This window comes from Stegodyphus dumicola, chromosome 5 (assembly GCF_044657685.1).
Source record: "Stegodyphus dumicola isolate Sdum_Otavi_A_Nest chromosome 5, ASM4465768v1".
In the NCBI taxonomy this organism is placed as follows: Eukaryota; Metazoa; Arthropoda; class Arachnida; order Araneae; family Eresidae; genus Stegodyphus; species Stegodyphus dumicola.
Genome location: NC_140772.1, coordinates 133,509,995 through 133,798,352, shown reverse-complemented (window position 1 = coordinate 133,798,352; position 288,358 = coordinate 133,509,995). Strand labels below are relative to the sequence as shown.

At 32.5% G+C, this 288,358-nt stretch overlaps 3 protein-coding genes and 2 long non-coding RNA genes across 17 annotated transcripts; 2 read left to right on the top strand and 3 right to left on the bottom strand.

Moving 5' to 3' along the window:
- The first annotated feature begins 26,998 nt into the window (after positions 1-26,998).
- Positions 26,999-45,085, top strand: LOC118205907 (uncharacterized). Of its 7 annotated transcripts, none has more exons than XM_035378178.2 (2): positions 26,999-27,100; positions 40,803-45,085. In XM_035378178.2, exons 1-2 carry the CDS (start codon positions 27,027-27,029, stop codon positions 42,673-42,675), a joined length of 1,947 nt encoding a protein of 648 aa, XP_035234069.1. In that variant the 5' UTR covers positions 26,999-27,026; the 3' UTR covers positions 42,676-45,085. The 7 variants fall into 7 exon arrangements, with proteins under 7 accessions (XP_035234069.1, XP_035234073.1, XP_035234070.1 ...); XM_035378182.2 differs by lacking the exon at positions 26,999-27,100 and adding an exon at positions 27,141-27,241 and having other exon boundaries at positions 40,808-45,085; XM_035378179.2 differs by lacking the exon at positions 26,999-27,100 and adding an exon at positions 27,141-27,241.
- Positions 45,086-47,231: 2,146 nt separating this feature from the next.
- LOC146997238 (uncharacterized) lies at positions 47,232-48,716 on the bottom strand. Its single transcript, XR_015041241.1, has 3 exons — positions 48,570-48,716; positions 48,334-48,471; positions 47,232-48,240 (listed from the first exon to the last, which is right to left on the bottom strand). It is a non-coding gene; the product is annotated as an uncharacterized LOC146997238 (long non-coding RNA).
- A 34,923-nt stretch (positions 48,717-83,639) lies between these two features.
- Positions 83,640-128,716, bottom strand: LOC146997237 (uncharacterized). 2 transcript variants are annotated; one of them, XR_015041240.1, is made up of 2 exons: positions 128,569-128,716; positions 83,640-83,994 (listed from the first exon to the last, which is right to left on the bottom strand). It is a non-coding gene; the product is annotated as an uncharacterized LOC146997237 (long non-coding RNA). The 2 variants fall into 2 exon arrangements; XR_015041239.1 differs by having other exon boundaries at positions 83,640-84,037; positions 128,569-128,689.
- Rab32 (RAS oncogene family member Rab32) lies at positions 90,623-120,828 on the top strand. 2 transcript variants are annotated; one of them, XM_035363594.2, is made up of 6 exons: positions 90,623-90,860; positions 100,686-100,811; positions 111,113-111,191; positions 113,571-113,752; positions 116,661-116,804; positions 120,109-120,828. In XM_035363594.2, exons 1-6 carry the CDS (start codon positions 90,849-90,851, stop codon positions 120,220-120,222), a joined length of 657 nt encoding a protein of 218 aa, XP_035219485.1. In that variant the 5' UTR covers positions 90,623-90,848; the 3' UTR covers positions 120,223-120,828. The 2 variants fall into 2 exon arrangements, with proteins under 2 accessions (XP_035219485.1, XP_085673213.1); XM_085817087.1 differs by lacking the exon at positions 90,623-90,860 and adding an exon at positions 96,663-96,734.
- A 16,292-nt stretch (positions 128,717-145,008) lies between the features above and the next one.
- ema (C-type lectin domain containing ema) lies at positions 145,009-264,241 on the bottom strand. Of its 5 annotated transcripts, XM_085817082.1 has the most exons (23): positions 264,035-264,241; positions 259,924-260,052; positions 249,538-249,671; positions 248,190-248,257; positions 247,935-248,015; positions 238,692-238,797; positions 232,273-232,393; positions 231,557-231,746; positions 229,423-229,473; positions 225,673-225,768; positions 218,558-218,702; positions 217,405-217,498; positions 215,293-215,393; positions 204,046-204,098; positions 201,241-201,310; positions 199,896-200,050; positions 193,489-193,539; positions 192,382-192,510; positions 190,759-190,879; positions 189,898-190,049; positions 171,322-171,619; positions 151,404-151,780; positions 145,009-148,351 (listed from the first exon to the last, which is right to left on the bottom strand). In XM_085817082.1, the coding sequence occupies exons 1-23, from the start codon at positions 264,106-264,108 to the stop codon at positions 147,845-147,847; spliced, it is 3,303 nt and encodes a 1,100-aa protein (XP_085673208.1). In that variant the 5' UTR covers positions 264,109-264,241; the 3' UTR covers positions 145,009-147,844. The 5 variants fall into 5 exon arrangements, with proteins under 5 accessions (XP_085673208.1, XP_085673209.1, XP_085673210.1 ...); XM_085817083.1 differs by lacking the exon at positions 259,924-260,052; XM_085817084.1 differs by lacking the exon at positions 264,035-264,241 and having other exon boundaries at positions 249,538-249,631; positions 259,924-260,056.
- Positions 264,242-288,358: the final 24,117 nt, after the last annotated feature.

The following is a 288,358-nucleotide window of genomic DNA, read 5'->3' as shown; positions in this document are numbered from 1 at the left end:
CCTTAAATTTCAAGTAAAATTCTAGGAAGAAATAATTATATGACAATTTTTCCCTCAATGATGCGTAATAAATATTTATTAATACTATATGAAACCTATTTTTTTAAATTATAGATGATATTATTCAAATTTTTAACTATTTTTTTTTTCAATTTCTCTCTATCTTTAAAAAAAAAAAATAAATAAATAAACAGTAAATTTTTGAAAGAGTTAAATTTTTACCTTCGGCGTTTTATCGTCTGCTACTTTACTTCGTTTAAATCGAATTGTCTAAAACTGAGAATTTTCGTTTGATGTATATTTGAATTTTATGACATTAACTGCATAATTTATTTCTAAACAAACTGTTGCTTTTGAAGTGGCTGAAAGAGCGGCTGATGCTATCATCCACATTTTTAAAGCACAGTATATTTTTATAGAAACATAAGATTTAGAATAATCATTTTTATAAAAGTCAAATTATGATTATAAACATACAACCCTCTAGAGACTGAATTAATGGAAGTTCAATGGCTATGTAGAAATGATCTGCAGCTACTTAATGGCTGGATAAGTCAGCAGATTCTGTGGACAAGTAAGAATAATTATATAAACGACACCCAACATTCTGGATTCAATTAACAACGAGGATACGATGTTTATTAAATGAATTTAAGAAGTTTTAAAACATAAAAAATCAACTCATTTTTTATCCTAAAATGTATTTTTGTGCGTAGCGTATTTTCATTATAACCTTAAAATTCTAATTTAGAATGTAATTGTCAAGAACTGAATCCTAAATCATCAGTAATATAATAAGTAATTATTACGGTTATTAATAAATCCTTCTTATAAAATAATTGCAAATATTTCAAAAAACTCTCTGTCTGAATGCAAATATTTTTAATTTTATATTAATCAAGATTGCACACGAAATTTATTTATTTGCACTTCAATTCTTACCGTCAGCTCTAGTAGAAGTTGCAAATCAATTATATTTAATTAAGGAATAACCAGCTAAGTTTAGAAACTGCTTTCCGTAACAGCAATTCAATTATTGGCGCCGTATCTTTCATGTTACTTCCGACTGGCAAGCTACATGATTTTTAATGAGTATTCGGGTTTTGCTAGTAATTTCACTTGGAAATCGCGTTTAAACTAGGTTAGCTGGTTATTTGAACATAGAAAGAACATGGGAGCTATTTGATTAAGATGCTTTCATAGAGAACCTAGAAAACTACGAAAACCAACCATGCAAGCCTGGGATAGTCTTAGCAACAAACAATTCGTATTTAACAATCTTCAAATGCTAGGCAACTGGTGAGGCTCCAATTAAATCTCCAATTTAATATTTTATTTGTAAATATTTAAAATAATGTTGTATTCTTAGACACAAAAGGCAGAATTTAAGTTTTGTTAACTCGTTAGTAAACTACCAAGCCGTAGTGCAAATGAATATTCAATTTCTTTTGCAATAATTGTATTCACTTAATATTCTTGGAATATGAGCTAAAGAAGGAACGTTCTCGGAAGATTAAAGAAGTGTTTAAATCCAGTGATATTAGGTTTGTCTTACAAGCTCAGGATCAAACCGATTCTGCAATTGCCCGAGTAGATGACTTGTAAATGGCTGTGAATTAAGCAGATGAATTTTAATCTTACGTTTTAAGTCAGAAAACGTATTCCAAATGTTTTGTATTGCATGACAATACATCTTTTCATTATTCAATAACCAATCGGAGAACCGCTTGTGTTCCGAAAATAAGTATTTGTACTCAATCGTCCTGCATGTTCTTCAAATTTGTCTTCTTGTGATTTTTTTTTTCTTTCCCAAAAACTAAAGTTGCCTCTCAAAGAAAAGTTTTTTGACATTGAAGAGACAAAAGAAGTATGACATCTACTTTTAGAGGCATGTCAAAAACAGATCTCTACAAGCCTTCCCTTCCATTACATGTTGTGCAGTCAAACAGAATGTTGCATCAGCGTAAATTCTATAATCTATTTTTATTACACTCTGATTACTTTATTAACATACCAGTGAATATATACTAAATCTTTTACTTTAGCTTAAGTAATTCGGAATTTTTGACGGAATTGTTGTCGGAACTAGGACTTAGTAGATAAGTCAAATTAAATATTTCGATAACCCAATAAATTCAAGGTCGAAGTTTCAATATTTTATTTTCGGGGGCAGGGGAAATTTTTTCAGTTTTGGTCCATTATCCTAAGTATATTTGCTTCAATTCTTTATTTTTCCAAAAAAGCGAAACATTTACGCAAAAAGACTGATAGAGACCTCTAAAGACTGATAAAGGCTCTGACGAAATACTTCGTGAAGAACTTTCTAACGGAAACCACTTGTCATACACGCTACACATGAGAAAATCCACGAAAACGCACATGCAACCAGCCCCTTTACTGGGATTCGAACCTCGGAGTGAACTACCAGTGTTCAGCGACTTTACCGTTCGGCCGTTTGTGGGCCTTTATGAAATGGAAAACGATAACTTTATTTAAAATGATTGTCAGAAATACTAAGATATTTCGAAAAGTTGGATGCTTTTTAATATACTTGCAGAATGCCTAAAGAAAAAGAGCAAGAATAAAGTAGAATGCCTGAAGAAAAAGAGAAGAAAAAATAAAATTTTTGCGTAAAATTTAGTATTTGTATTTTTTTAAAATTTAAAACCTTTCTTTCTTTTTCTTTCTAATCTTATGATATTTGATTCTTGGGATTTCAAAAGTAAAATATTTGACTAAAATATGAATAACATTTTAAGAAACAAAATGTAGGATAGAATTGTGTAAAGCAATGGGCACAGTGATAAAACTGTTTAAAGCAGTGTATGCAAGTCATCCTAAGTTAAAATTTCGGTTATACATCTCTCTTATTTATATATATATTTTCTGAACGGAACATTGAAAGGCGTGTTAACTGTGCTTTACTGTATTTTCTCTTTTAATATACGCAGTTTTCAAACGCATCGTAGTCTGGGTTACAAAGAAACGCAATTCAAATAAATAAAATCAAATTCTGGAAAAATTATATTAGTAAATATATTTAAAATGCTCAGTTCGAAGGAATAAATAGAAAATTTTAAAACAATTATCTGAAGAGACAATGCAACACAAACAATTAAAATAAAAGTATAAAAATTTAAAAATTACCTAAAATAATAACTATGACAAAATATAAAAAAAACTATTTGAAAAAAAAATAAACGCTGCACCTTTATTTACGCAGCTCGAATAGGTAAATAGAAATTTTTAAAACAGTTATTCGAAAAAAAAAAAAAACATGCAACTTAAACAATTAAAATGAAATTCGAAAAAGAAAAAATTACTTAAAATAATAAGTTATAATTAAAAATATAATATAAAGAATATTATTTGGAAAAAACGAACGATGGTGACTTTTTTTCCTCTTACGGGAAAGGAAACTAGGTTGCCACATATTAAGAAGTTCGCCGAGTGAACTATTATTGGCGCGACCTGAAAAAAAAAGTGCCAACATAAATTTGTGAATATCTCCGTAAATTTGGCTCCAAATTTTACAAAATTTCATATTTGGGCGTAATTTGAGTTGTAGAATCGAAATATGTAAAAAAATTGGTATGTTATTTCAGAAAAAGTGCGATTTTATGTCAAAATACCTATTTTAGAGTAGTGCTATATATAAATGTAATATATATCCTAAGTCGCGCTTTCGAGACATGAAGAACGCAATTTGAATTTTGTCAATCGGCCCAGTAGAACGGGAGATATAGCACTGTCCTTTTTTTTTTTTTTTTTTTTTTTTTTTTGAGCAGTGTACATATAGTTTGGTAATTATTGAAGTATGCGTAGAGGGAAAAACATATCAACATATCATCGGTTGCAGATTTAAATATTCCTATTTATCTTTGCTGACCAAACATTTCTCTGAGCTAACATAAAATAAATTTCCCAGAATAAGTGGGCCTTTTACACAACTTATTACATTTTTTTAAGTGCAAGTGTCACCAAGTCTTGTTAGCAGAAGCAAGGTGTGTTATGTTCAAGATGAAATCTTAGCTCAAAGTGAATTGGTTTCAATTTTGATATCGTTTTTATTGGCTAATTAAAAACTCTTTAGAATTATTATTGTCTAGTTTAATTTCGGTTCGTAAAACCATTTTTGTCACCTGCATTGTGTAAAAGTCATATGATGGCAGCAGTTAATTTTGAGATGGCATAGTTTAGGGTTGTTTATTATTAGTGATTACTGTTTTTAGAACAGGAAATACCTAAATTAAACTGAATAATTAAGAAGCTATTGAAAATTCAGTCAGTATTATGATTACATATTTTTATGTTAAAAGTGTGTATTTTTGTTTACTTGCTATGAGATCTCTTTCACATCTATGAATTTAGACCAATTCAGGAACTGAACATCAATTTATATCCATAACAAAATGACTTCGAAAGAATCGAAAACAAAGTTGCAGTGTAAAAGAAAATTAAATTATAATGTTGAATCTGCACTGTAACAAAACAAAAAATGTTTTTAGATAGTGCATGGAGTAACATATTCTGTTGTTTTGAATGATTAAATTCAAAAGAGAAGAAATTTTGGAGTAATTCTACTGAACTTTAATTTCAACTACATTACATAACTCATGTGAAACTGAAAAATAACACATTCCTTTCTACCATACAAACTTTAATGTATTGCAAATGGTGTCAGATTAAAATAAGGTTATGGAAATTATATATTCTCAGCACAGTTGGAAAGTTTCTTCTTTGATAGGAAGGAATTTTTTTTTCCTTATTTCATGTTATTTTTATATATTATTCATATATAATACCACTATACTACTAATCAGTTTAAATGTTTTCATAACATTTATATTTAATCCGTCGACTTGAAATCCGCGTTTCCTCTCAGAATATAAACAATCAGTTTATAGGTTCCGGAAACCGCAACATTGAGTACGAAGTATCGAAGAAAAAAATACTTACCGAATAATGACGTCATAATTAACGAATAATAATGAGGGTGGGTTTTTTTTTTTTTTTTTTTTTTTTTTTTTTTTTTTTTTTTTTCCCTCTTATCTGCATTGAGGTAAAAAAGCAGACGATTCACTCAACTCTTTGTTCAAGTTCATGATCACGTTGTATTTTCTGAGCTTTGTTATTTCATTTCAAGAGATTGTTTAGTGCTGCCTTTTTTTATCCGGATAATTTTGTGGATAAATTAAGAATATTTTTAATTTCAGCCCTTTTTAATACAATGACAGATAAGAAACGCACTCGTGATTTTAATTGCTTGCAACCTTGAAAAACGTAAACACGTTGCATTGACGGAAACGCAGAAAGTGCACATTCTGCAAAAGATGGAAGCAGGTGCTACTCCTCGATTTATAGCAGAATGATATAGAATCGCGACATGATTGTGTATGATATACGGAAAAATAAAAAAAAGCTGTTGAAATTTTACAGCAACAGTGTTACAGCACCGGAAACCGAAACCGGAAATCTTTGCATGAGGCGAAATCGGCAAACCTCGATGCTGTGTACATATAGTAGAATGACTTATAATATCGAAAATGCTATTATGATATTCCGTCCCGTAAATGCCCTGACAGGATCCATTACACCGAAACTGATAAAGCAGAACTCTTAGCTTAGCATTTGGAATCTCAGTTTAGCATAAACAACATGCATGACACAACAACAGAGCAGATTATCTCTAATTTTCATAACATTTACACAGCAAACAAACTCACTAACAACATCGTTCCAGTCCGACCGTCGGAAGTTATTGGCTATATTAAGAATTTAAAGAACAACAAGAGCCCATGTATTGACCAAATCAATAACAAGAGGATGAAAATGCTATCACTCAAGTTAATATTCAAGCTGACCAATATTTTTGGCACAATACTTCGATGGCAATACTTTCCAAGGAGTGGGAAACAGCTAAAATCATCCCTATTCATAAACCAAATAAACCTGCATCTGAACCTGGATCGTACAGATCCATTAGTCTACTTCCTTACATAAGTAAGCTAATGGAAGCAGTTGTTCTCAAAAAAGTATGTGATTATCTCTAAGCAAACAATATACTGATCATACAACAGTTTGGATTTCGGAAGTAGTTGTCTATATCTTATCAGCTTTATCAGTTTGGATAACACACCTCTGAATTGAACTTACTACAAGAAGTATACTGGAGGTTTATTCCTGTACATAGCCAAAGCTTTCGACCGTGTTCGGATGGACGCACTAATATACAAAATCCACAATCTGGGCTTTCCAGATTACATTACACACATAATTAAATTCTACCTAATAGGTAGACACTTTGTCGTTCACCTTTCTAACACTTACTCCACTAAACGTCTTGTTTCAGCTGGCTCCCCCAGAAGTCTCTAATAGGGCCTGCACTTTTCAATATTTATGTGAACAATATACCCACTCCACCCAATACATTGCTAGTGTAGTACACACCACCATCAGCATACATTGCTGGTGTAGTGTACTTACACTAGCAATGTATGCTGATGACACAGCGATCCTTGTTCAAAATGCTTTTCTCGCCCAGTCATACAACATCTTCAAAATCATATACATATACTAGAGGCCTGGCTACTGAAATGTAAAATTCAAGTCAACGTTGAAAAAACATTCGCCATAGTCTTCACTAAGAAGATAATTTAACAAAACCTGAAGTTTTATTGAACCTCACTGCCTTGGGCTAAGCAAGTCACTTATCTTGGGGTGATCCTCACAAATTCTCTCACATGGTTTCCACGTATACACTCTATTATTCAGAAGTTTCGGGTTCGTAAAGCTAAACTCAACCCATTAATTGCCTCAAACAGCGTTCTATCCGTAGATATTAAGTTACTTATTTATAAATCCATTATGCGTCCCATGCTCTGTTACGCTTGCCCAGTCTGGGCGTATTCACGTAAAACTACTGAAAAACTGCAAACTGCCCAGAATATTGTTCTGCGGCAAATGACAAACGCACGATACCAGGGGTTTTCAACCGGTGGTACGCAAAGAAGCAAATTATTTTTCACTGCTAAACTCAAAAATTAAAACCCCAACATCCTGATTGAGGTTTTTCTGTAATACTCGTAAAGTTATGCGATCTGAGCTTTGCTCAAGGTCAATAGCCGCTTAACAAGAGCCGAACGATCTGTCTGCACGGGAGTTTTCGTGTTTTTTCTATGTTGTACGTTTCATAAAATGTTCTTTTAGCCGTAGACATAACAAAATTTGCCATAAATGATGTTTTAAAAGTGATAGAAATTGATGCTATATTCAATAGGAAATAAAAATAAGTTCCTATAAAAAAGATAATATTATCTCATTAATTCTCTTAGAGTGTATCGATTTATTAGCATGCCGCCATTTCCCGGCTCATATTGCTCCATTTTCAATGAGAAACATTTTTTACGTCGGTTTCCTGTCTCTAACAGGTGGTATTTTGTCTTCTTGTTGCTTTGTATTCTTTACTTTTCTACGCGATTTGAGAATACCGTCGTCTGTTTTTGAAGAACTCGTAATATATTGTGCATTTAAATATTTGTGAAAAAATAATAAAACAAACCTAGATTTTCAAAATGGAAAAATGTCTAGGATTGGCTAAGCGAAAAAGTGACGATTCACAGGTGGTGGATTCAGGGCAATCTACTAGCATTAAGAATATTGAAAAGAAAAATTGTTTCTAGAAAATATAATGAAAGTTATTCATCCTTTGGATTTACTTGGAATGGCGATGAAATGGACCCTCAAACTCAATGTGTTGCTTGCGATGAACTATCATCCAATCAAAGTATGAAACCATCGTTTCTTAACCATCATCATGTTAACTTTAGACATCTTGAATCTAAACATGACAATTTAAATGATAAATTTAAAGAATATTTTAAGAAGAAATTATCGTAGTTCAAAAACGGTAGACAAGTAATGAAATGTTTTGTTACTTCAAGTGAAAAAGCCAGTTACCTGGTAAGCCTAGGAATTACTGTGACTGGGCAGGCTCACAGTATTGAAAAAAACCTTACATTGCCAGCAGCTAAAGATAGTGTTTTAACATTAATCAACAAAACAGCTGCTAATGAACTTAATAATCTTCCGTTATCAAATGATACAATAAATCGACGAATTTATGAAATAGCAAATTCCATAAAAGAGACACTTATTCAAAAAATAAAACACAGTATTTCACATTGCAATTGGATGAAAGTGTTGATATAACGAACTATGTTCAATGGTTAATACATATATTTCGAAGAAGATAAACGAATTGCTGAAGAATATTTATTTCGTGAATATCTTCCTGATAGAGCTTTGCAAGTGAAACTTTCAAAGTAACTGACAATTTTATGTCTGAGAATGATATTCCTTGGAATAAGTGCATTGTCGTATGCAGTGACGGAGCTCGGAGCTTTAACAGGAAAACATTCCGGAGTGATTTCTCAAATAACGAAAGACTCATCTGAAACTAAATTTACTCACTGCTCCATACTTCGTGAAGCTTTAGTAGCAAAAACAATCCATGAAAGCCTGAAAATCGTCTTAAATCAAACTGTAAAAATTGTTAAATTTATTAAAAGTCGAAGTTTAAATTTATGAATATTTACGATTTTATGCCAAGAGATGGGCAGTGAGCTGACACGCATTCGTTACATTTTGAAGTAAGGTGGTTGTCCAGAAACAGCGTTTTAAATAGCAAAAAATCGTAATTTTAGACTTCGATTATAACTTCAAATTTTCCTCTGTGATTCAAAATTTGAATTGCAAAAATGTTTATTTAGTTAATTACGGTTGATCCGTTTAGCATATTTAGCTGATCTTTTTGGAAAATTAAATGAATTAAATTTAGGATTACAAGAACAAAATGTTAATTTGTTTACCGTTAGAGATAAAATAAAAGCAATGATAAAAAACCCTTACCAATAATCAAAGAATTGGATAATAATATTTTCAGCTTTTTGCCACATTTAGAAAGTTTTGTAACCGAAAATAATTTGCAAACAGAAGAAGAATTAGCAGCCGACATTAAAAATCATTCTCTTTCATTGATAAATAATTTCAACGTGTATTTTCCCGAGGATTATGAAAAAGAAGATTGGATTAGAAATCCATTTTGTTCAAAATATACTTGAAATTTTATCTCGTGAAGAAAAGGAACAATTGGCAGATACGTATTTCCTGTGATCGAACTCTAACTGAAGATTTTAAAAATAACACACTTGTTAACTTTTGGCTTAACCGAAAAAAATAATTCAGAAGCATTTCAAATAAAGCTATTGAATTTTTATTGCAGTTTGCACAACCTATATGTGTGAACAAGGATTTTCTTCCATGTTAGATTTAAAAAATAAATACTGAACAATATATTGTGGATTCTAATTTACGCTTAAAACTAAGTGAAATAAGACCAATTCATGAAGAAATTGGTTTCTTATAAACAGGTCCAAATTTCACACTAAATTTTAAAATTAAAGTATTATAACTTTTGTTTTGATTATTAAAATGGTAACCAATATTTAATCTAATATTTTTATGTGTGTATATTTAATTCCAATAGCCAATAGGTTGTGCAAATGGCAAAATATTTTTTAGCCCAAAGGGCGTTACCCCAGCAGGGCTATTAATTTCTTTAGCAATCTTGCTTTTAAGCAAGAAGAAAGGAGATGAGGACTTTGGCGAACGCCGTTTCCTCCAATCCGTGAGGAAATTATTTTCAAAACGGCATTTTGCGTCGATTCAATTTTCAAACTATTGTCACCAAATATTATCCCCATGTACGAGTATTATAGTTAAAGAAACTAAATAATGAAGAATCTGCATAAATGTTTTTCTCATAGTACAGAAACAACGGTACGTAGAGCCATCAAATTTTGAATTATTTATTTGCAGTTTTTTAACCTAAGATGGCCACTTGGAAAACCGAATTTTAAATTTCGAATTTGTTTTATTATCTATTTTAAATTTTGCAAAACTTTAATGAATTTTTGATTAGCAAACTCAGCGATCTCAAAGCAAACAATGACAACACTGTACGAAAAAAAAATTTAATCTCCAGCGCGCGAGACTGTGTATCGGAAATTCTAAAGGTATGCTGTTTTTAAATATGTTGTCATATTGTTGTTGACTTGTAAAATTCTCACTAGTGTATTTCTCAGTTACTGTAGAAAGTGACGAATCTTAAGAACTAATTAGCGAATAATCGCTTAAGTTCGTGTAACAAGAAAGAACAAGATGAAAAGGTAACTATCCCTTTATTATTCCAATAAGATTTAACAAAACTCCGTCTTGGAGTGTACAATAAAAGCGACACTTGGGCTTGAACTAAATTTTAGAATTAAAGTATTATAACTTAAGTTTTGATTATTAAAATGGTAACCAATATTTAATCTAATATTTTTATGTGTGTTCAGATAGCCAATAGGCTGTGCAAATGGCAAAATATTTTTAGCCCAAAGGGCGTTACCCCAGCAGGGCATTAATTTCTAAAATAATAATATATAAAAGACTAAGAAATAAACTAAAACTAAGATTAACTAAAGAGATATAGCCGAAGCTATCAATATTCTAATCGAGTTGACGCCTTAACTATATTTGACTACGAAGCTTATCAAGGGCCTGAATACGGCCGAGCGTAATAACAGCTTAACAGCTTTGAGAGAGAGAGAGTAGCCAAAAGGCAGACGCGCGCAAACCAGAAACTCTGATTCTCTCTCACTCAGCGATACTGCGATATACTGTATTGTACTGAGTTTCTATTGCCGGAGCAATAGTTCCCAGTCATGCAAAGAGTTCCATGCGGAGCCTGGTATTAGAAAATTCATGATTGAGTTTCCTCTGAGGGGAGAAATAACAGGGAGAAAAGGGAATACGGCGCAATTTTCGCCTGGGCTCAGGAGCTGACGCGAGCTATTTGCAACACTGGTCCAAACAAGTCCAAGGTAATTTCTCCTAAAAGTCCGTAAGATGCTTGTAGCCTGCTGGCACTTCACTGTGATTGGTCGAAATCTAGATTGGAATCCTTGTCAGAAGAGATGATGTGGAAAGATACACATGGAGTGTCAGCACGGAGTACTCTCAGTCAGCAAGTAGACTTCGCGGTTTAAATACCGCTTCTCCTCATTAAGTATTCAGAATGATTCCAAAACTATATTCTGGCCGGAAGTACTAAGTTGAAGTTAAGAATTTGACAGGAAAGGAACTTTAACTTAAAACTTAACTGTTAATAAAATTAACATAATCCTTACAAACTTTATGTTTTAAGTGCGAAGAACATGATATTTAATAAATAAAGGTAACGCATCAAACTTTAAAAAACGCCCTTTTAGAAGTAATATAAAATCTGAAAGCAATCGGATTTTCTTTCTTTTTAGCCCAAAATGGGTTAGCCCAGAAAAGCTATTAACTTCGTTTTGGCGTTTTGCGTTGAAAATTTAAATGAAATCTAGTGGAATTTCATATACAGAATAAGATAAAGCTAAATCTTTTGCCGACTATATGAAAGATACATTCACTCTTAATCCCACTCCGTACGACAATAAACATATTCAACGTGTTAAACAATTGTTTTATGTGCAGTTTTAGTTGATTAAAGCTTAATTTGAGCTTCTTAAGGAAAGTGGTTTATTACATTTACAACAATTTAATCAACTAAACCTAATTCATACTTTTTACATATTTTATTTATTTATTTATTTATTTATTATTGTTATTATTATTTGCAAAATGGAAAATTTTTTTAAACCAGAAAGATTTGATGTTGACCCTGCCTGTGTTGGAGTGGAATCTAAATGGAAACACTGGAAAAGAACTTTTTCAAATTTTCTCACACAAGTGAAGGAGGCAACTGAGGAAAGAAAACTACAGCTGTTATGCAATTTCGTATCTGCAAGTGTTTATCAATATATTAATGATTCACAATCCTGTGATAATGCAATTAATGTTCCGGATTCATTGTACATTACTAAAAGAAATGAAATATTTGCCCGCCACTGTTTAGCATCCAGCTTTCAACAAACGGGTGAGACCGTAAATGAATATTTACAAATATTAAAACAGGTGAGCAAGGATTGTGAATTTAAGTATGTTACTGCAGAAGAATATAAACATGAGTATATTAGAGATGCATTCATCCGAGGTTTGAAGAATCCACGCATTCGAGAACGTTTATTAGAAAATGCCAGTATTTCGTTAGAAAAAGCTTATGATCAACCTTGAGCCTTAGAACTTGCGAACATCATTCTGCCTCATATTTAATATCTTCCTCAGCACCGGTAGCTGCTGTTGAACAGTGTGAGAACAAAAATGACGATAGTGAACAATTGGCAGTAGTTGCTTCTATTCGATCCAGAAAATGTTTCTTTTGTGGGAGAGACCTTCATTTACGAAATATTTCCCCAGCTAAGAATGCAATATGTCGAGGGTGTGGTAAAAAGGGCCATTACTAAAAAAATCCAAATTTGTACGCAGTACTACTAATTCCACAGCGGCAGTTTATACACTAGCATCAGCTTCAATGCTTCCTCACTATCTTGAAAGGACAATTCACGAGAAATAAATGAAGATCCGCCGTCAGAATGCATATATTCTGGCATCCCCAAAATTGAGAAAATATTTTTCAGGTGAGCAATAACAGTACCAGATGACATATCAGGACAAGCTATTGCAAAAGGGAATCTTCAAAACTCGTCCACTATAGTAAGAAGGATACGGTTTCAGGAAGCCGTAGACAAAGGGCCTTTGAAATCTAGATTTAGTCTTTCAAAAGGTGCAATTGCTTTAATTAAGTGTCCTTCAGATTTATAGAAACGAAGTTTTACGTCACTGCAGCGTACACATGAATTAACAGTTCTAATTTCTTCTAGTGAGAAAGGCAAATTTTTAGATCTTATCCAGTCATACATTCGAGTTATTCCGGGATGACAAAGTTCATCATGCAGTGCCTTTAGATCTATTTGCGCTTTTACATCTACATTTATTCTTGATAAAGTGTCTGCAATATCGTTTTTTTTTTTCAGGGCGATATATAATATCAAATTTGAAACAAGCAAGTTCTAACCGCCAACGCATAATTTTCTCATGTTATCGAATGTTGGGAAGGCGTCCTGCAACCTGTTTTGCATTCGGTTCGGTCACTCTTATGTACAGCAACAAATGCCACACCACATGAACGTATGTTCATCCATGCTAGAAGATCATATAATGAACGTTCTTTACCTACGTGGTTAACATAACCCGGGACAGTATTAATGAAAACCCCTACAACGAGCTAATAAATATGAGCTTATAGTGCAGGAATTGGAGCTCATTGAGGCTAACTCAGATTACACTTGCGTTAAACTTCCAGATGGTCGTGTAACCACCGTTTCAACACGATATTTAGCACCCAGAGGAGATACTCTCATACATGCCCATGATATCGGGTTGGGTGAAAACCAACAACTTTCAGATTCTTTTGCTCAACAGAACGAAGGTCTGGCCACTGAAGCTCCTCAACCCGTATCGAAAACTGGAAGAAAATCGACAGAAGAGGATCCCCAAGGCAGTAATTTACCGTGCCCTAGCAGACAAGAGGATTTTGAAAATACTTCAAATGATAACTTTCATGAGAGTGAATCCTTGCGTCCGAAAAGGCAGAAACGTCAGCCTTCTTATCTGGCAGACTATGTAACTTATTAATATCTTTGGGAGGGTGAATGTGGTATATTTAATATTGTTAGCAGCACTAAAATTATATTATATGAAATGGCAACAGTCATTGTTGATTTAAATATTGTTCTTACAATGTAACAATTGTTTTATGTGCAGTTTTAGTTGATTAAAGCTTCGTTTGAGCTTCTTAATAGGTATCAGAAACCCCTATACCGACAATGTTAAATTAGCCATTTTTGATGTACCTTTTCTCAAAATCTGCTGTAGATACACGCTTGAAATTTTTTGTGTAATTAAGGTATACCTATCAGATTATACTGAAATGAACTTTTGAAACATTTTGAATTTTAGAGTAATTTACAGAATATTTTGTTAGGCATAGTAAAATTAAGCACTTTTCTCACACAAAAAACTTTTTAAAATTTTTTATTCTAAGTTTATCACAAAAAGCTCATTTCAGTAAATATTAGGAAACCTAATAAATAAGCCATAAAACATTTAGATACCTGTAAGCAGTAGCTCCTGAGAAAAGGTACATCGAGTATAAAAAAATCACGTTTGGAGAAAAACGCGTTTTTATGTAAAAATCCTCATTGATCAAAGCAGTCGATGACATATTGAAACTAGATTTCTTTACAGTTCTAATTTTCATAGAGATTAAAGAATGGTATTTTTAGAAAGATAAAAATGTAGAGAATTTGAAAATGCAAAAATCCGAAATCACAATTTTTTGAAGATTTTGGTGTTCCAACACCCCTTAAGGAAAGTGATTATTACATTTTCAACACAGGGTATGGCATCGCGGCCTTGTTTACAAATTAATCACTCTCAATTTTCCAAATCATTTTATTCGCTTAATAGCCTCTTTTCTCAGAAACAGAACATTCCGAATCAAAATTGGTACTGCTTACTCAACAACCAGAGTAATCAAAGCTGTTGTCCCACATGGGTCAGCAATTTCGTCGTATCTTTTCAATATACAGTGGTGGACAAAATTGTGGACACTTTTGGAAATTTTTATGTTTTTGAACTTTGTATGCTTATAGAAAAATGTTACGTTTCGCAAAATGCAAACTTGTATATAACATTTTAAAGAGAATTTATTACTGAATTCAATACAAAATATAAAATTTAATTATTTTCAATACAAAAAATTATATGTACTTTAATATAAATAAAAACACAGTTATGAAGTGGTTTGTAATATCTAGCTTTCCTGGCCAATCCACTGTTCTTGTTCTGAGAACCAATCAAATGTTAGTAACTGCCAGTAGAAGCTGACATCATGTTTACACTTGAAACAATTCATTATTTTGCTTTGCCCTGTAGAAGGAGGACCTGTTTCTTATACACTGCAATTACAAGCAGGAATTTTTCTAAAAATTTTTAATATTTAGTCAAGAAGCAATGACATCAAATAAAAGAGTTGATTGGACACCTAGAAAGAGATGTAATATTATTGTGTTACGAGAAAGTGGTCTTTCCTATGCTGAAATTGCAAGACAGGTGGGTGGTTCAGTGACTACATATGGAATCCGAAAGTTTTGTTTACGATATCAGGAGACAAATTCAATAAAAAACAAAGAAGGAAAAGGCCGAAAAAGGTGCATCACATGTATTGATGACAGAAGAATAAAAAGATTATGTCTCCAAGATAGAAAAATGTCATCAGCGGCCATCAGAAGTGATCTGAATGATGCTGGTGTTTCTGTCAGTTCAAGTACAATCAGGAGAAGATTAACAGATGTTGGACTGAGAGGTAGAATTCCACGAAAAAAGCCTTATCTTAATTTTCAGCAACGAAAAAAAAAAAAAAAAAAGACTACAGTGGGCAAAGGAACACATTAATTGGACAGATGATCAGTGGTCACAAGTTACATGGAGTGATGAAACTAAGATATTGTTATTATGTAGTGATGGGCGAAAATATGTAAGACGTAGAATAGGAGAAGAGCTACATCCTGACTGCATTCAAACAACTGTGAAGAACCCAGTTAGTGTTATGATTTGGTCATGCATGTCAGCTGATGGTATTGGTCGCCTCCATGTCATCGATGGGACACTGAATGCCAGAAAATACATTGACACTATTCTAGAACCAAAACTTCTACCTTCCATCAGAGATCTCTTTCCCAACAATGCTTCGTTTATTTTCAGCAGGATTCTGCTCCTTGCCACACGGCCAAAATATCGAAAAAGTGGTTTCGTACAAAGAGCATTAAATTGTTGTCATGGCCAGGAAACAGTCCTGACCTCAATCCTATCGAAAATTTGTGGCACCGTTTGAAAACTCTTGTCCGAATGAGGTGCCCATCAAATAAAAGGAAACTAATTGAGGGGCTATAATTGTTTCCAGGCATCATGTAATAACAAAAGAAGAGCTTAAAACTCTTGTCAGCTCAATGAAACGTCGATGTGAAGCTGTAATCAAAAATAAAGGGTACCCTACTAAGTACTGATAACTCATTGCAATCATCACTATCTAATGTATATTGACAACTATTATCGTTTAACTTTTTTTGTATTGCAAATAATTGAATTTTGTGTTTTGTATTGAATTCAGTAATAAATTCTCTTTAAAATGATATATACAAGTTTGCATTTTGTGAAACGTAACGTTTTCTATAAGCATACAAAGTTCAAAAACATAAAAATTTCCAAAGGTGTCCACAATTTTGGCCACCACTGTATATACGCAAGACATCCCTCAAGACCCTTCTATTCATCTTTCACTCTTTACCGATGACACCGCCATACTTACTAAAGTCAGCACAACAATCGCCGTAAGAAACCAACTCCAAAACTATCTCATAAAACTGATAAAATGGTGCATCAAACACCGTTCCACAAGAAACATACAATGATATATTCCAGGATTTAAACTATGTAATTTGAAAGTTTTCGGTAATTCGTTTTATAATATTCGTGAAAAGTAAGAAATTAGATGTTACTATTTTTATAATTATAATTATAATATTATAATTAATGCATATAGAAATATGCATTAATTATTATCCATTTTTAAGTTTTGTGAACTGCTATGAATATAATTTTTGCATTAGATCAACATAAACTGTTCTGTTGTTGAAAATTGTTTGCATAAATTTACAAATGTCTGAGCAGTATTGTGATAAAAGTAAGTAAAATATTTACATAACTGAACCTGTGGAGAGACATATCCAACAGTTAGTATAGGTATATTTCTGTAATTCAGCTTAATTCAAGGCTGATAATATTGTGATATTATGATAATATTGTGAATAAATCATAAATATCACTTCTTAAAAGAAAAATTGCAAAGTACACCCAACAGGATGCTATTAAAAACGTATACAAATCTTTGAAATATGAAGAAAAATCATTTTTAAAGGTTTTAATGTTATACATATGCATTTAGATTTCGAACTATTTCTTAATAATTTTCTGTATATTTTAAATTATGGATGTCATCTTTATTATTTTAAAACAAAAATTTAACAGCAGCAAAGCATTACATTATAAATTTTACATATTTTTACTGGAAAATACATGCACGAAACAGCTTAGAAACACATATGTTTCACTCGAGGAGGTTAGAATAGAAGGAGGGAGGGTTTGCAGTTTCCTCCACTATCGGGGAATGAAACTCCACCGAACAGGCGGCGTCCATGTTTGTAACTTCAAAACATTGCATTACACACAGATCGTATTTTACTCTCGAGTGTCAAGATGTAGAAACATCATTTTACTCGACTTCTGATAAGGATCGGGTAGGAGGAGAAAGAGTAGGGTGGAAGGAAGTGTGGGAGGCGGAAAAAAGAGAGTGAGGTCCGCACTAGCGGCGGCGAAAAAAAAAGGGGGGTGGTAAGTCCAGTGTCGTTATAAGATGTAGTCGCGGGGGGTAAACCGCAGAGTCAGTTTAGCGTGAATGAGTCAATTAAGGTTGTAATTCTTATGTGGGTAGAATGTCACTGGGTACCGATGTTTTTCTCTGCGATGCAGGGAGTGTCTGAGAGTGCTAATAAGGCTATTACTGTGGGTTTGTACTGAATAAAAGAAGTTGACCGCTAATCGTTTAATATACTCTTGAATAAGTTCGATTCGAAGGTCTCTGTGGATATAGATGTTTGGAATACACCAAGGAGCATTGATAATTTCTCGTAGAATTTTATTTTGTAGAATTTGTAATTGTTTAATATTGGTTTTAGCTGCATGTCCCCAGATCGGTGCTGCATAAAGGAGGGCTGGGCGAAGTATGGAGCGATATAGAATTAATTTGTTTGTAGTAGATAAGTTGCTTTTTCTACCAAGAAGAGGTCGCATAGTAGCTGTGGTGATTTTAAATTTTTGTACTACGGACTGGAAGTGGGTTCTGAAGGTAAGTTTTTGGTCAAAGGTCACTCCAAGGTATTTGGTTTCATTAATCCAGTCTATTTCTTCGTCAAATATTTCAGGGGTGGAGGATAGTATTTCATGATTCCTTTACGGAAAATTATTACCTTAGTTTTATCAGTGTGAATTTTAATCCTCCAAAGGGTGAGCCATTTTTCTAGTTTTATGAGATAGTTTTGGATTTGGTTTCTTACGGCGATAACTGTGCAGGCTTTAGTAAGTATGGCGGTGTCATCGCAAAAAGTACAAGATGAACAGAAGGGTCTTTAGGGATGTCTTGTGTATAAATATTAAAAAGGTACGGCGAAAGTGCCGACCCCTGTGGGACACCAGCATTGATTACTCTGGTGGTAGAGTAAGCAGTACCGGTTTTGATTCTGAATTATTGCATTACGGCAGTGAAACGTATATTAAGCTGTCCTGTGCATGTCATTTCCAGTAAAAATATGTTAAATTTAAAATGAAATGCTTCTATATTGTTAAACTTTTGTTTTAAAGTAATAAAAATGATATCCATAATTTACTATGAACAAAAAATTATTAAGAAATAGTTCGAAATCTAAATGCATGTGTATAACATTACATCGGATAAGGTTCGGAGAACAGCCTTAACGCCAAAACGGCCTTAACGTCATTACATCCTTTAAAAATGATGTTTCTGCATATTTCAAGGATTTGTTTAGGTTTTATTAGCAACCTATTGTGTGTACTTTTCCAATTTTTCCCTTAAGAAGTGATATTTCTGATTTATTCACAATATTATCATAATTTATTAAAGAATTATTTCATATACATATTTTCAGAGATAGAAAAGAAAGTTGTTTGATTTTAGTATGCTTAAATACTTCAGGTTTAAGCTGCAATACACTAAAACAGAAATTCACATATTTAGCACTAATTATCTAAAAAATAATCACAGCTTGCACTTTTTTAAATGAAAGTTTTAAATATATCCTTGTATAAATATTAATAAAATAAAACAGATTTATGTGAATTTAATGATATCAGTTTATCGGTGTTTCATGTTAATGAATCTCATAGAAATTGCCTTGAATTAACCTGAATTACAGAAAATATACCTATATAAATTCTTGGATACGTCTTTCCACATGTTCAATTGTGTTAATATTTTACTTACTTTCATCGCTATACTGCCTAGAAATTTGTAAGTTGCAAACAATTTTCTAACAACAGAATAATTTATCTTGATCAAATGCACGAATTATATTTGTAGAAGTTCACGAAACTTAAAAATGAATAATAATTAATACATAAAGAAAAGTATTAGTTTATTTAACAGCTTTACAATTCATAAAAATAGTAACAATTGTTTTACTTTCCATGAAAATTATAAAACGAATTACCTAAAACGTTCAAATTATACAATTTAAATCCTAGCATATATCACTGTAAGTTAAGGAACGAAGATACCAGCTATAAACAAGAGCATTAAAATGTATTTAACATATTTTGATCATTATAAGGTCCCTTTTTTTTTTTTTTTTTTTTTCAAATCTGGAAAGAAAACAACATGACGTGATATTTTTTAACATATTTATCAAAATACATAAAAAAGAAAATCAATACTTACGCGTAAAAAGTAACCCCAGGAATCTTTTTCGAAAATCTATTTGTGCATCCATATGCAACACAAGCTGACATACTTTAAAAAGAAAAGAAAAAAATGTTGCAATTACAGACTTCCTTGCACAAGTCACAGCAATAACAGTAACATAAGCTTCACCGTGTGAGTTGAACCAAGGCCAACTAGATATCTAGTTGGCCTTGGTTGAACCTTCCCTCCTTCTATTCTAACCTCCTTGGTTTCACTGCTGTAATGCAATGTTTTGAAATTACAAACATAGACGTCCCTTGTAGGTAGGGTATCATTTCCCGATAGTGTAGGAAACTGCGAACCCTGCCTTCTTCTGTTCTAGCCTCCTTGAGTAATTCATATTAAACGATGCCAAATTTGGGTACTCTTTTGTTATCGGGACCGAATTAAACGTATCTATGTATGTGTATGCGTATTTATGTGTCTGTATACGCACATATACGTACGTATACACACATATAGATTTTGAACACATACAGCCGTACATGCATACATTTCTGAGTCCTGTTCCGATAGCAGAAGAGTACCCAAATTTGGCTGAAAAAAAGGTTGCGATATGCATATCCTTTATGTATTATCCAAAATTGGAGATACTGTTTTTGATCTGGATACTGTTTTAAAATGCATTTATGTACAGTATATATTTCTTCCACTCCATCTGTATGTTAATAGTAAACAATATTGCAATAAGAAGAATAGCATTATTTATTTTTCTATTAACGGATTACTCGTTGTCCCTTTAATTCTTATTTGAAAATTTCGTTAGACTTACTTCCTAGGATCCGGAACGTATTAAACATATTCTGATGTACCACTGTAAATAAAAGGCATGTTTACGTATTATTTTCACTTTAAAAAGTAAATGTTTAAAATGATATGCGCGATAAGCCTATGTTTGTGCGATTAATGCACAATTTTCTTGTGGAAATATGGTCAGCGTATATTAATATTCATCGCCTAATACGCTCTTATTTTCATTTTTGATAATTGTTAGCCATACAAAAGTCAGATTATCAAATTACCTGAAAATTCCTTTCTCTAATGTGTGTGGCGTTCCGACAGATACTTCAACTTCTATTCATGAGATGGTGCCACGTGTAAAATCCAGTTCTTAATCGGAGCAGCAAAGCGACATCATTACTCACTCAGACTTCTCGTCGGACAACTGTACGCGAAGGTAGCATGAACTGTGTTCCGAGCTCTGTGTTGATCTCTGCAATGTAATTTAAATTGTAATTTAGTACTTAATATATTCTTTTGTTATAGGAGATTGTCTACTCTTATTTTCTTTAATTATATCATGCATTAAGCACACACGACCACCAAAAGTGGTGACCTTTTGACTGAGCACGCTACTGACGCTGGATTTTCAACGACCCTAAGCCACGTGCATCCAAGGCATTCTGAAGAACTGACTAAAAATAACAACGAATATGGACATTAAACGTATGCTACAACGTACCCCTTCAATTATTTCTAGAAGTATTGATATATATTGCTTGTGTTTTTTTCAAAGTCGTGCATATCATCGCAAGGAGCTTCAGCAAATCATCAATGTGATCTGTTCCGTTCCGCTGACTTCGCCAGTCGTGCAATAATTCTTCGATCATTCAACGACAAATGTGCTACAACAGTGATTTTCGCTAAATGTGCCACATCAGTAACTTTTGTGCAACGTGCTACGGCAAAATTCTTCCCTCAGTGTTCGAAAGTAGTGAATTTCTTTCCCACGTGCTACAGGAGTGATTTCCTTTTTCCTTCGAAAGTGCCTTAGCAGTGTGAAGTGGTGATTTTGTGTGTGCGCAATACAAAATGAACGCATCATTTTTTTTCTCAAATAAGGGTTTCTTTTCAAATGCATTTCGGTAAAATATTATTTGTGTGTGTAATTGCTGACCCTGTCTTATTTGTGTGTGTATCGTTACGTAAATTTTTTCTGCATGGTTAAAATATTTATTGTTATCATGGTAAAATATCAATAGTGTATATTCATGCTACAATATTTGTGCTGTTAAGTGTTTATTATTTAACGTGAAAATTATCTATCAGTATGCCCGACGATATTCCACCAGAGCCACAAATCACACGAGTTGCGGTGAAGCCACCGCCTTTCTGGAAAAATAATCCTTCATTGTGGTTCGCTCAGATCGAAGCACAATTTTCTATCGCTCGCATTAGTGAGGATTCTACAAAATTCAACCACGTAGTTGCAGCAATTGAATCTGATATTCTGAATTCAGTGCATGACTTAATTCTCAAACCACCTGATTGTGATAAATACTCCAAACTGAAACAGCGGCTCATTGAAATCTATTCAGAAAGTGAATCTTCCAAAATACGTACTTTACTACAAGGACTTGAACTTGGAGATCAGCGACCTTCATACTTGCTGTCACGAATGCGTGATCTGGCAGGAAGCCATTTTAGTGACGACTTGTTGAAGTCACTATGGCTTTCGCGTCTCCCTAATAACATACAAATAATTCTTGCTGCTTCCAATGAAGATCTAACCCGTTTAGCAGCAATGGCTGACAAAATTAATGAACTTGTTACTCCAGCTTATGTCAGTGCTGCTAATGCTGCACCTTCCAGTTCATCCCTCGAACAACAAGTGGCTGAATTGACCAAAAAAGTATCTGAACTCTCTACAAGTCTTCATGCTTCACGGAGATACAATCGATCAAATCAGGGCCCACGTAATAAATTTCGTACCCGAAGCAGGAGTCCATCTCGTCATAATACTCGAACGCAGTACAAAGAACCCACAAGTGGCATATGTTTTTATCATATGAATTTTGGCTCGCAAGTGTGCCCCTCCATGCACTTTTGTACAAGCGGGAAACTAAATGGGCGGTCTTCTGCTGGCCAACAGAAGGTCCGCCACATCGACAGAATAGTACTGGCTGATCGTTCAACTCAGTTATGTTTTCTAGTAGATACTGGAGCTGACATATCAGTGCTCCCGAGAACTAAAACAAATGCTCACCAACTTAATAAACTTGTACTGTATGCAGCCAATGGTACCCAAATTGCAACCTACGGCACCAAACTATTGACACTTGATTTAAACTTGCGCCGGACTTTCAACTGGCCTTTTATTATTGCGGATGTAACTCAAGCAATTAGTGGTGTCGACTTCTTGACACATTTCCACCTTCTAGTGGATGTCAAGAATAATTGCTTAATTGATGCTACAACTCAGCTGACATCACAGGGCCAAGCTTCTCACGTATCAAATGTTCCTACCAACATAAGTGTTTTATCGGGCAGCACACGGTTTCATCGGTTATTAGCAGAATTCCCTGACATTTTAAACACATCCAAATCAGGGCAGCATACTCATCAGCCAGAAGTGTATCATCACATTGAAACACATGGCCCACCTGTATTTTCCAAGCCTCGTCGTCTTTCTCCAGAGATGCTAAAAGCTGCTCGCAAAGAATTTGAATTCATGCTAGCACAGGGAACCATTCGCCCATCTAAAAGTCCATGGGCCAGTCCACTTCACATGGTTAAAAAGTCTAATGGTGACTGGCGGCCTTGTGGAGATTATCGTCGACTTAATGCCGTTACAGTCCCTGACAGATATCCAGTCCCACATATCCAAGACTGTACCCATCTTTTTCATGGAACAAACATATTTTCTACCCTCGATCTTGCCAGAGCATATCATCAGATCCCAGTGCATGCTGAAGATGTGCCTAAGACCGCAGTGACTACACCATTTGGCCTCTTTGAGTACTTATATATGCCATTTGGCCTTCGCAATGCTGGCCAAACATTTCAGCGTTTCATACACCAAGTACTGTCTGGTCTCGATTTCTGCATCCCATATTTTGATGATATCCTGGTTGCATCTACAGATGCGGAAGAACATTTTCAACATCTGCGTCAGATTTTCACTCGCCTTAAAGATCATGGATTAAAACTAAATCCATCCAAATGTGTACTTGGTCAACCCTCAGTTTCCTTTCTTGGATGTCTTATCACCCAGAATGGAGTTAAACCTTTACTGGAAAGAGTCAAAGCAATTAACGACCTACCCCAGCCCAAAACCATCTCTGAACTGAAGCGTTTTCTAGCAATGTTAAATTTCTACCGACGCTTTCTGCCAAATGCCGTAAAAACACAAGCCTGTCTACATGAGTTTCTGAAGAATAGCAAAAAAACGATCAACGAGCTGTCCCTTGGACTGAATCTGCATCTGCAGCATTCGTGCAATGCAAACACGATCTGGCAAATGCAGCCACACTTTCTTATCACTCACCTAGTGATCAGCTCTCTATAATGGTAGATGCATCTGACACGGCCATAGGAGCAGTGCTTCAAGCCCATACCACTAAAGGACTTTCCCCAATGGCATTCTTCTCCAGAAAACTTACTACTGCAGAAAGGAAATACAGCACATATGACAGGGGGCTACTTGCTGTGCACTGTGCTGTTAAATACTTCCGGCACAACTTGGAAGGACACGACTTCATCATTTTCACCAATCATCGACCATTAACCTTCGCTTTTAGAAAAAACTCTGACTCATGTTCTCCTCGTCAGCTTCGACATCTGGATTTCATCGCCCAGTTTAGTACAGATATCAGATATGTCTCTGGTACTGATAATTGTGTCGCTGATGCCTTGTCTCGGGTAAACAATATCAACCGGACTACCCCAGATTTCTCTGAAATTGCAAAAGCTCAATTGCATGATGAGGAACTCAAGAACCTAATCTCAAATCCACAAACCTCCCTTCAGTTACAACCGCTGCACATTGATCCAACGCTTAAAATTTACTGTGACATAGAGAACAATAGAATACGTCCCTATATTCCTGTCAATTTTAGACGTGAAGTGTTTAATGCCTTGCACAATTTGGCACATCCTGGAATCCGTGCCACCGAAAAGCTGATCGCAGACAGATTTGTCTGGCCAGCGATGAATCAAGACATCACAGAATGGACTCGTTCATGTATTAGATGTCAACGGTGTAAAGTATCCCGTCACACTCACGGTCCCATTCAACAATTTAACCTTCCAGCAAGACGCTTTGATCATGTACACTTAGACTTGGTTGGCCCATTGCCTCCTTCAAATGGTTACACTTACCTCCTCACTTGTATTGATCGGTACACAAGATGGCCTGAAGCCATTCCTATTGAAAATATATCCGATGAAACTGTAGCTCGAGCATTCATCTCCCAGTGGCTTTCAAGATTTGGCATGCCTACCACCATCACTACTGACCAAGGCCGACAATTTCAATGTCACTTGTTCGCATCTCTCACCTCTCTTCTTGGCATTCGCCATATTCGCACAACACCATACCATCCATCTGGAAATGGGATGGTGGAACGCTTTCACCGATCTCTCAAACAAGGTCTGAAGTGCCACAGTAGCACACACTGGACAGAAGCCTTACCCCTAGTCTTGCTTGGTCTTCGCACAGCATTCAAAGAAGACATTGGTAGCACTTGTGCTGAAATGTTATATGGTGCAACCCTCCGTCTGCCAGGTGAATTCTTTCACCCAGAATCTACTCCAGTTATCGACCCTCCAACATTCCTTCAACGTTTACGTGAGACCATGAGCAATATCTCGCCAACCCCAGCATCTTCGCATAACCAGCCAAGCTATTTTGTACATCCTGCGCTTGAGACATCTTCGCACGTATTCGTGCGCAACGATGCAATTAAGACAACTTTAACACCTTCATGTGATGGTCCATTCAAAGTTGTCAAACGAACACCGAAACATTTCACCATCATCTGCAATAGTAAACAATCAGTGATTGGAATCGATCGTCTCAAACCAGCATTTCTAATGCAAGATCCAACAACTTCCTCATCAACATCACTCCCGGAAGAAAGCTTACATCCCGTTAAAGAGCAACCTAAAACTACCAGATCTGGAAGAAAGGTTAAATTTAACCCAAAGTACTTATAACGTACCGATGGTACTTGGGGGGGGGGTACTGTGGCGTTCCGACAGATACTTCAACTTCTATTCATGAGATGGTGCCACGTGTAAAATCCAGTTCTTAATCGGAGCAGCAAATCGACATCATTACTCACTCAGACTTCTCGTCGGACAACTGTACGCGAAGGTAGCATGAACTGTGTTCCGAGCTCTGTGTTGATCTCTGCAATGTAATTTAAATTGTAATTTAGTACTTAATATATTCTTTTGTTATAGGAGATTGTCTACTCTTATTTTCTTTAATTATATCATGCATTAAGCACACACGACCACCAAATGTGCTTAGCGAAATTTTTTGCTCCGACAGATGAAAAGTGCTCACCAGTGGCAACACCGACTCTGTCGAGTTGGTAGAGTCGGTGTTGCCCAAGGAGGTTAGAATAGATGGAGTAAGCCTTCCCTGTATGTTCCCATGCAATGAAAATGAAGCCATGATACGTCACGATGCGTGACGTCACGACTGATATGTGTGAGTCGTCAGCCATGTTTTTGCCACATTGATTTCTTACTTTTCATGAAAGTTCTAAAACGAATTAACTAAAACGTTCAAATTATACAATTTAAATCCTACCATATAGCATTGTATCTTAAGGAACGAAGATACCAGCTATAAACAGAAACATTAAAATGTATTTAATATATTTTGATTATAGTTATATTAAATAACCTATTTTAAGTCCTTTTTTTCCGTATCTGGAAAGAAAACCACATGACATAGTGATATTTTTGACATAGTTGTCATATTACATAAAAAAAGAAAATTAATACTTACGTGTGAAAAATAATGCCCGGAATTTTTTTCGAGAATCTATTTGTGCATCCATATGCAATACAAGCTGACATGCTTCAAAAAGAAAAGAAAAAAATGTTGCAATGACAGACTTCCTTGCACAAGTCACGGTGATAACAGGAAGATGGCCGCCAAGCTTCACCGTTTGAGTTGAACCGTCCCTCCTTCTATTCTAACCTCCTTGATTCTAACCTCCTTGGTGTTGCCAGTGGGCGAGCGATTAAAGCCGCTGAACACTCGTAGTTCGATCTGGGGTTCGAGGCCCGGCAAACGGGCTGGCTGCACGGGCGTTTTCGTGTTTTTCCCCATATGTAACGTGGATACGAGACAGTTTCCCTTAAAAAAGTCCTCCACGCACGTAATAAGCAGAAAAAAAAAATAATAATAAATAAATAAATAAATAAATATAACAAAGAAAAAGATGAAAAGTATCATCACTAAACCCAAAGAACGTTTATTATTATTCCCTCTAAATTCTTTGCTAAAACATCTCAGACCGAGAATGAAATATAATTTATAGAAATAATGCCTGACATTATTCATATCTGGGATGTTAAACAAAACAAAATTTAGTATGTTCATGCTTATATTTATCACACATTTAAATACCTCTTACCTCCGGATTACACTGACGAATTGGGGATGGTAAATGATATGAGAATCAAGGGAGGTGTGCCCTATACTTCATTCAAGTCATTGGATTATAAGAAAACAAGGTAAGTGTTAACACCCCACCTTATTTATTCTTTGAGTATTCTTATATGTGTCGTGTACGTAAATATGTAGCATGCTGTTAAATCTTACAAGAAGTGCCCCATGACCCTTATTTTTGTGCTTATAATAGAAACCTGCATTCAGTAATAATTTCATTTTTCGAATTGTTGGTATATTCACTTTGCGAACAGCAATGCTGTTCATTGACCTGAAATTCTGATCAAATACGTTTTGTAGAGTTAATACGAAGCATGTAATTAATGCAGTAAAATTCGTTTAAATTCTTCAAAGGTTATAAAATGTGTATATATGTGCGTAATATATCTGTTCGTATATCCCCAATTAGGATATTATTTCCCATTTTTAATTTTTTTTTTTTTTTTTTTTTTTTTTCCTATGTTGTAAGGGGAACTATTTTATTAAGTAATTTTGAGTTACATGCTCAGGGACACAAAATAAAATTTGAATGGGGTAAACATTTTGCCTAAGTTTCATCATTTGCTGTTTTATTTTATTTGTTGATTTTGTGCATTTTTGTGAAATGTAAGAAAAATCGAAATTTTTAGTAATAACAGTAATATTGTTTGATAGCTTAACATTTGGAAGTGATTACCTCTATTGTTTATAACTAATGCTGAAAATTAGTTGCAATGGCAAAGGAATTTTTTTTTAATATAAATCTTTTCAGAAATCTATATATATTTATATATGTTTGTTCATTATCGGATTATTATTACTGAAACGTAAACAAATAGGTCTTAAAGAAAAAAAAAAAATTGTTCACACATTATATATTTTGTAATAGTAATTACAAAGTTATAATTAACAGTATATTTCTGAAAAATTGATCAACATGTAATTAAATCTTAAGCTAAATACTCTAATTTGTTGTCGGAAGTTAAACATGATTCATTTCTTCTTATTGGCTACAGATAATGTTGTGGCTTTTCTGTATGTATAATTAAATTATACAGTGTCTCACAAAAGTGATGGGACACTTGTGCTTTAGAAAAGGAAACTGTAGTAAAATAAATTTTAAAAAGCATGTACAAATTTTTTGTAAGTGTGTTTCATACTTAAATTTAGTAACAATTATTACATAATATACATTTTCTCAAAATATTAACATATTAATTTAATAAAAATACAATTGTTTAGAACGAAGCAAAAAATAGCTCACATAAGTGATGGGACACCATTAGATACTACTACGTACTACGATAAAAATATTTTTTTTGGTTTTTATTTTTACTCAAAAGCAATTGGCAATAATTTATAAAATCGTCTGCAGTATTTCTCTCCAGTTTGTTTTGGAAATTTTGTGTTTTTTAGCTTTGTGCAGCCATAAATGCTAAACAAAAAGAAACTTTGCCTGAAATTCGAAAATGAGTTATTAATTTGCATATTGAACATGGATCTATTAGAGAATTATTATTAGAACATCTATTAGAGAAACTGCTGAAACAGTTAACTTAAGTCATTCAACAGTTTTCAATATCATTAAATAACATAAAAAGATTCATATGATTCAGGATAAAAGAAGACCTGGCCGACCATCAAAGCTATCCAATGGAATAAAGCAAATTATCGTTCGAAGTATTTAAAAAAATCCAAGAATGAGTGCTCCTAAGGTTGCTGCTGATTTATAAGCATTATATAGAGTAATTGTTAATCCCGAGACTATTAAAAGAGTAATTCGATCTGCTGGATATCAGGGTAGAGCAACCAGGAAAAAATTCTTCGTAAGTGAAAGGAATAGAAAACTCACACTGGCTTTCACAAAATCCAACATAAATAAGAATTTTGATTACTGGAATAAAGTTATATTTACTGATGAGAGTAAATTTAATATGTTTGGTTCTGACGGTAGAATCTTGGTGTGGAGAAAACCCAGGGAAGAATTTCGCAAACAGAACTTGGTGCCAACAGTAAAACATGGTGGAGGAGGAGTTATGGTATGGGGATGTATGTCGTCCGCTGGAGTTGGCAGTCTTGTTTTTATTGACAGTATAATGGATCAGTACTAGTATATTGACATTTTAAATCAAAATTTGAAATCTTCAGCACGAAAATTGAATCTTCATAACGATTTTAAATTCTACCAGGACAATGACCCCAAGCACACTGCTTTGAAAGTTAGACTCTGGCTGCTGTATAACTATCCTGAAATAATAAAAACACCACCACAATCTCCAGACTTAAATCCCATAGAGAATATTTGGCAAGAATTGGAATCAAGAATTCGCTAACACACCATTTCTTCAAAAGAACAATTAGAATCGGTGCTTTAAGAAGAATGGGGTAAAATTGCTCCAGAAATCACAAAAAAAATTAGTCGAATCCATCCCAAGAAGATTAAATCATGTTTTAAAAGTAAAAGGAAATCCAACAAAATGTTAAAACCTTTTAAAAAGTAAAATTTTTGGATAAATATTTGATGGAAAAGTAAGTGTCCCATCACTTATGTGAGCCATTTTTTGCTCCGTTCTAAACAATGGTATTTTTATTAAATTAATATTTTGAGAAAATGTATGTTATGTAATAATTGTTACTAAATTTAAGTATGAAACACACCCACAAAAAATTTTTACATGTTTTTTTAATTTATTTTACTACAGTTTCCTTTTGTAAAGCACAGTGTCCCATCACTTTTGTGAGACACTGTATATGTTTCTATTAAGGTAGTTAATATTCATTTTATTTTAATTTCATGTTTTATTCTTAGTATGTAATGATAAATCTTCCCAGATTTTGTTTTATCATTAAAGGAAATTGTTTCCAGAAATATCATGTACTGCAGTTTAACTTTTCTTGTCATGCAAGCAATCTTTTCTTTAATTTCTAATTTATTGTTATTTTGGCAAAAAATGAACAAAAAGAAGAGAAAACTAGAAAAGTTACATTTTTAATATTTTTGTTAGTTATGCACACTTAAAATTATATTTCCCTTAAATCAAGAAAAAAAATTCATTAAAAGTCTTCTTTTGCATTATTTGCAAACATATTATGGCTGATCTTTGGAATATGTGATCTGTGTACGTACAGTGTCTCAAAAACGTGATGGGACACTTGTGCTTTACAAAAGGAAACTGCAATAAAATAAATTAAAAAAACATGTAAAATTTTTTGTGGGTGTGTTTCATACTTAAATTTAGTAACAATTATTACATAACATACATTTTCTCAAAATATTCAAATACAGTCAAAAGTCGTTAATCCGGACTCGTCGGGACTTCGGCGATTCCAGATTATCGATTTTTCCGGATTATAGATCATCAGTTTAAATCTCGTAAGATGGCATGCAGAAATTCTAAAATTAAAAATATGAAACCGTAATTTATGAAATAAAGACAATTATGATCTAAAGGGTATCAAAATTTACAAAAAAAAAAAAAAAAAAAAAAGCTTAATATTTATTTGTTTACTTTATTAAACATTTCTTTTAATGTAAGTTGTTTAAGTTGCTTCATTTTATGTGATAAAACACTCTCTTTAATTCTATAAACAGACATAATTTCTTGTTCAGTTACAAAGTTCCGCTGTTCAAGTCCCATTAATTGCTGTGCCGAGAATACCGACTAACTTGTCAATCGAAATTTTTTTGTTTTCACTAACCTCTCTGTCACATTCTTCATGTCTTTATCCATTTTTTGCAGCAATTCCACTTTTTGTTTGTTGGACATCGAAACATACTTTCGTTTTGTAGATCCTATGGAAGTTCCAGCATCGGAAATTCTATTTGACATAATCGAAAGTTCAAGTTTACTTTTATAAAATTGCTCTTACAGTCTGCAAAAAATAATAAGCGGGATCCAATTCGAAGATTAAGGAACAATGCAGTCATTAACTGAAATAGATAATTAGATAATTTTAGCTTACACTGTCCGTTATACATTAAATCCGCAGGCGAAAATGTATTCTGCACTTGCGCACACGCATATGCGCAGTAGTCAAGGTCTTACGCGCACGCGTAAAATACCTGTGCGCATGTGCGAACGAAGCACATGCGCAAAAAGTTTTTAGCTTTGAGGTCCGGATTATGGGTGTCCGAATTAACGACTTTTGACTGTATTAATTTAATAAAAATACAATTGTTTAGAACGGAGCAGAAAATGGCTCACTTAAGTGATGGGACACTACGTACTATGCAACAAAAATCCTCTGAAGTAAGCAATAAAAATATCTTTTGGGGTATTTATTTTTACTCAAAAGCAATTGCCAATAATTTATAAAATCTTCTGCAGTATTTCTCTCCAGTTTGTTTTGGAATTTTAGTGTTTTTTAGCTCTGTGCAGCCATGAATGCTAAACGAAAAGAAACTTTGCCTGGAATTCGAAAATTAGTTATTAATTTGCATATTGAACGTGGAAAATCTATTAGAGAAACTACTGAAACAGTTAACTTCAATCATTCAACAGTTTTCAATATCGTTAAACGATATAAAAAGAATCATATGATTCAGGATAAAAGAAGACCTGGCCGACCATCAAAGCTATCCAATGGAATAAAGCGAATTATCGTTCGAAATATTTAAAAAAAATCCAAGAATGAGTGCTCCTAAAGTTGCTGCTGAATTACAAGCATTATATGGAGTAATTGTTAATTCTGAGACTATTAGAAGAGTAATTCGATCTACTGGATATCACGGTAGAGCAGCCAGGAAAAAATTCTTCGTAAGTGAAAGGAATAGAAAACTCACACTGGCTTTCACAAAATCCAACATAAATAAGAATTTTGATTACTGGAATAAAGTTATATTTACTGATGAGAGTAAATTTAATATGTTTGGTTCTGACGGTAGAATCTTGGTGTGGAGAAAACCCAGGGAAGAATTTCGCAAACAGAACTTGGTGCCAACAGTAAAACATGGTGGAGGAGGAGTTATGGTATGGGGATGTATGTCGTCCGCTGGAGTTGGCAGTCTTGTTTTTATTGACAGTATAATGGATCAGTACTAGTATATTGACATTTTAAATCAAAATTTGAAATCTTCAGCACGAAAATTGAATCTTCATAACGATTTTAAATTCTACCAGGACAATGACCCCAAGCACACTGCTTTGAAAGTTAGACTCTGGCTGCTGTATAACTATCCTGAAATAATAAAAACACCACCACAATCTCCAGACTTAAATCCCATAGAGAATATTTGGCAAGAATTGGAATCAAGAATTCGCTAACACACCATTTCTTCAAAAGAACAATTAGAATCGGTGCTTTAAGAAGAATGGGGTAAAATTGCTCCAGAAATCACAAAAAAAATTAGTCGAATCCATCCCAAGAAGATTAAATCATGTTTTAAAAGTAAAAGGAAATCCAACAAAATGTTAAAACCTTTTAAAAAGTAAAATTTTTGGATAAATATTTGATGGAAAAGTAAGTGTCCCATCACTTATGTGAGCCATTTTTTGCTCCGTTCTAAACAATGGTATTTTTATTAAATTAATATTTTGAGAAAATGTATGTTATGTAATAATTGTTACTAAATTTAAGTATGAAACACACCCACAAAAAATTTTTACATGTTTTTTTAATTTATTTTACTACAGTTTCCTTTTGTAAAGCACAGTGTCCCATCACTTTTGTGAGACACTGTATATGTTTCTATTAAGGTAGTTAATATTCATTTTATTTTAATTTCATGTTTTATTCTTAGTATGTAATGATAAATCTTCCCAGATTTTGTTTTATCATTAAAGGAAATTGTTTCCAGAAATATCATGTACTGCAGTTTAACTTTTCTTGTCATGCAAGCAATCTTTTCTTTAATTTCTAATTTATTGTTATTTTGGCAAAAAATGAACAAAAAGAAGAGAAAACTAGAAAAGTTACATTTTTAATATTTTTGTTAGTTATGCACACTTAAAATTATATTTCCCTTAAATCAAGAAAAAAAATTCATTAAAAGTCTTCTTTTGCATTATTTGCAAACATATTATGGCTGATCTTTGGAATATGTGATCTGTGTACGTACAGTGTCTCAAAAACGTGATGGGACACTTGTGCTTTACAAAAGGAAACTGCAATAAAATAAATTAAAAAAACATGTAAAATTTTTTGTGGGTGTGTTTCATACTTAAATTTAGTAACAATTATTACATAACATACATTTTATATTATTATATATTTAAGTTATATTTGCTGATGAGAGTAAATTTAATTTATTATTTGGTTCTGACGGTAGAATCTTGGTGTTTCGCAAACAGAACTTGGTGCCAACAGTAAAACATGGTGGAGGAGGAGTTATGGTATGGAGGTGTATGTCGTCCGCTGGAGTTGGTAATCTTGTTTTTATTGACAGTATAATGGATCAGTACATGTATATTGACATTTTAAATCAAAATTTGAAATCTTCAGCACGAAAGTTGAACCTTCATAATGATTTTAAATTCTACCAGGACAATGACCCCAAGCACAGTGCTTTGAATGTTAGACTCTGGCTGCTGTATAACTGTCCTGAAATAATAAAAACACCCCCACAATCTCCACAATTAAATCCCATAGAGAATATTTGGCAAGAATTGGAATCAAGAATTCGCAAACACACCATTTCTTCAAAACAACAATTAAAATCGGTGCTTCAAGAAGAATGGGGTAAAATCACTCCAGAAATCGCAAAAATATTAGTCGAATCCATCCCAAGAAGATTAAATCTTGTTTTAAAAGTAAAAGGAAATCAAACGAAATATTAAATCCTTTTAAAAGGTAAAATTTTTGGATAAATATTTGATGGAAAAGTGTCTCATCACTTAAGTGAGCCATTTTCTGCTCTGTTCTAAACAATTGTATTTTTATCAAATTAATATTTGAATATTTTGAGAAAATGTATGTTATGTAATAATTGTTACTAAATTTAAGTATGAAACACACCCACAAAAAATTTTACATGTTTTTTAAATTTATTTTATTGCAGTTTCCTTTTGTAAAGCACAAGTGTCCCATCACTTTTTTGAGACACTGTAGCATTATTTTAAATGGAAATAGATATATATATGGTAGACTACATTCAGTATTGCTGTCTTTGCATACATTGGCACTCTTGCTTTACCTAAGCTCAGTAGTGATGCCCACCTATATGCTATTTTAAATTAAAGATATATATGTAAGTTAAAAATATAGAAAGCGGTTCTAATAGAATTTTGAAAAGGTAATATATATTGATTTATTAATGGATCGTCCAAATCCTAAAATATTATGAAATAATAAAATACATATAGTATATTAAAGTAAAAAATTGAAATAAATGAAGTATCTAAAAATTATCGAATCCATTCCAGTACTTTCAGTGCCATTCAAAGTATCTGAGTAATTTTTGCAATTTCATATTTTCACATATCAAACTTGTTTCTTGCAATCATGCATTCATTCTTATTTACAGTCACTTAATACTAAAACATAACAATAACTTTCGTGCTGTTGTTATGTGCAAAAATAAAGTAAAAAATGTCAAATGGAATATGCATTCAAGATACATAGCATAAGACATGCACAAATTGGAATACGGTACTGTTCAAAATTTTTCCCATATGGAATGAGGTACTGTGATTCATTTGTATATATCACATGATAAATGGTTTAGTCAAAGATAATTGCTGATTTGTTTAGGAATGTTCCGTGACAAGCTAAATCATAAATTTAGGTTGCTATTCATAAATTAAAAACAAAGTCAGCTGTAACCTCTAACAATCTTCATCTCTAAACTATCATCAGTGGCATAAATAAGGGTATGCAAAGAATGCCGTCGCATAGGGGCCCGAAGGCTTAGGTGGCACATTAATGTCTTGCTAAACTAGATATATATAGTCCTGATAAACTAGATAATATATATGTTAACTTAAAAGCCAATGGATTCTTTAATATATATATATATATATAATCCGTCTGCTTTTAAATTTCTAGAGGCCCTCTACGTCATATGACACGGTTAGGGGGCCCTTGGAAGCAATAAAAAAGCTGAATTCAGTGTTTCATACACCAAAACTTCAACTGAATAAAAAACAGAAAAGCTGTTTGCTTTTATTTTGATTCCGTTCTAGAGAAGAGCTTTCAAATCATTAGTGTTAACTGGGGACAGACTATTGCTCGAGTTTATTGTGAGAACAATTCTTAATTTTTTTAGGCCAGCATGTGACAGCAGACGGCAAACATGAAGGACTCTTGAAGTCCACTAGAATTCCCAGAACTCCCACTTTTAGGAAATGATTATGTATTATAGCCACAAGTCAAATTTTCTCGCAAATGCAAAAAGAATGAGTATCATCATGTTTGTTCTTTATCCAGCTTCTTACTTCTTTTTTAACAGTTTGGTATGAAACTGGGTAAAATGGTTCTGGGCCAGACATGGGTAGCTGCGAAGCATCTTTACCTACTTTATCGGCTAATTCATTTCCAGCAAAATCACAATGATCTGGGACTCAAACTAAACTAATGGTGTTATGGGCCTGAGCCAGAGAATTGAGATCTTGAGTACAGTTCAAAACACAGTTTTGTAACTTGACATGATTAGCCAGGGCAAGGATGGCTGGTTGGCTGTCAGAGAGAATATATATATTCTTGTCAACCGTATTTTTAGCTAAGAGCTCCCTGGCGACCATATTGATCGCCAGAACCTCGGCTTGAAAAACAGTTGTTAGTTTATACCCAGGTATAGATGAAATCTTCTCCAGATCCCTTGGTTCTTAAAATGGCTCCAGCTCCAGTGAAGTTAGATTTTAATCCATCTGTGTAGCAATCGACTGATCCTGTTGGGATTAGGTCAATTAGAGATTCTATCTCATTCCTTTTTGGTATATAAGTTGAGACTAGTTTATCTGGAACTATTGTTTTAGTAATTGCATCTTTGGGCATATAGATTATACGAATCTCATTGCCCAAGTCAGGCATATGTCAATGTGGCTTTTATGACCGAAACCTGCCCTTTGGCACCATGTGCCATTTTTATTCAACGTATACATGGCTTTAATTACTTCTTCACTCAAGAACAGTTTCAAGAAAGGAATTTGCAATAAAAATTCTAATGCGGCAGTAGGGGTACTGTTTAAAGCCCTACTAAGGCAAGCAAGTCTTTGCACCTTCTATAAAATGTTTACATATGTGCTTTTGTTAATAACGTTGATCCAGACCACGCATTCGTAAAAAAGCATTGGCCGGATTTTGACAGTATAAATCCATAAAGTAGATTTTGGGTTAAGGTACCATTGTTTGCCAACGATTCGCCTGCAAAGTATTAATACATTTGTGGCGGTTTGTGCCTTTTCATTTATATGGGTGAGCCATGCAAGTTTACTGTCCAGGTAACATCCTAGGTATTTAATGCATTTCTTACATCTGATAATCTGGTTACCCAGATACAAATCTGCCAGTTTCCATTTCCTGTTCTACGTGAAAACTATGACCTCTGATTTTTCAGCAGAGAAAGGCCACTTGTTTCACTCCAATGTGATACTTTATTCCAGATTTATTGAGCTTGATTGTGTAGGGTTCCAATATCGAAACTCCGTAGTAACACAATAAGGTCATCTGCATAAGCATGGACTGGCCAGGCTCTTCCCGTAAAAGTACTAAGAGTGAGTTGAATACCAGGTTGCACAGGAACGAAGAAAGAATATCTCCCCATGGACACTCTTTAGTAATATCTCTCTTTACTTCTCAGTCAGTGAGACTAACGCAGATATTCCTGTTTTTAATCATAAAAATGACACATCTAGTTATCGTAGGGTAAATATGACTTCCAATGAGAGCTTTATGTATTTCCTCAAAGCCGATGTTATCAAAGTCTCCTACAATATCCAGTACAATCCCAGTGGCAAAGTGTCTGTCTTTATGATTATTTTTTCTATTCTCTACACCAGTTGGTGTAGGACCGACTCAGTGGAGAAGCCAGGCCTAAAACCGTGTTGGTCTAAGCCAAAAGTATGTTTCAGATTGTTATCTGACTGGAGGTGCCAGAAAATCAATCGCTCCAACATCTTAAGCTGGAAGGATGTTAGCATGATCATTCTCAATGAGTTTGGTTTCTCATATATATCTTTCCCTGGTTTGGGGAGAAACATACCTCGTGAAGTTCTCCATACCTTAGGAACATATCCTAAAACCAAGCTGGATTCGAATATGTCCACAAGAATGTGGCCAAAAATGTCTCAGCCTTTCTGGAGCACAATTGGGTAAGTGCCATCATTCCCTGGAGATTTAAAGGGAAGAAATACATCTACGGCCGCTTTAGCCTTTTTGAAGTTGACTATTGTTTTAGCAAAATCCGAATCTAATGGACTATGAAGGAGTTCCAATAAGTTTTCATGGGGGTCAGAGATGACACTTGCATCCCCCAGGTGAAAATTCAGCATGATCGATAGTGTATCCAGACGGTTTATAGTATAACTGCCATCTGGTCGCATAACCGATGAGAGTTGAGATTTCTTGAATATCTGTGCAGAAGGATCTCCATGAGTTGGATTTTGTTTTCCTGATTTCCTTTTTAAATTTCCTTTGTAGGATTTTAAAGTTAGACCAGTTAACTTCAGATTTATTTCTGGCTGCTTTCCTGTGAGCTCTCCGAACCTCTAAATGGAGGCTTTCAAGCTCATTGGTCCACCAGACTCTCTTGCTAGAAGAGTACTTGATGCATGATAGGATTCAATAATGATATTTGTCAGGTTGTTTGCATGGATATCAAGCTCCTTGATGGAACAATTATTGTCTAAAGCCTGAAGGTTAATGACATTAGAAACCAGGAAGTCCTTATAAAGGTCCCAATTTGTGTGTTTAATGTTTCTGAAAAATTCAGCTGGAATTTCATCCCTAATATGAAATTGTATAAGGCGATGGTCTGAAAGTGATGGATTGTTACTTACATGCCAATTCTCAATAAGATGAGAGATATCAGATGAAGTTAGTATGAGGTCAATGATCTCTTCTCTTCTTCTATTGATAAAGATTTCCCCTGTGTACCCAAGTTAGGTTGGTGTTCATTATGAGTTCCATTAGTTTTCCTACTCTAGAATTGGTATCAGAACTGCACCGTAATAGGTGGTGAGTGTTAACATCACCACCAATAATCATCATAGGAATATTGTTGATTACTGATTGCGGAATGGTGAGGTCATAAGCCATGTAAACCGAGCAAAAACAAATGTTTCCTCTTAGTGAACTGTTTACGTACTTGGTTAAAATAGCAGTCACATCCTCCGATGTGAATTGAGATAATTTCATAGCCTTTATATTTTTAGAAATGTAATGCTAGTTCTAGGTCTTTTATTAGGTCCTTCTGACGAAAAGAGGCCCACCAGCGGCCGAGCAGTAACGTCGCTAAACACTGGTAGTTCGTCCGAAATTCAAATACCGCGAACAGGCTGGCTGCATGGGTATTTTCCCCATGTGTAACGTGTATACAAGCCAGTTTCCCTTAAAAAGTCCTCCATGAAGGCATCGGCCTACCAAGGATTTTACCCTTGGTAGAACCTTGGGATTCAAAGAACTTTGGGACAAAAAAACAAATCTTTTAAGAATTGAAAAAGAAACAAACTTTGAAGTTTCAAAAACCTTTCAAGAACCTTGGGTCTACAACAAAGACCCAAGGTTCTTGAGTTAAGGCAACAAAAGTGCCTTGTTTACCTAATTGAGCTGTTAAATTGTATGAAGCTGCTCTGCTATGTTGCAGGTTTAGTTGACTAACCTTAATCATTAAGACAGGTTAAATGAGAGTTAAGAATTTACCCTGAAGGATTTTAGGAGAGACTTAGTTAAAAGCCGCTTCCTTAACCCACAACTTCCCTTGAAGTCGTGACAGGGAAAACCTATTCAGAGGTCTTCCCCCGAGCCTCCAAAGAAGGCTCTGGTTCTGACTCTTTTTCGGTCTCCCCTTCTTCCATTAGCTGGTTCCTCGGAAGATCCTTGGGTGGAGGAATTGACTTCTCCTGTTGCCTCGGCTCCTTAAGCTGTACAGAGCTGTGGGCACCACAGAACAGCTTGAAGTTCTGGGTCTCCAGGTAATCTATGAGCTCAGAATGCACTCCCAGCAACAGAGTTTTACCTTCGTCTAACAGGGATGACTGTCTTGATAACAATCTTTTTAACATCCAGGTCCTTGTTGCAGTCTTCAAGGAGCTTGACGTTATCTTTTGGTGACCTGTTACCAGTAAACCAAGCGAAAAACTTCTTTAGGGCTCTGTCTTGGGAGCCATGGTGTGAAGCTGGTATGGTTTTCTTCAGGGTCAGGCAGATCATTGATTAGGATCATTGATCTTTAGGACGTCCACTGTCTCTTGGTCCTCACATGCAATGTTGAATCGATTCGGATGCAGGACTGTCTTGTGTACCTTACAGGTGATGATGGAACCGTTGATAATTCGGTCGCCAATAACAGAAGTGATGAAGTCAGCATCTGCCGACGTTATGTCTCTGGAGTCATTCTTGCAGACAACCCACAGAGTGATTGCCTTCCTCACAGCTTGACTATAAAGCCGTCCTTATTTAGGGTCATTCCCGGGGTGTCACCAATGTGTCCTCTGTTACAAGAGTCTTCATTGCTTGGAATACTATCTTTCACCAGTTTGGAGGTGACTCCAGAGGTCCCAGCTTTAGCTGTTTTCTCCCTCGCTCCCTTCTCCCTGGTAAATGAGATCCCTTCCAAGCCCCTCTCCAGCCGTTGCCGCTCTTTCTGGCGCTGTCTCTTCTCTCTTCTTTTCATTGGTGACTGGTCATCCGCTAGTGCATCTGATGCAGCACTTCTGACAGAGGAGTCAGAATCTATCCCCATCGGGTTCAAGGCGTCCACGTCCAGACGCACATTCATCCCTTTACCAGCGGTTCTGGTTTCTGTAGTCCTAAACAGAAGAGCGTCTGCACCCAAAGGCGCATTCACTCTCTCAGAAGGAGCTACAGTGGTTAAAGTGGGGGTTTTAGAGGATGCGTTTTTATCTGATTCTGGTTTTTTTTTTTTTTTTTTTTTTTTTTTTTTTTTTTTTTTTTTACATCCATCTTGGTAGTTGATTGAAGAAAGGGGGAGAAAAATTCCTTCCGATTTTCTAAAAGCCAGTTTGGTGCGGCTAGCCCCAGATTCAGTAGCCAGCAGTGACCTCGGAAGAGCCCCCCACTCTGCCATGCAGCACCCTAGCCAAGCACCACCTAGAACTAAAACGCAGGCGAGATTATACACCAGCTGATAGAGCAGCCAGAACATGCTAGTTAGGCTGCCCCAGGCTCCTGTACCATCTGACAGCCTGAGACGCAAAACTCATTTTTCTCCTGTATCCTCTACATGGCTGCTTCCTCCAAGACCCCTCCTCTTCAGACTAAAGGTCCTCGGAATTTCAGATCCTTCCCCCTGAGTGCCGGCTTTCCCAGGAAGGAGCGGTCAGTTAGGTTGTCATAAGATTATTCATCATCAGACCGAACCTCATCCTGCTAAACCCCGGTATGTCACAGGACTTTGTGGCAGTTACCAATTTAGCACCACCCAGGGGGCACGTGTGACTTAAGGATGATCACGGACGTGGGCAACATTATCCCCCATCAAAATCATTTAAATGATATTGCTATTATTTAAATTTACTTTTCAAATATAATTAGAAAACAAGTATGAATTATTGTTTTCATTATATATTATTCTGTCGTGAAATTCAATAATAGAATAATAATTATTTACTAATAAAATAATAATGATATATGTGCATTGATTTGTAATTTGATGTCTTTTTTTCTCCCCAGTACAGGTATCTTGTTCGGTTTATATTTTGTCATGGAAGACTTGGTTGTATTTACTGCTGAAACGTACATTCGAATTGATGAAGATTCAGAAAATCGGGCTTTTAACAAAAAAAGCAATGATACTTTCTTTTGTGATATTTGTTCCAAATCATTTAAATCAGCATTTAATTTAAAGAAGCATAATTTAATACATTCTGGTGAGCGTCCACACACATGTGATATTTGTCAGAAAAGATTTACTGCATCAAGTGATCTTAAATCCCATCGATTAATTCATACTGGTGGCCATCCTTATGTGTGCACAAATTGTAATAAGGGATTTCCATCTCCAAGTAAGCTTCGCCGCCATCATTTGACTCATACTGGTGAACGTCCGTATTCATGTGATGTTTGTTCAAAAGGTTTCAGAACTAGCAGTGATCTTCAGCGACACAGATTAACTCACAAAAGTGATTATTCCTATGTATGTCAGTTTTGTAATAAGGGCTTTGATTCGTCTATTGATGTAGAGATGCATCGATTAACACATTCTGGGGAAAGCCCATATGAATGCAAAGTTTGTCAAAAAACTTTTTCTTCTTCTAATGGTCTTCAGTGTCATAGTATTATTCATTCTCTTGAAAGGCCACATACTTGTGATACATGTGGTAAGTCTTTTAAATCTCTGTGTAATTTAAAAAAGCATATGCTTATTCATACTGGAGTTCGTCCACATGTGTGTGATATCTGCGGAAAAGGATTCACTTCATCTAGTGATCTTAATACTCACAAATTAAAACACACTGGTGAATATCCTTATATATGTAATATCTGCAGTAAAGGTTTCACGTCACCTAGTAAGTTACAGCGGCATATACTTACACATACTGGGGAGAGACCTCACATTTGCATGCTGTGTAAAAAGGGATTTCGTACTACAAGTGATCTTCAGCGTCATAGTTTGACTCACGAGGGTAAAGATTTTGTCTGTCATTACTGTAACAAAGGTTTTACATCCTCAGCTAATCTAGAACTTCATTGCCTTTCACATTTGGGTGAGCGACCTTATATTTGTAATATTTGCAACAAAGCATTTGCATCGCCAAATAATTTAAAAAGTCATAGTTTAACACATTCAAGTGACAGACCTTACATATGTGAAATATGTGGAAAAGGTTTCAAATCATTTTACAATTTGAAAAAGCACTGCATTATTCATACTGGTTACAAACCTCATATGTGTGAATTCTGCAAAAAACGCTTTACATCAAGTAGTGATCTTAAATCACACAAGCTTCTGCATACAGGAGGTCATCCTCATGTGTGTGTCATGTGTAATAAAGGCTTTTCTTCTCCTAGTAAATTGCAGAGGCATCTGTTGACACATACTGGATATCGCCCTGCTGCCTGTGATTTCTGTGATAAAAGGTTTAGAAATAAAAGTGATCTCCAACGCCACCTTCAAATACATAAAAAAATTAAACCATCCTATAAATGTCAGTATTGCCAAAATGAATTTAGACGTGCCTTAGACTTCAAAACCCATTTTCTCACACATACTTCAGAAAGGCCTCATATTTGTCATGTTTGCAATAAAAGTTACACAACAGAAACAAGATTGAAAAATCATATACGAATGCACAACAATCCACGACCTTATGTTTGTGATATTTGTGGTAAGCGTTTCAGTCTCACTAGGTTACTTAAAGCGCATATGAAGACCCATAAAAATCAGTCAGATACATATGTTAAACAAGATAAAGAAATTTGTGATTTGCCATTAGAAAGCAATGTTGAAGTTGAACTGCATGAAGATGAGGCTTTTGAGCTAACGAATTTGGACAGAAATTCCGATTATACTGAAATTGTTCCTAATAATGCAACTGTGTCGTGAAAATTTCAATTTTGTGAAAAGTATTTATTTATTTATTCATTAATGAATGCTGGAATCTTAATTAAATATCTTTTGTAATAGAAAAGTTTTAAAATTATGTCATTTGTAATTGGTCATTTTTTAATGAAATCTGTTTTTCAGTATTGTTATGTTATTGCTTTTTCTTTCGTACAGCAATTAATGTATAAAAATTTAAGGAAAATGCACTTTTTTGTGATGTGTAGATGACACAGATTCCCCCTTTTTCTTTTGCAAATAATAAAATAAGCATTATTATAAAAAAAATTTTATTTTATTTTGTATTTGTTATGTGCTTTCCAACATAAAATACCCAAGTAGCACACAACATTGCAAACTGGTCCAAAAGGTCGCAAAGTGGTGGTGGTGGTGGTAACTTTTACGATGTTGCGAAGACTCAAAATATTTGCCGTTGCATCTAGGCAATTTGTTGACATTATTGAAATGCCATGTTATGACTGCTTTTATACTTAGTCGTTTTAGCATCTTTTTCATAGTTCATCAACGTTACTTTTAGAATGAAAAGAGACTAAATATGCTCTTTCAAGAATCTGAAGTCCGCATAAGATTTATTTTGCAATGTTTCATTACTTTATTTCATCTAAATGTATTAATCTAAGGTAGATTCATCAAATGAAGTATAAATTTTATATAAATACTTGAATTATTAAATTTAATTAGTACTAAAAGTACGTACTAAATTATTGTTTAAAATTTTGAAAAATAATTAATACTTAAAATATTTTTTTATAAATATTATAGCAAAATATTTAAAAATGAAACTAATCTATGAAGTAAGTTGCATTTTATGTTCTATAAGTAGTTAGGCATTTTATATATTTAAAAAAATAATATTTCCGAAAGCAATACAACTTACATGTTAGCAATTATTTCACTGCTAAAATATGACTTAATTTATTATTTTTGAAGTAAGGACGAATTTATTTGAATTAATATGCTGACATAATATGAAACATTTTACTGCATACAGAGCAAAAAGTACAATTTTTGCGAAGATGTATACACAGATAAAAAATGGGCGATTTTAAGAATTCAAAGAAAATGTCCAATATTAAAAGACTTTGCATATCCATGCATATTTAATGGCTGTCCAAAATATCTGACGGAAAATTACTGGAAAAAAAGAAAGAAATATTAACAGTTTTAATGAAAATGACAAAATTAATGGCTTTGATGAATTACTAATAAATGTTGACATCAAAATTAGAGAAACTGTGAACAAAAATACAAAATTCATTTACCTATAAAAATTCTGATGAACTGCTTGTTATGTTTTTACATTTTTCCCGTGCATTCAAAAATGCTTGGTTTAATCCTAGTATTATGGTACACTTGGGATTTGGCAACATTGGCATTACAAGTGTTTTAGCGAGCCCAATAAATATTTTTTTGTAAATTTCGTATTTTGTGAACATTGTTCGTAATTCTATTTAGTTGAAATAATTCTTCTAGGCCATTTAAAAAAGATTCTATTAAATTATCAGAAGAACCATTGCAAGGTTTAATTCAATTGAATAAATCACTGAAGCGTTGCACTGAATTGCTGTTCGACATTCCATGTATATTGTTTACTGGATGTTTATATATAAATGAACGTCTGAGCTCGAGGCTTGCGTGCTTTGGCTAGCTGCCAAATTCAAACAAGTTCGTAACTGCGCAATAATTTGACTCCATCTAATTTTCAGGAATGTTTTCTTCACGCTTTTGTAATTCACCGTCGGAATTAAATACTGGAGAGATTCAATACAAAAATATAACGATGGCAGTTTATTTTGAATTGAAAAGAAATTTTCTTGGTAATGCCGAATTTCTGCTTATTTTGTTTGTGAATATTTGCTTGGTATGGGCTAAAATCGTCCATATAGTTAAATAGTGTTCTGTTTTGGTGTTTTATGACTTTCCGGTGATTAAAATTATATTGTGATTTTCCAATCTTCAGTGGCTCCAGCGGTGAAATGTTTGGATACATGGATTCTGTTATAACGTCGTGCAATATTTGGATGCACGAATTATTGTTATATTTGGATACACGGATTCGGTTATAACGTCCTAAGTGCTATATCGTATATCATTCATATTAATCGATTATTGTGTTCATGATACTGGTTGGTGTTCAGACTTTGCATGTATGATCGAAAAAATAGTGTTAAGGAAACATTAGCGTTACTATGAAATATTGTAATCTATAATTATGGCATACTTAATTGTGTAATATTGAAAAACACTAAATATTTTTTTTATTCATTGCAAATTGCAGTTTTAGTACTTATCGTTTGGTATCTATTCTTCCAAACACTGTGTAATTCGTGTTTTTTTAAATATTGCCATTATATATGTCTATTAGATTATCTGAATAAATGAATGTTGGAAATTAGGTTTTGTTCTTTATTAAATTTAAGTATATTCATTATACTTAACTATTTTAAGTAAGTCATTTAAGTATAGTATATTCATAATTTAAGCATATTGTTCGCTTACATTTTATGTGTTTGTGATAGCAAAGAAATTCATAATAAATAGAAACAAAAAATTTCATCGTGTGCTATTAAACGAAGAGCTTACTTTACTTAGCTTACTATCATATACTCATACCTGCCAACTTTTACGAATTTTTCGTAATTTTTACGAAAATACGTTTCTTTACGATTTTACGATCGTAATCCATTTTTTACGATTTTTTCCTTTTTCAAGTGTTTTTAGTGATTTTTGTCAAAATTTTAGAATTTTTCATCAATTCAGCGATTTTTGCCAATTGCATCGTGTTTTACCGCCAACTACCGACTACTTTGAATCCAGTAACCTGCGGTTTCTCCCAACTCGCCGCTTAACCAGCCAATCCAAGGCGCTGAACTTGTTTCTCCCACTCTTTTCTTTGTGGGCGCCAGATTATTTTTTTCGCGTTCGCTTCAGCAGCAAGGGAATTACTCAATTAGCGTGGATTGTCGCATTCTGTTTTTTTTTTTTTTTTTTTGTTTGTTTGTTTGCACGTGCTACGAATTTTCTTAATACGTCGTTGTTACAAAATGAGTTAAAAAAAACTGTATTCTCAATATTTTCGGCCTGCCTACAAAGTCGAATTTCCAACAATTAAAGAATCCTTCAAAGGAAATAACTAACGCACACGTTGCAAAATGCGTATGTGACTTGTTATGAAGTCACACACGCATTTTGCAACGTGTGCGTGTGTGACTTCATAACAAGTCACGGTGGAAGAAGCGACATTGTGAAGCATGTTAAGTCTAAAAAGCATGAAGTTAATGCTTCGGCTTCGACAACGTCAAAGAAAGTGGATGATATTTTTTCGAATTCGGATGCCGATGTCATTTTGGCAGAGTGTTTGTTTACTGCATTCCTCATCGAACACAACGTGCCGCTAAGCGCTGCCGATCACGCCTAGTTTTATGTTATCATTAAGTTCTTGTTTTATGTTTCCTAATAAATTTTTTAGTTGCTACTTAATTGAGATTTACTAATGTAAGTACAATTTTCTTTTTTCTATTTGTATAAATTATTTTTTTAATATCAAAGCATGATATTAATTCTTCGTGTTCTTCTGAATTATGGAGAAATCTTCTGAATTTTTATCTTTAGAAGTTGGCAGGTATGATATACTATATTATTTAAATTATTTCTGTACAGTATGAAAAGGAAAGTTATTGATTGTAAAATGTGTCTGAAATGATCATTGTAATCTAGCACTATTCTACAATGTAGAAACTAAAAACAGGTAAATACATTTACATATGATCGAAAGAAATGGTGTTAAAAAACACCAGCATTACTAGTAAATACTGCAATCCATAATTATTGCACTTTTAATTGCTTACTATTTAAAAATACAAATATTTTTTTGTTAATTGGAAATTTTAGTTCTGCTGCCTTCCTACTGCTATTTATACTTTCAAACACTACTAGTTCATGTTTTTTCTTAAATAGTGCTGTCATGTATATTGTTTTTAGGTTATTATTTCATTTTAGGTATGAATATGGAAAGGTATTAGATTTAGGTATATTTTTGTATGAAATATTTTTGATCACATTTATTAGCTACTTTACACTGTCTTTCATTTGCATATCTCATAGATATAGAAGTTAATGGTTATATTTTTTACTGTGAAATGTGAATAAATTTATACTTGACTTCAGGTAAAATACTAATTATGTTACTATAAGAACTGCTTCCAAATTTATCATGACAGGGACAATTTTCAATGTTTCTGAGATTTAAATGAAATAAATGTGATAATGCTGTTATCAGAAACGCTCTTTTTTTACCCACATATATATCTTTACTTTTATTTATGTTTAATTGAGTTTTAGTTACTTAAAACCTGAGTCTTAGCTAGGGTTTTCAGCGCCCAGGGACAACTGAAGATTTCGCGCCCCCTACAGCTTGCCAAGGATGGAAAACATTTAATTCTAAAATATCGTAACATCAGTTTGGCGCAACTTGGATTCTGCGCCTGGGGACAGATGCCCTCCTCTAGCTATGCCCCTACTTAAAATCTACTATTAATGTTATAGATTTATAATAACCACTTTCATAATTACTTTCACTTAAGGGAAAAAAAATGATGAAATCTTAAATAATCGTAACTTAGAATTTTAGTTATTTAAAAACTGTAGTGTAAAGTACTGAAAATAATTAACGCTATTATTAATTATGCATATTTAGTCTAAAGAGAAAAAAAAATTGTATTATCTTCTGGTTTTCAGGAAATGATAAAATATTTAAACTTTAGATAAATACAAGGAATACAAAATTTTAAAAGAGAAGAAAAATATATTAATTATTAAACGTATTTTTCTGTATAAATCAATATGTAACACAAGGACATAATAACGACATTTTCACAACTGTTGCAAAATTTTGCGAACATTTAGGCGTCGTGATACGATACTTTTGCGACCAAAATATCACCTGCGAAAGACGCAATAACGATGTCTATGCGACAAAAACCTCATCTGCAAAGATGTAATAAAGACGTCTTTGCAACGGTTGCAAAACGGTGGAGTTTCGCGGACATCTGGGCGTCTTAAAAATGACATATTGCAACATTTTTGCAATGACATCCGCGACGAGTTTGCAACGTCCTTACGAGGTTGCCATGCTACTTGGGTAACGTATATTTTGAACCATACTCAAAAATGCTTCGAGTCACATAGATGCAATAAAATGCATAATGAATAAGCTGGCTGTCGCTGACTATTTAAATATTAATTTTTATTTTGATTAACATATGCAGCCACAAATAACTTAGCATGCTAATTGTGCCTGTTCCAGAATTGTTACACTTTTCATTCTTCTTGTCGTATGGACAAAGGCCTATGGAACAATGTTTTTGTGGGACCCAGTATTTACAAGGGAAAAGTGACTGTTCACTCTTCATCTTGTCGGATAGTAAGCTTTACCATATTTGGCATACTCTCGGATGTGAACAGTCACTTTTCCCTTGTAAATACTGGGTCCCACATAAACATTGTGAGCTCCTCTGGAATAGCGTCTTCAGTGAAGAGTCCTTTGCACTGAAAAAAAAATAAATAAATCTGTTAATATACCAATAACGTACATAAAAATGAGGTCACATACAATATAAACTACTTTTCGCAAATACGTACTTTTTTCTCGAAATGGATGGTTTCTTCTGCTTTCCTTTTGGTGCAAGGGATATTCCTTGGTATATCTTGGGTGCAGTCTTCATGGCTCAACACTTTATCCTTCAAAGGCATAGGTTCTTTCTCAAATAGGTTTTCCATCTGAAAAAAGTAATGACAGATTAAGCACACATTGCAAATTCCAACTATTTTTAAAGATTTAAATTCGAAAAACAGTATATTTTCAAAACGTTACTTACTTCTTTGTTGTTTTGTGGCTGATCCATTCAAAGCGCTGAAGAAGGATAGATGGTGGTCGAAGCAAGAGCAGGTACGTACACTCAGGACGACAGAAAGGAAAGAAATGTAGAACGTTTCTCGGGCTAGCCTTATATTGGGTAGGAACTCTTTATTTCATCTGAACGATGATTGGTTAAGAGACGGTAAGGTCATATTTTAAAGAATCTGATTGGTGCACAGAAAAGTATCCATATCCTAAGCGGAGGCATACGAAGGTGTGATACGGCTGACGCCATTTTGTAAAACAACATATCCCAACAAGAAATGGATGATGTCATTCCAAACACGTGGTTCAAGAGTTCGTTGCCACAGAATAAAAACGAAACTTTGATGATGTCATTCCATCCATCTATGTCACTTCCGGTTGTCACGTGATCCAAGATCGCGGCGACCACGCCCCTTTTCTGTGACGTCACTTCCTCCTACCGGTTACCCCCCCCTCACTACTCTACTATATAGAATTTTAATTTCTCTACATGCAATACAAATTAGTGTTTCTCAAAGCTGTCTATGAAAATATTCCTTATAGATAACTCTTGAGTATTTTATCTTGGTTAATGATTAATTAATCAGTTTCTATAGCTAATATTTGGGAATATGTAATTGCAGGATTTTTTTCAACATATTTATTATTATATTTAAGCATAAAAAGAGTAATTTCTACATATTGTATAAATGCACTGGTCATGAGATGTTTGGTATCATAAATGTCACCAGTATTTCAGACAACATTTTGTCAGAATTTAAAATTAGCTTTTTAATTAATTTATTAAAAATTAGTTTTTTTTAATCCATGCTTTGCTTTTTATTAAAAAAATGCCCATTATTGCTGGTATTTTCATCATTTTCCTTATCATTAGGAAATAAAAACTGCTTTGTTAAGAAAAATTGTGAAAAAATATGAGATTTTCTCATTCAATGAGCATTGATTATAATTTTAGGCGATTATAATATACAAGTGTAAATCTTTCAAGCAAAATAGTTTTATGTAAGATAAAATAATTACTTCAGAAGTTGTTCATAATTTAAGCATTTTGAAATTAATATGATTGCTATTGCAGTGCTTATTAATTTTGTAGATTTAGTTATTAAAAATCCTCTCTTACCAGAACTTATTCATTTCCATTTCACTCTTTCACAAATTTTCAAGATGATAACTACAAACAAGAATGTTATACTTAGTCTTTCACATTGTGTTACTAGCTTAAATTGAAAGAATTAAACAGTGATTCTTTAAAATACAGCAATATGTATTAGTAGTAAGTATTGATATATTTGGATTTGAATGAAATGAATTCATAGAAAATGAAGTTCATATATTGTTCAGACGTATTCATAGACAATGCAGTTTATCCCCAAAATTCTGTTTATTGCCTTTGATAAAATTTTAATTATGTATGTGATTTTTATTTTGCTGTTTCTGTGGTGTAATCAACTTTAATTTCAGTAAATTTTATTCAGTGCATAGCTAAAAATTTTTTGAATCCATCTCTCTTTAATTCATGTTTTGTAGTTCGAAATAAGTTTATATTCTCAAATGATTTTTATATCCCCAAATAATTTTATGAATAGCCTTATTAAATGATTTCAGTTCCTTCAAATAACTATTTCCATGTAAGCTTTTTGAAAGGATATGGCTATTGGTATTGAATTATGCAATTCATTAAGTTTTGTAATAATAGTAATCAGTGAATTACGGAAGTATAACTCAAGCTGTTTTTCCTCTTTTTGAACCATTATTGTCAGAATATAATTATTAAATAATTGTTTCTTTTATAACACTTAAATATTTTGGAGCAGTGGCTTGCCTGAAATTCAATTTTGGGAGAACCTTCATGACGTCAAAATTACTGTTGCACAATTTTCCTTATTTTTAATTCTGCCATTTAAAAATTGAATTTAATCTAAAAGTCATGTATCTGCAATTATATCAAGTTATTTAAGAATGGTACACGATATTCATTCAGTTGTATTTTTATTACTATGTTTTTAGTGATAAATGTTTTCTAAAATACCCATCAACAATACACAAATACTTATATTATTTTACCAGGTTGCATTTCGTGGCAACAGTTTGAAAAGTGAAACTGACATTCATAGTAAACCAACGCAAAATCGCAAAACTTTTCAAAAATGTTCCTAAAAGCAATTTTTTAATTTGTATGAAATCAAATCTTAATGCTCATTTCACTGTTTAAAAAAAAAAGCATCAGAGATATTTGTATTTCGAAACTCACTTTTTGTCCTAATGCTACATAGACATCAAATTTGAATCACGTTGTCCACCACTCGAACATGGGCACCTTTAAATTTTTTTTTGTTGATTTCATACTGTATACAATTTGAATTAATTTTTGATTAATAGCACGTGAGACTGTTGCCATTCTGAAAAATATAAGATATTTATCTTTCATTTTTTGAACTCTGCTATTGGAAAGCAATGTATTGACACTGCTGAAAACAAAATATGTATTTTTATTTACCGCATGCCAGCATGTGGCAATTTAATAAAACCTAAGATATTTTAACTTTTAGTATTACTCTGGAAGATTACTGAATAACAAACTTATGTGATTTAAAAGCAATAAACATTCTTTTTAAGAATATATTTTCAACTTTTTTGTATGATTAAGTAAAATTGCATTAAACCTAAGTGATGTCTAATTAAAAATATTAATTGTTATTATGAAATTAAACTAACATGGAAATTATTACATACTTTTTCTTTTTTATGATAACTATTTTAGGCTGCTGACAATGCAAGCGGCTAGTTTTTAAAGAAATAATCTAGTGAATATTTAAAAAAAAAAAAAAAAACTTTATCATGAACCCTGAAAATATGCTGTTTTTAAATATATTATGATTTTCCTGTCGAATTTTATGTGAAGTAAGTGCAAAGAACACGATATTTAATAAATAAAGTTAGCATATAAAAAGGTTAATAATAAAGACAAAAAAAAGTTCGGTAATCCATCATATTGAGAAAGCTGAACACGAATCTAATGAACTGAGTTAAAACAGAAAAATGTATGCCAATGTTTAACACTGTTATTAGGAAGTCTTAACATACACTGCTATGCTACTTAAAAAATGTTGTGAATTTGTTACTGTTGTGTGCAGTATACGTACAAAGAAAGCGATGCTCCATAGTAAAACTAAAGTGACAAAAAAAATTGTGTCAGCAAGAGCGAATCCAAAGCAATTTGGTAAATTGCAAGGTCATTGAAAGTATAAAAAATTTAATGGACGCTGTCATGTTTTTCCCCATGTGTAACGTGAATACGAGCTAGTTTCCCTTACAAAGTCCTCCACAGGGCATCTCTCACTTTTCTTGCAGTGCCTAACAGCGGAGTAAGTAATAAAATAAATAAGAATACATAACCTGTAAAAAAGACACCTATCTTACACAATCAGGTAAACTGCGCAAAAAAAGGGGGTCAGTCCTATATCTCCCGTTCTACTATTGACGAAATTCAAATTGCGTTTTTCATGTCTCAAAGGCATTAAAATCAGTTTATTCATGTAAACTTCAGATATGTATTAGATTTATATGTAGCATTGTTCTAACATAGGCATTTTGACACAAAATCAGACTTTTTCTGAAATAATACCAATTTTTTTTTACATATTTCGATTCTGCGACTCAAATTATGCCAGACTACCAAGTTTTGTAAACATATCGCGAGTAGGTTTTTAAAAAATTAGCATTCAAAGTTTTAGCTCCTCAATGTTAATTGAATTTGGTATATATTTATTAATATCTCTTTTTTTATTTAAACTTTTTTTATTCTTCCTTTCACATTTTGAAATTTAAGTTCATTCCAAATAAAATTCATTCGTTTTTCGTGATTTTTTTTTTTTTTTTAATTTGTATATTTAAATAGTTTTTATACATTTTTTGAAAAAAAATGTGTACTATTATAACCTATAAAATTTTTCACATCGTCTTAAAGTAGGCGTATTTCTAAGCATACCTTCAAAAAAATGGAGTTTTTTTTGTTCAAAAGTTACTAAGATATACACGAATTTACATATTGGCGCGTTTTGATATTTGTCATTTTTTTTTTTTTTTTTTTTTTTTTTTTTTGAGCGATAATAACGCCAAACATTTATAGTTTTGTTACAGTGAATTGCCGCAGCTATTTTTAACCATAAATTTTTACGGAGAATTAATTATATGAAATTTCTTCCCTCAATGATGCGTAATAAATATTTATTAATACTACATGAAAAACTATTTTTTTTAATTATAGATTATATAACTTTTTTCGTCCAAAGGGGCTTTGTCCCCTGTTTCGTTTTGCGATTTTGCGTTGGTTTACTATGAATGTCAGTTTCACTTTTCAGACGAAATGTTGTTGTTTTGCTACAAAATGTTAGAAACCTGCATTATATTTGAAGAAATTAAATAATGAAAAATCTACATAAATGTATGTATATTTCTTCGCATTGTGATAAAACAACGGTACATAGAGTCACCGAATGTTGAATGACGTAATCCTACTGCGAATATGGGCATGTGGAAGCCCAAATTTGAAATTTGGAATTCGTTTTATTATCCATTTCATATTTTGTAAAACTTAAACGAATTTTAGATTAACAAACTCAAGGATTTCAAAGCGAGAATGTCAACGTTGTACAGAAAAAAACATTTTTATCTCCAACGCGCTAGACTCTGTATCGGAAATTCTAATGATATGCTCAGTTTAAAACTATTTTGCGATATTGCTCTTGAACTGAATTTTATGGTTTAAGTGCGAACAATGTGATATTTAATAAATAATGGTTTTAATCTATTTGACTGCAGTTATTGGTTTTTTTTTTTTTTTTTTTTTTTTTTTTTTTTTGTATCATTCGCAAAACTTATATGTTCTACAAGAGGTAACAAGGTTCTTCAACTTCACGATAACCCGAGCACCCTAGTGCTACACCGTTCCACTGGAGGCCTTGATGAAATGGATTGAATTGAATTATTTAGTTACGACAAAGCAAGGCTATCTGCCTAAAAGGAGGGATGGATGCCCTTGTGAACACTTTACAGACAAAATGTTAAAAAAAGTAATGAAACGGATTGAATTGAATTATTTAGTTACGACAAAGCAAGGCTATCTGAATAAAAGGAGGGATGGATGCCTTTGTGAACACTTTACAGACAAAATGTTAAAAAAAGTCCCTTTAGACGTAATTTAAAATCTGAAACCTGCAGTACGTCTGTACGTACAGACAAAATAATCTTTTTTCCAAAATGGATTCAAAAGGGATTTTTTTTCTCGACACTTTATGTTCGTGTTGTCTAGCGAATTTAATTTAATTAAGTGATTCATAAAAATCAAAGTTTTAATTTGTAATTATTCAAAATTTGAGCTACACAAGTTTGGTTATTTTCTTTTTGGGCCTATTAATTCTAGTGTAATATATTTTGGCTTTCCGAGTTTACGCGAACTGCGTCTTCAATCTTGTACACGCAAACAATGGATAAGTATTTCTTTCTACGTAATAAACTCAGTTTTTCATGTCAAAAATTAATTTGATTTCTTAGTATTTAATATCATTAGTTGCAGAAAAATTAGCTCTTTAATTTGGCATAACTTTCATTTTTCTAACTTTAATTGCATTTCAGTTATGAGCTTTAATTAATAGAATTTTCTTCGTTTCGCTTGTGATTTAGTTAAAGGGGAATGAAATGCCTTCTTTCCGGTTGAAAAGTCACTTTTTGCGAGTTTTCAGCGTTCTTTCGTTGGGACCCTTGCAGGGATGTTGAAATTCCTAATTTCCCCCAGTCACAGGTGGTGTTTTTTTGGCGAGGGTTTGGCGACATAGATTTTCCGTTGAGGTTTCAAAGTAGTGGTTTTGGCGAGTTTGATAACATGAGGGTATGCTGTTGTTGCAACTATTTCAACTTTCGGCGAAGAATGGGTTGCGCCAACTTGGCAGTCCGGCGCTCTCCCTTTTAACGTGTTGTTTTGTGGGACGGACACACTTTTTACACTTTTTGACACTTCTTTTGCCCTTTGAATTGGCCGGAGGCGACAGCTGACTCCGACGAAGAAAATGGAGCTTCGCCCCGATAGACCTACGGGCCTCTTGGCTAAGCGCTTTGAGCGCGGGCCGTAGGTATGGGCATCTATGTCTTTGCAAAAAAAATTCGAAATTCTTTCATCAGGTTTTTTTTTTTTTTTTTTTTTTTTTTGTGTGTGTGTTTGAGTATCTCAAGAAAATATACAGAATTAAATTTCTAGAAAAAAATGATGCGTGTTCCCAGCGCACCCATATGATTCGTCGCTTCACTCGGAACCAGAGCGTTAATTTACAACCGTTGCTTTTGGAACCTCATTTGTTCATCCTAAAATCTACTAGAACTTCTAGGCTACCGTAATGAATCCATACTGTTCGACGAACATTTTTTTTCCATTCAACAGGCTGCCAGCATTCCTCATGAGCTTCGATGGATTTTTTTTTTTTTTTTGTTTGATGCTCCTTCTGCTCATCGAACAGATAAGTTCTTTTCTTATTTTTTTTTTTTGGTTAATTCTTGGTTAGTTAAATATTATAGATTTCTGCAGTTAAAATGATTGAATTAACTTAATTTGTTAATTTGTTGAACCCTAAATTTTTTGTAGTTGATAACTTTATCCTAACTCTATAGAAATCATTTTTCTTTGGTGTATCAATTAAGTAAAAGCATTAAATTGAATAAAGATTTATAACCTTATTAAAATTATTGTAACTTAACTTAATGGTTAAGAAAATTAAGTTCTTCAGGAAATTATTCAATTGAATTTTTTTTGAATTACTCATTGGTGAGGATGATTTGTAATAGTGCTTGTATTAGAGCATTCTTGCGTCTCTCAGGACGAACTTGTTTGTAGAAGAGTAAATGTGTCATTACTTATCTTTATCCGGTTAAACCATATTTAATTAATCAAAGAAAAAAAAATTAAATAATAAAAATTGTTATGTGCAATAATAGTATTTAAATGATGATATTGAGTGCAATATTAAGCAATATTTTTTGTTGTATTGATGAATTCTGTGTGAAGTGGAAAGTGTAACTTGTTAAATTTATTTTTTTTTCATTTTCTCCCCGGGGAGGGTAGTGTTCTTAAATTTATAGTTTATTTTGGTATGTTTTACCAGATTTGCAATATTAAATTTAATAGTAATTACAAGGATGTTAAAAAAATAATTACTCAGAAATGTTTGAGGTGTAAAACAATAGTTCAAATTTTGTTGAATATATTTTGATATTTTTTTCAACTAATGGATATATATATATATAATTGGCATTAATAGTTAAATAAATAAGTTTTCTAGATCAGTCAATGTTTATTTATTCCTTTTTTTTGTGTGTGTGTGCTCATGATTTTCACCCGTCTCATTCTCAAATTGATTTCAGGGTTAATCCGAAAACACAACGCAAAATGTACAGGGCTTATTGATATTAGTATATTACTGTTGTTAGAAAATTTTAAGTGTTTTGTCAACAGAGTAGGAAACCTTTTAGGTACCAGACCTTTAGGAAACCATAACAATTTTGGTATCTTGACTCTAGTACAGAACATTATTGGTGCCGTGAACCTTTGAACCGAATTTTAGCACTTAACAATTTTTGTTGTGCTGTTTATTTTTGCATCACTTTTGGCTTGCTCTTATAGTTGAACTTAATTTTGACTTGAGACTGGTGATTGTCATGTGTACTATTGCATATTTATGTGAAAGTTTTCTTCCACATGTCTAGGCTTTTTACTGAAATCCTACTCGTTAGTTACAGTGACAGGCCTATACAGTGGTCGTATTACTGTGCTTATTTTATACTTATTGTTTGAGGTTGCATACCAGATATGTACTACTGATACACATTTGGACTTTAAAACTATTGTATCCAACACAAACATTTTCACGCAGTACCTGTTTAGTTAAGTATTTTCTTTTTGTGCAAAATTTTGTATTGCATTTTTACATATTGATTTTGAGGATTACTGTTTCACACTTTTGCAACTGTATGTTTGCAACATAAGGTTAAAAGGCACGCGTGTTAATCACACATTGGGATACATCCCTACTTTATGTGCTGGCAATTGCTGATCGCGGTTTAAAATGCCAAAGAAAGTGTCAAAACGAGCAGCCAGAGCGGCTAGTAATAGTGCAATAGACTGGGAGGAGAGTCAAGAAGTAATGGCTCTATCAGTTTTTAGTTCTGATCCTCTGGATTCTGTTACTCTGTTCTCAGGTGCAGACAAGGGAATTAGTCTGAATGACTTCTTAGATAGGATTGATCTCATTGCCACTCATGTGGGTTGGTCAGATGAAGACAAGTTAACAGTGATCAGAGTCAAGGTGGCAGGTGAGGCTGCAGAATTAATTAGGAATAATCCTAGGTTAAAGAAAGAAGCCAGTCTTGACTATGTTGTGAAAGCGTTGAAAGAGAGGTTCAGTTCAGTGTACAATTTGCACTCTAACATCCGTGCTCTTATTCAGGCTTTTCAGAAACCACACAAGTCAGTGCGACAATTTGCAGCACGTATAGAGGCTCTTTCGTACAAAACTGTACCAGTGGAAAGAAGCAGTGACCCTGCAGCAGAAGCACAGAGGCAGGATTTACTTCTGTCAGTGTTTATCGAAGGATTGCAGTTGCATTTGCGACGCTTGTTGCTGCCACAGAATCACAAAACTTTTGCATCTGCTAAACAGCATGCAATTATTGAGGAAGATATGTGGGCTAAGAGCCATGCTAGTAGTGATTTTGCTACAGCTGAGGTTAGAGCAGTGAATGCTGCGAAGCCAGCAGTCAAGAAATCAGTTACACCACCATCAGTAACCAACTCAGAGCTCACTACAGCTATTAAGATGCAGCAGGAAAATATAGCTCAGCTTACAAAAATGATGGGCTCTCTCCAAACACAGGTGCAGAGTTGAATATCACAAGGTACTCGTTCAAGACCCATACAGCCTCGTTGTTACAGATGCAACAGAATAGGGCATGTTAGCAGGGACTGCTATGCGAATATTGTGCCTAATGAGCACTCTAGACAGGGTCATCAGAGATTTCGAAATAACCAAACAGCCAGGAGACATTCTAATAACACCACACCAGCTGTTTCGGGTACTCCAAATACCAAAGTGTGGCTACAAATGCTTTGAATCCCCAAGCACCAAGTTTTAATTTAAACTAATTCAGGGTGGGGAGAAACCAGTCTCCGTTTCGTCTCCTAAAACCCTTTTGGAGGTGCCATCGGTTTTTACAGTATCCACTAGTGAGGCGTCTTTGCCTATTGTTGAGGGATCTATTTTGGGGAATAAAGTAAAGTTTTTATTGGACTCGGGGGCAACTGTAAACATCATAGAAGCTAAATACATTCAATGTTTTGGAAATAAAATCTCATTGGATTCATGTAACATATATTTAAAGGGTATTGCTGCAGAAAAAGTAAAAATAAATAAGAAAATGAATTTAACAATAGAATTTCAACAACAATATTTTGAAACAGAATTTTTAATTACTGACACACCTCTTTCATCTCAGTATGGTGCCTTATTAGGAACTAAATTTCTTGCAGACCACAATATGCATTTGGATTTCTCCACTTCTCAACTCTTAGGATCAAATGTAATTCTTAAATGGAATCTAAGTCAGCCTAGTGCTATGAATAGTAATGTTTTCTCAACTTCAGTTTCTCAGTCATTTTGTTACTCTGTAACCAAACATAAATTACCACCTTTTTCTGAAAATATCATTAAGCTCACTGCTCGTTCTGTAAATTTCACTACTGATACTGTCTTAATTGAACCTTTAATAGAACATGCTCAAAGTCAATTTTCCTTAGCCAGGTCAGTTAATCAGACTTCTTCATCTAACGAATTTTATGTCAAAATTGCAAATTTTTCACCGAATACACTACATCTCAATAAAGGAATGAAATTGGCCAGTGCCCAACCTGTGAATGTCATCACACATAACTCTGAACTTGTAAACAATACCACCATAGAAACAGGTGAGGATTTCGAGTCTTGGGGTGGTGAATTTGATCTTACACATTTACCTGAGCAGCAACAACAACATTTATCACACCTTCTCAATCAGTATAGTAACATCTTTGCTGCCTCAGTCACTGAGTTAACAGGGTGTGATACCATCTTACACAACATCAACTTGCGTGATAATATTCCTGTTAGGCAAAAGCCTTACAAAGTACCTTACCATCTCAGGGATGAATTAGATAGACAGGTGGCAGAGCTGCTTGAAGCCAACATCATTCAAGAAAGTGACAGCCCTTACAGTGCTCCTGTTTTATTTGTTAAGAAAGCGGATAACACCTACCATTTAGTCACTGACTTCCGCAAGTTGAATGAGAAAACGATAGAAGACAGTTTTCCTCTGCCTTCCATGATTGAATTGATAGAACAGTTAGGAGATTCGAATTATTTTTCCACACTTGATTTAACTTCAGGGTTTTTCCAGATGAAAATTCATCCTGATGACACCTTCAAAAGTGGTTTCTCGACTCCTTCTGGGCACTATGAGTGGTTACGAACACCTTTTGGCATGCGAAATGCTCCTAGTTCCTTTCAAAGGTTGATGTCTATAGTTTTGGCCAATCTTTCACCATTAAAAATAGGGATTTACATTGATGATATTGTCATTGCTTCTAAAACTTTTGATGAACATTTGGAAAAATTGAAGTTAGTTTTTGATAGACTAAAACAGCATAATTTAAAACTTAAACCTTCTAAATATCATTTTCTGAAAGAACAAATTACGTATTTGGGATATAAAGTTACCAAGGGTATTATACAGCCTGATGATAAAAATTTAAAGACCATTCAGAGTTTTATTGCACCTAAAAATAGAAAAGAAGTTAGGCGATTTTTAGGCCTTATTGGCTTTTACAGAAGGTTCATTCCAAATTTTGCCCAAAAGGCACTTCCTTTAACTCAGCTCACTAAAGATAAAGTTCCATTTTATTGGTTTCATGAAGCTCAGCATGCTTTCGATATTCTAAAAGCTGAACTTCTGAATGAACCCATTTTGGCTTTACCTAATTTTCTTAAACCTTTTTCCTTGTGTACAGATGCTTCTAATTATGCATTGGGTGCTGTCTTGGGTCAAGAAGATTCTAACGGTTTCCAACATCCAATTTGTTATGCTAGTAGAAAATTAAAAGGTCCTGAAACACGTTATAGTACTGTAGAGAGGGAAATTTTGGCAGTTGTTTGGGCCACAGCACATTTTAGACAATATCTTCTTGGTAAACCATTTACAGTATATTCTGATCAAGCTTCATTATCTCATGTTTTAAAACTTAAAGATCCCACTTCTAGAATTGCACGTTGGATTATGGGTTTATCCCAGTTTGACTATAAGATTGTTCACAAACCAGGTAGATTAAATTTAACAGCAGACTATTTATCTAGAGCAGTAAATGTTACACAGTTAATTCAAACTTCCATTACTCCTGAATTGTTGGAATTATTCAAAAAAGAACAAGCTTCTGATCCTTCTTGCCAACAGATTGTAAATGATTTTAAGAATAATAAGTCTCCTACACCTAATTCTTAGATATTTTTTGTAAAGGAAGATGTTTTGTATTGCAAATACAAGAAACCCAAGTCACGTTGGCAGAAACAAGATAGACTAGTTGTTCCTAAAACACTAGTATTAAGAATTTTGCAGGAGCATCATGATTCTCCTACTGCTGCACACTCAGGCTATCACAGAACACTTCATAGAGTTCAAAAGTCTTTTTTCTGGAAGGGTATGCATAAACAGGTGCACAATTACATTAAGTCCTGTCACTCCTGTATCCAGAGGAGGGGTCATAAACCTGCTCATAAGGCTCCCCTTATGAGAATGCCTATGGCTACCCGTCCCATTGAGCGAATTGCGATGGATATAGTGGGTCCCCTTCCAGTTACTACGGCAGGCAACAGATATATTTTGGTCGTAACTGACTATTTTTCACTATGGCCTGAAGCTTATCCTTTGCAGGACACTACATCCATATCCATAATTGAGAAATTAGAACAATTTATTTCAACTCATGGTATACCTCAGCACATTGTTACAGATAAAGGTACTAATTTTATTTCTCAAGCTATAATGGAAGTTTATAAGAAATTGTGGATTACTAAACATACTACTACGAGTTATCATCCACAGTCTGATGGTGTAGTAGAAAGATTAAATGCCACCTTAATTAATTCACTTAGCCACTTAGTTTCTCAAACTCAGGAGGATTGGGATAGACATCTGCCTTTTGCCTTATTGGCACACAGAACTGGTCGTCATAGTGCACTTCAGGAATGTCCAGCTTTTATTTTATATGGCAGGGATTTGTGCTTACCAATTGATTTATTATTGAAAACCAATTTTAGAACTTATGATGACACAAACAATTATTCTAAAGATTTGGTTTTGAGACTACAAAAGGCTTTTAAATTAGTCAATCAGAATTTAACAGAGGCTGCTGATAAGCAAGAAAATTTACGTGGAAAGAATTCTCATGATAAGGACATAAAAGTGGGAGATTTGGTGTATTTATACACTCCAGTAGTTCAGCCAGGTATGGCTAGAAAACTCTCTAAATTGAATCAGGGACCTTTCAGGGTTATTGAGAAACTGACTAAAGTTAACTATAAAATCTCTTCAATTACAAATCCTGATCGGATTCAGACGATACACGTGGACAGACTCACGAAGGTACCAGAGAGAATTATTTTTCCCACACTTCAAAAGGATGACTCAATTTTGACAGATAATGTAAAGAACTCGTCACACGATTCACCTTACCATCTAAGGCCTAGAGATACACATGGTTTTGTGTCGAAAAAGTGAAATGAAATATTTTGAGAAATAGTGTGTTATGTATACAATTTTGGTTAAATTATTATTTGTTTCTGGTAATTGTATTCTTATAGCTAAATTTTATAATCAATTAGTATAGTTGTGTAGTCTTCTTGGCTTATCATTGGTCGAGTGTTGCATTTGGATTTTACATGTTTTGGCATGTGAGGTTGTGATCAAGTTGTCTTGGCTTGGAACTTTCTAGTCTCAATAGCCCGGGTTTGTTTTTTTTTGGAGGTTTTGCTGGGCTGGTCCCCGCTTTTCTCCTTTTCTTAAGTTCAAAATTTTTTTTTCTCTCTCTTGAAATCCCTTAGCCATGGTAGTCGGGATTTGTTTCGGTTAGAATTTTTGACTAGATAGTTTTCCAGCTAACACTTCGTGGTGATTGTCTTCTGTTCTTCTTAGTGCAACTCGTTAGTTTTCTTATGCCAAGGATTTATTAGTAATTTAGTCTGCACTGTACAGTCGCGGTGTTTATTCGTTTGCCCTCTCGTATTGGTGGGGTGTCAGTTCTTAGGGAAGTGAAATTCTGTGTGTTAGGGAAACTTAGGATTTATACGGTACACTTTTTCCTTAAGCGTACTTTTGAGTTGATATTGTCACTTCAATGGGTGATTGCAAGAACTAGTTTGTTTACATTTTGTGTCAAGCGCCAGTAGCTCTTGAATTGTTTTGCTTTAAACACTCGTATACTCAGTGGTGTTTGTTTATTTACATATATTTTGTTTTTACACACTTTTCACTTGATTTGCCTTTGGGGGGGTCTCGTGATTTTACATTTTACTTTTCACATTTTATTTTAGGGCGTGTCACGTGTTGTTTGACAACATTTTTTTATTTTGTTTTGATGTAAGCTTGTTGTGTGCCAGGGACACTTCTTGACCCTCTTACTCGGTTCACTAAGGGATCTTTGCTAACCATACAATTATGGTAGGATTTGGATTTGCTAACCATTGTTTTGGTAGGATTTATATTTGCTAACCATGACTTATGGTAGGATTAATTTTAAATAGGTATATGTATCCTTCCTTGTGATTAACATGTGGTACCATTATGTACTCTTTTTTTTCTCTTCGTATTTAGTAACTTATGTAAAACTTTTCCATTGTCTGTGGGTCCTAAAATTTTTTTGGCGAATTTTTTCCCGATCATCGGACGGATGTTGTGTAGCAAATTTAATTTAATTAAGTGATTCATAAAAATCAAAATTTTAATTTGTAATTATTCAAAATTTGAGCTACACAAGTTTGGTTATATTCTTTTTGGGCCTATTAATTCTAGTGTAATATATTTTGGCTTTCCGAGTTTACGCGAACTGCGTCTTCAATCTTGTACACGCAAACAATGGATAAGTATTTTTTTCTACGTAATAAACTCAGTTTTTCATGTCAAAAATTAATTTGATTTCTTAGTATTTAATATCATTAGTTGCAGAAAAATTAGCTCTTTAATTTGGCATAACTTTCATTTTTCTAACTTTAATTGCATTTCAGTTATGAGCTTTAATTAGTAGAATTTTCTTCGTTTCGCTTGTGATTTAGTTAAAGGGGAATGAAATGCCTTCTTTCCGGTTGAAAAGTCACTTTTTGCGAGTTTTCAGCGTTCTTTCGTTGGGACCCTTGCAGGGATGTTGAAATTCCTAATTTCCCCCGGTCACAGGTGGTGTTTTTTTGGCGAGGGTTTGGCGACATAGATTTTCCGTTGAGGTTCCAAAGTAGTGGTTTTGGCGAGTTTGATAACATGAGGGTATGCTGTTGTTGCAACTATTTCAACTTTCGGCGAAGAATGGGTTGCGCCAACTTGGCAGTCCGGCGCTCTCCCTTTTAACGGGTTGTTTTGTGGGACGGACACACTTTTTACACTTTTTGCACTTTTTGACACTTCTTTTGCCCTTTGAATTGGCCGGAGGCGACAGCTGACTCCGACGAAGAAAATGGAGCTTCGCCCCGATAGACCTACGGGCCTCTTGGCTAAGCGCTTTGAGCGCGGGCCGTAGGTATGGGCATCTATGTCTTTGCAAAAAAAATTCGAAATTCTTTCATCAGGTTTTTTTTTTTTTTTTTTTTTTTTTTTTTTTGTGTGTGTGTGTGTGTGTTTGAGTATCTCAAGAAAATATACAGAATTAAATTTCTAGAAAAAAATGATGCGTGTTCCCAGCGCACCCATATGATTCGTCGCTTCACTCGGAACCAGAGCGTTAATTTACAACCGTTGCTTTTGGAACCTCATTTGTTCATCCTAAAATCTACTAGAAATTCTAGGCTACCGTAATGAATCCATACTGTTCGACGAACATTTTTTTTCCATTTAACAGGCTGCCAGCATTCCTCATGAGCTTCGATGGATTTTTTTTTTGTTTGATGCTCCTTCTGCTCATCGAACAGATAAGTTCTTTTCTTATTTTTTTTTTTTTTGGTTAATTCTTGGTTAGTTAAATATTATAGATTTCTGTAGTAAAAATGATTGAATTAACTTAATTTTTTAATTTGTTGAACCCTAAATTTTTTGTAGTTGATAACTTTATCCTAACTCTATAGAAATCATTTTTCTTTGGTGTATCAATTAAGTAAAAGCATTAAATTGAATAAAGATTTATAACCTTATTAAAATTATTGTAACTTAACTTAGTGGTTAAGAAAATTAAGTTCTTCAGGAAATTATTCAATTGAATTTTTTTTGAATTACTCATTGGTGAGGAGGATTTGTAATAGTGCTTGTATTAGAGCATTCTTGCGTCTCTCAGGACGAACTTGTTTGTAGAAGAGTAAATGTGTCATTACTTATTTTTATCCGGTTAAACCATATTTAATTAATCAAAGAAAAAAAATTAAATAATAAAAATTTTTATGTGCAATAATAGTATTTAAATGATGATATTGAGTGCAATATTAAGCAATATTTTTTGTTGTATTGATGAATTCTGTGTGAAGTGGAAAGTTTAACTTGTTAAATTTATTTTTTTTTTTATTTTCTCCCCGGGGAGGGTAGTGTTCTTAAATTTATAGTTTATTTTGGTATGTTTTACCAGATTTGCAATATTAAATTTAATAGTAATTACAAGGATGTTAAAAAAAATAATTACTCAGAAATGTTTGAGGTGTAAAACAATAGTTCAAATTTTGTTGAATATATTTTGATATTTTTTTCAACTAATGGATATATATATATATAATTGGCATTAATAGTTAAATAAATAAGTTTTCTAGATCAGTCAATGTTTATTTATTCCTTTTTTTTGTGTGTGTGCTCATGATTTTCACCCGTCTCATTCTCAAATTGATTTCAGGGTTAATCCGAAAACACAACGCAAAATGTACAGGGCTTATTGATATTAGTATATTACTGTAGTTAGAAAATTTTAAGTGTTTTGTCAACAGAGTAGGAAACCTTTTAGGTACCAGACCTTTAGGAAACCATAACAATTTTGGTATCTTGACTCTAGTACAGAACATTCGCATGTACGTAAGTATGTGTGCACATATATGTATATATATGCATCGCCTAACTCAAAAACGATTAGCCGTAGGGCATTAAAATTTTGCTCATGGCGCTGTTATAATATCCATTTGTGAACTTTTTTTATTGCAATTGGCTGTGTACATCTACATATGTATCACCCCTCTACCCGGGCCTTTATTTTCACAATCGTGGGTCGTAGTCGTATCGTGCCTATTACAGAGGTGTTTTAAATGACGAAAAATGTTTTCGCTATTGCAAATTTAAAAAAAAAAAAAAAAATCATAATTTTTGTCAAATAATGAAATTTAACTTTTCACTCGGTCTGCCAGTTCCTAACTTACACTTGGGAAAATTTTGTACTCGTTATGAAAAAATAAATTAGAAGAAGTTTGACTCCCGTGCGACAAAAACTGACCGGGATACAGTGGCGTAGCTAGGGTGGGGCTGTCCCCGGGCGCAGCCTCCAAGGGGCGCCAAATTGATGCTACGAAATTTTTTAATGAAATGTTTTTCATTCTTGGCACACAGAAAGGGGCGCAAATTCTTCAGTTGTCCCCGGACGCTGGAAACTGTAGTTACGCCACTGCCGGGATATTTGCAATTTGCAAAATTTGCAATTTTTGATGTCATTTTCAACTTGCCTTGACGGATCGAATAATTAAGTTAAATTTATTCGAGGAAATAACTTAAAATGAAATGCAGCAAGAAGTGTGTATAATTTAATAGGAGATACAAGGAAATCATGTGTGTCCATATCAGACTTTTAACTATTAATACTAATCTTATAAAAAATTATTATCAAAATGTTGGCTCCTGGAAACCTCGATTTTTTGGGGGGGGCGGGGAGGTTAGTACTATAAATTTATTAGGGGGCCAAGAACTTTTTTTGCATAGGGGCCCTAGAGTTCTAGTTACGCCACTGCTCACACTTTCCTTATGCCTAGTTTGTTTTTCCAAGTGTATTTTCTTCATCTAATCTATTTGACTGCAGTTATTGTTTTTTTTTTTTTTTTTTTTTTTTTTTTTTTTATCATTCGCAACAGTTTATATGTTCTACAAGAGGTAACAAGGTTCTTCAACTTCACGATAACCAGAGCACCCTAGTGCTACACCGTTCCACTGGAGGCCTTGATGAAATGGATTGAATTGAATTATTTAGTTACGACAAAGCAAGGCTATCTGCCTAAAAGGAGGGATGGATGCCTTTGTGAACACTTTCTAAGAGAAACCAGCTCGTATACACGTTACACATGAGAAAAACCACGAAAACGCCCATGCAACCAGCCCGTTCGCCGAGATTTGAACCCCTGAGCGAACTGCCAGTATTCAGCGACTTTACCGATCGACCGTTTGTGGGCCTTAATGAAATGGAAGGCGATAACTTTATTTAAAATTAATGTCACAATGTTTCGAAAAGTTGAATACTTTTTAATATACTTTCATATTGCCTGAAGAAAAAAGAGCAAACCATTAAAAAGAAAAAATAAATTTTTGCATAAAATTTAGTATTTTTTTAATTTGAAATTTTTTAATTTTATGATATTTGATTCTTGCGATTTCAAAAATAAAATATTTGACTAAAATATGAATAATATTTTAAGAAAGTAAATGTAGAATGATAAAAATTGTGTAAAGCAATAAATGCAAGGCATCCTAAGTTATAATGTCGAATATACAAGGTTGTTCAATAAGTTCGCGGAGCTCCATCTATTCGTCAATATTAGACCTAAAACTTCGACGCCATTTTCATATTTGTTCTTTCTTAGGATCACGTCAAAAGTTTCATTTCGATCTGTTAATTTATTCATTGTTTAACCGCCCTTTATATCTAACGTGTTGTGCCTTTTTTCAGATATGGATAAAATTGAGCAACGTGCAGTTATCAAATTCTTTGTAAAGAAAGGTTTAAAGGCAATGGAAATTCATACCGAAATGGTGAATGTGTTGGGTGAATCTGCTCCTTCAAAAACAATGGTTTGCAAGTGGGCAAGCTTATTCAAAAGTGATCGTACCAGCCTTGAAGACGATCCGTGAGAGGGACGTCCAAAAACTGCATCACCACCGGAAAAATAGAAGATATGGTATTGGAAGACCGTCGATTGACTGAAAGAGATTTAACAGAGGCTTTAGGCATTTCATTGGGCACAGTGAGCAATATTTCGAGTGTTAATTTGGGTTTCAAAAAACTCTGTGCAAAATGGGTGCCGGTGCCGCATTCTTTAACGATGGAGCAAAAACACATTCGGATGCGACTTTGCCAGCAACATTTGGAGCGTTTTAAGAAGAATAAAAGCGACTTTATTCGTCGATTTATCACAATGGATGAGACTTGGGACTATCATCATGATCTTGAATCAAAACAGGAGGCTAAGGAGTGGTGTGAACCCGGCTCTTCGGCGCCGAAGCGAGTTCGTGAGCAAAAATCAGACAAGGTGTTAGCATCAGTTTTTTGGGATGCGAAAGGAATTTTGTTAATAGATTACCTTCAAACGGGCAAAACAATTAATTCGGATTATTATTGTAACCTTTTGAATCCATTAGACGAAACAATTCGTGTTATGTTACGTAAGGCGTTACGTTCGAACAATGGCTAGCTCAGAAGGGATTCGTAAGTCATCTACCCGATGAATTAACAGCTATCTTGTCATAAATGGAGTACTTCATTGAAACTTAAGCAAAATATTTATTTACACATAAAGACAAGTTAAAAGAATATGAAATATTTATCTAGCTACAATATCTATCTAGCCACATCATGCAAACATCGTTCTTAGCTAACTAAACCGGAACTGTTCGTTTTCCTCTGGCGTCCCATGACGTCAGTCTCTATCTGGCTTTTGATTCGTTGGCTTAGTGATGCCATTCCCAACATCCTCCCCCCTTTGAGTTGCTGGATAGCTACTCAAAACATTCAAGTCTACCAAGTTCAGTCTAAGTGGCATCTTAACAGTTCTACCAGCTCGTGTCTTTATAGTCTTAGAACTATCACATACATCAGAAACATCAGTTGAGTCCGGAGATCGGGGTGACCCAGAAATTTCTGAATGATGAGAGGTACTCATGTCGTCTCCACAATGAGAATCTGAAGACTTGCAGATTGATGTTTTTGAGGATCACTTGGATGACATGAACCTGACAAATCATCATCTTGGATTTCTAGGGGAAACACTCGTTGTATCGGACGTACTAAATTGTTAGTTTGCGTTCTTAATCTAACTGTTCTCACTTTACCGTCCTTTCCTGGAATCAGTTCCGTAACCCTGGCTAAAGGCCAATTCAATCTCTTTTTGATATCATCTATCAACACAACGTCATTCACTCGAATATTTGGAAAGTGTGAATTTTGCTATCGTTTCTGAATAAGTAGTCCTAAATATTCCTTTCGAAAACGTACTCGGAGATCTTCCATTAATTTTGCACGAAATCTGATTCTTTTCCTGAGATGATTAGTGTCTACTGTGTCTATATCAGTTACATCTAAATTGGATCTATCGGTCAGAAACATGGCAGGTGTAAGTGAAACTAAGTCTTCTGTATCTTCGAATAAATATGTCAAGGGTCGCGAATTTACTACCCTTTCACATTCGCACATAACTGTTTCCAGTTCTTCATAGGTAAGAACAGCTCTGCCCAATGTTCTCCTAAGAAGTTCTTTGACTACTCGAACAAGTCTTTCCCACCATCCGCCCCACCAGGCAGCAGTGGGGGGAATGAATTTCCATTCGATCTTCTGTATTTCTGTTTGTCGAGTTATTTTACTCCAATCAATTTCTAAAAAATTATTATAAGCTCCCCTAAAGTTTGTACCGTTGTCTGTATAAACCACTCTAGGTCTTCCTCTTCTAGCAACAAAACGTCTAAATGATAACAAAAAAGCATCAGTAGAAAGCGACGTTATTAACTCTAAATGAATTGCTCTATAAAGAGCACACGTGTAGAGAACCATCCATACTTTGTCCCCACGTTTTACAAATAGGGGACCTGCTAAGTCAATACCAACTACTTCGAAAGCTGCAGCATTTTCCACTCTATCAGCAGGTAAGGAAACTGGTTCAGTGATGAGAGATTTAGTTCTGTATCGTCAACATTTAATACAGTCCTTCAGAACACTACGTATCGCTCTTCTTCCTCTTGTAATCCAGTACTTTTCACGCAATATGCTTAGTAATATCTGGGTTCCAGCATGACAGTTTTCTCGGTGAAAATATTCAATCAGTCTTTGAGTAAAGATACATTTATCAGGAAGAAGAATAGGTGAAATGAAGAAAGGCTTATCTATGCGTTCAGTAATTCGAGTTTTAACTCTGATAATTCCGTTCGCATCTTTGAAAACACACAAGTTCCGAAAAGAGGTTTCACTAGGAAAAAATTGAGCTTGCACATTACGAATAAGCAGAATTTCAGCATTTTCAATCTCCTGCGTTAGAAGTTCTCCCCCCCCCGTCTAGTATCATGATGCGATCTTACATTACTGATAAATCTCAATATCCATGCAACCATTCTAACTATTGAATGGAAATTTGAGAATTTAATGGCATACCACGGGACTCTCTCTTCCAACAAATTAATATTACATAACCTAACCTTTCTCCTTTCAAGTGTTATTTCGGGTGTTTCCGTTATCAATATTTCGGTGTCAGGCCAGTTGTCTCTTGCTTGCAACAACCATGCCGGGCCTTTCCACCAGCAGGATTCTAACAATTTCTTAGGGGAACACCCTCGCGAAATCAGATCAGCGGGATTCATTTTCCCTGGCACATGTCGCCATTCATTATTAGGAAACAGATTATTTATTTCTTTTACTCTGTTCGAGACAAAAACTGTCCAATCACCACGTTCTTTTAACCAGTATAAAGCTACCCTAGAGTCGCTCCAAAATATTGTTTTAATCTCATGGGCATTTAAAGCCTGCTTCACTGAATATGCCAACCTAGCACCAATGCAGCAAGCCATTAACTCTAACCTAGGGATCGTTACTTTCTTCAAAGGTGCAACTCTGGTTTTTGCTCTAACAAAGTAAATTTTTACCCCTTGAGAGGTTCTCGTTCTAAAAAAAATATAGGTGGCATATGCCTCTTTGCACGCATCTACGAAAACATGCATTTCAGTGGAATCATTTATTTCAACATAACGTGAGATTTCGATATCTTTTAATGCATCTATTTCTCTAAACCATCTTTTAAAAGACATTTGAATACTATCTGGTAAGGGAGTATCCCATTTTAGATTTAAATTCCACGTTTCCTGCAGTAAAAGCTTAGGTGGTAAGATTGCAGGACTCAACAGACCTATTGGATCAAATATTTTGTGAACTGTAGCTAAAATGATTCTCTTAGTAAAATTCTGATCTTCACTTACAAGATTAAAGTTTAAATTACACTTAAGAGTGTCCTTATCAAGATCCCACAAAATTCCCAATACTTTCGTGACACCAGTACTATTAAAAACATACTTACATTTTACATTACTCTCCCAGTTTCTTAAATTAAAGCAACCCCGTGACAAAATATCTTTTGCATTTACAATAAAATCTTCCTGCTCCTCAATATTTGCAACACCAGAAACACAATTATCTACGTAAAAAGAATGTTTCAGTTTTTGTGCTATAGCATCAAATTCAGATGGTACATTATCTAATAAATGTGTAATTGAGGCTGCTAATAAAAATGGACTCAACTTTAACCCAAATACTACTCTGCGATGTCGGTAAACAATCTGTTCACTCTCGGACGGATAAAAAAACCGCAAGAAATCTCTATGTTGAGGGGCTATACTTAGCATCAGAAATGCTTTCTCAATATCTGAAGATAATCCTATTGGATAAATTCGAAACCTATCAAGTATCTCTGGAATTATTTCTAGTAAGTTCGGACCCTTATACAAAAGGTCATTCAAAGAGCATTTACCACTTTCTCGGGCTGACGCGTCAAAGACAGGTCTGATTTTTGTAGTGGTACTGTCCTTAATTACTGGCCGATGAGGTAAAAAATGTCCCGTCTCAGCATTATCAGTTACCTTTTCAATTATATTCAATTTTTCCCATTCCCGGAAAATCGTAGTATATTCTTCTAAAAATGTTTTATCTTGTGCTCGCTGGCACATCCTTTTATGCCGCTTCCAAGTTAAATCTTTATTTGTCGGCAAATCGGCCACATCAGATTTAAAAGGTAAACAAAGTTCATATCTACCGTCTGAAAGAATTTTCACATTATTTTTAAACTCTTCCAAAACTCTAGAATGTTCTAAATTCTTTCTATTATTTTCAATGGGATCTGAAATACCTATGGATTCTAAAGACCACAAATCTTTTATCGAATAATTACTAACATACAACGAAATTGCATTCAAAACAGTATTATCATTGCTATCTCCAAATGACTCATGCTTCCCAGTTAACACATGTCCCAAACAAGTGTCAATCAAAAATAACCCTGACTCCAACCGAACAGATTTATTAGTAAATAAAGCGCCCACAATATCCGCTCCCAAAAGCAGATCAATCTCACGATCAGAAGAACCCAAATCAGACAAACTGACGCCTCTATCTTTCAGTTCATTAATAATTTTACTATCGTTCACTTTTGGCACTGTGCCACAAATTTTGCTCTCGGAAAGTGCTTCGATTTGAAAGGAGAAAGTTTCATCTAATGCCGAAATCAACAAATTATAAACATCGTGAATCTGCGTTCGCGTTTCTCTTCCACCGAATAACGAATGCTTCAATTTAATTTGCCTTAATGATTTTAAATTTAAATTCTCTACTAATTTTTTACTGACAAACGAATGCTGAGAACCTGTATCCAGTAATGTGCGTACTTTAAGCTCAACATTCTTAAATTTAATTTTAACTATTAGAGTCATTAAATAAACATTTTCTATTTTACAGTTATTAGTTAACGTACTGGTTTCAGTTACGTCCCTTTTAGACTTTTCATTTGCGCTTTTTTCTTGGCGATCGGGACACATTAAAGAATGGTGATGTTTATTACAGTACATGCAAGAATTTTTTACTCGACATGTTTTATAGGTGTGTCCAAATCTGAAACATCCAAAACAGGCCCCTCTTTTAATTAATATATTTTTCTTAGCTTCTAATGTCATATTTCTAGCAGAAAAACATTCTTTAGTTGGGTGCCGTTTTTCACAAAAGAGACAGTTAAAATTGCGCTTACCTGGGCTCTCAGAATTTGATGTACTTACTAACGCAGCTGCGGTGGCGAAATCTAAATTTTTATTTAGTGTATCCTTTTTCTTAGAAATATGATTAGAACCAAACCCAGTGCGGGCTAACACGACCATCTCTTCTCCTTTCACTTCTTGTTTCAGAAAATTCATCAAATTTTCAAGGCATCGGTCATCAGGCTGAGGTGCTTCTTTTAAATTTCTGTTTCTCTCCCAAGCAATTAATACTTCTTCGGGCAGGCAGGATTCAACTAAAGGCGTTAAGAAATCACCATACTTCTCTTGCGTTCTTCCAAGACTTTCTAAAGCTCTAATTTTGGTTTCTAAATCATCGTAGAGAGTGGGAAGATCCGTCTTCACACGTCCACTGCTTGCATTACGCATAACCATGCTTAGAAGATCTCTGACGTATATCTGTACAAGTAAGTCTTCTCTTCCAAACCTCTCTCGAAGCTGGGCGATTGCTTTCGGGTAATTCGACGCCGTTGCCGGAAAGCTCTCCACTACCCGTGCGGCTTTGGACTGAGGAACAACTGCTTGCAGGAGGTACTGGAATTTATCTTCATCTGGAATCGTCGGATCTTCATGGATCTTCGAAAACTGGCTCCAAAACGTCAAAAATTCTTTTGCTTCGCCGTTGAATTTCTTTAGTTCGATCTTCGGCAGTTTAAATTTGCGCTTCTCTGGTAATTCAATAGGTAAAGGATTCTTCGACAGCTTTTCGATTTGAGAACACAGTTCAAAATATTTATCTCTATAAGGCTCAGACGAAATAAAATCTTCTTCATATAGCTTTTCAGCTTCTTTAGATTGTAGAATTAGTGACGTTACTTCCTTTTGGCAAATTTCAAGTCGATTAAACTTGTCTCTAAGCTGTTGTTCCAGAATCGAAAGTAGCTTCAAATCAAGAATATCTGATTTCAGTTCTGCATCAATTTTGTTTGCACATGTGGTAAAGGAAGTTCTTAGACATTTTCTTTCGGTTTTCAGCTGTGTAAGCTCCATTTTCAATTTATTTTAGCTGTTATCGCGCCCCACGTCTTGGCGCCACAATTGTTATGTTACGTAAGGCGTTACGTTCGAACAATGGCTAGCTCAGAAGGGATTCGTAAGTCATCCACCCGATGAATTAACAGCTATCTTGTCATAAATGGAGTACTTCATTGAAACTTAAGCAAAAGATTTATTTACACATAAAGACAAGTTAAAAGAATAGGAAATATTTATCTAGCTACAATATCTATCTAGCCACATCATGCAAACATCGTTCTTAGCTAACTAAACCGGAACTGTTCGTTTTCCTCTGGCGTCCCATGACGTCAGTCTCTATCTGGCTTTTGATTCGTTGGCTTAGTGATGCCATTCCCAACAATTCGTGAAAGAAGACCCGGATTACAGAAGAAGAAAATCATTTTCCACCAAGATAATGCACCTGCGCACACAGCTCAAAAACCATTGCTAAAATAAATGAATTGAAGTACGAATTGTTGCAACATCTAGCCTATTCGCCAGATTTAGCTCCCTTCGACTTCTGGCTCTTCACACACCTCAAACAATATCTCCGTAGAAAACGATTTTCTTCAAACGAAGAGGTAATAGCTGCCGTGGAGGGATATTTTGCAGAGCTGCCGAAAAACCACTACAGTCAAGGGATCCATAAATTAGAAGACCGTTGGAATAAGTGTATTGAAGTTGAGGGAAAGTACGTTGAAAAATAAAGTCATTTTTACAAATAAAAATTGGTTTCTTCATTTCCGTCCCGCGAACTTATTGAACAACCTTGTACATCTCTCATATTTATATATCGTTTCTGAACGGAACACTGAAAAGCCGTTAACGGTGCTTTGCTGTGTTTTCTCTTTTAATATATTACTGTGTTTTCTCTTTTCAAATGCATCGTAGTCTGGATCACAAAGTATTCTTCCCTAGAAACGCATTTCGAATGAATAAACAGAAAATTTTAAAACGATTATCTGAAGAAACAATGCAACACAAACAATTAAAATAAAGTCTAAAAATTTAAAAATTACCTAAAGTAATGACTATGACTAAAAAATATAGTATAAAGGAAACTATTTGAAAAAATAAACAATGCACCTTTTATTTAAACTACGCAGTTCGAATGAGTAAATAGAAGTTTTTAAAACAGTTATTTCAAAGAAACCATGCAACTTAAACAATTAAAATGAAATTCGAAAAAAAAAATGCTTAAAATAATAATTATTATAATTAAATATCTAATACAGTACAAAGTCCGAAATCTGGATATCCATTAGCCGAAATAATCTAAAATCCGGACCTCAAAACCACCAAAAAATTTTTCTCGTGGCCTTTACGCATGCGCAATTTTTATACGCGGATTCCCCCTCCCGCGCATAATAAAACATCTGGAGAGTCTCGATTCTTAATTTCCCTTCGACACTAAATAAAATGCCTTGTTACTGAAGAAACAATCATTTTAGCATTAATCCGTACATCAGTAAATTTGGCTCCGTTGCTGAGTGTCTACTTGGCGCACATCTCAAACCGAAACATTCCACATAGATACATCATTGATCTGACGAAAACCTGGTGAATCATTATTTATTATACTTTCCTTTCATCACCGCATGTTTATCAAAACATGAAAAATTGAGTAATGACTCGTGTAGCGATGCCTAAACAATTTTTTTATGAGGCATAAGTGTCAGTAATTGAATAATAAAGGAGTATAGTAACTTTTTATGTTGACATTACGCTTGGCGATAATGACAGATTTAAGTTAAATGCGCTAAAAATTGTTGACGAGGAAAAATTTACCAAAAATTTCTTTCCATATGCTAAAATACATTTTGTTGATGATACTCATAGACCTAAAGATTATATTTAGGGCTATTCACATAAACCCAAAACTAGCGCCAGGACTCGTATGGCCACATCGAGTCGCAGAATTTAGGATCCATAGTCAGGCGGTAAGATATCTAGCTTCGGCCCTCAATAAGGCTTAAGCATATGTGGGAATTTATTTATTCCGAATTCTAATAAGCCTTAAGCATGTGCAAGACACAAACATAAGTATAATAAATAACTAAACTAATACAATTCAGGCTTAATTGTCTCAGTGCGCGATAGAAGCAAGATAAAATTTAATGGAACAACTTGTCAGTCGCCAAGATCATGATGCGTAGCCAAATATGTATAATATGTATAGTGAATGATAGCTAAATTTGATGATGATATCCGCTAATTTTAAAGGTTTTCGGATATCGCAAAACAAAGGTGAAATTTTCCAATTAACGGATTTTGTAAAGAAATGTGAAGAAGCGGTAATAAATGAAGATGATATAAAAGAAGTTTTTCGTTGTGATGACAATGCTTCTCAATCATCAATCAATTAATGAATGGCGAAATCTGTAGTATGGTTCTAGATCCACTGCTACCGATAGTGAAGAAAGTGACAGAGAAGATACTGAAACTGAGAAAATTTCGATTGAGCAGTTACAGGACTTCAACAATGTAACTAAACAAGAAATTATGTCTATCTATAGAATTCAAGAGAACGTATTAGCACAAAAAACGAAGCAACTTAAACAACTTACATTGAAAGAAATGTTTAATAAGTAAGCAAATAAATAGTAAGCTTTTTTTTTTTTTTTTTGTAAATTTTGATACCCTTTAGATCATAAATACTTCATTATTTCATAAATCACGATTTTAGTTTTAATTTTATAATTTCTACGGGCCATCTTACTAGATTTAAACTGATGATCTAATATCCGAAAAAATCTCAAATCCGGAATCTGAAGTCCCGACGAGTCCGCATTTTGGACTTTGTACTGTATAAAGAAAATTATTTGAAAGAAGGAGCGATTTGACGTTTTTTCCACTCACGCACAATGTAAAAAATCTGATGTGTATACCACATGACTTCCTTGTACGAAATATTAAATTATACGATTTTTTTTTCATTTTATTTAAACTTATTGGATTGAATTAAATCTACTTTGCAGACATCGCATAAACCACAATAGAATAAATGCATTCTTTAAAATTCACTCTAGTATTTGCTTACCATAGCGACACTCTGGCGCTAGATTCACTTAACAGTAATATATTTCGTTCATATTATAACTCATAATGCACAAAATTTATATCATTTAAAGAATAGAATTATCTAATCGTTGCCACGTGTTCTATTCAAATACTATAATAAAGCTAGAACGATGTATAAAAGAAATTAAGCAAACAAAACAAAAGAAGAAACAGTTTTTCACAGACGATTGAGTATTTCTCATTCAATTAATTCAGTTCTCACTTCGCGAGAAGGCAAAAATACATAAAAACTCAAAATATCTATATTAAAAATTACGAAGTAAATCTTAAACATTTATTTCCTCGAAAAAATTCCAGAAAGGATTAAGCATGATTTAATTGGCAATAATAAATGAAGGCGTTATCTTTGTTGTTGCGAAGCTAAGTTTCTCTAGATTGGCAACAAATCCACTAGTCTGCTGTTTCAAATGTAAACAATCAATGGCCGCCATAAAAAAAGGCTTAGCGGCACTTAAACAACTTTAAAATTGTTGATAATTCTAAAAATATTGCATACAGATTTACTAAAGGCATAAAAACCTTAACCGGAAGATAAAAACAACATAATTCAATCATTTTTAAAGGAAAAAATGTACAATTTACAAACATATAAGAGTAAAGAAACCGAGATCACTGAGCCGGGTAACAGAGTGGATATATATATAAATATACGTTTAATATACGTTTGGTGCAGCCGATTGCAACCAAAATACGAGGTGTACATCTACATGTTATAGCAGTCCTATATACAAAATTTCAACATTCTGAGGCTACTCGTTTTTGAGTTATGCGAGATACGTACGTAAGTACGTACATACGTTTGTACAGACGCCACGAAAAATTTTCTTCAGAATTAATTTTAAAGCAGTTTTATAATTTTTTGGAGAAAACGAGTCTTTTATTCTGTTCTTATGTACAGATATCACGCAAAAACATCGTTAAATTGCATTCGACAGCGGTCAAAATGGATATTTTCGTTGAAATATGCTGCCTGAAACTCTTCGCGATTACAATACTTCCTTTTTATTTCGTACAAGGAAGTAAAAAGGAAAGGAAAATAGGTTGCCATAATTATATATTAAGAAGTTCCCCAAGTGAACTATTCTTGCCCCAAATTAAAAAAAAGCGCCAGGATAAATTTTTGAATTTCGCCGTAAATTGTACAAAATCTAATATTTAGGCATAATTTGAGTCGTAGAATCGAAATATGTAAAAATAAGAAAACTTTCCATATATCATTTCTAAGGAACACAAATTCAATTTAAAACCAAGAATGTAAAAATTTTTTATCATAATTTAAATTAGTATTTTAAATAGTAATTTCAATCTTCTTGTTTAAAAAAAATATGCTAAGAAAAATCTCTAATCGCAAAAGTACCAAAACCAAAAGTAAGTTTTAATATTGAAAAAGTAGCTGTTGTCATTAATGAAACATTGTATATTAATTTAGTTGTGGTTAATTGATGGTAGATTGGTTTATCCCTTTGATAAGTCGATTAATCTGGGATCAATGACAGTAGCTACTTTTTGAATATTTAAAACTTATTTTTGGTTTTGGTATTTTTGCGATTAGAGATTTTTCTTAGCAGATTTTTTAAACAAAGAGATTGAAATTACTATTTAAAATATTAATTTAAATTCTGAGAAAAAATTATTTTCATTCATGGTTTTAAATTGAATTTGTGTTCCTTGGAGATGGTATATGGAAAGTTTTCCTATAATGAATCTAATAATATATATCCTAAGTCTCGCTTTCGACACATGAAAAACACAATTGGAATTTCGTCAATCGACCCAGTAGAACGAGAGATATAGAACTTCCCCCCCCTTTTTTTTTGCAGTGTACCTCCTCATGTAAAGTCAGTAGTTCGAAAAATATATGCTTGCATTCATTGATCTTTTCCAAAATAATTTTATTGGAAGCATTTAGGATTCTATTTTTATTTTTGTTGAAGTATACACCGTTATTCTAAACGATTTCCAATTCGACGTCACCTCCTGCATCTGTTCGAAATTTGAAGAGCTGGCGAAAGTTTCCTTCGTTCTGATGAAATTCAACCCTATCAACATTTGTATTCATTTGCCCAGAGTGACTCTGATCTCTTAATAGAAATCCGCTTCTCCCACAGGAAATCACAGTTTTTATTAAATGACTAAGATTTTTTTCGATTTCCTTTAGCTTGAAAGTGCAAGTAATATGTGAATCAGCTATGGATTGTTTTTGACCACGAACGATTTTTTTTTAATGTGTCAGCAGAAAAGGAATGTTTATGATACAGTAAGACCCCGCTTAACGCGGGGGATACGTTCCATCAAAGTAGAGCGTAATGCGAAACAGCGCTAAACGAGACTATCTTTACATGTAAATATTGGGGTTAGGGGAAGATGGCTAGGAAATTGGTTAGGTATTAAATTTAAAAAGTATGTTTTTTTAATAAAAATAAAACCAAACATTTATTTCTTAAAGCCCAAATTAATACCACATTATTATTTCTTGCAAAAATAAAAACAAAATATAAATAACAAAACGAATATTCTTAAAAAAACAAATAAAATTCGAAGTCAGTCATATTTAGTTAGCCTTCCGCGTTTTCAGTGTTCTGCTTTTTTGTGACAAAAGCATCTAATGTTGTTTGCCTTTTTCTTTTGCGTTGTTCTCTTACAAGTTCTTCATAAACGGATAGAGCATCTCTAACACCACGCCTTACTTTTGAGCTCCTGTCAAAATTCGGATCATTTTCAATGAATTGATCCATTATTTCAGTTATGGTAGACAAACTCCTTTTTACAAACGCCATCGAAAGTTCTTTTTGCTCTTCTTCTGAATCACTGCTGTCAACATTTTTGTTTTCTTCTTGTTCAGTTAATTCCTTGAGCTCATCATTAGAAAGACTAGCTGCTGCTTCTTGAATTATTTCTTCGACATCTTCCACATTTACCCCTTCAAAATATGTGTACAATACCGCACCAAACAAGAAATACAAGTACACTCTTTCGGATATGTATTTGAAACCTATCCCTGCATAATATTTCGGGGAATCCCCGTATGCTGCGAGCGATTTCGTGGAATCCCCGGATTGAAATAAAAGAGCGCTAAACCGAAACAGCACTAAACCGAAACAGCGTTAAGCGGGGTCTTACTGTATTTGTCTCTTTTTGGTCTCGAAATTTTTCAGTATATTTTCTTCAGTTCTTCAGTAGCGAAAAGGCTCATTCACTGCTAAAGCTTGATTGTTGAACTGATTTGCATGTCCTTCGGCGAATATTAAGCAATATATATATAATATTCTCCAGCTTTAAGTTTCGAACCCGAATATTTTCAAGAAAATCATGTTTTCCATCGTCAGTTAATTTACGATTTATAAAATTTGATACACCATATTTTTAATCTGGGAGAGTGGATTTAATTTAGCTAAAATTGTTCGTAGAAGATTAGAACTTTGTGGATGAATTTCACTTTCCTGTTGAGTTTTAGCGTTCTCAAGTTGCCACCCTTATTATCGCTTAGTATGCGATACTTCTTTGCTTTCATTTGATTTTTCAGTTCAGTTTCGTGGCAGGTTTTTAAATACTTTCAACAGGACTTGTTTATAGTGATGAGTCGGTACTACCGAACCGGGTATTTTGTAACGGGTACTGAAAATCGGTACATCCAAGTACCCGTTACTTCAGTACCGAAATCGGTACTTTTCGGTATTCGTTACTTCTGTACCGAAACGGGTACTTTTCGGTATTCGTTACTTCTGTACCGAAACGGGTACTTTTCGGTATTCCTTACTTCGGTATTCCTTACTTCTGTACCGAAACGGGTACTTTTCGCTATTCGTTACTTCTGTGCCGAAACGGGTACTTTCGGTATTCGCTACTTTGTAACGAAAATATGCGTCTCTTCTCGGTATTTCGGTATTCGTTACTGAAGGATCGATGAGGGTTCAGCTCACTTCAGTTTTGGTACGAGGACAGTAGTATCTGGTTGTATTTGCGAAATGGTGATATGCGCTCCTTGTGTCCATGAATGGCCTGCTCCTCAGACACTTATGTAGTTGACATGTTTTCTGATATTCAAAATCTTACTCCGTACAGATAAAATCAAACACGTGGTGACGTGGCAGAGTTCCTTCAGTGCGCAAAATCGTTAGCTGCATATTTCGGTACTCCGAATCGTTACTAGGGCACTTCGGTACTCCAAATCGTTACTAGGGTACTCCGGTACAGCAAACCTCTTACTACGGTACAGCAAACCGTTACTCCGGTATTTCGTTACTTCGGTACTCCAAATCGTTACTTGGGTACTCGGTACTTGAAATCGGTTTTCGGTACTTGAAATCGGTTTTCGGTATTTTGTACCGGGTACTTGTCTGTAACCGTTACTCTCGTACCGGGTACAAGAAAGTACCGAAGTTGCCCATCACTACTTGTTTATACATATTTTGAAATTTGTGGATCAAACGAGACTTTGACTATGACACTCTGTCGGTGGCGTAACCAGGGTAGGGCAAAGGAAGACATCTGCTCCAGGACGCAGCATCCAGGGGGCGCCAAATTATGTTACGAAATTTTAGAATGAAATGTTTTCCCTTTTTGGCCCACAGAAAGGGGCGTAAATTCTTCAGTTGTCCCGGGCGCTGAAAACCCTAGCTACGGCATTGCACTCTTTCTGGGTTACTCGATCATAAAATTACTAGCGATTAATATTATTGAATAGTGTTACTTTTACTAAACTTCACTAACATTCAAAGTTAAAAATTGTACTAGTCTGGAGTATGTCTAAAGAAAAGATTAAATTAAGGTGCTCGTTTCAGCAAACTAATATCTGATGTTCAGAAATTCTATAAAATGAATGACAGTAAGAAAGCTAAAGAAAATAACCAATACAAGGATAGAAGAGTGACATTTTCGCTTGAGTGTATGGGGCTAAAGAAGTGGAAGTATTGCCGAAACAACGGGTCTGGAATCCTAAAGGAATCCGAGCAGCGGTTTCTTAAATTTTTGTGTTCAAAGACTAATTTGAAAATAAGGTGTTCCGTGGGACTTAGGATTGGACTCAAAGGTTAGTAAAAGGACCTTAGCTGATTCTTATATTCCTCGACTAAATATACTTTAAATTTGAATCATTTTATTCCAGTTCCTGGAGCACTTTTTAAGAAATATGAATAGCAATTCCTTTACCCACATTCAACCACCTTTCAACATTCACTAGCTCGACTACTACGATATATATTCACCCACTGTTTCGTGAGTAATATGAAAAAACAAAAGTCTTAAACAGATACTGTCATTTCTTTCGATAACAGAAAAACTACAGAATGATAAGACAATTCAAAAAGACCTCCTGCATTCCTTCATTAAGAAAAATAGCAAAATGAGGCGTCATTCATGACCAGCACTTTTGTCATATAGAATTTCTTTGCAGCAACTTCGCAACTGCAAAAGACATAACTTCGGCAAAATGTAGTAACTTGGAGCTAAAAATGAGATAATGAGTCGTCAGCCATGACCATAAAAAGCCGAAGGCCGAGCCTTGACATCAGCAGAATAGCAACAGACATCGACTATTTATGGTGCCATCCATCATAACATCGTCAGCATCCTGTGTAGCAAAGCATCATGCCTTTCAAGTAAAGGCACTTCGAAGAGGCCTTTGCATCGACTTCATCTGTCAAAAAAGATATGGCTTGGCCAATGCTTTAACTGGAAGAGCAATTTTAGCTAATCTAGCATCATGCCACAAACGGAGAGGTCTTAAGATCCAGGCTTGGCATTAAGAGAACAGAAATGGCTTTCAGCCTCTCATGAAGCCATCCATCGGCAAACAGCACCATGAAGAACTTTTAACGACGCTCTGCAAACACAGTTAATCTCAATAATCACTACAGATGACTCCACTAGATCAGACCATATAGCACCACACAGGGCCGTTCCTAGGCCATCGGCTGCCCGCGTACTTTCCTAAGGCCCACCAGTGGCCGAGCGGTAAAGTCGCTGAACACTGGTAGTTCGGTCCGAGCTTCGAATCCCGCGAATGGGCTGGCTGCATGGGTGTTTTCGTGGTTTTCCCCATGTGTAACGTGTATACAAGCCAGTTTAAGTCCTCTACGAAGGCATCCCTCCCCTTAGGCAGATAGCCCTAGTATGCTTTGCCATAATTAAATACACCACCGTACTTTCCTAAGCCCCCAAATTAAAGAAAGTGCTCAATGATTAATAAAATTTTTATTTCATACTCACTAAGTGTGTACATATGAAAAATTGTATAAAAAGTACTTACATATGACGAGTACTTACAATGAATTTAATGAATTCAAAATATTTCGGTGTGGTATCGCGAGAGTCCGGCTGCCTCTGATTTTGGCCGCCCGCGTACTTTTATGCGCTGCTCTCGAGCTTCAGGGACTACAAAAACAGTTGCACCTTACACTGTATATTCTTTCGATAAATGCAACAGATGATAAACATGATAAAAAAATATTTTCTGTCATGAATAGTACGTGGTGGAAGGAGAAATTTGGGTTAATCAATGCGACAATAAAAGCTATGCTAAATTTTAATGCAAAAAGGTGTCATGAAATGTGAGAAATTTATGAAAACGTACAGGCAAACCTAAATTTTATGTAAAGATCACTCCATCTGAGAAATATTCGTAACACATTCGTGGCGAAATAAATTTCACCTCTAAATGCACCAAAGCTTTTGTATATGTCGATGCAGGCAGAAAACTAAATTTTAGAGGCTAGTATTTCAGGGTTATTAGGGTTCTGTGCAGTGCAGGATTTACGTATAAGTTACACAAGGGCCTCCACTTTCTTGGGGGGGCACCCAAAAATTTAAATATAGTATAAATATAGTATTAAAATACAGTATAACAGACATATAAAGGGTCCCATATCTCAAATAGCTCTCAAATACCTTATCAAGTCTAAATCCGGCTTTGGTTCTATGAGCATTAATCGTTTTTTCATTTTGCATAAATGCGAGGGCAGGTCCAGTACCAGAGCATGTGCAACCGGCGAGGCGGCAATGGGCGGTAAAATTTTGTAGTCGCAGAGCTTGCACCAAATTGTAAAATGTTTAGTTTCAGCTTGTTCAGGAGAGGTACCACTTGAGCAAATAGTTACCAACTAAAATGTTGTTCAGGAGAAATGAACGTATAAAATTAGAGTAGGTTACATCAGAGGATACAAATGAGGGATTACAAATCATTACAAAGTTGTTTCTTATGGTTTTGATTAAAATTTTTTTCCTATGTTCACGGAATTTCAAAACTACGAAGTTTTCGCAAAACTTTCGTTTTCGCAAAATACTAGATCTTCATTATGGAGAAATATTAAAATTTGGTTACTTTTCCGTTTTACGGGCGCAAATCTCGCCAAGAAGACTTTATTGGCGACAACGTACAGTATACACATAAAAAAAAGTTAATGTTGCAACTCTCAGGGCTACAATGTGCAGGTTACAAATTAAATAATCACACCAGAGATTATTAATATAAAGATTTAATATGGATATCTCACACAAGCTGAAAAACGTTACATTACTCTAAGAACTGCATACATTACTAATTGAAAAGGGAATTTCCCCGCTTAGTTCGCAGTTAAAGAAAAAATAAGAATAATAAAAAATAGTCCAATCAGATGCGGCGCTCCTTCTGTTGAACTTCGCCGAGCTGTTATGTAATCGTCTGTCTGCAGCGGCCGTCTCCAACATTCTCCCCCTCTTTGAGTCGACTTCAGGTTGGCTCAAAGACATACAGTACCTGGTCGAAGAGATCCAATTTCTGAGGCATCTTGATCACACGTCCAAATCTTGACACTTTAGCACCTTGCAGGATGTTACTAGAGTTATATGAAGAGGTCATTAGAATCTGAATGCTCATCACTAGAAATAGAAGAAATAGGATTAGTAAAAGAGTTATCGTTTATGGGATCAGTGGGTTTGTCCGTTAACTGCACTTCCAATGGAGACTCGTTGAGTGGGACGAAGCAGCGTACCAGCTCGAGTCTTTAGTTCTACAGTTCTCACCTTGCCATCTTTCCCAGGAATTATTCTAATGACGTTAGCTAAAGGCCAATGCATCCGTTTTTGATGTTATCTCCTATTAGGACAATTTCACCCAACCGTAGCTCTGACGATGGATTCTTCTTATTTTGGACCAGAAGGCCTAAATAGTCTTTCCTAAATCCATGCCTTAAATCATTAAGCAGTTTTTGGCGATGTCTAGCCCTTTTTCGAAGACCTTTCGAACCGCAGAAATCAACATCGGGAACACCTAAGCTACGATTCTCGATGAGAAACATCGCTGGGGAAAGTGGGATTAAATCATCCGGATTTTCCGACAGATAGGTAAGAGGTCTAGAGTTAATTATTGACTCGCAGTCGCACAATACTGTGTACAACTCCTCGGTTGTAAGAACCGCGTTACCGAGAGTCCTTCTCAACAGTTCCTTTACTACACGAACTAACCTCTCCCACCAACCGGCTGTGGGAGGATTAAACTTCCACATTATACGTTGTATAGACGTTTGCCTCAAAATTTGTTTCCAATCAATGTTACTAAGTTCTCTTTGCGCTCCTCTGAAATTAGTTCCGTTGTCGGAATAAATTATTTTCGACCTTCCCCTTCTGGCTACGAATCGTCTCAGTGACAACAAGAATGCGTCGGTAGACAATGAGGAAGTCAATTCCAAATGAACGACTCTATATATTGCACATGTGAACAAAACAATCCAAACTTTTTCACTTCCCTTCACATACAAGGGTCCTGCCAAATCAACTCCTACTACCTCGAACACCGCTGCGTCATTGGCACGATCGCCTGGTAGCGACACCGGCTCGCAACCGGGAGACTTGGTCTTGTATCGATTGCATCTTACACAATTTTTTACGACTTTCCTGACCGCTCTTCTGCCCCTCACTATCCAAAATCGCTCCCTTAATATTCCGAGTAATATTTGGGTTCCAGCGTGACAATTTTTTAAATGATAATATTCTATCAGACGCTGGGTGAAAATGCACCGGTCTGGTAAAATAATTGGATAAATAAATTCAGGGTCGTCTTATAGCTCTGTAATGCGCGTTTTCACCCTTTTTATACCTTCTCTGTCTGAGATGACACTCATATTGGGAATAGAGTTGGCTGATAGAAAATACGTATTTTGTACAATTTTTATAAGAGTTTTTTCTGCGTATTCCATCTCATGAACAGTTAAATCTCCAGTCTCTCGAAATGCATGTTTACTTTTTGCGTTTTTCACAAACCGCAATATCCATGCGACTAATCGAATGATGGATTAAAAATTCGAAAACCTAATTGCATACCAAGGTATTTCCTCTTCAACTGAATTAAGGTTACCCAATCTGACCTTCCTTTTTTCTCGTTCTACCTCAGAGATCTCGTAAGCCAAACGGTCTGGTGGCCAGTTGTTATTAGGTTCCAGGAGCCAGGATGGACCCTCTCAACAAAGAGAATCTGAAGATGAACGAGGGGAACTGTCTCTTGAAAGCACATCTGCCGAATTTAAATCACCTGGAACATGGCGCCAACACTGAGAAGGAATCAGACTGTTTATCTCTTTTACCCTATTCTCAACGAAAACTGACCAATCACCACAGTTCTTAATCCACCAGAGTGCTACCATAGAATCACTCCATGCAATAATTTTCAAATCAGGCAAATCTAAGGCCGCGTATACTGAGTGAACCAGTCTCGCGCCAATACAACAAGCCATCAATTGTAACCGGGGTATTGTCAGAGATTTTAACGGCGCTACCCTGGATTTGGCTCTGATCAATCGAATTTTGACTCCCACGGGCGTTACAGTTCTAATGTAAAGACATGCACCATAGGAGCTCTTACAAGCATCAACGAATAGATGCAGCTCTGAGTTCTCATTTATCACTACATATCGTGGAATACTAATTTTCTCAAGATATTTAATTTCATCCTGCCAGTTCTGAAAAGTTTTCTGAATGTTATCTGGCAAGGGATCATCCCATTTTAATTTCATAGTCCAAGCCTCCTGTAATAGTAACTTAGGTAACAAGGTAGTTGGACTCACAAAACCCTGCGGATCAAAAATTTTATGTACCATAGCCAAAATACTACGTTTACTTATCTCATTATCCATTGAATAATTAAGATTACATTTTAATGTATCGTTATCCAAATCCCATAAGATTCCAAGAAGAGAAGTTATACCTGAACTACGGGAAATACCTGGAACATTACTTTCCCAACAACGTAGGTTAAAACATCTGCGAGCCATTACTTCTGTAGCCTTAACTATAAAATTTTCTTACTGTTTGATATCGTGAACCCCAGTGACACAATTGCCAACATAAAATGAATGCTTTAATTTTTGGGTCACATCGTCAAACTCGGCAGGGGAATTATCCAAGAGATGCTCTATCGATGCAGAGAGTTGGAACGGAGACGAACAAATGCCGAACACCACTCTGCAGTGTCTGTAAATCATAGGTTCTTCAAGAGTTGGAAGAAAAAACCTCAAATAATCTCTGTGTTCTGGGATAATACTCAGCTGAAGAAATGCTTTTTCTGTGTCGGATGATAAACCAACAGAATACAATCTAAACCTGTCAATTATATCAGGTATGAGTTCAATTAAGTTCGGCCCTCTATTTAAACAATCATTAAGGGACGGCTGATTTCTCTCTCGGGCTGAAGCGTCGAAAACCGGCCTTACCTTCATTGTCTGGCTAGTATGCTTTATAACAGGTCTATGGGATAAATAATAACTCAAATTATGAATTTCAGTTTCAGGAACCTTTTCTATTATTTTTAGGTCTTCCCATTGCTTAAAAACTACCTTATATTCATCTAACTGATTTTCCTCATGAATTTGTAGACACATTCTTTGACGCCTTTTAAAAGTCATAGACTTATTGCTAGGTAACAGAATTTCAGATTTAAAGGGTAGTGGCAATTCATATGGGCCATCAGGAAGAACATTTAAATTCTCTTTAAATTGCTTAACGGTGTCAGAGTGAGCAAGTTTACGTTTAACATCTTCAGTGGGATCTGTTATGCCAATGGCATCTAAATTCCAGAGTTCAGTTACGCTAAGATTAGCACAGTGCAACGAAACTACATTATTGCACAAATTATTTTGTAGTAATGCTGGAATAGTAGCTGAAGTAGGTTCTTTATGAAGATGTTTACTTTACCAATCACAGTGTATCTAAATTTAGTCCCAACTACAGTTACACCAGACTTCAGTTTCAGATAACTGCCAGTAATAATGTCCCCAATGGCATCTGCTCCTAAAAGCAATTCAATGTCATATTCCTTAGCTTGCAAATCAGACAAGGTAATATTTCAAATATTTTAATTCTTTTAGGGTATTGGGATCAACTACTTTTGGAACACATTCACATATTTTGTTCTGAGAAAGTACTTCAAAGTCATGGTCATAAGTGCCCTCAAAATTTCTTAAATTAACATCAAACACTAAATGAGAATGAGGACTTGTCTCTCTCCCCCCAAACAAACCGTGTATAATGGTTTGTTTCGGTTTAGGACGCAGTTGCAAAAACGCGATAACCCTTTCTGAAAGATAAGATTTCTGAGAACCACTGTCCAAAATCGCACGAATTGTAAATTGTCTACCCTCAAAAACTGTTTGTAAAACAAGTGTTTGCAAATACACATTTTCATTAACAGTTGAGTGATTAGACAACACATTACTGAAAAAATAACAGTACAGTCAGTTTCATTTGGCCTTACAGGTTCGCCATTGGAGCACATAATGGTATAGTGAAATTTATCACATGTTAAACATTTTACTTTATTTGTGCATGCCCGTGAACTATGTCCAACTCGTAAGCAGCGAAAACAGGCGCGCTTTTGCACCAAAAGCTTTCGTTTATCTTCTAAAGACATTTTGCGAGCAGAAAAACATTCGGCCGAATTGTGGGATTTCTCACAAAAAATACAACGTAAATTTCGCCTACCTGTATTGTCTTGAACATTTACCAAGGCAGCAGCTGTAGAGCAACCCGGATCATCACAATGGGGACGCGAATGTGCAGGATGTGAAGCTCCCAACCCGGTACGAGCGAGCTTAATCATTTCCTCACTTTGCACTTCATTTCGAAGAAAGCACAAAAGTTTATCCAACGAACGTGTACTATCTTGCTGTGACGCAGTATCTTCCATCGAGCGGCTTCTTTCCCACGCACGAAGAACAGTCTCTGGTAAACAGGACTCAACAAGTGGCTCTAAAAATTCTGAAAATTTGTCCTTACTTCTACCGAGACTTTCAAGAGTCATAAGCTTGCTCTCAAATAAATCATAACGTTCAGCTAAATCTACTTTAATCCTACCAGCAGCATTTTTCATTACAATGGAAAGTAGATCCCGTACATAAATCTGAACCAAAAGTTCATCTCTTCCGAAGCGTTCTTTAAGTTGTGCGATGACCTTTGAATAGTTTTCTTTAGTTGGCGGAAAACTGGTGACGAGTCTTGACGCTTTAGAATCTGCTACCACACATTGTAAAAGATATTGAAATTTATCTTCATCGACGATAGAGTTATCTATGTCGATTTTCTCAAACTGAGATCAAAAAGCAAGAAAGTCTTTCGGTTCTCCACTGAATTTCCTCAATTCAAGTTTCGGAAGCTTGAATTTCCTTTTTTGATCGGTTGTTGTTCCTTCCGTAACCGAATTTCCCTTCTTTGCATTTTCTAACAGCGAACAGATCAAGAAGAACTTGTGACGGTATTCTTCTGCTTTCAAAAAATCTTCGGAATATTCTTCTTGAAGGGCATCATCACTCAGCAACAAATTCGAAACTTCTTGAGTTGTTTCCAAACGTGAGAATTTGTCTTGAATCTGCCGAAACAACGTACTGACTTCGTCACTTCCTAAACTTTTGTTTTCGATCTTTTGAGCTATATCGTTGCAGCATACCGTCAACTCTGTTCTCAGCAACTTTCGTTTTGCTTTCAAAACTTTTATATCCATATTTCATCCAAAAATATAAAGTAGCGGACGCAAATTTACTATGTTGTAACTCTCAGGGCTACAATGTGCAGGTTACAAATTAAATAATCACACCAGGGATTATTAATATAAAGATTTAATATGGATATCTCACACAAGCTGAAAAACGTTACATTACTCTAAGAACCGCATACATAACTAATTGAAAAGGGAATTTCCCCGCTTAGTTCGCAGTTAAAGAAAAAAAATAAGAATAATAAAAAATAGTCCAATCAGATGCGGCGCTCCTTCTGTTGATCTTCGCCGAGCCGTTATGTAATCGTCTGTCTGCAGCGGCCGTCTCAAACAGTTAACAAATGTTGGTTCTAAGAATTTTTTCTTTAGAAGGCATAAACATTTTAATATAGTTAAAAATTTTTTAAAAAGACAATAAATAAAGACAATAAATTTGTAAAAAGACATTAATTTAAGAATTTACTATGCTTCCATGGTCCAACATCCTGATTCGCCGGTTCATATCACTTGACCCCAAGTGATCTTATCTCACGTAAACTACGCTACAAAAATCAATTCTTTCAGTAATTATCTACATTAATTTTAAGTTAAATCTTAATTTGGAATACATGTTTAAATGCAAGAATTATTTCAATTCGTATGAATAGCTTACTCAGAAATTATGTAAAATCACAGTGCTTTACTTCGCTAGTGCATTCTCATTAGAGTTGATGAGTTTAACCTTTGCCTTCAGGTGAGCAGTGTGATTGCACCCTAATTATCTTAATTACCGCGAATGGCCTTAGGGCATAAAATTGAACTATCTGGTAAAAATTCTATGTAATTGTATGCCAGTATTGAAAGAAACAATCAATCTGATAAGAAATGGCTGCTACTTGGTTTGTAAATGAGGCGGAAAAGGTTACCAGCGATGATATTCCGTTTGGCATGAGTTATACTATTATTGGCAACTTTATCGCCTGCGCCGGCAAAACGGAAAAGTACTAAAATTTTATTTGATTAAACAAATTAAGTATTTTCTTCATTACGTATGTAGTTTATTTAGAACTATGAATATTATACCACTTTTTTTATTCTGTCAGTACTGAAAAAATAATAATAAAAGAAGAGTCTGTTAAATTGTATTCATCCGTTATTGCGACACCTGAAGTTTCTAGTGAGTACAGAGCTGTATTTATAAATTTGGCAAAAAATGTGAAAATAAGCAAAGGTAGAATTATATTTATAGAATCTTCGATGCGGAACGGTTACATGGCTATGTAGAAGTAACATCGCATTTTTGTAATGCATATCTATCAACGAAACAAAGTAAGGAAAATAGAAACTAACCTCATAATGTCTGCTGCATTATGCTGAATACAAGACAGAAGCTTTTTTTTTTTTTTTTTCCCCACGAGCTTTTAGTTTTGTCCTCACATTTTTGTTGTTTTCATCTCTCATGAACTTCGAAATTTATTCCCACATTCCTGTTGTTTTCAAAATTTTTAGATAATTTTTTAGAAGTTTTTGTTTCATATTTTCATCTAAACGAGAAACATACCTTTGATGAAGAGCGCTCCTTGAAACTTTGTTTATTGTGTCACGTGTTGTTTTATCATGTGATAGAGTTGGAGTGGCATGAAATTCAAGCGCGTGTTACACTGGTTAATTTGTATGCAGTTGATAGCAAGGCCTGTATTTATCGAACCAACGTAATAATTTAATATTTTGATGGCAAACTCGGTGAGTTTCATTATGTTAGTTATTTTTAAAATTGTGTGATATGTCTTTTCGTAAATCAAAATGTTAAAATACATGAATAATAATAAGAAATTAAATATTTTAAATTTATTTGTCTTGTATATGTGTTATGTAACTTGTGATTATGCTTATAGACAACTTGCAGTCACTTCTTGTGTGAGGTATTATTTTTTAAAATATAAAACGAAAAAATTGTAAAAATAAATGAAAGTGGCTATTTATTCAGTGTGATGTTTATGTACTGTGTGTATTGTTCAGTATGTGTTTTATGTACTGCATAGTTATGGCTCTGATTTACAAATGCCATTAAAAGCATTTTAAAAATAGTTTTATGCTGACTGCATTGCTTTTTTTTTTTTTTTTTTTTAATCTCCATTTATCAGTATTTCGTTCAGTTTTTGAAGATTTACATTACAAAATCAAAACTGATTTCATCCAATTATTTAGCAAAACCTTCAAAATTCATTGTAGGTTTATTTATTAATACACCTTTCTTTTGATTTTTTTAAAACCATTATGCTTGTTATTTTATAATTTAGTATTAAATTAGCACAAAGTTAGTAACTTGTAAAAAGAAATTATTATTATTTTGAAGCCAATATTACAATTTTTTGCAGTTAGCTTTAGAGATGTGTAAGAGTCTTGAAAAGTAACATTAAAACTGATAGAGATAACATGTATGATATTTGTTAATATCTACCTAAAGGAAGTATTTTGAGCTTCCCTTTGAGCTATATATATATTGTTACTGTTATTCTTTTCTTAAAAATTAATCAGAGTTCTTTTCACAAAATTATAATAGTTGAAGTTTTTGAGACCTTGCAGCTGTTAAAAGAAATGTTAAATTCTGTATACTTTAAAAATTTTTTAATAGATTTATTTTAAAATTTATGTATTTATTTTTTTTAAATTCATTGTATGTTTTTCTGAAAATATGTTTGATTAAAAAGTGAAATCTGTACCATTTTAAGTTATTATTTTGAAGAGTAATTATATTTATCTGTGTATCTACTTTTATGTTTGTCCTCTTTATGTAAGGCAAACATTATTGAAGAATGCATTCATCATGCATTTATAATGATATTACATTAGAAAACCTTAGGTTTTCTGTGTGAAATCTTTAGTGGTTAAAATATTAAACTTGTTTATAATTTTTATGTTTTTATATTATTTTGATACGAGTATATATTTAAAATTTTGATTTGTTTAACAAAATATGAAACTTAATTTGTAATTCACTATGCAAAGTTTTCATCTTGGGCAGGAAATAGCTTTCAAAAGTTAATGTGCTTTTTAAAATTTTTACAAAGAGCTTTAATGAAATCAACTTTTATCTTATATACAGCTGTCTTACTGTATGTCTGCCTTTAATAAGAGTTTGAATTAGTTTATTCTGTTAATAAATAAAACTAATAAGAGTTTTTTGGTACTCTTCTCTTATCAGGACCAGATTCAGAAGTGTATGTGTGTGAATACACATGAATACAGTTGTATATGCATATGTACATGAACACAACACATCCATCCATGCCTACATTTCTGGGTGAAAGGGAAGAATCACCCACTGCTTGGCACAATTTTCAAAATCGCCAACTTGAAAACAAGTCCAAGAATTGCACAAACTCAGTATACGCATCGACCTATTTTCACTTAAAAAAAATCGGAGAATTGCACAAACTCGGCATTGTGCGCTCTCTTAACTTTGCCCATGTACATATTGATAAAGGACTGGGAATAAGTGGGCAATTCTGCATTTCACCCCATTTCCGGACCTGGTCCCAGTAACAGAACAGTACCAATTTGTCTTTTAAAGTTGTTATTGATAGTACGGCATTTCAAAAAGTAAAGATACAATGGCTCGCATTCCTTATAAAAAACATTTATTTAGAAAACGTCAGTTGCATCTTATTAACGGGGTTATTTATTATTTTTCGACATAATCATCCCCGTTATCCAAACATTTGTTAAGTTGGTGCACAAGCTTTTGTATCCCACAGTCGTAGAATGTTGCCGCCTGTTGAAACCCAGCACGCACACAATTTCCTGTACCCTAACTTGACAGTCACAACTTCATAAAGAGTTGTCATTGACACTTCCGGTATGATCTGAAGCAATTCTTTCAATTTGAGACATCTATTCGCACGAATTGCTTCCTCTGTTCTCTGAAGAAGAGCATCAAAGATCACAGATGGCTGACCTGTTCTTTGTTCGTCATGAACATCGGTCCTACCTTCAAAGAAATGATGACACCATTTCGTTACATTTTGTCAATTCATAATGTTCCCATAAACAGAAACAATTTCTTTGTGAATATCTGCTGGTCGCTGACCTTTTGCATGAGGAAAACATATGACGGAGCGCACTTCGCATTTGGCGGGATTTTGAATCGGCGCAGTCATTTTAAACACGACCTACTCCAACCAGAATCAACGTTGAAATGCCGAACAGCCGCAAGGAGAATGCTAACGGTTCAAGGGTTAACACCTGTGTTGCCAACTTGCTCACCAAAACTTTTCTTTTCCTCTGACGTACGGTGTATATTTACTTTTCGAAATGCCCGCGTATTACTTTATTACAAGTAACAATTTTAATCTATTAAATCTTGTAAGAAAAGATATTTTCTGATTATCTGCATTCACATGAAAAGTCTCCTAACTGATAATTTTAAAAATTGGCAAAAAAATGAGTCTAATCTTTGGAATATGGTAACAGGTAGTTTGGCGACATTTTGGTAAGGCAATAAAGGTTACTAGCTAGGACTTTAGCAGTGTACGTGGATAAAGTAAAGAGTGTGCACAATGCCATTTTTGTGCAATTCTGGGATGTTTTTTAAGTGAAAATAGGTCGACGTGTACATGGATACCGTGTATGTGCAATTCTTAAAAACGCAGCAAGCAGTGGGCGATTCTGCACTTTCACCCAATTTCGCACCTAATCTTCGTCATGATTAAGCACTTTTGTTCCATTAAAGTTCTAACATAAGTGTAATTCGGCTGGCAGATTGTTGGAAAAAAAGTGTTGAGTAAAAAAAAAAACAAAAGCCTTTACTTTGTGAAAACAAAAATGGCGTCCAAAAAAAAAAAAAAAAAACTAGCAGGTTGCTGTAGCAGGGTTGGTCGCCAAATTTCCACCAAAATATCGCCAAGTTACCATAATCCGAAGATTAACCAAAAATGCTTTTTGACCATCTTAAGCTTCTACAAATACACTGTTCTGCTCATAAATAGAAAAAGTAAAACATTTTCTAAAAAAAAAAAAGAAATTTTATGAGAATATTTTATTATTTTATAGGAAGATTTTACGCTTAATTACTGAACTGTTAAATTTTTTACTCTTTATTTTTTTGTCCTGAAATTGAAATCTTTTGAAACAGAATGACATATCGTATTATTGAAATTTGATTGACATTCAGAGCCATTTTATTTATGTATTATTATTATACATGATTTATATGTATATATGCAAGATAAGTATGAAACTCAAAATTACTAACTTTAATTTTGCTATGTCTCTCTTCTTTCTTAAAAATACTAATATGTAAATCTAAAATGAGTCATCTGAAAAATAATTTTTCGTTATGTATATGCTGGAGTTCGGTGAACTTTCAGCTAGTCAGATTAAAAAAGTTTTTGTCTATGAATACCGATACTACTATTGAAAAAGCCCCCTTTTTTTTTCTTCCCTTTACTTGCTGCTGGCAACCTATGCTTTATTTATTGCTTCAAGATATGTAAGAGACATGAATCTGTCAGGTGCATCCAAAATGATGTGTGTTATAAAATGTGTAAAGAAGATATTAATTTTCACCATGAGACCTGGTTTTTCTTAATTATGCATTTCAGGTAATTATGCATTAAAGTATCTCCAAGTTATTACAATGCAAAGAACTATCACCAACCCATTGCAGCTACTTTTCAAATCAACTTATTACATGTATGTGATAATATTTAGAAAAGTTATATGTAGAGGCATTATAAAATGGTGAAACTTTCACAGCAAAATTAGAATACTTTTTTTGTTTCTTATTATCTAAACTTTTCATTGGTGCCATTACATTTTTAAAATATAATTTTGATGAAAGCAGAAGGAGCAAGCTTGCTAGCAAGAGCAGCATAAGTGAAAAGCAGAAAACAAAATGTAACATAATCCAAGATTGTGGCCTGTTTGAACAGGAAGAAGGTTTTAGTTGACAAGTTTTGTCCTTCAGTTCTGAATTAATTGTATTATCCATGTTATTGAAAGAAGAAACATCCAAATTAAAATAGAGAATTAAGGTGCTATTACAGAATTAAAGTATCTGTTTTGCTTTATATATTTTTTATGCTACATATATACATATGTGTGTGTATATATGTATGTATTTAGGACCATGATATTTATGTATCATTATTATACAGTACAAAGTCCGTAATCTGGACATTATCCGGAATGATCTATAATCCGGACCTAAAAGCCATAAACTTTTTTTTTGGTATGCTTTACGCATGCGTGCATTGAAAAAAAAAATGTTTAATAAAGTAAACAATAAAATATTAAGCTTTTTTTTTTTTTTTTTTTTTTTTTTTTGGTAAAATGTGATACCCTTTAGATCATAATTGCTCTTTATTTCATAAATTACAGTTTTATATTTTTAATTGCATAATTTCTGCGTGCTATCTTACATGATTTAAATTGATGATCTGTAATCCGGAATCGCCAAAGTCCCAACGAGTCCGGATTATGGACTTTGTACTGTACATGATTTAATATATATATATACACACCATATTTCCCAACCCATAAGGACCTACTTTACTCCAAAATGTGCCCTGAAGTCAGTCTGCATCTTATGGGTCGAGAATATAACTTCATCTTCTAAGATGCTGATTTGCTGAGTTTAAATCTTTTTTCCCACATTAGGGTTCAAAAATAGTTGCCTTTATTACAAATGCTGATAATCACACTGTTTTGAACCAGTAGAAAGAAGAATGGTTTAAATATACTCTTGATAATACTTCCTAAAGCAATTTTCAAAGAAATCATATATGTTTACAATGTAGCATATATGTATGTTACTGTATACTGTAATGCGGTTTAATTTCATCTCGCATGTTAGACCATGGGCCATGACATTGAAAATGAATAAGAAAATAACTTTAATAAGTAAATAACTTCCATAGCACTTACTTAAGGGCAATCAGAACTGCTTTGAAATGCATCATTTTTATAAAAAAGATAAAATTATAAGAAGCTGTTCTGTGCATATTAAAATGTAAAGTAATAAAAATTAGTAGCACCACTTCTCACTAGAAATCGTGCCATGCCGATAACAAACGGTTAGAGTAGACTGAAGGGTACCCCTTGTATTATCGTGAACTTGTTGTTTCATTTATCACCAAGTTGTTGTTTTGTTTATCGCCAAGTTGTTGTTTCATATATGGTAACTTGAGTAGTTGAATGTTATGAAAATCCTATTATGATGTAATCCGTTGCATGATTGTGGTAAATTTTGGATTATGGGATGGTTTGTAAGGGTTTGTGGTGTGTATTGGTTAAGAAGTACATTGCTTGCTTTGTTGTTTAGATGGTAGAATGGCTGAATGTAATAATATTAATTTGAAGTTTCTGTATGATTTGGAATGAAAGGGGAAAAGAACATTAATTGACTGGGTTAGAGTAGACTGAAGAGTACCCAATCTTACTAGCCATTTTTCGGACAGTCCAGAACTACGGAGGATATTTTTTACTCTTATTTTTGTGAATTTATGTGGTGACGCTGATATACGGATTCAAATTCAGATAATTTTAGGAGCTTGTTGGATGCTGTTAAGGAATTTTGTGTGCCACAGACTGAAAACGAAGAAATTTCTAAATAAGGTAAGTGGATATTTGCTTTGTGTAGTGCTTAGATGCATAAGAGTTTTTTTTTTTCTTTTTTATGTTATTTTAGTGTTTGGTTTAAAATGTAGTTTATTGAGATTATGTATTTTTTGTTTGCCTCTACTGTAGAATTAGATGCTCTTTTGAATTTTTAAGTGAAAATATATCAATGTGTACATGGACAAAGTCAAGGGAATGCACAGTGCCAAGTTTGTGCAATTCTCTGATTTTTTTAAGTGAAAATAGGTTGACATGTACGTGGATAAAGTCAAGGAAGTGCACAATGCCTAGTTTGTGCAATTTTGTGATTTTTTTTTTCCAAGTGAAAATAGGTCATTGTATACATGGATACCGAGTTTATACAATTCTCTGACTTGTTATTTTGTCTTTGTGTAGCGGCAATTTTTGGTGCTAAAATCGCTGCTACACAAAGCCAAAATAACAAGTCAAAGAATTGCACAAACTCGGTATCTGTGTACTGTCAATTTTCGTCAAGGGGTACCCATAAATATACTTTTACCTTACAAACCACAGCAACCAGTTGTACGATTGGTACAGAAGCAATTTTGCTTTCAGAGCCGTCTAGCGTTTTTCACCTATGCTGCCACTCATGTTAGCCCAATTTATATTTGAAAATAGTAATATTCAGAATTATTGTTACTGTTTAAAACGCATTATTGCCCTTTTAAAATGCTAGCAACAATTTGCTGAAGCTTTCATGTCTTCACAACTTGTATTTGTTTATTTGCATCATGTTTGACCCTTTAAAATAAAAGGCCTTGCTTTTCTGGTTAGTTGACTTTTTATTAGTACAAAATAATGAAATGTCTCAAAACTGGTTCATTAGAACCAGAATATCTCTTGTGATGAACTGGGAATCTACAGGCAGTCAGACGTAAGAAATGAAATTCATTCAGTTTGTAATACAATCCTTTCTCTTTAGTGTTCAGGTCTGCTTTTCCATTGAGAAACTAAGTATAGCATAAAAAAAGTTAATATTAGAATACCTGCATGGGATCTAAAGAGAGAAGGTTGTTGTATAGTAGTATTGCATTTCAACTTGTAATTGTGAATTATGCTTCAGAGTATGGAAACTGAAAGGTATTTTTGGCTACCTTTGACTGGAAAGATGATAATAGGAAGGGAGAAAGCAGAAGATGGGTTTAGTGAATGTAGATAAAAGAACTTTGCATTCATGAGCTCCTGAATGGCCAACGTTTTAGAAACACATTGAGAAATAGAAAATAAATTGCAGGAAGAGCAGTTTATTGTTTCAACAAAAATTATTTTGATCGAAGCAAGAATATTGGTGATGGATATGTTTATTGCCGATTTTTCTGAGAAAACATCATGGTTCAAGAGATTCATGTAAAGAAATGGTTTGTGCATGCATAACCAGAACTACAATACCACAAAAACTGCCACTTGAATATGAAAGAAAGATTATAGAATTCCACAAATATGTCATAAACTTGAGAAAAAAGATGTACTTTGAGCATGAGAAATAGGAAACATGGATGAGTATCTTTGACATCTGGCATGCCATCAAATAAACAGTAAATGTTAAAGGTGATAAGACATTGACAAAGACTACTGGTTATAGAAGACATGCTTGTGCTGAGTGGTTTAATACCCTCTCCTTTGTTAATCTTTAAATGAAAATGCTGCATCAACGTACAATTCCACATGGAATTTATATTCATGTTTATCCTAAAGAATGGATGGAGAAGGTATGAAACTGAAGAATGCATCTCTACAGAAGATATGGTAAAGGCGTCCATGTGGAATTGTGAAGAAATCAACTTTATTAGTGTGCTAGGTTCATATGAAGCAATCAGCAAAAAATCCTTGCTACCGAACAGAAGACACAGCTTGCTGTGATTCCTGGTGGATTGACTTCTCAGTTGCAGCCTCTGGACATTTCTGTCAATAAACTGGTCAGAGGATTTATGTGTGAAGAGTGGATTGAATAGATTCACATGAATGGGAAGAATGAAATGGCCATCAGTTTTCAGCATTTGCGAATGAGTGAAAAAGTCCTGGGAGAAAATTAAAAGTGAGACTATCATTAAGTCTGTTAAAAAGTGTGGAATTAGCAGTGTGCTAGATGGAAGTGAAGATAACATTGCATATGAGGAAAAGTGACAAATCCAGTGACAGTGATGACCAAAGTGAAAATAACTGTATACATGATTTTAGCTGAAGTAATGACAGAACATTAAAGGGGCAGATTGAGTCAGTTTACAGAAGTCAGCAGTGTTACCCTCGCTTACACATTCTGCAGATTTGTTACCTATTGTAAACATCTAGTCGTGAGTTGCCAAGAGTGACATAGGGTTTAAGCTGTATGGTATGGAAGTACCCATATTTATTATCCAAGCTCAGGTTGACTCAAGGACCCAACCAGATTACAGCCGTAATTGCTGCTAGAGGTGGTTAGTTCTGTGTACTGAATTCTGCACACTATATACCCCAAATTACTTGCAAATTTAATCATATCTTCCTGATTTATTTCTCAAATACGCCCATGACCGACACCAGAGCTGGTGCGGCAGAATTCAGGGAAGGCAAAATTTTTAGAATTTAAATGGTGGAGTAATGAAATCTTTAGAATTTAGAGAAGGCACTGGGATGCAACATTTTTAGAATATAGGGTATGCAGAGACTGCGCAGAACAACAAAATGTTTACTGCTTTCCCTGGATAAACCTTAAATATATGTGGGAATTTATTTATCGGGGATTGAGTAAAGCGGGAAATAGGCTTCCCGCACATGCTTAAGTACTACACACAACTAAATTAATATAATTCAAGCTTAACTTTGTTAGCGTGTAATAAAGGCAAGACATCATTTAACAGAACATGCCTTTGCTCTTTAATCTGACAGTACTTTCTTTGCCAATAGTCTATAGCAGATGCTAGTTAAACTTTATGATGATAGCTGTGAATTTGAAGTTTATCAGATATTGCAAACAAAATGAAATTTTCTAATTAATGAATTAGTGAAGAAGTGGTACTAAATGCAGATGATATAACAAGTTTTCATTGAATTGGTAGTGCCCCAGTCATCAATCAAATAATGAAAAGTGAAATTGTAATACGATTCTAAAGCCAAAAAATACTATATTGGTAGTGATGAATCTTGCTGATAATGATGAAAATGACAGGGGGTTGTTGAAAATGAAAAAAATTCATTGGACAATTTCGTCAGAATTCTAAACCCAGCAATTACAGCTCTTGGAACAATGGAGTTTTGTAATTGAACAAAAATACATTTCTATCTTTAGGTTTCAAGAGAAAGTATCAGCGCAAAAAAAAAAAAAAAAAAAAAAAAAAAAAAAAAAAAAAAAAAAAGGAAGCAACTTAAAAAACTTGCATTGAAAGAAATGTTTAATAAAGCAAACAAATAAATATTGAGGTTTTTTTACTTTGTAAATTTTGATTGATATATTAAGGTCGTAAAAGCTTCATTATTTCATAAACCACTCTTTTGTATTTTTAACATATAATTTCTGCATGTCATCTTACTAGATTGAACTAACATCTTACTAAATTGATTATCTTAATATCCAAAAAAAGTCCCAAGTGTGGTGCTGCCGAAGTCCCTGATGAGTACAGATCTCAAACTTTGTACTGTATTGCATATGTACAATAATTATGATTCTGCTGTTTCCTTACCATCCTGATGTAGCAATGGCCAGTAGTTTGTGTGTCTGTCTGTATGTTTATGTGTGTGTAAAGAAAATATAGTATATGTTTTTGTGTGTATATTTAGCTTTTCATGTATATGTTTGTTATATATGTGTTTGCTATATATATGTATATTTGTGTGTGTGTGTAAGGCAAGCTGCATGATTTTATGTGGCTTGATGGTTTTTGTTCTCCAGTGAATAATTTCTAAAATTATTATTGAAATTTAGGTACCAGTTTCTTACTTTGCCATTTTCAGGTTTCACCATCTATCAAGCATGAACATTTGTATAAGATTTTGGTCATTGGAGAGTTAGGAACAGGAAAAACAAGTATCATAAAGCGTTATGTTCACCAGTTTTTCTCTCAAAATTATAGAGCTACTGTATCCTTTATATTTTCTTTTGTATATAATTTTTTTAGATATATATTATTTCATTTGAACTCTCAATATTAAAGATATTTTGGGATTGCAAAGGGGACCAATGACTTTTGCAAGGGGATAACTTTTAAAACCTTTCCTTTAGGGGGTCACCTTTGTTAATTTTTATATTAGTGACTAGAGAATGCAAAGGAATGTTTTCTCTTTTCTGCTGACTCGTATCCGTAAACTAGGTCAAATAATGTAGCTGAAGTAATTCCTAAACTAGGGAAACTGTTTCGTAGCTGAAGTAATTGTCAAATGATAGAATATTAACTTTTGCAGACACTGCCTTATATTGAAAATAGGCCTTCGTGGCAAATATTTCTTAGGTACGCCAAAAATCAGTGTATAATCTAATCAGTTTTAGTTTGTTTTTTAAACTCAACATAGTTTAGAATTACATATATTGATTAATAATTTGTACACAAAAATAATTTTTTATCATTTTTTTCTTACACCATTAGGCAGTTTGCATTAGTTTATATATATATATATATATATATATATATATATTTATATATATGTAAAAGTAGAGTAGCATTTTGTCTTTATATATTAAACAAATCCCTTTATATTTTTGTGATGTTATCTTCTTTTCTCTTTTTGAGTATTTCTCTTTAATTTGAAAAAAAAAAAAAAAAATATTTATCCCCCTTCCTTTTGAATAGTAGTAAATATTTCATGTATTCAAACTATATTACTGCTTTTTTCGTTCTTTTTTAATATGTGTATTCTTTTTAATATTCTCTTTTAGTTTAAAGAAACTTTTTACTGATTATATTTTCATTATTTTGCATTGCATTTTACGCTTTTCAGATTACACCTTACGTATTAATGTAGACTTCAAGAGAGCAAGTGAATTATGCAAAATGCACTGAAAGTTTTTCGCTCTGAGCTAACATTCTATCGTTGAAAGGAAATTTATGAAACCATATAGTTGTGAGTAGTGTGAATATCATTGGACAAGGGACGGGTCATCAGACAATGACTGAGTCTGAAGGATAAAGGAATTTCAATGACCAATATTTTGGTCAGCGTCATCTTTTTGAGACATTGCAATTCTGACCTATATTTCAGCCAACTTCATCAAGCTTTAAGCTTATTTGTATATTTAAGGTGTTAATCGTATTAATGCGTGTCATATTAAAGAAGCTGTCGTTTGCTGTAGAATGGTTTTATTCCCTGTATTAATTAAAATGAATTAGAGGGAGGTCTGTTCACAAAATCATAGTGGTTTGAAGTTTTTGAGGCTTCACAGCAAAAATATTAAATGAATTATATATACTTTTGAATTTTTTATAAGCAAAGCTAATATGATAAACTCTAAACTATGTAATTTTTTTAATAGAGATCAGTTCATTACACTGGAAAGTAAGATTTTTATTTTGACTTTAATAAATGTTGTAAGAAAAGGTACAGTATTTTCTGATTTTCAGCACTTCATGAAAAATCTCCAGTTGTTGGCAGCTTTATAAATTCAATAGAATTTTATAAATTTTCAGTTTATATAGTGACTCTAAACAGTAATTATGTCATAAAGAATATCTTAAAGCTATCAATTTGTACTGCAGTTATTCGTATGTTTTACATAGGGTTAAAGTGATCATATATGTTTTAAAAAACAAAGATTTTACTTCATAAAAGTTTGAGTTTTGATTGCTGAGGACAAGAAATTTGAAAAATAATTGCGTGATATGATATAATGAGTCCATTGCATTGAAGCTACTATGAATAAGAATTATCACTAATTTTAACATTATCAAATGTAGTGAGAAAATTTTAAGGTACGACAGGTTCATTTCCTATCTGAAGCAAGTGTAAAGGCTTTTTCTTAGTCCCTTCAACATCGTTTCAAAACTATGTTAACCCCTTCTTGGTCAGCATCGCATCTCGCATGTTCGGCATTTTTGTGCCCATAAGGCCACCGTCGCAACCGCTGAATGTGACGAAGTGAAAAATTTCATCTTTGAAACTGAATTTGTCGCTACACATATGCCACTTTAAATTTCAGGATTATTTTTGTATTTCTGAATATTGCTAAGAGGTAGCGTGATTAGTTTCTTCACAATTTTCACAGTGAGATTTCCCGCCTTGAATATCTTGTTATTGAATATCCACGTGATATCTTTTAGATTTAGAATTTCAACTGTAAAAAACCATTCAAGGTATTTTTGATATTCATAGCCAATTTTTTTTTTTATAAAGTAAGCAAAAAAAAAAAAAAAAAAATTATTAAATAAATGAGTTTGGTTTTGTGATAAATGTGGTTTTTATGCTCTGATGCCCAAGGCAGGTTGTGAAGCTGTTTTAACACTAGAACCACGGCACTTTCATACACCTAAATTGGGTTTTCCCATTTAGGGGTTTATTTAATTGGTTAATTGGTATTTAGGGGTTTTTTATTAATTGGGGTCAAATTGACCCCAATTGATAAAAACCCATGTTGTTATGCTAAAAGTATGCTGTAATTATTTGGCAATGACACTTATTCATTTTTAACATTGTTATAATAAGTGATAAAAATAAGCTATTACAATATGGAATATTGTATACAGTTAGTAAAATATACAGACAACTTTAATAGAAATTTTTAGTTTCTTACCAGTCAAGATTTCCGACACAGTTCATGCACATTTTGGGCAACTTCTTTTTATATATTTTGTATACTTTCCACATATCAGTATTTTACAGTCAGAACAAGTATCTATAGTTTTGTTTCTACACTTGAAAGCTTGACAATGAACCCTTTTTCGCATCTGCGCAGATTCTTCAGAAGTATCCACTTTTGTTTGTGTATCTGACTTGTACTTTCTTTTGTGAATATATGCACTATGCAACTCTTCAGTGAATTGTTGAAGATATTCTCTCCTCGTAAGTTTTTTTCCAATAACTTCTTTTTATAAAACACATGAATTAATCCCTGCAAGATCAAGAATATTGTAGAATACATGAACTGGCCACCTCCTTGATCCTGCCTTCTCAGAATATTTTCAAGCCATTTGGTTGGCAATGTTGGCACCAAATTTTGTTGAGTTATAAAATATTGTTTCTGGAAGCTTTTTTGGGTGAGTATTGTCGATATCAACTGTGGAATAAAGAGAGCTCAACAGTAAGACATTTTTGCTGGTTTTTCCCTGATAAACTGTCAAAATTATATCATCATGCTCCAGTAGCAATGTATCATATAACAGCATCTTTACTTTTTTCACAAATTCAGGCATTTCTTTCCAATTTCATTTCAATGTTCCAGTAAAACTAGTGTTCTTCATTTTTAACATTTAGAACAGATTTAGTGCAGTGAAAAAATTATCTGTAGTGATATTTCTTCCTTTATTTTTGAAAGGTTCTATCAAATGCAAAACGACATATTCGGAGAGAGATAGGTTTTTCAGGACGTTCCTCCTCATCTTTACCCAAATATGGAAAACCATTCAGCACGTATTTACTATCAACATCAGTGACAAGCCAGAACTCGATACTAAATTTATCTGGTTTACTTGGCATATATTGCTTGAAACATCTGGCTTTAGACGGAAACAGCTGCTCATCAATAGTTATATACAGGACTGTATGGTTCTGGTTTATAGCGAGTTATCGAATTTTAAATAAATTTCTTCCAATCTTCAGAAATGAAACAGAATTTATCATTTTGAAGGCGTTCAGATTGTGTAGTTTTTTTTTTTTTTTTTTTTTTTTGTGTCGAATTGCAGAAATTTCATAAGTTCTCTGAATCTATCTCTTGCCATAGTATCGTGGAAAAAAGGTGAACCCCAAACAACAGACCACAGACTATCAAGCACTAAATTATTTACACTGTATATACTTCAAGCATGCAAAGTTGATAAAAAAGCATCTAGTTTGTCTAAAGTTGTTGACTATTCATTTTTTCCAAGTTGCCTGTGATTTTCTTCGTCTGTACAATTTTTGATATGACGAAGCATAGGCTCATCTATAAGTAGCCTGCATGAACTAATTGCATAGCCATTTTCAATATTTTGCTTTGCATAACTGCTTAGGCCACTCTTTTCTTTGAAAACGTTATGTTCAGCAATTCTTCCATGCTTACAACTTCCAGAGGTGATGCTTTCCCAACACGTTCCATCATTTGTAACAAAAGTTCCAGAGTTCATTTCATCTGGATTTGAATCTGATAACTTTTTGCGTTTATTTACACATTGTTTTTTCTTTCCAGAAGTGGTTTTCCTGATAGTACATTGTACAGGAAAATTAGATACAGTATCTTCAGAGGAAACATTTTCTTCATCTGGAGGTATATATTCATCATCGCTGAAAACAATTTCTTCATCATTATCGTTTTTGGATTAATTTTCTGATAATTGTAGCATATATTCGAGGGCCTCACTAACTGTTAATTTATGTATATTTCTTCCAGCCATTTTCACCTAAGATCAATCTTATCTCTGCGTGTAATCAAGGTGGCAAAAATCAGATTGGTATACTCAAACTATCTTCAAGGCAATGCGAACAACCAGTTGTGCAGTCATAAAGAACCAGATGTGCGCCCGTTAGACTACCGCATTGGCTATGGTAGTATTGTACTATATTTTATTCAATAGGCCTAAACAAAAAATATCGGAGAGAAAACATTCCTTGAATACGCTAATCAGAGGCATTTTTCCCGTACAGAATGATAACGGGAGGGGAGGGGGGGTCTGCAACACTAGCTACTGCTATAACAACAAAACTTTCAGCTGCTTTTCTGTTATCAGTTACAATTTACTGACCTTGAAATATTGTTCTGCTTATATCTGGGAAATAGAAAGCCTACTGAAAAAGCTTTTTCCACTCCAGGAAATGTTGAATTGCAAATTTAGTACTTGTGATTATAATGGTTTCAAATGACCCATTCCACGGTTTCAGGTATAAGTATAAAAAACAAAGAAAAAAAATATATAAGTATTTAACATATCATATTTTCACAAATTATTATTGGTATAAAAATAGGAAAAGTCAAGAAATTTTTTTCAATTCTTTTAGTAACTTTTTGAGAAAAATCGTAAACAAAATTGCTTTTGGGTCAAAATGACCCCATCCGCAGTTCTAGTGTTAATGGTAAGGTTGGAAAACCATTTTCTAAAGCATTTTTTATGTAATTTTAATAATTATTTTTATGTAGATATTTAAATTAAACAGATCAAAACAATAGAGTTAATAAATATAGTATCACATTGTATTTTTTAATTTAAAACTTGGGTCCATTGCAGGGAATAGTGATCAGTGGACGGGATATCAGATGTTTGACCACCCGTAGGTCCATCAAAATTATCAATACTGTCAAAAATATTTTGCATTTTAGAATTTAGGATAGAACATATATTAATTTTCAGCAAGAAAAAAAGTGCTTTTTTCTTGCTGAAAATTAATATATGTTCTTTATATATTTATATATTAATATATTGGAGCCCCACTAACACTGGGACGTGCATGACGTAAATCTACCTTTAATGAATATATCTCTTAAATGAACACCTTGGAGGAAACTTTGAGATGTGTTTTGTTTTCATTTTATGGATAGGTTAATTTCATATTCTGGGAAAATAGAAAGTACTTGTCACACAAGGAAAATGTTTATTACAAGCCTTGCATGCAAGTTATCAACTAAAAAAATAAAATAAAAATAAATAAATAAATAAATAAATAAAAATAAAAAAATGGACAGCTACATCTTGAATATTAAGTTTTCTTTATTATTTTATTAAATGAGTATACAATGAAATAATATCATAGCAATTTTCACCCTTATCATTTAGCTTGCTTTGAGCATAAGATTTGATGTTCAATATTTTTCTTTCTATCAAAGACTAATTTTTATATTAGTAGGATTACAGTTAGTACAACTTAGCTTAAAATTATTTCAGGTATAAAATTTAAATCTGTAGGAAAAAAAGAGTAGATTTCTAACTTATTAATTGTATTATTTTTATATATTTTTAATTCTTAAATTTGTAACTGTTTGAAACTTTAATAATAAACCTTTTGAGTTGTTAGATTGTAATACAAAGTTTTCAGATAGTTTTTCGCCATTATTTTAATGCTGTATGTTTCTGTTATATTGTATTTATAGCTTTCAGATATTTGTATTTTAAAATATGCATATGTTGTTATTTATTATAATCTAATTTGGCTGCTGCTGTGTGTTACTATTATTTAAATTTCTGATTTATTTAATTTCCATGAGACAGAAAAAGATATTAAATGGATAATTATAGACCAGGAAGTTTTCACAGGGGCAGTTTTCAAAGATTAATTGCAATTTTTTTTTTTTTTTTTTTTTTTTTTTTTTTTTTTTTTTTTTAAATTTCTGAACTGCATTGTTCTTGATATAATGCTAAGTGATGCTGTTTATCTCCCTTCTTTCCCCCCTCTTAAACTTGCTTTGTATGGAATAATTTATGCATCTTAAAAAAGCACTAAACATGTCTAATTTCATATTGTAATTAAATCCAGTGAACAATGTAAAATCTGTTTGGGCAAAGATTACTTAATAATGCTAGTTTAATGTTTAAGGAATTGATAAAAATATATTGTATTTCTCCTGGATTTGTTAACACATTAGCCGCTGGTGTTGCGTTGATGCAACGGTCAAAATAAATGCGTATATAAATGTAACTACCTAAGATATTATATACCAGCAGATGATTTTGTGTAAGGAATATCATGAAGATTATTTCTGTAAAAAAATATTTGCCTTCAACATTCATTTTGTTTATAATAATTAATCTCATACTTTAAGCAAAATTTTCAACCGGGTATTTTGCTGAAAATATTTAATGAAAGAATCGAATCGCCGTCTTTATGAGTGATCTATTTTTAGTCAAGGTCACCGTTTATCAGAACATTACATCAGTCAGATGTTTATATTTGTGTTGGGAAGCAAGGGACAACAGGTGTTGCGCTGACGCGGCGTCAGCAGGAAACGGGTAGTCAATCTCCTTTTTCACTCATTCCTTTCGATGTTCTGGTTCATGTTCTGGTTGTTTAAAAATGCCTAGAACGAGGTATTTTACATTAGAAGAAGTCCTTCAAAGATTTTTTGATGAAGAAACAGATGATGATAATATTAATAATGACCAGAATGAAACTGATGTTGTTGTTTCCCCAGAAATTGCAGAATCTAGTGACGAAGAAGAAAGGAATGGCAATGTTTTAAATAATGATAATGATATTTTACCAAATGATACTGCTGGGGGAGTTGAAATTCACGTAAGAAGTAAGTATCAGACTTCTAAAAGCAGTTATAAGCATACTTAAAAGTTTAAAAAGCAGAAGACTGAAATCTTGAAGTGGATAAAAAAGAAACTGTTAGTTATGTCTTAGAAAGAACATGAAGAAAGAGATAGAAGAGAAACTATAAAAGACAAAAAACAAGGTAAAACTAGTGCACAGATTTTCGTTTTTGTTTAGACATTTACTCTCTTCTCGTTGAACAAACAAATATATACGCTGAGCGAAAAAAAAAGCGCCCAGAATTTATTTGCATCTGAAGCCTATATAAGAAGATTTATTGGAATATTATTGATTACAGGATATCATTCTTTACCTCAAGAAAAAATGTATTGGTCTTTTGATAAGGATATTTCTGTTCCTGTTGTACGAGAATCGATATCACATTTGCAGTACAGGAATATGAAGCAGAATTTGCATTTGACAATAGTCAAATTGACAATACTGATAAATTATATGAGGTGAGACTGTATCTAAATTTACTAAATATCACCACTTTTTTCTACTGATAATATAATGTCCCTTTTAGATTTCAGACGCGAGACTGCATTATTCTTTTTGCAAACTTCTATTGAGAGTGTAGAATCAGCCAGAAATAGATCAGCAACAGGAAGACCTAGTAAATTCAGCATTCAAAAACCACTGCATGCAGATGGTAGACATTTTATTGTAAAGTCAGTTGATAACAAAAGACTTTGTTGTAAATAGTACCATATCCAGACTGTTTATAGATGCAAAGTATGTTATGTAGCTTTACATCATTATTGTAATCAAGCTTTTCATGCTTGAATCTTTCAATTGAAGTAATCTGCATTTGTAAAAGAAATACATTGTATATTGTAATATTAAATTAATTACAAGTAAAGTTATTTGTAGATAAAACGTTATACAGCGAAAAAGTAATTCTGCGCTCCACTCAAAAGAAACATTGCACGAGTACAATCCTATTCACTAAACATCCGTAGTCTTATTCCGCTTACGTTGCGCGAACGCAACACTCGCGTTTTCCACAGGTAAGAGCATTTTTTAAATTTTCAATGTAAATTTATGTTATAAATGCTTAATTTAATATTTGTTATTTTTATGAGAAAAGAAACATTCCTTGTAGTTTTGGCGGTTAATGGGTTAAAAAGAATTAGTAATCAAAAAATCAGTTGGGTGATTTGTAAGTAAAAACAGAAAAGAGGTTATATTTATTCTGTGGGAAGTATTATGGAATCATCCTAAGATCATAACTGTCATATTTAATAATGGGTTAAAGAGGACAGAAGATCCATATTTGTTTGTTAATTCATAAAACCTATAGATAATTACTATTATCATATCAAAACCTGACATTAACTCCAATGACTTTAAAGTAGAAATTTTGTTTTACATTAAATTACAAAGATTAAGTAATTAGAATTTGTTAATTATGAATTTAAAAATGCTGTTAAATATTAAATTCACAGAGTTGGTAGAATTTGAAGCATCTTTTAATAAAAGTTATCATGAAGAAAAACTGTTTGATCCAGTTCGGCTTTAAACTTGTAAAAAATGTGTTCAGAAATTTCAATTGTTATTAACTATTTCATAAAAATGAAAGAATCTGCCAAAAGATTTCACATACTTCTCTGTTATTATTTTAGTATCAGAATCAGTATTTGTCTAATTTGTAGCATCCCCCCAACCTGTTTGCAGAGTGCAGAAATAAAAAAACAGTATTTATTTGTATCATATTCTATACGTTTTGACATATAGCTTTGGGAAGTGCTGTGTTTTATATTCGATTGTGTACATTCAGTCCTGAATACATTATTTAATATTCGAAATGGACATTATTAAAATAATAGTAATACTTATATATTTAAAAATATTGAATACGTTTGTTGAGAAAGTGTTTATTTCTTAAAACTTCCCATGTTACTAATCAAAAAACAAAATCATACAGTTGTGGACCATACTGTAAATCTTCAAAATGGCTTTCAGCACTTTTTCATTTTCAGTTGCAATTTTTTGAAATGATTAACAGTTTAGCAACAAAGTTGAAGTGTTGTTACTGAAGATAAATGCATCTGCTTTTAGAATGTCTTACCAAATAACAAAGAATAAACTGTGCTTTCTAATTATCTGCACCCCCATGAAAAGTCTTCAGTACATTTTTGACTTTGAGGCTATACTGATATTTTTACAGTCCTTAAATACTGTTCAATAAATATAAAAAACATGTAAATCCATATGTATGCAAATATGTGTGTGTGGTACACATGCAGGTTTAGCTGTTGTTATGTATATTCGAAAATACATCAAGAACGTGGCAGTTCTACCAAATGATGAAACTGGAGATGGAGGTGATATAAAGTACCTAATAAACAATTAATTGGGTATTTAAATATTAATGCAACCAGTTTTGTAGAAGCTGTTGAATTTTTTAAAAAGTGCCAAAGTCTGACAACCATTCATGCAGTTCTTTACAATGCAATATTGTTATTTTTATGTGCATTCTTTTTGTTGTGTTCATATGGCTTTTATAGAAAAATTTTGATAATTTTTGCCTTAAAATCAGCTTTAAAATATGCGCTTGTGGACTTTCCTTGTTGTAGAAGAAACTGTTTTAAAATTTCGGTGGGAATAGAGTATTTTTTTGCAAAATCACTTGAAGGGAACAATTACTTCATATCTATTCTTAAAGCAATAATCACAAAATCTCCACTAAAGTAAAAGAAACAAAAACTCACTTATCAGTAAATTTATTAATTAATTTTCAGGATAAATACCCAATTAATACAAACTATAATATGTAATAAATAATTTCTTGCAATTACTTATGTCCTCTTACACCCTTCCCAAAAAGTTGCCAAATTGTAATAAGTTGCTTGTGTTAATACATAAGTACTGTTAATTGTTCTTAAAAGTTTTATTCCATATGATGTATTTGGGATAATTACAAGAGAATTTTTTGCATATTTGAGTATTTTTCCTAGAAACATGTATATCATGTAAAAGACTGTTTGATTGTAATCTTTAATCAAATACAGATTGGTGTTGATTTTGCTCTAAAAGTTTTGAACTGGGATGCTAATACATTAATACGTTTACAGTTATGGGATATAGCAGGTAATTTTTTTAATTTATAAGTTTCATATATTTTGTTTTATCTAAATTAGTGCATTTTTAGTATAAAGCACTTACTATCATCTCTTAAAGTAGATAATAATCTTGATATACTGTACATAATGTATCCTTCAAAATTTTGAATCTAATTTTTATAATTATTAACAGAATATTAAGATTAGAAATGGAAGGACAGTTAAATTTGTCAGCAAAATCTCCTAGGAAAAGTGTTGCTGTATTTTAGAAATGAAAATCCAAGACAGTAAGCATTCATGGGGCACAGAGCCATGCTGGAATTGAATAAAAAATGTGCATTTTATATTAATGCAGGTGAAGTTTGTAATGCAGCATAATGTACTTTTTTAATTGTAGCATAATGTACATTTTTTAATCGATGAAACACGATATTCTATGCTGTACTTGCAAATTCCCATAAATTTAAAAATTAAATAAAATTTATTAATGTAATTATTTGTCACCAATATCCCTGTTTTCATATTATTCTGTGAATGCTGATGTCCAAGAGACACTTATGAAAAATTCATTTTAGTGATTAGGAATCGTACAACATGTACATACACTGTAGAAGCCTATATGATAGATGAAATTTGGCATGATGGAACAAAAGGAATATATACAGCAAGGACAACAAAAATTCAAACTGTTGAAAGTAGACTGCATACCCTTTACAGCATGTCTACACAGGAAAAGATTTGGATGGCTGAGATTCTTGTGTAATTTTAATTGGGTAGTATTTTATTTAGAAACTGTTATATTTAATATGTTTGTAAAAGTCTTTATGTGAATATCTGGAATTTACTTTCAAGTTTCATAAGTTCCTCTGTTGTTGAACTCTTTCTGAAGACCAAATGTTGTTCAGAGCTGGAAAATTTTTTCCTGTTGGAGCTGATGAATTTAACTGCAAAACTGATGATTATTATTTACTTTAGACATACAGTTGTTCTTGCATAAAAATCCTGGACAAAATTACAAATCTTGGGCCTGTCCAGTGTAATCCCAGACATCTGGTAAAATAATACTTAGAAGTAATAATTAATTAGAAGAGAGAAAAAACAAAAGCTTATACTAATAGAAATGTTTTTATTATCTATTAAAATATTTTAACAGCATATTTCTCCATGGAAAACGTTATTATGCACTGGTAAACTGGAGTGCTTTATCCATATTTTGGCTGTCATCAGTTGGAAGGTCAATGTCCATAATTTTTACTTTATAACTTCAGTCTTCCTAAAAATGTATCTTTTACTTATGTTAACCAACTTTATAATAATGTCTGTGTAATCAGAAAATTAAAGTTAACTTTAGTATGCAGTAACAAAGACAAGGATAAAGATTGAAATCTAAAGCAGTCATAATAAGAGTAAATGTTATGTAATTTAACAATCTGTATAAATCAATGTAATACACATATGCTAGCCAGTACATTAACTATGTATATATTATTATAAACATTACCTGGTATCATCTCATAATCTGCATAAAACTCGATATTGCAATATTTTAACTTAAATTAGTTACGATGAGAAATAAGCAAGAATCTTAATTTGGCTTATTGGTATTGAAAACGTTACCACATTGTCAGCTTTGTGTGTGATAAATTCATCATATATATACTTCTTCAGCTTTATTGCTTAAAGTGTTAGTTTTTTCATATTTTAAAATGACGCAGTTGTGGTGAAATTAGAAAAACTGGTATGTCTTTAAAGTAACTTAAAAGTACTTAGTGAAAGAAATGAAAATTAATAATTTTATAACTTTTAAATAGTCTAAACCTACTTCTTACTTCTGCATATATTTGTAATTTTTTTGTGGTATTGTGTGCATGTATGTGGCAATTTTTTTTTTTTTTTTTTTACAAATATTCAGTATGCAGTTTACTGTAATGTATCTTTTTAAAAGCCCTTTTTATTTAAAAATAGAGTTGGCCATATATGTCTTATATATCAACTCAGCTTGTTGCATACTATGGCAGTAATTTTAAAATATAAAATGCTAGCTTCTAAATACTTTACATATTAAAAATGAGGTACACTAAATTACTTAAAGTTTAAAAATTTGTTACAACAGAAAACTAATCTTTAATTTTAACACTTAGGTTATAGCTCAGTAAAATAATCATTGGCCTAATCTACCATGTGATATGTTCTTGATTTTAGACATTAACATGTTAAGATATTTGAATGGTAAATTTAAGTTTTTTTGTACAGCATGTGTTGTTCTTGTTTTGCTACATAAACAAAATTTTATTTGATGGAATTAATAATTTGTCCTTTCTGTGTGCATTTTATTTAAAAAAACAGACAGCTTTTATAATTACTGTTTCCTCTTAAACATTTAAAAAGTTTTGCACTTATATGGCAGGTCAAGAAAGGTTTGGAAACATGACAAGAGTCTACTACAAGGAAGCTGTCGGTGCTTTTATTGTATTTGATACAAATAGGTCAGCGACATTTGATGCTGTCATGAGGTGGAAAAATGATTTAGATTCAAAAGTGAGCCTTCCAGATGGCAGCAAAATTCCTTGTGTTCTCTTAGCAAATAAGGTATGTTATTTAGGATTTTTATTATCATTAGAACATATAATAGTTTAAAAGATTTTCAGCAGTAAAATTCATTTTCTAAGCAGTTAAACTGCTGAAAAATTTGCTTTAAAATACAATATTGGTCGTTGTTCAGCATACATTGTATTTTATATTGATGAGGATAATAAAAATATCTTTTATACTATAATAATTAGTTGCTTGTGGGGCCAGCTGCCTAAAGTAGCTATTTTAGAAAGACAAAAGGTACTTTCTGATTATCTGAACCCTTCCTGAAAAGTCCTCTTGACAGTATATTAAGAATTCCATAACAACTGCCCAAACTTCTTGATGTAGCATATGTTTCTCCATCGTTGTGCCACTCCATGTAGTACCAGCAAGATGGGCCTCCTCCACATTACACGATTGACATCCACTGACACATTGACATAACGTTTGGACAGCGGTGAATAGGTTGTGGTGGCCTGCCAGATCATCAAACCTATCATGCATGGACTTTTTCTAGGGTCACATGAAAGTTTGGTATGTTAGACACCTGTTCCTTCAATTGAAGACCTCGTTGCTCGAATATCTGCAGCTGCCGGTAGGATACATGATATGCCAGGAATCTTCCAGTGACAGTGACACTGCATGTAAGAAATTCCATGCAGTGCCACTGTCGGGCCTGCCAGATGACTTCTGGTTGTAATTTCAAACACCTGTTGTAGTCCAAACTTTCAGTAAAATGTTTTCTGTTCCATTTAATGTGTTGCTGTTTCTGTTCTTTTTCTCTGCTTCTTTGTACCATAGCTCGCAACTACAGCATTTGTGACCCTGCCTTCTTGTGTGATTCCAAGTCGTCTCTGTATCCCATACTTAGCCTGCAAGTTTGTCGGTCTAGTAATGAATCACCGTGTATAGAAAACTAAAGAAAGGGTAATTCTGTGATTTTAAGTGCATACAATTGCCTTTGTTTTCATGCCTCAAAATACAACAAAATTTGTTTATTAATTCAGATCATTAAAAAATCCCTTGCCTTGTAAACCAAACTCATTCAGAAAATAGTAGCACATGTTACAATTCTCATGGTTAAAAATATGAAGGAACAATTGCTATGCCAGAAATTCTTGTTTTTTAAACTATCTACAGAACCAGATATTCTTAGTGCATTCTAAATTAAAGTATAGTTAGTTCTGTTAGTGTTAAATTTTTTATGATAATTTTCATATGAGCTATAAAAAGTTTTGGTACTTTTTTGCTAACAGGACAGACATCGTATAACATAAATATAGTCCAAAATAGTAATTCAAATCTAAAGATATAAGGTGGAATGAAAACTAATCATATTTTCACATATTAACATTTAGTACTAATCAGTTGATTGCATATGCCAAAATTGTGCAATATATTTTTCAAGTGACTTTTGTCAGTTTCATTTTCTTAGCATAACTATTTAAAGTATTAACCAAAAACCGAAACAAAGTTGTCAAATCCTGTTACCTACCCCAAAGACATGCTTACACCCTAGAATATATACTGTTGTCTATTTGATGGAATACTTAGGGGTATAATTTTGGAGCATGGAAAATATCAAAAATAGTGTTTTTTTTTTTTTTTTTTTTTTTTTACAAAAGCCATCTTTGTGCTATAGTTTCAGAACTGAAAATAAGTTCACTAGGTGGCAAAAGAATCATTTATGATGAAGGTGATTACATCATTGATAACAAAAAAAAATATTTTGTAGAATTATTTGTTTTAATTAGATGAGAAATACATTACTTTTTTAATCTGCTTTACACATTCAGCATACACTGTTGCTAAAAAATACGAGTTTTGTTCAAAGAATAATTCTTACAGACTAGTTTTCATTGCTCTTTAGTTTAGGCTGCTGCACCCTGTCATTAAATTGTAGCTTCATCTTGTGGTTCTTTGATGTTTCGCCATGGATAACTTTTTTTTTTGAAACAATGTAACGATAAATTCTTCATCATTTGGCTATCATTTGTCACATCATAAAGTCTATTTCAGTTGAATCATCAAAATCATGATCTGAATATGATATAGCATAATTCACAGTGTATGGTTGCAGTCACTAGTGTTCTTGAGCACATTTTGACTGCTTCCCATAAACGAAATATCAGAATTACTAGTTTTTTGAAAGTATGGGATATTTTGCTGACTTAGTAGGAAGATCTTTTTCTTTTGCAATTGACAATGTGCTAATATTGCTTTGAAAGCATTCCTGATAATTTACATTAAACTGCATAGTGGTTATCAATAAATTCACCAGCTATAAACATAGTTTGTTAATTAATATTTTTTTATTTGAAATCCTTCCGTTAAAAAGTGCATGCAATTTAAAAGGAACCTTCATGGTAAGGAAAGAGAAGTACTTTACTTCATATATGAAATTTGAAGCCTTATCAAAAAATTTGATTTTTTTCCCCCAAAATTGATTAATCAACTTGCTAGAGTGTGATAATTTAAACTTCAGATTAAGCATATTTTTGCCAGTTTATATGCACTTTTATTTTATTTATTTATTTTATTGTTGCTGTCTTGTGCAGTAGTTTTTCTATATATAACATTTTACAGAACTCTAGTTACAGTGGTACTAAATTACATTTGCGCAGTTTGAATACATACTTGCCTACAGGATAAAATGCTATTTAAATCAATAAAATATAAATTGTAAACACCATTTTACTTTAAAAGATTATTTGTGTTAACTTGTCTATTTTTTAGATGTAGTTTAATTTTATATATGTAGTTGATGTAACTTTTTTTTGTAGTAGATTTCTTTCACTATTATACATTTCGTTTTAATGAAACTTTTCAAATTTTGGTTAAATCAAAATTAACAAAGTTCTTTTCATATAATTTTATTTACAAAATTTTATATTTATACAGAGATAATTCTTAATTTTTGTAGTGTGATCTGCCTCCAGAAGGTCCTGTTTCAAATCCAGCTGCAATGGATGAATTTTGTAAAGAAAAAGGTTTTTCTGGTTGGTTTTTGACCTCAGCAAAAGATAATATTAATGTTGATGAAGCAGCTAGGTTTTTAGTTCGGAAGGTGAGCTAATTGTAATGAAAAATATATAAACTTGAATTATTTAAAAGCCACTCAAATAAAATGTTATTGCATGTCTGGAAAAGGAATAACCAGTGGTTGATGTAGCTTTTTATAAGTGTAAATATTAATATTTTTCATCTATTGTCAGCAGAAACTGTTAATTGTAATTATCTAACTTTTTGACCGCTTAATAAAAATAATTTTAAATTTGTATTAATCAGATAATTTAACATGATTTTGATTTGCTGATATTATTTTCTTTGTTGCATTAAGCAAATGTATAATTACTGTCTAGTTAATATTTCATAGCTGATAAATCATATGACTTCAGAATTTTACATATCTTATTAAATTATTTTTATAAATTTGAAAAGCACTGACATAAATTAATACAAATAAAACCAATAAAATTTTCAGATTTTGCTCGGTTCTCAAGCATAAGATATGTTTAAGATTAATAATTCATTAAGTTTCATTGTGAAAGAAGAAAGAATCTGTCTTAATTAGTTTTTTCATAAGAAAGTACTGAAAAAACAAAAAAGCTGACACATGTTAGAGGCAGTTCATTAAAAGCAATTGTAATGTCATATTTATTTAATTAAACTTTCTTTTTATTATATCTACTTTCTCAATATGCTTAGGAAAATCTGTGAAAATCAGATGAATTTAACAACCAGTTTTATTTAGGTTTGAATTTTTTATCCATAAATTTCTTTCATTTTCTTTAAACTCTAGCGTGAATTGTGACTTTCCAATGAGTCTGTTTTGTTCTATTCCCAGCATTAGTTTTCTAATTTTTTAACATTGGTTTAATAGTTAAAATATTGAAATCTTCATCAGTACATCAATTCATCTCAGCTTTTGCTTGGTCAAACCAAATATCTTTATTTCCCTTTCACCAGGGCTGTATTCTATATTGAATAGCAAAAAATACTTTTTTTTTTTTTTTTTATATATCTCTGCTTGTTTTCATTTTAATTTATTTTTATCATTTTTAATTACCTCAGTATAAATTTATTCTGTACAGTGATTGTATTAATTTTGCAGATGATGGTTCGAGATCAAAATATATATAACAGTCTAAATATATATTTCATTAAATCATCATCATTAATTTATACTGACATTTGAACATAGAATTATAAATTAGTCTGTTACCTCGGTATACTTTTTTAGCAGCTCTGGTTTTGGAATCTGTCACGAAGACCTGTATTCAAAGAGCCTCTATTAACTAAATTTGTGTATTTATTTACTTTACTCTCTATTTTTATAAACCTACATTTATTAAGATGATATTTATATTATTAAAGAAAGTAAAAAAGCAAAATATCATAAATTATAAGCTAATATATACCAAGTGACAATTCTCATGACCAGATAAAGTCAGCCATGCTGCTCAGAGGGTTAATCCATTCCAGGTCCTTAGACGAATATCAAACAAACTTTTCCAATAAAAAATAATGGAAAAATAGTCATTCCTTTCATATAAAAAAAATCCCATTGTTGTTATTATAGCCCTATTTAAGACAAAAATACAAATGCACTGGGTGAAATTTATATTGTACGTAAGTGAAGCCTTACACATGATACAATGCATAAATGCTTTTCTGCTGTTAAGATCAAAAGCAATTTTTCAACATGGTATAACATCTTTCATTTTGTTTGGTAATTTTTTGTACTCCTTTGCAATGTTAGCCAATTTAATAGCACCTTTGTTTTTTCACATTCGTAGATTACAGTACTCTGCATTCGGTATACAATAGCCGGGTACGGTACTGCATACACATGCAGTCTTAATTTTTTCTTCATACTTCATACTCCTGCATGATGATCCTAATAATTCTGAATGTTATTTTATTCTTCTCATTTTCTAAAATTCATTGTAACTTGTTCCCATCCCCCCCAAAAATGTGAAAAAACACAAAATTACTTGAAAATTCAGAGTTATAATGCTAATTTTTTACTGAGTAGTAGCAAAAATCGTACCAACAGTTTATAGAAATGAGGGTCGAAGTATTGTCTTTAGAGAGGTAAACAAGTGTAATGTGCACTTAATTCTGCAAACTCGAGTCATATTCCTAACAAAAAGTTTCATGTCAAACAAGGACATATACTAAGTTGGCCATATTTTGAAGCTGTCATATACTGAGGTACCAATGTGTTTATATATTTTTTAATTAAAATAAATTATATTCTCAATTTTTTACTTGTAGAGATCAGATGATGTAAAATACTTGTGTATTAACTTTCTTCTAGGAACATTTTTCAGATCAAGAGAATCTTGACGCTGATTTTTATATAAGAGACACTGGTTGATATGAGTGCTGAGATTTTGGTTCTTCTCTTACTTTGTTTTGTAAATCTCTTGATAATAATTGTTTCAGTTAGTAAAATGGTACTTTCTCATTAAAGCAGCCACTATACTTAGTCACCAAAATTGGCAATCTTAGTTGTTCAATTTGTAATGTGAAAATTTCAAATGTCAACAAAGGCTCTTTTTTTAACAAGGAAGTACCAACAATAAACGTATCTTCCTTAGCAATTTTGATAAGTTCTGGAATATTAGTTTTCTACAGAATTATAGACATATTTGAATTTCGATGAATAATTTGAAATGTAAAAACTTTTATCAATTTTCTATTTAATTATGTATAAAATATATAATTTTGTTACCTCATTAGGTAATATGAACGGAATTTTTCCTCTCTCCCTTTTCACAGTCCTTTTATGTTTTCAATCATGTGAAAAAGTGTTGTATTTAAATGTAGTGTTAAGGAAATTTTATAAAATCTGTTTTATTACTATTATTTTAAAATTAAATTTTGATTATTTAAATAGGTTTTATCTTTCATGACTAAAAATATTTTTTGAGTGAATTTTTTGGTGATTATATTAATAAAGGCTAAATTTGTTATTTGGCTAATTTTGTTATTTGTTTATTATCTAGAAAATAGCAAGAAGGAAATTATTAGTAATTACTTTGCCCCTCAAATGTATAATAATTCTGCTTTTATCTAAAGGTTCCAGTATTTTTATAAAACTTCATTTCTAATATACAACTTTCCAAAATTGAGAACAAATTTCCGAAATGGAGAAAATTTTCTCAATTCTTGAAAGTCACATATGGCAAATTAAAATTTTACAAAGATGCATTATTTTTACCTTCATCTTATAGCTACTATTACTTTATATAACTGAGTAGAACTGAAAGTAACAGTGCTAAAAATGCTTACTAATTTCATAACAGGAAGTATTAGTTTGATAATTTTTTTAAAAAACTTTAATTATTTTCCTTTATTTACAGATACTTGAAAGTCAAGATTCGATTATAGCAGATGAGCAATATAATGACACAACAGTTCTCTCAGAATATCACCTACCAGTGGGCCAGCCAGCACACAAGAAATTATGTTGCTGACATATTTATGTAAATACTTGATGCCCATACCAGATTTACAGCTATATTCCCAGTGCCTGACTTGTTCCAAACAAGGAAACATTTCGCAATCTAATTTAGTTGCATTTTGCCGATTTTAATTATTTAAGTTTTTTAAAATTTTGTGTGTAAACTATTTTGTATAGTTATGTAGTAAGAGTTAACTGTGTTTTATCTGTATAGGTTGTTTCTGTTATAGGTTTAGACTGTATTTTATAATTTAGTTTTTTAAAACTATACTCTTATACTGCCTATGCTCTATAAATAGATTGTTTACTTTTGCTAATTTTTATATCAAAATCAATTTTTTATTGCCATATTTATATACTTAATTTTTATAATTTCGTTTATGTTTATGTTTAATACATTTCTGAATTCTAAAGTACACCATTTGTAAAGCTGAATTTAAAAGTGCCAATGATTTTGATGGAATTATTTATTTTATGAAATAAAATGTAAATAGCATAACATGATTGGGGGGATGCACTGCTGTTAAATATTCCTTTGTGAAATTTAAAATAATGTATTTTATTATTTTATTCCCTGTGAAAAACCATATTGTGTTTCAAATAAAATTAATTGACACTATTGCCTTCTTATTTATGTAGTAATTATAAGCAATCATTTTTTCTGGACTATGGAGGACTTTTATGGAGTGTTTTCATAATTGTAACTTATAGGAACTATTACATGATTTGTGATTAATTGATCATAATTGTTTACTAGTATTATCAAATTGTTGCAAAAATTTTGCTGCTTGGATCCATGCCATGATCATTTGTTTTGAAAAACCCAAAATCTGATCTTTGCAAAAAAAAAATAAAAATGTACTGATGAACTTCTAGAATTCATTAAGATTTCTGATACCCAACTTGTTGAAGAGCTAGCTGGCTTAGAATGCATTTCTTTATTCACCTTGGTTTCTCTGATAAAGTCATTAGGGTACAACACAGCAGCCAAAAAATTTCCCAGTGCAAAATTTGGACTATGCAATAAAATGGGACAAAATTTCTAAATCTAGCTCTGGTAACTTTTATGGATTTTCTTAAGCCATATGAAGTCTTGAGCTGTCTTGAAGAAACTGAATTGCGTGGGTATTAAATAATAAGATTCTCTATAAGATGCTGTTATTAACAGTATAGTGTGGCAATAACGTAGATGCCTTGTGGAAGAAAGTTTTTAGTCAATTGAATTCAATTAAAAACACAGCAATTGTATATGCCTCACTGTTACTAATTTTTAGTCAACATATTAAATCTGACCTTGCTTGCCATATTATTACTTTCACTACTGTCTCACTGTAAGTCAATTACAACCCAGCAGACAAATAAAACTTAGGTTATTCTCCCACTTGCAGAAATGACAAAACTTAACTTTATACAATCTTATCTACTGCTACTTGTGAGGAATTAAATTAAACTTTAAAACTTGAATTAAACGCAAAATAAATTAGCCTTGAATATGAAGTCCAAACTGTTAGCTTTCATGAATTAAATCTTAATTCCTAACAAATTAATTGACATGCAGTAAACTTCTCATTCACTTGAATTACTTTATCTCCAGCTCAAGAATAATCTGAACTCAGATTATTGTTGAGCTGCCTGCTCCGCAACATTCTGAGACTCTCATTGTTTTTAAACCATTATAGGGTTCAGATTATTGGTGAACTGTGGTTAAGTGCTCATAAGCATTGGGATTGTCAATGTAAGGTAAATGAATAATAACTGTTTGTGATTTTAAACCTTATCTAGTTTACATTTTGGTGAAGGTTGAATAGAAAAGAATTAGCATGAAATAACTGGTTATTTCATATAAAATCTTATAACTTTATGTGGGTGGATCCTAATATTTTGATTAATACCTAAGAGATTTGTTATATAGTTTTGAATGGACTTCATTTTGATATAGAGAGTTCCATTTTTCATCCATGTCACTGAATTTTTTCTTTGAATACCATCCCATTGATTTTCTTGTGCAAACAATCTAATTGCCATTGTATACCTTTATGGTCTGTGTAAACTTTGGCATTGTCAAAAATGTTTCCTGTAATCTACTGCTGATCTTTAAACTAACTAGTGACATTATGGAAATATGTGAACCAATAATTTGCGATATATTCTCTTGAGATCCTTTCTGAATATGTGGTATGATACAGTCAAAAGTCGTAAATTCAGATACACATAATCTGGAATGATCTATAATCCGGACTTCAAAGCTACAAACTTTCTGCGCATGCGTCACGTTGATGCATGCGCATAAGACCTTTACAGCTGCGAATATACGTGCGCGCATGCACAAAATACGTTTACGAATGCACGTTTAATGTATAACGGATGGTATTAGCTAAGCTAAAATGATCTAATTCAGTTAATGTTGCAGATTGCGTTGTTCCTTAATCTTCGAATTGGATTCGGCTTATTATTTTTTGCAGACTGTTAGAGCAATTTTATAAAAGTAAGCGTGAACTTTCGATTATGTCAAATAGAATTTCTTATATATATTTACTAATATGTAAAGGATCTACAAAGCGAAAGTATGTTTCGAAGTCCATTAAACAAAAAGTGGAATTGCTACAAAAAAATGGATAAAGGCATATCCTTTGTTTATCTAAACTTTAACATTTGTTTATCTTTAACGCTGCGGCGCGCAATGAATTGGAAGTTGATCTGTCAGCACTATCCTTATCTTCAGGGCAGATGTTTTTATTTTATTTGGCTTATAATTCCTTACTAAGTGTAGTATTTCATCTCGATGTACTCCGTCTTTGATGTGATTTAAATCAAATTCCTTGTCATTATAATTCGCTTCCGATAGCAAAGAAAGTGACAGAGGTTATTGAAAACGAAAAAATTGACAAATTAGTCGATATTCTCGACACAGCAATTATAGGACTTGAACAGCGGAACTTTGTAAATGCACAAGAAATTATGTCTGTTTATAGAATTAAAGAGAATGTATTATCACATAAAAAACGAAGCAACTTAAACAACTTACATTGAAACAAATGTTTAATAAAGTAAACAAATAAATATTAAGCTTTTTTTTTTTTTTTTGTAAATTTTGATACCCTTTAGATCATAATTGTTCTTTATTTCATAAATTACGGTTTCATATTTTTAATTTTATAATTTCTGCATGCCATCTTACCAGATTTAAACTGATGATCTATAATCCGGAATTGCCGAAGTCCCGACGAGTCCGGATTAACGACTTTTGACTGTAGCTTGATTTGGTAGCATTGATCCTGAATTTGAAGTCCAAAAGCTAGGACTTACCAACAGAGGCTGTACCTATAGACATATGAGAGCGCATGATGAAAGAGTGATTTTACCCTAACTGCACATTTGTGTCGCTATATCCCATCTATTTACGTTTCCCTGTAGTAGGAGCTTAGAGAATGTCCTGATGAAAAGTGAAATGATTTTCCACCAAATTCTAAAATTTCTAGAACTTTTAGTGCTTTATATTTATTACAAATGATGTTACTAAGTAACATTCTAAAAATAACATTAAAATTCTGAAATATACATAATGTTGGTCATTTCAAGCAGTGTAACTTACCAGGTTATTCCTTATCAAGAAAGAAAATAATGAAATACAGGGATTAATAACCAAGGAAAGAGGAGTATTCCAGAACATTTCTCTGTGCAAAACTATAAAAGTGAAATCTCTGTGCAAAACTATAAAATATTAAGAGCATGAAAAGCAAGACAATCCTGTTGGAAGGAGGTTCGCAACAGTTAAAATGATGCAAACTACTATCTAGAAGAAATATCATGTAAGGAATGAGTTGTAGAAGTAATGTAATAAATTAAAATAAGCCAAGTTGAAGTAAATATTGAACATCTGAAAATTGCATAAATTTAGGCATTTGCCATGTATTTTAAAATTGATTGCAATAGCAACTGGTTTGCATTTCCACACTGCAGTATAAGAATTTGATCAAACTGCAATCTAGAGAATATTCACCATTTAAGATAAACTTATGAAGTGAGAAATTAAAATTCCTTTTTCTTAAAATAATTTACTTTTTATGTATTGTGTATTTGCTGCCTGTATTGCTTGTCATACTTTGGGGAATCCAAAATGGTACTGATATTTTCTTAAGATGGGCACACTATATTTACTGGATATTTATGCTAAATTGCTTAAAAATGCACAAAATAAAATGGACTCGCAAGATTGTTGTGGATATTGGGGAGAAAAGAAGTCCATAGTAACAAACTGGTATCAAGCAGAGCTGCTTATAATATAGTAAGATATGAACTGTTACGATGACTAATTAATCTGAGGATACTTCTGTTGCATTTAAATTAAGAGATAGAATTTGAAACAAAATTACATTGCAAATTCTCTGTGGAAACTAGGCTTTGAAAGAGATAGTTATCAATATATATATATAATATAAAATTTTGAAAAATTATTTCATTATACGATTACTAAATAAGGTAATGAAATAAAATTTTTTTTGTTGATATACTGAAAGAAAACATCTAAGTAGAAGAAAGAAATAAAAGGAAATCTAAAAGTATTCACGTTTTAATGTTTTTATGTTGCCCCTGAGCACCCAGTTTACTAATCTGCTCTTGGACTCATCCTTGTTAACACAATTCTTTTTTCATCTCTTTATTTTTAAACTTCACTTTCTTTGCACTTACATAAAATGCAAGAGCAAAATTACTCAATTTTCAAGCAGCGTATAAATTCCCTATGTAGTGTTAAGTGTTGCCATTAATTTTTTCTTCAGTTCATCACATCAGTGTTCAGTTTTATTAATAAAATCATTTGCACAACTTTTTTGTTGTTTTAACTTTAAAATTTACACTATATAACCAGTACCAAAATCACAAAGTATAAATGTATACAGATTTGTAATGTGCAGATCCAGTGAAAGGTTGATAAAAATTATTTCATCAAAAGAAATACTTCAGAGTTCTGGAACTTTCCACAAAAATACTCCTATAAACCTTCACAGTATCACAGAGTATAGTAGTGACACTTCAAACACAGCACAATGCAAAGCAAAGCTAAACCGGAGAAATCATCAATGTGCAAAATTCGTAACAATATTTAAAAACGGCATAACTTGAAAATTCCTGTAGAATATTAAATGTTGCTATATATTTTTTCAATGTTCTTTGTATTATTTCTTTAAAACTAAAATGTGATGATGAAATTTGGTAGCAACATCCTTTTATTTGAAACTAATATGGACAAAAAGTGAGGATTGAATGTAATAGAGCCTTTGGTTGTAAAAAATAAAGCTGGAGCTTTGTCAGATAAACCAATGTCTTCAAAGTCAGACCAGAATTCATTGCAAAAACTTCTTAAATTTGCATTTGAATGCAAATTATGATATTTAAAAATTTAAAATAGAATCTTTGAATTTATATATGATGATGACATTTTGTGACGTATCCTTTTATTTGAAAACAAAATCTAAATTTTGTTTAAAATTTCATTTCTAACAGAATTTAGATTTGGAGTAATTAAATTACAAATGAAAGTGATTCTGAAGATCAAATTTTTAATCTGAAATTATCATTTACACTCGAGAGGTGACTCTTTGTCACCATCTGATTTGATGTGGTAACTCGACAGGCGATCTCGATCACCACTCGGTTTGATGCGATAATTCAACCAGTAACAATGTTTATTCAACGATTCATAAACAGCTGCCAATCTTTAATCATAATGCGTTTTTAGGTATATTGTTATACATGCGTCTTCCACGTTAGTTCGAATTCAACAGCCGTGGCAATAGATATATTATTTTCAAAGTTATGAAACCTAGTAAGTATGGAATACGATGGATGAATTTTGTTAAAATGAGGACAAGTTCGATTTTTTATTGATGTAGAACGAAATTACGTCCATGCACAGACTACTTGACGACAGAGAGGAGGAAAGCAGCGATGAAGTTAAGAAATCAGTGTAATAGGTTAGGATTTAGGATTAGGATTTTTTGAAAGCAAGAGAGATTGAAAAATGAGATATGCCTTCACTGGAAATCAAACCAATATATGTAATCAAACCGGACCTCTGGAATATGTTCCCAGCGTGCAGACCACCACACCATGAAGGCATGCTAAGAAGGTGGGAGAAATACCATATAAGGTATTGAATGTGAAAGTGACAGTGATATCGCAAAAGAGATAGAAAATTCGTAATACTAAATAACATGCACAGAATCTGAAGAAATATGCAAAGAATACTCTTTGTATGCGCCTAAAGAGCCACAGGACTGCAAGGTATCTTCATACATAAAAGAACCGTTAGAGATCTTTAAATTCTGTATGGAATCATTTTAAGTGAGCAGTAAGAAATTTAAAAATTATGCAGAAAATCGTCTCGAGTTACTGGTTTGCCTGAAAGAAAAAGGCCTGGAGTGCAGGATCATAATAAGATCATATCACTTGTTCAAGACGAATAAGAAATGGAGAAAATTGAAAATTCTCGCTGCTATGATGATGTAGGCCCATCATTAACTTGAAAATTTTTAATCATCCTGTAGTTCTCATAAATGTGTTTTTCCCCTCATAAAAGTAAAGAAAGTGAACTTTGATCACTTCTGATTGAACATTGTACCTAAGATTTGAGAATACTGTGAGGCTTCCTTCAGACAAAATTTTTGTTGTATAAAAATCAGAAATTCCATTTACACCTGTTTAACTGGGTTTAAGTCGTAGCATATCAGGAAAAAGTGAAAGTTTGTGCATTTGCAAATGTGTAACTGACTCAGAGAAACTATGGAACAATATTTGCTTCATTGTGATTGGTAGGCCCTTTGTACCAAATGGCATAAAGTTGAAAGGTGAAATTCTTAAACCTGTTTTAGTGACGTAGGAAGGTTTTGTTGCCTATCAACGGAGCAGCTCAGCTTATTCCACGTATGACTTGAAAACCAGCTCTCAGAACGAAGCTTCAGGCCCCGCATGCACTAGCAGAACTTTGAACCCAAGAGATATGCTCGATATTGACGGCTTTATTAAAGGAAGGGAGAAGGAACTTACTCTTTTTGAGATGAAATTAAGTAAATATATTAATTTGAATGACATCATCGTCTAGGCTGTTTGTTTATTTTATACAATAAATGCATAAAATAAATAAACAACTATAGCATAATGTCATTAAAATTCAAAAAGAAAATATTTCCTTAGCACACGAAACTAATTCCATTAAAAGCCGTCAAGCTGAATTGTTTCCTGGTTCAAAATTCCGCTAGTATAAACTGGCCTTTATGGGCTTTAGTCCTTATAATCTGCATATTGCTGTAAGGTTAGTAAATTGTGATTGAACTGTCAGTAGATGATTAATAAATTACTGAAAATATTTAAATAACGAATCTGATAATGAATTAAGACACAATAACACGCCGAACAAATACCAATTCAGAAGTCAAACAACAAAAATCAGCGTTAATTTACAAGATTTTCACAGGACTAGTTTCGATGGTTTTACCTGCAAAACCGCAAATGCGGTTTTGCAGCTGAAGATGATGGTTCGGTAAAACCATCGAAACTAGTCCTGTGAAAATCTTGTAAATTAACGCTGATTTTTGTTGTTTGACTTCTGAACTGATAATGAATGCTTTTTATTCTCTTAACAACTTCTGTAATGAAATATATTATTGACTTTTACCAAAATTTTTAGTTCTCCCTACTTTTGTACATCAGAACTATCTGTTACTGCATCTGCAGAGAGCTTTCTAAGGGATATGCCTAAATTACCGATGTTTCTTACGTTATGTTGCTGAGAATCCCAACTAACAAGAAACAATCTGGATCATGCTATTTTGTTCATTTAACCACTGATAGGTTTATTTAGTAAACATTCACCATTACAACAGAATTAGAGTTATTTGATTATGATGCTAACACTGGGATAATCTTATAAGTATGAATGCTTTCATGGAAGACATTATTATTCCATTAACCGATTACAAGAAAACACTTGAGAACTATGTGTCTTAGAAAGGAGGAGTTTAAGAGAAACTGGCTCGAGTTTATATTACACATGGAGAAAATCCTTTCTAGTTAGTCCTTTAATCGGGAACTGAACCGGACACAAACTATAAATGTTCTATCCATTTAGTGAGCGCTACATTTTCAGGTAAACTTGCCCTTATTTACATCACACCTCATGCAATTGCCTTTTCAATTGCGAACACTAGGAAGCGGAGCGAGATTGATGCATCCAGATTTTAGTCACAATGATTAAAAATACAAGAGAGAAATCCTTTTATTTCTTAATTAATAAAGTGCTTTGGTTAATAACTTAATTTCAACTGGCAAATATAAATTTCTGAAATAAAAGGGCAAAAATTACCTGAAAGTTCTGCTGAGTCAAAAAATCTAATTTTATTTTTGTGATTTAAAATGCTTCTACTGTATCTGTACCAGTCTGCACTTTCTAATTTCAAAATGCTAAGCATAGATAGCTTAACAGGTGCTAAATTCGCTAGGGAATAAAATGATTGGCATTCTTATCTGTTTTTCCGATGCTAGGATGTTAGATAAATTTAAAGACATCGAGATTTCAGGTGCTTAAATTCGTACAAAATGTTATCTAAATAATAATTCAAGCAAAGTAGAATACAGCATTTTTTTTTTTTTTTTTTTTTTTTTTTTTTTTTAAATCGTTCATCAGGCATGTCATCCAACGCTGATAAGTACACAATTTCCCTTTAAGTATCTTTATCAGCACAGAAAAAAGATTGATTATCGGTAATAAACTTGTAAAACTTTTAATTATCCCCCCAAAAAATAATAACAGGCTGATTTGATTATTTAATTATGACAAAGGACTCGAAGGCTGTTTTGCGTTAGTTACATCCAAAAGGGGGGTCTAAAAACTCCGAAAATCTTTTCCCACTCATCCATTAGTATCAACATACATAAAGGATCTTCGATTGGAAGGATGTCATGTACGCCCATTTTTTTAAAGATTTTACTGTCAGAAACGCCCAATTTATATTCGAGAAAAAACAGCAATTCTCAAATACGTGATATAAAAGGATCATAATTCGGAGTACGGAAATACTGTTTTCGTACGCCCTGAGCAAGAAGTGCAATGCAAAATAATTTCACTCATCTCTCTTCATTATCTTATATTGAAAACTTAGGTAGTAGTATATTTATTAATGTAGAATAACCTCTGCTATTTCTGGAAATTTGCAATCTCTGAAGTGTTCTTTCTGTTATCTATAAACATTCGGTGTGCTTGTCTTTAAATGAATAGAAATGGAAAGGGTTCAGATTCGGATATGATTTGGTACTATTGTGTTCTTGAATAAGAAGTAATGTTTTGCGTTGAAGGTCTGATGTAAGATGATAAAAGTTTTGCAACATGTCTCAATACGTTATGAAGGTCTAAGCGAGATAAAAAATTATATTTGGGTAAGAACAGCGGCGGAAGGGAAGGATAAAAAGATAGTGTTTATTCTCCAAAAAGATAGCAACAATAATTTTAAAAAAATACTTTGTAACAATATACTTTTTTCCTAACGCATAATTTTTCCGTTCCAAGTTGTTTAAGATGAGAGCTATGTTTAGTGCTATTGTCTGTGGGTTATGACGTATTTTTATTGCTTTTTTATTTCCAGATATTAAAAAACTTCTGGGGAACCATTTTTAAATAAAGTTTAATGGTATGCAATAATTCATAAAGAAAAAAAAAAAAAAAAAAAATTAGGTAAGCTATCCTAGTTTTAGTCGTGTTTTATGAAGCCCTAATATGATCCCATTTTTTAGTCGTATAATAATTTATATGATAATAAATTTGAAATTGAAACAGGTAATTAAAATAATTTGAGCTTTTCAAAATTTCATTCTTCCTTCAATCATCTTTTCTCAACCATAATGCTAAGTCCTGTAGCATGTTCCTAAGTTCATACAATGAATTTTGGGATTGTCAGACTAGGGAAAATTTGTGGAAGATACTCAGTTATAAAGACTGCATAATAAAAAGCTATGTTCTGAGCATTTATTTCTTCTGAATTTGCTATCACTAAACTTAAAGCTTTACATTACAGTAGAATGAGGAATATCCATAATTTTCTTTTCATATTTGTTATATTGTAACTAAAATATATATATATATAGTTTACAAAATAAACTATTTTTAGTTCATAAAACACTTTTTTTTTTCGAAAAAAAAAATAGATAATGAGGTTATTTTTTATTTGCTTAATCACAAATTTCATTTCTTATCCACTAAAGTAAACGACACTAATTATTGTCTAAAACTAAATACATAATCTTATTTTCATTTTTACTACATTATTATTAAATTTGAACATTTTTGACTCGCGTAAAATGAAATACATTTAAACAATTTACATCAAGATACAAATTTTTATTAATATGAAATCATAAATTGCCAATAAAATCCATTAAAAGTTTTATGTTAGAAATTTTTACTAAATTCTACTGTAGTTGAAAATTCAGATAAATTATTACTGAGTCACAACTTTCGTCATTATGACAAATTAAGTTATCAGTATGAAAAACAATAATTTTAGTTTCTTTTTAAGGTTACTGATGTAAGCTTTAGAAATGTTTGTTATCTAAAAATCCTTTCGATGATGTTGCAGTTTTGCATTGTTTTCGTTTGATAATATAAGTAAAATAATGCCACAGGAAATATATAGATAAAAATGCAATAATTATCTGAAAACATTATCAATCTTTTTTCCTCGATAAAGGGAACATAATATCCAGAAATTCCCCCTAATACAATATCTTTTGTAAAGAAGAAAAATTTCGGTTTCAGGAACTCTTCCTGAAACTTCTGTAACGAAAATAAAACTATTTAATTTCAGTTTAATTAATTGAGATGAAACTCCACAAAGATTTCTAAAATGAGTTGCCATGCGCAAAGGCATCCCTTCACACTATTACTGAAAACCTTGTGCTAGCTGAAATAGTTTCTTTACGATTATAGCAAAGCAAATGAGAGTCATCTGCCGAAGTAAGAGATGCTTTCATGGAGGACTCTGAAGCTGTCTGGTATTCATATCACACGTAGAGAAAATGATGGAAACCCTGTTTATGTAGTTAGCTCGTCCGCAAAGAAACCATCTTGGGTCAAATTACCAGACCTTAACTACTCAGCCATTGGTAATTTACAAATTGAAATTAAAAATATGTCTGAAATTTTTAACCATATACTGAAAAAAAAGGCATTCTTATATTTTGAACCATAAACATATATATCCTTCTGCCTTTGTAATGAAGATGAGCGTAGAACAAGAAGTTATACGCATAAAAAGGGGGAAGAGCGAATTACTGTCTGCCCCCTTTTGCCGGTATATTATCTGTTTACCTTCTGTGATGCATCCAGAGAAATGTCTCTAAGAAATAACTAAATAACTGAAAGATTCGGCCATGCTGATGAACGCCTTCGAGGAAGTGCCCGACCGTTGAGAAGGGGGGAGGGATAAAGACTTCTCATTCTCATCTTATGTTTTAAATTAGACGTTTAGAGGGCAATTTAAAGAAAGAACACATTCAAAAAAATTCAAGGCTAAAAATAGATATGAAAGAAACAATCGATAAACATTCTTCATCTTTTCGACAAAGTTTGTAATCAATTTTCGACAGCGAAGCACTTCAGAATAATTGACTTAGGAGTTACCTTGAAAGATTAATTCTTTAAAATTTATTTATTGTTTTCTAATACTGATACAAAATTTCTTTGCATTATAAAGATAACATTAAAAAATATTCAATTCTAATCTTAATCAAAAAGAAATAAAATTCTTCAATCTAGGTACATGATCTATGGTGCCAACTGTGTCTTTAAATAATATGATACTAATTTTAAAATTATTAACAAAACATGTTCCCTGGTGTGGTTTTCTTCCGCAAAGGATCCGTTGGCGCTTCCGCAGCGGATCCGTTGGCGCCGATGCGTATTTATTCGCCAAGCTCACCCACGGCTAATCGGCTATGATTTTAGCGGTGTATAGTCAAAGAATGTGTATTGTTAGACATTCTTTGATATAGTTAAGTTGCAAAATATTTATCATATGGAAGGCATGATTTTAGCAGTGTACAAGTCAATTTATAAGATATTTAGCATATAGAAGTTAAATAAATAGGTTAATAATGATATTTAGCGGTATATATTTAACCCGGGAGGACGCACGATGTATTATTTAACACGAGAACGCGCGTCGGAATTAAATGACATACAAATGAAACATATTATTACAATTCAGTAAAATAATGCATTCTATATTAATTGCAACATTTATTATATAAAATAACTCAAAAATAATGTTAATTTGAAAATTAATAACAAATAAAAGTACTTACATTTTCTTCAGATGACTAGGAATCATTGATTTCTAAGAGAAATTTGTGTTTTTTTATTTTTGAATGCAATTATAATCCAAATTATGCAGAATTATTGCATGGATAATGAGTTATATAATTAATTTTCAAATCAGTTAGGCTCAAGAAGAATTAGATATTTTGTAGTTTATACATGAAGCTTCTATTTCACAGTATTCTTGACATATTTTTTTTTACACTTCACACATACGGTTTTTGATTTCCTGTCTTTTTTTCTTGAGCACATGTAATATCTCCGGTAACATAATTTTCTTTTCTTTGTTTGCAAATCTTCAAGAGAATCTTCCGTTGTATTCCTACTGTTTCTGTTATGATTTCAAATGAGAATCTAAAAGTGCAAAGGCCAAATCAGAAGTGCCTCCTATTACTGAATTTCTCTGGTGGAGTTTTAGTAGATAAAAGCAAGATCCTTGATTTTATGCTGGCAATATTTAATATCAAAAATAATATGCCCATCAGTTTGATATTCTGGTCACAGAATAAGTGCCACCCATTTCATCGACTATATCAACTGCTCCTTTTGTCATAATAACATGTTATACGTACATAATACGTGTCATAATACGTACATGTTATAAAACGTAATTACTTCAGATTTCTTCAAATCTCTTATGCTTTCATCAATATGGTCATCATTGTGCATAGTTGACAAAAGGTTAGCACATTTGTTCCTTTCAGCCATATAAGAAAGTAGCATTATATCCTTTTGAAACCCCAAGAGAGTTGAATGCTGTTCTCTATTCTTATTCGACAGAAATTCAGGTGGGATAATCTTATTCTTGCATATTTTTCCCATATTCAAAGTACAGAAAGTTCTAAAATCAACCACAGTAAATATCTTTATCCACAGTAAATGTCTTGCAGGTTTCTTAGGCCAAAAGGAGCATCGTCCTCGAAAAGGTTCTAGCTTTTCGTCCAAAGTCATTATTTCCCTACATGATATAATTTCTGACAATTCTCGACAAAATTTTCAAACAAATCTCTTATTGGAGCTAATTTATCACTCTTTCTTCTGTCATCCCGTGTTCCGACATTATCAAAAGAATGAAAAGAAAATATATAGTTCATTTGTTTTATGAAAAATACCCAATCTTGTTCCATCAGTCGCCCATAATTCTCTAGCATTTACACGGGAGGATTTGTGCAATCCACCTATGTATGAGTCCTAAAAAAGCAAGAAACTCTTCTGTCTCCATAGGTTTTGCGTCTTTTTAAAAATTTCCCGAAATATTTTTTACATAAATATTAGAGCATCTGACAATCATTTCAATCATTGTGTCATCAATATTAGCTTCCATGTAACGATGGGTGAAGCCACATCTTTAGATATATGTGTATTGCCAGGCAATTTTTTTATGATATTATGGGAATCTTTGAATTCGAAAGTATTCTTTCTTCCATTTTGTTGTATCTTTTCCTACAAAATAGTCAGTTTGATCACAAGGAATTTCTTCCGTAGAGTCGCACTCTTTATTTAATTCAGACTGATGATCACTATTTTGCAGTAATTGACAAAATAACAGGTGATCTTCTCAATAAAACATAAATTTTATTTTTAGTTTAGGGAGATAGATAATTTGAATAAAATTCTTTAGTGGCAAAATTTGATACAACTAATAGCTGGTAAAACTTCAGAATTCTCATTTTAAACAATTTCTTATGTTGCTGAGCAATGGTTACATCATACAAATATCGCATTGCCACTTCAATAATAAATATATATTTATTTGTTATACAGTCAAAAGTCGTTAATCCGGACTCGTCGGGACTTCGACGATTCCGGATTATAGATCATCAGTTTAAATCTGGTAAGATGGCATGCAGAAATTACAAAATTAAAAGTATGAAACCGTAATTTATGAAATAAAGAACAATTATGATCTAAAGGGTATCAAAATTTACAAAAAGAAAAAGCTTAATATTTATTTGTTTACTTTATTAAAAATTTCTTTCAATGTAAGTTGTTTAATTTGCTTCGTTTCATGTGATAAATACTTTCTCTTTAATTCTATTAAACAGACATAATTTCTTGTTTAGTTACAAAGTTCCGCTGTTCAAGTCCTATAATTTCTGTGTCGAGAATACCGACTAATTTGTCAATCGAAATTTTTTCGTTTTCAATAACCTCTGTGTCACTTTCTTCACTATCGGAAGCGAATTATAATGACGAGGAACTTGATTTAAATCATAGACGGAGTACATCGACATGAAATACTACATTTAGTAAGGAATTATAAGCCAAATAAAATAAAAACATCTGCCCAGAAGATAGGATAGTGCTGACAGATCAACTTCCAATTCATTGCCCGCCGCGGCGTCCCCCCCCCCCGCCGCAGAGCAGCGTGAAATTGATAAACAGATTTCAGATTTCGAAACATACTTTCGCTTTGTAGATCCTTTACATATTAGTAAATATATATCGGAAATTTTATTTGACATAATCGAAAGTTCAAGCTTACTTTTATAAAATTAATCTAACAGTCTGCAAAAAATAATAAGCCGGATCCAATTCGAAGATTAAGGAACAACGCAATCTGCAACATTAACTGAATTAGATAATTTTAGCTTAGCTTATACCGACCGTTATACATTAAACGCGCATGCGTGTACGTATTATACGCGTGCGTACACGCATATTTGCAGCCGCAAAGGTCTTACGCGCACGCGTAAACGCCTATGCGCATGCCTTAATGCGACGCATGCGCAGAAAGTTTGTAGCTTTGAGGTCTGGATTATAGATCATTCCGGATTATGGGTGCTCGAATTAACGACTTTTGACTGTATAACAAAATATTACAATATCTTCATTATCTGAATCTTGTAAGAAAGTCCACGTCTGAAAAGATGTTTGGAAACTTATAAGAAATGATGTTCTGCAAATTTACCTTAAAATGGATCTAATTCAATGCTATATACATTAGTGCAATTTAGAATATCCAAAGTTAGAATGGAAAAAGCAATATTCTCATTTCCATTTATGAAATAACCAATGCTGTTGACAAATTAATATGTACCCTAGGATAATTCCAGTTCCAGGATATTATTGAAATTATTTCTGCTTATAACAGATGTGGGAAAAACCCTGATGAAATTAAACATGACAACATCATTTTCTTCTGAATGATGCAGCCATAATGTATGAAAAAGGCAGATGAAACACTTCTCAAAATGCTGTATCAGAAATGAGTCTTAAATGCTTTGCATGAAAAGTTCATGAATTCTTGCCAGACGTTGACAAACCTAATTTTATTCTAAGAAGGATATTTTTAAATCTCTGTTATAGTGAGAGTCTTTGGAGAGACTGCAGCTGATATATTAGTTTTGACGAAGTGGGTAACATGGTCAAGTGAGACTGTTATTAAGCCAAGCAGTAATAACTTTAGGGGGCAAGACAGTGTGAAGGCCCAAGATAGTGAATACTGAAGATTCAAACTTGGGTCAAACTACCAGTATTCAGCAATTGTATTGCTCAACTGCTTGTGAACTTGAACAAAAGTATGAATATCTTGTTAGTGAAACCCAGGACGTAAGAAAATCAGGAAATTTATAAAGTTTTCAAGATTAAAACATGGTCGATTTTGTTATGAATTTCATGATTCTGACATGTTTTAAATACACTCCTGCTACACAGATAGAGGCGGAATGATCATTGTCCTGCTTACAACAGATACATCATGTCAATGTAGAATCTGAAGGAAAGTTTAGGTTATTCGAATACGGCAGAGAATACCGGCTACGGACCTGAAGAAAGATGCCATTTTGAACAACTTTCTAAGGGAAACTCACTTGTATTTGCATCACATATGAATAAAACTAGAAAAATCAACCATGCAGCCAGCCCTTTAACAATGATATGAAACCATATCAAACTACCAGTATTCAATATCAGTTGTAGGCAAAATCTGATGAAAATGCTTGCAATATCATGTAACCAGAAATTAACTATATGTTGCATAGCATGATTACTTTTGCAAGTTTCGAGGTAGAGAATACTACTTTTTTTGGGGGGGGTTTCTTTTTCTTTATATAGGTATTTGGCCATGGTATTCATTACATATATTCTCTGTCATTCATACAGAATACTAATATTTTTAGTAAAAAGGGTCTTTTTCATTAAGTGCTTTGCTTGTCGATATTCTCAAAATTATGTTTAATAATTAGTGCTACTGTACATTTAACAAATTAATGGATTCATTACTAAATAATACATTTAAAACATTCATTTTACACAAGCAATTTTTCAAAGTTGTTTTTTGAATTTACTTGCTGATAGCTTAAAATATTTTATTTTGAAACAACTGTCTTTTTCATTATAAATTTCACAATGCCAAGTATCTTCAATAATATTCAAATCCTTTAAAGTAGCATTGTAAATAAAACTAGAATAAACATTATGCATCTTGTTATCTTTCAAGATTCATTCAAACTTTGATTAATTACTCAAAGCAGTGGTTTACTAACTTTGTTGAACATTACTAACTTTGTTGTTTTTGGGAATACATAAAAGTATTTTGTCATCTCAGAGAACCAATAATATTTTTTTTTTATTCTAATCATCTATTGTATATAAACACCTAGCATCCTCTGAAAAATAATTTTTAACAATGCATTGAAAATATATCAAATTTTTAAGCATGAAAACTGATTTAATTCTTATTATTTTAGGTAAAAATAACAGTAATAAAAATAAAAACGTAATTATTTAAAACTTAAAACGTATATTATTGCGGCCCACGTTAATCCTAATATTTTAGAAGCCCAGTGGTTCTGCATGTTTAAAGACTTTTAAAAATTACGGAAGAACACAGACATACTATTCAAAAAAGTCGTGTTATTTTCACCACCTCACCCGGTAGTGACGCACCGGTAGCCAGCGGCAACACGGAGCCCCCGAACAGACGAGAAATAATCTCTCGAGAACCAGGTTGCTACCTCCGACAAACCAATTCGCCGGGTTACCATCTTTGAACTTTTATCGCCATTTTTGGCGATGTTTACATTTAACGGATCCTTTGCGGAAGTGCTTCCGGAGCAGCTCTTTAAGGATTATTCTACAATGCCGAACACTTGCTAAAGATTAATTTAAAATTGCACTGTAGCATTACATTACGCGGAGGTGGAGACTAAGCAGACTAAAATATTGTTGCCAGACTGTTCGGACATTAAATGATATTTATTAGTCAGGAAAATACAGAAATTTTAAAATATCCAAAAGTAAAAAAATATACTCCTGATGCTATGCTGTGTCCTGAGAAATGAAAATGCATATGAACGACAGCAGGCACCTTTGGGAAAAGTATCTCACTCCTTTGTCAGTGCCCGGATGAGGTTGTTCTTTTTTGTTAAAGGATATTTTCGATCAGCAAGTAGCTTACTCTTTTGAAGGGTTTAGTTTCGGGGATATTGTGCGGAGAACAGCCTTAACGCCAAAAAGGGGAGAAACAGCATATTATGGTAGACCACGTTATCCTTGTCATCTGATGACGTACTTCCTCTAGTAGGACAGCGTCTGTGATAATAAATAACAGTCTGTGATTAAATTGCTTCATGGACAAAGAATTATTCATACTGAAAGCCTTTGTTGAAACAACCACAAGATGAATTTATGCTTTTAGTGTTAACATAATTCGAAACGATCTTGTGGCTAATGATAATGTCAAGTGAAGAACTGCGAACACAAATTTGGTTCGATGGAATAATTAATTTCAAGATACTTTGTAATATTTCACTTAAATATTTAAGCACATTTATATCTTCGAGCAGCAGTGAGTCGTGAACGAATCATTAGGTTTGTCATTACTATGTTAGTCTACATTTTAAACCAACATTTATGCCCAGTGCTAACATAATTCAAAACAATCTTGCAGCTAATGATGTCAAGTGAAGGATTGTGAACACAAAATTGGTTCGATGGAATTATTCACTTCGAGATACTCTGTAATATTTCACTTAAATCAGGGTTTCCAGTCAAACAGGAGAATGAAATTTCCGGACTTGGCCAGGCTTTTTTCAAGAAAATTCCAGGCTATCCGCGTAGTGCACGTTGGCTGTGCTGAAGGCAAATTAATTATGTACCACGTGAAAACACAAAAAACTGCCAGTTACATATGACCTTTATATATAATCCCCAAACAGGAGTTGTTTCCTCCTCTGAACACTGAGATTAGAATCTCTCCATTCGAGATTTAAAATGTCTTTACTGCAGACATTTTGCAGCTAAAGGAAAAAAGAGATCTATTTAATGATGTTTTAAAATAAACTCAAATATTTTTTATTTATTTAGCAAAATACACAAGTAAAAAATATGTGCACTAAATTTCGTGATGGTATGTCATATATAGTGATTCCTATCATATTGTTACTTATATGTTTTACCACCAACCGTCGCATTCCATATCACAGATTATGTTCTTACTGCATTAATATAAATATTAACATGACATAGTGCACAATAAAAATTAAGCTTTATTTCGGAACTTCGTGCATACTCCCCGTCAGCCGGCCTGTTTCGCTCTGCTCGCTACTCCTAAGAAACTTCTCCTCTAGGGTTGCCACACTTATCGGAGGGCGCAAGACGTGCTCCTTATCGCCATCACCACACATATTACTGCTAGAATTAGTTTCACAATTATGGCAGAGAAAATTGCCAGAAATTTGAAAGTATTAAAAAAGTATTACTAACTAAGTCACATTAAATGGTACAAATAAAATTAATATAAAGTTAATTACTTAAGGATTAAAAACTGAATTACAAAAATCGATGGTATTTTGGTGAATATATATATATACATACAAGGGTTGGAACTTTAATAGTGGCAACACAGCTGAAAAAAACGCTACGCAACAAAACCAAAGAATATCGCGTATACCACACATGAACAACATACCTACCTTACCTCTCAGCAAAAAGACTCGTCCTGCCTACGTCACGCGCATGCGGAGTGACGCGAAGAACGAATCCTTGTATTAGCTCGCGGTCTAAAGTAAGTGTTGTCAGGATGTTTTCAAAACAAGAACAACAATGTTGGATAAAAATTGAATGTGTCAGAGATCGTACAGCACGACAGTGTCATCAAGGGCTTCAAGAGACTTGCGGGGAATCTGCATTGCCTTACAGAACCGTAGCAAGATGGGTGAAAGCATTCAATGAAGGATGCCGAAACGTGGCAGACATACTGCGGCCAGGTCATCCGAGTGTCAGCGATGCAGACGTGCAAGCTGTTGCCGCACTAATGGACAGTGATCGCACAATGCTGGGGACTATATTGAAGGACTGTAGGTGACATGAATCACTTCTGTATTCCTTGTAAATAAATAGTTGCCATTGTTAAAGTTCCAACCCTAGTATATATATATATATATATATAATAGTAAATGGTTAGCCTAGATGACTGATTATTAATACTATTTTTTATTTTACTGCAAAATGACAAATAAGGCATTTAAGAAAGAAGAAAAAGTTTTAAAAGATTTTGCTTTATATGAGAATGGGGGAAATTTACTTTCATTCAACATGCACTGCACACACGAATCTCTCAATTTTTGAGGTTACTGGAAACTTGCTCTGTCTTTCTAATGCTGTTATCACATTAGCTGTTTGTTGCTGGGACAAAACGTTTATAGCAACAGTTCTGAGAAACGGCCTTTGGCGAAATAGGGTTACCATCTTCACTTGGCAAACAGGCTAAAAGCCAAACAAGAATCAGTTATCGCTCAGATTGGCGAAAGTGACGTTTCCTTTCAAGTGACATTCGCTTCTTCGTGTTCTTTGTATCGCTCACACGCTTTTCATTTTAAACTTTATTGTTAGTAATGGAAGATAATAGAAAGGTGAAAATTTTTTAAAACTGGCTCGTATACCAGTTACAAATAGGGCAAACCAAGGAAACGTCATGTAGCCAGCCCGTTCGCGGCATTCTAACCTGAGACAGAACTACCAGTGTTCAACGACGCTTCGGCCACTAGTAGGCCTGTGCACTTAATTGGAAAGTGCAATTCATTATGTAAACAGACATGAAGGTGATAATCAGTTGTGCGCTGTTTTAAGTAATCAAATGTTATAAATGCACAGCTGTTACATTTCTTATTATTTATTAGCCATGTTTTTATTACGTAGATCATACGTATGATATAATTATGAATTAACCCAATAACAAAATGTGTACATCTTTAGTACTCAAATACTCATCAATTATTTTTCAACTGATTATTACATACCCATAATAATTTGCAAAGAACTGATAACTATAGTTGTTGCCAATTACATAATCGTTATCTGAATTAAAAGTAATTTCAAATACACTTCTTGGCAATGTTCATTTTTGTATTCATACATACATATATATATACACATCTAATAAGTCATATATTTATATACAGATAGAGAGATGCGATGTTTTAGAAGTTGTTAATATATATTTATTAGTATTAATGTTATGAATAAGATTTATATTAATGAATGTATATACAAATGTTTTTCCTCATGCATAATAATAAATCCATAAATTTTCAATGTTTCAATATGTAGCATTTACAATAAAAGTATAGTTTCTAATGTATTTATAATTCAAAAAGTATTTCATTAATAACATGAAAATAATAGACAAATGAGTATTCTCATTATTACATAAGCTATGCTTTTCTTTTTTATGCATCTTTTATGCTGTTTAAAATGTGTCACTGATTATGCAGTTAACAATTTAAAAGATAAGTAATTAGGAGAAAAGCCGCACATATACAAACGAATTTTAAAAAATTATTCAACTTAAATTTAAGAAATAAAATTCTATTATATAACAGTGTTATAATACACGATGAGCACGAAATACGACAAATTTGGCGAACTTTTGGCTACGAACAATTTGTAAACAAATCCGAAATGCAAGAACGTCGTAAAATACTGTCAACTCTGAAATTTCCACGATTATATATTTAATGAATATATACACATTTAAAAAATGACTCAGGCAGTTGTATTACAACAAAACAGCAATAATTAAATCGGCCTCTATTTCCACCGTCCATCACTTCACAGTGAGAGCCATCACCATATTGAAAGTTACCCGTGATCCTTCAGAAGCTGACCTTTCGTCTGATTGGTTGAATGTTCGAGGAACACGTCTCCAGCCGGAACATTTTGGGAAAAGTTTTAAAATGTTGCTCGTAGCCGGGACACGTTCCTCCTAGCTAGACGAAACATTTCTCGGAAGCCTGCCGCTTAAAGCCGTGCTACTAGAATCTCGTTTCTCGGAATTGTCGCGGGTAAGCGCGCGCATCTATAGATGTGATAACAGCCTAAACGACAATCTGGTTTACTTTGCGAAAACTGACTCCACATGAGCTGTCCAAATGACGCTCACGTGATACATGATTCCCCAAGAAAGAGTTCTCTTCCAACGTTGGCGCGAAAATCGCTTTTTTGGGGACCACAGTATGAAATTTCCCGACTTTTTCCAGATTTTAACTAAAATATTTAAATTCCCTGACTTTTTTGGGTCACTTTTCGGATTCCTTGACTTTTCTCGGTTTTCCGGGTAGCGTGGCAACCCTGTTAAATATTTAAGCACATTTATATCTTTGAGCAGCAGTGAGTCCTGAATGAATCACTAGGTTTGCCATTACTATGTTAGTCTACATTTTACACCAACAGTTATGCCCAGTAGCAGCTGTCACCCAAATGCCAAATGCATTTTACTGATCCCTTTCATTTAAGATATGCTGTATCATTGACTGTTTTACTTGATGCGACATGACTTATCCCATCACCAAGTAAAACAAAAAAGATGGAAGGGTATCTGATAGTAGAAAATACTGCAAAAAATTCTGAAGAAAAGGCTGCAAGATTTGGATGAAATATTTTCAAGAATCTCATTTAAAATGTCGCAAGTTATTACCACGCTTGCAATGAAAACCACATCTGTGCTTACAATACTTTAATAAAATGCATTAAAATACTTTGTGCACTATTTTATTAATAAAACTATTATGTAGAGTGTAATAGCCAATAATTCTTTTAATATTTATATTAAACCATTCATTACATAAAACAATTAAATTCTGTACTGTCAGTTGCTGCTAACTGATACAACTTGAATGTCTACTGTTATTCACTGATAATAGTATACAATGTTTCAAATGAATGCGAAAAATGCATGGCATATAACAGAACTAGTAAGAGGTAATAATTTTTAAAGATGCGGAAAAAACTACAAAACTGTGAACAACCTTCTGTAGATATAAAAAATCCACTTTAAGGGGGTGAAAAAAGTCATAATTAAAAATAAGATGTATTGTGCTACAAAATGTGATTATTTTGTATTTAGATCTAAAACTATTCGAAAAGAATATGCTGTTGCACTATCAAATAACATTACCAAGGGGAGAAAATCCATTAATAACTATGGTACAAATTTGATTACTCACACAATTAAAATACATGCATTCAAGTAATGTTTGTATTTTTATTATACTGTACCTGAAATAACAAAGAATTGTCCTGTTGTGGATTTAATTTTTTTATATATACCTTCTGGCTAATGCAATAGATGAAAGAGACAACACATTTTTCTTTGAACTTAGTTGAAAATTCCTGTAAACTTGTCATGGCTTTGGATTTATTTTAAATATTATATGCCTGCTGCAAATAATAATAAGCAAGAAGCAAGTTATAATTATTAATATTATGTTATAGATCATATTGCAGAGCTATAATATTTTTTTTCAATTCTAATTTTTGTATTTATCTGTATTATAATACAATGTACTATGCCAAAAATGGATTTTTATTATTAAATACGAGCATCTGCCTGTGGCAATGCAAGAATTTCTATTACTCTCCATCAAGATTTTCCAGAGACTGACAGATAGTCAAAGTTCCACTGTATCTTGTTTTTTCAACACGAGAGCTGAATTAAAAACTAAAATTTCAAAATCTAATTTAAAAATTATAAAATAAAACAGAAAACAACAAAAACAAACATAAAATATGGAATCTTTCAGATTTTATGTTATGCCCAAAGACTTTCAAAGTCATTCAAAGTAAAATACTGTTACACACTGTAACATCTTTGTGTTGCTATACTACCAACATAATAGCAATAAGAAATGTAAAGAAACCTCAAGCGTAAAATATCTATGCTTGAAGATGCACATGATGCTAATGGAATGCTTTGTAATCGTTGAGTTTCTTAATCAAAAATTCGTTAAAGTTTTACAAAATATAAAATAAATGATACAACAAATTCCAGATTCCAAATTTGGGCTTCCAGTACCCAAATTCAAGTGGAGGACTATGTTATTCAAAATTTGATGTCTCTAGGTACCGTTGTTTTTTCACAATGCAAGAAACACACACATGCAGATTTTTCATTACTTAATTTCTTTAAATATAATGCAATGCTCTAATATTTGTTGGCAACAATTTGAAAAGTGATTCAGAGTTTTATAGTGAACCAATGCAAAATGCCAAAACACAATTTAATAGTCCAGAATGCCCTTTGGGTTAATAATATTTATTTTTTGCATTTCGTAAATTAACAAAAGCATTAAAACTCTGTAAATATCATGTTTCTGTCCAGAAAATATTAAGATACATTGCCCACCATATCAATTATCCTTTTTTTCTTTTTATCATTCCGGATATAAAATTAACAGAGTGCATGTTAGAAAAAAATAAAAATGTTTACACTGGGAAGGGGGTTATGCTTGAAAATGAACAGCCCATGATAGATGTATATTTAGATGCATAATAATGTTTTTTTCTTTTTTCAAAAGTAAGAACCAAGTAAAGGAACAAATATTACAGAGAAAGGATGTAAAACATAAAATTCTCTATCCGAAAACTAAAAGTGCAATAACCTCAAAGAACTGAAACAATATGAAGACTACAGCAAAGCTGGTAATCCTGATAATGGGTTAATTCCAAAAGAAAAGAATGAAAGGAAACAGGAAAAAGATCTAAGGAGAAGATTAAATGCAAAGAAGAGCATTTTACAAACTCTTTGGGGGGGGGGAGGAAACATGAATGCTAGAATGATGATGAACAAGCAGAATTCACCACCTGAAGTGTAAGAAGTAAAAAAAAAAAAAAAAAAAAGCAGTTATACTAAAGACTAACTACAGACAAAAATTAATAAGAAAAGCAGTAAACACGTAGCAGTAGAATGTTTTTTTTAATACAGTTATTGATTTGCCACCAGTGAAGATAATTATAGATTATTAAATGTATGTTAGCAGATACAGTAACAATACTTCCAGAGAAATTTCAGCGTCTAATGAAACCCATTTCTCTCATAATGATTTGATTAAAGCAGATGCAGTGTCAAAGGAGGGACTACTATTGAATAAAAGTCTTTATATTTTGATTTTTGATTGCAGTGAGTAACAGAAATATGAAAGAATAATTCACAAATAAAAGGGCTTAACAATTTATTTGAAAACAAACAATATACAATGCAATATTTTATACAGTATATGAAAAAGTCTAAAATATTATCTGTATAACTATTTCTAAGCTATGATAACCCACCAATAATAGTCGAAGCTATTCAATACATAAGCTGTATGACTAAAATATGCAACTTTGTAACAGGAATTTTAGAATAGAATATATTATTATTAATGCATTATAATTAATTGCAGTATTATTTAAAAGTACACTGCATAGCACAAAAAGTAAGTCGTTTTCACAAAAATCAAGAATGTTAAAGTTATTAATAAACAAACTAATTTACAGTTATTATAGATTAGACAATAGTATGATCTTTTCAACATAACTGGTGGCATTTAAAAAATTAATAAACATGTTTGGGAAGAATGATTTTAGCTTAAATATGACATTCAAGTATTTACAACAAAAAGGTGCTGATTAAAACTTTTATTGTAAAATGAATACCATGCACCACACAAATTATTAAGAATTAAGATAAATTGAAAATTTGCACTGTTGTTGGTGTTTTTTTCTCTTTCAAACAACTTGATAAATATTAAAACCAGTAACAATTAAAAATATTTTAACTTTTTGTTTCAAAAACTTTTCATAAAATAAATAAATAAAAGGAATAAAAGTTAAATGTCATGTAGTATTTTTGGTATAATTTTTACACAAAATTATGCAGAGTGAGCAATTATTCAGAAATCTATCGAATGTCAAATAGTTTTAAAATGTAATAATACATGAAATGCAATATACTGCAATTTATATACACTGTTAGTTACACAAAGAATGACAAATAACTTCAGTTCCCCTGAAGGGTTAAAGAGTATACATGATAAGTTTCACAACAGAAATATAACATCTGACATCTTAGTTAAGTTTTATTTTTGTGAACTGTTAATTACTTTTACAATTTACTTCTTGAGAGCTGCATAATTCACAAAACTGTAATATGCATTTAGGTATTGGGTTTAGGAATCAGTTGCCTGCTAACTGAGAAAGTTTTTGCAAAAAAATATTTTTACCAGAACAATAAAAAAATTTAGCTTCTATACATTTATAACATTATGTATAAAATCCCTATACTTAATTCATAAGTTTTATAATTTATTACTATTTCAAGATATTAATTTCAATGCATCACATATATGAATAATCTCAGAAAATATTTTCAAATAATATATATTTCCAATATTTGGCAGTTACATTATGTAATTTTTTATTTTCAAATTACATAATATTTTTAGGAACAAATTTACTACTTGGTATTTAAATTATGACAAGATGTATAAATTCTGAGTAAACAAGGACAATCAAGCATCTGTTACTAATCTAAATTTTTAGTAGGTGAACATAAATGACATTATGACAACAACAATAATAATACTTAAAAAAGGATGAATTTAGAAGAGAAGAAAGTTAATATGCACCGAATTACTAAATCTTCTTTAAAAAACTAACATCAAATGAATTTATGATTTTTTTCTTAAAAATATAAAATATATTTTTAATTTCCCAATTTGCCTCCTAAGAATACACAAAAGAACAAACATTATCTTGCTAATTACAATAAAGTTTCAAAGAATGCAGAATTTTATTGTTTTTGTAAATTATGTATTTATTAAAATAAATTTTTCATATTAATTATATAGATTTGAAATCAACAACAAAACACAGTTTTAACATACATATACTTTTCTCATATATACTTATTAAAAAATTTAATCATTATTATTAGAATACTTAACATTAGCAAACAAAATTTAATCAACAAAAAATGGTATGGATAAATAATCAGTTTTTAAAACACTACTGAAAATACAAAAAACAATTACTTTATTTGTATAAACAGGGGAAAATGTTTAAAATTTTTTTAATCCCTCCCACCCCCACAGAAAATTTAGGGGAAAAAATAGAAGAAACACTGTTATTGTCCCCCCAAAACTCTATTGACAGATACTCCACTTTAATAATCCTATAAAACCTATTAACACAGAATTACTGAATCCCAATCTCCAGTCCCTAGAAATAGAAGCCCAATGTATTTTCATTCAGCAGATATTTTCTCTTAACAGACAAAATCCTTGATCCTGTCAATGTCTGTTAACAGGAGGTTAAACAAAATGTGTGTTTAATTTCACCTGTTTGCTAGAAAGTTTTAAATGGGCCCTAAATTGAAAACCACTGAGTAGTTCAAAATATTAGAGTTAACTTTAAAACCATATACAAAAAACAATGTTAAAAGCATGTAATTACTAAACTTCTCTCACCAGTAATACATACAATGTTATACAGATATACAAATAAATGTTTGTGAAAATTAAAGAATTGCTTTCATTGAGTTACTTGACTTTCATGCACTACTGAAAATTACAGAAAAAATAATTTTTATAAATATATATATAAAATAAGTAAATGTAAGCAGAAAAACTTTTGAAAAGTTCCTTCCTAGTTTTAAAACTTTAAAAAGACTTTTTTTTCCCCCTGCTACAACTTAAAAGATTTTAATTCATTTATTTAATTTTGCATATATTTGCCAGTAAGAGAAATAAACCAAATGGTTAACAAAAATCTAGTATAAATAGTGATACTGATTATAGTTTCAGAGAACCAGAGATACAAAATTTTTACAAAGTATTGACTGTATACCAAAAACAACATTTTTTAATACTGAATTTTGAACTTCTGTATAATGTAATTAACATGCAAAATGTCTCCCCCGCTTGTTTACAAGCTTTACTTCATGACTCAAAATACAAACTAAAATATTTTGATTATTATCAGTTTCATTTTCATAAATAATTCAGGTACTTTATACAGTTTGAATAGCTCCTTTCACTTTACTGGTCTCAGAGCTGGAGCTCTGAGATTTAACTTTTGCTTCCTTTTCTGACTGTACAGGTTCAGAATTAAGTTCACTATTTACAGAATTATTTGAAGTTGATGGTTTTGGAGTACTTGAGAAATCTGGATGGAATTTTTCATCTGACTGATCAACAGCACAGCATGGCTTCACACATGCTTCAGTTGGACTTTGTACTGAGTCTGATGGCACGGATGTATCAGGTTGCAAAATTAATGGAACAGGCTTTGGAACTGAATCATTATTTCCTTGAGATTCAGCTGATTTATTTATTATCTCAGAAGCTTCAAGAGATGCTGAAAATCCTGCAAACAACTCATCATTTGATACAGAAGCACGATCTCGAGGCTTGGGAGCAAGAGGCTTTTCGCTCAGGCTTGTTGTTGAATTAGAAGTTTGACTAAAACCACATTGTTGATGAATATGGCAGAGACCAGGTGGTGCACTGATTCTTGCCTAAATAATCAATCAAATATTACCTTCAAGGTATTATTATCCACTACTATACTGAAACAAAGAAAATTTTATGAGATTTTATATGTTCTCCGGAAAAGTCTGTTTGCTATATTAGAATTACTGCACCTATTTTGCTGTCTGATATTAATGTCAATTGATAATGCACATGTAATCTGAATACAATCATTACCTTTACAATTATACAATTGTGATACTTACATTATCTCTGACATGCAAAGATATTCATACAGATTAAAGTGCAAAAAGATGGATGATTTGGTTATTTATCAAAAAGCATATGAGAGCCATCTCCATATCAGAAGATGCCTTCAGGGAGGATCTTCTAGAGAAACTAACTCGTATTCATATTAAATATGAGGCTAACCATGAAACCTTAAGCAGCTAGCCATTTATTAGGAATTGGACCTGAGATTAACTATCAGTGTTCAAAGATCTAATTCGGCCACTTGTGAGTCATATAAAGATGGAACAATACGATAAACTAATGAGTAAAAGTTGTAAATATAAAGTCTTACATAGAAACCCTTAACTGGCAAAATTTAAAACTTTGAAAAATATAAGAATAAAATAGGCAGAACTAATATTTATACATTATAAAAAACTATTAACAAGTAAATTCTGTTCTAGTAATCAATAACTAATGCATTTCTTGAAGAATATAACAAACTTTACTATCAATATGTAACAAAGGAAGATGCTAAAAAATATACTTTTAATTAAAACAACATTAGGTTTCTGGAGAGAAATTATCTACAAGAAGTTTGTAAGTATTCAAATAAATTTAAGAAAACATCATACCTCAATAAAATTCAGATTAGATCTTTCCTCACTCATTACGTAACTGAAAATTTTAAAGGTTTTTATCTGTTAGGGAAGTTAGACAGACAGCAATGGAGGGGAGGGGAAAAACAAATAAAATAAAGCAAAAAAATTATTATTATATTAGGAAAACTGTTGACTGTGAATACTGTTCTAGCAATTGGTAACAAGTGCAATCACCGAGGGAGGGGGAACCCCGAATATTTCAATATATACGGAACAACCTATATTTAGAAAGGGGAGGGGGAAATTAAATGCAACTAAAATTCCCTTCGAGATCTGGAAGTAGAGTAAAGGAGGAATTATTCTTCCAAACCATTACATACAACAAAATATAGACCAGAATTGTTGCTCATTACCTCTATTCGGTATATTCCATTATCTGTAAACTCAGTTCTACAGAAATCAACTTATGAATAGAAGACATACAAGTCTCTTAATATTTTAATATAGCAGTCAAAAGTTTGCTTTTATACCTCTTAACATCATATCCTTAAGCATAATGAATAGCATACAGTCATTTGCATTATATCACAATACAGTTATCATTACATTTATATCATTACAGTTCCTTCTGCACAAAGTTCCACCTTGCACTTGACATCTCAGAACATACTTATAATTGATATTTAAAATTTCAGAATATATTTATAATTGATATTTAAAATGCAACAAGTCTGCAATATAAAAAGCACACCCATACATTACTATTGAATCCATCAACGATGTTTTTTGACCAAAATTTCCACACAGTTTTATGGATCAAGGAGGCAAATCAGCATTTTCTTAAGCCCCCCCCAAAAAGTACTAAATTGCCTGAACAGAACTTTTCATTCATAATGCTGAATGAGAAACACATGATTTTGTAAAATAACTGAACTGCTATTTTACTCCTGCCTGCTTACAAAGAAAATCAAGAGACAAACTTTCCTTGATACCTAGCTTTAAATCTTTAAAATCTGGACAATGTGTATTAAGGCATTGATAAATATATCCCTAGACCTGATATATCATCATAATTTGTATTTAATCATTTTAGAGATATTATGAATCCTATCCAACTTTGATCTTTCTATGCCAACATTTTATTAACAATAACATCTAATTTCTTGAATTCAATAAGCAATGGAGACTTTTCAAGCATCATGGCCATTCAAAAATATTATTAGAAGATTAAGTACATGTTATTTAAAAACAGCAAGTGATGTTTAAAAACTGCAAATAGCAAATTAATATATGTTCTAATTTGTATGCTGTACAAAATAAAAGGAGGAGGATTCTTCCACTGTAACAATTGTACACAGATTCTTTCACACATCACAGAAAACTCAAACATTAGATAGGGCAAGTTAAGCCAAGAACACATGGGAAGCTAAAGCAACCAAATTTCTCTTCTTTTCTTGTATTTAGAAAATGAATGGGTGTATTTTTATTTAATTCAACACCACATTTCCAATCTACTTTACTTACCACTTCATGTTCACTTGTTTTCTATGTGTAGTGTATGTGGGTTTGCTAACATTTATAATATACGATCTAAATTGGATCTTAGTTTTCATTTTTTACTTCAGTTTCAGATGAATTGAAAAATAAAATTAAAACAGATAATTTCAAAGAAATTTTTAAAAGTTCCTAATTCTAAATGCTTTAATTAGTCATAAAATATCATAATAATAGCTTTAATTAATCATAAAATATCATAGTTTAACATTTATAGCTATTTAGATTACTGTTTTGGAAAAAGAAAATACAAAATAATCCGCTTTAAAAATTTAAACCAATGAATTCTCAACTACAACTTAATTTTTGATTGACTCCCAGAATACCATAAAATGCAGTTTTCCAAAAGAACATTAATTTATTCTCCATTGTTTGTGAGTACTGATAAACAGTTTTGAGGTGGACAAGTTTTCAAAATGTGCTATTTTGTAAAATTTCAAAATGTGGAATTTAATGAAAAAAATTACATATAGAATAATACTATATGCAATCATTATATTCACAATTCATTAAAAAGACAAAGACTTATACAGCCTCAGCTATCACAATAAACTTTCATTCAGCACCTTATATCAATAAAATCGAATTAGAAAATATTTTATCAGATTTTTAAGATTAATTTTTTTTTAAATTTAAAAAAAGAATGTTTTAATGTTATTTACTAGTCACTGGTTTGGCAGTGACAGTTCAAAGCATTACTATTTTAAAGTACCTGAGTTAGACCTGATGAACTCCGCCTTCTGATACTAGGACTCCCATGACGTGAACAATGAATTCTTGATAAATCTTCGAGTGGGATTTGTTCAGAACTACCACCTGCATGCTGCCTGGGAGAAGATTCTCTTGAGCGAGAACCATGTCTTCGAGGAGATGATGGACTACTACTTGTACGCTTCCGCTCTGTAGCCCTTAAAGACTTTTCTCCTCCATCAGAGGTAGTAGAGATATGATTTGCCTCAGAATGCTTCAGAATAGTAGCATGTCCAGGCACTCTTGCAGATGTAGGAAGCAAAGGACGATGCCTCGCATGGCTTGATGAAACAGCCCTTCCTCGGAGACCAGTATCCTGAGACTGACTGCGATGCATCACTTAAATTAATAAAGTGAACATGAGATACTTAGTTACTAGCTTTATAATAACAATTAATAAACAGAGCTAAAAAATCAGGAACTAGCATAATAAGAATAATAAAATAAATTGATAATACAATAGCATTTACTACTCTAAAGAATTAAGCAATACACACAGATGGTTAATAAACAAAATTCAGTGTATAAAACCCCAGCTGTAACTATTAATGCATGCAAGTAAAATTATGACTTTACATCTTGTATGAAATAAAATTATTGTAAATAATTATGTATTTAAAATAACTTGCTATTTTTAATTATTAATATTTTAAAATTGCTATTTTAAAATATGTTTGTTATTGTGCATTTACATATGACATTTATTAAAACACTAAAAATTTATCTTTTAGCAGTTACAATCTTTTAAAGTACAGCCACTGTTTAAGTTCCCACATATTACATTTTAATTATTCTCAATATAAAAACCACAACATAATAACAAAACTATTAAATATTATTAAAATATTAACATATGGAAAAAAAAATATTAGCAATTTTCTTAGATGTTTATGGGTAGAGGCCTTTATAAACTCTGTTATAAAATGGCTCATGCATCCTTTGGTTAAGAAATGATACTATAATGCTTTAAGATAAATGGTCTTATGCTATCAAAAAGTAGCATGGTCAGCCTTCTGGTGTAACAATAACAATGAATCATGGTCCACTGACTTCTGGTAAGCTTTGACAAGGCTGACTTGACATTTATTTTGTAAACCACTACCAAATGTGAATACAGGAAATGGTCTTGTGTGTGATTTTATAACTATTGTTCCATTTCATCCTACTGCTGTTTTATGGGATTAAGACCATGATTTAAAAGTTCCATGTCGACACAATGTGATGGAGTTTTAAGCGTTAGATGGGGGGGGGGGAATCCAAGTCTTAATATTATAATACCTCATTTTTTCATGTATTGCCCCCTATTTTACTAATTTTATCATACTAAAAACAAGAGGGAAAAATTATATGAATAATTTAATTTCCAAAAGATACAGTTAAAGTGAGAACATAACAAATGAAAAGAATTCATTGATAAACTAACTGAAATTATCACAATGTTATTTATTTAAAAGAAAACCTATACTATTCCAATAAGAAGAATATATAACAGCATTAACTTTACAATATCTAGTAAGAAATCTTCATTTCTATTTCTCTTTATCTTGAATCCTGTTAATGTAATCAATACTATTTTTGTTGTCCACAGCTATTTCCTAATCCTCAATTATCCAGTGCTGCTGAAACTGCTATTTCTGCCATCTGCCATGGCTTGCAATTGTCACTCTGCAACATGTCATTTGCCTGACAACTCAGTTGCTTAATGGGGTAAGTTTGCTCAACAGGTTACTTTTTTTTAATTCACATTCAAGATATACTCATACTTTATAATGATTTGCCATTGATTATGAAATTATTATATTTCTTATAAATGACACTAAATATATATGCCATGACATATAAAGATTAGTGCAGGAAACTAATTCATCGACAATTAAAACTTGAAATTGCTTATAATTAAAAGATACATTTATAATTAATTAATTTACTTATCTTCATTAAAATAGTAATTCTAAAATAATAAATAATAATAAATTGATTACAATATAAACAACATTAATTAACTTCCAATCACAATGATAAATGCAATCATAAAATATTCTAGTTATATTAGAAAAGGCGAATGTGTGTGTCATGGATGCAATGTTTATATTTGCAGAGTGTTCTGTGTTGTCAGACTTTCCTTAGTATTTGCTATACTATATATATTTGGGATGTAAACTGATGAAAGCACAGCGTGTTTCAAAATTCCGGGAATACTTTAAAAAGAGTCCAAGAAAATCTATACACAGAGCTTAGAATGAATTAGAAATATTAACAACTGTGTGGCATATTTTACGAACTAATATAACAGAGTAAAACAATTTAACAGAGATTGTTGAGCAGCCAAATATTACAATTCTCTCCTTGTATTTGAAGAGGTAACATCAACAATAACCAGTCAAAAAATTTAGTTCTCTCTGTATACTGGATGAGTTGTCATCGATATTAACACATCAAAAAAATTATTTGAGACATGATTGGGGACTAAAAACAAGGACTGAATGTTGGACAGGACACAAATATATTATTAGTCATTTTAATTTAAAGCGATTTGTTCAAGAATTAGAGCATACTAATTTTATTAGAAGCAGTTATAAAAATCCAAACTTACTGCTTTGAATCACATTAGATATCAACTATACAAACGATTTTATTTAAAGATGACACTAGATGTTAGTGTGATTTTCCAGTGATACAAAATATAATGATTAAATTTTTAATTTTAATTCAAAAAATGTTATTTATTAATACAGTCAAAAGTCTTTAATCCGGACTTGTAGGGACTTCAGCGATTCCGGATTATCAGTTTTTCCGGATTATAGATCATCAATTTAAATCTGGTAAGATAGCATGCAGAAATTATAAAATTAAAAATATGAAACCGTAATTTATGAAATAAAGAGCAATTATGATCTAAAGGGTATCAAAATTTACAAAAAAAAAGCTTAATATTTATTTGCTTACTTTATTAAACATTTCTTTCAACGTGCGCATGCGTAAAGCACACATTACGCATAGTCGAAATTAGAAAATTGCAACCAGAAAACTATTCGATGTGTATTCGTGATATTTAAAATAGAAATTTGATTTAAATCATATCAAAGACGGAGTACATCGAGATGAAATACTACATTTAGTAAGGAATTATAAACCGAATAAAATAAAAAAATCTGCTCTGAAGATAAGGATACTGCTGACAGATCAAATTCCAGTTCATTGCGCACCATTAGATATTAGTTCATTGCCATTAGATAATTTTAGCCTAGCTTATACCGTCCATTATACATTAAACGCACATGCGTAAATGTATTATGCGCATGCGTAAACACATATGCGCATGCATAAACACATTAATGCATTTACGCATGCGCAGAAAGTTTGTAGCTTTGAGGATCATTCCGAATTATGGACGTCCGGATTAAAGACTTTTGACTATATACAGTAGAATTCTAGAAATCCGCAAAGCTTGGGAACCAGAGGTTGTGTGGAATTTTGTGGATTTCTGGACAGAAAAGATAAAGCATAATATTCCGACTAAAAGTGCAAAATGAATAAGATATGAATGATTAGATACATTTAAGTAAATTATTATATACATTATTGCAATAATTTATTATATGCATTAAATTGTTATTACACATATAAAATGATTATATTATTCATTGTATTATATGTACACAGCATCGAGGTTTGCCGATTTCGCTTCATGCAAAGATTTCCGGTTTCGGATTTGGGTGTTAGAATCACTGTTGCTGTAAAATTTCAACAGCTTTTCTTTATTTTTCTGTACATCATACACAATCGTGTCGGAATTCCATACCATTCTGCTATAAATCGAGGATTAGCACCTGCTTCCATCTTTTGCAGAATTTGCACTTTTTGCGTTACCATCAATGCAACGTGTTTACGTTTTTCAACGTTGCAAGCAGTCAAATCACGAGTGCGTTTCTTATCTGTCATTGTATTAAAAAGGGCTGAAATTAAAAATATTCTTAATTTATCCACAAAATACACGGATAAAAAATAGGCAGCACTAAACAATCTCGTGAAATGAAATAACAAAGCTCAGAAAATACAACAATGTGAATTGTAAACTTGTCACTTATTTTTTTTTTTTAACTTTTATATATCAATAATTTGGTATTTCCGTTTTGACTCATTATTATTCGGTAAGTATTTTTTTCTTCGATATTTCATACTCAATGTTGCGGTTTCCGGAACCTATAAAACTGAATGTTTATATTCCGAAAGGCAACGTGGATTTCAGGAGTTGGCGGATTTTCGGTATTTCACTGTATTGCCATTTTCTATTTAGTTTTCACATTTCATCAATATATCTGCTTCTAAATTTTCCTGTGCAAGGATACTGTTTAATCTTTCACACATTCTAATTTTGAAAATGACCTTTCACAAATTACTTAAGTTTTGGTACCATGCCAAAGAAAGTGTTGGATATACTTCTTGATACATGTTATATATGACTGTATAGCAACATCGTGGACAATTTTTACAGCTTTTACATATGAGGTGTGACACAAAAAAACACGAGACTGGCCTAATAAATCATTGTAATTAGAGAATCAGTTCTCCATGACATTATCACCTTCAAAGTAATCACCTTCAGCATTCACACACTTCTGCATTCGGTGCTGCCATTGCTGCTAATAGTTCTGGAACGAGGTTTTTGGAAGGCCCTTCAGGAGATTCTCTGTTTTTGCCTGAACCTCTTCATTTGAGGTAAAAATCGCTCCCTTTAAGCAAGGTACAAACTGTTGTATGTTAGGTTGCACAGTTTTCGATGAGTCATATCATTCTTAACTTGGATGCAAATGAAATTTGTTACAACGTTGAACTTAGTCTTTTATATTTGTTGTCAGTAATTAAGACATTTTGAAACGCATATGGAACAATAAAAATTTTTTAAAAATATAATAACACAAAAATGAAAAGGGAACTCGGGTACATTTATCGAGAGCCATAAATAATCCTTCAAAGAGCTGCATGTGGCTCGCAAGCTGCAGGTTGGCCACCCCTGTCATATAGTATAAGAAAATAACCACTAGCACAAAATCATTTAAAATTTTAGAAGAACTTGCTTTCTGAAAGCCTTGACGAAGGGGATAAATATGTGAATATTTACAAAATTTTCAGAATCTTATGCTAATAAACTAAGAGGGGGGAATAAGACCATGCAAAGCAGAAAATATACAAATCAGTACGGCATTTATGTCAGAGGCAAATAGTCTCAAACATTAAGATATATATTTGACTTAATCAATCCTAGTCCGATGAGCTGAGTCTCATCTATGAAAAATACTCTCATGTGATTATGAGCCTAGTGACATAACAATCCTTACGAAGTTGTACATTAACACTTCCATGTGGGCTAAAAAGGCAATTTTTTTATGTATTGAAGCCTTCTGATCAACTACTCAATCAGCAAGGAACAGAAAAACATACTGAGAGGGTCTGCCATTTCCCACTTCAGATTAAGTGGCACATTTTAAATCTTCAAAGTAAACTGAATTTCTTTGAACTTTAATGGCAATGGTGCATTTCTAATTCGCAGAAACTACCACACGTTGTTTCTCAGACAATTACAGCCATTCATGATTAACAGAGCCACTATTAACATCTTCCCAGTAGCAAATTCTATAAGAGCTCTGCCGTCACATTTTGTAAATCTGTGCAACCTTATGAACATATTTTATCTTCCTTGATAATTGCACTCTCACGTGTTCATTTTTTCATGAGACTACATCATGAAACTGAATTTCTGAAGTTTATTTTGATACATTTGATTTAGATGTGATGAATTGACTCAAATGATATCTTACAACCAGTAGATGGTGAGACACATTCAGTATATTGTTACGTTTTTCTTCTGACACCAGTTGTCATGTTAGTTTCTTCCATCATGTTCGTACGGGGTTCATAAGGATTTGGAGTGAATAATGACAATACTACTTGATGAAGTATCGAAACACACTTTATTGGCCAGTATTGTCAGGACAGCTCCAAAACACGTTTTTACAGTCATCGGTGAACTACTATAAACACGCTGACACGATGAGCGACACAGCCTCCAGGTTATCAGGCTATCATGGAGACAGCTTCACGGCAAAGCACCAGAGTACAGCTCCTGACTCTGCTTGGTCGTTCTCGGAACTCCACATACTCCTAAGACTCTCCACACTACAACTCGCGATGCACTTGATGACACAGAGAGCACAGCTCCCAACTCTTGGGTTCAGTCATTCCCGGAGCTCAACACGCTCTCTTGACGATGCACTACGGGACTCTTTTGGTGAATTCAACGACCCACTTGGCACTCACTGCCCAGCTGTCAACTTGATCGACTCTGCAGGGATTGACTCACTAGACGAGACCCCAACTCGACACTAACTAACTTGCACTCTATGCGAGGCACTCTCTCCTACACTGTGGACCATGTGATGCTTCTTTGGCGATATGAAGCAACTCCAATGATGGAACACAGCAATAACTTTTATTTAACACTCAAACAAATGGCGACATACAAACAACAAGAGAAAACATATTCTATAATTTAAAAATAAATTACATTCTTCGTGCGAGAGTCGCATGAGGCACTCGAGTCTGGTTTCAAATATTGCCATTCACAAATACCTTAATGTTCATCTATTTAAATTATTTAATCTACAAGATTTTGATATTATTTAAAGCTGTTACAACCAGCAGGGTTTATATAGCTTTCGGCTTGTGTTCGAGAACATTCTGGACTAAAGCCGTAAGAATTTGTTCCAGAAGGTTCTCCAACCGTCCATGGTATATCACCAATTTTGTCGCCAAATGTGGTAACCCTGCCTTCCCTTGCTATTTTATGGCAACCCTAAACCTGCTTTGCGGGAAAGCTATCCCACCATGCCTGTACATTTCACTGCCCCCTCCCAAGGACTGCACGTCCCGGGCAGTACAACCCTTGGTCAGAAGCCAAATTCAATATAATCGAAACATTTAAAAACATACAGATAACATAATTAAAGAAACAAACATTTACATTACATACAAACTTTACACAGAAACTCGATAAGAAAACTCATGCACAAGAATTATGGGTACCCCTAAGAATGAGAAGCACTATGGCCATAGTATGGGGCTAATCTGTCATAATGAACGACCTTGGGTTTAAAATTGGGGGATTTACAGATCCGTATCACAACATTGTTCAATCTGTTGAAGACTGTATAGGGACCCTCCCAATGCAACTGCAGTTTGGGAGAAACGCCCTTACGAAACCTTAGATTCCACAGCTACACTTTGTCCTTTTCCTGGAATTGATGTTCGGTGGCTCTTGCATCGTATCTCTTCTTTATCCTGTCCGTCGAGATGTTAATCCACTCTCGAGCAAACCTGTGTACTGTTTCCAACTGGGCCTGGAGGTCTTGCACGTACTCCTCAGGTGAGGAATGTACATCCGGAGGGCAGCCGAAGAGCAGGACACTTGAAAGATGGAGATCGAGACCGAGGAGCATCTGTGATGGAGAACAGCCAGTGCTTTCGTGGACGGCACTATGGTAAGCAAGCAGGAACAGGGGCAGCTTGCAATACCAATCTGGTTTTTCAAAACCATGAGCAAGAGGTGGTTCAGGAAAGTATGGTTAAACCTCTCCACCATGCCACCAGACTGCGGACGTAACGGGGTCATTTGCGTTTTCTTGATTTCCAACAAGTCGCAGAGTCCCTTGAACACAGCCGAAGTGAAGTTCCTGCCTTGGTCGGAATGAATATGGAGGGGTGTCCCAAATCTGGATACCCAATTCTGTAACAGAACTTCAGCTGTCGTGACAGCCTTTTGATCTGGAACTGGGTAAGCTTCGGGCCACTTCGTAATATAATCCATGACAACGAGGATGTATTTGTTGCCATCGGTGGTCCGAGGAAAAGGTCCAAGAGCAAATGTTGAGGGGAATTCGCTCGAAAGGCGCTCCTATATTGTATCACTGCGGCCTTCCTTGGCTACGTCCCTTCAGTCCTTTCCTGGCTGCGCAAGCATCACAAGATCGGCACCCCTTCTCAACATCGTTTCTCTCCGAACTCCAGAAGAAGTGCTCTCGGACCTTGTTTAGTGTCTTCTTACAGCTGAAATGCCCTCCTGTTGAGCTGCTGTGTATTTCCTTCAGAACATCAGGTATTTGGTTTCGACGAAGCAGCAGCGGCCATTTCTTAATAGTTCCATTGTCGCTTTCCCATAGCCGATATAAGACTCCATTTCGGACGTGGAGTGAATCCCAGAGACCCCAGTACCTTTCAGTTGTAGGACTGAAAATGGAAATGACCTGCCACTTGGGTTTTGTACTGGATGATTCCTTCAGTTCTATTATTGTCCTAATTGGTCTTCTCTAACTTTTTCATTACTCCACAGATCTAGATCAGTTGATGTTGAAGATATTACTTGCCGGATACTCGGATTCGCCAACCCGTACTTAGCCTCGGCTCTTGAACAATGCCTGCAGTGTGCAGGACAAGGCTTCCTGGATAGAGCATCCGCATTTCCATGGGAGGAGCCTTTATGATGTTTTATCTCAAAGTCATATTCCTGGAGTCTTTGAATCCACCTGCCTATTTGTTCTTTGGGATTTTTTAAATTCAGTAGCCAGGTTAGACAAGCAGGGTTGGTCCGCATAAGAATTTTCTGCCATAGAGATAATGATGGAAATGTTCTATGGCCTTTACGATAGCAAGCAATTCTTTACGGATGACACAATAATTCCTTTACGGATTGGACAAGCATTTACTCCAATAGGTTATTACTCGCTCTTGACCATTAATCATTTGAGAAAGGACACTTTCGTTGCTTGCATCTGTGTCTAATATAAATTGTTTGTCAGTCTGGGGATACACGAGCATGGGCATAGATGTAAATGTCGCCTTCAACTGATTAGAGAACTCCTCGCACTCCTAAGTCCACACGAATTTTTGTTTACTTTCTGTTAATTTATGCAGAGGCTTTGCGATGTTGGAGAACCCCTTCATGAATTTTCTGCAATAAGCCCAGGAAGCTCCGTAGTTCATGAATATCCACAGAACGTTCCCAGTCCTTAACTGCCGATACCTTCGGCAGAGATGACGTACCTGAAATAGGTAACTTCACTGTGGAACAACTCGCATTTTGAAGGGCTCACTTTAAGGTTGCCATCTCTCAATTTCTGGAACACATTCCTGATATTTTCTAGATGTTCCTCGAAAGTACAGCCCACTATAATGATATCGTCTAGGTAGACCAGACAGGATTCGTATGATAGGCCACGAAGCACTGTCTCCATCAGGCGTTCAAATGTTGCAGGGGCATTATTAGCAAAAGGCATAATTTTAAACTGCCAGAGTCCTTGACCGGTAGTGAACGCAGTTCTTTCTCTATCATCGGGATGAATTTCCACTTGCCAGTATCCACTCTTGAGATCCAGAGTGGAAAACCATTTGTTTCCTGATAGAGTGCCTAGAGTATTGTCAATCCTTGGGAAGAGGGTAACTGTCTTTCTTAGTCACATTATTTAGTCTCCGGTAGTCGACACAAATTCTTGTCGAGCCATCTTTCTTCCAGACGAGAACTATAGGAGATGCCCATGTATTTGTAGAAGGTTCAATGATATCATTTTCTTGCATCTCCTTCAGCAGATTTCCAACCTCTTCCTGTTTTACGAATGGTAGACATCTGGGATGCTGCTTTATCGGAGAGTGATCCCCCATATCAATTCGATGTTGCATCAGTTTTGTGCAGCCAACATCTCTGGATGTCCTAGAAAATAGATCTTCAAATTCTTTAATTGTTTTCTCTGCCTTTGTTCATGGGTTAAATTTGCACTTTGCAGAAGTTCTTCCATTAATTTACTAGTTGCCTCAGTCGGAATTTCAAGTGGGGCTTTGTAAACGCAAGTAACTGGAGTGCATGCTGCTAGCACTTCACCTTTTTTGGATGTTTCTCGGTCTGTGGCTAACATTCATCACTCTCACAGGGATGAAATCTTTCGAAAGGTCTACTAATGAGGAGACTTCTAATACCTCTCTTGGGCTATTTTCAGGGTATTCAATTAGTCCAAATCTGAAGCTATTCTTTTCTATGGAGCAGGCTATTAATAATTCTGTCATCGGAGGGATGGTGACATCTGTTTTTGTTGTTACTTGGTGAGCTGAGGGAATGCCCCTCTCCATTTCACACACAGTTATATCTTCTTTTGCAGAGCGCATTTCGTTACGTTTAAAGTTCAACGCAAAGTCATATTTCCTCAAACAGTCCGAGTACTAATTCGTCCGCGATGTTAGCGATGAAAGTTAAGTGCTGGTAGGTCTAATTTCTGAAGGCAATGGTGATGTTAATTTTACCTTCAATGGGAAGCTTATCACCTGTCACTGTTTGTAAAGTCACACACGGTGGAGTCCAGCGCAACGTTTTGCTCAATTCTCAAGCTACATCTGTTCTCATGATGGCTACATTTGCTCCCGTATCTATGATCATCTCACAAGGATGCTTATTCACGTATCCTTCGACAAACAGTCTGTTATCTCTGCCCCACCACTGAAGAGATTTGAAGAACTTTCAGAGGGGCTGCATCTTTGCCTGGCAACCTCCGCCCCGTGAGATTGCCACATTTTAGTTTCTCTGGTTTTGTTTAGCGGGAGCTCTCTTCCCGTCTTGATTCATGTGACAGTTCAACTGCAACTTGATTCACATGAGATTTCAACTGCAGACAGCTACAGTCCTTTGCGCACTTTTCCCCGAATCTCATTTCCAGTGCATTTGAGAGGGCATTGAAGTTTGAAATCTGGTCTTCAGAGAGGACCCCTAAGATGTCTGCAGCATCTCCTTGGAGTGACACAGCCAACTGCGAAGCCTTCATGTGGGAGTCCCACTTGTTATTTTCCACCACAATGGAAAACTGGGTCTTATATACACTTCATGATGATATTCCATCATATGTGCTAGGTTTGATTATAATATGAGAGTACACTGGGGGAACCTTGAAATCTTCAGCTTCATTCTTGGGCTCAGACCGGTTTTCCTTCGAAACATCTACTTCTTTCCGGAATTTTCTCAATTTTTCTTCAAATCGTTCTTCCACAGCTGCTACTTTTGTTCCAGTATCCTCTCTAAGCTCCACGATCTCGCTTTTAATCTTTTCTTGTTCCACTTTCATCTGTTCGAATTTGTCCTGCATCTTTTCTTGTATGGCTTTTATTTCGCTCTTGATCTTAGCCTTTATCTCTTCCTGTCCAGATTTCATCTCTTTCAATTCGGCTTTCATCTCTTCCTGCCCGACTTTTATCTCGGCTAAGAAGTCGATCAAAGTCTTCGTTTCCTCCACCATGGCCTTCCTCTGCAGGCGGGTCACTGGCATTCACTCACAAATCACACTTCTGACACCAGTTGTTACGTTATTTTCTTCCTTCACGTTCATACAGGGTTCGTGAGGATTTGGAGTGAATAATGACAATACCACTTGATGAAGTATCGACTTTATTGGCAAACATCGCCAGGACAGCTCCAAAACACGTTTTTACAGTCGTCGATGAACTACTATAAACACGCTGACACGATCAGCGATAGAGCCTCCAGGTTATCAGGCTATCATGGTGCAGAGAGCTTCACGGCAAAGCACCAGAGTACAGCTTACCGACTCGGTTCGGAACTCCATGTACTCTCGAGACTCTCCATGCTACAACTGGCAATGCACTCGACGACACACAGAGCACAGCTCCCAACTCTTAGGTTAGGTCATTTCCGGAGCTAAACATGTTCTCTCGACAATGCACTAACCGCAATACTCTTTCGGTGCACTCGATGACCCACACGGCACTCACTGCCCAGCTGTCAACTCAATCGACTCCGCAGGGATTGAGTCGCTAGACGAGACACCAACTCGATACTAGACTTCGAGACACTTGCTCAATGACTAACTATCAGCTCACTAGATGAGGCACACTCTAATTGACTGCGGGCTTGCAGGGTTTATATAGCTTTCGGCTTGTGTTCGAGAACATTCTGGGCTAAACCGGTAAGAATTCATTCCAGTAGGCTCTCCAACCGTCTGTGGTATATTGCCAAATCTGGCAACCCTGGCTTTTCTTGCTATTTTATGAAGCAAACTAATTCAAAGATTTTATTCTTTACATAAATAATAAATTCTTGAGAAAATTTTCTGTGTAACATATATTCTCCTGTAAATATTTTGCAAAGTTTGAGATCTGGACTTATTGGCATTTCAGCAATTCTGGATATTAGATCATCAGTTTAAGTCTAGTGATGTGACACATATAAAACTATAAAATTAAAAATATAAAATAGTCATGAAATAATGAAGCCTTTATGATCTTAACAAAATTAAAATTTATAAACAAAAGCTCAATACAGTCAAAAGTCTTTATAATTCGAACATCCATAATCCGGAATGATCTATAATCCGGACCTCAAAGCTACAAACTTTCTGCGCATGCGTAAACGCATAGTACCTTTACGCGTGCGCGTTTAATGTATAACGTACGATATAAGCTAAGCTAAAATTATCTATTTCAGTTAATGTCGCAGATTGTGTTGTTCCTTACTCTTCTAATTAGATGCGGCTTATTATTTTTTGCAGACTGTTAGAGCAATTTTATAAAAGTAAGCTTGAACTTTCGATTATGTCAAAAAGAATTTCCAATTATGGAGCTGCCGAAGGATCTACAAAGTGAAAGCATATTTCGATGTCAATCAAACAAAAAGTGGAATTGCTGCAAAAAATGGATAAAGGCATGAAGAAAGTGACAGAGAGGTGATTTGTTTCTCTAACTAATCCAAAATCTGTTTATCAATTTCACGCTACTCTGCGGGGGTGGGACGTCGCGGCACGCAAATAACTGGAAGTTGATCTGTCAGCACTATCCTTATCTTCAGGGCAGATGTTTTTAGTTTATTTGGCTTATAATTCCTTACTAAATGTAGTATTTCATCTCGTTGTACTCCATCTTTGATATGATTTAAATAAAATTCCTCATCATTATAAATATCACGAATACACATCAAATAGTTTTCTGGTTGCAATTTTCTAATTTCGACAATGCGTAATGTCTGCTTTATGCCTGCTCTTGTTGAAAGAAATGTTTAATAAAGTAAACAAATAAATATTAAGCTTTTTTTTTTTTTTTTTTTTTTTTTAAATTTTGATTCCCTTTAGGTCATAATTGCTCTTTATCTGATAAATTACAGTTTCATATTTTTAATTCTATAATTTCTGCATGGTATATTACCAGATTTAAACTGATGATCTATAATCCGGAAAAACCGATATTCCGGAATTGCCGAAGTCCCGATGAGTCTGGATTAGACTTTTGAATGTATTTATTTGTTTGCTTTATTAAACATTTCATTCAACATAAATTGTTTAAGATGCTTCACTTTTTTAGTTAATACTTTCTCTTTGATTCTATAGATAGACATAATTTCATGTTCAGTTATAAAATTCCGTTGTTCAAGTCCTGTAATTGACATGCTGAGAATTCCCACTAAATTGTTAATTGAAATTGTTTCGTTCTCAACAAACTCTCTGCCATTTTTTTCATTATCAGTAGTAATATTTTCTGGCTTTAGAACCATACTACAGATTTTGCCATCTGTTAGTTGACTGATGATTGGAGCACTGTCATCGCAATGTAAAATCTTCTGTTATAACATCTACGTTTATTAACAATTTCTCCATAAATTGGAAAATGTTGCCTTTTGTTTCAGATATTTGAAAAGTCATAATTTGCAGTTATCATTATAAAGCTTAGCTAGCATCTACTGCACACTATTGTTTATGCATCATGAGACTGGTGACTAAAGACAAGTCGTTCCGCTAAGTTTTCTCTTGCATTTATCATAAGCTGACAAAGTTAAGCCTGAATGATATTAGTTTAGTAATTAACTATACTTACGCCTATTTCTCGCACATGCTTAAGAGACTGGGGGGGGGGCAGTTTTTGTTGAATTTCAAATATGGCTACTGTTAATGTTATATACAGTATTGTTAAACTTGATGCATATAACTACTTTACATGGTCTAAAGATATGAAGTTTGTCTTAAGTGAGAAAAATGCTTGGCTTTGGGTTAAAGGTAGTGAAAAATGTCCTGAGTTAAATGATGTTAAGGGTATTATAAAAGAAATTGTTGCTGACTATCAAAATAGAAGTCGTATGGCATCATCATGTGTGAAATAGATGATCCTGTAATTGCATGGAATATGCTTGCCAAATTATTTCAGCCAGATTATCGAGCTAGACATATGTCCTTGTTTTCAAAGTTCTTAAATTGTAAAATTAAGCCAAATGAAAGTATTAGTTTCTTTTCTTCCAGATTAAAAAGCATTACTGAACAATTGGCTGATATTAATCAAGCTGCAAAAGATATTTATATATGTTTTCAATTTCTTAGGTTTCTTCCAGAAAAATATGATCAGATAGTTCAGAATGTTTTGAGGTGGCCAGATGAAAAATTCATATTTAAAAATGTTGAACTGGAAATACTTGCAGAGGAAACACGTCTTAATTTAAGGGATATAGATAGGGAAAATTCTAATAAGACTATAGAAGTTCAAAGTACTCACTTTGAACCCAAATTTAAGCAGAATAAAGGGTTCAAGTGTTATAAATGTGGCCGTCCAGGTCATATACCAAAGTACTGTAGAATGAAAGGTAATTTTTCCAGATCACCCTCACCTGCTTCTTCTGTTTCCTCAGGTGTATCTAGTGGTAGTAAAACATTCCCTAAACCCAAGTTATGTAAAGTCTAAACCCAAGTTATGTAAAGGTAAAAAGAATTCTCATGCTGAGTCCTTTTTCAAAGCTCAAGCTAATGTTAACAACTTGGGAGGAAAATGATGACAGTTGGATTTTTGATAATGCTGCATCTCATCATTTTTGTAAAAACCGTGAATTATACAATACTTTTTCTCCTGTGAAGAATGAGAACATGCTAGTAGTTGTTGATGGGGCAACTTTTCCAATTCTTGGGAAAGGCACTGTTAAAATTAAATTTGGGGATAAAATTATTTTGTTTAAAGATGTTTTATACTCACCTCAACTGAGACGAAATTTTATATCTGGACCTAAGATGGATACCAATGGAGCAAGATTTTATGGTAAAAATGGGCAAATTAAAATTACTAATGATGAAAATGAAACTATTTTTAAGGCTAAGTTAATAGGAGGTAATTATCAAAAAGGATATTAAAAGTCCTGAATTTACATTTTGATTTGAAAATTTTGGGTAAAACAAGAAAGCTCTTTGGTGTAGAATTTGAATATGAGAACAATAGTGTCCTGATTCATCAACAATTATATATAGAAGACATAGTTAATCGATTCAAGTCTTTTAAAATACAAATTACTTCCCTTCCAATAGTTAAAGGTGTGAAATACTCAAAGTCTCAGTACACAAGAAAAAACGACTGAAATGATAAATTATCCTTATAGAAATGTTTTAGGATGCCTTTCGTTTCTTTGCAATCCTACTCGTCCGGATATAGCCTATGCTGTTAATATATTTTCTCAGTTTCAAAGCAATTATGGTAAGTTTCACTGGGAAGGATTACATAAACTTTTAGGATACGTTTCAAATACCAGACATCACAAACTTAAACTGGTATGCAAGGAACTGAAGCTCAATATATATTCAGATTCATATTTTGCTTCAAGCAGAGACGATTTGGTGTCTATTGGTGGACAAATAGCTTTTTTGGGAGAATCACCTGTGTCTTGGCATACATTTAAAGAAAGGGAGTGAGTTTGTTTACTATGGAAGCTAAATTTATTTCCATGACTGAATCAGCAAAAGAATTGGTTTGGTTTAAATACATTTTGTATGAATGCATTCAGTTTAAAATTGCAAGTAACTATGTTTCAAAACCTATATTGTTTGCGGATAACATGGCTGCTATACGTTTTACAAAATCACCCATTGAAAACTCAAAGACGAAACATATAGATGTAAAACTATTCTTCATTCGTGATTATTGAACAGGGAAATTTTTTATCTAAATTATGTTCCAAGCAAAGATAACCTGGCTGATCCCATGACAAAACCCCTGACTAAACATAACTTGATAAGATTTTGTGGAGCAATTTTCTTGTGAAATTTCTTTTTGTGTGTATTTAACTTTAAATTAAGAGTTTTGTTTAGATGTTTCAATTTTTGACTCTTTTGGACTGTATCATTCAAAAAAAAAAAAAAAAAAAAAAAATGTTGTAAGTCATATTATGATGAGTACTAGATAATGTAAATAAATGTGGTAAATGTATGATCATACATGTGTCTTTGTATTGTTTTGTAACATCTTGGATTTTTGTATTATGGTAAAGCTTTGAAAAATGGGATAAGATGTGCACATCGTGCCTAAGGATTTTTGAATTGAATGGATTTGTGTACGTTGAAACTTTTTGTGTATGTTGAAACTTATTGTTACATTTATATTCATTTATTCTTGTTTTGAATTTTTATAAAAATAATGGCGTTCAGTTTTAATTTCAGGTCAGAGGTGATGATGTGGGGGGGGCATTTGTTGAAAATATGACCTATTGTATTTTCAACAAATGCCCTTTTTCTGCATCATCTCTCCTTCTTGAAATAATTCTAACTTTTACATAAGGTTTAGTTTTTATTTTTAAAGGGATATAGCAATTATTTCTACTTTGTTTTTCACTGCCACTGTTCGTATTAAGAACAGACTGTTCCAGCCTAATTAAGACGCAAAAACGAAACTCGATATTACATCATCTGGAAAGCTGAGTCATGCCGACAGCTGATTGGCTGCCGTGAGATGATGTCATGTCTACTTCAGGTATAAGTATCTCGTGTTGCTCCGGCTTAGTCCTTCTTGTTCCTGTTTTTTTTTTTTTGCTCCTTAGTGTGCTGTTCCAGCGCTCATTGGAAGACGTTATTGTGATGCGTGGCGTCCAGCGATAAGTACAGTGGTTTCGGTCCATGATGGTTTTTTCCTGGATTCCGCAAAGCGGCGATGATGTAAGCAACTGCAGTGGGCGGCAACCTGTTCTATGGTTTCGCGGCGATAAATTCCAAGGTGTGATTTCCGGTGGTCAACTGCCGTGGGTGGCATCCTGTTTCATGAAGGCGGCATCTTTAATACAAGTGTTTTTCCAAGCTGTGATTTTCCGTGAGCGGCTTTTGCCAGTTCAAGTGCATTCATGGTTTAATTTAATTTTTCAGTGTCTTCTTGGGCAAAAGCATGGACTTATTTATAGTGAAGTGAAATTCATATTAATCGCATAGTTTTTGTTCTGTGATATGTTTTTCGCGTATTGAATGCCAGTATTCAAAGATTAGGTAATATATTTGCTGTATCATTAATAGTGTAATATTCTTTAAAGGAAAAACCCTTACACTCTTTAAGTTTCTGATATTGACTAAATTTATTTATTGTATTATTATATATATTGTTAATAAATTGGTTAAGTTAAAAAAAGTTTTGTCTTCTATGTCTGCACAGTATATAACCTTAGGGAGCTTCTATTGTTATTTCTGCTAATTTTTTTTATAACTTTAAACTTTCTTTATTCATTTCTGATGCTTTTGCATCAGAAATGAATGATCCATACCAAAGTCAAAAAAACCAAGCCCCCCAAAAAAACATAACCCTCCCCCACAAATTTCATGTGCCAGATGAGAGGAAACTAAATAACGCTGGACGTATACCAGTGAAATTTTGATACAGGCAGTGTACATTTTGTAGCACAAGGAAGAAACCTCATAGAAACAAGATACATGTGCAAAACGTGCAATGTGGGTCTATGCATGTACCAAAAAGACAAAACAATCTTCGAACAGTATTACAAAAAAAATTTGTTCTTTGGAATTTAAAAAAAAAAAAAAAAAAAAAAAAGTTTTTTTATCTATATTTTACTGAGTTTTTTAATACATTTATCCGAACGTCCTTATTATGCAGGTACTTATATTTTCACTGCTATAGAGAAATTACATAAATGTTTATTTTTTAAATTTTTTCTAACAATTTACTTTGTAAAATAATGTAAAAAATTACATATAATGCAATTCTTACACACATTTTTTAAAAATTCGTAAATTTCATCATTTAATGGAAATGGGCATGGAAAAAGGTAAGTTTTTTCCTCCTACTACCTCAGTGAGTTTCAAAATCCTAGACGCGCGATGCTTTCACAGTGCAACCACCACCCACAGAACAATGGGCAAGAGTAGTTTTTTTCTAATTCATATATTATTTGTCTCTAGGATCATAGCATTCAATTTCTACAATTTTTAGTTAAAAAAATTATTAAAATAATATCACGCATGTCGAAGGGTTAAAAGAATTATTTTTTTAAGATTTTCTAAATTTTATTAAGTTTTACACTAAATAATTTACAAGAGTCTTACAAGAGTAAAAATTTTACTTTAATTTCATTCAATTAGTATGCTTTTTGTTTCTTTGACTAAAAAATAAAATAAAAATTTTCCTTGAAATATTTTAACATTTTCCTTTTAGAATCAAAATTACATATACATACAAGATTTCAGCCTTTAGAGCAATTACTTTCTTGCCAAAGTTTTTTAGTTTCGCCAAAGAAAACAAGATGGCAAAAAAATGCATATCATTCTCTATCTCCTATCAGATTTAAATTAGAGTCGAATGAAAGTGAAAGGAGTTCTCAATTTCGTTTTGTATGTTTGTTCTAAATAGGTTTTGCAACTACATCTTAGATGATAGGATTTTCTGTTTAATGATTCACATTTAAATTTAAAAATTTTTCACTGAAGTTTTCCTTTTACACTTTTGTTTTTCAATTTCATTTTCAATTCTTTTAAAGAAATAGAATTCTCTTTATTTGAGATTATTCTAATGTTTATAATTAGAAATTTTTCCCCTTGGTTTGGGGAAGGGCCAGAATTTTTGGAAGAACTATTATAATTATAATTTAAATACAATGAAATGGTTCATCGGCTGATTCTAGATACAGAAAAGCAAGAATTTTTGTAGAAGAGAGATTTGAATTAATTTCAAGGTTCCTCCCCCCTGATAAAGTGACATTGAGATTGATTAAATTCCTCTCCTGTTTTTGTTCATTTTTCTTTTAATTTCATAATTTTTGAAAAGAGGTTTTGCTTGTTTGAAATGTTTTAGTTTTAAAATTTTTAAATTTATTATTGCATTTCTATGATTATTTGAAATTTACTATTTATGAATTTCAATTTATGGTCTTTGTGAAATATTAGTTCTAAATTTCTTACTTTATATATATATATAAAGTAAGAAATGACTCTAAACAATATATATATATATATATATATATATACATAAATTGTTTAGAGTCATTTCTCTAGCTGCAATGTGCTGATAGTCATAAAACCAAAAAATAATAAATAATGATTCAATAGGTTGGCATCAGGGATATAAATTATTTAGTAGGTGTAAAATCAAAGAGGTTTTGATGCAGAATGTCTTGGTTTGAGATGTCAAAGAAGGTGCCAAACAAAAAGGTGGCTACAGAGCAAAATTATCGATTATATAGACTTATGCTAATAAATCATTGCTTCTTCAGTAGGGTGGCATTTTATTTAATACCAAAGTTAAACTATGAACTGGGATATTTTATGACGAAAAAATATCAAATGTGCATGAGTAAAGCTTAAAATAATAATAATAATAATAATAATAATAATAATAAATAAATAAATAAATCCTAAACTAGGAAGAAAAAGAAGTGTTGCTTGTAGTCTGAATGTCAGATTTTAAATTATTCTGGATACTGGACGTCCAGATTTTAGACTTCATACTGCATTAGGCATTATGTTCCTGTGTTGTTCAAATTCAGTTTCCATACGATTACAAGAACACATTAACAACAGAAATATATATGAAAGATAAAAACTTACAAGATGAATAATCTGCTGATTTAACAGAATGTAAGCTGTGTCTTAATGGTGAGGGACAGGGCTGAATATGTTCTGGGAGTTCTAATAAGCGTGCTATCTGATGAAGCTTGCGCTGTCGGGCTTTCTGTCTGCCTTTGCTAAGTCTTTGCTTTGCTGCCATGCATCGTATGTGATCATCAAAAACAAATTTAGCAGAAAGAAGAGGAGATCTGATATTACCCGATGCTATGCTGGATGGCCTATGAATAGTTATATGAAGACAACGACTATCATCTTTGTCACCAGTTACTTCAATATCCTGTAAGCAAGAATAAAATTCTAAAAGTTTTTACATAAAATATATATCAATTTTAATAACAAAGCTTGATAAAATGAAATATATATTAAATTTAATTAATAACTTATTAACATTGGGATTTATTAGTAGATAAGCTTATATTATACTGGAAATAAAATTATAGCTAATTCCTATTATTCTTAACAAAATCATAACCTATATTCACAAGATAATATAACTTAAACCTCATCCTAATATTTTATCTTGTTTTTCACAAAATTATGACATACTTGCCAACCTATGACACTCAAAAATCAGGAGAATTTTTTAAGAAATCAGGGGATTTTTCACAATATTAAAAAGACTTTTTTAAATGATAAAAATATAGTTTTTAATAATGAATTAACTTTAAATAGTTACTAATTCTTAAATGCAAGCAACACAAAAATACCTTACACATAAAAAACATTTTTATTACTTGCATCGTTTAAGGGGGAAAAAAAAAAGACACTTTAATCAGTTTTCGTACAAATGTTATGAACAGTGGCAGATTTTGCTTTTGTTAAGAAAGAAACTTTAATTTTGTTCATAGCAATTGCCACGTAGGCCTGCTTTCGTTAATAAAAGTTTTTTTAATGCGTCATCACTGATATTAGTTATGAAGCTGTTGGAACTGTTTCAATTTTTCATTCCTTTTAGAACTCCTTTCAAGATAATAATAAATATCAACAATGTTTTTATCCACATTTATTGGTAAAGAAGCTGCCCCTTTTTCAGTTGCTAAATTTAAGAGGTGACAGGTGCACCTCATAAAATCAAATTGCAATCTGAATTTTCCTTTCTTAAGATGCCTGGAACAACAGTCTTCAAACCTATTATCACTGGTGCATTATCGGCACCAAGTGCTAAGCAAATTATCCAGAGGAACTGCATTTTCTTTTTAAGTTTTAATGATTAGCTGTGCTATATTAAAGCCTGTCGAATGTCCTTCTAAAGTGTAGACAGAAAGTAAACTTCACTTAATTTCTGAAGACTCTGGATTAAAAAAAGAACAACAATTGGATACAGTTTTGAATCAGTATTATTGCTTCCATTCGTAAAGAGGCAGGACGGAGCAGTTTTAATGCAATCAATAACTAAAGATTTATTTTTTAAACCCATTTCTTTAACAATTGCCCCTGTTTTAGTCCTTGCACTTGAGTATTTCTTAGCGATTTCACTATCGGGAAACATTTTTCTAAATAAAGCTGCAGTGTGATCTGATGCATTCAGTGGCAGGTCGTACTCCAGTAAAAAGGCAGAGAACAGACATTCTGCAATAATAAGTTTTCGGTCCTTTGTTTCCGAAGAAAAATTTAATTTTTCATTTTTTTCAAAACAACTCATGTTGTCTTTGTGTTTTTATGTATGCACATGTTTGAGAACATCTGCTCTTCCACCATGCGAAATCGAAAAATTGCAACGACAGACGGTACACATCGCAAATTTATTACATTTCCTTGAGGAAATAATGGAAGGAAAGTCAACTGTGTATGATTTTTGAAACGTACACGAGTATTTCACAGGGTTCATAGCCACATTTTAGTTAAAAAAATAAGCACCTATAAGCACTTTTCAAGCACATTTTAAGGAAAAAATAAGCACCTGTCTAATTACATTATACACAACTTCATAACCTTTAAAGAAAAATTAGACTTGTATTTTAAAATATGAGCTATGCAATATTTATTAAGAGAATGTGCATTACCTCAACAATGGAAAACAATTACCTTTTTTTTTTTTTTTTTTTTAATTTTAAATGACAGTTCAATTTACAGAATTAGTTTACAATGAGAGAAAAAAAAACTATGCAATAATAAACTATATTACAAAATTTAATGATGATATTTCAGTTGAAAATATAGAAAATAAATAATAATAAGCCATTTTAATTGTATTCGTTTGGCACCTAATAATAAATACAATTTATTTTTCCACTCATATTAATATTTAAATAATTTAACTTAAATCAAAATTCTGAACATTTTCTAAATTTTCATTGCATAACAGTTTTCCCTTAACATATATCCCAAGCAAAGTAATTTAAGTAATAAAGAGGCACATTTCTGAAATCAGAAGACAGGAAATTGCTTCATTCAGTCATCCTTTAACAGTAAAAGCTTAACTAACCCGCATACTCGAAATTCCCGAAAGTAACTGGAAAAAGAGGAGTGGGGGAGATTGTAGCTGTTCTTTAGATTTAAATTTAAGCTAAATAATTTCTAACTAAACATTTCGATATGTGCATCATATAAAAACCAACGGAACTGAGAAATATTCGGCTTAGAAAGCACAGTAAAACTCTTTTAAGTGTGCATAAACAAATCTCAGACTGAACATCAAAATTAATTATCAATGCAAAATACCGCAAACGTTATTGAGCAATACCTGCGGCGTAATTCTTCCATATGGGATTTTACGCAATCGGAATCAACACCTGCCGGTATTCGAAGAAAAAAGAACTAAATAATGGAAAAGAAAGAGACTTGCTAATCTGGGATGTTTCTGATTCTAATTTTCAACAGACTGTATTAAATTTCCGGAATAGAATCAATCTTCGCTTGGGTTGGGTAGACCGCAAAAACTTTTAGTCCTATTCAATCCAGATTGGACAGTGACCAAAAAAAGTCCGCTGCTTCAATATCAGAAATTTTGCGGAGAAACTCCCAACCTCCGTACTGTATAATGTATTGGCAAAGAAAATGAAATTATTTTGACTATTCGATTACTTTCCTTTTATTTAAGCCATTCCGAATATTATTCCTTAGAAAGCTAATCTGTGTAAAAACACACCCATTTTTGGAAGTTTATCTATACTTCAGCAGTTACTGCAACTATGCTATTATAAATATTCATACATATACTCATAATATAAGCATAAGGATCATAATAAACACGAATATGAACTGACCACGCGGAATGAGAATGCAAATTATTAAAATCTTGATAGAAATTCAAACGTGTGTAGTATTTGGGTGGGAGGAAAAGAATACCGAATGTACCGGAATTTTCTACGTTTTCACAATTCTTTGGCCAATAGAACGACGTGCACCTGTCTGTACTCTCGCGCGGACCATAGGTTACGTTAATGTAGAGGAAGGGGGGAAAGCAATTTTCGGGAGTATGATTCACCATCTGACGTTGCATATAAGAAAGAAAAGTTGTTTATTTAGTTTCGGCTTTGGTACGGGGGAAAAAATGCGCTTTCATTAAAAACAAAGGATTAAAAAAAAAAAAAAAAAAAAAAAAAAAAGCACTAAAAGCAAAAAATAAGCACTAAAAACAAAAAATAAGGGCTTTAAAGAAAAAGTAAGCACCTATAAGGGCCTTTATATTTTATTTTCAAATATAAGGACTTAAAAGCACTTGTAAGGACCGCTACGAACCCTGTTTCACCTTTCTCACAGACATAACAAAAGATGATAATTTCTAAAACTATTTCCCGAAGGCACGTGTACTCACACATAACATACAACTACTGCTTGTCCAACCGAGAGAGACTGGGTTTGGCGCGCTGCCAAAAAAATCGAACAAGCCAGGGGGGAGAAAGGAAGGTCTGGAGGGACGGAAAAATACACTTGCTTGGAATTTCCTTCAGTGATCTCAGCTTCTCCCTTTTGCGTTTGTTTAAATTTAGTTCCTTCCATCTCAGGTTCATTGTATCAGTCACAATTAATTATTGTCGAATACTTTTGTGTTTTTTGTTTGATATTTTTGCTCATGGATTCCAAAGCATCATCGAATAAAGGCAAACACTTTTGAAGCTCGACCAAAGGAATTTTGCACAATGTTGTTACATTTTGTGATAATGAAGCAGATAAGGGTTCTGTATGCATCCCATTATCACATGCTACTAAACGAGCTTCTGCTGTCGTTGGTGTATCAGAGAGCACCATCAGAAGAATTCGTAAAGAAGGCAACCGAAATGATCCCCCCAGTTTTCCTTCACCTAAGAAGCGTACTGTAAAGAAAACGATAGAAAATGTGGCTTTAGACGGATTTGATCTCGATGTAATAAGGAGAACTGTTCACGAGTTTTATGTGACGGAGAAAAAGGTACCAATGGTTCCAAAATTTCTGATAAAGTTAAAGGAAAAAATAAATTTTCCAAGACAGAAAGAAACCCTACAAAAGATACTTCATGAAATCGGATTCCGTTGGAAAAATTGTAAAAATTAAAGAAAAGTCATCATAGAACGAAATGATATAGTACTTTCGCGAACGAGATATTTGAGAAATATTCACAGATTCAGAAAAGAGCTCTTATTTTTGTAGATGAAACTTGGGTCGATAGTAATTTGACGGCTGGAAAATGTTGGCAGTCGGAGGAAGTATTCAGAGCTGTGGAGACGGGAGCAGCATCAAGGCGAATCATCATTTTATGTGCAGGTGGGGAAATGGGATTTATTCCAAACACAAACTTAATTTATAAAGCTAATTGTAGCACAGGAGATTACCACTGGCAAATGAATTTGAATATATTTGAGAAATGGGCAACAGTAAAATTGATTCCGAATTTACCAAAGGATTCCATTGTTGTAATAGGCAATACTCCCTACCATTCAGTGCAACTGAACAAGCCCCCAAATTCATCTCATAATAAGCAGAGTATAATGGATTGGCTTACTTCAAACAATATTGTGTTCTCACCAAATATGCGAAAGATTGAACCGTTGAACATTGTTAAAAAACATTTGCCATTGAAAAAAACATATAAATTTGATGTCATGTCAGAAGAACATGGATTCACAGCATTGAGACTGCCACCATATCACTATGACATAAATGCTATAGAGTATGTTTGGGCAGATATAAAACATTTTATTCGTGCACAAAACATAACGGCAGATATAAACATGGAAAAACTCTTAAAGCTTACTGAATATGCTATAGAAAATGTTACAATTGAAAAATGGAAGAACTATTGTGCACACATAGAAAGCTTGGGAAACGCTTACTGGGAAAAAGATGGTATACTTGAAGAAATGTGCGACTCTTTAGTTATTTCCTTGGACAATGATGACGATTCATAATGTTTTTCGGACGATTCGACAGAGAGCGAAGGTTAAATTTTCAACTGAAATATTGTTATTATTGTTTTTGCATAATTGCTTAATGAAACCCAAAGTAAGAAATTCTTTAATTTTGTACTATTTTAAAGACTTTAATGCAAATAATAAATTTTTAATGTAAATAATTAGTGTAATTAATTTTTCAGACATGTTTACAGCAATTATTTTAGCTTACAATCGTTAAAATAAATTCTAAAAGTTTATAATAGATGTGTTTTTTATTCTGTGTGTGTGTATGTTATTCTCATGATAATTTTAAACTGATTTTTGTTCAGTAATTTTCCATTTTATGCATCTCCCTTTTATACGTTGTTTGTTTTTATTTATTCTTGTCGGCATTTAAGCAAGAGACTCTTTGTATTGCACAACAGAATTTATCCGCAGCTACCCATCTTCCCTATTTTCACTCCGAGAAACAAATCTGATGGCCGATATATGCCAGATGGCATGCAGTGGAGCTCGATGCCCATTGGAGAACTGGAGAACGACGTTTCTGGATACGTATATGCTCTCACTCACAAAGCAGAAATTATCATCTCATTCGCAAGGTTTTGTTTTAGATATAATCTAGATAAAATTCAATTGCTTTCAGACATCCAAAATCACTTTTTTTTTTTTTTTTTTTTTTGTTCATATAACGAAGTATTAAGCCAAGTTCCATAAAAATCGTGAGAAATTTTAAGAATAAGAAAAAGTCTGGAGAAATATATTGTAAATCGGGTTGGCAGGAGAGTGGTTGAAAATCGGGAGAGTTGGCAACTCTGTGTCTGCCAGAAAGGTGAAATACTCGTGTACGTTTCAAAAATCGTACACAGTTGACCTTCATTATTTCCTCAAGGAAATGTAATAAATTTGTGATGTGTACTGCCTGTCGTTGCGATTTTTTGATTTCGCATGGATGGGCGGATGTTCTCAAACATGTGCGTACACAAAAACACAAGGACAACATGAGTTGTGTTGAAAAAAACGAAAAATACAATTTTTCTTCGGAAACAGAGGACCAAAAAGTTGCTAATGCAGAATGTGTGCTGATGGAATTTTAAAATATAGGAAGCTGTCTAGAATTATGTTGGCCATCTTGACAGTTCCCCATAATAATGCAGAGTGTGAGAAAATTTTCAGTATTGTTGCAAAAACGAGGACTAAATTTAGATCTAATATTAGTGATGACACATTAGAAAAGCTTTTATTAGCGAAAGCAAGCCTACGTGGCAATTACTACGAACAAAATTATGAAGTTTTTTTCTTAAAGAAAGCAAAATCTGCCACTGTTTATAACATTTGTACGAAAACTAATTAAAGTGGTTTTCTTTTTTCTTAATCGATGCAAGTAATAAAAATGTTTTTTTTTATGTGTAAAGTATTTTTGTGTTGCTTGCATTTAAGAATTAGTTACTATTTAAAGTTAATATTATTAAAATTCATTATTAAAAACTATATTTTCATCATTTAAAAAGTCTTTTTAACATTGTGAAAAATCTCCCGATTTCTTAAAAAAATCTCCTGATTTTTGAGTGTCATAGGTTGGCAAGTATGCAGACATAACAAAAGATAATAATTTCTAAAACTATTTCCCTAAGGCATGTATACTCAAACAACTCAGGACAAAATGACCGAAATAACTAAAGAACATCCAAATAACAGCTTGTTTTGTCCTCATTGGCTAATTAATATATGCCAGATGACACGTAGTAGAGCACGATGCCCCCATTGGAGAACTGGAGAACGACGTTTCTGGATACGTATATGCTCTGCTCTCACTTACAAAGCAGAAGTTATCTAATTTGCAAGGTTTTGTTTTAGATATAACCTAGAGAAAATTCAATTGCTTTCAGACTGCCAAAATCATTTTTTTTTTTTTTTTGTTTTGTTTATATAACAAAGTATTAAGCCAAGTTCCATAAAAATCGTGAGAAATTTTAAGAATAAGAAAAAGTCGGGAGAAATATATTGTAAATCGGGTTGGCGGGAGAGTGGTCGAAAATCGGGAGTCTCCCGCCTAAATCGGGAGAGTTGGCAACTCTGCTCTTGCAAAAAGTAATAATTCAGAGTTCTTGAGACCAATACAGAGATTGTTTAGATTGGAACTGGATAATATAATAGATAATACTCAAAATTAGCAAGTTCCTTTCACCACCAGTAGTGGTAGAGTTGTAAAATCACGAATAATGTAACTTATGTCTTTGAGTTATTATGATTAATTTTTGTGCTATTATTGTTGTATTATTCATCAGTATTAATTTTGTTTTCAAGTAATATGATTTAAGTATTAAGTAATTTTCTTTGTTATATAACCATCATTTATATTGATGTAAGTTTTATGTTTTGAGTGTACCGCCATCCACTCAAAAGGTGGGAGAATTGTGGCGACACACTGCCTTTTCTGTGGCAACCCTAAAGAATTTGTCTGTCACGAGGATCACGTGCCCAGATGATGCATCATTACGTCTACGTCTGCTTTTCTGTTTGATAGTTAGTTGCACTTAAGATTTTGTAGAATTAGAAATATCGTGAAAATAAATGTTGGTGTTTTTAAAAAGTGTCGGCTCAGATTTTCGAACCTATGATTTACTTGTTAAGCAACACAGGCATTAGAAGCAGAATTTAGAAAGGCACTAGGCTGCAGAATTTAGGATCCAAAGAGATTGCATCATGTGGGAAAATGCTTAGTGCCAGCTATGTGTATGATGCATTAAGACATATTAGATAAATCTTTTAAATTGTATGTTTTCAATTTGTTTATTACTAAAAAAAAAAAAAAATCTCTTTCTATAATGCCTGCCCAAGCAATAAGATTAGAAGCATTTTTGATATTTCCCATGCTTGAGTCTAGTGAAAAGTAGAGAAAATAAAGGGAAGATAAACATATTAAGATTCTGGTATCAGAAGTAAAACAGGGTTCATAGCCACATTTTAGTTAAAAAAATAAGCACCTATAAGCAATTTTCAAGCACATTTTAATAAAAAAATAAGCACCTGTCTAATTACATTATACACAACTGCATAACCTTAAAAATTAGACTTGTAATTTAAAATATGAGAAATGCAGTATTAAGAAAGAATAAGCATTACCTCAACCATGGAAAATAATTACTTTTTTTTAAAATTTTAAATAACAGTTCAATTTACAGAACTAGTTTACAATGACAGAAGGGAAAAAAAAACTATGCAGAACTAAACTATATTACAAGATTTAATGATGAAATTTCAGTTCAAAATAGAGAAAATAAATAATAATAAGGCATATTTATTGTATTCGCTTGGAACCTAATAATAAATACAATTTATTTTTCCACTCATATTGATATTTAAATAACTTAAATCTAAATTCTGAACATTTTCTAAATTTTCATTGTATATCAGTTTTCCCCAGATACTGCAAGCAAAGTAATTTAAGTAAAAAAGAGGAACAGTTCTGAAATCAGAAGGCAGAAATTTGCTTCATGCAGTCATCCTTTAACAGTAAAAGCTTAACTAACCCGCATACTTGTAAATTTTGCGAATATTCGGGCACTCGAGCGTAATTTGAAAAAGAGGAGCTGAAGGGGAGGGTACACTGTAGCCGCTCTTAAGATTTTTCCGCTAAATAAATGCTTTTGACGTTTCGATATGTGAATCATATAAAAATAAACCAATGGAACTGAAAAACATTCTGCTTAGCAAGCACAGTAAAACTCTTATAAACAAATCTCGGACAGAACATCAAAATTAATTATCTCTGCAAGATATCGCAAACGATATTGCGCAATATGTGTGCCATAATTCTTCACTATGTGATATTACGCAATCGGAATCAACAGCTGCCGATATTGCGAGAATAAAGAACTAAATAACTGGGGTGTTTTTCATTCTAATTTTCAACAGACGGCGTTAAATTTACGGAATAGAATCATTCTTCACTTGGGTTGGGAGACCGCAGAACTTTTAGTCCTATTCAATCCAGATTGGAAAGTGATTAAAAAAAAAAAGAAAGAAAGAAAGAAAGAAAAACGTCTGTTGCTTGTTTTGCAGCGAACTGTAACAGTTTCAATATTCGAGATTTTGCGGAGAAAGGGGAGAACCTCCCAATCTTCGTACTGTATAATGTATTGGCCAAAAAAAATAAAATTATTTTGACTATTCGATTACTTTCCCTTTATTTAAGCCATTCCGAATATTATTTCTTAGAAAGCTAATCTGTGTTAAAACACAACCATTTTTGGAAGTTTACTATACTTCAGCAGTTACTGCAACTATGTTATTATAAACATTCATACATACGCTCGTAATATAAGCATAATGATCATAATAAACACGAATATGAACTGACCAAGCGGAACGAGAATGCAAATTATTAAGATCTTGATAAAATTCAAACGTGTGTAGTATTTGGGTGGGAGGAAAAGAATGCCGAATGTACCGGAATTTTCTACTGCTTTTGCAATTCTTTGACCAATAGAACGACAGGCACCTGTCTGTACTCTTCGTGCACACCAAAGGTTATCTTAATGCAGAGAAAGGGGGAAAAGCTATTTCCGGGAGTATGATTCACCATCTGACATTCCATATTAGGAAGAAAAGTTGTTTATTTAGTTTCGGCTTTGGTACCGGGAAAAATAGCATGCTCATTTAAAAAAAAAAAAAAAAAAAGCACTAAAAGCACTAAAAGCAAAAAAATAAGCACTAAAAACAAAAAATAAGGGCTTTATAGAAAAAGTAAGCATCTATAAGGGTCTTTATATTTTATTTTAAAATATAAGGACTTATAAAGCACTTATAAGGACTGCTACGAACCCTGTAAAACATTCAAATATTATGTTTTCATTGTTCTCCAAAAAGTAAGAAATTCACTGCAAACTTTCTGTAAAATACATCCATTACATGTTGATACCATGGAGACATTTTTCATTTTGTTACATATTTCTCGAATCTTCTAGAATCGTGGGTCTATAAATCTTGCCTTCAAATCCTTCTAAACCTTCCAAGCTGCAATGTCTAAAATCCTAATGAAAAATTATCCCTACCAATTCTGTAACAGCAAAAAGCCAGAAATATTTTTTAAAAAAAAAAAAAAAAAAAAAGAGGGAAAAAGTGTAAAATTAATTTTATAGAGAAAACTGGTGCATATTCTGATAATTTTGAATATTGTGAGAATTTTCTATAGAAACTGATCTTAAAATCGCCAAATTTGGAACCGTTTAATAAAAGAATTCACATCTCTAAAAGCGAAAAGTTGTTTAAAAGCTCTTTATTAGAAAAAAATGAATTTCAAAATGCTTATGTTTCACTTCTTGCTTAGAAACTTTATCCCATCATTTATATTAGAAATAGAAACCAATTATAACCCATGAACCCATTCAAAAGATAACCATATATGTCACTGAATCGCAAAAATATTCCTCCAAAATGCTAATTCACACTCAAAATGGCTCAAGGTCAAGATGGTCAAGAGACAGAAATTTCAGATGATTAAAATTAAGGACCTTCTGCTGAGTTTGGCCAAAATTAAGGACCAAAAAATCTAAGGACTTAAGAATCGTGTGAACCCTGTTTTAAACATAATGTTTCATTTAGTCATTTCCTGAGTTGACTGGTGAAAGAAGATAAGCAATTTGTAACAGTATTTTACAATAAACCAAATGTTAGTTTCTTAGCCATTAAATTTTTTTGGAGTAACAAAAACATCAAATTAGTGAAGTGATGCCATTCACAACAGACTGCACATTGAACACCACCAAATATAAGATTACACACATAAGAAATTTAGAAGCTATATTTTTAATGCACTTTTATACCCTAAATTTTCTAGTTCTAAAATATAATATAAAAGAAGGAAAATATGAGCATTAATGCAAAGCAAAAAAAATGACAAAATTAATTTTCATTTATATACTACTGGGTTTCTCTACTTGGACGAATGCCTGTGTATTACACAGCAAAGCATACAGGAACTATTTGTCTGTAGGAAGGAAGGGATATGCATAACTTCATGTAGAGTTTTCTAAGCGAAACCGGCCCATGTTTACATTACAACACCCCACTTACTGAAGACGAATGGGCAGCATCCAAGAGCGTAAATGACAGATGAATACAATACAGATCCAAATAAAAGTATACATGAATACAATGTACGAGGGTTGGAATTTAATAGTGGCAACACAGCTGAAAAAACGCTACGCAACAAAACCAAAGAATATCGCGTATACCACACGTGAACTACATACCTACCTTACCTCTCAGCAAAAAGACTCGTCCTGCCTACATCACGTGCATGCGGAGTGATGCGAAGAACGGATCCTTGTATTAGCTCGCGGTCTAAAGTAAGTGTTGTCAGGATGTTTTCAAAACAAGAACAATGATGTTGGATAAAAATTGAATGTGCCAGAGGTCGTACAGCACGACAGTGTCATCAAGGGCTTCAAGAGGCTTGCGGGGAATCTGCGTTGCCTTACAGAACCGTAGCAAGATGGGTGAAAGCATTCAATGAAGGACGGTAAAACGTGGCAGACATGCTGCGGCCAGGTCGTCCGAGTGTCAGCGATGCAGACATGCAAGCTGTTGCCGCACTAATGGACAGTGATCGCCGCCAAACGATTCGTCAGCTGGCCAGACAAACAGGATTAGCGCATACGACTGTGCTGAACATTCTGAAGGAACGCCTGTCCATGAGAAAAATTGCTTCACGATGGGTTCCACATCAATTGACGAAAATGCAGAAATGGCTACGATATGATGCTGCCCGAACCCACCTGGAGCGCTATGAGCGCGAAGGAGATGCTTTTTTACGCCGTATCATTACGCTGGATGAGACTTGGGCCCGATCGTACCAGCCAGAACTGAAACGCCAATCAAACGAATGGCGCCATCACGGGTCACCACGACGTTCGAAATTTCATCAGAACCCCAGCAATGTGAAAGTTATGGTGATTCTCAAGTACGACTGTGTTGGTGTCATCCTAATGCATACCGTTCCCCCAATAAAGACCGTCACTGCGCAGTATTACTGCTCATTTTTGGAGCACAATCTCCGACCAGCTTTGAGAAAAAAACGGAGACACTTTCTGCAGAATGCTCCTCTCATTTTGCATGACAATGCTCGGCCGCATGTAGCACAAATTGTGACTGATTTGTTCAAGCGATGGGGCTGGGAAATGCTTTACCATCCACCATACTCCCCAGATCTAAGCCCTTGTGACTAAATTCCTAAGATGAAGGAACCACTTCGTGGCACTCGCTTCCAAACTGTTCATGAGATTCTTGCGACAGTAGACCGGTCCATTCAAACTATCAACAAAACAGGCGCTGCTACAGGTATTCTGCGACTTCCAGATCGTTGAAAACGGGTTGTACACAATGCTGGCGACTATATTGAAGGACTGTAAAACATGGTGACATGAATCACTTTTGTATTCCTTGTAAATAAATAGTTGCCACTATTAAAGTTCCAACCCTCATACATTAGATTAGTTGCAGATGCCTCTTTCATGTGCCTCTGTTAACTCGGTATCATCGATATTTATGAGGAGCTCATGATTACTGTGACTGGACCGGGCAATAAAGGAAAAGATCTGCCTGGTCAAATGAATTATAATTTCTTTTTCCTCAAATTGACAATCATGTATTAGGGTACATAGTATGTTATTGCCATCCTATTCTGTTAGACCAGGCAACAACAGACAAAAATTGCCTGTTCAAATTCATCCAAATTTCATTTTGTCACATAGATGGCCAAAATTAACCACTATAGTAAATGCAATATTAAATGCAATTTGACAATATTTGAAATTTAATTCCACTTATCAATAACCACTCTTAATATCCAGAGTTGAAAACCATTTGCTTCCTGCTAGTGAATATATTATTGCCATTCTATAACATCTAATAAAAGACTAGGACATCCTGTAACAGACATGGGCTGTGACATGTCCCAAACAGTTTTTGCCCAAGACTTATTCAGATCCAAAGCCAAACCACATGAACTCCTTGTGAAGGAAGACTAATAGGCCTATTTTGTTCTCTATACATTCCATAACGTGTGAAGTTGTACAAAGAAACATTTAAAGAGACTGCTTTTTCTTGCAGCCAGCAGAGGTGATAGATATCGGAACCTTGTTCATATATTGTATTCTCCAGAGCCAAGACTGTCAGAGTACAGATTTCAGCCAGTGCTATATAAACATTATTTATATAATTTCCCAGGCAAACACAGTTCATCAACAAAAAGACACAACAGGTCAGTGGGAAATTATTAAGCTTTGTAAAATGCAAGATGTTCTCATGGCATAGTTGCTTACCTTGAAATATGAAAAACAAGATATTTCTGGGAGGTATCTTTGCTTTGTCATGATGCCATTTCAAAAGAACACCAAACTGACTTAAACTTACTTTAAAATGCATGATTTAAGTTAGTGAACTCTTTATAATATAATTTTGATGTAAAATATATTAAAATTTAATTATCTATTTTAAATTTTATGTTTTTGGCCAATTTCCTTTTGTAATTTCCTTTCACTTTTATATTGAGAAAATCTTGAGTTGGGAAGGAAAAATTTTAAGCATCAAAATAATTTAAAGGTGGTTAAGATGAAAATAAAACTAATAAATACTGTGTAATTAAAGTATATACTATTCTGTTCATAAACTTGCCACATTATCAATGTAAAACAAAATTATTAAACTTTACACCATGTTCTACAACAATTTAAGGTAAACTGAAATCAAACAAAATTTAATATGAAAAATTATGCTAAACATCACTAGAGGTGGGAAATGGAATTTGCAAAATTTAAGTTTCATTAATTAAATACATTTCATATGTTGCTGGGAAATATTTTAAGTAAGGGTAGAAGTTGAAACCTGCAAACCAAGAGATTCGGAGACACACTGGGAGACTGCGAGATGTGACGATAAACCAAAGTCTCCTGGTAAAACTAGGAGAGCTGGCACTTATATCATAGGTTCTCTGTTATCGGTTGTTATAATAAAACTCTCAAAAAGACAGCTAAGGGCAACGTGAACATTACTTCTACTCAGTTAAACTTTTCATGGCTTCTGTCTAATGTTTCCTGTCACAAGGCTAGACTGTGCTAGGATGGTTTTAGAAATATGCTGATGAATTTCAGTTAATGTCCTGGCAAATTTTCACCCTTGGTTATGAACCCTATTAAGCCCATATAGGACATAACAGAATATCGGATCTAATCTCACCACTTAACTCCTCATAATCTACAGGAATTAAATGACATCTGCTTCCAGATTAGATGCAATCACCTTTTGGCCTTTTACCAAGAATTCATAGAATCCATGCTGTTACTACAAGTTGCTGATGTTTTGTAAGGTGGAACAAAATGGTATTAGAAAGATGGTCATAATATTTTCAGTACAATCTGATCAGGCTGATTAGTGTAAAAGTCTTTTTTATAATCTTGTCTTTTTTAAACATTTAGCTTTTATAGTAAAAACAATATTCATGCACATGTGGTAAAAAATGTACTACTAAATGATATCATGACACCTTTTTCAAGTTTCGAAGAAATTTTGAGATTTATTAATAAAATATGAATTCAGTACTTTATTTTTGTACCTACTACCACTCACAGTCACATAAATAAGTTCTAAGGACTTTTCAAATAAATAACATGATTCCAATTTTGATTAAACATTAAAGTACTTTCAAAAAACCAAACTCTTTTCATGATATAAGAAACTAAATAGCACTTAAAATACGATTTTTCAGGGAAAGAAGGATTACAACCACTCATTAAATCTTAATAATTATTTTCAGATTTAATATTTGGTGAATTGTATTTACTGCATAGTTTTTGCCCTTAGATTAAATTTGACACAAACTGTGATTGCCTGAATATTGTTTGATCAATACTAACACAACATTTTGCCAAAAGATTTCAATTTCTGTATAACTTTCCTGCCATGTCTCAGCTATTCTTCAAAAGTGTATCCCACTATGATAATATTGTCAACATATACAAGACAGTTTTTATATGGCATCCTTTCAAAACTGCTCCATTAGACATTCAAATGTCATGTAAGCAACACAGATACAAAAGGCATTTCTTTAAACTGCCAAAGTACATGATGCTAGTAAATGCAATTTGACAATATTTGAAATTTAATTCCACTTATCAATAACCACTCTTAATATCCAGGGTTGAAAACCATTTGCTTCTTGCTAGTGTGGTTTAAAGTGTAACTGAATCTAGATAAAGACCAACTTTCATTGTAATATCTGTAATCAATGCAAAATAATATGAAACCATCTTTCTTGCAAACTAATATTATTGATGATGCTGAAGGCCTAGAAGAAGGGTTTAGTAACATTGCTGTCTTGCATACCCTTCAGAAGTTTCCTGATTTAAATTTGCTTTGTGAAAGGAAGACAAAATGTTGTTTAACCAGGCAGATGGCTTCCTGCATCAATCCAGTGCTGTGTTACATGAGTGTGGCCAATGTCACTAGATGAAGTGAAAATGGATTTAAAGAAGTGAGAAGACATCTTTAAATCCATTTATTAAATGACATGCAGTTTGAATCTGATAAGCGTTTAACTCTGCACTTAAAATTAGATCTTTAATTCCGCTGGAGTCTGCTTCTGATTGTTGGGATTTTTCAGAAAACTTGTCACAGGGGAACATGAAGCATTTTCCTTCCCTTTCATAAAAATACATGACCAGCCACTTATGTTGGCAATTCTGATGAGCACTTTCGTTTAAGTCCACTAGGGCAGCCCTAGTTAAGAGTTTTTTCAAACGTGTATATTTCTTAGATAAATCGGTACTGTACTTTCTATGAGCAGCTTTTTCGTAAGTTTTCGCTGTACATTAATAATGCATTCCATTCTAGAAGGGACAGCGATATTATCATCAGCAACTATCCTATAGCAACAGACTTCATTTTCCTCCTCTTCAAATATCTGTATCTCTTCATTAGAGGTGATAACTCAATACTTTTGATGTTGTATCAAAATGCATATTTCTTTAAAAAGTCAACATCAAGATGCATAGGTTTACTGTATTGTCCATATACACTGTGAAACATATTGTCCACATACACAGGAAACAAATTTGAGGTATACATTCAATTTTCTGTATGCTGACATCTTCTCTTTATTCGCATTTTGTAGAATTACGGATGAAGATGCATACAGGTTCATGTCGATTTTCTGAGCTACAAAAGCTTTCAATCAAAAAGTTAGATTAGAACTGGTGTCTACTGTCATGCAGCAAGGAGATTTGTTGATTTTTCTTTCAACATATAATCTATGATGTCCACAACGAATTGATGATATCTACAGAATATTGACAGCTGAGCTTGGTGCTTTCATTAATTTATCATCTTCTGCCTGAAATTTACTCTTTGGTTTTTTGTATACAGAACAGTGCCTCTATAAATGACATCCACTGTCCCAGTTTTAGAACTTTAATCCATGGCTCCTATGGGTCTTGAATGCTTCGACAGCCTCCAATCTTTTCATCAGCTCTTTCACCAATCTCAACAATGAGTCTCCTGGGTTGTTGACATTCCTTCCACGATGAAGATCTCTTCTGCTGGCTTTGTGTGCAGCTTCCACTTTCATAGCATACACAAGGACCCTTTCAGATAATCTCTGTCAGCTATTCAAAGTGCTCACTATATATACCAAATTGCATAATCAAAATACTGATGATATTCTTAATGTGTCTTTAATTTCCCATCAGCAATGCAGAAATGCCTGTATGCACAGCATGTAAAATTTCAACCACCTTAATTAATATTTGGTGGTAGCTCATTATGTTCAAAATTTTATTTGTAATTACATGTATCATCATACAATTAAACATCAGTTAGCATAGAAATATTTCTGTTCTAATTAATTTGAAAAATTTCACATATAATCTATTATCTACATTAATTACGGTTATCAAAGGAAACAGAACATCATTTCCACTAGTAATAATATTCATTGTTAATAAGAAAATCAGCTAAATCACTTAAAAGTCCTCTATAAATTTATTCATCTCAGATTAAGTTTTTGCTCTTCAGTAAGAAATGATACCTATGATTGTTATACAATTTGCAATAAACATTGCTCTAGGTCTTAACTACATTCAGCATTATCATTAACAATTTTTGATATATTTAGCTGTCTTGCTAACAATTATCTCTGTTGTACTATGTTTCCACATCAAAATCTACTCAAGCTCTTGAAATATTACAGTAATGAAAGAAATATATAGTAATTTTTGTCCAAAATTTTGAGTTTTTAGATCACAAGAAATCTTAGCTCTCATTTGGATGTGCTGTTTTCACTATTATTTTTTGAAGCTGGTTAGCTACAAATTAGTCAAAAAGCCCTTCTCTTCTCCCAAAGTTGTTTAAAGTAACTGTTATATGATTGATTACATCTTTACAAACTGATTGTTTGACTTCATTCCAGCACTGTTAAAATACTTAAAAATGGCCATATTGAGGCCTGATATTGCACAAGGAGAAGAAGGAGATCATTTTGTTCCAAAACCGTGAGTTACAGTAAACCTTGAGTTAAATATGAGTTATAGTAAACTTTGCTTTCGTAATTTTTGTTCGATTAAGTCAATTTTTGTCGCCTATATTGGTGACAATAATTTCAAAGCACACTGCATTTACTTATTAAATAATCCCTCACTCTTCAAGCAGAGTAATTAAAGCCTGAAATTTTATTCCACCTAATTACAAATCTGAACACTAAGCATCGTATTTATGCCTAGTCCAAATATAATCTTAGTGAACAAAACAGGAAGATTTCTTCAATTAAATCATTGCCAATTCTTCATGTGCTTTTTTAAATATCTTCAGATAGATGGTCTGTTAATATTAAGAGCAGCATTCTTTAAATGTTGACGAATCAGTATGAAACAAAACATTTCTGTAGTAAAACAATATTTGAAGATCAGCAAATAACATTTTTAAACTTACAAAAAAAAAAAAAAAAAAAAAAAAAAGGGGGGGATTATTTTAATATATATACATTAAAAATAAGTGAATGATTAAATCTGATGAGAGAAGTTAACTAAGAGAAAATAATAATTAAATTACAAACAGATAAAAAGAAAAAGATTAAAAGCTATAAATATGATATCATTTTCTTGGAGAGAAGGACAAATAAAACACAAATTTTCAGAACTTTTGACACATAAACAGGTAAATAAGGATAAATAATTTTTGAATACGAACCTGCAAAAAGCCAACAAATTTTGCAATACCCCAACCAACTCGTTTATTGTCTGGATCTACAAGTATTAACTGCAAGGCATCAATAACCATGAAACCTTTGATCTTTTGACCATCTTTGGTTATAACTGTACAGCTGATAAGATCACTATTATCTGAAAATATATGCAAATTTATACTGTAGAAAAATATAAATGACAGTTTTAAATAAAAAGTGAAATTGAATCATGAAAGAATGATTCCAATATTTGAACTAGCAAACAAACAATTCTGTTTATAAAAATTATTCAGTTTTAAAAATCTTGTAAGACCAGAGAAAGATCACTACCTCCAAATTAGTGAAATCTTGCTGGGTAGTTCTGAATAAATGCTGTATAATATTTCAATTGGGTAGAATTTTGAAAACAAGGGAATCATTGCCCTTTATAACAATGCTAATTAAAAAAATTAGTTAAAAGCACAGTCATTAGTTAAAAAAAAGTTTAATTAATATGTATGTGCACTTTACAATTTTAGTAGCACTTTCTTGGTGTGCATGAAAAGTTCACAACATTGAATATAATTTTAACAGAGTGCCAGTTATTAAAATACTTTGTCTTTACATATATGATAACTAACTATAATAAAAACCAAAATGTTATTTCTTTTTTCAATAGTAATTCAGTATCCAATATTAGAGTAAAATAATTCTTGCAAGTGATACAATGTAAAGGAGAAAAATTTAATAAAATTAAAGGAGAAAGTTAACGTTAAACATAATTTCTTTTAGACAAAATTCAATACGATTTAAATACTTAAAGCAGTGAGAAAAAAACTCAGCATGTAAAAAACAAAAATTAGGAAATTTTAAAAAGGATAACTTACTTAAATCAAGGGCCTCATTTACTTTAATGCAAGATGAAACATTTGTCAAAGGAAGTTGTGTTTCTGTTTCATTCTGCAAAGTTAAGGACAAATCTCGAAGAAGGAAAAACACCCTAATAGCCTAAAATATAAAATGATTTTAGTTAACAGAAAAAATACAGGCATTAGAAGATTCATTTCAGATAGCATGAGAGTTACTCTTTTGGAGAAAATTAAGCAACATTATAAACAAAAAACATATTTTCTTTCCAGCCTATCAAAAATTTTCTTTAAAATTGTTTCACAATGATCCCAACAAGGTCTGAAGTTTAAAATTATTTTTGGATATAAAATATTATCCCAAATAAAGAACTTCATTACCTGGTTTTCTATCTAAAAATAATACTTTAGCTTTCCTCCTGTCAGGGAAATTTCATAAAAACTGCAAATTACATAGAAGTATTCTTGGACAATAACACAATGCAAACGAGCTACTTCTTAAATTATATAATTTGAATAAAAGGTTTGCTTCAAATATAGGTTACGGACAATGCCTATTTCAGCTCAAATACCTCAACTCAGTGAAGTCAGAAAATAAATATCAAGGACACAAACTTAATACTTAGAAAATAAATAAATAAATAAAACAGCAATTTTATAAATTTTAATATAAGAATATTTTTTGTAGTCAGTGTTAAGTAGGAAGATTTGAGACCCTTTTAATCCTCACAAATTGATCAGTTTTTGAATAAAGAGGGAATTTTATAATTTCAGGGAAGAATGCAAACAGCTGACTCCCTGTGCTTTCTGTTATTCCATTCTAAAATAATAAAACTAATCTAACTGTATAACTAAATAATCTAACTGTACACGTATTTTTCAGCTATGTTTGAACTTTGAAAAGGGATGGGGGAATGATCTTCTAGCAATGGTAAAAAGAAATGTTAATATTTTAGAAATATTTAACATTTTAGCAATTTTTTATAGTTGTGTAAAATATTATGTCTATTTTGTGACAGTAAATGATATGCAGATTGCTACCTATATATAATTTATGTACTCATAATATGCTTATTCTTTAAATTCACTCTCCCTCCTTCCAATATTTACAGGCCTGTCTGACTGCTAAATTTCTCAAAACTGAAAATCTCCAAAACAATTTTCTAACATGTTAAATCCTCACACAGGTTGATTTGCAATTCAAATCCATGTACTCCAATAATTAGTGGTTTTGTTTTAAATTATTTGTTCCCATTTGTGCTGTCATTTAAATTTGTAATCTACTTGTTGGGTAGGGGAATCCTAAAAAATGTATTAATAAAAAACAATATTAAATAGTTGCTAAATAAACATTTATTCCATAAATATATTATTAAAGTACTGTTAATTACATTTTCCTGCTTTCTAGAGAATCTTTTGTAACTTGACATGATAATCCTCCTTTAAAGTTAACAGGATAAAATACCAGTATGATAAAAATTCACAATGGATGGCTTGATCAAAGAATTAAAGCAACAGCAATGGAGATAAAACAATATGCATCCAATATAATTTTTTACATAATCAAATCATATTTAAACCATTTTATTCAAATTTTTTTTAAATATCTGTTTTCTCAAAATCTTACATAACTTAGTTCCTCACCCTTCGAGCTCTTTCCACTTCTCCACATGGCAGCCTTTTATGAAATTCTATTCCTGACATAGGTGTTCCAGTAGGAGGTAACAGTAGATTTGCATCCATCATTAAATATTCAACATTAAGAGCTTTTTTCTGAAAAAAAGTAGTACAATATATATATATAACTTGAAAAATACAAATAAATAAAGATATATAAACTACATTGACCAAAATATCAGATAATATTTACCATAAATCGGTGTTCTAAAAACCATACGCATTTCATATGTACACTCTAATATTTTAAAAACACACTAGTATCCTTTAATTTTTTGATGGAACACAAAATATATTTGCTTAATTTTACCAATCAGCATAACATTTAGATCTTAATTGTTATTCTTATAGAAAGTCTTCAAAGTAGTTCTACAAGTATGGGTTTTTTCTTTTTCAAATAATACACCTTGAATGATACAAGATTGCCTTATATTTAAAACCATTTTATATTTGTACAAGCTATGTGTGTTTTAATTACACTCATACTTTAAAAATCCACCACTTATTGATCATAAATTAAAAAATTAAATGCTTGAAATTAAATTACTTTAATAAACTTGCATAATAAATACACTAACTTATAACATTACACATAAAAAATTAACAAACATAATCAATAAAATTATATACGAGTTTCAAAAGTAATTTTCTTAAACATTAATTAAAGGAAAAATTACTGGATCCGACTACTGGGACTAATTCAGTTCTTTATTTTTCTATTATAAAGATTTTAACCTTTCACCTCAGGAATTATAATAAAATAATGTAGTAAACTGATAAAAGCACTTAGGAAATTGTTTACTTCAAACTTTCTGAAATATTTTTATAGCCATCATCACATTACACATGATTATATCTTGAAATACAATCTAATCTGAACTATTCCTAATTAATACTTTAATGATGTGCTTAACTCAGGTAATCAGTCTTCAGAGTATTCTTAGCATTTTTTTCCATTTAGTTTAAGATTCAGCAAGAAAATACGGTTCCAGTAAAGTGTGAGGAGGAAGTAATTTGAAAAGGAAGCCTGCTTTATTTCTTTTTTTATAACTTTTATATCATATAAATCTTTACCTTCATTTCTTCATATTCATCTTCAAACATATCTAAAAAGATTTCTTCACTCTAAAAAATAAGCCATATATTAAAAAAATGAGGAATATATTTTTAATAAAATATATATGTTCACACTGTAAAATTATAGAAATTATAATTTGCTCAATGAGATATTAATGAAGATTTAAATAATTTAATCTTGAACTTTATCATAAAAAAGAGACTAATTCTTGTATTAAAAATTGTAATTCTTAAGTTAAACAATTTTAAAACATTTAAACTGCTTTTTCATTTAAAAATGCCACCTGAAGAATTTTGAAACTGTCTATTTCGCTTTACTAAGATTGAATGTGGAACTGTGTACTGCGTTTTATGAAGCTTGCATGACAGCATACTTGAATTTGCAGCTGGATGTAATAGACTACATTATTTAGTCATAGTGATGTATATATGCTTTGTCATGACTGGTGAGAAAGACATATGCATAACAACAAAAATCAGCGTTATATTTACAAAATTTTCACAGGACTAGTTTCGATGGTTTTACCGAACCATCATCTTCAGCTGCAAAACCGCAAATGAACAAGATAGGAAATAATGATTAAGAAAGCCTTGACAAGAATAAGCAAGTGGCGCCATCTGTTGGCGAAACCAGAACTAAAACATAATTTCTCTAAAAGCCGAAGGCAAATTTGGATTCGAATTAGGATCGTTAACTAGAACAGAAAGATTTTTATGAATGTGAAATGCCTCTAGAAAATCCAGTTCTCCAATGCAAGATGTTTTTTAAATAATTTAATAATAATAATAAATTCTTCGAACTCTTTTGCAATTTAGGCTGTCTGTTTCTTTTAGCAATTGTTACCAAATAACGGTCTGAGAGTATTTATGGCACGTTTTCGATCATGACTTGGGGTTTTATATACATCAGAGTTTTTAAACTCTGGGACGAAACGAAACTCTTTATGTATTCCAAGAATGGAAAAAAAATCATTCAGAAATGTGTATCATCAATTTGGCGCCCCATGGATGCTGCGCCCGGGGACGGAATTTGCCCCACCCTAGCTACACCACTAGTTGTAACACGTCTAGAATCACTATCCAAACAAAAACAAGTAAATTTTTGTTATCGATAAAAAGAACTCAGTTTTAATTCACGGTCCTCCAGTCGCAATGATTCTGCACCACTACAGCTGGGCCTATTTCACAGCCTGAGTTAATGGGACACAAACCATGGTTTTGCTTGCACGCAGCCTTCTTTTATGCAGTATATCACAGCATATCTCCCTAATCGAGTTCCTGAAACTCCTTTCGAACTCTTTTGCAATTTAGGCTGTCTGTTTCTTTTAGCAATTGTTACCAAATAACGGTCTGAGAGTATTTATGGCACGTTTTCGATCATGACTTATGGTTTTATATACATCAGAGTTTTTAAACTCTGGGTGAACGAAACGAAAGCGTTATGCCAGGTTCTTGATATAACGCTTTCGTTTACTTTGAGTTCTTAACAGACCTGTGTCAGTAACTGCCCAGTTTCCCTTCTCCCAATCGCATCCATTTCTTACAATTCGGTCAGATGCCCTCTCTATAAAATGTTCCAACTTCCGCACGCAAAAATTTTATCCAACTTTTCTTGCAAATCTTGAAATTAGAATTTGAAACATCCTCTTGCACTCCTTTCTACATGTGCTGAAAGAACAGGAGCAAAATTTAGGATATTTCTGTATAGCGAAGGCAGATTCCACTGAATTGCGTGATAATAGTTCCTTTAATTACCGCCCAACTACATTTCATTGGACTTAAAAGAATGAACATAAAGCACCTTTTTAAAGTTATTCTTGTAATTTGCCCCTCCAGTGTATTCTAGATATGTTATTAAAAAACTTATGCACGTGAACATTTTTCTATAAAATGCCTAGTAATACTATGAGAAGGTTTCGTTGAAATTATCAGTAATATTTAAATGACCACGTGAAGTAACTGTTGCAATTATTAGCAAGTTTTAATGAAATTAACATCGACATTTGTGCTTTCCGGAGAGCTCGGGCTTAAGGGGAGAAGTCTTATCGAATTTTCAGCATTTTAATTTCCAAAACATGGCTTATCTCAGTTGACATTTAATCCAGACATTTCTTTAAAAAGCTTTTGAATAATTTACAAGGTTTTACTTGGTCTGATTCTGGAACTTTAGCCGTACAACCTTACTAGATTGGTAGAACAGAGACTTGAAAAAATCTAATCAACCTTTTTAGTTAACTCGATTTTTAACACAGCAGGGCTCGTGCTACAGATAACTACTACTTGTGGTGATACAAATTAAATAATAACAATCAAAGAAATTTAAACGTTTATCAGTATTCTAAGACAACGCAGTTAAATAACTAAGCTGCAGGCTGTTTCAAATAATTTACCGGCGCGCAAGTTTAAATTATTAGCTGCGAGAAAATGCGAAGCGGAGAAAATTACATTTAGTTAGAACTGGCAGAATTTTAAAACTGCTACGTGAGAGTCAGAAACTCTCTCTCTCACTCTAAGATCCAAAAGCAGGGGCGTAGCTAGAGACGGGCAAGGGGGGCATCTGTCCCCGGGCGCAGAATCCAAGGGGCGCCAAACTGACGTTACGACATTTTAGAATTAAATGTTTTCCTACCTTGGCAAGCAGTAGGGGGCGCGAAATTTTCAGTTGTCCCTGGGCGCTGAAAACCCTAGCTACGACTCTGTCCAAAAGCCCTCAGCTTAAATACTCTACAAGCTAACTTGCATTCTGGTGAGGAATACGGAAAGAAGAAATTAAAGTAAAGATCAAAATCATGATAATAAGCGTTTAATTTAACATAAGAACCTTACAAATCTTTTGTTTGACTCAAGTATATTTTTATAATCTCATCGTATTTCTACTATTTTATCGTAAGCTTGTAGGCTAAATATAGCAAGTATTCGAAAGAATTTGTGTAACACTGATATTCCAAATGTAAGGCTTCCCACTTTGTAAATTATTTAAAAAATAAAATTAAACTCTTTTACTTTTCTCACGGAAATTTCGTTACTTTGTTCAAAAGCTGCTGTCAGGCATCTTTATTGTTTCGCTATTAAAAATCCGTACTACTTGAAAGAAACTAAAGTCTCCATCTAATTAAGATACTTTTCCAAAACTCTGTCAACTAATCTTCCTATATGCAACTGTCTAGATTTGAATTCGAATTCAAAATGGGATAATTTCTGATTTTTGTTCTTCAGACTCTCAAGACGTCCAGTTAACTTTGTGATAAGTTTTCGTGAAAACGTTACGTGCTTTTTAAGGTTATTGTGAATAGATGTTAAAAAGTTATTTTCTTTTTACGCATATGCTGTTAGAATTGTTTCCCAAATTAAATAAGTTTTAAAATACGCATACTATTAATCTCACTATATCAAGAACATCAAAAAGGTTATTTTAACAAAATCGTAAACTAATCAAACTTATCCTATTTCTGTTATAAATAATTATTATCATGAAAACAGAAGTAACTGTTGGATCGGAATCAGAATTAAACTAAAAAAATTTCTGTTATTAAGACACAATGACACGCCGAACAAATATTAATTCAGAAGTCAAACAACAAAAATCAGCGTTATATTTTCAAATTTTCACAGGACTATTTTCGATGGTTTTATCGAACCACCATACTCAGCTGCAAAAACGCAAATGAACGAGATATAACGATCAGATGAGATAAGAAAGCTTCGACAGAAAAAAAGCTAGTGGCGCCATCCGTTCATGAAACCAGAACTAAAACATAATTTCTTTAAAGGACGAAAGCAAAGATGAATTGGAATTAGGATCGTTAACTAGAACAGAAAGATTTTTTTGAATGTGAAATGCCTCTAGAAAATCCAGTTCTCCAATGGAAGATGTTTTTTGAAATTATTAAATTATTCAAAAAACATCTTTCATTGGAGAACTGGATTTTCTAGAGGCATTTCATATTCATAAAAATCTTTCTGTTCTAGTTAATGATCCTAATTCCAATCCAAATTTGCCTTCGGCTTTTAGAGAAATTATGTTTTAGTTCTGGTTTCGCCAACAGATGGCGCCACTTGCTTATTCTTGTCAAGGCTTTCTTATCTTATCTAATCATTATTTCCTATCTTGTTCATTTGCGGTTTTGCAGCTGAAGATGATGGTTCGGTAAAACCATCGAAACTAGTCCTGTGAAAATTTTGTAAATATAACGCTGATTTTTGTTGTTTGACTTCTGAATTAGTATTTATTCGGCGTGTTATTGTGTCTTACATATACATAACTTTATAGCAGAAATGTGACTGAATTTTGTAATTGTGAAAAGCCATAATCAAATATCTTATACATTACAGTATGCACATAATAATAATTCATTCAGCCATGATTCAGCACTTAATAACAGCAGAACTTCAAGGTGATAATATATCACTGACCAACGAAAAATGTTCTGGTGATGGATGTCATCATTGGAGATCGTGAACTATTATGTAAATATCTAGAATTATGTAACATGTATGTGTGACTATTATGCAAATATCTGGAAAATCACTTACATGAAGTCATTGAGGATTTACTCAAAAAACAGTCGTTTTGCCTGGCTGACAATAAAGCCCCGTTTCCATTAGTGCTTGTAAACGGCTAGCGTCATTGGGAGAAATGCACATGCAGACAGACGACAGTTTACACTACTGCGTTCAATTAATGCATACGAAAGTTCGGTGATCAATTGTATTTATTGCCACCAGAATGTCTCTGTATTTAACCTTCTGAGCGGCAAGGCTTTTTCCGGAAACTGCATTAAAAATAATTGCGTATACTCGATTGGTCTTTTGAAAAACAGCAAGTATTTTGACTCAAACTATTTGAAAAGTGGGCACCCCCACATGCGAAAATAAAGGTAATTTTCCCCTCCCTTGAATTTAGCAAGCGAAGTTAGTTTTTCTCTCTATATTATCTTCGGAACACGCGTGGTTGCCAGAATGATATTTTTGTTCGTGTTTGGCTATTTTATAGTTTTGATACTAACATCTACGCTATATATTACTTTGTAGCTTAATCAGGATATGTGCTGAATGTAGAAATATAGTCAATATGCATCATTAATAGAAACTATGTAATATGTTTTAAATTTCAAGTTTCTTTTAAGAAATTGCTTCTATACTGGTGAAAAATTAATCTTGCATTCTTTACAGACATTTTCTGTGAAAACACTTTCAAATATACATAGTCAAAGGAAATATATAAGAACTTTTCCCCCTTGCATTTCAGTTTTTCGAATATAGATTATACACAACTTATTTTAATATGATGTTTTAATTTAATTTTCAAATATTTTAAGTTTAAGAATATTTATAAGGCTATCAAATTTAATTTTTATATAACGTTATTAGTTTTTACCTATTTCAAAAGAAAGAAAACCTTTTAATGCCTTATCTGATTCGCTATAGCAATTTGATATAGTCAGAAGTTCACTTTCATTAAGAGTAAACGTGTAAGCAAAACTAGGAAATAATTGTCAGTACAAATTTTGCTGTTTCATAGACTTGGAATTATATTTTTTGTACCCAATTTTCTTGACAGTAATCACTGCTCTCTGTGAACTAGTACTGTAGTTGCAGTTATCTTACTTTTCTTTTCTACTAAATTCAGTTGATTGGCGTGTTTTTCAGTATGCAGATCTCTTGTCATAATGTTAATTCAGAAATAAGTATTTTTTAGCAAAACATTCTTTTCCTGATCCAGCGTTCATCGCTACTTCTCCGCTATTAATTTTTGGTGTCAACAGCTGATTGCTTCTTTTTTACCACATGAACCCAACGCTTCCATAGATACATGAATAGAAGTTGAACATCGCTGAACTTCATCCATCCGTCACCACACACCGACTGGATTGCAGATGTCAATCAAAGGAATTCCCTCACTGATTGGCGAAACACCTACGCACCGCATTCGCAATGCAAACGGGCCTTAAATGCATGGATATGTATAGTTGCTGTGGCTGTCACATTACCAGAAATTGGTCTCTCAACACCAACTTACTCTCCATATATCCAAAACTTATTGACATGTGATTTCTGGGCATTCTCAAAGTTGAACAACAGAAGAGATTTTTAGATGAAGAAGTAAAAACTGCCCCCCCCAGTACTAAAAAGGATGCCACAAAACAGTCTGTTTCAGGTTTTTAATTTTTTGTGAAACATTGTAAAAAGTATAATTCAAGTGAAAGTTTAGATTCGGGGGTGGGAAAGAGACAACATCAATACAATTTTATTCTGAATAAGAGAATCAGGATTAAAATTTTCTAATCAGGCTACGTATTAATACTTCTAAAAAAAGACAGGTGATACTCCTATAATTTTCAATGAAAATTTAACATTTACAAACTGATACCCTTTTACAATACAAAAAAGGAAAACATGCAAACCTTATAAAAATTTCGTAACATTAAAGTACTTTCTTCTCTGTACTGTTCTATTGCAGCCAAGTGCCTATCAAGCAAATAACTTTCATTTCCTTTAACAGCCAACTGCTTCAGTAATAATATTGTCATCTGAAGAGTTGCAATGCGAACTTTGCTGCCTAAAAAATATAAATTTACAGGAGATCAATACTAATTAAATATGTTTATAGAACGATCGCATGCACTTTTAAATAACATGCAGGAAAATAAGTTTGTCTACTTCTTTCATTCGAATCATGTTTGTAGAGAAAAATTACAAAGAAAAAACATCTTGTTGATTAAAAAATAGAGCATATGTATGATTGACAGCATAAAAATAGTACAGTATTGCACAGTAGCGTAAACAGCAATCATCTCAGCTTAATGTTCATTATAGCTTAAAGATTTAAAAACCTGACTGAGACAACACACCAAGAAATGCCTATGATCTCTACGAATGATGAATGCACATTTTTTATTCAGTACTTTATGAAAATACATATGACAGTAATTTTAAATATTTTGCACTGTTTAAAATCATCTTTTAGGTTGTTAAGTGTTTTAAATAACAAATTGTTTTAACTCTGATTTAAATTCATATTTACGATTGCATTTAAATTTCATTATGTGTTGTTTGGTGTTACGTTGCACATAGGTTAATTATATGTTTGAACTGAAGTACTTTAAATAAATATCAGCTTTTTATTTTAAGACCTGTTTAGCAGTGGATATACAATAAATGGATTCTAGACTGAAACTTATATAATAAAACTATCAAAACTTAAACTATAAATATATATATCCATCAAGCAGATATGCAGCTATGGAGACAAACTGTTGATCACACAAATTTAAACTGACTGTTTCTTCAATAACGAGGTATTTTATTTAGTTCCAAAGTGAAATCAATCATTGCGACTCTCCACATGTTTTATTATGGGGGGGGGAATGAAATGTGCATGCAGAAAGCATACAAAAAAAAAAAAAAAAAAAAAGGAAGTTTGTCAGGGGTGGCAGTGAGGTTCGGATTTTAGATCATTTCGGATACTGGATGTCCAGATCTTGGACTTTGTACTGTATATACTTATTTATTATTATTTTGAAATAAAAATGCAAATTTTACACAACTTATTGAGCTTTGTACTTTATTCATTCAGATTACATTACACGTAACTAAACTCATTATATACAAAAAACAAGAGGAACCAACTGTGTTTTGAATTTGAGGGAGAGAACATACCCAATAATAAAATTTAATTATAAACTAACAACTTAAAACAAATATGCAAACCAAGCTCCTGCAATAAAGTTAAAGAAAATAAAATCTTACTATATTGACAACTCAAACTTATAATCTGCAACATCCTCTCAACCAGATTCACATTGTAGCAAAATTTAATCTGAAAGTATGATTCAATTAGTTATTATGAAACATTTATGCAATATAAGCATAAATTTATAAATGTTGCAAGCTGTCTCAGCAATTATTAGAACTATTAAACACAAAGAGCTGAATTTTAGTATGTAAACAATAAATATAGAATAATTTGCATAGTACTTTAAAGACAACAAAAAATGCACAAACTGTGCAAGAAAGAAATACCATAAAATAAGCAGCTGTTGAAAAGAACAATAATAAACAGAATACTATATATTTCTGTATATACAGCAAAATATTTTAGCAAATTTTTTACTACTGTTTTTTTTTGGGGGGGGGAAGAAGGGGATTGGATAACATAAGTTCAAAATGATTTACAAATAATGCAATCACAAAAACAATATATGCAAAATATTTGAAATAAATATGATTTTTATTTTATCTGAGTCTTATACACATTAATTAAATTTCATAATATTGGTATCTGACTCAACATTTTGTAGCAAATCCCTGAAGCATCTTCCTGTTACAAGCCAGTCTGGGTAAATGCCCTCTTCACAATTAAAATTGATGCTCTTCATTTTGCAAATAATATCAACTTAATTTCAATAATAGCATAGCTCAGTAAAAGCAATAATTTATAGCTTTATAAAACTGCATGTGCCATATTTTCCCCATTAACGTATGGAATTATACTAAAATAAGATGAAAATAAACATTTATACCATTTATGATTATTAAAGGTATCAAAAGTAATTATTAGAGATGAAAAGGACATAGCATTGTATTGCTGCATGCTAATGCAGTACAACTCACTTATAATGAGCTCTGATTTAATGAGGAAATCGAAAATACTTGGTTGTTACAATATTAAGTCTATCGGAGCATAAATTGCTTTTAACAGACAAACCCCAGTTATAGTGAGCAACAGTTTAGTGATTCATAAAATTTCTACTGACTTCCCTATCTCCAGCTCAGCTAATCCTTTCTTGGAAAAATTTCTTTAACATCCCGAAGTCAACCAAAAGTTAGGGATGAGTCATAAATACTATGAACATGTGATGGCATCCTTTTTCATCTTGGGGAGTGATCACAATTGAATTTTTACCATCAAATTCTACAAGTGTTATCCAGCCTATGGACCAAGAGATCATCAGTAGTTTTAAATCAAACTTTTATAAGCACTTGATTTTGATGCGTCTCGATAGAGAAGTAAAAATAGGAACAGCATCAAATGCTAATACAAATTTATTCAAAGTGATGCACTTAATGAAAGATGCATGGGAAAAAGTTACATCAACATGCATTACTAATTGCTTCCATAAGGCTGGATTGAACATTTCTCAATACAAGCAAATCACTGAGGAAGAAGTAGGTATCTTGGAAAATTTGGAAATGAGTAGGGAAGAACTTAAAAATTATGTATCTGTTGATGCGAAATTCAGGCTAAAGCATATGAAAAAAAAATATGAAAGCAACGATGATAATGATGAATATGAAGAATTTCCAGCTGATCTGCCCCCAACTTACTCAATGGCTTTTGAGTGTGCAGAAAAACTTAAGAAATTTTTTCAAAGCCATGGGGGAAAATGACGATTTTTGGACCATTAGTCTTCTCTGAAGAACAATAACACAAGAAAGAAAAAATAAGATAGTTCAAAGCAAAGTAACCAAATACTTTTGTACAATTAAAAAATAAATAAAGTATATATAATATAATAAGTATGTATAAATTTTTATGAATGAACCCATTTCTTACAAGCAGTCATTTATAACGAGCAAATATCGTGGTCCCTTCATGCTCATTATAAGAGCTCGACTGTAAAACCTTTTCCCCTCTAAATATTATTTATTTAAATTAAAACTAAATTTACGTTATTTAAAATACATGAGTGTTATGACAAGATGTTTTTAATTTACATTATCTAAATATAAAAGAACTGCTGAGCTATTTTAGAAATACTTGCTACAGTTACGTAATTTACAGAACTGTTTTTCACTTAATAAATCTATACTTTTAAATATCATGAAATGTAAGGGATGACAAAGATATGTTAGGATAACCAAATCGGAAGTGAAACATGCAAATATAAAATTTTAAATTAGACAAAGAACAATCTTATTTTTAATAAAGATTAGATTATGAATAAAACTCTTGATTCAGACACAGATCCCTCATCTTTAGGGGAAGAACAGGCTATATTTTTGGAAGGCTTCTGAAGAAGAAAACTTTGTCTGACTGCAATCAAAATCTATAATTTTAACCATTATTTACAAAATTTAAATAATAAAGTTTATAAATAAACTACAAATAAATATTTCAGTAGTAAACACTGAAACTACAATATTTAAACGCACACACACACAAAAAGTCTGACGCAAAGATAAAATTAAAATAATTATTAAACTTGACAAACAAGCATAAGAGGTCTCTCTCTCACACACAAAAGGGGGGGAGCAAAAAGTACAAATTATTCATAAGACAAGCCAATATGCAACTAACTTTACAAAGCAATAAGCAAGATGCCTTACAAAAAAACTTTTCCTCTTAACAATACCAACTTAATATTATAAATACTTAGTACATGTTTTATTTTCAGGCAGTAGAAGAATTTTGTTTCATTAAAAAAAAATTAACTGAAGTTCATTTTACAGTAATCATAGCAAAATTTTTAAGTGAATTACACTAAGTTAATGGAGAATATAATAGTTACATTCTTTATAACAAAGAAGGTATGAAAAATTTTAAATACTGACTTCAGATTTATTAGAAGGCATAAGAACTGAATCTAGGAGTTCTTGATTGATACCTATAAAACAGATAGTATTTAATGGAACATCTTAATGCAAATACACTGAAAATAAAGCATAGACAAGTAATTATTTTTACTACAATGCTACACATTATTTTTGTATATTAACTGAAAAATGCATTATCATAATTAAAACAAATCTGGCAAAAAAACACAATCTAAAATATTCAAAACATCCTATAGTAGGCACATACAAACAGCATTTTCTTCAACAAGCAATAATTTTATTTTTGAAAAACAATTTTAAGTTTTGAAATACATGAGTATAATATGCTTTTGAAAACATAAATGATTTAATTTTGAAAATACAATATATGTAACATGATTTCAAAATGTGTGTTGGATGCAAATGATCAATAATGCAAATATCAAGTGAAAATTTTCTAAATTATTTCCATGATGCTGCTGCTGTTAGATAACATGCGTCAAAACAACGGCTATGCTGCCAATCTGCTGTATAATATTGAATCACCAATTCTAATTAATTTACTGAAAAAAATAAATGTAGTTGACACTTTGGAAAAAATGAAAAAATATCTAACTATCCAGTTGGTATTTAAATTAATTTATGTAATTAAAGTGTAATCTCTGAATCTTTGCTTTCACATTAATTGTGGATAAATACATAAACTGTGCAGATGAAAGTAATAAAACGATTATTAAAATTTTCACTGACACAGTTGATAGAATTTCTTTATTAAAATCACATTTTGAGTCAGAACAGACTTTCAATCTGATTAACTCAGCAGCTAATTCATACTATAGCTATAATTTACTATAAGGGAAAGCAAAATTATTGTTCAGTATGATAAATCCTGATCTTCAATTAATTGATATTAGGTGCATTCATTATTATAAAATAAAGGACTTCAGATCTTCAGAGCCTTCAACTGCAATGTGTGTATGATAGTTTAAATTTAATATGAAAAAAAAAAGCAATAATAATACAGACCTTGCATATTCTTCATCATAAATTCCCCAATTTTTGGTTAATTAAGTTAAAATTTTGCTTAATTAAGTACAGTGTTTTCTAAGAATGCAACCTGAACAATAATCAATGTAGGACTAATAAAATGTATCACTTATATATCTCAACATCAAATTATAAACTATAAAAAAAATTATACTTTACCATCTATAGATATTTCCAAGTCAGATGAGCAAAAGAATAAACATCAAATTTTATATTAATAAATGCCAGTTAAAAACACTGCTGTTTATCTATCTGTATATATAAATAAACAGCATTTACATACATAGATAAATAGGATGAATATATTTTACACTATTAAAAATATACTATTAATCATCAATAAATACTTCCTTAATAGTTATATAAAATGATTTTAAAATTATTAATTTTGAAGTAAATTTCATGAGTAATAAAATTTGCACATATCTCATCACTCCTATTTATACTAAAAGAAAGTTCTACAGCCTAAAAACATACAGAAATAAAACAATCTAAATTTACAGTCTAAAAAAATACAGTATAAAATGCAAGACTAATGAGAGAATTATTCTGAATGTTCTCAAGACTGAAGCAAAATAAATAATGCATAGATGCAAAAAATAAATGATGTGAAATACCACAAAGTTATCAACTTTTTGAGCTTGCATCGCTTTAAAAAAGGAATATAACTTTAAATACACAAGGAATGCAACACTAAATATACAATCTCAAAAATGAAAAAATTTCAGGCAAACAGATTTATGAGAAAACAAACAATGAAAATTATTGTGTATAGTTAACTACATTATAAAATAATATTCTAAATATTTCAGTAGCTTAAAAAATATTTAACCATAATATATATTTACTTGATTAAAAAAACTTTCATTCATTAAAATGAAATTTAAGCCAACATATTATAAGTATCATTGTTTATAAATGATCAAATTTTTAACAAAATAAGTACCGTATATTCCGGCGTATAACACGCACCTATAATTTCTACATTTAATTAACTACATTTTTTAATTTGTAGGTATATTCACCATATAATTTGCACTTTTTTCTTTATAAAGAAACCTGAAACATACATATGTCATGCTTTTATCTTATGAAGTCATTCAGCTGAAGACTTTTCCCAGGCTTCTGAACAATGGTATACTGAACTGATAAGCCATAAGAGGAACAATATATATGTCGGGTAAATGCTTGAGGGAGTAAATAATTCTGCAAAGAGGGTAATAAAAGCAACAACGATAGATTATATTTAGTTATATTCAATGCAGATATAAACAAGAATGTTATTCTATGGTTTTGAGTAAAGAGGGACATAGTTTTGGGTAAGAATGCACTTCCAATCAAAATGAATTTGCATAATTAGGAGTCATGTTTTCTCTTTCTGTAGCCATTTAAAGCTGAGATTTTAAAACAAACTTCAAAGGCTCTAGTAAACCATATTTGCTTTAGTTAAAATACAGTGGATCTAGTTGTCATTCTTATCGTTACTAATCTCACTTGTCTGATGTAATCAGAACAAGCCAACGAATTATTACCTCCCCAGATGCTCGATTGAATTGCAAAATTGAAAAACTTTAGTACCACCACTATATTTTACAATGATTATTTTTCCAATTTCTCAATAGAAACAGTAAATAAAATATCTTTTTTATCATTTGCAAAACCTAGAGGCCATTTTTATTAAATATGCACACAAAAAAAATATTAGATAAAAAATTGGTTGCCATTTTAATTATCAGAATTTGAGGTATAATATTTTAATTCTAAAATTTAGTGTAAATTTGGGCCTATTTAAGAGTTTTTTTTTTTTTTTCTTTTAATGTTTGGTCTTTTTTCGGTTAGTTTTAATCTTCTTAAATTAGGATCCACTTTTAATTTTGTTCAGTATTTATATTTCAAATGTAACATGGAAGAAAATCCTTGTTTGTACAAATAGTGTGCAAAAAGACAATTAAAATTTAATAGCATTATATAAAATGGCTTTAAGTTCTTTTTTCTTTTTTTTTTTTTTTTTTTTTTTTTTTTTTTTTTTCAGTTCAGCCAAAAGTTAACCAGTGTGTTATTTTTGAAATCTTCAGTTAGAATTCAAGCAAAGGAAATTTCTATTAATTGTTCTTTTTCTTCATGAGATAAAATTTCAGGTACATTTAAAGAAAATAGATTTCTAATCCAATTTTCTTTTTCAGTCCTTGGAAAAACACACGTTGAAATTGTTTATCAACGGAAATTTTAATGTCGGATGCTAATTCTTTTATTTTCAAATTATTTTCGATTAGAAAACTTCCTAAAAGTGGTAAAAAGCTTAAAATGTTACTATCCAATTCTCTGAATATAAGCTCGAGTATTTTATCATTGCATTTATTTTGTCTCTAATCGTAAACAAATTAACACTTTGCCCTTTTAATCGTAAATTTAATTCATCTAACTTTCGAAAAATATCAGCTAAATAATACTAAACGTGTCATAAATACCATAAATCAATAAATAATCAATAAATAAACCATAAATCAATAAATAAACAATTTTGCAATTCAAATCATGAATCACAGGAGAAAATTTGAGTTACAGACTGAAGTTCAAAAAGACGATTTAAAACTTTTCCCCCAAGTAACTAACTACCTTACTTCGGAATGTAACAAAAGCATTTTATGTTCACTGCCCATCTCTTGGCATAAAATTGTAAATACTCTTGAATCTAAAGCTCGACTTTTAATAGAATTTCACAGCTAGCTTCAAAATAATTTTCAGGTTTTTCAAAGATCGTTTTTGGCTACTAAAGCTTCATGAGCAGTGGGTAAATTTAATTTCAGGTGTGACTTTCTTTATTTCAGAAATAACACCAGAATGTTAAGCTATATGCTCTGTCGTTGCATACAACAGCTGAAGCAAACCGCATGTATTTGTTAGAGTAACAAGAACATTGGTTGACTCAAAGGACCGAATCGCTACTCACAAATTCATTTTGTTATTTGCATTTGTCATACAATGTGGTTTATTCAAATAACAATTAATGCAGTTGCTAACACCAATATTAAATAATTATTATTAAAATTCAATAAAAATATAAAGACAAATAAAAATTTAATTAATTATTAAATTAATGATGACTAGCTAAGTAATAAAATAAAATACAGTACAAAGTCTTTAATCCGGACCTCAAAGCTACAAACTTTCTGCACACGAGTAAATGCATAATGCATTTATGCATTTACTGCATAAACATGCTTAATGCGTTTATGCATGTGCATAATACGTTTACGCATGTGCATTTAATGTATAATGGATGGTATAAGCTATGCTAAAATTATCTAATTATCTATTTCAGTTAGCATTGCAGATTGCGTTGTTCCTTAATCTTTCAATTGGATCCAGCTTATTATTTTTTGCAGACTGTTAGAGTAATTTTATAAAAAGCTTGAACTTTCGAGTATGTCAAAAAGAGTTTCCGATTTTGGAGCTGACAAAGGATCTACAAAGTGAAAGCATGTTTCGATATCCATCAAATAAAAAGTGGAATTACTGCAAAAAATGGGTAAAGGCATATCCTTTGTTTCTCTAAACATTCGCCTCACACAAGTAGAAGAATGCTTTTACCTACTGTCCTCCTAATCTCAGAGGCTTAGTACAGTTTCATCCCCAGCTCAAAAAAAGAAGTGCTGTTTTATCGCTGCCTTCCCCACCAATTTCCTTATTTTTATTTCAGTTTATTCAGTTATGGCAAAGCACATTATGGCTATCTGCCGAAGGGGAGGGACACCTTCATGGAGAACTTTTTAAGGGAAACTGACTTGTATACATGTTACACATGGGAAAAACCACAAAAATGCTCATGCAGCCAGCCCGTTCACTGGGATTCGAACCCTGGACTGAACTACCAGTGTTCAGCGGCTTTACTGCTCGGCCGTTTACTGGCCCACACAAGAGAAAAGTAGATGATTTATGTTGAAAAAAATATTCTGAAAAAGGTTCTGCAATTTTTCAATTAGTTATATCTGTTGCGTCGAAATAAAAAATGTAATCAAGGGTATTCATTGTATTTGGATGAATTTTATTGTGTATACATGAATTATTATTATAACAAAGTATGAAATGATATAAGTTGAGAAAAGGTTTCAAAAAAGAGAATTTTCATTTTAAATTATTTTCAAAAAGAGACATCATATTCATTTTCAAAATAACTTAAATCTGCTGTGCTGAAATAAAAATGTAATAGAGAATATTCTTTGTATTTTTTTTTATTGTATATAGAGGATTTACTATTATTGCATGTGTGTAAGTATTGAAGTAAATATTTCAGTTATGTACAACAAAAAGTATAAGAAAACAATTAAGCTTAGATAACAGCTAATTGTGAAAGAAAAATTAGTCATAAGTATCTCTTAAGAGCCATTTTTTAAATTGACATTAGATTATATTAATTCCATTATTAGAAACTAATTACAGCGAATCATCAATTGATGACATCAATGAGGTCACTTTCTAAAAGAGACTTTTATTTTTGAGAACATAAACATTGGTAGTGAACATCACCTTTTTAAGACCACCATGTGTAAAATCCTCCAAAAGTATGAATGGCTGCATAAAATGGATACTATATAACAAAAATGTTATTACACTCAGATACGCACCTTTTGAAAATGTCAGAAATTCCTTATTCTGTTAAGCATACTTTGTGTATATAAAATATTAAATAGTTAGAAATCAAAAGCTAAGTAGAAACAGTCATCTCCTCTAGACCATTTTAATTGAAGTAAATAGGTATTCGCCTAATTGTAAAGTGAACACAGCCCATTTTCAAATTTTGCTTACATATGCCATCCCAGAAGGAAAGAAAGAAAATTCAAGATAAATTAATATTTAATGTTTATTTTAAGCAATGCATTTCACAAAGATGACTATAAATATATTTCTACAATTTAAAATATATATAAAAAAAATCAATTGAAAACTGTTCGATATAAATTTAGAAAATCAATAAAAATAAATTGTCTTCCACTTTATGCCCAGTCTGTTACCTTGAGATTATTTTACCCCTTATTAGTTTATAAATCTCCTAAAGGAGGCAGTACATATTCAAAGTGGTGAAACTTAGCTTGACTAGTTTATGTATGTCGCTGAATATGTACTGTGCCTTTTAGGCAGATTTAAAAACTAATGGTGGGTAAAATAATCTCAAGGTAACGGACTTGACATGAAGTGAAAGACAAATAATTTTTTTATTGATTTGCTAATGAAGAAAAAAATTTGGTAATTTATTTTTTTCATGAATATAACACATTAATAGTTCATATTTAAAATAATTATACTTCTTTATCTAAAAAATAAATTAAGTTACAAAACAAAGAGGCTGAACAACATAAAACTTGAAAGGGACAGGCATTTTTGTTCATGATCAAATTTTTTAAGATTTATATCTAAAAAATTTCAATTATTTTTATATTTTAGATTGTATAAATATATTTATAGTCATCTTTTATGCATTGCTCAAACTTTAATTTAACTTCAATTTTTTTTCTTTTCTTCTAGGACAGCATATCCAAGCAAAATTTGAAAATGGGCTGCACCTGTTTCTTGAACAGCGGATGAAACGGGAAAGAGGGAATTGATGGGGGAAGTCAGCAGAAGAAACACTTTTTCGAGCTGGGGATGAAACAGCACTAAGCCAATAAGATGAGGTTTAGTATTTTAATTTATTTATTCATAATACATTTAAGAAGTAATTAAATTTTTATTTGTCTTTACATTTTTATTATTTTAATTATTAAGCATTTTAATAGCTATTTTTTATTGTTTTAATTACTAATTATATTATTATTGTAATATTTATTTTCTTTATTTGTTATTTTAATTTTAATTTTTCCTACTTTCCTGATGGAATTCCATAGACCTCTGCACTTCTGATTTTAGAAATTAAGCCCTGACAGCAATAGAAAATTAAATATTTAATCATAACAGTGTATCACAAAATAATAGCCAAAACAAAGTGAATTATTTCTACCCGAAAATGACACTCAAAAGCCCTTATCACAGCACTGCTTTTGTGGTTGAATTTCTTCAGTTCCTGCGAGAATCAGCCACTCACGTGATTCACTGAGATGTGATGCTTCATACTAGTACTCGATTCTACCAAAAGGAATGAGTACTGATATGGTAGTAAGAGTATTGGTTCACTGAGTAAAGTATATGTACAAGTACACAATTTCTCATTACTTTTACAGCACTACTGCATATGGTAATGCACCTATTCCAAGGAACATCACTGTTAGACATAAAATTGTCAATTACTTTGAAAATTTCATTTGCATTTGCTCTACCATGAAGAGATTCACAAAATAAATACTCCTCGGCAATTGGTTTATCTTTTTTGAAACGTATGTAAACTAATAATCGAACAAAGCTCGTTATATCAATGCTTTTCATTTAACTGCAATGCGAAATACTCTCTGCACTTTATTTTTTGAACGCCTTTTTTATGGAATTTGACATTTCATGAATTTGTTGACTTACTGTATCATTTGATAATGGAATATTATTAAGTTCATTAGCCTTTTTTTTTTTGTTGAATAATATTAAAACGATATCTTTATCTGCTGGTAATATAAGTTCTTATCTAATAGAGTGAGCTTGCCCATTGGCAATTCCTAGGCTTACTTGGAACCAGATTCCAAAGCTTTTTCACTTGAAATAACAAAAACCTTTCATTAATTGTTTAATATTTTTGAACTCCAATAAATTTCCTCTTAAAACATTCTTTGATTGGATAATAGTTCACTGCAAACAAGACAGTGAGTTGAGGGTCCATTTCATCTCCTTTCTATGTAAACTCAAATGACAGATAACTTATATTTTCTATAAGCACAGATGATTATATTTTCTATAAACAATTTTTCTTTTATTATCAATATTTCTACTGTTAGCAGATTGTCTTGAATCCAGCACCTGTGAATCATCACTTTTCCATTTAGACAATACTATCCATTTTTTCATTTTGAAAATATAGGTTTTTTTTTATTATTTTTTCCCAAATATTTAAATGCACAGTACGAGTTCTTCAAAAACAAATGAGGATAGTCTCAAATCACATACAATAGTTCGGAATACAAAGCAAAAAGAAGACAAAATACCTGCTGTTAGAGTCAGAAAATCAATGTAAAAAATTATTCTAATTGAAAATAGAACAATATGTGCCTGGAAATAGAGGTGCATAAAGTGTAGATATGCTCATAAATTGATCGATTCTAAAAGAATTAACGAGACACAATTATCTTTTTGTAGGAACTTATTTTTTTTTCCCTTTTAAATATTCTTATTTCTATTACCCTTTTTAAAAACATCATTTATGACAATGGCTAAAAGAATATTTGTGAAAATAAAAACGGATTATTTTGCTAAAGTCCATCAGCAGCTCACCTTGAACAAAGCTCAGGTTGCATAAATTTATGAGTGTCAGAGGAAAAACTTAAACAGGATGTTGGGTTATTTAATATATTATTATTATATAATTTAAATAATATTTAAGTACTTTGTTTCTTTACATACCACCTATTTTTCTCTTACGTACCACCAATGGTATGCTTATCACCGGTTGAGAATTGCTGTTCTAAAGCATATGATATTAACATTACAGCCTAAAACAGAACTCACTTTGTCTGCAAAGAGAAGCATATGGCCAGCACTCCGTGAAGGAAAAAATGTTAAATTGTACAAACAAATATTAATACATCAGTTACAATGCTTCATGGCTCTGCTGACATTTGTAGCAAACTTTAGTAGTCCATGATTGCCATGTAAACGAAATGCCAGTAATGTGGTGGTGTCACATTTTGTGATCTACAATGCATTAGAGAGATGGCTCAGACCCGTGCAGCATCAGCCGCTTATATGCAAGTACTATGACTCTCTAGAAGCAGGCCAAAGGGTCAACCTTCTTCATACACATAGCAATCTTCTGAACACCTAGCAATCACAAAATCTAAGCTCAGACTTAACAATAGCATTATGAGCCCTTGCCATACCTGAATGGACCACTGCAGAATCAATGGTTCTAATACTGTGAAGGCAGCTAAAATTCCATTCCCAATGTATAAACATAATAAAAGATTAATCTGGGAGGTCGGGCCCATTAGCCACTTAGACAGGAGAGCCCTTCATGTGTTGCCATCCCTCTCCCACATCAAGGGAAGAATAGATGGGTTTGTGGTCTACAGCCAGATTTTCATTGCACTTGATTCTCTTCAGTTCATTGCCATCAAATATGACTGTACAATATGGAAACGTCTTAAACCAAAGAAATACATATAAAAATACTGCACTATCACTTACAACATTTACTAAGAACACCATACTTTTAACACTATAAAGTATTTCAGAAGTATAAGATGAGTTTATCAACATTAATGCATTTGAAAATATGAATATCTACTTAAAATCCATGCTAGGACCTTAACAAATCTTAGAAACTTCCAAAATTTGTGTAACCAAGAAAAATGAGGAATTGATAAAAGTTAGGAAAAGGAATTGCAAACTGATATGCACTTACAAACATTATAAAAAAATATGGTATGATGCTGGTTTGTATGCTCTAAGCATCATTATACCACTGTTAATGGTAGCAATTAGTCATAAACTTAAATGGCTAGCCATAACTAGTTGTAAATCACATTATAACATTGTGATTTATACGGATATCTGAGGTTTTATTGTAATTATATTTAGTTAATATATCCATCCATTAAGATCATTACAACTTTTGGTATACCTTATAATTATATAATCAATGTGTAATTGCATATTCAATGTGAAAATGTTGAACACTGCCTTAAAAAGTATCTGTGAAATAACTTGTTGCGCTAGCTTCTACTGCAGGCTGACTGTGCGTCCAGTAGGTACAACAGCACCAGCGGAGTAACCTGTACAATTACTGATGAAGTTCTGGTGATCCATCCACTTTTTTCCTGTCCCTGCCACCACATATGCATTACTATCATGCCATTATGCCTCGTATTATCAGCAATATTTCACTAGAAAAATTTACCCTGACATAAATGAATAATTTGCTCCCATTCCAATGCTGCTATTTATTGATATTTTCCCCTTCAATAAGGCATAGTGAATTCCAGATATTTTTGCAGCTTGCTGTCTCCTAAAAAACCCTATTTACATATCTGCAAAGGGTTGTGTCCGGTCTGGACACACCTAAAAATTTCCTTCTGTATGCACAGAAAAATTGAATGAAAAAGGATTTATAGGTTACTATAGGTTACTCTGAACCTTTTTTATTTATAGTATATGGCAGCTCAACACAAAACAGTCCATATATTTTAGCCATGTTTAGTTTTCCAAGACCCTCACTTTTCAAAGAAATCTTCCAGATTTTTTTCAGGGTATAAAAGGAATTGTTTGAAAAGAAATTTCTATGTTATTTTTTTTTTTTTTGGCTGTATGCTAATCTCCTTATTCTATATTAGTTTTAAGTTTTTACTAAAATCAAATCTTGCCTAAAATCAAACGGCGAACCCTAGGTGTGCCCAGACCGGGCTCACTGATCATCTAGGACAACACAGAGTCTGTATTCTTTGTTTCTCTGCATCTCATTGGTCAGTTCATTGACAACAATGCTGGTTTCAGCACTCTTTTTGAAGCTCTATTCAATTAGTGAGCCCACTTTGGGCACACTCACAGAATTAAATGATAAGTGCTATCTTCACAAAATTTTACTTGTGTACTCTAGGCCTAATTAGACTGCGTACTTTTTTTTTTTTTTTTTTTTTCTTTTCAAAACTCCAATTTTTAAAGGTAGCATGCCAGAAAGGGTTAACATGAAAATCTCATCTCACATTTCCCACAATTCATAGATGCACCTTCAGTTATGTGAAATCACAGATATAAGCATATATACTCACCCCATACAATAAACTTTTGTTTACATATTAACAATTCAGACTCTAAATTTTAGAGGTTTCTTCATACACAGCCTTCATCTGATTAAGTATAAGCAAATACTTTGATAGCACTAATCATTCTTCATGCTGCTACAATTTTCATAAATAATAGTGTATTATAAAATAGAGATTAAAATAATCACTGCTGAACAGCTACACTGAACAATGATAAAATATGTTCATTTACAATTTTATACTAATTAGACAAAACATTTACTCTTCAATACATTAAACTTGAAATGCAAAATTTTTATATGAACTAAAAAAACAGTTTCATTACCAGGGTTATGTCCTAGTGCATATAAGACACATAATGAAAATAAGGCTGCATGGTCATTTTCACTGCAATCTAATGCAGAAAAGACAGCTTCTAAAAAAGGTCTGTGTAAAGAAAAAGAAAATATGTATTTCATTAGTATATATTCCTTATATTAAGAAAAGGAAATAGATAAACACTTAAATTACTTAATAATACTTAAATACGTAGTAATTTCTCATACTGTTGATAAAATGATTACAGTTTACCAAACTGAAAAGATTAGCTAAAGTAATAATTTAAAAAAAAAATCAGTATATTTAAAATTTGCATGAAAATGGATGCAAATTTATCTACACCCATCTCAAAACATAAAACAATAAATGATTACTTAAAATAAATTCCACATTTTTACAGTCAAATTGTTTCACAATAATTCAGGATATGATGATTCAGGCTAATGCCAATTTAGGAAGTGATCCAAAATGAAGAATACATTAAAGAAATTAAAAATATGAAAAGAGGGAGGTTATATTTTAGGAGCAAGAATGGAACATTAAACTGTTACTGTTTGCCTGAGGGCTCTAGCCTACAGGCTTTCTGCATCTCAAACAAACATGGCTACCTTAATCTTTTAACAATTGCATTTATGCTACAGCCACTCATTCCATATTACTTACTACCCATTTTATAGATGTGGTGATTAATATGCACACAAAAAATTATTTTTAATCAAAGAATAAATACAATGAGCAGAACATCTTGATGAATCTAACTACGTGGAAAAAGTGCAGAACAGGATGATCCAGATGGAATCAATATAATGAAGAGAAGTCTGATGATTTAAAAAATTTTCATGCCATGCTAATGCTCCAATTGCACAGTGAAGCTGAAGTGGAAATGATAGAAAAAATGCTGTTTTTATTAAGATAACATAAGGGAGGAATCAAGTTATTATCAAATTCTTAATCCCCTCATCAAAAGCTTTTCTTCATCATTCTTAGAAAGAGTAAAACTTTTTTGCATCATTTCATACTGATTAGATTTCTTTGCGGCTACTACCTTTTCTTCATCTGTAATATTTGAGCCTTCTAGAAAATAAAATTACCGTTAAGTTTTTAAATCTTACTTTTTACTAAAACAACTAAAGTACAACTAAAGGATTCAGTTTCTTGTGCAGTAAAAGCAACCCATTCTCTACGCCCCTCTGTACTTCATGATAATGTAAATGGACCATAGTGTTTCCTTCCATCACTAGATTATCACCTCAACATTAACCACATATTATACTAGGCCAATGTATTAAGCTCATATTAATGTTAAAAAAAGACACATCCAGTCCCACAGCTGAATAATATCTACACAGTGGTGCTATATATTGCAACTCTTCTCTGAATATGCATATAATTGGTAAATTATTATTTTAATTTAAAGTGAAAAGAAATTTTATAATAATTTTAGCCATGAGAAAGTAATATCAACATGACTTGTGATTGGTCATCAATGAGCTCAGCTTGCATTCCAATGGGTGTAAACAAAAATTCACATTACTAATTTATGACAGACAGTTATCCCATATATTTGGGAAGAAAGAACCTCTTAACTTTCAGTTGCGGATGGTTAAATACATTTATGGGTGCATAGAATATATATCCTGGGTTAATTACCAAATGGTCACATTTTATGGCAGTTAGGTTTACACCACCACTAAAAAAACACACACATAAAATGAAAGCTGGCAGAGGTGTAAAATTCAGAGAGATATTTAAAAGAAATTAAGTGGAATTAAGTTGTTTCTTGATATAACGCAATAACTTTGCAAGCAGCTATGAAATAAAAGTTGCTTAAAAGAATGATCACTGATTCTGTCTTGATAAAACAGTATGCATACTTAAATTTATAGTTGGCTCCTTAAAAATATTTATTATACATGAGAAAATTTTGTACATTAAGTATGGAATTCCTTGTTTTTAACCAAGCATGTTAAACATTTTACATGCTTGGTTTAACAAAAATGAAATTTTTATAAGCAAAAATCACTTCCTTCTTTTTTCTTGCTCACAATATTGAAATATTTTCATTGAATTTTGACATAAAAAGTGCGCATTAAGTATTAGGTAAAAATGCCCCACTTGCCTATTAGAAAGAGTAAAACTTTTTTGCATCATTTCATACTGATTAGATTTCTTTGCGGCTACTACCTTTTCTTCATCTGTAATATTTGAGCCTTCTAGAAAATAAAATTACCGTTAAGTTTTTAAATCTTACTTTTTGTATAAATCATAATCAATTTATTCTTCAAAAAATTTAAAACAGAAACTTAAATTTTTCAGACTAGATTTCAGACTAAAAGTCAGATAAGATGGTGAAAACCTCATTCCAAACAGTGACTTTTTCCACAAACTCTGATAAGATACTTATATAAGGTATTTCTCCTGCCTTCATAGCATGCCATTGTGGTGTAATGTTAAGAACATTCGGCGCATATTCGAAAGGTCCGTGCTTCGAGTCCGAGAAAATGAGCAATGATCCGTGCTTCGAGTCCATTGCTCATTTTCAAAGTCTTCTGCTTCAAAAAATAAACTAATGTCTCTACAGTGGTGCTCGAACTAAAAAAAAGTAGTGAATGATGATTCTCCATCACAGGATTTGGCGAGTGGGTCCCCTAATACTCAGTCACCCTATAAAAGGGAGAGTATAAAAGACATTTTTCCAGCCTTCTTAGCATACCTTTGTGGTGTAATGGTCAGCACACTTGGCACATATTCGAGAGGTCCATGGTTCGAATCCTGGCAAGGCACTGCTCATTTTTTCATGATTCCTGCTTCATAAAAACCTAATGACTCTACATTGGCACCTAAACTAAAAAAAAGGTGCTGGATGATGATTCTCCACCACCAGGATTTGGCGATTAGGCCGACTAATCCCCAGTTGCCCTTTAAAGGGTGGGAGCATATAAGGTATTTCTCCCGCCTTCGTAGTGTAATGGTCAGCACATTCAGTGCGTGTTTGAGAGGTCCAAGGTTCGAGTCCTGGTGAAGGCATTGATCATTTTTCATGTCTCCTGCTTCGAAATAACCTAATGTCTCTACACTTAGTGCCATATTATTTTATATGAGCATTACATTGACCATATGCATTAACACATTATATTATTTTTACAACATAAGCACAACAAATGCATTTTAATGACAAAAATTCAGAAAATGTGGTAATATGCAAAAATATAAAACTGCAATAAACATCAATGTGTAAAGATTGTTTAACAATAAATTTACTTCATTTTTACCAGATAGTCCTTCCAAGCTACTTTCATTTGAATAATCATCTATACTTTCTGAACCTTTCTGTTGGTCTCCTGGTAAAGCTTCATTTGAATTTGACTGGGGTCCATTTACTACTTCTCCAGATGGTGCTGAAGCAGTTTCACAAGGCTAAAAAGAAAATGAAGACGATACATATATTAAGCTTACAATCTACAATTTACAAAATGCATAAAGAACAAAAGTAACAAATAAAATGCTTTAAAACTAAAAGCATTGTTTTTAAAAGACAGAGCAATACATTTTTGTCATGACTTTTGAAAATTTCATACACTGAAATTTAATCAGTTTAGAAGAAAGTTTCAGCTTATATAACCTTTACCAAACACAGTCTCCCTCACTTTTACTATGTTGAAAAATAAGCATTTGTTGTATTTTTTTAATTTTTTCAGAATATAAAATATTTTTAAAATTATAGTTAAATACAAAGTTTAATTTCACTAATTTATTAATTTCACATAGCTGTACAACCAAATAAATAAATTAAGAATACCTTACCTCATAATACTAATAATATAAACAAATAGCTATTGAATATTATTTTTCAACCTCTGATATTATCCTACTCATTGGACTTTCATATTGTTAAAATTTCTGCATCATGTAACATGAAAAGTCTCACTAAACACTAAATTTTGCCAGAAAAATAAGATTACAAGGGCAAGTTGATTTAACATTGAGGGAATTTAAATCTTGTTAAATTGATGAGATATCCCCAATTTGGAGATGGTTTTGGTGACTAATTTTTGTCGCCAAATTTGGCAAGAAATAACTAAACTGTGTCCAAAGATAAAACTGACATTGATGGAAAGCTGAACATTAACATCATGCTTGGAAGTACTGCCTACTATTGACATAGCATACATGTCAAATAATGGAGACCTTTGCATACTTAGATTAGATTTTCTAAGGAAATACAATTTTTCCTTGGACTTAAAGAATAACAAACTGCATTCTGCCTCTGAAGACATAATCCTGTTCGAAATTAAAGATGAAGGAGTTAAATCTGTGTACCAAATCACAGCAAGACACTATCACATTACCACCAAGAGCAGAATTTTTACTATTTGGACTCACAAACCGAGAAAAGAAATTTCCAGTTTGGCATAACGGAACATTTTAAGAATTGTTAGACCCTACGAGGAAAACTAGTAGCTTCGACACTCATCAAGAGGACTGTCATCCTGGTGTGAGAGTTGCCATGTCCGTGATAAAGCAAAAGTCATTAGGAAATGTCATATGGCTGCACCATGTACTTCAGCAACTAGTTAAATGAACCAACAATTCATCAATCTCTGTGTTTTTGGAGAGCCTAACATCCGAATTACTGCAGAATGCACAACTAAGCCAGGGAGACAGAAATGCTGCAGAACATGTCATTCAAGAATTTCAAAATGTTTTAGCCCCACATCTTCTGACATAGGTCGAATCAGTTTAGCTCAGCTTAGAATTACTGGAGATCATCCACCAATAAAGCAACATCTAAGACATCTACAGGAGGAGGTAAGAAAACTTCTAAAGGACATGCAAGAAAGTGACATTATTCAGCCTTTATGAAATTCTTCGTCCTCCCCCATTGCCCTGGTCTGAAAGAAAGCTTGTTGTTCCACTAGATTCTGCATTGACTATTGGGAGTTGAACACAGTCACAAAGAAAGACATCACCTTCTTCATAGATTTGATGACATTTTGGACACTTTTTCTGGACGCTAGTGGTTTTTGATGCTTGATTTAAAAAGTGGATATTAGAAAGCAGAGATATACCCTGATAATTGAGAAAAGACAGTATTTACTACCAAACAAGTACTCTGGCAGTTGAAGGTAATGCCGCCTAGATTATGTAATGCGTTGGCAACATTCGAATGCCTTATGAAGATGGTGCAGAGATATCCTTCCTACAAAGTCTATCTGATATACTTGGATGACATCATTAATGTTGGGAAAACTTTTGAAGAACATTTGGAAAATATATGGAAGGTACTTCAAAAACTGAATGAAACTAATCTAATGCTGAGTTCTGCCAAATGAAAATTTTCAGACAAGAAATGACTTACTTAGGACATGTCATCTCTGCTAAAAGTGTGTGTATAGAATCAGAAAAGATGGCAGCAGTTGAAGACTGGAAACGTGAAATTGTCCACCAGTTAAGAAGTCTCCTTGGGGCTTTGTACCTACTACTGGAGATTTGTGAAGGACTTTTTTTCCATTACAAGGCACCTTCACAAACTGACAAAGAAAAGAGCAAGCAAAAGTTTTGCGGACAAAAAAATGTGAGAATGTATTTAACACACAGAAGGAGGCTTTACGATCTGTGACAACCTGAAGTATCCATAGCTCAACAAACCATTTATTCTGGATACAGGTGTGTGAGCAATGAGAGCGTCAGTGTTGTTTTGTTCCAAGAAATAATTGGTCAGAACATGTTGTAGCATACCGGAACAAGTGTCTGTCTAAACCAGAGAGGAATTATAATGTCACCAGAAAAGAGTTGCTTGCCATATTTAAAGAAGTAGAACATTTCCATCATAATCTTTATATCAGACAATTCCTGTTCAGTGCAGATCATGCACTGCTGACCTGGCTTTTAAACTTAAAGAATGCCATAGGCCAAATAACCAGAGGGATACAGAGACTACAGGAGTAAGATATCACTAATCCGTCACCAGAGAGGATCATCACATGGAAATGGCGAAGCCCTGTCTGGAAGACTCTGCCCAAAAAGCTGCTAATATTATTCCATGGTCAAAGCGAAATACGGTTAATTCAGTTGCACAATCAAGTTACAACTTACACATCTGCTGATCAAGACCCATTGAGTAATGAAGAATTCATGAAACATCAGTTGGAAGATGGCGATATTAAACCCATAATTGACTTGATGGAGGTCTTCAAGTACGAAATGTATTTGGCAGGAGATTTCAATCTGTAGCCCTAAAACAAAACAATATTGGACTCTCTGGGACTCGCCCCATTTTGAAAATGCATCTTGTATTGGAAGTTCAAATCAGATGATGGAAATGCAAAGCTGATACTTCCAAGATTCCAGATGTCCTTAAAGAATCTCATACAGTCTAAGAGGCCACTTTGGAATAATGAAGACTTTGCATAGAATTTGAGTGCTTCTACTAGAGTAAAGCAAGGGCTGACATGCAAAAGTGACACTTGAGATGCCTGTGCAGACCTGAAAGGACCGAAGAAACATAGCCAAGAGAAGGTGCAACATTACAATGTAGGGAGTGCCTTTTGCATGCATTGCCTTTGACATCTTGGGGCCTCTGCCACAAACTGCTGATAGCAACAAATACATTGATTACTTCATAAAGTAGCCTAAAACATGTCATATCCCTAATCAAGAGGTTGCCATGATAGCAGAGGTAAATGATACACCACTGGATTTCCAAGTTTGGAATGCCTCTTCAGTTACATTCTAAGCATTGGAGGAATTTTATCTCAGCTGTAATTAAAGAACTCTGCAAACTACTCTGGACAGACAAAACCTACATAATACCTTTACATTCACAGCCAGACAGCATGGTAGAGAGGTTTAATGAAACCATCCTTAATAACAGCTCACTGATGGTTTCCAGAAATTAGCTGGAGTTGGACCAAAAATTACCACATTCCTTATTGGCCTATAGCAGTGCTGTTCATGAGACCACAGGCTATTTCCTATCCTTGATGCTTTTCGGCCGCCAATTTCGTCTGCCTTGTGATCTATTGTTTGGTCATCCTCCAGATGTGCCTTCATTGCTTGAGGAGAACATTCAGAATCTTCAGACACAGTTTGAGTGGCACACAGTTTTGCTTGAGAGCATGTTAACTTGGTGATGGAGAAGATGAAAACAGAATATGATGTGAGAACTACAGAGCATCGATTCAACAATGATGAAGTACGGTTATGGAATTCGATTCAACAGAAAGGACTTTCTCCTAAACTACAATCACCCTCGGACAGTCCTTACACAGTCCTACACAGGCTGAATGGCACTGCTATTTGGATCCAAAATTCTCAAGCCTAAAGTGGTTCATTATGACAGGTTAGCCTCTTACTATGGCTATATTAAGTAGTACCCATAGTGTATATAATATAAATAACATACTAAGACTATGGTCCTATGTATTTGTATGTGCATGCATTTATTTATTGGGTGAGTATTTGATTTGCTGAATATTATTTATTATAATTATTATTTTTGTATAGCACTGACTTTCCTTTGTTGTAAGTATGGCTTTCTGTCCATGGATTGCCCATGATGTGCAGTGCTTGGGATGGGGGCAATGTCACAAAATTTTGTATAATGTAACACAAAAAGTAATACGAAATGTGAAGCTTTGGAGGAAAATAAGATTACAGGATGAATATATTTAAATTGAAGTGAATGGCCATCTCGCCAAATTAGCAAGATGGCGATAGTTTTGGCGACTGACTTTTCACGCCAAACTTGCCAATATTTTGATTTGGTCCCTGTATAACAGTAATTGAATAGCTGTATTTGATCCCTATATGTAACTATAACCATATCTAGCTCATATATGTAACCATATCCTATAATTTCGAGAAATGGAAAGCACCGGAAATTTCTCGGTGGCCAGGTGGGGAGGACTATAAGACCAGAGACAGGATCACTTCTCAGTTTTTAGTTCAGAGCTGATTTGCAGAACCAAGAGATTTCTGAGTGAGCTTCGCTCTTTGGATGTGCCTTGCAATTGCGCTGTGTTTAACATTATTCGTAGTTTGAGGTGGTAACTACTAATTGTACTGTCCTACTGAGAACAGTTGTGCGAGTACTTTGGTAGAAAGTTTCAGAACTGTAGTTTATTTAAGTGTTTATTTAGAGAAAATAAATTTTATCACGCTGTCATCGGTTCTATGTGCATTCTATCTATTATGAGCCATATGCATGCAATAGTATTTATTTATAGAATAACAGAGTATCTAGAAGCTATAATAAGATACTAAATTAAAAATTTTTAATATGTTTCATGTCATGTGTACAGTTTTTGCCATATGCAAAATTTCCATCGAGATTAAATAATGATTTTGTTATTAATAGATCAATTATTGTAATTATTTACATGTTTACAAATTAGTTTTGCTTGCTGCTTTAATTATATGTTAATATAACTATACGAGTGCAATTCGTATAAAATGGAAGACACAGACATGTTCAGCAATATATCTAGTTACTCCTCTTGAATGAAACAGCAATGAAGTCTCTGGCTTCTTCATTTTCCCCAAAATGCATTATGTGATATGCTAAGAGAAAATAGTGTGCAGCTTGCTTTTATACCATAAGCAAATATGAATAACAGTGATGAAAAAGCAGAGCTCATCAATATAAAAAATGAAACTGTGTTTAGTGAGATAAAAAGCAAAAATTTAAAAATACGGATACTGGAATTACAAAAGCTAAAATAAACAAGTAACATTAATAGAATACCATAATAAACAATATTTATGACTTATAATAAAAGGCATTATAATATTTGAATACAATGAAAGCATTTAAAAAGTATATATTTATTCCATAATAAGGTAAAATTTTTAAAATAAAAACTTTAATTTTATTACTTTTTTTGTGGGGGGAAGTATTTTTCTATATTTTAATGAAAGAACAATAACAAAATTAATTGTTATATTATGTTTTTTATGTACAGTCAAAAGTTGTTAATTCGGACACCCATAATCCGGACCTCAAAGCTAAAATCTTTCTGCGCATGCGCATAGGGGTTTACGCATGCGCGCAAGACCTTTACGACTACGCATATGCGTCTGCGCAAGCGCAGAATACGTTTTCGCGTGCGCGTTTAATGTATAACAGACGGTATAAGCTAAAATTATCTAATTATCTATTTCAGTTAATGTTGATGATTGCGTTGTTCCTTAATCTTCGAATTGGATCCGGCTTATTATTTTTTTGCAAACTGTAAGAGCAATTTTATAAAAGTAAGCTTGAGCTTTCGATTATGTCAAATAGAATTTCCAATGCTGGAGCTCCCAAAGGATCTACAAAACGAAAGTATGTTTCGATGTCCATCAAACAAAAAGTGGAATTGCTACAAAAAATGGATAAAGACATATCCTTTGTTTATCTAACCGTTCCGAAATCTGTTTATCAATTTCACGCTGCTCTGCGCAGGGGGGGGGGCGTCGCGGCACGCAATGAACTGGAAGTTGATCTGTCATCACTATCGTTATATTCAGGGCAGATGTTTTTATTTTATTCGGCTTATAATTCCTTACTAAATGTAGTATTTTATCTTGATGTACTCCGTCTTTGATATGATTTAAATCAAATTCCTCGTCATTATAAATATCACGAATACAAATCAAATAGTTTTCTGGTTGCAATTTTCTAATTTCGGCTATGCGTAATGTATGCTATACGCATGCGCACGTTGAAAGAAGTGTTTAATAAAGTAAACAAATAAATATTAAGCTTCTTTTTTTGTAAATTTTGATACCCTTTAGATCATAATTGCTCATTATTTTATAAGTTACGGTTTCATATTTTTAATTTTATAATTTCTGCATGCCATCTTACCAGTTTTAAACTGATGATCCGGAAAAATCAATAATCCGGAATCGCCGAAGTCCCGACGAGTCCGGATTAAAGACTTTTGACTGTATTAAGTAATTATGCTATTACTAAATTTTCATCTTAAAAAAAACTGTTTTTAGAAATTTATCAAACTATAAAAGTATTTTTTTAGGTATACGAGTTGAATTTAACATTCAGTCAAAAATGATCTAACAGAGAATACGAAACACATGGTAAAATTCATATGATAATGTACATATTAGTACATGCTACACATCTGATATCACATTATAGATAAATATAATACAAATCAGTTGAAAACTGATACTCATATTCTTTGAAAGAAGGAGGGAAAAGATCTTCTCTACTTTTAAGTATAATTTTTCAGTAGGACTGAATGCACAATTGGTTCAAAAACATTAAATTTATACTTAAATATATGCCATTATTTTATTGTTTCAGAAAGAACATTAATAAATTATATATTGTATTCTAACAAATTTCAAGTACTGTCCACAAAATCGGTTTTAATAGGCTTACTGATGTATTTGTAGGATCAAATAAAGACATTTCTCCATTTAATATCACACTGGCAAGCTGCTGAACCAAAGGTCGATGGGATACGATCAAAAAGACCTAACAATAAAAATAATCAGTGACAAATTAGTGATGAAAATAATTTTATGTTAATTATTTTGCAGAATAATGGAAGCATTAGACATATGAATCATGCTTATTTTTTAGCCCAAAAAGATTCTCAAAATTTTGTGTTATTTTACTTACGTTATTTTACTTATAGTTTCACTTACTCTTTGAGTCTGCTGCTATTTGGAAAATCATGAGAATATTTTTCTTTCATACATAATCTGTTTGTAATTAATTAACAAAATAAACTATTAAAAAGCAACAGATGCTGTTCTTAGAATATTATTTTTTACTTATCTCTTAATTCATGACTAAAATCATTAAATATTTTTACAGAATTACACTACATATTTTTATATACAAAAGATACCTAACGTTTTCAGGTTAGTTCTAAATGCATATTCATCTAATATCCTATAAAATGTTTTGCTACTTCACCTTGGCCATGTCTATTGATAATCTTTACTTAGAAACCATATTAAACTTTAAAGTCTTCTTGGGCAACTTATAAAAATCTGAACACTTTCAGAATTTTTTTTTATTATTCTTTACACAGTTCCATCAATATTCTAATACTTCAAATTAATGCATATTAAGATTGCATAATGAAATATGAAGAATAATAAATGATATAATGAATGAAATTTTTAATAGAAGTTTGCAAAAAATAACACTTAGAATGCAAATTACTTAATGGGAACTAGGTTCTTTGCATATTTATATTAAATTTATATTAAAATTGTTTCAAAAGAACAAACCGAATTTAAACACAAATCCAATCAATTCCCTGCGCCACTGCTGCAAGGAATGAAATTTAAATTTTAACAAATATGTATATACGTAAAAAGCAAATTTAAAGTTAAAATAATTAAAAAAATGTGCAAACATATAAAATGTGTAAACATATCTCTACAATTAGAAGAAATTTTTACTAGTTTAATGTAACTCCCACAACTTTTTCCTGACATACTTGACATCCTTTGTATTGAAAGATGGAATACTTATCTGAATTGTGCATTATTTAATACCTACATTAAATTCAATAATAAAATCTTTCAGCAAGTGAGAGGAATTCCTATGGGAGCAAACAGTTCTACACAAATATGTAACCTATTTCTTTTTACTTATGAATATAAATTCCAACTAAGTTTAAATAAGAATGAATTAAAGCTATTTGCACATACATTTAGATACATAGATGATATTATAACTTTCAATAATAGTTCTGCTTTTGAGCAATACAAAATTTACCCAAATAGTTTTACCTTAATAAAACGAATACGAATCAAGATACTACTGAATACCTAGACCTGCTAATTATTAAACACAGCAAAATTAAATTATATGATAAAAGAAGGAATTTCCATTTTCATACTATTCAGCTAATTAATTGAAACTCTAATATCTCTATAAAAGTCATAGAAAACACATTTCATAACCATATAATCAGAATAAAAGTATATGTACTGAAATAGAAGATTTAAAGGAAGAAATAATAAAGCTAATTAATGTTCAAGTTGATAACCAAGTACCACCAAAATTTATTAATTCATATATTAAAAAGGCAGGCATTAACTTTACTTTATAATGTTTTGGCTCTTTATGGTATAACATTACCTTAAACCTTAGCTGGAGGGTAATGGAGGATATAGAAGAGTAAAGGAATTATTTTGTAAATTTTTATTGTAAATAAATTTGTAAATATGTATATTTAATCAATACTGGATTCTTTCCTTTTACTAGGGCCAACTCTTTTCAAAAGTCACAATTATAGCCTGAATTGAGTGAAGATTTTAATCTTCTTCTAATTTTCCATACTTTAGCCAGTATTTAGTAAAGTTTTGATATACCAGTTGGAATCGAGTTTATTAAAACTTTCAATATTTTCTTTCTTTAAATTTAGCTTTTAATAAACATTTTTTAAGGAATTCAATTTAATAAATAAAAAATTTTTAGGAATTCATTTCAAAATTTAAATTTTACTTAAAAAAATTTGGGGAATTTTTTTAAGACATTTTAAGACTTTAATTTAAATTTTACTTTAAAACTTTTTAAAATTTTAAACATTTTAGTTTTACTTAATTACTTTTTAATTTGCAATTTTCACTTAACATTTTTATTTGCATTATTTACATAATTCTGCAACACACATTTAACATTACAAACAGTTTACATTTATTAATTCACAATAACCCCTTAACTCTACTTTACTTCAATTAGAGCACCCTTTTTATGATATTTGCAGAGCAAACTTACATCTCTTGATTGACTCAGCTACTAAACTCCTTACCATAAATAGTTGGTCAGTTAAAATTAAAACTTGAATTACATACTTTTAGGATATTCTTTGATTTTTTTTTTTTTAGATTTATATTATTTAAATATTTCAATATTAAAGTTTACAAAATTTTTAATAAAACAAAGATAGCAGCTTGGCACTCAACTTTACTTACATAAGCACCATCTATATAATTTGCAGAACACACTTACATCACTGAGGAAATACTTTTACAGACCCCAACACTATATGGTAAGTTAGAATTAAAACTTACTTTTTACTTGCTTTTAAGTATTTTTTAGGTAGTATTTAAGTATTTTCTAAATATGTAATTATATTTTTAAGTATTTATTTGTTTTTTATAAATTATGAATTAGTTCTTTTTAGTTTCTTATTGGTTTATATAAATTATGTCTAGTTCCTTTTTAGTTTCTTTTTGATTGATATGCATATTTCGTGTCGGGGAGGTTTCTGTAGACAAGGTTTCTAAAATGCATTGGTTTCTAAATTAATTTTTCTGAAAAATTTAATTAAAAAATTTTTTTTTATTTAATTTAATACTAGACTTTACATTGCTTAATTCTCAAAATACTTCATCATTGGTATTTTCTTTTAGACCTTTATTTTAATTGCTAATTTCTCAAGGTATCAATTTATTGGTATTTCTTTTTGGACATTCTTCACTATGTATTTACTTTTGGTTTTGACTTATTTACTTTTGGTTTTGATTACCCTTGCCTGCATGAATGACGAAACACGAATTGAATGATTATGGAGTTAGGTTTGGAAGCAACTTCCTCTTGATAAGTCTGTCTCCTGCCTGCTCAAAAGTCATTCACTTATGCATTTTTTAAAAAAAAATATTTAGATTAATTTTAATTTGCCAAATTGGTGAATTTATTTTCATGGTTTGGTTTTGCACTTAATTTACTTATGCTATCTGAATTTAAATGATATTGTAGATTAGTTCGAAAATTAAATCTTTTGTATGTTTGCACATTTTTAAATTATTTTAACTTTAAATTTGCTTTTTATGTATATACATGTTTGTTAAAATTTATATAAAATTTGTTTTTAATATAATTTTTCAGAGACGCCAAAAAATAACTGCACATTTAAGCACATCCAAAGAAAAAACATTCTAAGAAAAATATTAATACCAGCTTCTGAATCAAATACAGATACAAAATATAGACTTAAAAATTGACAGCTGCATAGCAAACATTCCTTTCCAGGCAAAGCAAATGGCAATAAAAATATTAGGTAAACATAAAACTACTAAAATACTTATATGTTTATAAACTGAACTAAAATATATAGACATAATACTTAAACATTCACTTCAGAAAACGATATAATTCAATTACCTGAGACAGCAAAAAGAGAGAAACAATACAGCTTACTCGTGGTTTTTCTTCCTACAACAGTCATGAAAACATATGTTTATAAGAAAAGAAATAGCTAAAGAAAAGAGCAATAAAACCAGCCGTTAATAACTGGCACTAAAATAAACCAAGAAAGACTGATGAATATTCTAGAAGTAACTTAGTAACAATGAATATTTGAGCAACTGAGGCATAAAAAATTTCATATGCAAATATATATCACCACTGGAAGAACTATACTTGCACATGGAATAAATTTTGCACTGACACTTCAACACTTTGTATGCTTGGATTTTATACCCATTATTACACGAGGATTCATCCACATTACAGAAAAATAACCACAAGTCACAGGAAAATAAAAATTACATTATAATAATAAAAAAAGTTATGACAGATTTCATTTCAAAGTTCATTAAAATGGATAAAATTATTCATAACCATCTAAATATCATTTTAAAATTAACTTAACACTACCTTTTACCCAAAGTATAACAATTAAATGCAAATTCACAAAATTAAGTAATTAAAAGTGAAAAGGAAGCTAATTGCTGTACAGTTAAAAATGTGTAATATTATCTACAGAAAACAGAAAAGAACAAAATAATCTGCATTTTTAATTTCAACTTTAGATGACTATATTACATAATAAGTATTCTGAAAAAATTACTCTCAATATATAGTTTATATACCAATTTTTTAATGCTCATCTAAAATACAATTCCTTATATTTTTAGTATTAAATTATGGTATGAAAAATATAGCACAGTTATATGTGATCTTCCTGACATAAAAATACTTACATTAAATATCATATATGCATAATGGTAACATATCCAATTTTTGCCATTTTCCCAGAGCAAAGTTTATCATTACTTGAAATTATGAAACAAGGGTAATATTTTTAAATTAACTTTTTAATTTATTCTTAAGAGACATGTTTTAAAATCAGATCTAAAATAATGAAATATTTATTGCTCTTTAGTATTTATTGAATATATCACCTTCTAGATGAAAAATATAATGCACTGCTACTATAGAAGTAATAAAAAAATGTTTTAAGTCAACAAAGAATGCTGTTTAAAATAAATAATAAGCTTTCACAACAGAAATTTGGAAATCAATGCCAGAACTATCCGGAAGAGAAACATGCCAATGTAAAATTAGAAAAAAGAAAAACCTTAGATTGTCAGCAATTTTAAATAAAACTTTCCTTATATCTAGTCAACAAAGAATGCTAAAAAAAATGATAAGCTTTCACAACAGAAATTTGGAAATCAATGCTAGAACTATCCAGAAGAGAAATATGCCAATGTAAAATTAGAAAAAAAAAAAAAAAAAAAAAAAAAAAAAAAAAACTTAGATTAAGGCACAATAACACGCCGAATAAATACTAATTCAGAAGTCAAACAACAAAAATCAGCGTTATATTTGCAAAATTTTTTCACAGGACTAGTTTCAATGGTTTTACCGAACCACCATCTTCAGCTGCAAAACCGGTGCTCATTTGCGGTTTTGCAGCTGAAGATGGTGGTTCGGTAAAACCATCGAAACTAGTCCTGTAAAAAAATTTTGCAAATATAACGCTAATTTTTGTTGTTTGACTTCTGAATTAGTAAACCTTAGATTGTCAGCAATTTTAAATAAAATTTTTCTGATATCCGAGGTAATCTGAATAAATCCCTTTTTTCAAATACCCCCTTTCCTGAAAAACATCTTCATAACCCACTCTTGCAAAAAAATTTCACTGCTTAAGAAATGAGACCTAATCAACTGCTTTGAAAGCATTAAGGAGTTTCTTATAAAATCCAAGATCTTTTCACCTAATTTTATATAATGTTAGAAATAACCAACAATTAACTTCTACCTATTTTAAGCAAGGAGGATGCATCATTTTAACAAAGCAGTACCTCTGATTTTATATAAAGTGACTAATTAGAACACCACATAGCAATAAAATAAAATATTAATATAATGCTTTATACAAAAATTGTTTACTTCATAACATGAATCAATGTATCAATCATATGATAAGACCAAAGCATCAGGATAAAAAGTTAACAAACAAAAAAAGGGGGAGGGGGAAGAAGCAACTAAAAATAGCATAATTTAATACCTCTGAACTAGCATTCTGTCCATTCTGAACCAATGAATATACATAAACAGGAATCAATAGTTTATTGAGAAGGTGATCTGTTAGAACATCATTCAAAGCCTCTATCTGCAGGCAAAGTATATCATTTAAATAATGAAGATGATCCAAATGTTCAGCTACCAAATCAGCAAGTTTTGTTTGAACTTGGAACCTTAAATTAAAAACAGAATGTAAAATATATTCATAAACCTTATTAATAAAGATAAACATAGCTCTTCTTTGTCCAAAAGATAATTGCTCATACATTTACTGCAACTATCTTGCAAGCAATCTATCACACATTAAAATCCAAACTAACAGAAAATATTACACATAAATTTTTTCAAAACTAAGAGAAATAATTTTTTAAAATTTATACTATATTTATTCATTATAAATAGTTATACATACCAAAAATGATTCATCAATTACATATTTCAAAGTAAGAATTAACATAAAGTATGAATTAATGCTGAAAAATGCTTAAAAAATTAGAAATTACATCAGAAACAAATAAAAAATGCTAAAATATTAAAAAATACGTGTATTGTTAAGCAAATAATTGTAAACAAACAATTTCTCAAAATGTGGCTTGTTTTGCTAAACATTTTCTATACCTAAAATTATTCAAAGGTACAAAAATCAACAATGAATAGTACTATTTTAAAAACATTCAAAAAGTCAAACAAAGTACTTACTCAGAAGCATTTACACATTTATCCAATTCTGTAACATGTTCTTTAATAAACCACACAAGATTAGAAAAATAAGGAGCTGCAGTTTTGTCACGAATAAATTTTAACATTGCTTTATCATCCACTGAAAGAAGAAAGATAATCTATTATTAAAGAAGATTTAGATAATTATTAGTGTATAAGTTCAGTAAAGTTCATTGTAAAACCAAAAATTTCTATATAAATTATTCACTTCAGAATGTTATAAAATTAATAAAATACACTACCGATGATCTTAACACTTTGCGAGCCGCTGTCACGCTGGCGTGACTTTTGCTCGGCAACAGTTATCGGCCACTGTCGGCAACAGTTATCGGCCACTGTCACGTACGCATGACTTATTTTCGCCAACGACGATGCTTCACATCGATATTTGTATAGATAGACATACTATAGCAAAACATTTGACGATCAGGAAACATTGGTTTCAACTGTTTTCCTCTCCCAATTCCACAGACTGTCAATTATTGAAATCTTTTTTTCGTGGACGCTTGTTTTGTTAGTTTGAGACTGTCTTTCGCTGCCTTCAAATATCGGAAACTTAAGTTAGATTTAAAGATATCCTTCAAAATGCTCTTCGATGAGGAAATATATGCTGATCTGTTATCAGAAGAGGATAACTGCTCTGATAGTGAAAGTGATTCGGACAGTGGGAGCGATATAATTGTGAGACGATTCAAAAATAAGAGAAGACCAATAATTAGTGAATTTGAAAGTGATGAAGAGAATTCTGTGGCAAATGATTGGTCAGAAGTTGATTTTAAACCTAACTTTCATGCTTGCCTGGAACGGTTTGGGTTACAGGTACTATACACACCAGATATATTATCAGCTGTGGAATTGTTCATTGGGGATGATTTATTTAATTTTTTTGCCACACAAACAAACTTATATCATAATCAGCAGAATAGTGATAACAACGATGAATCAAAAAGAATAAAGCTTGGATTGATACAAATGTTGCAGAAATGAAAAAACTTTTGGGGTTTGCTATCCTAATGGGAATAGTAAGAAAACCAGAACAAGACAATTATTGGTCTACTCACAGTGGATTACATACACCTATTTTTGGAAATACTATGCAAAGGAGCAAATTTCGGCAGTTATGGAAGTATTGGCACTTCAGTAATAATGAGCATTACCAAGAAAGGCTTGATAAAATAAAACCAGTTTACTCATACCTGGCAGAAATGTTTCAAAAAATTTATAAACCCGAGAAAGAATTATCGCTGGATGAAGGTATCATTCCATGGAGGGGCAGGCTATCTTTTCGTACATATAATCCTGCGAAAATTATAAAATATAGAATTTTAGTCCGTATGGAGTGTAAGGCGACATCTGGTTATATATCCAATTTAGAAATATTTTGCGTGCAAGGAAAATCGCTAATTGCAACAATATTGTCCGTGCTATCGCCATATTTAAATTTATGGCACAATGTATATGTGGACAACTATTACAATAGTCTAAAGGTTGCAGAGGAATTACTAAAGCATAAAACAAACATTTGTGGCACAATTAGAGTAAACAGAGGAGTGCCAAATTGTTTAAAATCTGCTACATTGAAAAATAAGTCAATGGAATTTCGTAGAAAAGGGAATTCGGCCAAAAAATTGATAATGATGATTTCTACGATAACTTCGGCAGACATGGTCGAATGTGTAAGTAAAAGATCCAAAAAGAAGTGCATTAAACCAATTTGCATACAAGAGTATAATACCTGCGTGAACCGGCGGCAGCGTAACGGTGCTTCGATAAATGCGCGGCCCGCAAAGTGTTAATAAAAGAACTAAAAATAATTGATAGGGGGTAAAAAGTAGTAAAAAAATCGATTTTGTTTATGAATTCCCCATTATGAAACTGTCAATATTAGTTGCAAATAACCATAAAACATTAAAATGCCAGCCAACCAGGATAGTGATAACTGACGCCGACTGCCGTACCAAAGGACCCGGATTTGAATCCCAGAGAAGGCATGGATGTTTGTAAATGATAGTGTCTGTGTGGCATGAGGGCAATCTAAATATGCAGCGAGCCGAAAGTCCTCTCGATAGGTTGGCGGTAGGGGAAAGAGGTGGGAGACACTCTGACCCATCCTTCCCTGGTGCTCTCCATCAAAATTGGGGGCAGAACTGAGCAAAGTCATACTGCTACCTGTATGGCACTCTAAGCTCTTGCCAATGACAAGCACAATCTTGCACTCCCTGCCACGATGAATTCTGTGGGCTTGTTCTGATGTGACTGTCTGATAAGTGAAAGAAGACACGACAATACAACATTAAAAAGAAATCTCAATTAACCTAAAATGATAGAGAAGCTTTGATTATTATCATTATGTGTCTTGAATCTAAGAATAACCTAAAGCAGATGCCAAAACAGTAAATATATAAATAACAGAAATTTCTGCAAATATATAAATAACAGAAATTTCTGCATCATACAGAAAATACAATCCAGTTTAAATTTTTTTTTTTAAATTTTTTTTAAAGATGTGATTATTACACAAGAAGCTGAACAATTAGAGAAAAAAATACAGATATAAAATAAAGGGACAATAGTAGGGATAGGAGCTCAGGATTAGATTGAGCTTTCTCTGGCTCTTAGAAGTTCTTAAAACATTAAGGCTTGGAATTAATAAACTGGCAAAACTAATCATCAAGAATGGTTGACCACAAATCATGTAGTAATTCCATAGTTGCATTACACTGGATGGAATTTAATATATTATTTGTGATCTAGTCTCCAAAGAAGTCCTAAAGAATTTATGTGAAGGACCACAGGGAACATTTCACGGTAGTAAAGCCAGTGGAGTGTTTTTGCAACTACAAATCAGTGGCATGTTGTACTGAATTGTTGAAACATTTCTTTTCTCATCAAAAAGCTAGAAAGTACTACTCTGTTATCAGGAGGGGATTCAGAAATGTATGATTGTTTGCACGTATGTATGTATGTGCATGTATCTCTACATTTGTACGTACATATAAATACATATATACATTTCTGAATCTGGTCCTGATAACAGAACAGTATCACTGGAAAACATAAAGTACTGCTGGTGATCTCAGAGAATGTTTATATACTTCAGATTACTCAGAGTAGTCTATAAACAAATTAGAGTGCCTCATTCCAACCACATGAGTTTGTCTTAAACTTTAGCAGGGTCTCTGCCAGCCTGAATAGTATCTTGTGATTGCAAAGGACCTATTATTAATTTTCAAAGATTCACATTACAGTTTCAGATGATTATCAGCATGAATCTGAAACCTAAACCCATCTGAACCTCACTCAATGCTACAATTCCACTGTCCAATTATAGTGCTTTCATGGCTATTCCAGTAGTTGAATTCTGTTATGATGCACCAAGAGTGGGGCACAGACTGGTTTACAACTACCATTTTCTATGATTTACAATAGTGGTTAATAATCCTTTCTGAAAAACTAAATGATGAAACAGCCCTCAGTGAGCAATGGCCTGCAGTGCCCTTATATCTGCTTCCTAGACCGTGGACTCTGGGGAGCATGAACATCTACCCTAGACAAGTGGTCAGCCTGTCACAGAAACTCCTCCTCAAGCAAACTTGGTAGTCATTTTATTGAGCCGCTCAAGGAATGAAAAGCTGATATAATACTTTTTGAAACATTCTATAAGGAGCATGTACTAAAATCAATAGTAATTTCACGTCTATGATTTGTCATTTAATGGCATGGGAACAGTCTGTTGAAAAATGAAAATATTTCCCTAGAGTACTTGCAAGACGCTCTAGATATCAAAACACTAAATTCTTCAACATTTTCTGAAAAAGTATGATCCATTCTTTTAGTATCAATAATCATATCCTGTTCACACTCAGATAGCTCTTTATGTGCAATGGGACCAACCAGTGTACTAAGAGCCCACAGGAAGACTTCCTGGTAGTCTGCCATGGATACTAACACAGGAGAAAGGGGTGTTTTTCACAGTTTTCCCCATGTGTAGCAAGAATATAAAATGTTTCCCTTAGAAAGTCTACTACAAAGACTTTCCATCCACAAAGCAGATAGCCTTCACATGCTTTGCCATACCCAAATAATCAAACCTAACCTTAATATGCAGCATGTTGAATGAATGCTTGATGTTTCAGGTGCTGCAGTACATCTTGTTTTATTCTGTTATTTTGCAAAATGCATTCTTCTCTTGATGTTTATGACTTTCTGTTCTAACACATAATAAACAAGTATCGTAAGAAGTAACAAAAGCTCTTTAGCCAGATTGTAAATATAACAAGCTTTCAGACTGTTATATTTATAAATCTGATCTCAGTAAATTTATTACATCTTAAATCATATTTTATTGTATATGAGAAAAACAAAACAAAAGAAGTACTTTCTTTATTTCTTTACAAAAACTCTCAGTTTTTTAAAAAAGCATTCATTCTAAATACTACATAAAAATACATAAATAAATTCAATGAATGACAGAATATTTAATATATGTAATATCAGATTTTCCTATTTGCTCCCTGGGTCACTTATTACACTGGCTGAGATCTGTATTTTCGATTCTGGTGGTATAAAATACATGAATCAGTTTCCTGCTCTGTGGAGATATTTTTAAATTAAAAAAAAATGCAAATCTATATATGTGTATATGCAAAATCTATATATTTGCATTAAAACTGTTTAGTGCAAACCTAGTTAAATCAGTAAAACATGTCATCCCTTTAAGACCCACAAAGGGTTCAATTTTAAATGGTACACTTTGCCACTTTAATCATGCCTTTCCATTTGTTTCAAAATATTTTAAGATTGAGAGCACTCAACATCAAATAGCTTTTAAAATGTGCACATTATATACAGATCATTAATTAAAACACAGTGATTCAGTTATCAAACAAATCTATATGCTTTCACAATCAAAATCTTTTAAACAGGAAGCAAAGTGTTCCTAATCAACTAGTGTGCGAAGCATCTATGTCTTCATCTCCTGAGCTGCCGGTGGAGAGTCTATGGATAGCAAAAGGCATGTCGCATTTAACATACAATGCTAGCACCATCTATCAATTAATCAAAATAATTTACACACTATTATACATGCAACAATTTATTTACTCAGATAGTTATAGGCAAAATCATGCAAGAAAATTTTAACACTTGATGAAAACCTATGCACTTTTTTAATCACTTTCACACTAGTTTTTAATTTATTATATTTTATTGGTGCCCTCTGTAATTCTTTATTTGACATTTCACTCACCACATTCTTGGCACAGCTCTGATCAGAAGGTTAATGTTTTTCAAAATAAGAATTCATTAGCCTGGCAGCTTTGCAAATGAGCAGCACAGGAAGTTGAATTTTGAGGATGAGTTCACGAGTTTTTGAGCTGTAAACTGGCTGCCCACTGTTGCATATTTTGCAGAAATTCAGGTTAGGTTAATAAACTTGGACAAAGTAATTTGAGGGCTATCTGCCTATGAGGAAGGATGCCTTTGGTGGAGGACTGTTTCATATATACATCACACATGGGGAATCCAGAATTTTTGCTGGGGTTTGAACACGGGTCAAACTACCACTGTTTAGCAATTTTACTGTTCGGCTGTTAATCAGGCTTTGCAAAAATTCAGATAAAACAGATCAGACGTGCTCATGAACTAAAAACTTTGAAAAACTTTCAGTAAATGCATATAGCTTTTATTTTCATAACATTACAATTAAGAACTTTTTAAGCAAATTAAAATATATTAGCACAAAATGGTTTAATCTGTTCAAAACTTTATATTTACGGTATACTAGGGTATTTACTGTTACATTTTTCTCACAGTGCTTCATACAGCACAGTAAATTAAGATATGGATATTCTAATCCTCCCATGTTATCTACAATGCATTTACAATTTGATCCTTTCAATGATGTATATAATGCCCATGAGAGTGATGAATGCACAAGAAGTGTCTAAGCCCATGTAATAAAAGATCCTTGTAAATTTGGACAGTATTGGCTATAATATTGAGAATAATATTACAAGCCAAGCTGTTAAATAAGAGTTAAATCGCTCATAATGGCAAAAACTATTTGTAGGTTTGAAAGATAATCGTTGTCCCATGAATTGAGCGATTTTCTGCACACTTTTCATTCTTACAAGAACTACATAAAACAAGATTAATTTTTCATGGAAATGTTAGGAACATATGACAGAATATTCAAGATCATTTATTGCACTGTATGAAGAACAGTATGAAAAATCCTACAGCGCTTTCTTTCAGACAGTAGACACTGTAAAGCACATACGTAATATAAAAGAAATTAAAACAGAAATAAATAAATAAATAAAATAAATTGTGAATAGTGTATTACTATCAGAATTAAAAAGAATACACATTTAAAAACTTTTAAAGCAATACAATACCTTTAAAAACATTTAACGTCAAAGTTCTTACAGCTATTCTGACCATACTTTCACTGTGCTTGAAAAACTTTATAGCCTCATTATAAAGTGGGAAATCATTTGTGTGCTAATGAGAAGGAGAGAAAAATAATGGTATAGCTTTCAATACAAGATACAGCAAAGAATTTAGGAAATGCTTGGTTAAAAATATATCTTGCACATCTTAGTTATAAAAATATCTTCTAACTTTTTAAGACTATATAAAATATTACCTTTACAATATGAAAAAAATTAATGTACTTCAGAAGGTTACTAAATAATAGCTGTGATAGAAACATTTGCTATTTGGATATACATATTATTGTGTGCGTACAAGTTCCTAATAGATTGAATGCACAAGTCCGATAATAGGTTAGTAAATGCACAAGTTCGATAATAGGTTAGTAAATGCCGATAATAGGTTAGTAAATGCCAAGTCCGATAATCGGTTAATAGGCTATCAATAGAAATATATCAGAAGGCTGGAATTTTCCTCAGACGTATTCGTACAAGTATTCACAATATCATGCAATATAATCAGTAGTTATATTTTAGACTACTAAAATTGCTAGAATGCAACACAATGCAAAACATATCTAAAGAGAAAGCTAACCCGTATTTCTCAATTCACACAGAAATAACACCTTGCTGAGATTCTCTGTCTTCTGCCTTTTATAGCTTTCAACCGGTCGTGAGAAATTTCTAGTACAGTACAAAGTCCGAAATCCAGAATGATCTAAAATCCGGACTTCAAAACCACCAACGTTTTCACGTAGGCTTTACGCATGCGCATTTGATTGCCCCCTCAGCGCATAATAAAACATCTGGAGAATTTCGATTCTTAATTTCCTTCAAAACTAAATAAAATACCTTGTTATTGAAGAAACAATTATTTTAGCTTAAATTTGTATGATCAGTAATTTGGCTCCGTTGCTGCGTATGTGCTTAGCATACATCACAAACCCAAACATTCCACATAGATACATTGTTGATCTGACGCCAACCCGGCGAATCATTATTTATGATACTTTCCTTTCATCCCTGCATGTTTATCAAAACATGACAAATTGAGTAATGACTCATGTAGCGATTCCTAAAAAAATTTTTATGTTAGTAATTGAATAATAAAGGAGTATGGTAACCTTTCATGTTGACATTACGCCTGGCAATGATTACAAATTTAAGTTAAATGCGCTAAAAAATGTTGACAAGGAAAAATTTAACAAAACTTTCTTTCCATATGCTAAAAATAGATTTTGTTGATGATACTTATACACCCAAGATTACATTTGGGTATTTGAATTAAGAATAACTGATTTGTTATTTACATAAACCCAGAATCAACGCCAGGGTTCGTGTAGCCGCATTGAGTCAGAGAATTTAGGACCCACAGAGACTGCATCAGGCGGTAAGATATCTAGCACCGGCTCTCAATAAGGTTTAAGTATATGGGGGAATTTATTTATTCAGAACTCTGATAAGCCTTGAGCATGTGCAAGAAATGGACACAAATATAATAAATAACTAAACTAATACAATTCAGGCTTAATTGTCTCAGTGCGCGATAGAAGCAAGATAAAATTTAATGGAACAACTTGTGGTTAGTCGCCAAACTCATTATGCAAAGCCAAATATGTATAGTGATGGATAGCTAAATTTGATGATGATAGCCGCTAATTTTAAAGGTTTTCGAATATTGCAAAACAAAGGTGAAATTTTCCAATTAATGGATTTTGTAAAGAAATGAGGAGAAGTGGTAATAAATGAAGATTATATAAAAGAAGCTTTTCATTGTGATGACAATGCTTCTCAATCATCAATTAATTAATGATTGGCGAAATCTGTAGTATGATTCTAGATCCAGAAAAAACCGCTACTGATAGTTAAGAAAGTGACAAAGAAGTTACTGAAAACAAGAAAATTTCGATTGACAAATTAGTCCAAATTCTGGAAATACCAGTTACAAGACTTCAACAATGTAACTAAACAAGAGATTATGTCTGTCTACAGAATTAAAGAGAAAGTATTAGCACAAAAAAACGACGCAACTTGCATTGAAAGAAATGTTTAATAAGGTAAACAAATAAATATTAAGCTTTTTCTGTAAATTTTGATACTCTTTAGATCATAAATACTTCATTATTTCATAAATCCCGATTTCACATTTTTAGTTTTATAATATCTACTTGCCATCTTACTAGATTTAAACTGATGATCTATTATCCGGAAAAATCCCAAATCCGGAATTGCCGAAGTCCTGATAAGTCCGGATTTCGGACTTTCTACTGTACTTTCCGTTTTTCAAAATTACTGGAAAGCAATAAGAGGATGGAATTACAGTTACAGCTAACATAGTGGTCAATAACATTTATTCAATTTCTATACAAATTACCAAGATATCAATTTACTCAATGTTAAATGCACATGCCCCAGTATTCTTACTTTCCTGGCATAGCTTTCTCCTAAAATTTGTCTTGTGCTGCATTGCACGCAGAAACACAACAATTTTAATTATAATTCTACTAAAGTTAGCTATCTAAATACAAAATTCATAACAATACATATATATAAAATACAATCAAAACTTGATTTAGTGATACTTACATACCTAATTATCGATATCCTCAATTTAACACTTTTCTTCTAGCGCAGTATGAAACTTAAACAAAATCAATGACATATTATCCCCAACTGAATAATGACTTTACTTGATTTAATGATAAAGCTTTATAAAAATTATTGGCTATCTATGTTATATTTTACTCCAAATCCACTGTTTTTTTAAACTGTTTTTGAGAAAAGTTTTATATCTCCTTTCCCCTTGAAGATTTCAAGACAAATGAGCTGGAAAGAAAGAAATGAGAAATACAAGGCTTTTAACTAAGTCTAATTATATAAATTGTGATTCATTTTGCAGCATCACATAAATTGTAATTTACAATGTGAAATTTTTGATTCTGAAATAACTGAAGGTATTTATGATGGAAAAGACTGGATGCACGATAATCCAAATCCAAAAGTAAAGGCAAAAACAATGAAACACATATAAATGTCACTCTTAAGCATAAGAAGTTTTACAATGGGCAGAAAATACACTTTATACACATAAAAGAATTTTGAAGAGGAGAAGAACATTCTTAAATTATATTTTACTCTCAAATAGGCAATCAGCATTACTTTTTTGAAATGTAAAATAAAGTAAAACTGTATAAAAGACTTATTTAAAAATAAAAGAGCTTGAAAACTGGTATGCATAAAAAATTTAGCATATTGTGACATATATCATGTTTAAGAGGTATTCTCAATTTATGATCTGTGATCAATGTGCAAGTCCTAGCTGCTGGCACAAAACATAAATTGAGTGCAGAGTTGTTCATCTCTTGCACAGAAAATCCAATAGTGACTATAATAAATGTTGCCTTGCAGCAGACTGAAGTAATGTCTCAAAAGCAGAACTATTTAACAAATTCAAAGTGGCTAAGTTCCAAGTCAGAAATAGTCTGGCACACAATGTTCCTCGATTGGTATGACTATATCAGCCAGAATATACTACACAAATTGGACTCAGTTTTCATTAGAATACAAATTATACTCAACCTCTATAGATTAAAAAGTTCATGAAGTTTCCTTTCTACAAAATCCCATTTCATACACGAGTTATTGCTGGACTACATTTTATTAGAGCACATGAAATGAAATCGTAAGGTTTTACTTTAATTAGCGAGCTAGAATTTTGGCTTTTCAATATCTCTGTTTTCACCAGAAAGCAAAAATACAGTAAGAGTAAGTTGAAAGTTTACCAGATACCATTTGACACCTTAGACTAACTGTTACTCTACTCTACTCTGAATTTCTGCTGTTTGCATTAGCTTGCTGATCATGATTTGCTTGCATGATTCTCTGCAAGTGATTAGTACGATAGCCAAGGTTTACTTTAGGCTTTGCTAATGTTGTGAACTTTATTTGCTTCATTTAAAAATGAAAGTTACTGGAGATCTGTTCCTGTTAATAATTTAAATTTGTCAAGATGGCCTGTTTATAAATATTTTTAATTTACTTTGAATGTGTTACTATGAGTCAAATGGGAGGAAAGTCAGTCATCCGAGAGACTTGTACAGTTACTGAGTAGTTAGTTCGTGCTTTAATTCAATAGGATAACTTTATAAAGTAACATTTAGAATCTAATATTTTCAGAGTAAAGAATTTCCTCTGCAAAATAGTTTATGAGCATTTTAATAGAAATCTAGTAAGGCAAGTTTACATTAGTAGTTTGCATATACTAATACAGTACAAAGTCTTTAATCTGGACTCGTCGGGACTTTGGCGATTCTGGATTAGGGGGTTTTCCAGATTATAGATCAACTTAAATCTGGTAAGATGGCATGCAGAAATTATAAAATTAAAAATATGAAACCGTAATTTATGAAAAAAAGAGCAATTATGATCTAAAGGGTATCAAAATTTACAAAAAAAAAAAAAGCTTAATATTTATTTGTTTACTTTATTAAACATTTCTTTCAATGTAAGTTGTTTAAGTTGCTTTGTTTTATGTGCTAATACTTTCTCTTTAATTCTATAAACAGACATAATTTCTTGTTCAGGTACAAAGTTCCGCTGTTCAAGCCCTGTAATTGCTGTGCCGAGAATACCGACTAACTTGTCAATTGAAATTTTTTCGTTTTCACTAACCTCTCTGTCACTTTCTTCATGCCTTTATCCATTTTTTTGCAGCAATTCCACTTTTTATTTGATGGACATCGAAACATGCTTTCTCTTTGTAGATCCTTTGTCAGCTCAGAATCAGAAACTCTTTTTGACATAATCAAAAATTCAAGCTTACTTTTTACAAAATTGCTCTAACAGTCTGCAAAAAATAATAAGCTGGATCGAATTAGAAGATTAAGAAACAATGTAGCCTGCAACATTAACTGAAATAGATAATTAGATAATTTTAGCCTAGCTTATACCGTCCGTTATACATTAAACGTGCATGCGTAAATGTAATATGTGCATGCGCAAAGGTATTATGCGCATGCCTAAACGCATATGTGCATGCATAGGCACATATGCCCATGTGTAAACGCTACGCATGTGCAGAAAGTTTGTAGCTTTGAGGTCCAGATTATGGACGTCTGGATTAAAGACTTTGTACTCTATATTACATGAAATTAATCATATTTAACAGGAGAATTAAGAAACACAAAGTTATGGCCATCTCTTTAAAGAACTTAATTAATTTTCAACCAATAAATGTGACCTGCTTATTTCAAAAAGTTGCAATGCAATGAAATAGACATCAATATTACTTGTAAGATTAAAATGTTTAGTACGAAGTTAGGGTTTTCAGCCCCGCACTCTTTCATTATTTTTTAAAGCATAACATATTTTGAAGGTATCTCTCACAGAAAAAGGTGGAGGAGTAAAAGCATAACAACAATAAATGAAAAACTAGGAAACTGTTTCCTTTGAGCATTTAAATTAATTTTGACAGATGTGTCTCAATATTATTATAATGAATTCTGTATAAATGAAAATAATTTCAGTCAAATTATATATAAAAATGTAGTACTTTTTCTATAACATAACATGACAATTCCTCAAGAGATGAAGCTCTGCTGTAAAAACAAGGCTTCAAGGGCAAGTCTATATAAATATAGAAGGAAATGCCTATCTCACCAAATTTGTGAGATAGCATCAAACTGGTGATGATTTTGGTGACTAATTTTGACCTGAGGAGATACCTAAAGTTTCATGAATATTAGTAAGAGCCTGTCCATTATTATCAGTTAGTGAATCCATGAATTGCATGCTTACCTACTCAGCATTTGTTAAAGGATGTTTGTTTTCCATACGGCATTGTAAGTTTTAATGAGTAAGTCTCAGATGCTGACCTAGAACGCTGGCATAGCATTACTTATCCATCCTGTTTTCTCATGTGAATATGGTTCATATCAGTTTCTTTACATACTCTCAAAGTTCATATGTGAAGTTTTGAGACCCAATACATATGTACTTCTTCTGTCAGACTTTTATATACCAAACGTTCTCTTAAAGAACAAAAATTACTGGCTTTTAAATTCAGAAAGATAATATTTCATATGACCATTTTCTTATATTTTTTAGCTTTGCTATTCCATACATTTATTTACAAACACCAGAAGAAGTAAAATTTGGTATGCCTCATGCATCTGCACTCTCTAATCTATTTCAGTAAAAAGTTCAAGATATGGAAACATTGGCACTTTGGTGATTGCAGACATTAGACCATCAGATCAAAATCTCGTTAGATGACATGTTGACATGACCACATTGGGTCTTCCCGTATTCTTCAGGTCAGATAGAAAAATGATAATCATTCAAAGACCGAAAGTCTAACTCTATACAGTATCAATACAACAATCAATGTATTGCCACGAGCCACAGTGTCAATTCCATAGCCAACAGGTGTTTGACTGTGACATGCAGGAATATCAATACATCTGGAGAAAAAAATGCATTTATGGCACACCTTTTATTGAGGAAGCAGGCCTTTTAATCAATACAGTTACATCTCAGTAAAAGTCAATGTGAAATATAAAATGAATAGCTCTGAATACAAATTAATAGCTTTATTTTAATGATCAAGTAGTGATGATTTAACAATGTTTATTGCATTCCAGATTACAAATAGTTAACTCTCAAACATTACAACATCATCTATTATCACTGCCATTATTCCACACTTTCTTTTATCCCTTTTTGTATTTTTCATAAATAGTTTTGTTTTACACTGGTAGTTGGTGATAGTAGTTTTTCTTTAATTTCATAATAAATAAACTTAATGTTTTGTAAGATGGGGCCCAGTTAATCAGGAGTTTAATGTATATGTAAAGAAACTATCATATATTTTCAAATATAAACCAAACTATGTACAAGCTGAGGTGATACTTTACTGCAAAAATTCAGCCAAATTTGAAAAATTAATAAGTATCCCAAATTTAAAATCATTCTGTGAATCAAGCTCTCTCAATAGATAAATATTTATGTTAGCAAAAATGTGAAAAACTGTATTTAACTCAGTTTACTCAATTAGGCTTAACAGATAACTTATGCATGTGCCACTTCCCCATCAGCTTTTTACATTTAAAAAAAGAGGAGTAACAGCATTCTACAAAGAATCAACAGTTTATCTTTTTCCGTTCTTCGAGCGTTATTGCACTTCAGCAATAGCATGGGAATTTTATTTTAGTCCTCAGTTGTGATAATATTTAAGTAGACACAATTTTCCTCCTCAGCTGTATTCATGCTTTTATTTTTATGTGGAAAATGCACATTTTATTATTGCTATATAATAGAAGATAGAGAAAAAAAGGGCTGCCTATTTTACCAGTTTTCAGCTAAAATTTGTCACTTTTGCTGAACAGTTCTAAGAACAGAACCGAAGATGATGATATCTATACAGTAAATAAAAATGATACTAACATTGCAATGAATGATGGCATTTAACCAGAATTTGTCTCAAACACAGACTTCAGAAAGTTTGGAGAATTCTGAGTTGGGTACAATATTAAGAAATTTGATTTAGATTTAAACAAAATAAAAATAAATGATTTTTTCTTGAATTCGTCGAGGTAAGGAGTGGTAGAGGTTCCTAATGTCATTCTGCCAGGCATTTATCAGTTGTCGCTCCAGATCCGCGATATTTTGTGGTGCTTGAATCTGGCACCACAAACTATCGCTTTCACCAATTGAGCATGTCTGGGATTTGAGCATGCCTGGGATATATATCCCAGGCATGCTCAATTGGTGAAAGGTCTGGTGACCTTGCTGGCCAAGGAAGAGTATCAACCGCACGGAGACAGTCCAGAGATATGCGAGCAGTATGTGGCCTGGCATTATCTTGTTGGAAAAGGGCCCCAGGATTACGTGCCATGAAGGGTAATGCAATCGGCCTCAGGATAGTATCAACATATCGTTGGGCTGTTTAAAGATGTACGAAGGGGAGGATGACTAAAGATGACCTGCTGTCATAAGAAATAGTGGCCCACACCAGGGGTTTTGGCTGGTATGGACGGCTGGACCCCGTCCTCTCCATACACGAACACGGTGGTCATCTGCTTCAAGAGTGAAGCGGGATTCATCGCTGAACACTATACGATGCCAGTCTGATGGCAGCCATGATGATCGGCTGCGACATCACTCTAGGCGACTCCGCCAATGTTGTGGGATCAAAGGCAAATGTTTTAAAGGCCTCTGTGAGCATAACCCTGCCTTAGACAAGCGCCATGAGATGGTGGAAGGTACCACGAGAGGTATATACGTGGCTGTAGTGCGTTGAATAGTTCACAATGATACCGTTGGGGTGGTTAAGGCCTGGCGAACAATAATCCTATCTTGCCTCACATTTGTGATCCTTGGTCTTCCAGAGCCTTCATTTCGATATCAGTTTTCTTGTAGAAACCACTGCTGCCAACATCTTTGCACAGCAGTGTCTGTATGCTGCAGGTGGCGGCCTGTTACTCGGTATGACCACTCAGCTTCAAGTAACCCTACAATGTGACCACATTCGAAGTCATTTAGTTGTCTGTAAGGTCTTTGATATCGTCATAATGGCATGTTTAGTTGCTTCTTTATGGAATAGCAATGGCAGCAACAAAAAAAAAAAAAAAAAGATGAATTTTCCACCTCTGTTACTAGTGTTATACTTTGCGAATTGCGCACTATGATCGCACATCCTGTTCCTTTCCTTGAAACTTTGATCATTTGCATGTTCTATCACGATGTTTTTGCATACCAAATTTCGTCCCAATCGCAAAAGTCCTTGGTGTTTCGATTTTTTTGCCAAAGAGTGTATAAACCTCTCCCAACCATGAATAATATAAAATTTGCTAAAAACTCTTGGCTTAGGCTTAAAATGGGATGGTAATTACAATTATAAGTAATAAATATTTTTGGAAAATGTATTCATTAATTATTGAATTGATTATTACAATTTTATCTAATTTATAGTGAGACTTTCAATTTCGTCTGCCATTGAAAATTTTACATTAACTATTATGAAAATAATTAAAATTCTTTACTATTAAACACATGAGTCTTGACTTCATAAGAAATGGCATTTTGTTGAAATTACAAAGAAGATAACAGTTTCTGAATTTCTAGCTTTAAGCACATACCTTTTCCAGAAGTGCACAAAGTTGATATAAGACATTAGAATTTACATTTATTAATTACATTTTTACTTACCTCATTATAGAAAAAATGTATAGTATGAGTATTTAGTTTAAATGACAAAGTCTTTAGGAATGATATATAATAGGCCATAACCTGAAATGAAAATTAATGCATTATAAATACAGATTCACTTCCTTAATCATACACAGGATTTTAGAATAAATATGAAATATTTTCATTTAATTATATTTTTAACTGTTTACAAGATCAAATTTAAAAATATGAAATGTAAAATACTAAATACTTATGTAAATAAATTTCACTTACTTCTTCATCAGAAAAGTCAAATTTATGAACAATGATAGAATTCACATGATTATTTGAGAGAAGATAATCTGAAATTAAATATCTCATAAATATCTAGAAAACATATCTATTAAACAAAAGTTATTAAAATGTAGAAAAAGGATAATGATACTATAGCAGTCTAAACTGTATCAGTTTTACTACCTACTAAAAAAATATTACATTATGTCATAATAACTGTCTGAAGGAGGTAGCTATATATTAACATTTTTTAAAAGACTAATTTGTTTATATTTTAATTTAGAATAAAAAACTAAATTTGCTTTTCATATTTAATGAAAAACTGTTTCAAACTGTACAGAAAAAAATGCCAACAACACAATTTGCAACAGTAACTAAGACACCAAATACATTACATACATAGTTTGTCACTGTATATGCAAACTGTGCAAATGCTTTCAGCTAAATTTTGAACATAAAATTGGTAAAAATTCTGTTATACAAGTGAAAACTAAGGTAAATATTTATTGGCTTCTAGGACAGTATAATCAAATGGAATTAAGAAATATATGAGAGATATTAAAAGTTATAAGTGATCAAGTTTCATGTTAAACAGTTTACTACATATAATTAGTCTGTGCATGGCTAAATATCAATGCATAAACCTCTATTAGGAAAGTAGTTTTCAAGAGTCAGTACTTTGAAAATTATATGCTTCTGAGGATGAAAAACTATATGATTTATATTAAGACAGCATTTCTATGACTCCCTTCCCCTCCCAAAGAAAACAAAATCTCTGAGAGGAAACCTGGATCAATGTTTATTCTTTCAACTTATTTGTAATGACATAAATTGATAGCTACTCATGAGATAAACAGTTTACAACATTATGTGCTTTGCACTTCTGACTGGCATACCATTAACTAGAAAGTATACCTTTTCCCTCTCACTATGCTTTTAAAATGCTACTAGCATCAAACAAAGAAAGAATTTTATCTACTAATACCTATTCTAATAATTATCACCTGAAAATTTATACAGTTAAGATTTTTAGAACAGTGAAAGATAAACATGAATAACGGTATACTATAAAACTAATTTAAAACTTCTAATATCCACTAGCTTCTATTACGGAAAAATTCTACATTGAAAACAGATGTAAAGTAAAGATGGTTTTTTTATGTTTGATGGTAAAGATGGCTTTTATGTTTGATGGTAAAGATGGCTTTTATGTTTGATTCAAATAAATGCACCAATAATCTGTAACTTAATTACAAGGTACTTACTACTTTTACTATCTGGCTACCAAAAGAATGAAGTGCCATGAAAACAAATACTAAATAGCATGAAAGAACAAACATCTACATACACAGAGATGTTTCATTTCGAATGTTTTCAAATAAAATATTTAAGGTCTGGAGTAACTGCACACACACATATCGTCCACACTTCTGCTTCATAATCTTCAGAAAAAAAGAAAGCATATTCTTTTCTAAGAAAAAACTAAAAAAGATTTAAAATTAGATAAATATATAAAATATAATACAGAGAAGTTAAATAAGTAATTATAAAGGCATGGTCATAATTACATACATTTTTTCTATTGGATCACTATGTGCAATTACTTTTAAAAATGATAAAACTCCACAGATGGTTTGTTACCTTTGAACTCCTAGATTCTTATTAATAACATCTTATTAAAAGTCATATACAGTCAAAAGTCGTTAATTCAGACACCCATAATCCGGACCTCAAAGCTACAAACTTTCTGCGCATGTGTCGCGTTGACGCATGCGCGTAAGACCTTTATGGCTGCAAATATGCGTGTGTGCATGTGCATAATACGTTTACGCATGCGCGTTTAATGTATTACGGACGGTATAAGCTAAGCTAAAATTATCTAATTCAGTTAATGGTGCAGATTGCGTTGTTCCTTAATCTTTGAATTGGATCCGGCTTATTATTTTTTGCAGACTGTTAGAGCAATTTTATAAAAGTAAGCTTGAACTTTCGATTATGTCAAATAGAATTTCCGATATATATTTACTAATATGTAAAGAATCTACAAAGCGAAAGTATGTTTCGAAGTCCATTAAACAAAAAGTGGAATTGCTGCAAAAAAATGGATAAAGGCATATCCTTTGTTTTTCTAACCATTCCGAAATCTGTTTATCAATTTCACGCTGCTCTGCGGGGGGAGGGAGAGGGGAAAACGCCGCGGCGCGCAATGAATTGGAAGTTGATCTGTCAGCACTATCCTTATCTTCAGGGCAGATGTTTTTTATTTTATTTTGGCTTATAATTCCTCATTAAATGTAGTATTTCATCTCGATGTGCTCCGTCTTTGATATGATTTAAATCAAATTCCTCGTCATTATAAATATCATGAATACACATCAAATAGTTTTCTCGTTGCAATTTTCTAATTTTGACTATGTGTCATGTATGCTTTACGCATGTGCATGTTGAAAGAAATGTTTAATAAAATAAACAAATAAATATTAAGCTTTTTTTTTTTTTTTTGTAAATTTTTATACCCTTTAGATCATAATTGTTCTTTATTTCATAAATTACGGTTTCATATTTTTAATTTTATAATTTCTGCATGCCATCTTACCAGATTTAAACTGATGATCTATAATCCGTAAAAATCGATAATCCGGAATCGCTGAAGTCCCGACGAGTCCAGATTAACGACTTTTGACTGTATATCTCTTGGATTAAACTTAATGTTGTTTGGTAACTAAACTGCCAACGTTCTGACACTGCTGACTGCATGTTACATCTTTGTAATGCTAACAAGTTGATAAATTACTATCTTAGTAATTTAAAAGAAAAAAGGGTTGATCTTTGGATTATGGTAACTTGGCGATTTTTTGGCAAAAATTTGGCGACCAACTCTGATACAGCAACCCTCTATTCTTTTTTTTCGCCGCCATTTTGTCTTCACGAAGTAAAGACATGTTTCTTTCCTTTTTATTTACTGAACACTTTTTCCAACAATCCACTAGCCGAATTACACTTATGCTAGAAATTTTATGTAACAAAACTGCTTAATCATGACAACTATTAACTGCAAAATTCGGAAAAAGTGCACAATCGCAAACTCCTTGCGCGTTTTTCAGAATAGCACATACACATAAACCATTTACACGTCGACTTATTTTTACTTAAAAAAACATCCCAGAATTGCACAAAAATGGCATTGCACACACTCTTAACTTTAACCATCTACACCGCTATTTTCTCATAAATTAAAAAAATTTGCACGAAAATGCAAAAAAATTCTGTGAATCTTTAAACTTGGTAAAAAAACACATATATGAAATTACCTGATCGCGAAAAAGTATATACCCTTTCCAAGGATGAACATTTCCACGTATTAAATAAATAAAATATCCAAAAACTTTTACCTCTAAATTATCTATTATATTATAAACGTCACCAACGAATTCATACCGCAAACATTACAAATGTTTACAAATACTTAGTGTCAAATATTTAAATTATTTCCATGCACGTTTACTTCAACTGAAACGTATACCAAATTCCTACAAACATAAAATTCACAAAACAACTATCATTTAATCAAAATATCACTAAACCATGTACACGTCGACTTATTTTTACTTAAAAAAAATCCCAGAATTGCACAAAAATGGCATTGTGCACACTCTTTGCTATATCCATGTACACTGCTTTTTTCTCATAAATTAGAAAAATTTCACGAAAATGCATGAAAATTTTGTGAATCTTTAAATTCGGTAAAAGGACATACAGTCAAAAGTCGTTAATCCGGACTCGTCGGGACTTCGGCGATTCCGGATTATAGATCATCAGTTTAAATCTGGTAAAATGGCATGCAGAAATTATAAAATTAAAAATATGAAACCGTAATTTACGAAATAAAGAACAATTATGATCTAAGGGGTATCAAAATTTACAAAAAAAAGCTTAATATTTATTTGTTTACTTTATTAAACATTTCTTTCAATGTAAGTTGTTTAAGTTGCTTCGTTTTTTATGTAATAATACATTCACTTTAATTCTATAAACAGACATAATTTCTTGTTCAGTTACAAAGTTCCGCTGTTCAAGTCCTATAATTGCTGTGTCGAGAATACAGACTAACTTGTCAATCGAAATTTTTTCGTTTTCAATAACCTCTGTCACTTTCTTCGCTATCGGAAGCGAATTATAATGACGAGGCATTTGATTTAAATCATATCAAAGACGGAGTACATCGAGATGAAATACTACATTGAGTAAGCAATTATAAGCCAAATAAAATAAAAACATCTGCCCTTAACCCGTTAACTGGCACGGGCGTATATATACGCCTTGCTCAGCCGATGCGTTAACTGCCCCAGGCGTATATATACGTCCTTCCAAACTGCTATCATTTGCTTTGCGCTGCTACACCTAAAATTATTCGCAAAGTTAACGCATCGGCTGCGCATCTGGGGGGCAGTTAACGCATCGGCTGAGCAAGGCGTATATATACGCCCGCGGTAGTTAAGGGGTTAAGATAAGGATAGTGCTGATAGATCAACTTCCAATTCATTGCATGGCGCCGCAGCGTTAAAGATAAACAAAGTTTAGATAAACAAACGTTAAAGTTTAGATAAACAAAGGATATGCCTTTATCCATTTTTTAAAGCAATTCCACTTTTTGTTTAATGGACTCCGAAAGATACTTTCGCTTTGTATATCCTTTACATATTAGTAAATATATATCGGAAATTCTATTTGACATAATCGAAAGTTCAAGCTTACTTTTATAAAATTGCTCTAACAGTCTGCAAAAAATAATAATCCGGATCCAATTCGAAGATTAAGGAACAACGCAATCTGCAACATTAACTGAAACAGATAATTAGATAATTTTAGCTTAGCTTATCCCGCCCGTTATACATTAAACGTGCATTCGTAAATGTATTTTGCACACACGCAAATTCACAGCGGTAAAGGTCTTACGCGCATGTGTCAACACAACGCATGCGCAGAAAGTTTGTAGCTTTGAGGTCGGGATTATAGATCATTCTGTATTATGGGTGTCTGAATTAACGACTTTTGACCGTATATGAAATTACCTGATCGCGAAAACGTATATACCCTTTCCAAGGATGGACATTTGCACGTATAAAATAAATAAAATATCCAAAAACTTTTACCTCTAAATTATCTATTATAAACGTCACCAACGAATTTATAACAAAACATTAAAAATGATTACAAAGATCAGCCAAAAAAAGTCCAAACAATTCTATTACCAATGAAGGTCACTTTTTAATTACATGTTCTCAATATTTTAGTCAGGTTATGGAACTACTCTTATATGCACTCTCAGGTCGCCAAATTTCTCGCCAAACATTTTTTATGAGAAACTCTGCACTGCCACATTACTACCTAAAATTTTGTCTACATTTCGAACTTTTAGCCTAAAATGTCTGCAAAACGCGATTTTCGCACATGCAAAAAACACGTTTTGAATACACAATTTAAGCTAAAAATTCGAAACAAAAACAAAAAAATTAGATAGCAAAAACGTAAAGTTTCTAAAAAATATTTGACACGAATCCGTGCATACAATGATTTGTTTTAACTCAAAAAAAAAAAATAAATAAATAAATAAAAAAATCACAGATTTGTACAATCTATGCAGCGAAAGAATCTACGAACTACGCACACCTAGCTTAAATAAATTAACATAAAAAAATTAATTTCAAAGAATACCATGTACACAGCTTTCTGTTTAAACTTTAGAAAACATTTACGAATTGCACAATCTAGGCAGCGAAGGAATCTACGAACTACGCACACCGTTGGTTGGCCGAGTATTATATATATGTACACGGGTATCGGCGAATGTCTTGGTATAATGAGTTAGCATTATGCTAGTTTTCTTTTTCTCAAATGTTTTTTAAATGTAAAGGCTACAGTGTTAGCTTCTTTTATTTTTATTTACGGAATAAAGCATGAATTTTATTTAGATTTGTCTTAGCTTTATTTAAGGGAAGCAAAATATGCTTTGCCTTTATCTCCACTGCCAACAGAATTTCCAACCACCTGAAAAAATAGTTGTACCTGGCACGCGACTAAAATTTTGCCAACACGTCATAAATCGCTTAATTATCACACGAATCAACTAGCAAATCCAAGTTTCCACATAAGAAGGGTTGTCATAGAAACCAACATCAGTCACAAAACCATTGGAGAACAGAACATGCAATCGTGCCAAAAGCCAGCACACAACACATATCGCCGCATTTGGCAACCTTAAGGCATACATAAGAGTAGAGCAAAGGTTATTTTTAAAATACTGATTACAGGTTTGTACACTTCAGATTCATGCAAAACACATGCAAGAAACTTCAGATTCAATCTCTACTTAAAATTTCCTATTTTAATTTTTTTAACCTCACATAATTAGACTTAACACGTTTAATCAAATTTTTAACATACAGCACGCTAATAATGGTTATTGAATTGCACTATATCAAACAATAATGAATAACAGAAACACAACATATAACTGATGTAACAAAAAAGATTAAATGAGTTTCAATAGGGAAAAAATGTTGTTGTCACACAAATTCTAAACCAGCCCAATGTGTACAAAGAACAGTTTTTTAACATTTGAAACTGAAAATGACTTGTGGAGAAAACAAACAATATAGACAGATAAACATCTGTTTTGTTCATTATGCTTCAGATACTTATTTTCTGAATGCAAATTAGAAGTTATACATATATTATTACATACATAAAAATTATAATATTTCTAAAGAGAATTTGCTTTATAAATGTTCTTCACAACTTTAAGTAACTTGCACTTGCTTTGCTCTAATGAGATATGAACACACTCATTACTCTATAAAACACATCACTTTTAAAAGAGTAAAATTAACGATTTAGCATTTGAATTGTTACCACTGTAAAAATTAATTACAAAGTCTATAAATAATATTGTTACGAAATATACAGGTGAGGTAGGATAGCTTTCCCGCAAAGCAGGTTTAGGGTTGCCATAAAATGGCATGGGAAGGCAGGTTGCTAAATTTGGTGACAAAATTGGCGATATACCATGGACGGTTGGAGAACATTCTGGAACAAATTCTTACCAGTTTAGTCTAGAATGTTCTCAAACACAAGCCGAAAGCTATATAAACCCTGCTGGTCCGCAGTGTGGGAGAGAGTGCCTCGCATAGAGTGTTAGTTACTTAGTATCGAGTTGGTGTCTCGACTAGCGAGTCAATCGAGTTGACAGCTGGGCAGCGAGTGCCGAGTGGGTCGTCGAGTGCATCGAGAGAGTCTCGTAGTGTATCACGGTTAGTGCATCGTCAAGAGAGCATGTTGAGCTCTGAGAACGACTGAACCCAAGAGTCTAGAGCCATGCTCTGTGTGTTGTCGAGTGCATCGCAACTTGTAGCGTGGAGAGTCTCGAGAGTACGTGGAGTTCCGAGAACGACCAAACCGAGTCGGGAAGCTGTACTCTTGTACTCTGCAGTGAAGCTGTCTCCATCGGTATAGCTTGATAACCTGGAGGCTGTGTCGCTGATTGTGTCAGTGTGTTTATAGTCGATCTTCGACGACTGTAAAACGTGATTTTGGAGCTGTCCTGATTAATATTGGCTAAATAAAGTGTATTTTGATACTTCATTAAAAAGTCTTATTATTCCACACAAATCCACACGAATCCCATACGAACATGAAGGAAGAAAAGGCTGATCTTTAGAATATGGTAACTGGTAGTTTGGTGACATTTTGGAGGCGATAAAGGTTACTACCTGGGACTTTGGTAATAATGTGAGCAGTACTCAGTTCCAATTACGCATTATTTTGTGTGAAGGAAATGAGAGATCATGGGATATGTCATGTGATATTAATGGACGAATTACGGTTCTTTAATCGGAAAAAGGGGGAATTTGGAAAAATATCTGTGGCTGTATATTATTTTGTATTAAGCTTCATTGTGTGTTGTGTGAAGTAGGGTTGAATAATTTTGGGATTGTATGACACTGTCTAAAGTGAATTCTAGATGTGATAAAGAGAATTTTGCTTTTTATTTAGCAGAGGAAGTGTGGAGGAAAAATTTGCAGAAAAAATCGTTCAATAATTTTATTGAATCCATAATAAAAGTGTATCCACCATGTAAGCAAGATTCTGAAGAAGATTAGGTAAGTTAGTATTTTTAATTATTTGAGGATATTATTTTTATGCATTGTTCTAAATGTAAGGTGGAAGTAAAGTAATTTGGTATTATTTGGAAAATTGTTATTAGCAATGATTTAGTTTAAAGTAATTAGGATTGTAAGCTAATTTTTATTAATTTAATGTATGTGCTTACTTATATTTTAAGTAGTGTTTTTGAATTTAATGATATTTTAATTAAATGATAGTTATTTTGTGAATTTTATGTTTGTAGGAATTTGGTATACGTTTTAGTTGAAGTAAACATGCATGGAAATAATTTAAATATTTGACACTAAGTATTTGTAATGTTTGCGGTATGAATTCGTTGGTGACGTTTATAATATAATAGATAATTTAGAAGTAAAAGTTTTTGGATATTTTATTTATTTTATACGTGGAAATGTTCATATTTGAAAAGGGTATATACTTTTTCGTTATTAGGTAATTTCATATATGTTCTTTTTAACGGGTTTAAAGATTCAGAAAATTATCATGCATTTTCGTGAAATTTTTCTAATTTATGAGAAAAAAGCAGTGTACATGGATATGGTGAAGAGTGAGCGCAATGCCATTTTTGTGCAATTCTGGGATTTTTTTTTAAGTAAAAATAAGTCGACGTGTACATGGTTTAGTGATATTTTAATTAAATGATAGTTATTTTATGTTTGTAGAATTTTATGTTTGTAGGAATTTGGTATACATTTTAGTTGAAGTAAACGTGCATGGAAATAATTTAAATATTTGACACTAAGTATTTGTAATGCTTGCGGTATGAATTCGTTGGTGACGTTTATAATATAATAGATGATTTAGAGGTAAAAGTTTTTGGATATTTTATTTATTTTATATGTGGAAATGTTCATATTTGGAAAGGGTATATACTTTTTCGCGATCAGGTAATTTCATATATGTTCTTTTTACCGGGTTTAAAGATTTAGAAAATTGTCATGTATTTTCGTGAAATTTTTCTAATTTATGAGAAAAAAGCACTGTACATGGATATAGTGAAGAGTGTGCGCAATGCCATTTTTGTGTAATTCTGGGATGTTTTTTTAAGTAAAAATAAGTCGACGTGTACATGGTTTATATGTATGTGTTATTTTGAAAAACGTGTACGGAGTATGGTATTGTGCACTTTTCCCAATTTTGCAGTGAATATTTGTCATGATTAAGCAGTTTTGTTAGATAAAATTTCTAGCATAAGTGTAATTCGGCTAGTAGATTGTTGGAAGAAGTGTTCAGTAGATAAAAAGAAAAGAAACACGTCTTTACTTTGTGAAGACAAAATGGCGGTGGGAAAAAAAAAAAACAGAGGGTTGCTGTAGGAGAGTTGGTCGCCAAATTTTCACCAAAAAATCGCCAAGTTACCACAATCTAAAGATCAACCGAAGAAAATACCGTAACGACTGCCGTCAGAAAAGAAAAAAAAAAACGCAACAACTGGCATCAGAAGTGGGATTTGCGAGTGAATACCAGTAAACCGCTTGCAGAGGAAAGCCATGGTGGAGGAAACGAAGACTTTGATGGACTTCTTAGCCGAGATGAGGGCTGAGATGAAAGCCAGGCAAGAGGAGATAAATGCTGAAATCAAAGCCGGACTGAAAAAGATGAAAGCCAGACTGGAAGAGAAGAAAGCCAGACGAGAAGAAATAAATGTCGGCCATGAGAAGGTGCGAGATCAACTCCAGCAGGTGAAAGTGGAGCTTACAGAACTGGAGGCATAAAAGACGATGTGAAGATGAGAGAAATGGCTTCTGAAGAGTCAAAGGATGAAGAAATGAAGGAAGTAGTTAACGACCTGCCTGAAAAAGATAAAAAAATGATTGATGAAACATCTAACAGGATTAAAGAAAAAGAACGAAAATGTGAAGAAATAAAAGACGGGAAAGAAGTTTTTTGATTCTCAATTGCCTGAAGTGGAAGAAAATGAAAATGCGACTGTTAAGTACGTCAAAACCGATAGTGAAACTACCAAGCCGCAGTTAGCAAATATTGAAACATCTGAAAGTTCATATGATGCTGAGATGGAAGAACCTGATGTACAACTTATGCAGAGTGCTCCAGTACTGCAAGAAAATTCACTGACCTCGCAAACTATGTGTGTGCCTCATAGTGCAGGTTGTGCAGACAAGGACTTCATTCTAAACCAGGATACTTCTACTTGTAAAGAATTGGATTCTGCTCAAGACTCTAATGCAAACAACGGAAATGATTTTAAGGAAATAGAGGTAAATCAGCATATACCAGTGGCTGAAAATACTGAGGTGAACTGTATACATGATGTGAATAAACTACAAAATTGGTGAACAAACTGTTTCAGATCATTCTGTAGATGAAAAGTCGGAAAGGACTGAATTTTCAGAATAAGATATGCAAAACATAAATATATCTGAGAACTGCAGTGGAAAAGTAGTTGACATGGGTATATTTTAATGAAAAGACCAAGACTGAAATTCATTACAAACTTTAATTTGTATAATTTAAAAATTGTTATGAGTTTAATTTATGTATATAACTTGTACATAGTGTAAATATTTATTTCTTTAGTTGTGTTATTTGTTTGTTTTATTATGTTTTGTGTGTAACGAATTTGGCTTCTAACCAAGGGTTGTACTGCAGTCCTTGGGAGCGGCAGTGTTACGAAATGTACAAACATGGTGGGATAGCTTTCCTTCAAAGCAGATTTATGGCTGCCGTAAAATAGCAAGGGAAGGCAGGGTTACCACATTTGGTGAGAAATCGCCCATTTGGTGACAGCGATATACCATGGACAGTTGGAGAAACTTCTGGAACAAATTCTTACAGGTTTAGTCCAGAATGTTCTTGAACACAAGCCAAAAGCTATATAAACCCTGCTGGTCTGCAGTGTAAGAGAGAGTGCCTCGCATAGAGTGCAAGTTAGTATCGAGTTGGTGTCTCGTCTAGCGAGTTAATCCCTGCAGAGTCGATCCATTTGACAGCCAGGCAGCGAGTGCCGAGTGCACCGAAAGAGTCTCGTAGTGTATCGCGGTTAGTGAATCATCGAGAGAGCGTGTTGAGCTCCGGGAATGACTGAACCCAAGAGTTGGAAGCTGTGCTCTGTGTGTCATCGAGTGCATCGCGAGTTGTAGTGCGGAGAGTCTCGAGAGTACGTGGAGTTCCGAGAATGACCGAACTGAGTTGGGAAGCTGTACTCTGGTGCTTTGCAGTGAAGCTGTCTCCACCGGTACAGTCTGATAGCCTGGAGTCTGTGTCGCTGATTGTGCCAGCGTGTTTATAGTAGATCTTTGACGACTGTAAAACATGATTTTGGAGCTGTATACGCTTTGTATTGGTAAATAAAGCGTGTTTTGATAGTTTATCAAGAAGTCCACACGAACCACACGAACCCGTAAGAATGTGAAGGAAGAAAATAACATAACAACTGGTGTCAGAAAAGAAAAATGCAACAACATGCAAGCCTCTTACCAGAAAAGTGTAAAGTTTATTAAATCAACAGCTATAATTAAAAAACAAATTGCAATGCTAAAATCAGAGATAGAGAGGGGAAACCTTTAATCTGAAAATATAATATACTTACTCGAAAACTGTGCTATCATTCTGGTCACCCCATATAAGAATTTCAGCAATTGATCGCAGGGTTTCGACCAATAAACCTTTGTTTTGATCATGAACAATTTGATTTTTATACAGAATATGATACAGATATCTAAAGACAGACAAGAAAGATTTATGTTAATATGTATCTATAGATGCTTTTTTTTTTCCGCAAACATGATAGCCGCAAAAGTTTTCACACATTAAAAAAAGGTTCTCTTGATATAATACAGATTACAAAGTACATAAGTATATTTAAATTTACAAGCGAATATCAAGTAACATCAGGAAGACACTTATTTTTGGACTGCACTTAGAAGCATTAGCTCATGCAGTTTTGCAATGAAATAATGATTTTTATTAAACCGAAATGCAAATGATGGATAATCTACAATATGTTGAAAGTATTGAATATGAATTAATATCTATTATTTTTTATTTGCAGGAACAGCATAATCTTGCCCTTTATCATATTAGTTTACAGAAACTGTTAATGATAGATCATTAAAAAATTCTGTACTGTTCTGTTATCAGGACTGGATTAAGAAATGTATGCATGTATATACAGATGTATCTGTTCCTGTTTGCATGTATATATGTAAGTACTATTGCATGTGTGTATATGCATATGTGTGCACATACATGCATTTCTGAATCCGAAAAAAAAAAAATTAAAATCTTTTCCAACATATTAATGAGAGATTATTATAGCCATGGAAATCATTTATATGAATTATAAGTAATAACTTCCACTATATTCTTGGCAACTATTATAAAAACACATGACAATGATATAAAATCTAATCAGTACAGAGGGATAAAAATCTTTCTGCAGTTATTAAAATATACTCTTCCTGTTTAAGGATTTTAAATTTAAAATATTTTTTTAGATGGCTGAAAAATATATACCACATTTCATCGTATATTTTTACCCCTAGACTTTTAGTGGCAGGTTTTGAAAATTAAAAAAAATATATATTTGCATAATTTTCTTCTTCCTTAACCCGCGGGAAAGCGTGTGGGGTGTATCATACCCCACCTCTACAAAAAAGTGGAATATTCCTAACTTGTGAAACTGTAATTCTGTGCTGCATTCAGTAGCTGAGTTTTCAGCAGTGGTTGTCTTTCAGAACTGCTTCTCCGTTGCCTTTGTGTTTCAGAAAAAGATTTATCGGTATTTTGGGCTAATCTTTGGAATATGGTAACAGGTAGTTTGGCAACATTTTGGTAAGGCGATAAAGGTTACTAGCTAGGACTCTAGCAGTGTACATGGATAAAGTCAAGAGTGTGCGCAATGTCATTTTTGTGCAATTCTGGGATATTTCTTTAAGTGAAAATTGGGCGACGTGTACATGGATACCGTGTATGTGCAATTCTTAAAAACGCGGCAAGCAGTGGGCGATTCTGCTCTGTCTCCCAATTTCGCACCTAATCTTTGTCATGATTAAGTACTTTTGTTCCATAAAAGTTCTAGCATAAGCGTAATTTGGCTACCAATTGTTGGAAAAAAATGTTGAGTATAAAAAAAAAAAGCCTTTACTTCGTGAAAACAAAATGGCATCCAAAACAAAACTAGCAAGTTGCTGTAGCAGGGTTGGTCGCCAAAAAATCACCAAGTTACCATAATCCACAGATTAACCGCATTTTGTTGGAACTGGGGTATAACACACCCCACGCGCCTGTCCGCGTAAGTTCTTTTGAGACAATATTTATTTGAGAAATTTATTTCTAGAGTGAAACAGTAAATATTTCCACTCGTAAAAGATTTCAAATAAATATTTCCACTCATAAAAGATTTCAAATAAATATTTCCACTCGTAAATGATTTCAAAGTGTTTGAAATTATATTTTTAGAGATTTCTGATCTTATTATGGCAAGTGGAGATGGAATTGCAGCTGGAATTACTGTGAGAATTATTAGAAATAGTTGAAAGTGATGAAGATTGCATTTCGGAAACTGAAAATGAAGATTGGAGTATTTTCTACACTTTTTGGGTTTCGAAAAAAAATAAAACATTAATTTCTTATTTTCCTAAAAAAAGGAAAAACTATTCTAACGCTTTCAACATTACACAACACTTATACTATACTACTTATACTATACTACTGAAGAAAAGAAAATGCAAGAAATTATATGTTTTTATAATATGACTAAGAGAGTGGTGGATACTGTGGATGAAATAGCAGCAAGTTTTTCAACTGCCAGTATAAAAAGGAGGAGGCCGATGCTAATTTTATTATCTGCACTAAAGGTTGATGCAAATGATTTTCGAATTATAATACTTTCAACTGCTATTCCACCAACCAAATACTGAAGCAGATGTCTCTTTTTGAGGGACATAGTATTACAGTTAATAAAAAAAGTACTGAACAACGATCAGAGATTAATACTTTATCGAGAGACTTACGTACAACATGCAAAAAAAGAGCAGAAATTTTGACGAATAATTCACACGAATATATGAAATTTGAAGCAACTAAGTATAAAAGATGTGATGAATTTTTTTTTGCCCTCGAGCCAGGGACAGAAGAACGCAAATGCGATGTTTAAAAATGAGAACTTTCTGTGCCAAGAACACATAAATATATTTTATTCAAAGTGTAAACAGATCAAATAAAGATTGTGTATTAGAGATTCAATAAGACCAAGGAAATGATTTTTATTTTATTATTATTTTCATTTATCTTAATTTTAACTTTCTATAAGCTTATTTTGGAAATTAATTTCTTGTAACCCACGTATTATTCATGAGTTATAAAAAAAAATAAAGCTTTACAGTTAAATAAAATTACTTTTACCATATTTTAAATATTGCGGTATGCGATACCCCACGCGCCCACTCTAGTAACTTTTCTTGATGAGCCTTCCGCCGGGTTGTGTTTAGAGAGCAAGTTCACTTAAATTTTTATGTAGATTACTCCATTTTGTGATTGTTTTCACCTTTCTAACAAGGACAAACCTTTTAAACTACCTGTTTAGGTCAAGCCAACCTTTCCCTTCTAACCGTTGAACTTTATGCTAGTCTTATAAAAAAGCTGATAAATCACAGTGAAGAAAACACAAATTGTCTACGACTACACTATGGCAGCTGCACATTCACCTCCTTAAAATCATTTATGAATGATTTGTGGCCTAAGGAGAAGCAAAGAACAATAAAAATGGACACGATTCAAGTTACACAGATGTAGAAATGAAGATATCTTATTAGATATAATAATGTTAACATGTATTCTTATTTTAATGTAGGTTTCTTTTAAATAAATATTACGTTTAATTTATTAAACGTAATATTTATTTAAATTTGTTACACTCCCACTAAAACCGCATCCTTCGAAAATTAAGTTATTTGCAAAATTTTCCCCTCCCTACTTTTGGACGATCAAATTAGTAAAAAAAAAAAGAGAAGGCAATGATCACAGACAATTCAACCGTATATCGCAAATACATCTATACCCATCATGAAACTTACCTACAACACCTCAAAATCGACCAATACTGAATCTTTAAAAAATTTTACAGTGACTAAAGTGCAGAACTGCCCACTTATTTGTTTGGCACTTTTTACAAGAGTAAGAACTGGATTTTTGTCCATTTTGTTTGACTTTTTAAGTGAAAATAGGTTGATGTGTACATGGATAAAGTCAAGGAAGTGCACACTGCCATTCTTGTGCAATTCTGGGATTTTTTTTAAGTGAAAATAGGTCGATGTGTACATGGATATTGAGTATGTGCATTTCTTATAAACGCGCCAAGCAGTGGGCGATTCTGCACTTCCCCCTTTACAGTAATTTCTAATGCGATTCTGGTAGTCTAACTACAAATAAGTAATCATTTAGCGACTGATTCTGTGCTATTTTTTATTTAGATATTCCACCCTCAAAAAAAAGTGTCATTTACTATGAAATTCTTCTAAGATAATTAAATAAGACTAATACTTTGTCTTTTTTAATTATCTTAGAAGATTAAAAAAGTACCTATTAAAAAATACCTATGTGTTGAATTACCTATTAAAAAATTATACATATAATTTCTGCTTAAGATCATTGAATACCGAAAAGACAGTATATACATATACACACGACAACAAACTCACTTAAGATGCTCTAATGAGTGAGGGTTTTTTGGTTTCCACATTCCGCCTGAAAACCAGCCTTTACCACGAAACATTGCTAGAATACATTCGAATTAATTTAAATTACCAGTAGTAAATATATACAAATAAAGCCCTAACTTCGCCGTAATAATCAGTATATAAAACAGCAGGTAAAAATACAGTTAAAAGTTGCCAGACAGACAGCCAGATGTCTTGTTTTGCACTCACTATGTCTTTCTGTCCACAGTGCGAAAAATAAAACTTAGGTACCAAGGAAAAGCAAATAGAGGATGGCAATTTTGCTTGATAGAAAAATAATTTCGTAGAATTTTTTAAAGCCAGGTAAAAAATGTGGGTTAAAAAAGGGAAAAAATAAGACCAACATTATATATAAAAAGTATATTTATGGGCCTAAAGAAAAGATAGAGAAAATTAAAGAGCGTGAAGTAATCTAAACATGAATATGTTCTAAAGCGCAAAAAAAACTGTGTTAAAAATGAAGGAATTTATGTAACCTATCACCTCACATAATGACGGGCCTAATGTGCAATAGTATGCTGAGCGAGTTATTGAGATTACGAAGCTAACTAAGTGAAAAGGGGTTAAAAAAAGGAGCGAATGCTTTGTTGCAGTAATTGAGCACTCCTAAACATTTGTTTCTCATCAGAGCAAAAACAAAGCTAAAAGAAACTCTTATCAGAAGTGTGGCGCTCTGAAGACCGTGAGGGTGCTTGAGCTAGTTGAAAGTGCCGGTAAAATGAAGGAAAAGGAGGGGAATGATGGGGGCCCAGTTACATAACAATTTAAAATCTAGTCGTCGACGATCGTCATTTAAATTGAAGCATCCGAAAGCAGCGCTTGCGCTTTCTTCATATCTGATGGGAGCATCTGGGAAGGAGAAGTGAGGGCCGTTCGACTGGTTCCAGCGGGCCGATGCTATTCGCACCAGCGGTGCGATTAGCCGCTTGAGCTATTCTCACCAACATTAACAACGCATGTGCATTGAATCGTCGGATCCGTCATTTGAACCCAATCAAAAAGAACGGATTCTACTTACGCGAACTGCCTAAGTGTTGTAGTGAATCTTTTTTTTTAAAGGCAGGTTACTACCTTGGCGTAGTTTAACATTTTGTAAGCGCTGGCGACTTTCAAAAGATCACAAAGGAAAATGGGTTCCTTTTCTTATATATATAAAAAGAAGGAACACATTTCCTTTTATTAAAGTATATATAAAAAGGGCAGATTTTTATGTTTGCAATGTTTATCGTTTTCCTGAACGGTTGGAATAGTTTAAATGACTAATTTGGGGGGGGGGAGACATAATCTTGTTCACATTTTCTAGGCCAGCTGCTATATCTTCTAAATTAAGTTGAGTTTCAACATTTTTAACTGCATGTTTAGTTGTGTACGTATCTTCAATTATTGAGGCTTTTACTCCGACACATTCCAAGGATTTTAATTTACAGACTTTTTTCTATAGTCTTGATTCTTTTCGTGGAAATGATGATTTTTTTCTCTCGCGTGATATAAATATTATCTTCTTTATCAGTAATTTCGTTTAGAATAGAATCTTTTTTGAACAACTTACCAACCGGCATACTAGATTCAGTTCCATTCAGAACAATTCTTACCTCTTTTGTGCCATTTTTAAAAGCTATTTTGACATTGTCAATAGCGATTGTGTCCCCATTTTTTTTCCTCTTTTTATTGCTGCCACTGTCCATGTCATTATCTGGTTTACGCTTAAATTCACTAAACATAATCCCAAACAATTCTTCTGGAAACAGAATACATTTGAATTAATTAAATTACCAGTAGAAAATATATACAGATAAACTTATCGCCAAAAGAAAACTTTTCCGTATCAAAAGCACTGAATTTTTTAGCGAAAATAAGTGTGGACAAGTTCACAGCAAACTCATAACTAAAAATCCCGTGTTACGCCTAACGCCATATTTTGCTTATCTATTGCCTACGCCTGATTGCCATTAAATTACTATACATTGATATTATTTTGGATATATTTATTGCTATCTTTATTGGTAAGTAATTATTTTCTTGAATTGGTCTTGCAATCCACGTAGTTATGGCCGGTGCAATTAGCCACTTGAGCTATTCGCACCCAAGGTCCGTAGAAAGAACAGGTTAGCTCACTTGGAGTAAACAAACGAAAAGCCAGCGACTCGTTCGGCTGTGACGTCACTGAAGTTTGCTGTAGCATCTCCTAATAGTAGTTTTGTATTTCCTTTTGAAATATTTTCTGTTTTTCATCGGAAAAGTAAAAATTCTAATATTTGGAGTTGAAACTTAACTACCTAAAATATTGTTTACTGTATAGAAAAAGTTTTAATTACGAAAAGTTCCCTCAGTAATTTACTGTTTCACCAAAAATCTTCCAAACTTCCTTACAGAATTTGCTATTCAAGATTCAGCTGTTTATACCGTTACTCATTTTAGCTTCAACAGATTGAAAACCCACATTTCACAAGAACTGGAAAATATGTAGTGTAGTCAGAGCTTAAATTGTGCCGGTTCCGGTACTTTTCAATTCATGGGATAAATGACAATTCTAGCCGGAACGCATCGGAGCCCTACATAAGAAGGCTCCGGCACTTCTTTTATGTAATTAACGGAACTACAATTTCAGTAGAAATTTAATCTCAAAAATTTTATTTTTAGCAGCAATAAAATTATATTAAAAATCCCTTATTAAATGTTAATTTACCTCTTTGCATTTTATTGAATTATTTTAATAAATAATAATCAATTATCAATTAATGGCTAGATAATAATTAATAAATATTAATTGCTAATATTAATTCAATAACTATTTATTAATTTGATAATAATTAACTATTTAATTTTTAAATGATAAATGATTTTAATAGTCATTTTATTTATTTATTTACTCTTGTTCCTCTTTACTAACGGTCTTCCATAGGGTTCCGGCACTTCTAATTTTGAAAATGAAGCCCTGAGTGTAGCGATATAGAAGAAATTCAAATTAAGAATATTTATTCTATAAAGCTGTACAAACTTGTCCCTAATGTTTGGAATCTAATTTGGCTGAAATTTAAATTAATTTTTTGCTAAATTCTACTTTCGGTCCAATTGTTTCTGCAGTACTTGTTTCATTTAGAAATCTCAGTTTACTTGTGGCTTTTTTTTTTTTTTTTTTTTTTTTCAGATGAACTCGCATGAGCTTTTCCTGTAATATATGATTAATTTTAATAGATTAAAAAAAAGGAAATGCATAAAATTATAAGTCGCTACATTCTAAAACGTGTTTGTAATTTCTTGATGTAAAGCAGCAACAAGAAACATAAACAAATGAACTATTCAAGCTATAACTGAAAGGAAGTGTAATACTTAATCAGCAGCTGCATTATGTAATTCTATATAAAAATTGGGACTTAATTTTAATTTAAATCTTAATTCTTTGAATCCTTTGAATTTTACTTTTTAGCAAAAATAAAAAATAAAAATTTAATAAAGTATTCAGATAGAAGATGTTAACTTTTCATATAAAATAATGATTAAAAGATATTAAAAGAATAGTTGCATATCCTCTATTGTGTTTCGTTATTAATATTGTATATTTAGAATTTTATCTTTTAGGTTTATATATTTATTTCACTTATGTATTGTTCACTACCAGTGTTCAGCGACTTTCCCTCGGCCGCTGGTGGGCAGATATTAATAGGACTGAATGCTGTATGCGTTTGCTTTGGTATCAAAAAAGAAATATGTTTATATAATAACTTAAAGGTGCTACTTTGGTAGACGGTTGCACGGATTTTTGGCGATTTACATTGGCGCAATTGTTGGCGCGGTTTTTACAGTCGTCAGCCATCTTGAAAAAAGCTGTTTTTACGTATTTCACGCATAGTAAAGTATTCGAAACTTTAAAAAAATTAATATCGTTAAAAATAATGGATTAATTTTTTGTTGAAAACGTTGTTTTCATTAAGATGGCTGACAAATGTAAATAAATACATTTACTAAGAGTATAAAATGCTAAAGTAAGGTTAAATTATTACTTTCATATAATAGAATAAAAACATTGCGCCAACATTTAATTGGAATAAAATATTACTTAAATTGAATATTGAATTGAAAACATCATACCAACGTTTAAAAGAATTAAAATTTTTCAATTACTTAAATTCAAATCCTTTAAAATAAGTTTTATAGGATATAATTATTTAACATTAAAACATGTGGCAATAAATATCTCAGGAAATTTTAAAAAATATGTATTAAATTTTTAATAAAAATTGAAGTATACAATAATAAAGTAAAAGAAAAATATGTACTTACATTTTTTTAAGCATTTTACTATACGCATATTGATAAGCACCAGGAAAAAAAATCTTCATCTGTTATCCACATTTCTCGCACTTCATTGAAGAAGCAATTAGCGAGGTTTACTTCAAATATTTTAAATAAATTTCCTCTGACCCTTGTAACAATAAATAAATCTTTGGTTAGGAAATCCAGGTTGGCCAAAATAAGGTCTCAAACGGCATTTTTTTTATGCCGATACCAATAATTCTTGGTAATTACCACTAACAACATCATCTTCGCAACGGAGACATCCATTCGCTTTGAAATCTGAGGAATTCGAAGAGATGAATAATAAAATTTTAAAATGGTGCGGTAATGCACAAATATTCAGTAACCAATCAGGGAGCTGATTACATCACGCCTAGAATTAAAATTATTTAAATAATCATTCATAATAAAATCATATTTAAAAAATGCAAAATTAAATTGTGTTTTAATATTTAACAGCCATAAATAATGTTTAAAACATTAGATTAAATTTATAGATATTAAAACCAATTACTTTTAAAATAATGTGACGTCATTCATTACATCACTCACAACATAAAATTCCATAAAATATCATAAACAATAAAATTTTTATTTCAAATAAAAGTGCAAAATTAAATTCATTTTTATTATTTAGAAGTCATAAACAATAGGCCCACCAGCGGCCGAGCGGTAAAGTCGCTGAACCCTGGTAGTTCGGTCCGAGGTTCGAATCCCGCGAACGGGCTGGCTGCATGGGCGTTTTCGTGGTTTTCCCCATGTGTAACGTGCATACGAGCCAGTTTCCCTTAGAAAGTCCTCCTCCACGAAAGGCATCCCTTCCCTTAGGCAGATAGCCCTCATGTGCTTTGCCATAATTAAATACACACACACATAAATAATATTTAAAACACGGAATTTATGCATAATAAAACGCATTATTCTTTAAATAAAATGACAACAAAGTATCGGTTACCATAAATAACTTGTCTAGCAATGGGTTTACCATAAGTCGTATCGCTCGCCAAAAAGAAATCGCCAAAAAACGTGCAACCGTCTACCAAAGTAGCACCGACTTAAATATTACATTTCATTTAGCATATTCAGTTTAACCATTCTATGAATAAAAAAAAATTAGAGTTATCAGTTTAGTTGTAGAAAAATATTATTCATACACAGCTAAATGCACTCATAAAAACATTATGCAGTTTATCTTAACGCCATTTGACTGTCATCGTACTTTCTGTGAACACATGGAAAAAGGGTGGATGTTTATTTAATATGATGACCTGTGTATAATATCCCCACAGACATAATGATTACATTTAGGTACTAGCAAAATATAATTCTGCAGGTAAATTTATATAATTAAATGCAAAAGTCAAAATTAGTACTAAATTTTAAACACTACATTCAACAAAATCTTAGTAAATATGGATCTTAATTTTATAAATAAAATTTTGTATGAAATATATCATGGTGCGCTGTATAGTAATGGAATGCAAATTTTAAAACTATAATAAATAAAATATTTGTTTAAGTTATATTATTCATTCATAATACAAATCATAACAAATTATAAGTACAGATAGAAAATGAAATTTTATATTTTACAAGAATTTTAGCATATTTGCTTTTTAAACGTTTCTATATTCTTAAATCATACATTTCCTAAATTTTGATTGTATTTAAATGCATGCTGTGTATTACTCTGTTTTCAAATAATATGAAAGAAAAAAGCCTTAATAATTAGAAAATTAATATTGCTGAAGGAACTGCTTTACTATCTTTGCAAAATTACTGTAACTAAATTATCCAGAACTGATAGCCTTAAGTATAATAATACAACTTAATTTGCTCGCCAAATGAATCGTGGACTTCTAATATGTTGCTTTCTGTGCTCTGCGGTGTTGTTAGTCCTTCTTATTACTTACATGTATCCCGTGTATCACTCATATTTTATTTCTGGTATGTACCTTATTAACAGTACAATAGGCTCAAATTCTAAGTAATTGACGAGGCCCATCAGCTGAACACTGGTGGTTTGACTTCAATTCCTGGAGAAAAGGCTGGTTGCATGGCCATTTTTCCACGTGTAACACGAGTTAGTTAATGCAGTGAGCTACATACACATAATTTAAAACTATTTAAGCATATTTATATGCATCTGTCACAATTCACAACAATATTCAAAACCGTTGGCATTTAAATACACCTAATAAAATGCATAGAAGTTTCTATATATATTAATGAATAAATTAATTTAAGTAACCCGAAAATTCAAAATAACTTGCATCAAATCAAAAAACACTATAAGTTTCTATACCTATGAAATAATACATTTTGCTGATTATGTTTTATTTTGCCTGCATTATTGGTGCATAATGCAATCGCGCAGTGCGTACCAACCATTATACTACATAAATTTAATTATATTTGAGAGAAAAAAAAAGAAAAAAAAAAAAAAAAAAAAAAAAAAAAACGAATGAGTTTTTACAGTCGCGCACAAGCTTACACTATCTATGTTGATCTGAGGAGAGAAAACTTCAGTGACGTGACAGCGAGAACGCATTTTCGTTTGTTTACCCCAAGTTTCGTTTGTTTACCCCTGTTCTTTCTACGGACCTTGATTCGCACCAACATTAATCACGCATGCGCATTGAGGGCCGATGCTATTAGTAACAACATTAATCACGCATGCGCATTGAGGGCCGATGCTATTCGCACCAGTGGTGCGATTACCCGCTTGAGCTATTCGCACCAAAATTAACCACTCATGCGCATTGAGTTGTCGGATCCGTCATTTGAACCCAATCGAAAAGAACGGATTCTACGTACGCGAATCGCCTAAGTGTTGTAGTGAATCTTTTGTTTTTAAAAGGCGGGTACTTTATCATTTTTTAAGCGTTGGCGACATTCAAAAGTTTAGAAAGGAAAATGGATTCCTTTTCTTCTAAATTTTCTATGATTAAAGTATATATATAAAAGGGCAGGTTTTTATGTTCACAATCTTTATCGTTTTCCAAACAAAATCTTGTTTACATTTTTTATACTTCTTAGGATACATTTAGCTTCAAAGATGTATTTTGCACAATCAAGACTTTAATTCATTCCTCTTTGAAAATTTTCATTTGAGAAAAGGTAATAAAAATTAGACAGAGGATTTCTGTGTAGAAAATTTAGACATGAAATAAGTTAAAAGAGATTAAATCAACTATTAAATGAATAATTAATCATGTAATACTAGATATTAAGAATTTTGTATGCCTGTTTATTTTTTTATGGAAATACTTGGCATTTTCAGGACACAAAGTATTTCAAAGAACTTTGAAATATTAGTACAAACACATTAATAAATTAAATTTAAATAAATAATGAGATGTAATTTAAAAAACAGAAGAGATGTAAGAGATTTAGATTTAGAAATGTGCAGACACAAATGATTTATCAGATAACTTTGATTTTGAAGTATGGCATTTGAACTTATAAACATGTGTGGATACTGAAAAAGTGATGAATATATAAGAACATTATAATTTTCAGTAAGTTTTCTTATTGAATAATAAATTCTGACAGTCCTATGCTATAAGACTAGGGACTAAGTTTGCATAAAAATTCCTCTGTTAAATAAAAGAATTTAAGTAAGTTCAGTAGCCTTTTTGTCAATACAATAAAGATTTTTCAACTAATTATACGTCCTCGCCTGCAATTAGAACCATCATTAAATCCATATTTTATCTAATCCTTTCCTGAACATTATCATGCATATAGATTGACCTCGTCTTTGTAACTGATAATTATTACTTGCAAATTATTCTCTTGCTGGTGAACTATTTAATAGTTAGGACCCTAACTCAGCAATAGAAAGGGTTGTTCTTCACTCTTGCTACCTTGCCTTACGAAAATCGGCATAAATTGCTGGTACCTGGGCTGCTTGTGCGCATGCGCGAACGTAGGTGGTGTGAATAGCCTTTTAGCTATTCGCACCGTCGGTGCGATTAGCCACTGCGGTTCCCGCGGCGGGAAAGTAGAACTGCTGTTTCGTCGATCATATGGCGGGAGTGGAGGGAGTGAACACCCGGTTGACTCTGTTATCGGTTCAATGACCCTGGTAGCTAAGCGCTTCTGCTGGTTGCTGGGGGAAGGGGTTATTAAGCTGCGAGAACATCCGCTGGGTATTTGTGCTTAGAATTGGAGGGGCGATTTCTTAAAGAGGCAATTAGATTATTATTGTGGTTTCTGAGTTTACTGAAGAAGTTAGCTGCGATTTCTATTATATAATCGTCAATATTCTTGACTTTTAGATCGTCGTGAATATTTATATTCGGGAAGAACCAGGCTGCGTCAGCGATTTCTCTTAAAGTTTTATTTTGGATGACTTGAAGTTGTTTTAAATTTATCTTTGCGGCATGACCCCAGATTTCACATCCGTAGAGTAACGCAGGTCTTAAAACTTGGTTATAAAGAATGATTTTGTTTCTTAAGGAAAGACTGCCTCTTCTTCCTAGGAGGGGACGCATATTGACCCTGGTGTAATTGAGTTTTTGTTTTGTTGCTTTAAATTGCTGGCAGGGCTTAATTTCTAAAAGTAGAAGTGCCGGAGCCCTATGGAAGACCGTCAGGAAAAAGCAACAATAGTAAAAAAATAAATAAAATGACTTAAAATCATTAATAATTTCAAAATCAAATAGTTAATGAGTATCAAATTAATTAACAATTACTTAATTAATATTAAAAATCAATATTTTAAAATTAGTATTTAATTTATAATTATCATTTAATTAAATCATAATTAATTTATTATTTATTAAAATAATTAAAAATTAAAGTAATTAAATAATTAAATTAAATAAAATGTAAAGAGATAAATTAAAATTAAATAACCCAGTTTTTATAAAATTTTATTGCTAAACATAAAATTTTCTATATCAAATTTCTACTGTAATAATCGTTCAGTTTTATATAAAAATTAATGGAGCCTTCTTATTTAGGTCTCCATTGCACTCGACTAAAATTAGAATATGCCCCCAAAACTAAGAAGTACCAGAGCCAGGCTCCAGTGTGCTCCGGCGCAATTTAAGCTCTGATTGCTGGCGAAAATAGAGTTTATTGTCAAGTACTATTCCAAGGTATTTTGCTTCGTTTTTTCATTCTATTTTATCTTCAAAAATGATAGGTTTGGGAGGTCTTTTATTAGAGTTGCCTTTTCTAAATAAAACTGCTTTGGATATTTGGGTATTAATTGCTATTCGCCATTTGGTGAGCCAGTCTTCAAGTTGATTTAAAATAGTTTTGTAGTTGCAGCCAGATGTTAGTTAAGGTGGAGGCATAAGTTAAAATAACTGTATCATCTGCGAATAGCGCTATTGTGATAGATGGATTTCTTCGAACATCGTGAGTATATATATATATTATAAAAATATGGGGAAAGTGCTGATCCTTGAGATGTACCTGCAATTATACTTCTTCTAGAGGAGAGACTGCTATTAATTTTGACCGAGAAGGTTCTGTTTCTGTTATCTAGGTAGGAGGTGACAAGTTGGATGAAGTGGTCTGGAAAATTTAATTTTATGAGTTTGAATATAAGGCCTTTGTGCCATACTCTGTCGAACGCTTTTGCGACGTCCAGGAATATGGCGCCTGTGGGAAGTTTGGCGTTGAATCCATCCGTGATATAGTTGATAAATCTTAGTAATTGATGTGTGATACTATGTTTTTCTCTGAAGCCAAATTGTTCGTGAGGCAGGTAGTTGAAAGAATGAATTTTTTGCTGGATATTGTACAATATGATACGGTCAGCTATTTTTGCAAGGTTGCTCATTAGACTAATGAGACGTTAATTTTCTCGGAATGCTGGATTGGAGTTAGGTTTCGGGAAGACAATAATAATTGCGTGTTTCCAAATTTTAGGATAATAAGCCAGTTTGATGATGCTGTTGATAATATTAGTGAGAAAGGTGATGGCGTTGATGGGAAGATTATTATAGAGCAATATTTGTGATTCCATCGTCTCCTGGGGCTTTTTTCTTCTTCTAATAATTGATGAATTCCGCTACGGTAATAGGATTTGTGAGGAAAGTAAAGTTGCGAGGTCCAGGGGTATTGAGAAAGTTGTTAACAAGGCTATTGACTTCCTTTATTGTGTCTTCATCATATATGTCTGGATTATGAGTGAATGTTTCTTGCAAAGTGTTTGCGATGGCGTTTTCTTTGTCTTGGTTGGAATATACTACGCAGGAGCTGGTGTGAAGGTTAGGAATTTGTTTATAACTATGTTTGAGTTTTCTAGTGATTTCGTAAAGGCTATTGTCTTCTGTAGATAAGTCATTTAAATAATTTTTCCATCTGTCTTGCTTGAAATTTCCGTTGTTTTTTTAATTTCGTTTTGGATCCTTTTTAGTTGGTTTTTAATAATGAAGTCTCCAGTGTTTTGCCAGATTTTTCGAATCCTGTTTTTTCTTCTAATCTTGTCCTTGATTTCCCTGGGGAGAGGCATATAATTATTTTTGATAGTGATGTTATTGGTAGCTAGATTGATGGCATGTTGAATAAGTTGTGTGAATTTATGAATTTCTTCTTCTATTTGGGATTCCTTTTCAATTTTTGGGTTGCCTGGTATCGTAGAGGTTAAAATTTCGGAGAGCTTTGGTTAATTTGTAATTCCCACACAGCGTCCCTAAGTCGGGGAGTTTTCGCCTTCGGATGAGCACTGTGATTGCATCCTAATTGACTTAATGACCGCGAATGGTCTTAGGGCATAAAATTGAGCTATCTGGTAAAAATTCTATGTAATTGTATGCCAGTATTGAAAGAAACAATCAATCTGATAAGAAATGTGATCTTGTTTTGAAAATGAGGCGTAAAAGGTTACCAGCGAGGATATTCCGTTTGCCATCGGTTTACCATTTTTGACGACTTTATCGCTTGCGCCGGCAAAATGGAAAAGTACCTAATTTTCTCTTGTTCTTAAACTGATTGCTTCAAGAACTTATTTGTCACCATCTTCTATTTTTCCAATATTTCCGGTTAAATATTAAGATATGTATTCATCTTGAATCCGGATGCTGGGCATGTCAATTTAGGAAGTTAATAAAACCATATGTTCTACCTTTTTTCTGTTTCAATGACGTCAGAAAATCATATTATTAATTTTTCATTAAATGAATAATTTATGTTAATTAGTCTTTTAAATTAATTTTCCCATTGGTTTTGTTTTTGCAATTATTCCCTTACTTTTTCTGCTTAAATTGCGTTTTAATTTTTGTTTCGGTTTTCTTTTTAAATATATCTCCTTTTAAATTTCTTCTTTCTTATTTAAGACTTCATTTAATTGAAACTCTACTACTCTTTCTATTTCCCCCTAACATTTTACTCCTGCTGAATTTTAAACTTTTTTCTGATACTTTTGCCGTTCTCGAATATTTAAGGTTATTGTTTCATTTACCTTACATTAAGTTTTCCAGCAGGGTTGAAGTGGGTACGGAGAAGTAGAAGTGATCTTAAAATTTTATTGCATTTTTGTTAATCCGTACAGCCACTATTTAATTTCGAATTTAGTATCTGTAGTTTACAGCCATTATTTAATTTCGAATTCACAAAACACTTTTGCTTTCATTGAAAGGGTAGAGGTTTTTCTTTTGAAAATTACCTATGTAAATAATATTACGAATGGCTTCTAGAGATAACTCCCCGTCTCCCTCAATTTTTAGTATCGTTCAATCCATTACAAATCCCGTAAGAAATTACTCAGATTCTTTAAGACTTAGCAAGGTTTTGTGTAAAACTTAAAATTATTATATATATTGTGTATAACTTAAAAATACTTTGTGTGTAACAAAACTAAACTAAACAAGCATTATAAAAAATTAAATTGTGAAGATCTTCGAAACATTATTGGTAATATAACAGATCCCAGGCAGTTAACGACAGAGCAAGAACATTATATATATTGCTAAACAGGACGGAATAACTCCAGGATTATGAGAACAGTTAACCTTCCAGCAACAAAATTTCATAGCAATTTTTTGTCTTTAATCAACTCCAACAGCAATAACAAGGTGATTAAAAGTTACTTAGATCTTCTTCGCCTGCACAATCTTCTGTTATCGGGGCCGCCTCTCTAGTAAAATACAATAGCTTACCTCACCTTCTAGTAAATTCTCATGTGAATATATACAAGCCAAGGATTCAGGAAGAACGGAACAAAGAAGAATCAGGTAAATTAGAAAATGACTTCAAAGAAATTGAGAATAAAGGTAAACAAGATCAGTCAACAAAATCTAAAGAACTCTTTAGTAGAAAACTGATTTAGAGCAACTTCAAAAAGTAATAGCTGAAACCCGCTGATTGCAAGTAATTATTCTTCATCGTACCTAAAGCACTAGAATTATACAGTTTTTAATGTTCCTATTAAGTTGTAGCATAAGATCTCAAGAATATAATTCTCTTAAGTATCATTTACAATGAAGGACACTAAGATTTTCCCTCCTTGTTCAGTTTTTAAAATGTTTATGCCTTATTTTATCCTTTTCTATAGATGGCGCTGCCCTCGCGCCAGATGTTTGATTCTTAATGTACTTTTTAATGTTGCCGTGCGTTTATGGCAACAGATTAAATAAAACAAAACGACTAATATTTGATGCTAAGAAAGAATGAACTTATGTAAACAATTATAACAGCTGAAAAAGTCAAAATCTTATTCAATTCGAGTCTTTTTACTGCCTAAAATTCAATTTTCCAGGTAACAAGTAGATGAAAATTCAAGGTACGCTAACTACGAAATGTTTCAGATTTTTAATTATTAATTATTGAACTCACCAATAAACACTCCGACTTCGATCAGATGTCATGACAATAATAATAACTGAATTGTAGAAGTGTCCTCTGATTTGTAATATAATTTAGATGAGTCATCTCGAATCTTAATTAACTTCAATTTCTGTCCATTTCGACCAATTAGTAGCATATTGTTGCATGCGTACAGGTTTTTAATAGGTTGAATGTACAAGTACGATAAAAGGTTAATAAAATTTAATCTTATAAAAAGAAATATAACAGATCGCTGGAATTTTCCTCAGAGATATTCGTCCAAGCGTTCACAATATCCCGCATAAATAATCAGTACTTATACTTTAAACAACTAAAAATAATAAATAGAACGCAATGCGCAGTGCATTTAAAAAGAAAGCTGATCCGATCTCTCGCTGAACTCTAAACAATAAGAACAGCAGCTAATTAAACAACTGAGCTGAAATGTCTCTCTCCGGCATTTTATAGCTTTCAATCGGTTGCGAGAGATCTCTGGCAATTTCTTTGCGTCTCGAGATTTCTGGAAACCAACAAGAGTATGGAATTACTGTTACAGCCAACACAGTTGTCAATTACACGTATTCAGTTTCAATACAAATAAAAGAGATATCCATTTATTAAATGTAAAATGCACGTGCTCTTATATTTCTGCTTTTCCAGCGTAGCTTTCTCTTAAGATTTATCTCGCTCTGTATTGCACGGGGAACCCAAAATTTTAATTATAATTCTTGTAAGTATATCATAACAAAGTACAAAAATCGTAATAACATTTATTGTGCCAGAATTAGGTCATAGTAGTCGTACTTCCAAAAATCTTTCTTGTTGCTCGGTCTGTGATCACAAGAACACATGCAAGGAATACTCATCTAAAGAAAAGCATTGTATCTACTATCATAAATTCAAAGCACTGACTCTTCAATTCAAATGATGGAAGCCTGTGCACATGATCGAATGCTCCAGAACTCTCTCAGTCAGTTGATATATCCAGAAAAGTGCCTGCACAACTAGCCACTAAGTGCCAAGTCACATCTAAAAATTACTCAAGTAATTTTACCCCAAACCAAGGGTTCAGCTATTTTAACCTTAGCATTTTTTGTTAACAATGGAAATAAAATTTTCAATAATCTCTTTTATCAAATACTTTTCTAATTTTTAAACAAGTTTTCCGCTGAGATGAAGAGCTTTCCTCCCCAGTATAAACAAAAAAAAAAAAAAAAAAAAAACGAATTATCTACTGATAACACTATTTATGGAACATCTATATGCTTGAAGCCTTAAGGGTATTTATTCTCAACTATTGTTTATTTGACTGAAATATAAGACAAAATCTACACTTGAAAAATGCACTTCTCTGAGTAATTTGTGAAGATGGACAAATAAACTCTCTGATAATAACATGGACTTTCAAATATTATGAAAATAATTAGTTTTAATGCTGATATTTAAAAACCATCTCTACTATTTTGAGTTTTGCATGTGTTAACTTCCTTTTGTAGTTAAATTAATCACTCGTAAAATGGTTGTAAAAGACAAACATTTATTTAAAGATAAATCTTAATAACCTACACGTAATGTATTCGTAAACGTACATAACATAACAAACGTACTTACTGCATCGTACCATTAAACATTACAAACGTACATCTCAAAGTCTATTTTTAAAATTATAAATAGAACGACATCCAGGAATTAGCTGTTGCCTTTTTCTCAATAGATATTTTGTCTAATAACAATAAACAATTTACAGTCGTGCTTACATTCGACCATCCTGACTTTTCAATTGTCCTCAATTGAACCAAATCTTATCATACATTGAAACAACAACAACAACAACAACAACAAAAAAAAAAAATCTGAAATGTTTCAGATTTTAAATTACGTCCAAATTAAATTACGTTTTTTTAACGTTTTGTGCGTTATCTTTATTTGTTAAACATCATGTTCTTCGTACTTAAACCATAAAATTCAATTCAACAGGAATATCGCAAAATAGTTTTAAAATGAGCATATCTTTAGAATTTCCGATACAAAAACTCACGCGCCGGAGATAAAAATGTTTTTCCTGCATAACGTTGCCATTGCTCGCTTTGAAATCCTTGAGTTTGTTAATCAAAAATTCGTCAAAGTTTTAAAAAATAGGAAATCGATCATAAAACAAATTTCAAATTTCAAATTTGGTCTTCCACATGCTCATATTCGTTGGAGGATTACGTTATTCAAAATTCGATGACTCTATGTACCGTTGTTTTATCACAATACGAGAAATATACATACATTTATGCAGATTTTTCATTATTTAATTTCTTCAAATATAATGCAGGACTCTAACATTTTGTGGCAACAGTTTGAAAAGTGAACCGACATTTATGAGTCCGACGCAAAATGCCAAAACGAAACTAATAGTCCTTCGGGATTCAAACCCCTTTGGACTAAAAAAAAAAAAAAATCTGAAATGTTTCAGATTTTAAATTACGTCCAAAGGGGCGTTTTTTTAACGTTTTGAGTGTTACCTTTATTTATTAAATATCATGTTTTTTGCACTTAAACCATAAAATTCAGTTCAAGAGCAATATCGCAAAATAATGTTAAATTAAGCATATCTTTAGAATTTCCGATATACATAGTCTCGCGAGCTGGAGATAAAAGTATTTTTTTTTTTTATATAACGTTGCCATTTCTCGCTTTTAAAGCATTGAGTTTGTAAATCAAAAATTCGTTAAAGTTTTACAAAATATAAAATCTATAATAAAACAAATTCCAAATTTGGGATTTCAGATGCCCATAGTCGCAGTAAGATTTCGTCATTCAAAATTCGATGGCTCTATGTACCATTGTTTTATCACAATGCGAGAAATAGACAATCATTTATGCAGATTTTTCATTATTTAATTTCTTCAAATATAATGCAGGACTCTAACATTTTGTGGCAACAGTTTGAAAAGTGAACCGACGTTTATGAGTCCGACGCAAAATCGCAAAACGAAAACAATAGTCCTTCAGGGACAAAGCCCCTTTGGACTAAAAATAATAATAATAATAGGTAGGGAAAAAAGTAAAATGAAATATAATTTTTAAAAAATTCTAAAAGTCCTACACAAAGTCTCTAGAGCAAGGATGTCAAACTCGCGGCCCGCGGGCCGCATGTGGCCCACAACAAATATTTTTGCGGCCCAGCCAATATATCGGCAAATAATAATATATAATAATAAAATAACGTATCGACGAAGAAAAAAATGAAATGTTTACTGCTAAGTAATTAACGATAATTTATTCAGTGTTGTTAGATTACTCACAGAGAATTGACACACACACTACTTAAATTACAAATGCGTGTGAGTAGCTTGCGTTCAGCTACCTTCGGCTTTTGGGGGACACGTGCACTCAGAACTTGTACGCATCCCCCGATAGCCGAATGTGGCCGAACTCATGGTCTCAGTTTTCCAATCATTGTTTTGTACGATATATTGGTGCATGCATGTGCATGCACTTTGCTTTATTATTAATTATTACTTAATTCATGTTGTTACGGATTTCATAGTTATTTATTTAGTTTTTTTATTTAGAATTGTAATTAGATTTGCTTCATGTTGCCTTAGCAACGCAGACGATTTTTGAAAAGACAGTTGTGTTGGAAGGTTAAAAATAAAACAGCGCGTGCATTTAATACCTAATAAATAAATATCTCGTAATTGCTGTTGCCATCCACAAAAATCCAGATATGTATAGATGTTTCCAGTATTAATTATAAAGAAATTAATTATAAAGCTTACAAAAGCCGAGAACAAACAACTCATCTCAGTAGTAGCTGTAGTTCTAGCGAACTGTTTGTTTACTTAATGCTTAATGTGTGAATGTGTTAAATGATTGATTTGTAGCGATTTCGCTGTGAGATAGAATTAGTTTCTCTGTTTTGAATTTATTTTTGCTAAACGTTTGACATTTTGTGATATTGTTAGAATATTTTTGAAGAAATATTTCAGCATTTTGATTTATCTCTTGTGGAAAGAATAAATTTTTGTTAACTTTTTAACTTTAACCGTGTTTATTCCAGCTCTTTCTATTCAGTATGTTTCTATATCAAAACCAAGTGGTAGTAAAATTAAACGAAAAATTGTATTTTTTGCGGCCCGCCTAAAGTTCTAGTATTTTTTGCGGCCCGCCTAAAGTTAAACCTTGTTTTTTTGGCCCAAGTGTACCTATGAGTTTGACATCCCTGCTCTAGCGCAATGGTTTGCGCACTGTTCGCTTGGGCCTTATAAGTTCATCACCGTCTTCGTCATTATCGTCATCGTCGCCATTGTCATCATCATCATTTGCTTCAGCATTTTTCCAAGATTTTAGTTGCCTTACATGAGCAGTTGATGCATAAAAGCGACCATCGCAGGCTTCTTCTAGTATGATATTCTATAAGTGTCGCCCGGAAGTACTTCTGTCACAACCATTGGACCACGATACTTAGGTTGAGTTTTGGTTGGTTCTCCAGGTGTAAATTTTGAATTTCTTTTAACTACTACTATTTCTCCTTGCTCAAATAATAGAGATCCCGATTTCTTCTTGTCATAATAAGTTTTCATTTTTCCTTGTTCTTTAACAATCTTTTCTCTAGCTTCTTTTTGTAGTTTTTCCGGTTCCTTCCAAACTTCTGCTTCTTCATCAGCAAGTAATCTCAAAACTCCATCTTGAAATCGTGGTACATATCCATGAAGTATTTCAAATGGTGTTTTCCCAATAGTTTTATTGACTATGTTATTCAAGTTTCTCTCAACTTCTTTAATTCTTTTGTTCCAATCCTTTTGATCTTTACTTTTCATTGATGTTACTATCGTTGATAAAATTGTTCTGTTCGATCTCTCGACCATACCATTTCCTTGTGGGTGGGAGGTTGAATTTAATGTATGAAGAATTCCCTTTTCCTTGCAAAAGTTTTGAAATTCCTTCGAAGTAAAACAAGAACCTCGATCTGATATCATACGATCTGGTAATCCAAATTCCTCTATGAAACTCATCAATGATTTCAGTACGTTCTTCGAAGACGTTTTTTTCACAGCATTCGAACGAATCTGGTCATATTATCAATGACGACTAACAATTTTGTTTCTTTTAGAACTTGTGATGAAAGGTCCAAGATGATCAATGTGTATTGTTGCAAAAGGTCTGCGGCCTGGGGGTATAGGATGCAGAAGACCCTGTCTTTTTCCACCGGGAACTTTGTTGATGAGACATTCGAAACACATTGATATATGTCGACGAACATATCTCTTCATAGCAGGAAACAAGTACAGTTCTTTGATTTTTGAGACAGCCCTATCAACAGCGAAATGTCCCATAAGGTCATGAAACTTCACAACTATGCTTTTTCTCATGCTTTTAGGTACGACGTATAATAACTTCTTCTTTTCTCCATCCTCCACAATACGAAACAGTCTATTCCTTTTCAAAATATAATTCTCCACATTTTGATTTTCTTCTTTGGTTCTTTCACTTGGGTCTTTCTTCAAAATTGTTATTAATTCTCTTAACTTTTCATCTGCATGCTGTATCATAAGAATTTGTTCGTCTAAATTTAAGGTCAGACAAACTTATAAACTATCTTCTATCAAAGAATGCATGGTGTCTGATGAATTAATAACAGGAGCTCTACTGATTGCATCGATATGAGACATTTTAATTCCTGGTTTGTGGCGTATTTCACAATTATATTCTTGAATAAGGAAACTCCAACGAGCAATTTAGGGATTGCTAGATTTCTTTGCATTCATGTAAACTAATGCTTGACAGTCGGTAACTACCGTAAATTCAATTCCGAGTAAGAATTGTCGAAGTCTATCTAGAGTCCAGACAGTTGCCATTAGCTCAAGTTTACTCGAGTGATAATTCTCTTCAGCTTCCGTTGTCTTTTTGCTCACGCAGTAGACAAGATGCCATTTGCTGTCACTTCCGAGTTGAAGTAACATGCCAGCAATACCCTCTGAGCATGCAATCAGTATGGACTTCTGTTTGAGCATTAGGGTTGTACAAAGCTAAAATTAGTTGATTCGTCAGTTCATTTTTCAGCATTGTAAAAGAATTCCGTTGACTTTCTTCCCATCTGAATGTTTGATTTTTCTTAGTTAGTTGAGTCAATGGTCCAGCTTTAATGGCATAATTTGGAATAAAAAACTTGTTAAACCAAGAAATCGTCGAACTTCATGAAGGTTTTTAGGTTCTGGGAATTTTGATATTACTTCAACTTTTCTTGATCCCGGCTTTATTCCGTTTTTATTGATTATAAAGCCTAAATATTCTATTTCTTGTTTGGCGAATTCACATTTCGGTAACTTCAGGGTTAGTTTAGCTGCACGTAGTGCTTTGAATACTTTAATTAATTTCTGAATCATTTCTTCCCAAGTCCTTGCTGGAATAAGTATATCGTCAAGGTAGCACAACACTTCTTTATTACATAATGAGGATAATGCATGATACATCAATCGTTGAAATTCCGCAGGAGCGTTAGTGAAGCCAAAAATCATTCTTTCAAATTGTCCACTTTCATCCAGTGTTACGAAAGCAGTTTTCAATTTTGCACTTTCAGTTAATGGAATCTGTAAATATCCAGTTGTGCTAAATCTAGCGTTGTAAACAGACTACACTCATGCAATTGTTCTAATAAATCATCTATTTTAGGCAGGGGAAATTTATTCTATATAGTTTGACTGTTGAGACGTCTGTAATCAAAAACTAATCTTCACCGGTCTTTTTCTTGACTAGTATGACAGGACTAGCATATGGGAATCGCGTTTCTGTTACAATTCCATTTTCTTTCCATTCTTGAACTATTTCTTTGATCGTAGCTCTTTCAGAGGCATTTTGTTCTATAAGGCTTCATACATACTGGCTTTGAACCTTCGATTTCCTTAATGTCCATTTTTAGGAGTTTCGTTTGTCGTAAGACCCTTCTTTACGCAGTTGTTTATTGTTGAAACTTGACTTCAAGGTATCATAATCGTCTAGTTTTTCAACTAAATCAATTGGTGAAATCAACTCAGACCATATTTCAATGAAATGATCTTTTACTTCTGGAGACACTTTACATTTTATCTGATCCGCTACAATAAGGTCGCTAAGTTTCTCAAAAGTATCTACTTTAATTCCGCTTATCCATTCATTAAAAATTTTTCTTAACTCATACGCAAAATTCTTCCATGTGTTTTCTACACTCTTATTGTGCGTAAAAAATTTTTGGCAAAATTTTTCAGGTGTCATCTTGTACCGTTTTACTAAGATTCTTTTAACTTCTTTATAATCGTTTGCAATCTCATCGGTTTCTCTGGCGATTAACTGAGCAATATCATACGGCAATCAGCCAAACAAATGAGTAACCCATGTATTTTCTAGTATTTCAACTTTTTTAGCCAAACGTTCAAACATGATTAAATATAAACTGATATCATTCTCGTCAGGTTTAAATTTTTGCATCAAACGATGAAGCTCTAACTTTGGATTCATGTGCGTGCCACTAGCATTTTCGTTGGTGCCAGAATTTGTAGATCTGCTTTCTGCTTCAATACGTAGTTTTTGCAGTTCAAATTCCATTTCATACTTTCGTTTTCGTTCTTCATATTCTTCTTTTCGCCTACGTTCTTCATCTTGACGTTTTCGTTCTTCAATTTCTTCTCTTCGCCTACGTTCTTCAATTTCTTCTTTACGCTTACGTTCTTCAATTTCTTCTTGACGTTTTCGTTCTTCAATTTCTTCTTTTTCTTTTCTTTCATTTATTATAATGTTTAACCATTCTTTGGCGCATTTTTTGCTAGCCAAAATTATCTTTTTTAAATTGCTCATTTTATGACTCTCGTTTACATCTTCTCCCAATTCTTCAGCTAACATTCTTAAATCGCATTTCTTTGCCTTACCAAAAATAGACATTTTCGTACTCATTAAAATGCAAATTATATATATATATATATGCTATTATTATTAACTTTCAATTAGACAACTTAGTAGAACACAGTTATTGGTATTTTATAAGTTTGTTTGACGTTTTAAATATATTTCAAATTTTAAAGAAATGAAAAAAAAAAAAAATAAACTCTCTTTCCAAAATGATAAAAAACTAACAAAATTAAATTATATAATAAATATGTTACATCAATAAATGCACATACCTTGAAATTCAAATTCTTTTCAATTTATTTACGTATAGCAAATTCTTGTAGCTTTAGGCTTAGGTTTCAGAATAATCTCACTTCTGATTTATGTTAACTTCCTTTTGTAGTTAAATTAATCACTCGTAAAATGGTTGTAAAAGACAAACATTTTTTTAAAGATAAATCTTAATAACCTACACGTAACGTATTCGTAAACGTACATAACATAACAAACGTACTTACTGCATCGTACAACAAACAAACAACTAACAAACGTACTTACTGCATTACCATTAAACATTTCAAGCGTACATCATCTCGATGTCTATTCTTAAAATTATAAATAGAACGACATCCAGGAATTAGCTGTTGCCATTTTCTCAATAGATATTTTGTCTAATAACAATAAACAATTTACAGTTACACATGGTACGAGTGAAAGTAGTTTTTATTTCGTAGTGTAATAAACATGTCGGAATCTACAGCTATAAAGAAGGATGTTGGTCTGTTTGTTCGTGATTAACTCAGTAACTCAGTCACTACTATAGCTATCGTCACTAAACTTTCTACAATTCTTTTCTGGGTCCTGGAAAAGATCGACGTCCACTTTTTTCCAATAAATAAATAAATAAATAAATAAATAAAATAACTAAATTAGCTATTAATTCAAAACTCTGCAAACGCTAATTTTCGCCCTCATTCTTCCGAATGGCAACAGTCTCGTAGTACGCTGGAGATAAAATTCTGCTTTATTTCAAGAAGTGTTGCCACTGCTCACTTTCAAATGGTAGAGTTTCTTAATAAAAAATTCCTAAGTTTTACAATGAAACCAAATCAGCATTGCCAAACATTAAATACGTTATCCCCGATTCAAAAAATTCGTGGGAAACCATTTCGGCTATTCCCATCTCCGTACAACTTTAATCAGCAGAGATATTAAATAAAAACTCTGAAACTCGCGCGTTAGGAGATAAAAATGCTTTATTTCGAAAAGTGTTGCTACTGCTCGCTTTCAAAATAGTAGGCTAGATAATAAAATATTTGTTAGTTTTACAAAATCTATATATGTAAAGAAGAATGCTTGTTTGTTCGCGTGATTCATTTCTGATCAATTATGATCAATGTTTTGCCACATTAATTGACTAAAATTGAATATAGGTGAAATATTGGATAGAACTTGAACTTTTGCGACCATTTGATTAGAAAGACGAAAATCCATAAAAGCTGCTTACCATTGTTGCTGATATAATGAGAGAGAATTAGTTTATTTTTCTATCGAAATTTTTTATGTGGATTCAATATTGCATCAGACTGAAAAAATGTATGACTATGAATCATATTTTTTGAATCGTTGATTACACTGGTATCGTTCTCTCTGTTGTTAGATACATTACTCTCAATCTAACTTAACTGGCATGTGGCACTTCTGCTAGTAAGTAATAATTGTACTGTAAGTATTGCATTAAATATTTTGCATAACTATAAATTGAGTGCTGTGCAATAATTAGGAACCTTATTGCCACTTTTGATAAAATATTTTTCAAATTAATGAATAAATTAGTTTTGATATTGATACTTATACAGTATCTTATCATATATAAAATGTTAATTATAAGCATAATTTCACTGGTGTACCAATAAAGTTACACTACTAATTCTTCTGTAGAATATTGTAATTACTACCATTAATAATTTTGTATGATTGCATATCTTTTTATATTTTTTATTACAATAATACCAGCTGAAAATAGCCGGCATTGCCCGGGCTTTATGCAAGAAAAAGAGGTTGAGGAGGTTTTGTTTAGGAGAATGGGGATAGTTTTTAGAAGTCTCAAGCAGGCACTGATTTTCATCTTACTTTAGTTTAATGAGAACTGTGCAAAATTTCACCAAGCTTGAATAAAACTGTAGAACAGCGTAAGCTAACACAGCTCCCTCTAACGACTTTGATAAGAACTGGTACTTCTTTTGCTATAAGTAGTCTTCAAATTAAATACCTTATGCTTTGCTGAACAGCAAAATACTGCCGCATGGAAAATAAAAATATTTTAGTTCGGGCAATGGCAAAACATTTCTTTTAAATCTTTGAGTCTGTTTGAAAGGCAATAATTTTCAAGAGGTAACACACTTCTTTTACACCATCGAGTCTTCTGATTACATTTGGAACAAAAATATCTTCCATTTTGCAGAGTGGCAACACAAAACATTACCGATGATCGATGACGCGCGTCCTTATTCAGTTCTATTACAGATTAACTTAAGTTTTTTTGCAGATTTTGTAGTAATTACTTTCCATATTATAACTGCAAAAGTAGTTGTTATTGTAGCAACTGAGCGCACTTTCGGCGCGGCTTTATTTGGTATATACTGATATTACTATTGATATCACACTTAACATTTCATGACATCAATAATAACCATGCTTGCTTGATAAAGTTTTTTAATATTTATCAACTGGAAAAATTGCTAATTGTTAATAATTTTTACATCAGTTTATTTATAAGGGGTTATAATCGCTTTTGCAGAATGATAGTACTTTTCATTATTCATATAATTGTAGTAGAGTTCAGTATATTTACTTAGCATTTAGCATTTTTTTCCATTTAGTTTAAGATTCAGCAAGAAAATACGGTTCCAGTAAAGTGTGAGGAGGAAGTAATTTGAAAAGGAAGCCTGCTTTATTTCTTTTTTTATAACTTTTATATCATATAAATCTTTACCTTCATTTCTTCATATTCATCTTCAAACATATCTAAAAAGATTTCTTCACTCTAAAAAATAAGCCATATATTAAAAAAATGAGGAATGTATTTTTAATAAAATATATATGTTCACACTGTAAAATTAAAGAAATTATAATTTGCTCAATGAGATATTAATGAAGATTTAAATAATTTAATCTTGAACTTTATCATAAAAAAGAGACTAATTCTTGTATTAAAAATTGTAATTCTTAAGTTAAACAATTTTAAAACATTTAAACTGCTTTTTCATTTAAAAATGCCACCTGAAGAATTTTGAAACTGTCTATTTCGCTTTACTAAGATTGAATGTGGAACTGTGTACTGCGTTTTAT

Excerpts from the sequence above, each read along its gene's own strand:
- LOC118205907 (XM_035378178.2), top strand. The coding sequence starts at position 27,027 with ATGGTAAATGATATGAGAATCAAGGGAGGTGTGCCCTATACTTCATTC. Across the intron at positions 27,101-40,802 it reads TTGGATTATAAGAAAACAAG|TACAGGTATCTTGTTCGGTT; the intron begins GTAAGTGTTAAC and ends TTTTCTCCCCAG.
- Rab32 (XM_085817087.1), top strand. The coding sequence starts at position 96,678 with ATGCTGTTAAGGAATTTTGTGTGCCACAGACTGAAAACGAAGAAATTT. Across the intron at positions 100,812-111,112 it reads CTCAAAATTATAGAGCTACT|ATTGGTGTTGATTTTGCTCT; the intron begins GTATCCTTTATA and ends AATCAAATACAG. Across the intron at positions 111,192-113,570 it reads ACAGTTATGGGATATAGCAG|GTCAAGAAAGGTTTGGAAAC; the intron begins GTAATTTTTTTA and ends CTTATATGGCAG.
- ema (XM_085817082.1), bottom strand. The coding sequence starts at position 264,108 with ATGTTTCGTGGTAAAGGCTGGTTTTCAGGCGGAATGTGGAAACCAAAA. Across the intron at positions 218,703-225,672 it reads TTGATCCTACAAATACATCA|CCTTGTGAAACTGCTTCAGC; the intron begins GTAAGCCTATTA and ends TTTTCTTTTTAG. Across the intron at positions 200,051-201,240 it reads AAGTTTGAGTTGTCAATATA|GCAGCAAAGTTCGCATTGCA; the intron begins GTAAGATTTTAT and ends TATATTTTTTAG.